The sequence below is a fragment of the Cotesia typhae genome, unplaced genomic scaffold (genome assembly GCF_013202065.1).
Source record: "Cotesia typhae breed Kobodo isofemale line unplaced genomic scaffold, CoteBio_Ctyphae contig_59, whole genome shotgun sequence".
NCBI lineage: Eukaryota > Metazoa > Arthropoda > Insecta > Hymenoptera > Braconidae > Cotesia > Cotesia typhae.
In genome coordinates this window covers 1,384,707-1,672,052 of record NW_027423761.1, presented here as the reverse complement: position 1 = coordinate 1,672,052, position 287,346 = coordinate 1,384,707, and the positions used below count along the sequence as shown (strand labels likewise).

At 28.2% G+C, this 287,346-nt stretch overlaps 16 protein-coding genes and 1 long non-coding RNA gene across 35 annotated transcripts; 8 read left to right on the top strand and 9 right to left on the bottom strand.

Annotated features, from left to right (window-relative positions):
• Nucleotides 1–26,994: 26,994 nt before the first annotated feature.
• Nucleotides 26,995–49,699, top strand: LOC141532173 (uncharacterized). Its single transcript, XM_074250396.1, has 3 exons — nucleotides 26,995–27,435; nucleotides 45,460–46,146; nucleotides 47,092–49,699. Exons 1-3 carry the CDS (start codon nucleotides 27,063–27,065, stop codon nucleotides 48,507–48,509), a joined length of 2,478 nt encoding a protein of 825 aa, XP_074106497.1. The 5' UTR covers nucleotides 26,995–27,062; the 3' UTR covers nucleotides 48,510–49,699.
• Nucleotides 49,700–58,993: 9,294 nt separating this feature from the next.
• Nucleotides 58,994–66,876, bottom strand: LOC141532272 (xaa-Pro aminopeptidase ApepP). Of its 3 annotated transcripts, XM_074250547.1 has the most exons (8): nucleotides 66,808–66,863; nucleotides 66,573–66,684; nucleotides 63,618–64,767; nucleotides 62,148–62,474; nucleotides 61,940–62,070; nucleotides 61,100–61,275; nucleotides 60,961–61,021; nucleotides 58,994–60,644 (listed from the first exon to the last, which is right to left on the bottom strand). In XM_074250547.1, the coding sequence occupies exons 3-8, from the start codon at nucleotides 64,757–64,759 to the stop codon at nucleotides 60,541–60,543; spliced, it is 1,941 nt and encodes a 646-aa protein (XP_074106648.1). In that variant the 5' UTR covers nucleotides 64,760–64,767; nucleotides 66,573–66,684; nucleotides 66,808–66,863; the 3' UTR covers nucleotides 58,994–60,540. The 3 variants fall into 3 exon arrangements, with proteins under 3 accessions (XP_074106648.1, XP_074106650.1, XP_074106649.1); XM_074250549.1 differs by having other exon boundaries at nucleotides 58,995–60,311; nucleotides 66,573–66,876; XM_074250548.1 differs by lacking the exon at nucleotides 58,994–60,644 and having other exon boundaries at nucleotides 60,771–61,021; nucleotides 66,573–66,876.
• Nucleotides 66,877–68,083: 1,207 nt separating this feature from the next.
• On the bottom strand, nucleotides 68,084–76,373 carry LOC141532262 (SCY1-like protein 2). Its single transcript, XM_074250523.1, has 4 exons — nucleotides 75,452–76,373; nucleotides 72,029–73,055; nucleotides 69,796–70,168; nucleotides 68,084–68,783 (listed from the first exon to the last, which is right to left on the bottom strand). Exons 1-4 carry the CDS (start codon nucleotides 76,112–76,114, stop codon nucleotides 68,255–68,257), a joined length of 2,592 nt encoding a protein of 863 aa, XP_074106624.1. The 5' UTR covers nucleotides 76,115–76,373; the 3' UTR covers nucleotides 68,084–68,254.
• A 453-nt stretch (nucleotides 76,374–76,826) lies between these two features.
• Nucleotides 76,827–77,778, bottom strand: LOC141532395 (uncharacterized). Its single transcript, XM_074250724.1, has 4 exons — nucleotides 77,653–77,778; nucleotides 77,314–77,444; nucleotides 77,075–77,236; nucleotides 76,827–76,995 (listed from the first exon to the last, which is right to left on the bottom strand). Exons 1-4 carry the CDS (start codon nucleotides 77,776–77,778, stop codon nucleotides 76,827–76,829), a joined length of 588 nt encoding a protein of 195 aa, XP_074106825.1.
• A 2,726-nt stretch (nucleotides 77,779–80,504) lies between these two features.
• Nucleotides 80,505–82,038, bottom strand: LOC141532236 (teratocyte protein CftICK-IV). Its single transcript, XM_074250480.1, has 3 exons — nucleotides 81,895–82,038; nucleotides 80,999–81,121; nucleotides 80,505–80,746 (listed from the first exon to the last, which is right to left on the bottom strand). The coding sequence occupies exons 2-3, from the start codon at nucleotides 81,110–81,112 to the stop codon at nucleotides 80,612–80,614; spliced, it is 249 nt and encodes an 82-aa protein (XP_074106581.1). The 5' UTR covers nucleotides 81,113–81,121; nucleotides 81,895–82,038; the 3' UTR covers nucleotides 80,505–80,611.
• A 1,025-nt stretch (nucleotides 82,039–83,063) lies between these two features.
• Svr (Carboxypeptidase D svr) lies at nucleotides 83,064–95,699 on the bottom strand. The gene is made up of 11 exons (XM_074250467.1): nucleotides 95,035–95,699; nucleotides 94,057–94,280; nucleotides 93,805–93,960; nucleotides 93,538–93,713; nucleotides 93,328–93,475; nucleotides 91,959–92,053; nucleotides 90,287–90,792; nucleotides 88,540–89,010; nucleotides 85,658–88,076; nucleotides 84,681–84,854; nucleotides 83,064–83,552 (listed from the first exon to the last, which is right to left on the bottom strand). The coding sequence occupies exons 1-11, from the start codon at nucleotides 95,488–95,490 to the stop codon at nucleotides 83,404–83,406; spliced, it is 4,974 nt and encodes a 1,657-aa protein (XP_074106568.1). The 5' UTR covers nucleotides 95,491–95,699; the 3' UTR covers nucleotides 83,064–83,403.
• Nucleotides 95,700–97,357: 1,658 nt separating this feature from the next.
• Nucleotides 97,358–101,746, top strand: LOC141532176 (solute carrier family 25 protein Shawn). Of its 3 annotated transcripts, none has more exons than XM_074250398.1 (7): nucleotides 97,358–97,575; nucleotides 97,696–97,918; nucleotides 99,671–99,834; nucleotides 99,912–100,209; nucleotides 100,294–100,490; nucleotides 100,557–100,638; nucleotides 101,408–101,746. In XM_074250398.1, exons 2-7 carry the CDS (start codon nucleotides 97,801–97,803, stop codon nucleotides 101,635–101,637), a joined length of 1,089 nt encoding a protein of 362 aa, XP_074106499.1. In that variant the 5' UTR covers nucleotides 97,358–97,575; nucleotides 97,696–97,800; the 3' UTR covers nucleotides 101,638–101,746. The 3 variants fall into 3 exon arrangements, with proteins under 3 accessions (XP_074106499.1, XP_074106501.1, XP_074106500.1); XM_074250400.1 differs by having other exon boundaries at nucleotides 97,680–97,918; XM_074250399.1 differs by lacking the exon at nucleotides 97,358–97,575 and having other exon boundaries at nucleotides 97,615–97,918.
• Nucleotides 101,747–102,133: 387 nt separating this feature from the next.
• On the top strand, nucleotides 102,134–103,871 carry Ada3 (transcriptional adaptor 3). The gene has a single exon (XM_074250530.1). It carries the CDS (start codon nucleotides 102,409–102,411, stop codon nucleotides 103,801–103,803), a length of 1,395 nt encoding a protein of 464 aa, XP_074106631.1. The 5' UTR covers nucleotides 102,134–102,408; the 3' UTR covers nucleotides 103,804–103,871.
• A 1,039-nt stretch (nucleotides 103,872–104,910) lies between these two features.
• Nucleotides 104,911–109,063, bottom strand: Atpsync (ATP synthase, subunit C). Of its 3 annotated transcripts, none has more exons than XM_074250544.1 (5): nucleotides 109,007–109,063; nucleotides 108,411–108,502; nucleotides 108,193–108,294; nucleotides 107,903–108,008; nucleotides 104,911–105,807 (listed from the first exon to the last, which is right to left on the bottom strand). In XM_074250544.1, exons 2-5 carry the CDS (start codon nucleotides 108,453–108,455, stop codon nucleotides 105,644–105,646), a joined length of 417 nt encoding a protein of 138 aa, XP_074106645.1. In that variant the 5' UTR covers nucleotides 108,456–108,502; nucleotides 109,007–109,063; the 3' UTR covers nucleotides 104,911–105,643. The 3 variants fall into 3 exon arrangements, with proteins under 3 accessions (XP_074106645.1, XP_074106644.1, XP_074106646.1); XM_074250543.1 differs by having other exon boundaries at nucleotides 108,981–109,046; XM_074250545.1 differs by lacking the exon at nucleotides 109,007–109,063 and adding an exon at nucleotides 108,616–108,767.
• Nucleotides 109,064–109,218: 155 nt separating this feature from the next.
• Nucleotides 109,219–120,122, top strand: LOC141532267 (juxtaposed with another zinc finger protein 1-like). Of its 2 annotated transcripts, none has more exons than XM_074250535.1 (5): nucleotides 109,219–109,565; nucleotides 110,746–110,913; nucleotides 112,163–112,274; nucleotides 112,353–112,496; nucleotides 112,638–120,122. In XM_074250535.1, exons 1-5 carry the CDS (start codon nucleotides 109,466–109,468, stop codon nucleotides 113,101–113,103), a joined length of 990 nt encoding a protein of 329 aa, XP_074106636.1. In that variant the 5' UTR covers nucleotides 109,219–109,465; the 3' UTR covers nucleotides 113,104–120,122. The 2 variants fall into 2 exon arrangements, with proteins under 2 accessions (XP_074106636.1, XP_074106635.1); XM_074250534.1 differs by having other exon boundaries at nucleotides 112,608–120,122.
• Drn (zinc finger AN1-type doctor no) lies at nucleotides 116,158–130,118 on the bottom strand. Of its 3 annotated transcripts, XM_074250541.1 has the most exons (5): nucleotides 129,980–130,118; nucleotides 129,541–129,866; nucleotides 121,801–122,273; nucleotides 121,313–121,481; nucleotides 116,158–120,608 (listed from the first exon to the last, which is right to left on the bottom strand). In XM_074250541.1, exons 3-5 carry the CDS (start codon nucleotides 122,083–122,085, stop codon nucleotides 120,460–120,462), a joined length of 603 nt encoding a protein of 200 aa, XP_074106642.1. In that variant the 5' UTR covers nucleotides 122,086–122,273; nucleotides 129,541–129,866; nucleotides 129,980–130,118; the 3' UTR covers nucleotides 116,158–120,459. The 3 variants fall into 3 exon arrangements, with proteins under 3 accessions (XP_074106642.1, XP_074106640.1, XP_074106643.1); XM_074250539.1 differs by having other exon boundaries at nucleotides 129,541–130,111; XM_074250542.1 differs by lacking the exons at nucleotides 129,541–129,866; nucleotides 129,980–130,118 and adding an exon at nucleotides 123,097–123,768.
• A 1,268-nt stretch (nucleotides 130,119–131,386) lies between these two features.
• Yl-1 (Vacuolar protein sorting-associated protein YL-1) lies at nucleotides 131,387–135,418 on the top strand. Of its 2 annotated transcripts, none has more exons than XM_074250533.1 (7): nucleotides 131,387–131,661; nucleotides 131,803–131,990; nucleotides 132,433–132,653; nucleotides 133,249–133,431; nucleotides 133,514–133,736; nucleotides 133,815–134,015; nucleotides 135,129–135,418. In XM_074250533.1, the coding sequence occupies exons 2-7, from the start codon at nucleotides 131,857–131,859 to the stop codon at nucleotides 135,358–135,360; spliced, it is 1,194 nt and encodes a 397-aa protein (XP_074106634.1). In that variant the 5' UTR covers nucleotides 131,387–131,661; nucleotides 131,803–131,856; the 3' UTR covers nucleotides 135,361–135,418. The 2 variants fall into 2 exon arrangements, with proteins under 2 accessions (XP_074106634.1, XP_074106633.1); XM_074250532.1 differs by having other exon boundaries at nucleotides 131,387–131,724.
• A 401-nt stretch (nucleotides 135,419–135,819) lies between these two features.
• Rab11 (RAS oncogene family member Rab11) lies at nucleotides 135,820–142,790 on the bottom strand. 3 transcript variants are annotated; one of them, XM_074250538.1, is made up of 6 exons: nucleotides 142,682–142,790; nucleotides 142,481–142,557; nucleotides 142,260–142,347; nucleotides 140,659–140,854; nucleotides 138,861–139,292; nucleotides 135,820–138,710 (listed from the first exon to the last, which is right to left on the bottom strand). In XM_074250538.1, the coding sequence occupies exons 3-5, from the start codon at nucleotides 142,297–142,299 to the stop codon at nucleotides 138,881–138,883; spliced, it is 648 nt and encodes a 215-aa protein (XP_074106639.1). In that variant the 5' UTR covers nucleotides 142,300–142,347; nucleotides 142,481–142,557; nucleotides 142,682–142,790; the 3' UTR covers nucleotides 135,820–138,710; nucleotides 138,861–138,880. The 3 variants fall into 3 exon arrangements, with proteins under 3 accessions (XP_074106639.1, XP_074106638.1, XP_074106637.1); XM_074250537.1 differs by having other exon boundaries at nucleotides 135,820–138,653; nucleotides 142,260–142,557; XM_074250536.1 differs by having other exon boundaries at nucleotides 142,260–142,557; nucleotides 142,682–142,789.
• Nucleotides 142,791–144,098: 1,308 nt separating this feature from the next.
• Nucleotides 144,099–145,520, top strand: LOC141532394 (uncharacterized). Its single transcript, XM_074250723.1, has one exon. The coding sequence runs from the start codon at nucleotides 144,099–144,101 to the stop codon at nucleotides 145,518–145,520; it is 1,422 nt and encodes a 473-aa protein (XP_074106824.1).
• Nucleotides 145,521–147,780: 2,260 nt separating this feature from the next.
• Nucleotides 147,781–155,358, top strand: LOC141532235 (post-GPI attachment to proteins factor 2-like). Its single transcript, XM_074250479.1, has 5 exons — nucleotides 147,781–148,304; nucleotides 149,008–149,324; nucleotides 149,421–149,688; nucleotides 150,781–150,978; nucleotides 152,429–155,358. Exons 2-5 carry the CDS (start codon nucleotides 149,142–149,144, stop codon nucleotides 152,560–152,562), a joined length of 783 nt encoding a protein of 260 aa, XP_074106580.1. The 5' UTR covers nucleotides 147,781–148,304; nucleotides 149,008–149,141; the 3' UTR covers nucleotides 152,563–155,358.
• Nucleotides 155,359–166,718: 11,360 nt separating this feature from the next.
• Nucleotides 166,719–169,338, bottom strand: LOC141532271 (uncharacterized). The gene is made up of 3 exons (XR_012480065.1): nucleotides 169,148–169,338; nucleotides 168,865–168,958; nucleotides 166,719–166,874 (listed from the first exon to the last, which is right to left on the bottom strand). It is a non-coding gene; the product is annotated as an uncharacterized LOC141532271 (long non-coding RNA).
• Nucleotides 169,339–169,549: 211 nt separating this feature from the next.
• Scalloped (TEA domain transcription factor 1 homolog scalloped) lies at nucleotides 169,550–281,101 on the top strand. Of its 7 annotated transcripts, none has more exons than XM_074250781.1 (10): nucleotides 169,598–169,684; nucleotides 169,760–169,882; nucleotides 217,557–217,637; nucleotides 249,415–249,539; nucleotides 251,148–251,286; nucleotides 266,114–266,244; nucleotides 272,756–272,971; nucleotides 274,178–274,407; nucleotides 274,804–275,038; nucleotides 276,358–281,101. In XM_074250781.1, exons 3-10 carry the CDS (start codon nucleotides 217,601–217,603, stop codon nucleotides 276,469–276,471), a joined length of 1,227 nt encoding a protein of 408 aa, XP_074106882.1. In that variant the 5' UTR covers nucleotides 169,598–169,684; nucleotides 169,760–169,882; nucleotides 217,557–217,600; the 3' UTR covers nucleotides 276,472–281,101. The 7 variants fall into 7 exon arrangements, with proteins under 7 accessions (XP_074106883.1, XP_074106882.1, XP_074106881.1 ...); XM_074250780.1 differs by lacking the exons at nucleotides 169,598–169,684; nucleotides 169,760–169,882 and adding exons at nucleotides 169,964–171,219; nucleotides 171,408–171,570; XM_074250782.1 differs by lacking the exon at nucleotides 169,760–169,882 and having other exon boundaries at nucleotides 169,550–169,684.
• Nucleotides 281,102–287,346: the final 6,245 nt, after the last annotated feature.

Sequence of the window (287,346 nt, the reverse complement as noted above, 5' to 3'; positions counted from 1 at the left end):
AAGTTCATTTAAGTTAATTTTTTCAACTCGGGAAGTTAACAATAAAAACACGCCCAAAATCTTTCAATTTTTATATTTTTTTATGCATCTTATAAAGAAAAAATTAATTGCGCTCCAAATTGTTAAAAAATTCAATTTATACACAGAAGATAAGATAAAAAAAGTTGTCTGAAAAAAAACCTTACGGCTTACTTACGGAGTAAAAAAAAAAAAGTGTAGCAATATTGAAAAAAATACAGGTCTATAAATTTTGCATTGAAAACTAGTTTTTCACAGATTAACATGCCGAGAATGATATCATTCTAATAATCCAAGCCAATTCAGGAAACATTAAAAAAAAATCTCATTAATCACGATAAAAAGAAAATTTACATTACAGAAAAAAGTATCATTTTTCACAATAACGATTTGTTTATCTCGGTGAGTTAAAAATGAAAAAATATCTTATTTCCAGCATCTTTCTCCTGCGCACGTTCCCTGTCTACTCGTGAATGGGCATGGCAAGGACCAACAGTGGGTATGAATGAAATAATAAATATAATTGACAGTAGGGCAGCGTGGGTTGCGACAAGCAAGCAACCAGCAGCAGTAACCACATGGATTAAGTAGAGGACGGGGTAAGACGAAAACGGCGCACGCCATGTACGATCGAGGTCATCACCTTTCTATAACTAAAAGCCTGCTTTCGCCCTTTTTAACTTTTTTTTATTTTTATAATTTTTTATGTATTTTTCGTATTTGATTTCTATCTTAATCAACTTTTATTAAAACATAAATGATAAAATATTTTAAAAAATAAAAAAATTAATTTTTAATGTAAATTGTCTATCGAAATCGATTAATTAAATTCAAGTTGTGGTTGTTATGATAATTTATAAAAATTTTCCTATTTCACCGTTGTTTTTATAATAACATTAAAAGATTAACAGCGTAGGTGTGGACTCAAAACAGTGGGTGGAATATTCTCACCATCGAAGAGAAGCAAGAGAGAGTAGAGATCGTTTATACTTTTACTCTTTTCATTTCTTCCTTTCTCTCTTTTTATCTCTTTCGCTAGGACCCAGAGGTCATCGTACCCCCATTCTGAAGCATCTAACTTCTTCTTATGGACATGACATTTCTCGGCAACCATTTTTCGTAATGTTTGTGTACGATGACCCTCAATTTTCAGACTTCTTCTCGGTGCAGATCAAAGTACAGTCTGCAGTGATATTAGATAACTTTTTTTAGATCTAAGTTATAATCATATAAAACTCAAAGAGACCAGAGACGTGTGGATGATGGAATCGAGAATACTAATACTTATACATCCCACCACCATCCTATCACGGTTATTTTCTTACCCGTTCTCTCGCTGTCCTTCTCCAGACTAGAGCTTCCAAAGACGGTTAGGGAGGTACGATTTCCGGTCGCCCACACGGCAACCTAGTCACCGTCCGGTTCAGAGAGTTGTGAAAATCTACAATTCAAACATCAAGTGGTTACCTGGTGCAATATACCCAAGAGATAGTTACGAGATTCTATGGGATGCTAACACACACACATAATCATTATTATTCTCAATGACACCTGGAGAAATCTATGATCTAACAACTAATATCATGATGACCATCATTTTAGTCCAATATAACAATCTAGATCTTTGTTTTCCAATGAGAGGAGAAAAAATGGACACCCTGGTGAAAATTTTTCGGACTTTTCTCTAAAAAAAACTCTAAAAAATACTTATTCTGAGTTCTAAAGAGTTTTTCAGAGAAAAGCCTGAAAAACTGCCTTAATTTCTAAGTATAAATTTTAAATTCAAATTCAAACCCAAGTTTGAAATTTATTATTCAAAATACAAATTCTTGTTCATTTCTATTCATGTCATTCCTGCTAATTTGATATTAGTGATTTCATTGGTCAAACTTTTGAACTCCATACTCTGTTTGATTAGCTATAAATATTATCTTGTTAATCTATCTATGTAGATCAGTTTATAGTCTTACATGTACTTTTTCAAATTGTCATTTTGTACCATTTGCCATTCGACTATTGCCTTGGGATTTAAACCAAATAAATAAATAAATAAATAAAAAGTCCGAAAAATTCGCACCAGGGTTCCACCAGGGCATTGTTCTGACACCAAATTAATTTGTTGGAAATTTTCAAAAATTGTATTTCCTAGTTAAAGAAATTCAAATTTTTCTCACATTGACTTTTGTGGTGAAAAAAATTTTTCTAAATTTTCGAAAAAACAACTTCAGATGAAAATTTGCAAATTGTTTATCTAAAATTGTTTTTCCTAAATCTAGAAAACTTTTTTCAACAAGAAAGTAACTAGATGGAAGTTATGATTTCTCTAGCTGAGAAAAAAAAATTGTTGAAAATGATTAACATATTAATTCTTCTTTACAATAATGCGAATTTTTAACTTCCCGCTAAAAAAATTTAAAATTTTCATAAATTGGAAAGTTATTGTTTTTACTCCGTTTTCCAAAAATCGAGTTTTCATCAGATCTTGATGTTTTGAGGTCCTAGGAAGCTTCCTTGACTATTACCGCGATGGTGTCTGTATGTCTATATTAGGGTGTGCCAAAATTCAATTTTCGTAAAGAACCTTTTAAAATTGGAATTTTGAGTTCCGCTTTTAGCAGGAGCTGTGTTTAGGCATTTCCCAAGATATTTTTGGGTGAGACGATTTATTTGATTTTCATAGAATTTTTAACAAGAGATTTAGTTGAGCACTCCTGGTCAAAAATTGAAATTTCAGCGGAAATAACCAAACAAAACTCCTGTTAAAAAATTCTATGAAAATCAAATGTATCGTCTCACCCCAAAATATCTTAGTAACACAGCTCCTGCTAAAAGCGGAACTCAAAATTCTAATTTTAAAAGGTTCTCCATGAAAATTGAATTTTGGAACACCCTAGTATGTACGTATGTATGTATGTAAGCCTCTCATAACTTTTGAACGGCTTGGCCGATTTGATCGCGGTTGGTGTCATTTGAAAGGGCTTGACTAAACTTAGATTTGAATACAATTTGGACCAATTCCGGCAGGTAGATTTTGAGGAATCTTAAAAAAACTACGAAAAAAAATTTTTTCAAATCAAGTTTTTTTTTGTATAACTTTCAAACGGCTCGATCGATCAATTCCAAAAACTAATCAGCTCTTAACATCGAAAAACCACGTCGATCGCCACCAAGCCGGTCAAAATCGGTTGATTCGTTCGTGAGTTATCGTTGACGAAAGAAATCGAATAAAAGCGTTTTTTTCGAATTACACCGAAATTTCCGGTCTTATGTATTAGTGTTTAAAAATGTATCATAAAATTTAAAAAACTGCGTCGAATGCCGCCAACTGCGTGAAAATCGGTTCATTCATTCAAAAGTTATTGCGGTTTGAAAATTCAAAAAATAGTGTTTTATTAAACTTCTATCAGACTTTTGAGCTCGGAGAGCTCATAACTACATCAAAATTATATTTTTGAGCTCTTTGAGTTCAAAAACTTAATAAGTGCAATTTTGAGCGCTTAATTACAAAAGTAGCGAGAAGTTGCAGGGATTTTTTTTTTTTAGAAAATTTATTTTAAAAAATCAGCGTAATCAAAAAGAGTCAATATAGAGTGAAATATTCCATACATATATTGTCAATTGAATGGAAATATCAAATTAATCTATATATATACTTTACAACAAGATTACCTTCTGTATAATATATTATGATGAAATGAATACTATCGATATTATAGGCACTTAAAAGAGACACTTTCTTCTCCATCATCGTATCTTTGTAGATATTCAAATTAACTTTTAATTTTCATGTTCAAAAAGAGTTTGTGTATCTATGGCATTTAAATATGTGATTTAAAATAATTATGTGTTCTCCTTTTATATGATAAATGATAATAAGAGATTAAACAAATATTGACACCTTAATTCTGAAATATTGTAAACAAGGTTTTAAAAGTCTTACATTGACTTAAAGGTTAGCTTCCAACAAGATTATCTCTTTTATATAGACATTTTCTTAAGTTAATAATCTTTTTTTAATTCAAATAAACTTTTCTTCAGTTAATACCTTCATTTGATTAGAAAATATCTATTATTAAGTTAAAAGGTTTTAAAAATCAATAACATAAGATTTCTCGATTTAAAAAAAGTCGGTGATTTAAAAAATTCATAAATTTTGACTTGAGTCAAATCAAACTAAGAATAAATATGAGATAAACTCCTTAGAAAAGTAAAGAAAATAAATTTTTATTTTAAAACTTAACACCTTAAATTTAAATCTCTGGTAAATAGACAATTCAACGATCATGTGAATAAACTTATTTCCAGGCTTCAAAAGGTTCAAAAAAAGTTTGGAAAATCCAAAAGTGCACGCCTCATGATCTCATTTCTCACACAAAAATAAATTAAGATAAAATGTTAAAAGCAAAATAATAAAAAACAGTTTAATTATATTTTTAGATCTAAACTTGAAATTTAATTAAAGTATTCTTTTGCCTTTCACAAATTCCAAATTTCATCGAATTAGCATATACCTTTTATCCATGTAATTATTCCAGCTAATATTCATTGTAACTTTAAATGTGCAATCATTATAATGTTTGCGTGGCTTTTTTCCAAAAATGAATAATAATTGACACGAAGAAAAAAATTTGAAATGAGAATTTGGAGTCTATAGGAGCTATAGTTTGGAAATTAAAAATTTTTAATGTTAACACCCACCTTCGCAAACCCATGTGAGATGAGCTATCGTAAAATTTGCCCATAAACTTTTTCTACATCTCTTACAGAAGATTCCTACCAAATTTGGAGTCGATAAGAGCAATAGTTTAAAAACGGGAATTTTTCATTATTAACACCCCCGCAATCCTCTTTGGGGTAGAATATTGTAAAATTCGTTCATAAATTATTTTTTCATCACTTACAGAAAATTCCTACAAAATTTGGAGTCTGTAGGAGTTATAGCTTGAAAATTAAAAATTTTGATTGTTAATACCCAGCCCCACAACCCTCTGTAAGGTGAGATATCGTAAAATTCGTTTATAAATTATTTCTACATCTCTTACAGAAGATTCCTATCAAATTTAGAGTCGATAGGAGCAATAGTTTAAAAACGGGAATTTTTCATTGTTAACGCCCCCGCAACCCCCCTTGTGAGTGGAATTTTGTAAAATCCGTTCTTAGCTGACCTCTACTTGGCGAAAGGAATATTCCTGCCAAATTTCAAGTCTCTAGGTCTTATAGTTCCAGAGATATCGTGATGAGTGACTATATCTATAGAAAGTCTCCTATATAAATATATAGATATAAAAAAAATAATTTTATATTTCTTTTTTTGTTATCCAAGGGTGTTTTTGTCGATCTAGATAAATTGTATCTGAAAATCTATTATAGTTTCTGTCTAAATAAATCACGAATATTGACTTTTTTTCGAGCGCCAGAACCAGAATGACCCCTTAAACAAAAAAAAAAATTTATTTTAGTATTTAAAGAATTTTAAAGTTTTAAAACAAAGATCGATGAGCAAAATAAACTCTTTAATCTTATAGGGAAATTCTGATTGTTGATAATCCTGTAATGCATCTTCATTGTCACTCCTCTTTTCTTCTAAGGGCATTCAGATGTAGGAGGGATAGTTTCCGGTCGCCCACGTTTCTTCTCCGCGACCACTGTATCTACTTTGTTTTTGCAACACTGAGGGACGTGTCGTGTAAAAGTTCTTTCAACTTCCATCAACAACTTTAAATTTACCCTCTCCAGCCCTAATGATTCTACTATTTTATTTTTAACAATCATTACATAAATGAATAGTCATAAAATTGCAAAAAATTTTTTGAGTAAACAATTAAGCTTCAACTCTGCTACACCAAAAAAAATATAATTTGCATCCTTCAGAAATATTCATTATATTATAATACTTTTGTTTATCTTCACACTCAAGAAATATTTTTTTTTAGAGACCTTCGGAGTCTTTCAATATACTTGAATTGACCTCCCTGCGAGTCAAGGACATTTTTAAGGCCCATACCAACTATAAACACACAATGAAATATTATACAAATCTCAAGTGAGCAACGTTAAGAGATAAAATACTGGGATAGACATCAGTTTAATATTATAAAAATACCTGCTGTGTACCTATCAACCAATCGTTACTGTTTTTGATAGATTCAAGGATTTTGTGCTATTTTTTTTTTATTTTTAGATCGTCTAAAGAGAGACAACAATCCTCCACATTTGAAAATTTTTCTTTTTAAAAAAATGAGCAATGTTGTAATAAAAAAATTAATTTTTTAAAATCTTTAAACAATTTTTTTTCTTAGCTGAAGAAATAAAAATTTTTCTCACAGTAATTTTTTTTTTTTTTTAATTTTAGACGAAAATTCGCAAATTGTCTGTCTAAAATTATTTTTTTCCAAATCCAAAAAATTATTTTTATTTTTTAATACTACAGGGATTATAAGAAAAATTTTTATTTCTTCAGATAAGAAATAAAAATGATCTAAAAATTAATTTTTTATGACAACAATGCCCATTTTTTAAAAATAAATTTTTCTTCTCAATTTTGATTAAAAAAATTTTTCTTACTTTCTTCTTGATCAAACATCAAATCTCCCCACGAAAATTTACTTTAATAAATCTGTATACTGAAGGAAAAAATTTATTTTGACAAAAATAAGAAATCAATTTATTGAAAATTTTAAACAATTTTTATTTCAAAAAAAAGTTATCTAGATTTGTAAATAAACAATTTTGAATGAAAATTCGCAAGATTTTCATTAAAAATTTATTTTTTCCAAATCCAAAAAAAATTTTTTTTTAATACCAGTTATTATAAGAAAAATTTTTATTTCTCCAGTTAAGAAATAAAATTTTTTTAAATAATCTAAAAATTAATTTTTTATGATAACAATGCCCATTTTTTTCAAATAAATTTTTTCTCTCAGTTTTGATCAAAATTCGCGAATAAAAAAAAAATTTTAATTTTTCTTACTTTCTTCTTAATCAAACATCAAATCTCCTCACGAAAATTTACTTTAATAAATCTTTACACTGAAGGAAAAAATTTATTTTGAAAAAAATAAGAAATTAATTTGTTGAAAATTTTAAACAATTTAAAAAAAAAAGTTATCTAAATTTATAAAGTAATAATTTTGAATGAAAATTCGCAAGATTTAAATTGAAAATTTATTTTTTCTAAATCAAAAAAATTTTTTTTTCAACAAGAAATTTACTGTAAGAAAAAATTTTATTTCTTCTAATAAAAAATAAAAACAAATTAATTTTTTTAAAAATAAATCTTCAATCTAAAATGGAGTAATTGAAAGATCTATTGAAAAATTATCAAAAAAACTGAAGAATATCCAAAAATAATAAAAGATGAAGAAGATATAAATAAACAAAGACTTATCTCCCACGCCGTAAAGTCGTTATTATATCCCATAGCGTATTTTGCCCATGGGAAAACTGGACAGGACTCTTGCGCCAGGGCCTCAAGGTAAGTTCCCGTACCCACACGTCTCTTGAAGCACATACACACTTACAAAGGACACACTCAAGCGTCGATTTGAGATATCGCGGGGAGCGTTAACCTCAAGTCTTGTTCTCTGGTGGTACGCGTGTGCGTGTCGTCTCAGTCTCGGTCTTAGTCTCAGCTCATGTGCATATATATGTGTAAAACATTAACCAGGTCGTTGAGAGAGAAAGAGGGTGTGCGTATATATGCACTCCAGCGAGACCCGATAGATGCTTGAGGAACAGGGTGCGGTCCAACCTACCTTGGTTCTTACAGAGCTCATGAGCTAACCTACCCATAATACTGTCGCGGTGGGTATATACGTCCTGCCACTGCCTGATCCTAAACCATATTTGCATCCACGATCCAGGACACGTAAATACCCTCGGACTAGTCCGTTCAAGCTAACCAACTGTCCCGCCTTAGCTTGCCTCACATTTTGCTCATCTTTCTTTTTTCATCCTTTTTTCACCTTTTTTTTTGTGCTTGTGCTGTTCTTTTCTTTATACGTCGCTTCATTTTGCTACCTGTGGTATTGCACAAATAAGAAAGAACTCACACTGATCAGTAATGTTACTTTTTATTGCACGACTCGTGATGCGAAGCATCAGAGAGTGCTTTACGATCGAAAATTTTTTTATTATTATTCCCTTGTTGCTTCACGGAATCAAGATATCCCGTGTAAAAAAAAATTGTCCCAAAAATCTCTCAAGCTTGGGACATCCAAACGTGACACAATTTGGGGCAATTTTGATTGAGATATCTCAAATCTTAGAAATAATCAGAAATTTTAAAATAGTGCATTTAAGTAATTTGTCGTCAATTTTACGGATATTTTTAAAAATTTTCGGAATACTTCAATTTTATGACAATTTTACTACAATTTTAAACGTTTATTAAATGATTTTGGAACAATTTTAGGACATTTTTGGGACATTTTCGGAACAATTTTGGGACATTTTAAAAATATTCTCAGAACATTTCAAAAAATTTTCATTCATTAATGTTACGATAAATTCATGACCGTGCAATAATAAATTGTCTCTCTTTAAATCATTTTAAAAACGTTAAAAATTGTTCTGGAAATATTTTTAAAATGTCCCAAAATTGTTCCGAACATGTCCTAAATTTGTTCCAAAAAAGTCCCAAAAATGTCCTAAAATTGTCCCAAAATTGTACTTAAACTGTCCCAAAAATGGTCAATAAATGTTTTATCTATCAATTTCTAGACAAATCTACAGCTGTGCAAAAATAAATTATTTTTTCTTAAATCATTTAATTTACATATTAAATTAACAAGTTTTTGATAATACTTATTTATTTTTCATGGACCATTTAAAAAAAAAAAATTGTCACAAGAATTTAAGAATTTTCAAAGTTTTATATATTTTTTGATGGTCAATTTTTTAAGAAATTTTTTGGAGGAGTTTTAAATAATTTATTGGACCTATAAATTTGCTCCGCCACATTTTTCATTAAATTATTCGGATTTGATCCTGTCATTGCACTAATTATTTTCAACTTTATTTAAAAACTACCCAAACTATTAATACCTCTATTGGAAAGAACAAAAAATTAATAAGCCAAAGATTTTTTTAATCATAATCCATAACTCTCGACAGTCGCATATAAATTACAGGTTGCTATTAAATAATTACATTAATTTTGGAGGTGATAAAATGTGTCAAAAAACAAGACTGCGCGCAGATTCTGAGACTTGAACAAGGCATTTACCCCTCACAGCAATCCCGTTTGGCTCTCCCAGCGCACCGGTTTAGCTATTTTAGCCAACTACTGTATTCCTGCCAGAACGATCTAATAGATGGCTCTAGTAACTCTCTAACAGTTGGTTGAGTAGGGATAGCTACTATAGCATTACAATATTGCTCTGAGAGCGATATTTTTTTTTTTTCCGTGTAATTAGATCAGGAATTGCTGAATGTTCCACGATTGCTGAGATTTTGACGAAAATTTCTTTCCGTGAAAGAATAATTCTTGAGCAAAATGATGTTCTTGGTTCAAGATTTTTTTTCTTGAATCATTAACTTTTTTATGTGTACTACTCTTATAGCATAATCATTAATTTTTCTTCTTGTGCACATGCGCTTATGACGATACGATTTCGCGTAGACGCGTGGGCGAATAAATCTCTTATGGCTATTGATTAGCACAGACGTAACTTGCGTCCTGGTATCTCTTGCAAACCAGATATAAAGATTGAACAGAATGTATAACAAAATTCAAAAATCTTTAGTTACAACGTCGAGACAGGACGCCGATTCGATCTGGAATATTTATTATTTGTTAAAATAAAAACAAAAGTTATATGCGTATACCCAAACGTCGAACGAGATAAGATTGAACCTTCGCGAAAGTTGTGAACATGTTACGATCATGGTTTATTCTGGTAGCGAGTAACTTATTGCTCACGTAATACTACTTTTTTTTCTTATTGTGCTACTCTACACTGAGAAATCTTTTATAAAAAATAAAAATCTACTGATTGAAAGAAAGTTTTGAAAAATATTCGAAGATGTTTTTTCAAAAATTTTTAAAATGACAAATTTATCTTCAGTGAAACATTTTAAGGTAGTAAGTACCCTCGCCAGAGTCGTTTTTTTACGATTTTTAAAAAATTTTGCCAGATTAATCTTCATATAATTCTGCATCGATTGGCGCAATTTGAAAATTTTTGATCATCTAGTTTCACAGATATTTAATTTCAAAGTTTGAGTTTTGAACGTTCTTATACATTACGGTATACGGGATATCCAAAAGTTTACCTACAAACATTTTTATATCTCAGAAACTTTTCTTAGGATCTTTTTAAAAAACTAGAGTAACGTTAACTAACAACTAAATAATTTTTTAAAAATAATTTCATTGATAATTACCACACAGTTTCACAGATATTTATTAATAAGTAATGAAAAATTTACCAGACTTTAGCCGAGGAAGGGATACGTTAATAAAGCTATGGCAACAACGCAAGTTTTGTGAGCCGCGAAAAAAAAGTATAAGACGCGCATGCGCTGAAAAATTTGAAAAGTTTAATGTACATCAAGTGTAATATTATAGTTATTAATTTTATTTATTTAAAAAAAAAAATAACAATGATTATTTTATGGAAATAAGTATTTTTCTATATTTATTAAAAATTCAAAAAAGTTAACAATTTTAATATAATAATAATATATATTAATCTTTGATAAGTTATAAAAATAATAGTCAGATGAAATAATAAAAAATAGTAAAATTTAAAATCAGTTAATACATCAACACAAAAAATTTAATTACTGATTGTTCTGAAAAAACAAAACAATACTGTCAATTATTTTTTTCAGACAAAAATTTTTCAGACATTGTAATTATATTTCCGAATAAATGTATGTAAATAAATAAATAAACGCATGTATCAAAACAGAGGTTAGTCTACAGCTTGTCCAAAAAACTACAATGTAACCACTATAAAATATCTTAACGCTCATCAAACGATCAGTTTCTCGTTCGTGATTGGCTAAAATAAGCACATAAACTGCAAAAAGTTTTAGGCTTGTCAATGATGACTCTTAAGATACTTCTTAAAGCAAGAGAATTAATTTGTTGGAATAATTGAAATTTCTTGTGTCAAAAAAAATTTTTTTTTTCGCTCAAGAAAATAATTAGGAAGAAAAATATTTTCTTGGCTCAAGTGAACCTTTTTTTCTGTGTATAACTATATTTACATGTACAAAGCAAAATAAATGTTTATCGCGAAAATCGAATCTAATTTTAACTACTTCGAAAACTTGCAATAAATTAACTACTGCTAAAAAGTATATAAAACATCAAAAAGACACAAATTAACATCAAGACCTTTTGAATTATTCTAAATTTAATTAAAAAAAACTCATTTTACAATATTAATACTCGGAAAAAAAAATTTTTTCTCGTTCTCTTAATCATATAGAAGAAAACAGAGCGTTGAAGATATATTGTATAAAAGTTAGTGTTCTGAATTAATGTACGATGTACGATGACGTATTACCATAGTTAGAACGAGTGAACGGGCACCAAAGGCCTCGCCCCAGTCGTAAACGACCAACGATTAGGATTACACGGTTAATCCTCCAGATTCTCTACGCTGTTTGCCGAATACGGTAGTACTCTAAAACTTTAATATATTCGACGAAAAAGACTACAGATTATATGAGAGGTAAAGAGGGAACTTGTTTGATACGGTGATTATCTATATATATATATATATATATATATATATATATATATATATATATATATATATATATATAAATATCTATAGAGTCAGTCTCGAATCTAGTCACACTGATTCTTCTCCCTCTCTATCTTGGGTAATGATCATAATAATGATGATGATGATGATGATGATGATGATCGGCCGACGGAAGTCCAAATAAGGGTAACTGACTAGTGAGACTGTGGAGTTTCACATGCTATTGGTGCCACTTTTGATTATTCATATTATGTATATGTTATATGTGTTTGTAAGTGTATAAAATAACACTTGGATTGATAAGAAACCAATATGGGAGGAGCTATGATTAAAAATGTATCATTAATTTATCTGTAATAATAATTTTGATTGGCGGATATGATGCGAACTGGGGTCTCCTGTGAATTTACAATATACAACGTCAACCACTTGATCTCTGGCACTCTAGCGTCTGTCTTAAATTACTTGATTTGATTTTAGACATCTTAAAGGCACAGATCCACTGGAACGTGTGGGATAGCGTCTTGTCGCGTGCCTAACTCTCGGTTACCACCTTCGAGATTTTCAGTGGTTCTCATTTTATAATTGTATTTTACTTTGGTACTGAAAACAATTCAGTTTTAATCAATATGCAGGATAAAGAATAATTTGTTGGAGAAAAAAATTTTTTAGCTTTTTTATTAGATTTTTCTTGGTTCAAGGCAATGAGATAATTTATATACTATTAAATAGATAATTTAAGTGAAAATTGATTGTGCGATCTTTTAAAATTTTTATAAAATTCAAAATAGGCTAAACAATTTTTTTATATCAAGCAAAGTGATGTGCAAAACTTAAAAACGGGATAACTTAAAAAAATAAAAAAACTAATCAATATAGTCACTTTTTATTTCCTATAATGTTATCTTTCCTAAAATCATTAAAACATCGTTTGAAATTGTCTTAAAATGTTTCAAAATTGTCCTAAAAATGTTACAAAACTGTTCTAAAAGTTTCCAAAAGTGTCCCAAAAATGTTCAATCCATTAATTCTGGGACAAATCTCCAGATGTTCAAAAATAAATTGTTTTTCTTAAAATCATTTAAAAAATGTTCAAAATTTTCTAAAAATGTTCTAAATTTGTCCTAAAATGTTACAAAATTGTTCTAAAATTATCCAAAATTTTTCCTCAAATTAGTGATGGAAAAATGTTCACACATAGGATTTTAAGGACAAAGTTTTAACTTAATTGTTTAAAATAAAACACGTTGATTCTAAAATTATCTTAGAATTATTCCGAGAATCTTTAAAAAAATACTTAAAATTCAAAAACAAGTTACTCAAATTTCCTACTTAAAAATTTTCGATTCTCTTGAATTGCGTCACGTTTGGATGTCCACACTTGGGACATTTTTGAAACAATTTTTTCTTACACGGGGAATGACTGTATTTTCTTCAAGCCAAGAAAGACTATTCTATTTATTCTATCTATTCTACAAGAAAGAAAAATTATATTTTCTTCGAAAAAAACCTTTTTTTTTAAATCATGTCATCTTCTTAAATAATTAAAAAATTTTTCGATACAAAAAATAAAATAATTCAAGTAAATTTGCTATTGAATAAAATATAAAAAATTTGTAAGCCTATCAAAACTTTTTTTGCATTCAAAAATTGAATATAAAATTTTGAAGAATCCTTTGAATAATAAAAAAATTTTTTTGAATTAAAGAAATTTTGCTTAAGTCAAAATAGCCCATTTTTATGTTCGTAAATGATAATCTAAATGTCGTTTAAAAATAATTAATAAAAAAGTAAATTTGGTCTTCTATATATCCAAAAATCGATCAATTTTTTTTCTACGCGCATGCGCATTATTAAAAAGAAAATACCGCGAATTATTTTGAATTTAAATTACGAGAATTACCGAAAATAAAAAAATTTTTTTTTAATTTAAATTTCCAATTGAATATATTTTATATTAGAAATTAAAAAAGGGCATTATGAATCCTGTTCTTTTAAATTTTTTCTATAAAAATTACAATAATCCACGTCTTAGATTGCCCGTCCAACATCTATTGAAAAGGACAGATATCCCTTGAGGGATATAAAACAGTGATAATAAGTGAGCTCAGCTAACAAATTTCCAATGCTTTTCGATATCAAGTATCTCAAATGATCGCCTCAAGCCTGCTACTCAATGTCGTCGTCGTTGTAGACATTTTGTAATTTTAATAAATAACGCCATCATGGTCGCATTATAAGTAAACTGGATCTTAGATGTCCTGGATCCAGCAATATCACAGTAAAATTCATTTCGCTGTAGTTCAGTACCATACACCATGCGCAATGATGCGATGCTTGAGATTAGAAACAGGAGTGTCGAACGGTAGCTGCCGGCGAGTGGTTGCGGGTGTGTAAGAGCCGCGATGCCTCCATGTTATGTCGACGTGTTGAGATTTCGAAATAGCTTGGTTAGGTCGCGTATTTGCTCTTGTCTCTTGAATGGACTTTTGATGCCTGTCATTGTAACCCCCTATCTCTTCATCTGATTTGAATCTGTAACGCTTTAACTAAATACTTACGTCCGCTTTGGAGGGCCTCGAATGCTTAGCCATTAATTTAAAAAAAAAATCCTAAAGTGCACACCTCATAACGCTCGTTTATTTTTTAAGAAAAATATTAATTGTATAATTGATTTTTAAAAGAAAAAAAAATTATTAAGCAATTTTTTACAGAGTATTTTCGAATTTTTTTAATTATAAGCACTCATTTTTCTTATCATAACATAAAAGCCCCCGTTATTGACACTATAAGAGTAATCATGAATACTCAAATTTTTTTATCATGCTTCAAATCAATATTGTCAAAATTTTTTATTTAGGACACCTTAATCATAGTTTTTACTTATATAATTTAATTAATCAAATTTAATAATTATTATATCAACTTAAAATCAATAAGTCGAATGTATGTATTATTGACAGCGCAAAAAAATTAAAAAAGCCCATTATTGACATACCATTGACCTTACTATGGACAGGTCTTTTATTGCAGTTAAATTTATATTAACAATAATCATTTTTACTAACTAATGAAAAACTATTAATAATTTTTATTATTTTAAAATTCGTTTAAGACCTAGCTTTTCTAAATTTTTTACCAGGTTTTTTTTTAGCAATTTTTTCTAATCGCAAATACTTTGATTCTTATAAAATCAAATGACAGTTGGTAAACATTAATACGTTGATATGTATGTTGAGGGGGTTAAGTTACCTCTTAGTTGACATAAGTTAATTTTTGTGTCCCCATCATTAACATTCGCTATTTTAAAATTAATTTTAACTCGATAAAGTATAGATAAATGATTATATAGTTATTTAGATAATAAACAATCTAAAGTAATTTTAATCGATGCAATTACATAAAAAAAAAACATTGAGAAATCTGGATTTGAAAATAAGGTCTTTATTAACGATATTGTTGAGAAATTACAAATGTATAAACAGTTTTGTCCCACACGGAAAGAACATGATGACACTGGATATCATCCCAGATTACATTGAGTGAAAATTTTTTTCAGATAGTAGCTAGTATAATCCAGATTATAATGAGTATAATCTAGATTATAATGAGTATAATCCAGATTACAATGAGTATAATCCAGATATCACCCAGTATAATCTGGATTATACTAGCTACTATCTGAAAATTTTTTTCACCACGGATAACACTGATTATAATCTGGGATCATATCCAGTGTCATCTTGTTCTTTTCATGTACTTGAAAAATTGAAATTTTGTTGCGGTAAATATTTTATGATTTGGAATTAAATTTTACTATTTTTTAATTTAAAAAATATCTAAAACTGTCATTAAAACAATAAATTTAAATAAGGTGTCAATAATAAGTGCTTTTACCTTACATACAAAATCAGCGTACAGACATCCGGTATTGCTTGTACAAAATTGCTTGACCTTGTCGTGTTGGGATTAAAGCACTATATTAACCGCTTCGCATTATGAGGCGTGCAAAAACAAAAAATTGGAAAATCAAAAAAAAATTTTTTTCTTCCAATAAAAAATTCTCTATTCGTTTTGTAAGTCATACCAAACATTATTATATAAATTGAGGATTTAATTGATCTATTCTGCAGAGTGTAATGAAAGAGTAAAATAAAGCAAGATAAGATGAAGTTTGTAGATCTTTTATTTAGCTTATTCCCGCGTCCGCGTCCGACGTTGCCGCTCTGGTACGACGAGTCCAAGACCCAAACCCAGGTGTCTTCCGCAGTAAGAGTGGACTGTAACTCGTTCTCCACCCACTGAGAGAGCGGGGAACAACGGTCCTAGAACCTGTTCCCAACCGTTTGAGAGTCTCTGCGCCTTACTCTCATCTCCACCGTCGCGTCTCAGTCCTTCTTCTCTTTTACATCTCTGAAATTCTCTCTTACACGCCTCTATATGGCTGGCCCCACATACTTGGAACACGTAATATTGAACAAGCAAAAGATATAAGACTAAAAAAATATAATATGTCGAGAATTATTCGTTCGTAACCAAGAGTTAAGTACCTGAAGAAAAAAAATTTAAGACCAAATCATATATTCGGTGATCGGATACTTAATCAATTCAATCGATAGAAAATATTTTGTTTAGAGAATTTTTTTTTTTTTTTTTTTTTTTTTTTAAATGACTCAATTTATGGATAGAATGATTGAATACTTGATATATATCATAAGAAAAATTTGTCCAATTAACGAATTTGAAAAATTATAATTGTGATCACGATCATAATAACTGTTTCTACTTCATGAATAATATTCAACGTTAATTAAACTAAGTAAAATCATTATATTAAATGATGTGTGTATCTATTAAAATCTTTTAAGGAATTATCAATGATTTATACTTCAATGTAATCATTTATATCAAAAATTAAACCGAAGAAATTTTAATTTATGGTCAAGCTGCCAATTATATATACAAGATCTATTAAAATTAATTGTTGTTGTAATTTTAATTTAAAGATAATTAAAAGAAGTATGAACAGAAATTTTGAAATTTTTTATTTTATCAAATTGACTTTAAAAATTTATTTAAATTAAAAAATATTAAACTGAGGTAATTTTTAAATTTTGTGATTTTAAATCGAGAAGAAAATTAATTAAATTAAATAAGGAAAAATTGATTGGTTATGAATATTTAAAAAGTTTAATAATAAATCAATCTTTATTTATGATATGGTCGGAAAATTTGATGTCCTAACATGCCCGTATATGGCTTATGGTCATATATTCTCAAATAGAATTTTCAACCTAAGGTAGTCGTGCGAATCTCCGACGGACCGCGCATGATCTCTGTATCGTCTTCTTACAAGAAAAAAGCTTGAGGTGTTAATTTTCTAAAATAAAAAACATTTTTTTACTTTTTTTTCTAGAATTTAGCGCGCAAAGTTAATTGACGGACACGTTAAAAAAAAATGCAAAATTTTTTAATTATCAAAAAAAAATTTTTTATTTTTTACAAAGAAAGAAAATTTTCTTGCCTCAAGAAAATTTTCAGGTGCCTGAAGAAAGACCGAAGTTGTGTTAGCTGAAGTAAAAATTTTTCTTGAAAATCTATTCTTGGTGGAAGTAATTTATTCTTAATTCAAATTATCGTAAATACTTGATACAATAAATTTTTATGTTTGATCAAGATTTTTAGATACTTTAAGGAAGCAGCGCCACCTACTTCTGCTGAGAAAAAAATTTTCTCACCTTGAGAAAATTTTTCTCTTGAATATTTGATGCCCATTTTATATTATTTTAGCGCGCAATTATATTGAATGAAAAAAAAAAGGATTCAATATTATTTAATCTTCCAATTTGACATGTTACTCAATAAAAATATTAATGAAAATTTACTATCAAGATATTTAATTTTTTGGAGCAAGAGAGAAATTTTCTCAAGGCAAGAAAATTTACTTCTATCAAGAACTAAATTTTTTGGCGCAAGAGGCTGAATTTTTTCAAAACAAGAAACTTTTCTTGACTTAAATAAATTTTCTTGGATCAAGATACGTATTTATTAAAGGAAGAAAATTAATTTTGTTGGAATAAGTGAAATTTCTTGTCAAAAAAAAATTTTTTTTTCGCTCAAGAAAATAATTATTTTCTTGGCTCAAGTGAAACTTTTTTTCTGTGTATCAGAAATTTTTTTCACGGGAATTTTTGAATCTCATCTCATTTTCTTTAGTATAATATTTAGCGCAATTTCAATCTAAATTTTTCATGCATTATCTCGCTAAGCTTCGTGATAATGCTGTCTGATATTAAATAAATTTTAATATTCATTATCATCTTCATCAGATAAATTTTGAGTTGAAAATTTTGAGCTTAAAATTAAAAAGATAAAGTTGATATAATTCCTGCCATTCAAATTTTGAGATCGATCATCTAAATAGATCGTACAACTTTTCAAGTCAGATATGGACTATGGTACAATTTCAGAGACCACATAATATTATTTTGTATACTTCATCCGTAATAACAGATTATATCTCGTTTTGTTTAGATTGATATGTTGTATCTAAACGTCGGCTCAGATCTAGGACTTATCGATTGATCTGTCTTTTTGTGAAGACTTTAAATAACGAAAGATGAAAACTTTTAAATTAATATCGACTGTGCCTTGACAGTTTTCAGGGCATCTTAAAAATACTGGAAAAGTGAACATAAATACGTTTAATTGAACGTTCTAAAAAATATTAAATAGTACGAGGTTTAAAAGTTTTCGAAAAAAATTTTTTTTTGTTAGTACTCAATAAACGAAACAAATTACTTTTTGCTTGATAATAGTTAACAAAAAACAGGAAGAACTATTTAAGGGGTAATTTTAATTCTGGAGCTTAAAAATAAGCTAATTTTGATGATTTTTTTACACAGAAACTATTATCCTCTAAATTAAAATAGATGAAATTCTTGAAGATTGATTATTGATTAAAATTTAGGCGCGCGCGTAGCGCGCTATTCAAATTTCTAGTAGATATTAAAATAAAATTGATGTAGCTCAACAAATACACTCTTGAATAACACTAAAATTATCTAAATTTATTTTTTCTTAATTTTTTTCTTATAAATAAACAACAGGTGAAAGGAGCTCCTCCAAAAGTTGATATGGTCCTGACGTATATGATAATTTGATAACGGCTCATCTATAACACCAAAAACAAAATTAGTTACCTTCGAAATATTAGTATAGTTATTGCACCAGCTATGGACCAAAAAGAAATAGTAAAAATCAAAATTTTGTTTTGTTTAGAGCTGATGGAATAACTACTAATATGTAGAGTATGTAATTTAAATTTTCAAATGAAGAAAATATTAAAAAAAAATCCAGTAATAAATTTAAAACTATTTGGAACTAATTTTGTTCAAAAAATTATCTTGTAAAGTAAAAAGTTTCTCGAATATTTATCAAACAATTTTGAAGATTGTGAGATTTCATTTATCAATGTCCAAATTTTAAGTGACTGCTTAGGAACGACAGTTTCAAAGTTAATCAGAATTTTGAAATCGGATGAAAGTTTAATTTAATAAAACAATATTTAGAAACTAATTTGTGACATATTTACTGACAACCTTCCCAAATACATTACACGAAAGACTGATCAATATCATGATTGTTGGATCTACATCATGTTTATACTATGATACAGAGAATAATTCTAAAATGGCTGCAACAGTAAAACTGTTGCATCAAATGAACTCTAAAGGGAGTAATATTGAGGATATTACCGCTTCTAAGGAGTGAAAATTGAAGCTTAATAAAAAAGCTTTACGATGCAATTTACCGAATTTCAATATCTTGTCTAGTTCAGTAGTTATACCATGTAGAAGTGGTAAAAACATTAATTTTTACGATTTTACAAATTTCAAAATTTTAAACAAATCAAAATTTTAATTTTTACTATTTTTTTTTGGACTAAGAACTGTAAAAAAGTCTCATTCAAAGGATTTTCCAAAAAACGTTACTACGCTTACATAGATTGATATTCAAAATTGATAGATAAAGTTTTTTGGACCATATCATTTTTTTTCTTAATTTGAATGAATGTTTAATAGAGTGATTTTATTGTAATAAATGATTCATCTCACTTCTACACATTGACAAAAGTATAACAGAAATTTGAAGTGTGTGAAACAGAAGAAAATTCTGTAGTGACAGCGTACTCCTCACGCTGGAAGCTATGATGCGTGTAATTAAATGAAATAACTTGAGTTCGGTAGTTTGAAATAAGTTGTTTATTCAAATACCGCTACTTGTTTGTTGTCTGCAGTGGTGTTCCACTTTTAGTATGTACATATATGTAGATTTAGTCTTGTCAACAAAATTCTTGAAACATAAAAAGAAGGATGATTAGGTGATTGTTATCCAAATAAATTCATTAGAATGCCATGAGACCCATAACTATCAGTTAATTTGATGATCTTAATCAGTAGTTATCGATGAACATGATTTAGGGTATTTATTTTTTTGAGAATGGTTTTGATCAAGGTCTCAATGAATTAATTGATTTTTAACCGGATTTATTTCAACACTAATAAATATAATTAAAGTTTCAAACAATGTTGACCACTACGAAAAATTGTTTTCTATTGTTTCAAGACCAAAATCAGAATTTTTTGTCACAATCATTTAACTGGTTTTGATCGCATCAAGGTCAAAAACAGACCAAAACGTTCCATAATTTTTAGCCGGTTTTTGATCGCCTGTAGATCAAAAACAGACCTTTTACGAATTCGATAATAATAATAATAATAATAATAATAATGAAAATAATCATAACAATAGTAATATATTTATTTATTTATTTATTATCGTTTTATTCGTGTCCTCGAAGATCCTCTACAGGGCACGGCTTTTCATTCTCTGAAACTTAAATAGTGACTATTCACTATTTCGTTGTACAATGTATACCAAACGGTATACTTCGCACTACCAAATAGTGAATACCGCTCATTAAATGATGCATGAAATTACAAAGTTTAATATTAATCTTGTCATCTTGTCAACATTTTAATCTTGTCGATGTATTCACATTGTCTTTAATATCGATGATTAGAAAACTATAGATTTAGATCCAATGTAACGATGAGAACTATTTTACGTATGTTAATACAAATTTATTAGTTATCACTGCAACTAATATTCGCAGATACAAAACTTTTATAGCCCATGAAATGTTAAGCTATGACAAATAAGTATGACAGATGTAAGATTATGATCAACGATCAGTTCATAAAACAAGAGAGCGCATCAATATATTATAAATTAATTTATTTTTTCAAATAAATGCGACTTTTAATCATTTTTAATAAGATACTTAAGACTCAACAAAATTATAAGTCGCCATCTTAGTTGACTTTCGGCCTTTGAACATTTAGAATTAAAATTGTAGATCACAAACAGTATAAGATTTGATATTGAATTTGAAAACAATACATAAAGTCCAAGTACAAATTAACTAGACTAAAAACCGATCAAACTTTTTAGTTTCATTGGATTAGAAGCAGCATAAAATATTTATAGCTGCTCAATTATTTTACTAAAAGGTTGTTTAGATTTAAAACAGATAAAAAATAATTTGAATAGTAGATCAAATACAGATGAAAATGTTTTTAAAAGTTCAAATACAGATCAATAAGTTCAAATTCAGATCATTTTGCTCAAAATCAGTTTAAATTTTTCGACCCGGAATACAATATTTATTTAACTTAATCGTTCTTTGTTCTGATAGTCAATTATGCTCATAAAATTCATTTTTCAGATATTTTTACAAAAAATCCATCCCTATCTCGTTTATGATTTTAAAATGATCAACAATTCCGCCACCCACACGCGAAAAAGCCTAATCACCGGAGGAAGATTTCATCAAAAAGATATCAGTGAGATTCACAATCTTCTATCATTCATACAAGAGTGCATTAACACCTGATTTAGCATATGCCCAATATCAATGTATGCGAGTAACAAACTGTAGTGAATAAAATACAAGTATGAATACACATAATCACTATACCATCTCCTCCTCTTTTACCTTTCATTCAACTTCTATGGTTGTATCGACGACAGTAATGCATGTCAGCCCACGTAACGTTGAAAATGATCATTTGTCTTCCACGAGTAAAGAGTACCAGAATACTTATAAGACATACAGCAAACGACCAACAGTTTCTTTTCAAAATTATTGCTCTATGTATACATCATACATTTGAATAAAAGAGAAGAGAGCAACAATGAAAAATGAAAAAAAAAAAAAAAAAAATGTGTATGTACGAATAGTCGTGAGCTTAAAGAACGAATATCATAATCTATTCCAAATTCTTTGGACATGGAACTCTCCATACACTTTACTTTCAAGTTATATATATATTCTTTGGTCACTCATATTCAGGCTTCTCGAGGTTTCTTCGAGGTCAAGACTAATTATCAGTAACCCCCTTCATGCCAGCTCGTAAAGGGCCCTCACTAGCTTCTGACAACCCTGAGTATCCGTTCTTCGAGAGACATAATTCGAAATTGCCGCAGTTCAAAGAGCACAGTCCGACTACTTGAGCGAGTTGACTCTGTCGGTTGTTGGGGTCACGTGCCATGACTTCTTGCTGTTTCCCTCGTGGACTCTTGGTCACTTTCGTCTTCTCTTAATGCTGTCTTGCTTGTTGTACTCTTAAACTTGATATGTATGTACATATATTTCAAGTACACCGGACATCTTCGGTTTGTCTCATACTCAGAGCTACGAATGTATCGGCGGACATGACCGAATGGTCAAGAATTTGCAAGGCTTCTGAAGAACTAGAGAGGTGATCTCATCGGATGTAATTCTGATTTGCTCAATTCGTTCCAACTTATTCAGCATGACAGTAAGAGTCGACAAGTTAGTGTTGGTGAATAAGAGGCTGAAAAAAGATAAAAAGAGTATATATAGTGACAACACACTCTTGCAATGGAAAGAAACATATGATTAGTATCGTCTTTTGCCTCATTATTCCATTATAATGGCATGTGGCGTGTGCCGTACATGTTCCCCTTCCTCTTCTTCTCGGCCCCGCAACTCATTGCCTTGATCATCATACCATTTTTCCCCTCTTCCTTATTTTGTTTCAGTCATCACTGTTAACGTTTCTTTCAATATCTCTGTTCTTCTATGAGATCTCTCTGTTTTGTCTTGTACTGTGAAAACTTTGACCGAAATTGTTTTATTTAAAGTTAGATTCCTTCAGTATTAAATATCAAGACCACATATGTTCCCTGGTCGAAAAATTTAAACTGATTTTGAGCAAAATGATCTGCATTTGAACTTATAGATTTGTATTTGAATTTTTAAAAACACTTTCATCTGTATTTGATCTACTATTCAAATTATTTTTTATCTGTTTTAAGTCTAAACAACCTTTTAGTAAAATAATTGAGCAGCTATAAATATTTTATGCTGTTTCTAATCCAATGCGACTAAAAAGTTTGATCGGTTTTTAGTCTAGTTAATTTGGACTTGGACTTTATGTATTGTTTTCAAATTCAATATCAAATCTTATACTGTTTTTGATCTACAATTTTAATTCTAAATGTTCAAAGGCCGAAAGTCAACTAAGATGGCGACTTATAATTTTTTTGAGTCTTAAGTATCTTATTAAAAATGATTAAAAGTCGCATTTATTTGAAAAAATAAATTAATTTATAATATATTGATGCGCTCTCTTGTTTTATGAACTGATCGTTGATCATAATCTTACATCTGTCATACTTATTTGTCATAGCTTAACATTTCATGGGCTATAAAAGTTTTGTATCTGCGAATATTAGTTGCAGTGATAACTAATAAATTTGTATTAACATACGTAAAATAGTTCTCATCGTTACATTGGATCTAAATCTATAGTTTTCTAATCATCGATATTAAAGACAATGTCAATACATCGACAAGATGACAAGATTAATATTAAACTTTGTAATTTCACGCATCATTTAATGAGTGGTATTCACTATTTGGTAGTGCGAAGTATACCGTTTGGTATACATTGTACAACGAAATAGTGAATAGTCACTATTTAAGTTTCAGAGAATGAAAAGCCGTGCCCTGTAGAGGATCTTCGAGGACACGAATAAAACGATAATAAATAAATAAATAAATATATTACTATTGTTATGATTATTTTCATTATTATTATTATTATTATTATTATTATTATTATTATTATTATTATTATTATCGAATTCGTAAAAGGTCTGTTTTTGATCTACAGGCGATCAAAAACCGGCTAAAAATTATGGAACGTTTTGGTCTGTTTTTGACCTTGATGCGATCAAAACCAGCTCAATGATTGTGACAAAAAAAAATTCTGATTTTGGTCTTGAAACAATAGGAAACAATTTTAATGTAACATTAAAAATTGTCTTAAATTGGTCTGAATTTGGAATAGTACGGGCTTAAACAGATTAAATTCTTATATAAAATAGATACACATAATAAAATTAAATTGAATGCAAAACATTAAAAATTTTCATTTATCATAAAACAGATTAAATTTTTTGACCCGGGATATATCGTATAGAATATGGTTTTCGGTAGTCAGTGTGAATAACCTGTTCAAACTATGAAACGAGAGAACAAATATCCGAACAATGTCTCACTACAAAAATATCTGTCAAATAGACGAGAGGCTACTCATCTTATATATATTTATATAATATATATAAGCAGCATGTCAAATTTAAAGGCTTTTAAGAGGTGAACGATTTGGTAGGAAGCAGTCTTCACATCTAAGCTACCGGAATGATCATTTGTCATGAGCCCTGAGACATATTGAATACAACTAGTGCTATTGATATTGATATATGTAGCTCGTAATTAGTGACGATTAAAAACCACCATTATCACCATCTAAAATAACCATAAAGGTTAATGTAATACAGGTAGATCCCATCAGATTATCACTTGTCTTTACGATCCTGAAGACATTAGGATTGCAATGTGTTAAGACAGTATTTATAGAATAAATTTGTCATTAAGAAGTGATAAAGATTATAAAACATAATGATATTCTTGAGTTGAATAATTTCCATAAAAGAATATCCTCTATAATCTATTCTGGTTTTCTAGCGGACAAGAAGCACTAGTCAGAACAAGTGAACGTTTCGAACCCGTGGGCTGTTAGACGCGACGACTATGACAGAGACTAAAAAATAAAAGACAGTGGTTCCGGTCCAGTGGTGCCTGGGGCAGCGCGCGAGCTGTTCATAATCTCAATGTCCCTTTCTTGGCCATTACAGTATTAATGTAACGCTGCTAAAAAAGTATCGTTGGTTGCTCTGACTGGAAAGGTAAGATATGAAGGGACGAAGAGGAGAAGGTGGTTTTAGCCCACGTAGGATAGTCCAGATATGGCGTGTGCCGCCACCACCGGTCCCCCTTTCAGTCAATTGCCCCTACTATCTCTCTTTTCTGTTCCCCCCGCTGTACCCCTAAGCTCCAGGTTGTTTCTCTCTTTCTCTGTGGTACCAATAGTCATTTTTTCCCCTTTTTTGATTTTTTATTTTCTTTCAGCTGACAGCAGATCGACCTCGTATCTTTATTCGGTCATGCAAAGACTATTACGGACCTTCTGCGAGGCACACGACAGGGTGTTAAGAAAAAGAATATATCCCCTCTACCTGAGGATCTGTTCTGATGCGTAGTTTACGCCCTTTTTAACTGCTTACATCATCAAAAGAAAACAGTGATTTTATTTTAAATAATTATCTGTAATATGACGAATGAAAAATGGAAATTCTGCTTATAAAATTATCGAAATGACTGAACGATTTGTTATTGATGATATTGATGGATGCAACAAGTCACCCTATCGTCTAAAGGATACTCTGTGATGATAATCGAAAATTTCGAGTGCGTTATTGTATTTAAACCATGAAACTAGTGATAGAATTGGAATGGACATTTATAGGGTACTGTTAAAGATAAACAAAGTAAAAAGAGAAGGAATAAAACCGACACAATTTGGCGTGGGCGCACCCCCACGCGAATGACGTCATTTAGTAAACGTTGGCAGGAGTTACCGACGCATATTTTATTAGTATGAGTAGAGTATGTGAAGAGAAGAAAAGAGAAGAGAAGAGGAGAAATCTAAATACATGTGTATGTGAAATGGAAGAGTACATAGCGGGGGAATGAAGCTCTGATGGTGATGTAAAGGTATAGTAGGAGGGTTGACTGGAGTAGTAGGGTGTCAGAGTAACGAGGGACGTGGTGCAGTAAGAGGGTAACTAAGAATGAATGGATATTGTAGGCTGTAGAGACAACTGAGTAGTAGTGGAAGTAGAGGAGGGATGAAAGAGGTGGCGCGATCAAATCATTCCTCACGAGGGAAGGATGTGAAGATGTGAGAGATAAAGGAGTGGTATAGTAGTGAAAAACAAGAGACCTCACTCACTCTTTACTCTGACAAGGACTTTTGAAGAAAGAAAAGAGAAAGGACCGGCGAGGATAGAAGAGTAAAATGCCTAAACAACCAAAGTATTGGGGGGTAAGATCCAGGATGATGTAAACGAACACACGTGACGCTAGCCAATGGTCTGATGTTGCTACTGCCGTTCAGGTCTCTTTCTCTCTCCTTCTCTTGTCCTCATCATCGTCATCTTCTCGTTTACTCAGAATGTTACTAACCACTTGGTGTGCAACTCTTTATTAGTCTAGCGCGGACTATCGCGAACCCTTGCTTAGCTGCATCCAACTCCTCAATATCCGCTGATGTGCATAAGTTTAGTTTATTGGAGAAAATTGTTCCAAAGATCGGGAGTTTTCATTTTAAGGATTATTGTGCTCAAGTGAATTCGGGTTTGTTTTTAAATAAATCGAGAGAAGCAACAGATTTATTACTAGAATCATATCGCACTACAACATCCGGATGACGATAGTTTTACTGATATCTCCTGTCGTTCAGTGAACGTCCTGTTGAAAACGAAAAAAAATAAATTTATAAATTATTTATAGAAATAGTGTAAGTGGAGTCGCAATGCTGATGTGATCGACCACGTGAAAATAAGGCTATTGTAGTTGATAGATAGTATAAGTGATAATATTTAAGATACATTAACGAGTGTTTGTTGACATGTGTCAGTTTTTCCAAACGCCGCTTTTGAATGATATATTCTTCGACGCTGACATTTATCGACGACGTCAACAGTATCTTTATCAAGACAATTTAATCTTTAAAAGGTGCGAAAAATTATTCTGGTCACTTGAAACTGCTGTTGAGTTAGTGACACACTGGTCGACAACAAGCACAAGTGTAATTTGAAAAAATGGTGGCGCTCGTCGCGATGCGACGCGAACATACAACAGGACGTAGCAGTAATTACGAACCCGCTAATCCACTTGCAGGTTTTGATCATCTCCAACCAAATCCATTTGGTCATCCAGTTATCAATGAATCTAGAATACGTGACGTTCAAAATCCGGAAGATGGGGAGTTACAAGAGTTTGTGGATATTGCTCAAGTCCAACAATTACTGCAGCAGCAGACCCAGCATCAACAGCAGCATCATCACCATCAACAACCACCTACAACCTCGTGTCTCTGGGGAGCGGTTTATCCGCCACCTCCACCCACCATCAGCTATCCTCATCATCACCATCACCATCATCATCACCATCCCTCGGAATCTCATCAGTCAGGTAAATATTATGCTAGCATAACATGTAATATTGATTGTAGTCTTGAAACACGTCTGCTTGGATATGCTTTCTGAAATAACTTCATTATTCGAAATTCCTATCAATAACAGATTGTTTTACATTTTGCTTGATATGATAACTAAATGTGTTACAAAACTACATTCAAGATATTCTATTGCTTGTCTCTCATCTCGAATGACTTACAATGTTTGATTCTAATTGAATGCAAGCCATGACTGTTATGAAATTAACTCTCTTATTTGTCTTCTATTCATGAATGATATTTATAATTGTTAGATATTTTACGAACGCGCAAAAAAACCGATTTTTTTTTTCTTCCATAAAAATATGTTAAATTCTAAATTATATTTTTAAATCAAAATGATTCTTAGAAAGTAAAAAAAATTAATATTTCTTACCACTTTCATCATTGTAATTAATAATTTCTAAAAATACAGAATCAAAATTAGAGCATGTAATCTTGCTTGTCGAAATACCTGTTAATAATCCTACAGATAACTTTATCGAAGATTTTCATCACTACCTATGAGAACGAGAAAGAAATAGTGCTACTAAAAATCTGACATTTTTAGGGTGTGTCTGTATACGCATACATTATAAATGTATCTCCAGTTATTTTTTAAATATTTTTTTTCATCTCGACCGTCGGATTGTGAAGATAAGTTTATCGGATAACTGAAATTTTTTTCTTATCTTCATTACTCTTGAAACTCAGTTTATTCATTAACGGACAAGTTTTAGGGAAATTTTGACAATAAGCTGCCTGAATTTTGCCAGAAAAATTTTGACTGGATTTTTTGAGATGGTAGAAAATATGCTAAAATATTTTTATCGTCTTTTCTTTTTACACTAATTTTACATGAAGGAACTAAGACAGTTTGCAAAGATGAAAAATGTCTTCAAAATTCATTTAAAAAAATACTTTTCGCTTTCAGAAATTATGAATTCCGTGAAAGTCACTATTTTTTTTAAACCAAGAAAAAACTTCCTTAAAAATATTATTTTTAACTAGAGAAATTTTTTTATTTATTAAATCGTGGAATCATCTTAAATAAATTCAAAATTTTTCAATGTAAAATGTAATAAAATTTAAAATAAAAAAAAAAATAATTTTTTAAACCAGCAAAAATTTTTTTGGTGCAAATAATGTTGAATTCACTTGATCACTTAAGAAAACTCTATTTTTTATGACGAAAAAAATTTATAAGCTAAAATTTTTCTATTTATCCACAAATTTAAGAAATTATTTTGTTTATCTCAAGAAATACTTAAGGCTTCTTTGAGCCGTTTTTTTTTTTTTTTAAATTATTTAAAGTCGCATAAACTACTAAGGTCATGAGCGACTACGGTAGGGGGTAAACTTTTGATGTTGGAACTCGTTTTATTTTTTTTTTGAGCTGAGCAGAATAATACTCTTAAATATTGAAAATATTCATTGATGTACGCCGGACTCGAACCCGGTTCAATGCTTTGGTAAGCAAGGGCCGGATCCTATAGGCTACTGATATAGACAATAATAAATTGTATTTTCATATTGCTTTATAAATCATATTAATAAAAAAATTCTTGGCTCAAAAATTTTTTTTCTTGATCTAAGAAAATAATTTTCTTAAAAATAGTTTTGTTGACGAAAGATTTTTTAAGCAATCCACTCTTATAATTTAGATAAAAAATATGAAAATATATCATGTAAGCAAGCTATTCGTAACGTGATTGGTCAAATATATCATAAGCATGAAAATATATGCAAACCCTAAACTCAGGCGCGCGCTTGCGCGCGCAAATTTGAATTTTAATAGAATTTATTTTTAAAACTAGCGACCCGGTCCGCTTCGCTGAGCCTCAGTCAAAATAACTAAAGTTTTTGTTATAATTTTTTATTTTATTATAATGATCAATTAATTTTTAAGTTCGAACAATAAGTTTAATATAATAATAGTTAATCTAGAGCAATAACTAAAATTAATAAAATCATAAGTAATAAAATTTGCATTATTCATCGTCAAATAAAAAATTCCTACCAAATTTGAGAGCTTTGAGGGAGGATTTTTTAAAAATTTTTTTACATACAAACCTTCTCCTAAAAATTCTGAAAACAACAAAAAAAATTTAGCTCAATCGGTCCAGCCATTCTCAAGTGATGCGTGGACATACATGCGGCATTTTATTTTTATTTATATAGATAGATAGATTCAAATGAGCATCATAAGACCTGGATTTTTGGATTTTCCAAACTTTTTCTGGTTACCATAAAACATATCGGTACTTATCAGAGTACAAAATAATAAATAGATGTCTGGGAAGATATTCCATAAAGAAGAAATCATGAGATAATCATGAGACAGTTGTGGATAAAGGAGAACGTGTGTATAGTTAACCGAAAAGAGAAACGATAAAGGGTACCAGAAAAAGAGATTGAGAGAAGAAAGATATTTGTGCCAGCAGCCACTCGTCGATCCACATACCAGTATTATCAGTATACTCTCGGCAACTCGCTCGAATATTCTTTCTCACATTACATATAAATCGTCGATGATTCATCGACTTTACTGGCTGTAAGATTTAAAGTCTTAGTCCTTTTATTTTTGAGTCTCTTTCCATTTGCTGGATCCTGCGATCGCCATGAGGCCAAAAAGAGCTACAATAATTACTCGTAAAAGATGGCATGACAATCTCTCTTATGGTGCATGAAGCAGCTCGGACAAAATAAAACTAAGAAAAAATACACGACTTGGAGGAATCATAATAAGAAGACGCGAATGTAATCGGACCTCTCGCCAGGGGGGAGCAGCATGTCGGATCGCGAGCTGCGAACAGACGAGCAAATTAAGTTGGCCTGTCGGAGTCTCTAATTCTACTCTTCTTCTATGTGCCTTAAAAGAAAAAACGAGAATTTAATAGAATAAAAGCTCTTTTGACTGGCCTGAATTGTCTAGATTAGTATCACTAGATATCTTTAAGCAAAATCCAGTCCACCTAATGGTATGCTCTCAGTCACATTCTCAAGAATTCAAAAATTATTTTAGTATAGTCTCTTTTTGCTGCGTTTTGTTACTTCACTGAAAATAATTAATTTAAGCCAGAAGAGATATTTATAGAAAAAAAAAAGATTGAAACAATTATCAAATATTATGAAATTAAGAGGTCATTCTGGTTCCGACAATTGAAAAAAGCCAAAATTCATGATTTTTCTACATTATAATTAAAAATTTATTCAGCTGAACAAAAATACTTTTCAATCCACTTTTATAATTTAGATGAAAAATATGAAAATATATCATGTGAGCAAACTATTCGTAATGTGATTGGTCAAATATATCAAAGCATAAAAATATATGCAAATCCTAAATTCATGCGCGCACTTGCGCGCGCAAATTCAAATTCAAATTTTTTTTAAAAGAGCTATACCGATTAATTTCAAAATTTAATGAGCGCCAATTCTCAATAAATCTTTCCAACCCCCACGTTGCGCGTCTTAATCGATCAATTGGTTCCAAATTTATCAATTAACAAAATTTTTTCTACACACATCCGAATGTCTAGCTAAAATCAATCAGAATACCTTCTTAAGATCTCAAGCTGTGATAAGACAATAATTTCTCAAAATCGAAAAAAAATCAAAATTTTCTACTTTTGAACATTACTTATTTCCATGTTGAAAAATAATTTTTACATTTCAATTAATCATTTGTCAGTTTATACAGACGGACGTAACATACTAATAATAAATTTATCAAATTGATTTCCTAAGAATATTCACTTTGAAATCAATGAATGAAATTATATTATTATCGTTCGAGGAGAAGTTCACTCTACAATCAAGAATAGTTATTCTGGTAAAGAATATAAGCTTGGATATAATTCATTGTCATTTGAACAAATATAACTAGCAACGCAATAATCGTTACCTCAAACGTCACTACCGTCGACGTAAATGAGACTGAATAAGGGTATTGCTTTTGTGTGCATTACATATCGTGAATATATAGATTGTGAGTGTTTACGTCGCCCCTTTCTATAGACTAATATCGCGTACTACCTGGGGTAGACCGGAAGTTTTCTTGAATGTCGACAAACGTAGATTACGTCGGTTAACCTTATAAAAATAGACTCATTGACGCTATATAGTACTGTAATATCGGAAATATCCGGAGGAGCTTATAGAAAAATTATGCTGCTAAATTAGCGTAAAAGAATGTACACAGACGGTGAAAAGTAAATATCTGACATAGTATAATTCAATCAACACCTAAATAGATTAAAGTTCACGTTCTAAATGTTCGAGTAATTTTTTTTTAAATTCAATCTTTACACTGAGAGAAAAAAATTATTTTTAAGAAAATGAGCAATTTTTTAATACACGGAAAAAAGTAAACTGTAATATTCACTCGGATTCTGGTTAGTTTTTATAGTTTCAAACAGTAAAGCGGACATCGGGGTGCCAAAAATGTAAATATTACAGAACTTAATGTAGAAAGTATAAAAGCCACAATTTATAATTTAATATCCAAAATAAGAAATTAGTAGTTGTCACTATAGTAAATAACGACTCTTTTATCTTTAAAAATTACAGTTTCAAACAGTAAAAATTGCCATTTCAATATATAGTCTATATTATGAAGAGAAGGAGAACTCAGATGAAAGAGAAGGGGGTCTTACTCTGGGAGAATTTAATATTTCAAACAGTAAAAATTATACTTTTAAAATATACATTTTACCAGTCTAAGCAAGTCAATAATTACAGTTTGATTTTTAGCGTTGCGTTTAAAATTTACCATTTTACTTTGTAAATATTGACGTTGCTTGTATTAGAAATTTACTAACTTTATTCTATACTTTTTACATATCATCACATCATTTTTTAGGTACGAAATGATAAATATTAAAATCTGAATTGTTAATTATTATACTTAAACATTTTAGACATTTACATGGCGAATATTACTGTTTGAAATAGTATTTTCTTCCATGTAAAGAGTAAATTGTAAATATTACAATTTTACAATGTGAATAGTAAAATCATGATTTTACTGTTTGAAGTGGTAATTTTTAGCAGTTGATCATTACTTATTATAAATCGACTGTTATTTATTACAGTTTACTTTTTTCCGTGTAAGAATATAATTTGTTGAAAATTTTATTTCTTAGCTGCAGAAATAAAAAGTGGCAGAAAGTAACTTTCTTCAAAAAAACAATTTTGGATATAAGTTCGTAAATTGTCGGTTAAGATTTTTTTTTTTTTTTTTTTTTAAAATTGTAAAGACTTGTAAAAAATTTTTTTAGATAATTATTTCCACTAGGAATAGCAAACGACACATTGTTTCTTTTTATTTGAATATCATGCACACGATTGATTAAAAAAAAATTTCTATAAGCTGATCTTCTGCAAAACAAGTTCGGAAGCACGCAAAATGCACAATTCATAATGCTTAATGAATGAAATTCTTAATTAAAAAAATATTATATTGATAATTCATAGATTAAAAAGGAAAAGAAGCTTATATTATAATCCGGATACGCGTAGAGAAAACATTAATCATGTATTTCACGCTTATTGAAAGAAAATACCTGTTTATAGTGCATCATACATTTTTTTCTCTAATTATTGTGTTTCCAACCTACGAACATTTTTCTGCTGATTGACGGAAAAATTTTTTAGCTTATTTTAATGATTTTTTCATTTCTGTTGCATTAAATGAAATTGTGACGATTAAAAAATTAAACTTTTCTTCGGAAATGTTTTAATCATTCAAATGTTTGGAGTAACTATCAAACGAAAATGTTTAGATCTAATGAAAGCAAACAATTCAAATCCACTTAACTATTTTGATACAAATGACCTAAATTGATAGTGATCTGCTAACATATCAAAGAAGCACACTTCTTTTGATAGTCACTTTATTTTTTATAAAGAAAAAGTTGATTGTGAATTTAATAGGTTTGAAATTGATATAGTAGATGACATCACAGTCTAACATTGTACACACACGATGAAAAAAACATAGGGATGTTTCCTATCTTTCAAATGTTAATATGGGAATTTTTTCTTTATTAACATGATAGAAATATCCATGTGACATAAGAAAAATTCATTTATCACTAAAATTTATGTAACTTAATTTAATAATTACAAAATTACATAACAATTCTCTCATTCGAGCAATTTCAGATCATTTAAAAGTAAAACAGTGATATACAGTCGGTTTGTGATAAAAAAATTCGAGGAAATTTTTTTCAAATTTTGCTTTACATTTCGAAAAAATGAAAAATCCACCATATTATGGACGGTGTGGCTTAAATTGCCATAACTTTTTCAAAAATTGACTTATCGGGACGTTTTTTTTTTCAAAATTTTTTTTATTAAATTTTCTTTTTGGGAAAAAAATAGAAAAAAATTATCCGAACCTATCTTCATCGTTATTTTTTAGATTTTCCGAAAAAACTCCGAATTTCTCGATGATAAACATTTTTAATTTCTTTTTTCTTTCTTTCATATGAAACTTTGGCATTTTCTACAAATATCCTAAAAATTTCAGAATGGTGTTTATTCGATTTCTATTTTTTTTTTCAATTGAAAAAAAAATTTTTTTTCATGTCATAAATGAATTTTTCTTATGTCACATGGATATTTCTATCATGTTAATAAAGAAAAAATTCCCATGTTACCATTGGAAAAATTACTATGTTAACATTGGAAAAATTCCTATGTCAATATAGAAAAAATTCCTATGTCAACATAGGAATTTTTTCTATGCAAAAATAGGAAAAATCCCTATGTTTTTTTCGCCGTACACAGAAAAAAAAATTGACTTGAATCAAGTAAATAATTTTGAAGAATTTTATCTTCTTGATTTGAGTAAAAAAATTCTTAAACTAAGAAATTTTTCTTGGTTTAAGTAAATTTTACTTAATTCAAAAATTTTTTGTCTTGATTCAAGAAAATGAAACTCTTCAAAATTATTTTCTTCGTTCAAGAATTTTTCTCTTGATTCAAGTTAATTTTTTTTTCAGTGTAGAAAAAGTTTGAAGATGAATATACCGATGATCTAGATCTGATGCAGTTAAGAGATTAATTAGAAATCTTTTTTCCTCAATAAACATGTACTAATATTCTTAACGCTCTTTTTATACATATCGACGGTCACATTCTAAGATGACGTGTTCTACATTTAGAAAACTTTTTAACATACGATTCGATGGATTTTAATATTTATTGAAAAATAATTATGAAGCACTTTAATATGAGCCAGATATTATTGTTTCATACACTGTTAAAAAAAAAAGACGACAAATTAATTTGTTTAAAATTTTGAACAATTTTATTTCTTAGTTAAAGAAATTAAAATTTTTCTCAGCAATATTTTTGTGGAAAAAAATTTTTATTGATTTTGAATAAAAAAAATTCAAAAGTTGTCTATTCAAAATTTTTTTTCTTAATCAAAAAAATTTATTTTCAATAAAAAAGTTACTGTGAAAAAAAATGTTATTTCTTAAACTAAGAAATAAAATTTTTTTTAATTTAAAAAAAAATTAAATTCTCTTTTTTTTAAAAAGAATTTTTTTCTTTCAGTGTACAAAAAAAAGATTACATCTTATAACATAAATATTCGTATATTAGGTCATAATTGAACATATATTAAGATTAAGAAACAGGGATATTAAAGAGGCGATATGCTTAATGATCGAGCGGAGGTAAATTACAGGTATGGAGAAAGGTTTTTCTCTCTCGTTGTAGACGGGTAATTCTAGTAGCAACGTGAGTTCATCAATACATGTATAATTCTCTGAACAAAAATTTTTATTTTTTCAAGTGAGTAACTAAGTATTCCAAGAAAAATTACTTCAATCACTTTAATTGTGATAAATCAAGTAATAATAAAAATGTTGATTTATTATCTAGAATTTCTGAAATTTATTGTATAAAATATTTAAGTGAAAATAAAATATATTCATCAAAATTATAAGATTCTACCATTTTTCTTCTTGCTCCGATTTTTAAAAAATATCAGCGGAAATAAATTTTCTTAAGAATAAAATTTCAGGAAAAGATCTTACTTCTTTTTGAAAACTGAAAATTTTCTCGTACCAAAAAAAATGCATTACACAGAAAGAACAAAATGATACTGAATATCATCCCAGATTATACTCAGTGATATCTGTAGTGAAAAAAATTTTCAGATAGTAGCTAATATTGTCCAGATTATACTGGGTGATATCTGGATTATACCCATTGTAATCTGGATTATACCCATTATAATCTGGATTATCCTCATTATAATCTGGATTATACTCATTATAATCTGGATTATACTCATTATAATCTGGGTTATACTCATTATAATTTGGATTATACTTATTATAATCTGGATTATACTGGGTGATATCTGGATTATACTCATTATAATCTGGATTATACTCATTATAATCTGGATTATACTAGCTACTATCTAAAAAAAATAATCCATAATTTTTACGCAAGACAATTCTTTTTGTCCGTAGATATATACTTTTTTATAAATTGTTGAACTTTAATCCGTTATTTATAAATAATTAGACGGTCATAAATTTGTTTTTATTTTTTTTTAAACTCACAACAAATACATTAAAGGAATGTCAGTTTTTTGAAAGTTTCTTACAGTTAGTTTTTTTTTATAACTAAGAAACTTATACAGAATTGCAGAAAGCATATGCAGTCAATGTTAAATATCTAATTTTTAATTGAATTCATCTCGGATTACAATGATCAATCGACTTCAAGTTTTTAGGGTAATAGTTTAATCGTGTTCTTAAATTTATTAAATTTTTCAGCGAAAATTTAAAATAAAAAATTGTTGCACCCTTGAATAAATAATAAACCTTAATACGAATACTTATAACTCAAAGTAAAGCTTATAAATTTCTAGATATAGATTAATTTTAACGTTTGAAAAAAGCAATGGTAGTATTGAAAATACGATAAAGCAAAGAGGTAACTTGGCGATCGATTAACGAGCATGCTGGGACGATAAAGGATAGTTTCAGGTCTTGAAGTAAACACCTTGGGTGCGTAAATCATCATCGCGACTTAAAAAGTAGGTAGCGCTCACATCAGATATAGTACTTGAGCTTGTATATGTATTAGTCGTATTACTTTCATACATTGAATATACGTCAACTCCGTACGATTATACAGATATTTTTTTTAGTTGAATGATCGTCTCACGAAGCAAAGAGATCGATCGTTGTCTGTGCCCGCGTGTCCAACCAGTGCAAACCTTAACGATCTCCAGGAAAATCGATGTGACAGCGAAGCAATTCAAGATGAGAGATCCAGCTGGTGAAGACCGGATCGGTTGATGAGAGAGAAAGAACCAGATAAAAAGAAAAGTATATTAAAGCCTCCCGGCTTGAGACTGCCTGCCTACCTTCTTTATAAGAATTACACATCCGTTAGTTTCAAATACTCTGTGGGAGGACTTTAACTCTATATACTATGCTTGTTCCTTCTTTATTTATAACATCAGTCGATCGTTGTCAATGAATTTACAACCTATATCACTGCAATCATGATAATAATAGAAACTCAATCCATCAATAATAAAAAAAAAATTTTTTTTTTACTTTATTAATTAATCTACTTTCGCAAACAACAAATTAGAATAAAATAATCTGAAAAATTTACAGAGTATATAGACTGTAAAATTTATTAAAGTATAATGTTATCATTGCAGAGTAACTTTTTGAATTAAAATCAAGTTTAATTTTTAGAGATAAATGTAAATATTGATCCGTTAATTGTAAATTTAAAATTTTTATCATGTGTCAATAAATAATTTTTTTTTTGTACTGAGGGAAAAAAATTTTCAGATAGTAGCTAGTATAATCCAGATTACAATGAGTATAATCTAGATTATAATGAATATAATCAAGATTATAATAAGTATAATCAAGATTATAATGAATATAATCTAGATTATAATGAGTATAATCTAGATTATAATGAGTATAATCTAGATTATAATGAGTATAATCAAGATTATAATCCGTATAATCAAGATTACAATGAGTATAGACTAGATTACAGTGAGTATAATATAGACTATAATAAGTATAATCTAGATTATAATGAGTATAATCTAGATTACAATGAGTATAATCCAGATATCACCCAGTATAATCTGGATTATACTAGCTACTATCTGAAAATTTTTTTCACCGCAGATATCACTGAGTATAATCTGAAATGATATCCAGTGTCATCTTGTTCTTTCCGTATACATTATACAAAATTAGAAAAATTAAAATTGGAAAAAAATTTCCGTCATATTTACAGAAAAAAATCTATTATAAGTACAGACTTAATATATTAAATTTACAGATTTAAAATCACAAAACTCAACAGGTAAAAATTAAATATTGAGTTCGGTAAATTTTACTTTTTATAAATTTTTCTGTAAATTTTATAGAGTAGTTTTGGTAAATATTTATAATCGGGGCAACCATTTTATCTTTCATTTTTAAATTTATCAATTTTTTAGAAAATTTTGATATTCAATTTTTTTCTAAAATTGTTCGTTTTTTATGTATTTAAAAAAAGAATATTTCAAAACATCAAAAAACGATAAAATAGAAATTTTGTCCAAAAACATGAGAGCAAAAATTTTTTCCAACTTCTGAAGGCAAAAAAGAATTTATAAAGTCTTAAAAACTTTAAGTTTAAAATTGCATTCATATTTTATGGAGAAATAGTTTTTTATTAAGAACCTGAAATGTAGAAACTTTTATTTCAAATGCGTAGAAGACTAAAACTAAAATATTTAGACGCGTTAATCTCTTTTTATAAAAATAAATTCTTCAACAGATAAAGTGATATGAAAGTCGCTGCTTCATCTGAAATTTAATGCAGAAGGTATTATATCTACATATCAATAGAGATGAGCGACAGTTACTCTCTTGTTGCTATTGAAAAGCTCGTTGCGAGCGCAAGCTTCCAAACGACCGAGGTCGGTCAAGTAAATTGCACTTTATCGTCTTTCCATTTTACCTTGCAAATCTCTAAGTGAACAATACTGATCTCTACACCGTTATAATATAATTGTACTGAAAATAGCTCCAAGCTGGTAATTTAGCTCACTTTTTTAAGTCAATCCGCTGAGTTTCTTGACATGTTCCGATGGTTGAAGTTAAAAAATTTATTTACTTTTGATAATTCTAAATTATTCTGACATATTACAAATTCTTCTGGACTAATTATAGTTATAATAGTACTTGTAATACGTGTTTGAAAAAACTGCTATTATCAGGTTAGTATCAAAAACAGTTAAGATTTTATTCTGCGGTTATTCACATTAAAAATTGTGGATTGCATGTACACAAGGTTCACAAAAAAATACATGTTCTTTACTATATTACTATATTGTAACTTAAAAAAAAAGCTAAGAATTTTTTGATGTTCCTGCTTACTTGACAACATTAAAAGCAAACTATTTTGAAATTAAATAAATTTTGAGCAACTTTTTTGAGGTATGAAAATAAAGTTTTAGAATGGTCAGAATTTTAGTAATTTTCAACGCAGACAATAATAGAGTAATTGTATACAAGAAATAGAATTGAAAACATAAAATTCAATTTTTGATGATTTTTTCAAATGTTACTTTTGAAAATTTTTGTATGGAGCTAATTTGAGGAAAAAGTTTTTAAATGATAATGAACTAAGATATTCTATCGAAGATTTGAAAAAAAAAATAGGAAAGCTCTTCGAGCTCAAAAATACAATTTTGATGTAGTTTTGAGCTCTCCGAGCTCAAAAGTCGGATAGAAGTTTAATAAAACACTATTTTTTGAATTTTCAAACCGCAATAACTTTTGAATGAACCGATTTTCACGCGGTTTCATCAATTTAAATACAAATTGATAAGACCGGAAGTTTCGGTGTAATTCGAAAAAAACGCTTTTATTCGATTTCTTTCGTCAACGATAACTCACGAACGAATCAACCGATTTTGACCGGCTTGATGGCGATCGACGTGGTTTTTCGATGTTAAGAGCTGATTAGTTTTTGGAATTGATCGATCGAGCCGTTTAAAAGTTATTCAAAAAAAACTTGATTTGAAAAAATTTTTTTTCGTAGTTTTTTTAAGATTCCTCAAAATTTACCGGTCGGAATCGGTCCAAATTGTATTAAAAATCTAAGTTTGGTCAAGCCCTTTCAAATGACACCAATCGCGATCAAATCGGCCAAGCCGTTCAAAAGTTATGAGAGGTTTACATACTGATGAAAACTCGATTTTCGAAAAACGGGGTAAAAACAATAACAAAAAACAATTTTTGAAAATTTTCAATTTTCTTAGCGGGAAGTTTATTAGATATTTAAGATTAATTGCATACGCTCGCTGCAGTTCTTTACCAGTTTGTTAGTTATAAAAAAAAAAATTAACAGTTAGAAACTTTAAAAAAACTGACATTCTTTTAATGTATTTGTTGTGAGTTTAAAAAAAATTTTTTTTGACCGTCTATTTATTTATATATAATAGATTAAATTTCAACAATTTATATAAAAGTATGTATCTACAGAAACGGACAAAAACATTTGTACGAGTTGCGTCTCCACGGGTACAGTCGTGCGTAAAAATTATGGATTACTTAGCTACAAGCTCATATACTTTTGCGGCGCGTATAATCTCTAATTTTCTGACAATGTTGTACCAAAAGTACTTTAATTATCAATTATTTCGTATTCTATAACCATTTATTGATAAAAAAGATAATTTTCAAAGGTAATCTTCAAGGATGTATTATAAAACTGATATTTTCTGGCATGAAATACCTAAGGCTACGTAAAACCGGTAGTTGAAAAGTTAGTGCGTTAAAATTTTTTACCTGTAATTCTCTCGTTTATTTAATAACATAACTCCGGTGAATTTCATTATACGCTTACGTTTGTATAATGACAAAAACACATGTGATATAAAGAGAAAAAGATTGAAAGAATATATTGTTTACAAGTTTAACGCAGGAGAAGAGGTGAAAAAACGGGTGCTGATCGTCGCATTCTCGCACGTGTACATACTTTTCTCTTTTGCCTCGGGTGGTCGCGTGCCGTCAAGGATTCGCGATCGATAGCACAAGACAAAAAGCAAAGTTGACGTTCAAGTGAGGCCGACAAAGAGAGAAAAAGTTGTGGGAATAGAAAGATAAAGAAGGAACAAAGATGTAATAAATAAAACGAAATATTCGTCTTTTATACATCATTACCGTGGTTGTGGTCGTAGATTATGTGTCTACGTTGGAAATACGTCGATGTCACGTCTCAAGGGATAACGATCGGTAGCATGAGGCGTATAAAAAGTTCGAACTCGATCGCCAGAATGAACGATTCATGTCAGTGAGCGTTCAATTGACTGATGGCTCCTCTTTTGTACCTACAAGTCGTGTGTCTTCATCCGTAAAACATCTCATGAAAATCTACACAATAATTCCAGTAAACAACTTTATTTATATTTTATCACTCAATTTATTCATACTTCAGCGCATAACTTAACATAATACATAATTAGAATCTTTATTATTACACTAAAAAAAATAATTTATTTTGGAAAAAATTGTGACAAGAAATTAATTTGTTGAAAGATTTTAATTTAGAAAATTTTATTTTTTACCTGACGAAATTTAAATTTTTCCACTCAATAAATGACTCAGAAAAAATATGCAATTTTTACAGACAGATTTCTTTTGTAAATTTCACAGCAAATATTTTGTAAAATTTCCAAATAATTTGTGTTAAAATCTACAAGAATATTATGTTATAACTTTTTAAATACAAAGTAAGCTCAATTATAAAAAAAAACGTGTAAATAATGATCCAAGCGACAAAGATAGTCGCACTGGTCTGACTCGGGCGATCACCTAAGCAAAGTAGCATTTACTGTGGTTAGTACTTGGATGGGTGACCTAGTGTATGCGCTAGAAAAGAGGACTAACGTTTTGGTGATCGATAAAGAAGAGTTTCTAATCGATTATTGTGAGCTTATATATAAGCTACTAGCTGTTACCTGCCCGCTTCGCTGGGCATTTTATAGAATTGTATTTTTAGTTCTAAACTTGAAATATAATTAGAGTATTGTTTTGACTTTCACAAATTCCAAATTTCATCGAATTAGCATATACCTTTTATCCATGTAATTATTCTAGCTAATATTCATTGTAACTTTCAATGTGCAATCATTATAATGTTTGCGTGGCTTTTTTTCAAAAATGAATAATAATTGGCACGAAGAAAAAAATTTGAAATGAGAATTTGGAGTCTATAGGAGCTATAGCTTGGAAATTAAAAATTTTTAATGCTAACACCCATCTTCGCAAACCCCTGTGAGATAAGCTATCGTAAAATTTGCCCATAGACTTTTTCTACATCTCTTACAGAAGATTCCTACCAAATTTGGAGTCGATAGGAGCTATAGTTTAAAAACGGGAATTTTTCATTATTAACGCCCCCGCAATCCTCTTTGGGGTAGAATATCGTAAAATTCGTTCATAAATTATTTTTTCATCACTTACAGAAAATTCCTACAAAATTTGGAGTCTGTAGGAGTTATAGCTTGAAAATTAAAAATTTTGATTGTTAAACCCACCCCCGCAACCCTCTGTGAGGTGAGATATCGTAAAATTCGTTTATAAATTATTTCTACATCTCTTACAGAAGATTCCTACCAAATTTAGAGTCGATAGGAGCTATAGTTTAAAAACGGGAATTTTTCATTGTTAACGCCCCCGCAACCCCCCTTGTGGACGGAATTTTGTAAAATCCGTTCTTAGCTGACCTCTACTCGGCGAAAAGAATATTCCTGCCAAATTTCAAGTCTCTAGGTCTTATAGTTCCAGAGATATCGTGATGAGTGTCTATATCTATAGAAAGTCTCCTATATATAGATAGATCTGTTACGACTGTACTGCCATGGATTTTCTCTGTGATTTTTCTATGCAACATTCCTAAAAACCTAGAAAGAGGGAGATATGGGAAAAAAAATTTTAGATGAAAATTCCCAAGCTCTTGATCTAAAATTCTTTTTTGCATGCCTCATAGCGCGAAGAGCGTGAGGTAGATTTACTCCTACCTCGTCAAGGTCAAGGAATTTTGTGATCTTTTTTTAAACTGCGCGCGCATGTGATTAGAGAAATGGGCGCCAATAATTTAAAAAAAAATAGAAAATACTCAATAAGAAAGTAATTAATTATTTTTTTTTTTCCTTTCAACATCAATTACACAATTTATTTTTTGCTTGAAAAATAAATCAGTGTAATAAGGCGTGCACTTTTGGATTTTCCAAAATTATAAAACTGCTTTTTCAACAAAAAAGTTAATGTGAGAAAAATTTTGATTTTTTTTAACCAAAAAATTAAATTGTTAAAAATTTTAAACAAATTAATTTCTTGCCACAATGCCGATTTTTTTCTCTCAGTTTATGATTACAACACAATTTAAAATTTATGTAAATTAAAAAAAAATACAGCAAATAAATTTCAACGAAAAACAAATGTCAAACGAACATTTCGATGATTCAGCATCGGCTATATGAGTACTACCATCAAATCGTTTTGGTATTTGAGGATATTTGGCTCAGGTGGTTGCGTGGTGGCTCAAAATAGTTTGGTTCGCCCGCGCAAACCCGAGTCGAGTAAGTCCACGAATAGTGCGCGCCCACTGTTGCCTCGACGCTTCGGATAATTTTAGAATTTTGTTTTGCCACCACCGTAAGTTGTAAGCGAGAAAGCTAAACTGTTACGAGGTATAAAATGTTGCTTTTAATACAACTAAAAAGATATACGAAGTTTATTCTTATCATATCAAATGTAAGGGGCTTAGATACAAAAAAAAAAAAAAAAATTATATACATAATATCTAATTTCTGCTTTATTAATTTTCCGTTTCGCTTATTACGTTTTTGAACTCGAAGAGCTCAAAAATATAATTTTGATGTAGTTTTGAACTCTCCGAGCTCAAAAGTCTGATAGAAGTTTAATAAAACACTATTTTTTGAATTTTCAAACCGCAATAACTTTTGAATGAACCGATTTTCACGCAGTTGGCGGCATTCGACGCAGCTTTTCAAATTTACAAACATCCATATACACCCACCATCTTAAAAATCGTCAAAGAAGCTTCCTAGGACCTTAAAACGTCGAGATCTGATAAAAATTCAATTTTTGAAAAACGCGGGAAAACCAACAACTTCCTAATTTTCAAAAATTTTCAATTTTCTTAGCGGGAAGTTAAAAATTTTTAATATCGCAGGCACAGGCGCTTTTAGTCGGACAAATATATAGATATACAGTTTATTTGATTAATTTCAATTAAATGACACTGAATTACATAGCCATTGGTGAAAGGGGACCTTTAATTCCTTCAGAGAATTGAAAAAAACAAAATTTTCATTCATTTAATCGATTTTTTCGCAAGTTACACTGTTAACGGGTTTCATACTTGACGAAAGGGAAAATTTTTAAACTGTGTTGGTATTTCTTTCCGTTTTCGTCGCACTAAATAAATTTTTGAAAAGTATAGAACTAATCTCCATTAAATTATGTTAACTATTAATAGTATGCTAGGGTATAATAATAAAAATAGTTGCCGAAATGAGGATTTCGATCGTAAAGCTCTCTTTCATGCTTCGCATCATGAATAGTGCATTATCTTGAAAAAAAAAAAAAAAAAAAAAAAAAAAAATACAGTGTGAATTATTAGACTCGTTGATTTATCAATGCTGTAAAACATTTAAATACTTAAACTACACATGGTCTTTACCCATGACTTCCGTGTCAGCGCACGAGACACACTCAAGTTCTCAGTTGGTGTGGGAGATTGGGCGCACGCCACAGTTTACGTCACAGATTGCAACGTCACTGGAGAACTCTGCGGGTTAAGAGAGGTAATTGTGCCGGGTAAACTAAGCAGCTGAGCAGAGGGAGAACCACTGGAAGAGTGGTGGTAAGAGCGACGGTCTAGTGGCGGTGATAGAGGAGAAAAAAGAAGTAAGTGGGGAAAGCGCTTAAGGGGTAACACACGCGCGCGTACACTGTCAGGAAAGCGAAGAGCGGGGATTGGCTGTCGGTCGGCCGCCGCTTCCAAATATGGGACAGTCTCCGCGGTCCATTCATAAAACTACGGGGCGCGCCGCGACTCGGCTCAGTTGGTGCGCGACCCCCACGCATCACGCGTCCTTTACATCCCTCTACTGTTAGTACAGGAGAGACAGCGAAATATAAGCACGACGCGGGTCACCAGCCAGTCTTACGGGAAAGGAAGAAAACCCACGCACCCTTGCCTTTTTTTTATCATTTATTCTTATTCACTTCGGCTGCAACAGTGTGTGTGTGCGTGTGTGCTCGATTTTGTTATTGTTGATCCGCAAGCTTCAATTCTGAGGAGGCGTACGCACTTAAGTGAAAGAAAATAATACTTAAATACATACATCTACTTTTGTATCCCGACATATGAGTGAAAACAGTGTTAAAGTTTTCTCTTCTCTCTCTCACTCATTGCTACGTTAGAGTGAGGAGAGGAGAGGGGGAGAAGGAGGAAAACTAAACTCGGAGTTTCAATTCACTAGGAGAATAATATTTTTACTATTTTGAGTCTGACTAATCTAATAATATTTAGTGTCATCGAATTGCCTTCGATAAATTAATATTTTTTAAGTTTCCCTGGTGATTAAGTGCTACCAAAAGGTGCAGAAGTGTAGATTATCATTTTTGTTTGAAACACTTCTACTTAACTTTATTTATCAACTCAAAAGTGGAGCTTTTAAGTTATACTACTGTTGAGTGTGTCTTGTGCAACTATTTTGAAAGAAACCTGAGTTTGAATGATAAAAATAAAAGCGATAATTAAGTAAAGTGTGAGAGACTGAGAAAGAGAAAGAGAGAGAGAGAGACAAGATTAATAAAAAAAAAAAAAAACTAACGTTTTATGTAAATTAGTTTGAATAATAATTGTAAAAATAATAGCGTTAAACGATACACCCATAGGCGAGGAGACGCAGTGTGGACCAGAGGAAGCTATCCCAGCGTCTACCACAATAGTTAACCCAATCCAACTCCAGAGGATGACAATGGACGGAATTGAGGTGGTTGGCACGCAGCATCACGCTGCAGCCAGTCCATTCCTTCTTTCGTCACCTCCACCGGGACACCATCATCACCATGTCCATCACACCCACGCTTCATACAATATTCAAGCTGTTCAATTAAGTTTTGACACCTGTCTGGCATACAATACTGCAACTTCAACTTCAGGGATCCACATAGGTCGTGGAACGTCATCGCCGATTGCCGCGACCTCCATCAACAGTGGCAAAGCAGTGTCACTTCTCACACTCTCCAGCTGTCCTCCATTACATTCTGCCAGTTCGGACTCTTCGGATGCCCATCACCGGCATCGGCATCATCACCACCACAATCATCATCACAATGATACCCACCAGCATCATTCCATCTCTGACAATCCCATCTCACCGAGTGATTCTGGGAAAAAACAAATCCAACATCAAAGGAACGGTGACGACGATGATGTGTGCATCGGAAACTGCCAAGATGACATCCATGATACCACAGAAAAAGATAAACCTGGTGATTTAAACACTCCTGTGACTACCAGCAGTGATTTGCCTTCTTTTTTTGGACCCTCTGCGCTCGTAGAACCACCGCCAATATCAGGTACAGCATCCACGTTACCCACGTGATAAAAGACTATATTTTATTATCGATCCTATTTGACTTTGAACCCCAAAGCACCGGAGAAATTGTTCAAAGGCAAAGTCAAGGGCATCAGAGCCACGCGACGTCCGTGACGTAGAACGGTCACCCGCAAAAACGACCAATATCGAAGCTCAACCAGCGACCGTGGATCAATACTTAACGACCCCAACATTCAGGCAGACTCTTCTCCTCACCACCCTCAACTCCTTCTCGGCTTTAATATTATATTCTCTTCTCTGCATTCAATCTCGTATCCCTCCGGTAACTGTTTTTCCCGAATGCTTCCCCTCTTCACTGAGTTCATTCATAGTTCCATACGACCCCGATACCACAATACTGTTTTCATTCTCCGCTTGTGCTATCAACCTTCCTTCCTACCCTCTGTCTGGCTTTCATCCCTCTCAGATATTATTATTAGATTCACCCACAGCTGACTTTACTCCTTTCTCCGGTAACTTATAAACAATATTATTTTTTTAATTCACATCAATGGTAGATTAGGGTTAGATGCTGCTCTAGGGTCAACCCGACTCTTAAAATTTTATTTGAAAAAAAAAAATAAAATAAAATAAAAGTTAAAACATCTGTTTCAGTGTCACTATCTAGTCCAACTTGATCTATAATAATTTTAAACGTATCTACTGAAAATACAGGATACAGACAAATGAGTTGTAGATAATAGAGCGTTAGCCATATAAGATAAAATTGATATCGTATCATTCGCTTCTTCCTTTACTACACAATGGCGTATGTGTGTTAAACAATGCATTGCCCGGGAGTCAGCGTCCCCAGCAAAATCGACCAGCATATAGCTGAATGAGTCTGCGCGAGACACTATTAATTAACAAATAAACTCATTTGATTCATTGTATAATATTAACCCTCTATTTCTTCAAATTGCAGGTAGCCTAGCAGGTGATGATCTTTCCCTCGAAGCAGCAACCGTAGAAGATGATGAAACGGTGGTTTCTACGGGAAGAGATCACCAGCAACATCATCACCACCACCATCAAGATAACACGGATTCCACTGGCGGATCACATCCAGCGTCTAGTCCCCAGCGTCATCATCAATCCCAGGAGGATATTGAGCGCTGTAATATCCTTCAAGGAGGTGTCATTCTCTACTCAGCTCCACACTCGACGACATCTGTTTCTTCTACGCCTGTCACTAGTGTCAACATTTGTAATGTACCCACGCTCACTTATCGCGGTATCTTTACAACTACCTGCACTCAATCGACTACTCTCAATACTCTTCAAACACCTCAACAACAACAACAACAACAACAACAACAACAACAACAACAACAACAACAACAACAACAACAACAACAACAGCAGCAACAGCAACAGCAGCAACAACAGCAACAACAACAACAACAACAACAACAACAACAACAACAACAACAACAACAACAACAACAACAGCAGCAACAACAACAACAACAACAAACATCTCAAGAAATATGGAATTCAATTCCATCACCTTCTCTTACCTTAACCAGTCAACCATTTCTCCATCCGTCACTTCACTCAGCCCCCTACGGTGGAGAAACTGTAGAACTTCTTCAAGTTGATTCAAAGCCCCCAACTCATTCTGGATATCACGATTCACCATCTTCGACATCGACAACTTGGCTCACTAGTCACGAGGACAGCTATGATCCAGGACTACTGTCTCATCACCAGCCTCAGCCACATCATCACCACCACCATCATCACCAAGAGACTACGCTCAAACAAGAACCAGTTGGTAACTCTGGATACAATCCAGCGGTGCAGCAACATCAACAGTCTCAACCTCAACAACAGCTATCGACATCAGGATCCGGGGCTGTTCAACTTGCTGAGTACAATCCTAGCACATCGAAAGGCCATGAAATTCTGTCCCAAGTCTATCAACAGAGTTCTCTTCCTCTGAGGCTAGTACCAGTCAAACCGAGAAAGTATCCCAACAGACCTAGCAAAACTCCAGTCCATGAAAGGCCTTACGCTTGCCCAGTCGACGGATGTGATCGACGATTCTCACGTAGCGATGAACTTACAAGACATATACGTATTCATACGGGTCAGAAGCCATTCCAGTGTCGCATATGCATGCGCTCTTTTTCACGGAGCGATCACCTAACTACCCATGTTAGAACTCACACTGGTGAAAAGCCGTTCTGCTGTGATCAATGTGGAAGAAAGTTTGCCAGAAGTGACGAGAAAAAAAGACACGCCAAGGTTCATTTGAAGCAGAGGCTCAAACGTGAGGCAAGTCATATTAACTCTAGAAATCATTCTCAAGCTCACGTATCTTCTCCTTGCAATCAATAAATTAATATTATTTTTTAAAAATAATATTGATTAGATTATGTTTCTTCCGAGAGATTTCAATATCGTGTTTTAAGAGATTTTAAACAATTATTGAATATTATAAACTAATGTGTAATTGTTCGTTATTATTAAATTTTAAAAACTAATATATTGAGAAATTTTCAAGATAATTAGTAATTTTATGAGAAAATGTTATAGTATTAATTTATTTGATCTCTGTTGACACTTGAATATCCTCTCACGGATACCTGAGTCTTTCAATTGTGCGGTCGTATAATCGTTAATCGTTACCTTAGTTTTAATCGACTAAGTTTTAGATTTTTTATTACTCAAGCCATAGTTTAAAATGTTAATCTATATTAACTAATTTTATCATACATTATACAGAATTGTATTTATAAGAAATATTTAACAGTTAAATAAAATTCTTTTTTTTTTTTTTTTTTTTTTTTTAAACAAATTAATTACAAACGTAACAATTTTTTTATAAAATTAAACAAACAAGTTGTTATCTGATTTAAAATCATCACTTGTTAAAACTAAGGTACCGCTACTTATATTTATTTTATTTTCATTCTAAATTTTATTTTTCAATATATATTTGTTAAATTTTCCCCCGTGATCCGGACACGCTAAACGCCGATTTTCAAAAAATTTGAGTTTTTTTAAAACTCAATGGACAATCTTTAAAAAAATTTTTTTTTTATTTCTTCCCGTATAAATAAGAAGAAAAAAATTAGAGAATCCATTGAAAAAAGTGTAATTACATTATTAATGGTTATTTATGGTTAAAACATAAAGTAATATTGTAAATATGTATATATATGCCGTATTATATGTATACATATAAATTTAACTGAATGCAGGTACAGAAAAAATGCCGATATATATTATATATAGAAAAAGAGAGAGAGTGAATAATAAATGGGTAATTTAATTGTTTTAAATGTCTATTTACTCCAAAAAAATTGTTATGAAATAATAAATTTTTTTCGTCTAAACTACTATGAAATATGAAATATCCATCCATATGTGTATACATATGATTAAAAACGAGTAATTAATTTTATGTATATGATGCTATATTTATTAACAAAAAGCGTGTATATTTTCTTTAAAAAGTTATGGGTATTTTACACCCATTGCACGCACATATTTTTAAATACTCGTTGTATTGCTGAATAGGCAGGCGTACATATTTTAAATTATATATATATATATATATATATATATATATATATATATATATATATATATATATATATATATATATATGTATATATGTTGTTGATATAGAATTAGTATTTTTATTAAAAAAATTTCTCTACGTCGAAGAATATGTAATTTAAAATTAACAAAAAAAATATATATTTCGAATTTGTTTACTATCTATAGGTGCAATTTACACGAAGAAACTAAAACAGAAATAGTTTAAGTATCTAAGTCATTTATGTAGTGAAAATTAGTGAATATTAAACACGGAAAAAAAAATATCGCTCTCAGAGCAATATTGTAATGCTATAGTAGCTATCCCCACTCAACCAACTGTTAGAGAGTTACTAGAGCCATCTATTAGATCGTTCTGGCAGGAATACAGTAGTTGGCTAAAATAGCTACGCCGGTGCGTTGGGAGAGCCAAACGGGATTGCTGTGAGGGGTAAATGCCTCGTTCAAGTCTCAGATTCTGCGCGCAATCTTGTTTTTTGACACATTTTATCACCTCCAAAATTAATGTAATTATTTACTAGCAACCTGTAATTCATATGCGACTGTCGAGAGTTATGGATTATGATTAAAAAAAACTTTGGCTTATTAATTTTTTGTTCTTTCCAATAGAGATATTAATAGTTTGGGTAGTTTTTAAATAAAGTTGAAAATAATTAGTGCAATGACAGGATCAAATCCGAATAATTTAATGAAAAATGTGCTGGAGCAAATTTATAGATCCAACAAATTATTTAAAACGTCTCCAAAAAATTTTTTAAAAAATTGACCATCAAGAAATATATAAAATTTTGAAAATTCTTAAATTCTTGTGACAATTTTTTTTTAAATGCTCCATGAAAAATAAATAAGTATTATCAAAAACTTGTTAATTTAATATGTAATCTATTTTATAATTTTTAATTACTTATTCTTTTTTATTTATCCGTATAATTTTTCAATAATAATAAAATTATTAAAAGATTGAATCGATAGAATAATAAAATTTTTTGTTATTAAATATAAAATATAAAATATTTAAATCGTTTTGTCTGGTAAAAGGGCTCTGTAAGAAAAATGTTGGTTAGCGATTGTAGCCAACCAACAGATCACTCCAGTAACCCTACAGTAGTGCTCTTGTAGGAATACACATTGCTACAGTAAGAATCTACGAGTAGGTATCTAATAGATGGCTTCAGTAACAATATTTTTTTTTCCGTGAAGAGTTATATCAAAAAAATAATCCCGTGCAATCAAATGATATTTAATGTTAACTTGACAAAGTATGAGTAACAATTACTGATTTAATTTCTTCGTGTATGAGGAAAGAAATAAAACTGCAGAAGATTTAAATGTATATGCTAATTAAATTGTTCGATATTTACCATGTATTGTTCTTTATTGCTTTAATATTGTCTTTCTATCTTTTATCTCACTTTCACCGATACCAGAGATTACTTTTTTACAAAATGGTTGCTTATAAGTAATTTATAAAAAAATTTTTAAAAAGTTATATGTAGTGTCATTGTATACACGTGACTTTTTTTCAAGTGCTACGCACATTAAATTCGAACTTGCTTATTATTGTTTAAAACGTTTCTTGTTCAACGCAAAATCTGAACATTGCATTACGACAATTATTAACAAAAAAAAAAAAAAAATACACGTTAACATTGATTCACATAAAAATTGTTTTACTTTACCTACCTATAAACCTTTCCATATTATTACCAATAATTAGCACATTTAAGTTAAATGTTATAATAAAATTATTTATAAGGTAAGTGCAAATCAAATTTTTTACATATGATTTTTTTAATCACAAAATTATCGAAAAATAATTAAATACTACACAGAAAAAAAGAAAATTTCTTGAACCAAAAAAATTATAAGGAAGACTGAAGCTATTTTGGAGCAAGAAGAAATTTTCTTGGCTTAAAAAAATTTAACTTCGTTTAAAAAATTTTAACTTCATTCAAGAAATTTTCAGTCTTCCTTAAGATTTTCTTAATTTGAGAAAATTTACGCTTGACGCAAGACTTTTATTCTTTCTTTGTATATTTTATTTTAGAAAAATATTTATAGAATGTAGAAAATTTTTTTGTAAGTTTAAAGTTCTAATGTTAAGATATTTTAAAGACGAACGTATGAAAAAAATTAATAAGGACCGGAAAATAAAGAAATTTAGGGATCAGGTTTTGTTTATCCTATTAAAAGGACATTGAAGATTAATATCCTAAACTTTTATTAAGAAATATCAAATCGTTACTTTGAAAACAGATCATCCGAAAAAAAAAATTAGGAAAACAGTTGACCCTGAAGGCCATCCCTGCAACTTCTCGCTATTTTCGTAATTAAGCGCTCAAAATTGTGCTTATTACGTTTTTGAGCTCTTCGAGCTCAAAAATATAATTTTGATATAGTTTTGAGCTCTCCGAGCTCAAAAGTATGATAGAAGTTTAATAAAACACTATTTTTTGAATTTTTAAACCGCAATAACTTTTGAATGAATGAACCGATTTTCACGCGGTTGGCGGCACTCGACGCAGTTTTTCAAATTCTATGATACAATTTTAAACACAAATTGATAAGACCGGAAGTTTCGGTGTAATTCGAAAAAAACTCTTTTATTCGATTTCTTTCGGCCTAAATCGGCCAAGCCGTTCAAAAGTTATGAGAGGTTTATATGCATACATACATACAGACATACAAACACCATCGCGGGAATTATCAGGGAAGCTTCCTAGGACCTCAAAACGTAAAGATATGATGAAAACTCGATTTTCGGAAAACTGGGTGAAAACAATAACTTCCCAATTTTTTTTAATTTTCAATTTTCTTAACGGGAAGTTAAAAATATTGTAAAAAGTACTCATGTGACATTCTTGTGACATTCTTAGAACTGAATATAATTTAGATCGCTTTTTTGTAATTATTCAAATATTTTAAAATTTCCCGCTTTTTTTTAATTTTCAAATATTTTAAAATTTCCCGCTTTTTTTTTAATTTTCAAATATTTTAAAATTTCCCGCTTTTTCTAAAACATGGTAATATTTTAAAATTATAACATTTGAATATTTTAAAATTTCCCAAGCACGCGCCTGAGTTTAGGATTTGCATATATTTTCATGGTTATGATATATTTGATCAATCACGTTACGAATAGTTTGTTTACATGATATATTTTCATATTTTCTATCTAAATTATAAGAGTGGATTTTTGTGACAATTCATTTATTTGTTATTTTATTTTAATTTTTTTATTTATTGATTGTTAATACGCTTAAATCCTGAATTGTCTTTAAAGTGGTCCTAAAATTGTTATAAAAGTATCATGAAATTGTTATGAAAGTGTCCGAAAAATGTAACAAAAGTACTTTTTACAAAATTTTTTTCTTTGAGTAACGGCGGCAATATTTTTTCCAAAATCTAAATTTGATTTCGGTTTGGTGTCATAAATTTGTCATTAAAATGTTTTAAATTGTCACGTTTAGGATCCTAGGCTTATCACTTTTTAAGAACAATTTTTTTTTTTACACGGGTATAATTAATATAAATGTGATTTATATTAATTATACTATAAAGGGGAAGTTGCTATAAAGAGAAACTGACTAAAGAAAAAATTTTTTTAATCGGATTATATTTGTTTTAGTTATTAATATGACCAGTTTGAAAAACGTTACTCTAAAATCATGTATTTTATGAAATATTTATACTTAAATCAAACTATAGAGTCCTCTGGGCCACATGAGGGTTGTTCCTTTTTATCTCCAATGGTGTCCATGCCAGTTTTATCATTTTTATTGACTGTTTCAATTCGTTTTTTAGCGAACTCAACATTTTTATCGGAGCGCTGAGTGAAAATGATCGGTTTACCTGCTCTCACTAAATTGACTATAACTCCAAAAATTCACAAAATTTTGATCTAAAATTTTATATACATATTTTTGAATGTATAAATTTTAAATTAAAACAAAAAAAAATTTTTTTTGATTTATCGCAATAATTATTTAAATATTTTCTTACATAAAATTTAACTTAGAGTAAAATACAATAAATCATATTTCATATTAAAAATTATTATTAGCATTTAACATACTACTAATTTTCAATGTATAAATAATATGTTACCTGAAGATTCATATCATCATTAAAGAGCGTAATTTAATTTTAAAAAACTTCTTGCTTTCCCAATAATTTCTCACTTGAATTATGACATTATACTAAAATTTTATTACAGTCTCAGGGTCTCATTAGTGATAAAAGAATGATTGTTGTTTACGCAGTCTGGTCATAAATCTCAAAAACTATTGTTAAATTAATTGAAAAACTTTTAAAATCTTTGACGAAAAATGAAATAAAAATTGATTGGATTTTACCTGAAGGACTGTTGTCACATTAAAATGCATCGGTATCCAAAAAGGAATCGAGAAGTAATGCCAGAGTATAGTAGAGTAGTCAAGTCGTTGTAACCAGCGTCTTTTCTGAGTATTTATTTTTTATTATTTTTATTTTCATCCGTGTACAAAACTCGTTTGTGAACCGAAGAAAGTGCGTCAAGCCAGAGCACTCAAATATGAATATATTTATATGTTCATAATATAAAAGTATTTATGTATAGATATATATAAATACATACGGGACTACAGATACCTGAGAATAATGAATTATCCTTCGTACATTGTATTAAAAATAATAATTAAATTACAGAATATCTGCAATTAATAATAAATCAATAAATATTAAGGAGTTTCGGGGATGGTAATTTTTATATCAAAGCATCGATGAAATTAAAAAATTTATTTATTGTTAACGTATTTGAATGTATCGTCATATACAGTGGTATACTTATGAGAGATACAGTACTCGATGTAGGCAGGAGTGAGGCTGTGAGAACATGTCTATAAATAGGCTCAGGACCGAGATGATACCTCCTCTACACCTCTTGCCTTGCACCGTCTTCCTCTTACCGACAGTGGATGTCTATCTCTCACACACAACACACAATATGTCTCCCACCACCCACCACCCACCACCATCGTGTCGCTTACTTTCCCCTCTTTTAGTCGTTGCTCTCAACTCTCCCTCCATTTATTGACTTCTCACTCCTACCAAGTGATCTCGCTCAACGGTCGCCACCCACGGTCATCAACATATACTCTAATATTCTTTTCTCTCCTTATTATATTATTTCTTCACCTTTACATCCATAATTATTCTTCCCATCAAAACTTTGAAAAAATTCAATAAAAAAGTTTTTAAATTTAAATATAAATTTTTCCCGCAAAAAAAATTTTAAAATTTTTCCCGCCAAAATAATTTTTTAATTTTTCCCGCCAAAAGAAGAAATAAAAAAATCCCTAAAATTGTTAGAATTTATTGATTTATAAATAAATTGAAGATATGTGCAATAAAAGCCAGACTTAAAAAAAAAAAAAAAAAAAAAAAAAAAAATTACAAGAAGAAAAAAAATAGCGATTGGCGAATCTCTTTAATATAAGGTGATTGTAGACACCTTTATCCGGTTATCAAAGCCTGAACACGGAGGTATCAATTTTTTTTATTTCTTCTTGTCACATCGATCTTATTTACTACTATACCAAAGAGTAGTTCGTGGTGAAGCTCGGACTGTAGCTTATAACCAAGGAAACGAGTCAGCCAGTCATCCAACCAAGAGACTGCCACACCCCGATACGATTAAACCTGTTGCTGCTTCACTCATGGCAAAACATATGTGTATATGTATAATCTTCAGCGATGTTTCATGCATAGAGAAGAAATAATAGCAGTACCAGTTACAGAACCACATCAACCCCTTGGCTATTCTTTCCACCCACAATCCACTATTGCGGTCACCTTTGACATATCTTCAATTCTACATACATATACAATTAACCATGCATTATTTTTACCTATTAGCTATTACCTATTGCCGTGGATACCAACCGATCGATTACTCCAACACTCCTTGTATTCATCTCTTCTGCTTCATCATTTCCGGATTGTTTCCGATCATCTAATATCATCTTTTAATACGAACGATAATAAGTTTAATTTAATAAATATTATCTGTCATCTTAATTTGAATATTTTTTTAGGCACAAGAAAGAGAAAGTCTATCCACCCACATTCCACAACCCAAACCGTTAATCTATATTATTAAGATAATAAGAAAAATTTTGTCTCCAGGATAATCTTGACTTGAATTTGTGCCTTTTCAAAATTTTGTATCATTCTCATCAATAGTTAATTTATTATGATAAGTATTTAAGCTGCATTCGAAATTGCCTTATATCTTGTAAATTATTGACATTTTTAAAGATATAAGCTCATCTTGACATTACACTCATCGAGACCTTTCATTTGAATACCCACATCAATTTTTCATATATTTTATATATTTATATATATTATATATATGTATATATCAAAAATGTATCAAAAATGCAAGTAGGTACTCAAATGAAAGCTCTTGATGAGTGTAACATCGGGATGAGCTTGTATCTTTAAAAATGTCAATGATAAAGAAATTAAATTACTATTTTGTCAACTAATGATATTTTTAAAGAGATAAGCTCATCTTGACATTACACTCATCGAGACCTTTCATTTGAGTACCCACATCAATTTTTCATATATTTTATATATTTATATATATTATATATATGTATATATGAAAAATATATCAAAAATGCAAGTAGGTACTCAAATGAAAGCTCTTGATGAGTGTAACATCGGGATGAGCTTATATCTTGATAACTGTTAATAGTTAAGAAAGTACAGTACACTTTAACAAAAGTCATTATATAATTAAGCAAAATTTTATTTATTATAGTTTGCAATCCTCAGCAGTCACATATTATTTATAAATGTACCTTTAATGACGTAACAATCTTAGTACAGAAAAAAATATATTTAATATGAATTATCAAAAGGTCATCGACAATAAAAAGCTTTTAACGATACTAAAGTAACCAAACTGATAAAATATGTAGACTTGCGGTTCGGAAACAAATATCAGGCTGAAACTTCTTAACTAAGGGTTGAAATTAATCTGCGCGCATGATCCCCGATGTGTTGGATGGTGCTTAAGGGGTTAGGGGAAATCGGGAACGCAAAGGGATTGAGTTCATTGAGAAACGACACGTGTGTGACACAAGACCCTCGGGTGGGGGGTACCAAGCGAGGAACTCCTGACTGAGTTGCCCCTAGCGACTGTTGCGTCATTGCAGCCGCGCGTGACGTCACGTCGTTAGTGCCCTTGACCGTCAACTCCAAACGCCCGCTACCCTGTCAGCAAGTTGTAGTTTGTACGCCAGTAGCCACCCCAAACCCTCGGATCGCTCTCCGCAGCTACCAATCTCTTTTATTTATTCGTTATCATCAAACACGTCATACACCTGACGTATTGCTGGTAATTGTTCTATTACTTGTACTCTTATAGATAAGTCGTAAGATGGACGGCGGAGTTGTTAAGATGGTCCACCTTTACACACATGGAATGTGAGTGTTATCCATACATGTTTGTAAATTAAAATAAAATTAATTAGAAAAAAAAACATTAATTAAATAAAAAAAAAATTTTAACAAGAAATTAATTTTTAAAAAAATTACTTTGATAAAAAAAATTAATTTTAACAAGAAATTAATTACAAAAAAAATTAATTTAACAAAAAAATTTTTTAAACAAAATTAAATTTATTTTAAGCCGTAAGATGGACGGTGGAGTTTTTAAGAAGGTCCACCTTTTCACACATAAAATGTGAGTGTTATCCATACATGTTTTTAAATTAAAGTAAAATTAATAAAAAAAAAAAAAAAAAAAGATTAATTTTAACAAGAAATTAATCTTTAAAAAAATTAATTTAATAAAAAAAATTACTTTAACAAAAAAATTTCTTAAACAAAATTAATTTTTTTTTTGTCATTTAAAAATTTTTTTTTTAGATTTTTAATTTTTTAATTATAATATTTTATTGTATTAAAACAGTATATAGTTTACATTTAATGAAGATAATGAATAAAAACAGTACATTTAATGAAGATAAATGTTTTATTTTCAACCGAATTTATTCGACCGAAGGTTGAATTTTTTCGAAATTACCTGTCTTGTACCGTCATATATGTGTAAATATATTTAAGTACAATTTCTTCATTCATTCAAGCACCTTCATTCATAAACTGGCCAGTTAAGAATTGTACAGATTACAAGTGGGAGAATTATTGCCCACGCTTTTTACTTAATAAATATATAGCTTACCACCAAGTAAGAGTCTACTCTCTATATACTAGCGCTCTTTTACGTTTCGCTGCATTACACATACATACACGTTCGATAGACTCATATATGCTAATAAAATGAATAGTAACGAGATTTTGATAGATAGTTTTTTTAAAAAATCTTTTATTTCTTCGGATAATTTTTATCTTGTATTGAACGCTTTTTTGTGAAGAAACAACTTTGTAATCATGCTCAATTATATGAGCTTTCACTTTTGCATCAAAAGCAAATCTCACTTTACTAATTCATTCATATCACTTTCTGGACCATTCGCTTCATTCATAAAACACTAGTGCAATAGTGCTTTTGCGCATGCGTTTCAATTCAATATCAATCAATCGATATTTTGATATATAGAAATTTTATGTTGGATCTGTTAAGGTAGTACCCTCGCCAGAGTCGTTTTTTTAGGATTTTTAAAAAATTTTGCCAGATTAATCTTCATATAATTCTGCATCGATTGGCGCCAATTTCAAAATTTTTGACCATCTAGTTTCAGAGACATTTAATTTCAAAGTTTGAGTTTTGAACGCTCTTATACATTACGGTATACGGGATATCCAAAAGTTTACCTACAAACATTTTTATATCTCAGAAACTTTTCTTAGGATCTTTTTAAAAAACTAGAGTAACGTTAACTAACAACTAAACAATTTTTTAAAAATAATTTCATTGATAATTACCACACAGTTTCACAGATATTTATTAATAAGTAATGAAAAATTTACCAGACTTTAGCCGAGGAAGGAATACGTTAATAAAGCTATGGCAACAACGCAAGTATTGTGAGCGCGAAAAAAGTATGAGACGCGCATGCGCTGAAAAATTTGAAAAGTTTAATGTATGTCAGGTGTAATATTATAGTTATTAATTTTATTTATTTAAAAAAAAAAATAACAATGATTATTTTATGAAAATAAGTATTTTTCTATATTTTTTAAAAATTCAAAAAAGTTAACAATTTTATTATAATAATATATATTAATTTTTGATAAGTTATAAAAATAATAGTCAGATGAAATAATAAAAAATAGTAAAATTTAAAATCAGTTAATACATCAACACAAAAAATTTAATTACCGATTTTTCTGAAAAAACAAAACAATACTGTCGATTATTCCGAATTATTTTCTTGAGCAAAAAAAAAAATTTTTTTTTTGACACAAGAAATTTTACTTATTCCAACAAAATTAATTCCCTTGCTTTAAGAAATACTTATCTTGATTCAAGAAAATTTATTTAAGCCAAAAAAATCTTGTTGTTTTGAAAAAATTCAGCCTCTTGCTCCAAAAAATTTTATTCTTGATAGATGTAAATTTTCTTGCCTTGAGAAAATTCCTCTCTTGCTCCAAAAAATTAAATATCACATTACGAAAATCATGAGGGCGTATCTCAAAATTTACGCCCTTATGGCATTGCAGAACCAAAAGGGCGTATAAAAAAATTTTTTTTCGCTCCAATCGATGTAAAAATAGTAAAAACATGAAAATCTATAAATATGTTGCTTGTACATAACCAATTAATTAATTAAAACTCTCGAGTATGTCTGTAACATTATCAATGACAAATGTTGCTTTAAATTTTTCTCATAATATTATAATTAACAAAACATAATTTTTTACTGTTTTAAAATGAAAATTAAAAAAAAATTTATTTGCTAATTTTATTTTAGTTTAAAGAACAAGATGACACTGGATATCATCCCAGATTACACTGAGAGAAAAATTTTTTCAAATAATAGCTAGTACAATCCAGATTATAATGAGTATAATCCTGATTATAATGAGTATAATCCTGATTATAATGAGTATAATCCAGATTACAATGAGTATAATCCAGATATCACCCAGTATAATCTAGATTATACTAGCTACTATCTGAAAATTTTTTTCATCACAGATATCACTGAGTATAATCCGGGATGATATCCAGTGTCATCTTGTTTTTTCCGTGCACCCGGATTAATTTCAGAAATTTTAACTCTATCAAACTTAAGAGCTGTAGACGAAAACTATTAAAAAAATATAATTTTAAATAATTTGAAAAAGTGGCGATTCAACACTTAAAATAAAACATTTCGAACTTTTCTAAACTAATCAATGGGTTTAAAAAAGAAGTGAATTAACGAATATTATTAGTGAATGTATACTAGATTTATATACTATCAAAATTGGTAGCTTCGTAGGCGTTATCCTGATGCCAAGGAACATGATATATGTCCATATGCACAATATATCGATGACTTAATTCTTAAATTTCGTAACCCACAAGGTCATTTGATATTCTTACTGCTACTGGATTATTCATTCACTTTATGCCTAATTTTAAAACATAAAAAATTATACAGTAATTGAGTATCAGAGATATCATTTCGAGTTTCAAAAAAAAAAATTTCTAAATCTAGATAAATTTTTTCTCAATAAAAAATAACTTTGAAAATCAGCCAAAAGTTTCGAATTTTTTTTAGATTTTAAAAATTTTTTAAATTTCAAAATTTCAAATAACTTTTCTAATTTTTTTTTTTTTTTTTAATTTTGTGACCATTTTCTACAATATCGATTTTATTAGGTCCAGAATCCCGTCTTGTATATTCAAGTTTGCTTGATAAAATTTAGATAAATACTTTTTGCCGTCAGAAGAAGCCATGGAACCTATTACAAAGAAATTACATTTAATTATCTCTAATTCTCGATACTCTTTTAGTTAGTATTTTTATTATCGCTTACAAATGATTAATATTTAAACTGTAATTTAAATTTGATTTTTAAGAACGTAAATAATTGAGTAATAAATTTCGTGTGTATAAAAAGCTATGAATTATAAAAAAAACGAATTTAACGAAAAAGTACAATTATATCTTCTTAAATTGTTTTAAACAAACAAATAATTGATATTCTAAATATTACTATCTAGATATCGGTTGTGTTTCTTTTTCAAGCCACTGACGTGCTTGAATGTCATCTTCACCTTGAAGGAGAGGTCGAAGTATTTCTAAACATTTGGCATGATAAGAATTTAAATATTCAATCTGCAATATAAAGATGTCAAAATTATTTTTTATACTTATTAATTAAAATAAAAAATGAAATTAAAAATAATATTTTACCTCTTGATCGGTAAGTAAGTCAACATCAAGAAGAGAAGTTTGGATTGGAACATATGTTACTGTTTCAAAAGTTAAGAAATCTAAATTTCTATGATTGTAAGGTGTTTTGGCTTTTATGACAAACTGAACATTTTCAAGGCGTATTCCGAAACTTCCGTCTTCATAAAATCCAGGTTCTGCAAATAAATATTCAGTAATATGCATTATATTAAAGGGGAGCACCACTGTGACGATAAAAAAAAAAGAGGTAATTTCAGTATAATCTAGATTATAATGAGTATAATCCCGATTATAATGATTATAATCCAGATATCACCCAATATAATCTGGATTATACCAGCTACTATCTGAAAATTTTTTTTCACCACAGATATCACTGAGAATAATCTGGAATGATATCCAGTGTCGTTTTAGTCTTTCAGTGTACGGCTAAAAAATTTTTTTTAAAAAGAGGCCCAAAATAAAATAATTGAAAAATTTTTTTTAATTTTCAAAATCATAGATTGAATTAAAAAAATCAAAATTAGGCAATCAACAGCTTAAATTGAAAGCAATTATATGAACTTAAAGATAAATATAATTAATTTTATCTATTTTTGATTTCCGGAAAATTATTTTTATGGAATTAAGTTCAAAATTTATTGAAATGAAAAAAAAAAAATTTTCATACACCCACAACTCGTAAACTAACTAGCCAACTTTGTTCATCTTCGAACTTGATCTTGTCATTGATTCTTAAAATGTGTCTACAAAATTTTATAAGAATCGGTTGAGAAATGTGGACGTAATAACCGGCTACAATAGCTAGATTTTTTGTAAATTAAAAAAAAAAAAATTCACCATTAGATAAAAATATTCCTGGCTGTAATCCTGGATCATCTGGATAAGGACGCCAAGAAATTGCAGTAGGACCTTCATGAACGTTGAGATAAGCTCCTACGCCATGACCACTGCCATGCAAGTAGTGAAGCCTGAAAAATATATATTACTTTTTAATTAATAATTAATGCACATTTTATTAATTAAAAATAGTGCAGTGAATATTTACCCAACGTCCCACAGACTTTTACGCGCTAAAATATCTAAATAGTTTCCCTTAATCATCATAGGAAATACTGCCGTAGCGATAGCCGTCTGTCCTTTGAATACTCGAGTGAACGCTTCTCGTTGAAAGCTTGTTGGTGTTCCAAAATGAAAAGTTCTTGTAACATCAGTAGTACCGTCATAATACTGTGCGCCTGAATCACAGAGGTATATTTCTTGATCCGTAATAGGTATGTCTGTTTTTTCTGATGGCAAATAATGAATAACAGCACCGTGAGCACCAACTGATGAAATTGTTGGAAAACTTAAACCAACAAAATTTTTCTGCTCTCTAAAAAAATAAAAATTATCATTATATGTAACATAAAATTTAAAAAAACAATAGATTATATTCATTTTAAAGCCTCATGGCTAGATGGCAATTTTCAAGTACAAAAAAATAAGAAAAAATTTCAGAGTACAATTATTTAACATATTCAAATTGTAATGGAGTAAGATATACTACAATAGACAAAATAGTAAATTTACAATATAAATGAGATGATAATAGAGATAAACAATTATAGTATCTTAAAAAATAATTAATTAAAACTAATATTGTCACAATTACTCAGAGAAAAAATATTGTAAAAAGTACTTTTATGAATTTTAGTACACTTTTATGACGACTTTAAGATACTTTTATGACAATTTTAGGACACTGTTATTACAATTATAGGACAATTTTATAACAATTTTAGGACAATTTTTAAATTGTCATAAAAATGTCCTAAAACTATCCTAAATTTGTCTTAAAAGTGCCCTAAAATGGTCCTAAAAGTATCCTAAAATTGTCATAAAATTGTCCTAAAATTATCATAAGTGTCCAAAAATTGTCATAATATTATTATTATATTTTACAATGACAATTTTAGGACACTATTATGAATTTTAGGACACTTTTATGATAATTTTAAGACAATTTTAAGACAATTTTATGACAATTTTAGGATATTTTTATAACAATTTAAAAATACTTTTATGACACTTATGACAATTTTGGGATACTTTTCGGACACTTTGATGACAATTGTCATAAGTGTCATAAAATTGTCATAAAAGTGTCCTAAAATTGTCATAATATTATTCTTATATTTTACATAAAAGTATCCTAAAATTGTCATAAAAGTACTTTTTACAATATTTTTTCTCTGAGTAATTGCGGCAATATTTTTCTAAAATCGAAATTTCATTTTGATTTGGTGTCATAAATTTCTCCTAACTAAAAATGTCCTAAATTGTGTCACGTTTAGGATCTTAAGCTTATGACTTGTTTAGGACAATTTTTTTTTACACGGGTTTTTAAAGTTAAATTTTATATTTCAGAGCAAAATTGAAAGTTTTTTTATACGCCCTTTTGGCATTTGAACCGCGATATAAATACGCTGAAAACATTTTCCTGATTAATTATTTTGAGTAAAAAATTAAAACTTACCGCCGAATCTGCTCTAATTTATCAGCACCAGTTATTTCAGTGATCGGAGGATCACATTTGCTTTTGACTTTATCTTCAAGCCAAGCAAAATATTTAACAAGAGCAGCTGAATCTCTAACATGAGCTTGCTTCATATTCTCAATCTCAACTTGATTTTTAACAACTTGCATCAATCTCACGGGAGTAACAGCAACGTGCCTCTGAACCTCCCCACATTCAGTGTGTAAAGCATAATTGACATTGCTATTAATCCAAATCCTTTCATTTTCAGCCCCATTGCCGGTAATAAATAAATTACTCAGCGCAAGTTGTTTCAAAAACGACCTGGCATCTTCATAAGGATGGTAAATAGCTTCCACACCTTCCTCATTTAATTGTTTCGCAGCTTCCGGGATAAGTCTTGATTTGTTAACAAAAATATGTATATCAGTCAGTGTAATAAAAACATAAGCGAAGAAAACTGGATTGTAAGGTATGTCAGAGCCACGCAAGTTCAACAAATAAGCGACTTCGTCTAATGTAGTAATTACAAGAACACTAGCACGATTTTTCTTCATGGCCTCTCGACACTGGGCTATTTTTTCTCCAGCCGTTTTTCCTGTGAAAGTTATCAATTGTGGGACAATTGGATTAGAAATTACTGGAGGCTGTTCGTCTCCCCAAAGCTTATCAATCAAATTCTCTTCAAGCGGAAGTAGATGGTGCCCAGCAGCACTCAAAGAATTGTACAGTGGTATCCAAACAGCATAGCTCATCAGATTTGGATCAGCACCAACTGTTGAGTTAGGCGGAAGAGTTGAGATTAACCATTCGTCTTGCGTCGGTGTGCCAATTGTTCCTTCTTTCATCAATGTCCAAGCATCAGGTGGGTCAAATTCTGCTTGGGCCTGGGCGTAGTATCGCCCGTCTGTCCACAACATTGCTTCTTTTTCTGTTATTATTGCTGTTCCCAACGATCCTTGGAACCCAGAAATAAATTGACGCCGCTTGTCATGGTCAGTTATATATTCTGAAAGGTGAGCGTCTTCTGAGCCAACTATTACCGCCTGGATTCCTTTCTTTGCTGCTCCTTCCAATTCCACTGCTGCCATTAGCTCACGCAGCCTCGCTAATTTCATAGCTCCGGTTCTTGCCATATTCATCCTTGCACCTTTAAATTTTTTATTTATTATTAATTATTTGTTACAAATATTATGTTAAAATTTGAGTAAATTTTTAATTTTTTTTATTTTTTTTTTTTTTGTAATTTTTTATTTTTCTTGTAAAATAAATTAGATATTAAAAATTATTTTTTTTTTAATTGTACTTACAATTTTTCCGAGTTATAAAAATTAAATTTTTTTAATTATACTGAAATTAAAATAATAAAGTTAGCCGATATTTTTAATTAATTTGATTTAATTTAATTTAATTAATTAAATTAAAACTAATAAATATTTATTTTTAATTGCACGTACAATTTTTCAAATAAAATGTTTTTAATTTTTTTGTAATAATTTTTTCACTAAAAAAAAATTCTAAAAATTTTTAAATCTCGGCTAACTTTATTGTCATGAAATTAAGAAACATCTAATAATTTTTAAAAATTTTTTTACCAATAAATTATATAAAAATTTGTAAAAAAATTTCATATTTAAGATTCTAAAAAATTCTAAGTATAATTTTTTTTAAATAATTTTCTAGATCTAGTTTATTATTTTTAAAAAAATTAAAAAATTGATGAAAATCAATGTAGCACATATTTAATAATTTAAAAAATTTTATAACAAATAAATAATGGCAAAAAAAAATAAGAAAAAAAATTGACATCTAGAAATTAAAAAAAATAAAAAATTCAAATTTTTAAAACTAATTTTTTTGGAACAAATCTTTTTGTTTAATAAAATTAAAAAATTGTCAAGTGACAGTTAACTTTAATATCATAAAAATTGTTAAGTGTCTACTAATTTCAATGTCATATTTTTTAAATAACTTTTTTTTTGCTATAATTTATTTGTTAAAAATTTTTTGAATTGTTTCAAAAAATAATTTTCACTTTTGATAAAAATTAAGTTTGTTTAAAAAATTTTAGATTTTTTTTTTTTTTTTTTTTTGAAACAATTATTACAAAAAAAAATTTCTTTTGTGAAAAATTTGAAAAACTAAAAGTACAATTTAAAAAAAATTTTGTTTAATTCTAATTTAATAATTTAAAAAAATTAAAAACTTCTGCTAATTTTAGTATTATCCATCAAAATTAAGTTAGCCGACATTTAAAAATTTTTATAATTTTTTTTTTTTTGAAAAAAATTATTAAAAAAAAATTAATTGAAAAAATTTCACATGTAGAAAATTTTAAAATTTTCTACATGCAATTTTTTAAAAATGTTTTTTTATTATAATAGAATAAATAAAAAAAAAAAAATTAAAAACATCTAAAACTTTTTAGGTTTTTTTTTGTTGAAAAAATTATTACAAAAAAATAAAAAAAAAATTGCACGTGTAAAAAACTTCAAAAACTGCAAGTGCAATTTTTTAAAAATATTTTTTTGTTTTAATTTAATTATTAAAAAAAAATCAAAAAATTTTAAATGTCGGCTAACTTTAGTATTATTATTATTCATTTAAAATTTTTTTTTTTGTAATTCTACGTGTAAAATTTTTTAAATTTAAATTTAACTAAATAAATATTTAACATTTTTAATCAATTGTTATAAAAATCTAAAAAATTTTTAAATACCTGCTCCATTCATCACACAGAAAAAAAAATTAACTTGAATCAAATAAATAATTTAAAAAAATTTCATTTTTATTATTTGAGTAGAAAATTTCCTAAACTAAGAAATGTTTTTTAGTTCAAACAAATTGTACTAGATTCAATTTTTTTTTCTGTGCAGTATCAGATTACAAATTTATGTTAAATGCCTAAAAAATAAAAAAAAATGATAAATAAAAGATGTATTAATTTAATCTTACCTCTTCACTTGCAAAAATATTAATGATTGTTATCACTATTTACTTAAAATATTTTATCAAAAAGATAAATTTTTAATAAAAGCTGTCCAAAGTTCTTGAAAATAAATTCAGCCTGAAATTTATATTTGTTTCTTAAAATAGAATTATTAATTGTATTTTGAAAAAAAAAAATTGATCACATAAGGCTTATGTGTGAGTAATAATCCCAAATTGACGTGATTTTTTTAATACTAACATCACTTTAATTATTTTTGCATCTGTCAGTGTCAAGCACTCTAAATATAAATGTTACTCGAGGAAAACATCTGATGCGATTACTCGACATTATTGTCATGCAGTGTTGTCATCACGTGACTTGCAATGAAAGTTCTTGGATTTTCTCGGTCGATAACTGTCGATGACTTATCTGTTCAGTTAAAATAAGCGAAATTAAAAAAAAATTTTTTTTTTTAATTTTTTAATTTAATTTTTTAAAAATATAAAATTGAGATGAAATGTATGTGGCATCAATTTATTCGTGATGTGATTGGTCGAATAAATAATAAGCATAAAAAAAATATATGCGAACTCTATATTCAGGCGCGCGTTTGCGCGCGCAAATTCAAATTCTAGTTTTTTAAATTTGACCTAAAAAAATATTTTTAAAAATTGGCGCGCTTTTTTTTTTTCAATTTTCTACCAGTAGAATTTCATTTTTTTATAAATTTTTCAATTATAATTTGTCAATAATATTTTTATAATAAATAAATTATAGAAAAAAAAATAGCAAAAAAATTTGACATGTAAAAATTTTTAAAAATTATAAATGCGAATTTTTTAAAATATATATTTTATATAATACAGAAGTTAAAAGACATCTGTCAATTTTTTAATTTTTGTAACAATTAAATTATTATAAAAAAAAATTTACGGCAAGGTAAAAAAAATATTTTTAAAAAATGGCGCGCTTTTTTTTCAATTTTTTACAAGTAAAATTTTGTTTTTTTAAATAAATTTTTATAATAAATAAATTATAGTAAAAAAAATTTGCAAAAAAAATTTGACATGTAAAAATTTTAATAAATTATCAGTGCGAATTTTTTAAAATATATTTTTTATATGATACAGAAGTTAAAAGACATTTGTCATTTTTTTAATTTTTGTAACAACTAAATTATTATAAAAAAAAATTTACAATTAGAAATTAAAAAAAGTTATAAGTGCAAATTCTTTTTGAATATTTTTTATAATCGATTTTTAATTAGTGTTGATTTTTTTTTAATTAAAATAAAATTGCAAGTGTCAATAACTGAGTCTTTACCTAAATTTTTTTCATAATAATTGTTGTAAGAATGTAAAAAAATTTTTATTTTTCTGCCGACTTCAATTTCACCTGTTTGTCATCAATGAAGAAATCAAACTTCTGCAATTTACCGTCCTAGACTTCATCGCTAGCTATTATATCCTTTCTCGTGATTATACATCTTAATTTACAACACATTTCACTAACTCCTTCCAAATGAGAAAAAAAATAATTATTTTCCTCTTTATTATATATATACAAATTCTACAACGGTGATACATTCATTAACAATGTAATACCGCAAAAAATGATAAACATTAATTACGTTAATGATTCGATGATAGTTATAAATATTAAAAATATATATTACAAACAATAAATACAAAAAATTCACAAAATTTTATTCACTGAGAAAATCAATAATATCCTGGGTAGTCAAATTAACAGGTTTTTTTTGTTGCACATTATTAAATGTCTCTGAAGTCATTGGCATCATCATAGAATTCATTGAACCTATTCCACTAGAATCAGAATTATTTTTACTTATCTGCGGCTTAGAATTATTCCAATTAGAAATTTGATTAACAGGCATTGTAGATTGTGTGCTCCAATTAATTGAACTATTCACTCCGTTTAAATTCCAATTCATTGGTGTATTTGAAGGTTTTGAAGACAATGACATAGGCATTGATGAAGTTGTATTTTTCCACTGGTTTTGATTAACATTAGTATCCCAAGACGGTGATGTAAAGTTAGTATAATTAGGTTGGGCAGGTTTGCTTGCTGACAGATTCAATTGACTGAGATTGTTCTCTAGAAGCGTGCTGGTTAAATCTTTAGGTTCTATTTTTTTGGGTTGCGTTGGCGGTTGCGGAGTCAGTGGGCTTTGTATTTGCAATCGATGATTTGCTTCTTGTTGCTGTGCGAATCTAAAATTATAATTAATTAGTAAATTCATGAAAGAAACTATTCAGTAAAATTTATTTAAAATTTACAGAACTCAATACATAGTTTTTACGTAGTGAATTCTGTAATTATAAATCTGTAAATTTAATATGTTGAGTCTCTAATTATGTAGAAATTTTTCTACATAGTGTAGTAGTGACAGAATTTTTTCTTCAATTATCACTGAAAATTTATCGTAATAAATTAAAAAGTGCTATTCAAATCAGCATCATTGCTAATTTGTAACATTTTTTTGAATTTTTAAAAGAATTTTAATTTTTCTGATTTTTTGCAGTGTATTTCTAGATAAATTAATTTTTCATAAGGTAAAGCACACGGAAAGAACAAGATAACACTGGGTATATCATCCCAGATTATACTCAGTGATATCTGTGGTAAAAAAAAATTTCAGATAGCAGTTAAAAAAATCCAGATTATACTGAGTGATATCTAGATTATACTCATTATAATCCAGATTATACTGCGTGATATCTGGATTATACTCATTATAATCTAGATTATATTAGCTAATATCTAGATTTTTTTTCACTCAATATAATAACGCAGAATTCTGTTTTTTTTTTTTTTAAGTCCAAAAAATTTTTAGTTTGAAGAAATTTTTTTTTTTTATTCCTGCACGTTTCATGTAAAAATACGTCGATTTCCAAAAAAAAAAAATTTTTTTCGAAAATTAACGTATTTTTGTATGAAACATGTAGAAAAGCAAAAAAACAAATTTTTCTTTCCAAACTAAAAATTTTTTGGACTTAAAAAAAAAAAACAGAATTTTTATTATACGCCCTTATGGCATCTATAACGCGATATACAATTTTTAACATAATCTTATCTGTAATAATTACAAATTTTTTCTAAAAATTTTGCAGAACATACACTCCGGAAATTTTGCAGATTATTTTCTGAAAATTTTATTGCCATTTTTTTCCGTGTTGAATTTAAATATTTTTATTTATAAAAATAGAAATAAAACCATAGTACCTGTGTTTTTCTTCTAACGTGAATCCTTTGCTTTCTTTTAAAGGAGTTGTTGCAGGTAACTGCGGAGATATTATTTTATTTGACGGGAAAACATCATTTAATACATCGACAGTCGATGGATTTGTCGTTTGTTTCAGGGCTTCATCAAGTTGTTGTGCTTCACGGCGAACTCCATCTAATTGTCGCAATGCTTCACGGTGCTCTGTTGTTACACGATTCACCATGTCGTTTATTAAAGAAGCCAGTATTTCAAATTGTGACGGACTCAAACTTTGCTCTATGAAGAGTGGTAATAAATATGGTAGTACTTTTGTAGCTAGGATTTCTTTATTAATTCCCAATTTGCTGTGAGTTAAAACCAATTTATATATCCCTGAAAAAATAATAAATAAAATTAAATTCAAGTCAGATTTTTATTACAAACATTTATGGATTGTGGATAAGAAAACTTTGACTTAATGACTTTTTTTATATTTATATTTACACTATGCAGAGTTTGGAAAATTTTAAAAGTAATAGTGATATCACAGGATCAATTAAAAATAATTTAATGGACAAATGTGACGGAAAAAATTCATAAAAATTCAATCTCAAAAAATTTTCATATATGAACGAAATACTTTTACTTTTACATGCAATTAAGACATTCATCAAACGAAAATTTTGATAAGTATATTAAAAATTATATTTTGTTATTAAAATAAACCAATAGAAAAATTTTTTTGAATAAATTGTCATATCGTGAAATTCGAGTCTATTTATAACTATTTAGAAAATTCATAATAAAAAATTAATTATAGCTGAAAAGCCCATTTTATCATTGTCTTTTATATTCATCTAAAGAACAGAAATTAGTTACAAATTATTGCAAAAGTTCTGTCATGAAAGTTATAAAATCTATAAAAAAATAAATTCTAAATTTTAATAAATATTTAATAATGTCATTTATTTTTAAAGTTTTATTTGGCCTGGAAAATTGCAGAAGGTAGAAGTATGTTCGAATATCACTAAAATTTTCTTGTGCCATCATTTAGTTAATAGTTCAACGAATATTTTTATAAAAAAATTTTTTCTACAACACCGAGAAGTTAGTTAAATTACCATTTGTTTATTATGAAACTAATTAATTATAAACAATTTTTTTTTTTTTTTACGTAAATTATTTTTGTTCTATTCATCTGCTATTTCTTAGCATACAAACTGAGTTTTATTAAAATCCAGCAATTACTCACTGATATATTTTAATTTAAAAAAAAAGTACTCGAAATTTTTACTCGATGATAAATTTTTGAAAAATTGAAATTTTCAAAAATCATTTTAGGGTATTACTTTCAACCTGTAAAGCTACCAAAATATGCTCATAGATATATAAAAATCGAATATTCGATTTTTAGTGGCCCGCTTAAGGGGTTATATCCACTTATAAGTTCGAAAAAATGTGTTTTTTTGTTAATTTTTTCTGGAGAGGCTTCTTATTGAATATATACATAAAATATATGAACATTTAGCGAATTTAACGTATTCTAAGAATTCATATTTTATTAATAAAAATATTGGGTTCCGTCGTTCCTGTAGAAGATCTCCTGAAGAAGTCCTCCACAAAAAGGTGTCTGGCGGTGAGGAAGATATCTCTGATCCAAATTATTTGAAATAAAAAAAAAACCAAAAGGATTACTTTTAGGATAGATAAATACAGGTAATGATCGAAGAAATAGTCAAAATTTTGATTTTAGACAAAATGGCGGCTTCCCAACAAAAAAAATCTTTTTTTGCACGAAAATTTACACTTTAAAGTGACTTAAAAAATCGAAATTTTTATCAGAAACTTTATTCCTTCGATCATTACCTGACAAAAGTATCTAAGAAAATCCTGTGAAAATTTAAAGTCAATCGGTCAAGCCGTTTCGGAGAAATATTCCTCACCGACTTTGAAAACATCGTTTCGAGAAAAACGCATTTAAAGTTTTGGCTATTATTTAAAGTTACGGTTCCGCCTATTTTCAAACGCTCGGAGACGTCTTTACAAATACGCTCATTACTCCGAAGCTATTTACCGGATTACTTTGAAATTTACAGACAATATTCTTCTCGAATATATATACATTCAAAATATGCAAAAAAAAAATTTTCAATTTATTCAAAATTACAAGTGGATACAACCCCTTAAGAAATTCTGACTCACAAATACGCCGAAGCCAAAATTTTTCTTATTCTCTTATAATTATATTCATACCTATTATTGCCATCAGTATAGCAGGCTCGCCAGAATGAGGTATTTCTTGAAGAAATGGTAGAATTTGATCAAGCACAATCCATCGATCCAAGTGCTCTAACATTTTTGCTAAACATAACAAGCAATTAACTCGTAAACTTAGACTCGTACTACGACCAGTTCCTTTTACACAGATTTTTTTAATCCTTGGAAGGATAACATTTTTCATAGTAGGACCATCAATCAACATAGCTATCGACGGTAGCGCAGCGAGACAAAGTTCTTGAAGTTGTTCCATAGGCGAATCTAATGCACGAGTGAGCATCGGCACGATATCGGATTTTATAACATTTGCTGAGCAAAGTTTTAGAAGAATGTCAATCCGTTGAATAATAACGAGACTTATCTGCGGTGGATCTTCCATCGCTAGAACAGGTTTTATATTCGGAAGAATATACTCCGTAAATTCATCGACAGTACATTCTTCCAAGACTTGTAAAATACTTGGTAGTACAAAAGGAATCATCGGAGCGTTTACAAATTCTTTGTACAGACACGGGAGAACTCTGTGTAAAACAACTCTATGCGGCATTTGTTTCATCACTTGTGGAAGTCCTTTGTAAAATTGAGATTTCTGAAGATTATCCCATTGAAATAATTTTTCGAGATAATTCAAAGTTTTTACTCCGATGTCGTTGAAGTATTCTATTTTAATAAATTGGTGAGCGTCAGGTCGAAGCTCTGGATTACTACTCAACATTAATTTTACAGTGCCTCGGAGATTTTCTGGAATTAAATTAAGCTTCGAAGCTGCTACTGATATTTTATAATCAGCGAAAAATCTTCGACACTTTGATGCGTCTCCGTGACACTCATTGAATGGACGATTTCCAGGTGAGTACAGGGTATAAATAAGCAGTCCCAGTGCAAATATATCACTCGGAGGGCTGCAACTTCCTGCAATAATACATTCTGGCGCTTGATAGTCCAAGTGAGCTTGACCTATTGGTGATACGCTGGGATCATATTCGACGTAAGACCAAGAAGGCTGGAAAATAAAATTATTAAATTAGATTTTTATGAAAAAAAAAATTTTTTTTCTGATTATCAATTGATGTCAATTAAAGTAATGCTTTAATTGCTGCAATTAAATTTTATTAATTAAAATACTGAAATTAACAAACATTTGATAAGTCTTAGGATTTTTTTTTAACAAGCAAATTATAACAGAAAAAAGCCATTAATGGTAAATTTTTATTCTAGATAATTCAATAAATTTTATTGAAAAGAAAGACTAATAGTATGAAATTTTTTAAATTTTAAATTGATGACGTTTTTCAACTAACTAAATAATTCAGCTCATTTTTACACTTGACTGCAATAATCACCTGGATTAACTTTAAAATTAAATATGTTTTTGGAAAAAATACATAGTCAGATGTCTGTTAATTTCAGTATTTTTTTAATAAACTATTCTAAAAGATCAAGGTCGTAATACAAAAAAAATTATTTAAAAAAACTGATAATTTGGCAATTTTTTAGATTTTTGTAACTAAATTATCATAAAAAAATTTTAATGAAATAATTCTTCATCTAGAATTTAAAAAACAATTGTAAGTGCAAATTTTTTACGAAAATTTGGTCGATAAAATTTTTAATAATTTTGAGAATTTTTTTAACAAATACATTATGGCAAAAAAAAATAAGAAAAAACGGTGGCGTGTAGAAATAAAAAAAAAATGTGAGGAAGTGAATTAATTTACACCAATACTTATGTTGAATAATCTAAATGAATCTTTATTTGTCTTCTAAATAATAAATAATTAATAATATGTTATTAATAATATTATAATAATATAACGTAGACCATAAAGAAAAATAATTAATATAAAGAGGCACGTGGTAGCACGTAATACAACCAAGTGTACAATACATAAAAAAATATAAAGAATGTAGGGGAGAGGAGTCGTATGCGCCGTCAAGCGGCGCGTAGATCGCCACCAACTCACTAGCGATAATAATAATAGTATAGATATATAATAATAATAAGCTTAAGCGGACTTGGGTAAATCTTGACTTCTTAACAAAAAATAAAAAAATACAATTTTTTGAGAAATAACTTTTCGGAACAAATTTGTTTGTCAAATAAAATTAAAAAATGGTCAAGAGACTACTAAATTTTGTCATATTTTTTTTAGTATTTTATCATGATAGTGAAACCAGTTAACAGTTTTTCAAAATTTTAAGTGTCTTAATTATGATAAAAAAAATATGTTTTTTCAAAAACATCGATTTTCAAATCGATCAAATTATAATCAAAAAAAAAAAATATCAAAAAAATTCCACATGTAGAAATTTGAAAAAAAATTATGTGGGAATTTTTTAAAATATTTTTTTCTGTAATAATAACTCATAAAAATTCTAAAAATTTTTCAGACGTCTGCTAATTTGAGTATCATTTTTTTTTTTTTTTTTTTTTTTTTCAATTTCTTCAAACAGAATTTCTTCACTTAATTTTTTTTCATGATAATTTAATTGTTATTAGAATATAAAAAATTGTCTGTTAATTTCAGTGTCATCCGTTTTGTTCTACTTAAAAAAATGAAATATTTTTGCAGTAAATAGTTTGTACTTTGGAATAAAATTTTATCATTTTTTAATTTTAAAAATATGTGAAATTGTCATGAAATATTAAGAATTGTAATTATTAACAGATTTTAATTATGAAACAATAAAATTAAATAGGGTGTCAATAATAGGAACTTTTACCCTATCTGCTAAGTTAATTTCAATTTAAAAAATGTAAGACTAAAGTTAGCCGACATCTAAAAATTTTTAGAATTTTTTTTTATTGAAAAAATTTCAATTAAACATTTAAAAACAATTGTCACGTGTAAAAAACTTCAAAAACTGCAAGTGCAATTTTTTAAAAATATCTTTTTTTTTTTTAATTTAATTATTAAAACAAAATCAAAAAATTTAGAACGTCGGTTAACCTTAACGACATGAAAAATAATACATGAAAATGAAAATAGCCGACATTTCAAAATTTTTAGAAATTTTTTATTGAAAAAATTTCAATTAAATTAAAAAAAAAAAATGTCGTGTAAAAAACTTCAAAAACTGCAAGTGCAATTTTTTATGAGTGTGAATTTAGCAGACATCTGATAATTTTTTTAAAATTTATAAACAATTTATTTGTTACAGAAGAAATAGTATAAAAAAATGCATATGGAAATTTTCACAAGTTTTTTCTATGCAATTTTTTAGATTTCTTTTACAACCATTGAGTAAAAAATTAATCAAAAAATTCTTAAAATTTAGCTGTCTGCTGAATTCACCCTCATAATTTTTTAAAAATATTTTTTTGTTTTAATTTAATTATTAAAAAAAAAAAATCAAAAAATTTTTAGACGTCTGCTAACTTCAGTGTGATAAAAATACCTCTTTATCATTAGGGTTTTGATTTAAAGCACAAAAATCAAAACCAAATATTTTCCAAGCGCCATTTTTGTTGATAACAATTGACTCTGGACACAAATTTCTGTGTAAAAGTTTGACATCAGTGTGAAGAAATGTGAATCCTTCTCCAAGTTGAAGTAATCCATACTTTATTTCAACGTCCAGTAGTTTATAATCCTTCAAGTCTTTAGGAACTGGTTGAGAAACATTTTCAATATTACCTAAAACATTTGCCAAGCTAGCAAACACCGGTTCAGTCGCAAAAGCAAGACTGTCTCGAGATTCTTCAAGAGGATGCTGAACAGTGAGAATTTGTGGATGTCTTAGCTTAGTCAGCTGAGTAACTCCTCGTTTTAACGCCTCTAAAATAGTTTCACGCTCCAGTTTGCTTGACCATCTGTCTAGTAGCCTTTTTTCGAAAACAAATACTGCCGCTGGTTGTTTGGTACTTTTTTTATACCCACTGTAAACTTTCCACAGCAAACCAGGACCAGCGCTGGCGATGTGAGCTGTTACTTCGAATTCTCGTGTCACTGGATTGCCAGGTAATACATTTGACAGCTGAGAAAGTCCGTAAGCTGTGCTGTTCACTGTGTTACTTATTGTATTACTCACCGTGTTTCGCAATTTATTTAAAACCTCCATTTTTAAATAAAAAAATTAACTCCTTTTTTTATATAGCTCAATAAATTTTAAGTTTTGGAGTTAATATTATTTTAACGTCACTCAGAGAATTTTTGAAACATTGATGGTTTGTTTATAACAATTGGCACATGGAGAAACTATTAATTTTCAACTAAATAAATATTCACTGTCAATAACAGATTAAAATATAACAACAATAGTACTAGTTTTAATACAGATATTTTGTGACGACAGAGCCTTGAATGGCCATAATATGACATCGACATCAGGTTGTCTACGTTGAAACAAAAAATAAAAGGAGAGAGATGAGGTGCGGTCTCTCTATAGTCTCTCTGTCAAGTTGTTTTCAATCTTACTAACTGTCGGTTAAAAAGATTTCATCGTTGAGTATTTTAAAAATCAGCCTTTCAGATTTCCCGCCATAATTTGAATTTAAATTTAAATTTCTATTTTAAATAAAAATCAGCCTATCAGATTTCCCGCCATAATTTGAATTTAAATTTAAATTTTTATTTTGAAATTATAATTTTTTTTTCTTCAATGAAAATTAAAATGAAAGTATCTAAAGAAACGGTGTCTCAATATATTATACACTACATAGAAATAATATTTTATAAAAAAAAAAATATATAGATATTTGGGATATTTTTATTAAAATCTTTGTCGTGTTACATGTTTTTTTTTTTTTTTTTTTTTTTTTTTTCATATAAAATTAAAAGTTGAGTGACTCAACTGAAACTTCATATGTGCCACAATTATCGTGATTAACTGTTGCCAAAGGTATGGAGGCAAGACCATATTTTTCAATTGCTTCATCTAGCTTGTTTCTGTACATTGAGCAAAGTTCAGGAGTTCTTGCAAAATATGAAATCCACCCATCTCTAAAAAAATTAAATTTATTTATAAAAACCGCAGCTCTCGGAAATTTTAAATTTTATTGATCTTTTAGATTGAACTTACTCTATGTTATCTTTGCATCCTAAAGTAATTAGGTAGTCACTATTGGATTCCAGTGCGGTGAAAGTTATTTGTGGCAAAGTGCTGTACAACGGATCATACACTACTTTAATCTTCGGTCCCTCTATTGTCGCGTTAGCACTCAACAATTCGCTACGACCAATTCTGAATATCCAAAAAGACAAATTAATATAATCATTTAAAAATAAAACATTTTCATAATTTGCAAAATATATAATTACGTGTTTGAAGCTGAAAAGAAAGTTGAATCCAGTGTGTTGGAACTACGGGGTGCCAAATTTAGTCTAATGCACCGTTTTAATTCAGGAGGTTTGTTGGGACTGTCTACACATCCGAAATAATTTCCAGCAATCTGAAATAATTTTATTTTTTTTTAATAGAGATCAATACTTAATATTTTTTTTTGTCTTATTAAATTCTACAACACACAGAAAAAAAAGATTCACTTGAATCAAGAAAATATTTTTCTTCTTAATTATTTTCTTGAGCGAAAAAAAATTTTTTTTCAAACAGGATAAAGCTTCGCGTTATGAGGCGTGCAAAAAAAATAATAGGCTTACCGTATAGGCATTCACAGTCGCATTCTCCAATTGAATGCTGGAACATGAACGATTTTCTATTGGCCCGGGTCTTATTTCACCGAAAACGGCAGCCAAGACGAAGAAAATAATTATGAAATTCTTCATTTTTGATGATTATTGGTAAGAAGTATAATCTTTAAAACTGTGCTACGGCTTTAAAATCCGTCGTTTATATACGAAATTTCTCTAGGCGCGGAAGAGGAGTTGAGAATTCGTCAAAGTTGAGAATTTGTCAAAAAGAAACATGTGATATTAGTTTCGATGAATTACGAGAAGAATATAACAATTAAAATTAAATATCTTGTTTTTTTTTTTTTTTTTTTTTTTTTTTTTTTTTATTTTAAGAACATGGAACAAAATCACGTGATATTTATTCCACTTTTTCTTCTCTATTTTACATATTTCAAATATTAATCCATCTGATTTAAATTTATTTAAATTAAGAATAATTTCTTTGCTGAAGAAATTTTTGCTTGATTTAAATAGATAAAAATAATTCCATTAATCAAAAAATCTATGTAAATAAAAATAAAATGCTGCATGTATGTCCACGCATCACTTGAGAACGGCTGGACCGATTGAGCTAAATTTTTTTTGTTGTTTTTAGAATTTTTAGGAGTAGGTTTATATGTAAAAAAATTTTTAAAAAATCCTCCCTCAAAGGGGATTGCGGGGGCGTTAACAATGAATAATTCCCGTTTGTAAACTATAGCTCCTGTAGCTCCCAAATTTGGTAGAAATCTTCCGTAAGAGATATATAAATAATCTATGAACGAATTTTACGATAGCTCGCTCCACAGGGGCGTTGCGGGGGTGGATATTAACAATGAAAATTTTTAATTTTCAAATTGTAGATCCTACAGACGGCAAATTTAGGTGGAGTCTTCTATAAGTGATGCGGAAATGATCTAAGAGCGGATTTTACAACAATCCACCCCCAATAAGGATTGCGGGGGTGGGTGTTAGAATATTAAATTTCCATTTACACATTATTATTGTATTGAACTTATTGTTCGAACTTAAAAATTAATTGATCGTTATAATAAAATAAAAAATTATTACAAAAACTTTAGTCATTTTGACTGAGGCTTAGCGAAGCGGACCGGGTCGCTAATAATTAATAAAAAATAATTTTAACGTTAATTTCGATAATTGACGTAAAAAAATAAAGTAATTAATGTCTTAAAGTAATTAATTTCGTAACATTTTATTTTTTACTTTGTTGTTAAATTTTAAAATAATTGTTTTTCTGTTCTTTTTTTTATGACTTTGCAAGGTAAAATGATGTCATTTTTATGTTCAAAAATAAATTATGATGATCAAAAATGTAACTACAGTTTTTATTTTATAATTTTTACCTACAATATAAAAAAAAAAGCAAAAATAAAAATAATTAAAATTATTTAATTACTTTTTTTATTTTTTATTTTTCAGTTTATAATTCCTTAGCCGAGAAAAAATGATCAGACCTGATCAGACATGGTCAAGTTGGAAAGCCCATTATTACTTTTAATTAATCATTTTGCTCTATTTTATGGATATAGTACTTGATAGAGTCATACAACACATAAATTATGTTTTTGAGCTCTTCGAGCTCAAAAACGTCATAAAAGTACAATTTTAAGCGCTTAGATATGGAATTAGCGGAAAGTTGCAGAGATGGCCTTTAGGGTCAACCGTTTTCCAGATTTTTAGACAACGTATGTATGATTATCAACTTGTAACTAGCTGATATAACGAAACACGTAAGGGTGTTTTATTTTCATCATAAATAATTACTGTACGCGGGAAATTAAAAATAAATTAACAAATATTTTATCTATGTAGGGGAGGATGGGGCAAGACGGCCCACCTAAGCCAGTTTGTATTTTTTGTGTCTTTCTACTATCAAGTGGATTTACTCTCGTCCGACTTTGACTCAATTCACCGGAATTTTTCGAAAGTTCAAAAAAAAAAATTTTTTGGGGGCAAGATGGTCCACCTCCAAAATATGATGAGAAAATATTAGAAAAATAAATTCTTGGTCAATTTTTTAGGTGGGCCTTCTTGCCCCAGGTGGACCGTCTTGCCCCACCTTCCCCTATATATAGGTAACTTCCTATAGATATAGTTACTCATCACGATATCTCTGGAACTATAAGATCTAGAGACTTGAAATTTGGCAGGAATATTCCTTTCGCCGAGTAGAGGTCAGCTAAGAACGGATTTTACAAAATTCCACCCACAAGGGGGATTGCGGGGGCGTTAACAATGAAAAATTTCCGTTTTTAAACTATAGCTCCTATCGACTCCAAATTTGGTAGGAATCTTCTGTAAGAGATGTAGAAATAATCTATAAACGAATTTTACGATATCTCACCTCACAGAGGGTTGCGGGGCTGGGTATTAACAATCAAAATTTTTAATTTTCAAGCTATAGCTCCTACAGACTCCAAATTCTTATTTCAAATTTTTTTCTTCGTATCAATTATTATTAATTTTTGAAAAAAAGCCACGCAAACATTATAATGATTGCACATTGAAAGTTACAATGAATATAAGCTAGAATAATTATATGGATAAAAAGTATATGCTAACTCGATGAAATTTGGAATTTGTGAAAGTCAAAAAAATTCTCTAATTAAATTTATAGTTTAGATCTAAAAATACAATTCTATAAAATGCCCAGCAAAGCGGGCGGGTAACAGCTAGTTTTATATAAAACATGAGTGCTTAAAGCATGCACATTTAGATTTAAAAAATTTTTTTTTCTTGATAATTTTCTTGGTTAATTTCGATTCTTTTCGTAACAGGTATTTTAAAAGCTACGTATTTTAAATAATTAGAAGAAATTTTCAAAAGAATTTTTTATTATTATTTGAAATAATTTTTTTTATTTCTTTACAACCGTAGTGTGTTTAAACAACAATGTTTCTTTTAATATCAAGATCAAATACTTTTAAACATTTTTCTTTTGTAATTGGCTGCATGGAACAGGATTTATTGGGTAACATCCATTCTTTTGAACAACTTGCCAAGTGGCAGTTTGTGGGTGACATTGATATCCATCACAACAGTCTGCATTCGTTGAGCACTATGAGAAAATAAGTAATTACAATTACTAATGACTTAACAATAAATTATTGTATCTATTTTACAGAAATTTAATGTTGTCTTTATTTATAAAATTAAAAAAAAATTATATCTGAGTTTATTCAATAAAAAATAATAATTATCATGATTTTATGTGAACAATCGATTTGTGAAAATAATTTTAAAACTACGAGGAATTTTTTTATAACTATGTTTGATGAAATTGATTAATAATTGCAATATTAACACTTACTCGACCTTGAATTTTGCTACATCCTTTTTTGTAGCATGCATAGTCATAAACCGCTGGTGTAATCGTTACGATCAGGCATGTTAGAATGATGAACGTCAACAATATTTTAGCCATATTTCTTGACTGAAATTTAATTTAAAAATCGTGAACCACATGAGAACATTGCTGCAATTTTTTTCACATAAAATATTGAATAATTTACAATAATTAAATTAAATAAAATTGATTTTAATGATAATTTTGATCAATAAATTATACGATACAAATACGTCAAAATAAAAAATTTTTTTTTATTAATTTTAGAAAAAAAATCATTGATTGAGATGCAAAAAAAAATTTTCTGTTAATAATTTAAAAAAAAAAAAAAATTCTAAAATTTTTTAGGCCGACTTAACTTAATTTTTATCAAAAGTGAAAAATTATTTTTTTAAGCAATTCAAAAAATTTTTAATAAATAAATTAAATTAAAATAAAAAAAATTTGTTTTGGTAACCGACGTATTTTTAAATGAAATGTGTAGAAATGCAAAAAAACATTTTCTTCAAACTAAAAATTTTTTTGAACTTAGAAAAAATAATAGAATTTTAATATGCCATAAGGGCGTATAAAGAAAATTTTTTTTTTGGTAATTAACGAATTTTTGGATGAAAAACAAATGTAAAAAAAACAAAAAAGAAATTTTTTCTTCAAACTAAAAATTTTTTGGACTTAGAAAAAAAAAAGAGAATTTTTATTATACGCTCTTGTGGTTCCTGGGTGCCATTACAAATTACAAATTAATTATTCGCTTACAAACATTTTGTGTAAAATTTACTTATTGTGTAAAAAAGTTTTAATTATCTTCAATATTGTTTTAACTGTTTACTTTTTATAAATTGAATAAAAATTTACATTACCTTGAATTAACTTTCGAGTTTGTAAGCTTGGAGATGTTTCTTCGACTCTGGTTGAAGAATAGTGTGCGTTCAGAGAGAAAAATCTTGGATTTATAAGGAAGAAGGTGCGTCATTATGACGTATTGCTTTATATAGATGGGTATATACATAAAAATGTTGTTTACGTCAATGTTCCGACTTCTAACTTTAGTCTTAAAGTTTAAGGGGGAGAAATACGTGTAGAAGGACGTTTCAATGCTGATTTTCATTAATTTTTTTAAGAAATAAAAAATTTATCCACTCTTATAATTATCATGAAATTATAATGTTTGAAGAAAAATGGGAACTTTTTAAATATTCAAATGTTATAATTTTAAAATATTACAATGTTTTAAAAAAAGCGGGAAATTTTAAAATATTTAAATATTTAAAAAAAACGGGAAATTTTAAAATATTTGAATATTTAAAAAAAAGCGGGAAATTTTTAAATATTTGAATGTTATCTATCATTGTGATTTTTTTTCATTACTTAATTTTTACGTAATTTATTTTTGATTGATTTATTTTCTATTTGTTTATATTAAACTTTGTAAACGAGGCTATTATTTTAGCATAACTCGTCTTGTGAATCTATTATTTAACATTTGGTATCAAAATTACAATTTTTTTTTTTGTATGCGCCCTTTTACCAACCATATTCTTATGGGCATCACAGGCTGTAGACACTTTAATTAATTCATAGTAAATTATCTTTGCCTCAGATCGAAAAATCGTAGACAATTTTTCGATTCAGAATTTTTTTTTTCTAACTCTGTAAAATTGTCCGCGATTTACAGGACACCCGGTATAGCACAGTATAAATAAATCCAATTATATTTATCAATAATACATTAAATATAAAAAGATATCTTAAAAAATAACAATATCAAACATGATTTTTTTTAAATACAAAAACAATTTTTATTTTTCATCGATATTTCAATTTTTTTTTTTTTTTTGATAATTTTTTTCAATAAAAATTAATTACACATTTTGACTGATATATTACACTATTTATTGTAAAAATAAATATAATTATTGTACTTTTTTACTGTATAATTTAATAATTATTTACCAAAGTATAATTACGTATAAAAATCTTTAAAAAATGTATTTAAAGTACATAAATAAGTACATTATATCTATATGATCATTACTGTAATTAATTTTAATAAAGTTAACATGATTTAATAATCAACAGTATATAAAAAATCTATCTAAAATTGAGAAAATATTTACATATTTTAATCTACTTAAAATATTTAATTTATCACGTTTCATGAAAGCAATATATTTTATAAATGAATAAATATCACTGTAACAAGATTGATTCAGTACAATTACTGGGAAAATATTATAAATAAATTTGTTAAAAAATTATTTCTTACGTATAGTAAAAAGTTTATAAATATTATTTAAAATATAAAACCGATATAGTTGATAGTGATTGAAAGACGGATAAAGATTGGAAGAATTTTGTTAGAATAAATATTAATGTCGAGGCATAATAGGTTCTCTATCTTCCCAATCACCTTCAGGCTTTATAAATTCTAAATCGCTACCTTCGTCTGAATCTGAATCTAACTCATTTTCATCATCGTAGTAAGGCCTATTTAATATTTTTTGTTGCTGCACTTCATCTGAAACAATAAAATAATTTTTAAATAAGAAAATTATAGTTGATCATACTCGATAAAAAAAATTTAATTTTTTCAGTATTAATTCAACTTTTAATTTTTAAATGTAAATTAATTGTTTTAAAAATATTTATATCAAATTATAATTATTGATATTAGTAATTTTAATAATTAATATTAATTACATATAAATAAATCAATAATAACTATAAACGATAAATTGATGAAATAATAAAACAATTAATAATAATTATTAATATTATCAATTATCAAATTATTATATCAATTTTTAATTATCAATGTATTAGTAACATTAAAGTATTTTTTCTTTGTTAAAATAATATTTAAAATATAAATATTAAATTTTATATTTAAAATATAAAAAATAAATATTTAAAATTTTCCAATTTTCAAATAAAAAACAATGATCATTCAGTGATAATAATGCAATTCAATTACAAAAGTATACAATTTTTGATTAATGTTTATTTATGACGTTATCATGTAAAACTATCGTCCGTAAACCGACTTTACAGGTAACCAATTTTTTTTTTAAATAAAATTTAGTATCATTGGAAAGATCTTGATCTCAAGTTTGTGGGAAATTAGTTCTAAATAGATTCTAATTTCGCGATAAATGTAATTTGTTTATTTATTTTTTTTTTTTTTTCTATACATGCACAGAAAAAAAAATTCATTTGAATCAAGAGAAAAATTCTTAAACCAAGAAAATAATTTTGAAGAGTTTCATTGTCTTGGATCAAGACGAAAAATTCTTTAATCAAGTAAAATTTATTTAAACTAATAAAAATTTCTTAGTTTAAGAATTTTTTTCTATTCAAACCAACAAGATGAAATTCTTCAAAATTATTTAGTTGATTCAAGTATATTTTTTTTTTTAACAAATAATTTTTTTTGCCCTTCGGGCAAAAAGTGGCAACTTTAGGCCTGGAGGGCAAAAAAAAATAGTATTCAGTCCTAGGATGGGAAAGTGAGAAATGTGATTTGAGACATTTCTTACTTTCCCTTCCTTATTATTGCGGAAAATAAGATTATCAGGCGTGCACTTTGGATTTTCTACTTTATTTAAAATTACTTTCTAATAAATAAATAAATAATAAAAATAATTACCTTTAGACCTATTGAATAACTCAACTTCTTTTTCATCATCATCAAAAAAGCTCGTGCCATCTCTAAGTAAACTAAATGCATAAGCACGTCGATCATTTTTTTGAGTTTCTTTAACTGATTGACAGTACATATAACAAGTGATTGTAATTATCAGTAATCCAATACAAATGACAGCTAAAAGAAAAAAAAAAAAAAAACATAAGTTTCATTTTAACAAAGTGCATGCTGGTAAGTTAGTTGCCAAATAATAGTTTAAAATTAAAAAAACAAGCTATTATAAATAAACCAAATTAAAAAGTAGAAAATAAATAATAGTTTAAAAACACTAAAAAACACGCTTTTTATAGAAAACCGAACTAAAAAAATAGAAAATAAGTTTTAATAAATTTAAATTAAGAATAGTGTTAAAAATTTCAATAAATGTAATTAATAATAGTGTAAATAAAAAAAAAATGTATTTTATTTTAAAAAAAGCGTGGGGTGCTTTTTAAGATATTCTAAAAATGATAATCAATCTACTTCTATTATTTTTTCTTCAAAATTTGAACTCTTGAAACTAGATATAGATATATTTCTTTCAAGAATTTTTGTCTCTTGGTTCAAGATAGGCGATAACATTGATTCGGTTGACACAACCGACTTGTGTTAAGAATGGCTTTTTTTTGAGTCATTAATTTACTTATTTCCAAGAAATAATTTTTTTTCGGTATAACAATTAAAGACTATTTAATTTTTGAAATATACTTTGAATTATTTTAAATTTTTTAAACGATAATGTTATTTTGGTTGAAAAACTAAATGTATCGATTGAAGATAATATAGCTCTTAAGCCAAGAAAATCTAAATCAAGAGAAGAAATTCTTAAAGCAAAATAATCATTTGTCTTCCAAAATAAATTCTTAGATCAAGAAAATATCTCTTGAGTCAACATAAATTTTCTATCAGTGTAAATAAATCTACCTGATAATCATACTTACTCGAAATAGTGATAAAAACAATCCTCGGTAATCCTAAAACTTGATTATTGTTCGCCAACTTGAACATAAGCCGTGTAAATTTATTCAATTCGGGTGTAGAAATGACTTTAGTATCCGAAATAAACCCCGATGCTTGAACAGTAATATTATGACTCCCCGCTGGCAATAGCACCCACCAAGCTCCGGTTTTCCCAGAGAGAACTTTATGAGCAGAGTAATCATAAGTGATAACAGCGTTCTCAATAGGTTCTCCAGTCTCGGACACAACGAACCCAGTGAGTCCTTTCTCAACAGCGCGAATAATTCCCACTAGACTGTTCTTATGATCGACCCAGGTGTTAGTCGAGTGGTCGTTATTGCAGCAAGTGACATAAACATCCAGCATCAGCGTGCTGGTTTTCAAATAAACATAGTCCATCAACAAATCCGGGCGCCCACCAGCCAAAGCAGTGGCGCCATGCGCGACGCCTTTAGTTTCTGTTTGAATCTCATCGTTGCACTTTTGATCCAGCAACGACAGAGCAGGCAGGTGTTGAATGTACGAATTAGCGAGGTACAAAAACGTTTCTTCATCATTCGTCTTGTAATTTCCTTCTGCCCCGTACTTGCTGCCGAAGGGAATCTCTACGTGCAGTGACCCGGCGTTCAAATTAACCGCAACGACAGCGTCTACTTTTTTGAACCAGTCTGCAATCATTTGCGCATCGGGTCCAAGCTTTCCCTCGGTTGGAAATTTTATCCTAGATGACTTCGTTGAACACGTGACATTGCTTTGATTGTCTGGGTACAAATCCGGAACAATGTAAATCGTAAAACGCTTTAATATCTCAGAAATCGTCTCGCGTTTTTGATAATTCGACAATAAATAAGTCGCGAAATTTGTCAAAATTTCTGGAGTCACCGGAGCGCCGTTCCCAACACCAGCTGAGAAAATAATCCTCGGCTTTCCGGTCAGCTTAGTCGTAGCATCTTGGATCCCAATCTCCAGTCCCATGATCGTAGTTCCTCTGACAGTGTTTCCAACAACATGCAGCCGAGTGACGTTGTAAAATCTTCCGTTCAGGTCATCCAGGATCCAATTAACAGACTTACCAGTTTTATTAACATCAACAGCTTCTACTTCTCCAGCAGTAGACTTTACATCTAATTGCACTTTTACATCCGCTATTTCGTGATCCTTAACTTCGACATTAACCACTTTGCTTTCATAATTTGCGCAAGTTACTGTCAGTGAATAAGAATTCGGCAGCAATGTTTTGATAAAGTACGCCATATTTTTAGTCACGCCGTAAACTTCATTGCCAATTACAATTTTAGCTTCCCGAAGCGGATTAGAATTTACATCAGTTACTTCAACTCTGACACCAGTCGTCAAATCAAAAAGCAACTCTTTAATTGGCAGTAAATTATCGCGCCAAATTCCGGGAAGTTTTTCAGCCGCTGGATACTTGCAGCAGGATAATGACAGAGAAATTACAGGGATGTTAAATTGTTTTTGTATAAAATCACCGACGGCATTTGAGTCAATTCTATCAACGTCACATTTATCTTTGTGAATTGCACTCTCGTATTTACCAGCCAAGCGTTTGTAGACATTTAAATCTTCAGTGTAACTAATTCCGAATTCTCCGCCGAAAATATTGACAATAACATCGTAATTTTCATTCTTCAGCATTCTTTTCAATGCGCTTGTTACTAAATCGTTGTTATTATTCTCCAGTAATTTCTGACCAACTTCATCGTTGACTATCGGATTGCAGCTGTCCTGGACTCTCTCAAATCCAGGATCCACAGCGGGAATTACATGAATTACAGCGTTGTCAAGAAGCTTTAGAATCGGAGGATCTCCAATGACTGCTCCGCTAATCAAATGGTGAGCTAGACGACGGTAAATTTCACGACCCACCGGCTGGGATGCAAACAACCCTCCGACTAACGCTATGTGGATTTTGTTCTCTTCAGGTCCGCCTAGATTGCGTGAAATTTTCAGAGAATGTATCGCCATACTGTCGAGCGAATCGCCAGCCTTGAATTCAGCAAAGCTTGGGTGTTTATTTTCAAACTCACTTAATACTTCATTTAGTTTAGAATTGTTTAAGTAAACAGGCTGTAAGTTAACGAGCTGACGGAAATCGTACGCCGAAGACCAGTGGTCGTTGTCATCCCGCATGAGAGTAAAGTCTACGACGACTTCTTGCTGGCGGGATTTACGGTTTGATGGGACCTTTACTACCAAGGTCGAGGATTCGTAGCCTGGGGCACTTGCGGTCACTGTATATGTTCCTGGGACTAATAATCTCCAGTAGTCTCCGTCTTTTGCTGTGTAAATGTCGTGTTTTATTCCTTCGACAGATATTTTGGCATGAGCAATCGGATTACCGATTGAAGAACGGACAAATCCGTGAATACCTTTGCGAGCCTAAAATGAAAATAAATAAATTATTATTATTATTATTGATGAAATTAAAACGTTCATTTAGAAATTCCGTGTCAAAACTACACGAAAAAAACAAGATGACACTGGATATCATCCCAGATTATACTCAGAGATATCTGTGGTGAAAAAAAAATTTCAGATAGTAGGTAGTATAATCCGAATTATACTGGGTGATATCTGGATTATACTCATTATAATCTGGATTATACTCATTATAATTTGGATTATACTAGCTACTCTCTGGAAATTTTTTTTGACTTAATATAATCTGAGATGATATTCAGTGCCATCTTGTTCAAAGGAGGCAAAATTAATGACGTACTCCCTTCTAGCTTTAAGGAATCAATGTTTGATTTTTAAGCGTCAAATATGTCTACCAGTAGATTGACGATAAAAAAAAATTATGCGTCCTTTTACTTTTTATCACGCTTGTTAATATACATACCATTTCAACAAAAGCTAGAAGAGGTTCTCGGTTTTCCAGCCAGAATTTTGGCAGATCTTCTTCAACAGGAAACTTTGTACAGCCAACTTCAAGCGTAATTTCAAAAGCATTGCTATGCAGGTAATTATAATCTTGCATTCCACCGGTCACCGAATACCAAGCAGCTCCATTGGTGATTCCATCAGGAAATCGTTCATCAAGCACAGTGGACATCCATTTCCTACCCGGCGGAGGAGGACACGGCTGTCCAAGATGCATCCGCGGATGTGCGTTCGAATAAGCTAGAGCCAACGCTTTGAATACTGCATCGTCGGGGCTTAAGTTAGCTTCTCGTGAGTTTTGATTTGGTCCGTCATCCCAAGGGTAATTGGCAACAAGTGCGCCACCGTGAATGTTTGCGGATAGAACAAATGGAAGACTCGTTATCCAATCCATCACAGCTTTAGTTTCTGGCTCGGGGGTTCTATTTAACTACAAAATAAAAATAGAGGGTAGTTTAATTAAATAAAAATTAAATAAAAAACAAGGTAAAGTACCCAGTACTTGAACACTTAAAAAAATGGGACAAGTACTTGAACAGACTTTTCGAATTGTTGTAATACAAAATCCGTATATTTACGCGCATGTTATAATTATTCAATGATACAGTAAAAAAAGATCCTAAAAAAGGAGAAAATTTCAGTAAAATAATTTTCTAATAACATTACCCGGATATTTCTATTTTTCATAACTTTGAAAAATTATAATAAACAAATGAAAAAACTTTTATAAACTTTTACTACGCAGTCTTGTTCATCTATATATATATATATATATATATATATATATATATATATATATATATATATATATATATATATATATATATATATATATATAGAAAACTTTCTATTGATATAGTATCTCATCACGATATCTCTGGAACTATGAGATCTAGAGACTTGAAATTTGGCAGGAATATTCCTTTCGCCGAGTAGAGGTCAGTTAAAAACGGATTTTACAAAATTCCACCCACAAGGGGGGTTGCGGGGGCGTTAACAATGAAAAATTCCCGTTTTTAAACTATTGCTCCTATCGACTCCAAATTTGGTAGGAATCTTCTGTAAGAGATGTAGAAAAAGTCTATGGGCAAATTTTACGATAGCTCATCTCACAGGGGTTTGCGAAGGTGGGTGTTAACATTAAAAATTTTTAATTTCCAAGCTATAGCTCCTACAGACTCCAAATTCTTATTTCAAATTTTTTTCTTCGTGTCAATTATTATTAATTTTTGAAAAAAAGCCACACAAACATTATAATGATTGCACATTGAAAGTTACAATGAATATTAGCTGAAATATTTACATGGATAAAAGGTATATGCTAATTCGATGAAATTTGGAATTTGTGAAAGTTAAAACAATACTCTAATTAAATTTAAAGTTTAGATCTAAAAATGCAATTCTATAAAATGCCCAGCGAAGCTGGTGGGTAACAGCTAGTTATTTATATAACAAGAGCTCCCAAAAGAAAAAAAAAATTACAGACACATTTTTTTAAACTTTGTCAAAATATAAATATTTAATTATCTGCATTATTTTGCACTTCAATCAATTTAAAATTGTTTATAATTTGATAAAAAGCACTAATTTAAACTAATAATTTCATCTCTGTAATTAAAAGTAGGGTCAAATGCATTTTACTTTGAAACTTGTTCAACTACTGAGTACTTTACCTCATTGAATTTTAATTAAATAAATATAAATACCTCATCAGTTACATATTGGTCAGGAAAATTTCTATTTAAATCAACTTTATGGGCATTTGCTCTTCCAACAATCCCATCAACATCTCCAACCTTCGAGACAGCGTATCCGTCGGGGTTCATACTCGGCATAATATGTAATCTGGTTGTATCAAGAATTCTGGTGACTCTTTCATCACTGCCGTAGTTTTCGCAAAGATACTCGAGCAATAATAACAAAATTTCTCGACCAACAACTTCATTTCCGTGCATGTTTGCAATGTACTTAACTTCTGGCTTATTGGAGTCGTGTTTTCCCGGATTTTTCGTTATCTCCATCACATACAGCTCCCGTCTTTGGACAGATTTGCCAATACTGTAAAGACGAACTAATTTTGGATACGAACCATTTAATTCCTTCAGAAAATATTCCATTGATGTATAATTATGATGGACGAATGGGACTGGATGATAAAAACCGTACGTATCTCGAGGACGCACAATTTCTTCGACTTTTTCCGACGCTTGAGCTAAGGATAAATAAAATAAAAATAAAAATAAAAAAATCATAAAATAATAATTGATAACGGATAAAAAAATAACAAAACAAGGCATGGAGAAAATTGAAATTAAAATAAATAATAAATAATAAATAATAATCATTTACAGGAATTGAGGATAGGCCAAGTGATTTAATTCTGAAATGAATAAAATCATTTACCAATAAGAGCAAATAAAATATTTTATTATTTTTTTTTTTTTTTTTTTTTTTTTTTTTTGTTCGTTTACTTGACACCGATTATTTATACATCATCATACACTACACATTTCATTTATATTATAAGAGACATGAAAAACATGTATGATAAGTTGTAACATTTAACATTTAATTTTTTTTTTTTTTTTTTTTTTTATACAATTTCTCAATTGCTGATTTTTATTTATAATCATTTTTATATTGCGCTGCAATTGATAAACTTTGTAATTTAAAAATAATTATGAATTTCACTGTGGTTACATAAATTTATCATTTATTAACAATATTATTAGCAGTTGTTGAAACTTAATTATTAATAAATAAAAAAAAAAAAAAAAAAAAAAAAATAGTTAAAAGAAAAATTTTAAATAAAATAAAAAAAAAAATTTTTTTTAAATCTTTTTAAAATCATAATACTTTTTTAAAATCAGATTTTTACCGTCAGGAAGATATGTAGATTTATTTTTTTTTTCAATTAAACTAATTTTGATATTATCTGGAAAATTTATGAGTGCAAAATAAATTATAATTAAAAAATAAAAATTCCGCAATCCAATTAAGCTTCTGTATACTAGGGGATTTTCTCCATACCTTGTTTAGATCATTAATATTTTAATTGAATAAGTTGCTGGAGTATAAGTCTTTAAAATTTGTTCGATTTTAAATAAAGCAAGTAAATTGAAAACTAATTCTTAATAAATAACGCTCGAATGATTTCCATATTCATCACTAGTATTTGAGAGCTGTAAAAAATAAAAATAAAATCATAAAAATAAAAGTAATTAAATAAAAATAAAATTGCCAGTTAGAAATAACTAAAAAGAATTAGTGAGAGTTAGTAATCGTATTCCTGATAATTCATGTAGCCATTGATTATTCTTTCGATTGGTGAAAATTCTCGCGCAATAGGGAACACTTGAGGGTAATCCATATTTTTACCTTGTTCATCAGGAGTCGCTGGATTTAATGTAAAGTTCACAATTTTCGGTTCGTTTTTTTCTACTGTTACATGGACTGGCTCACTAGGTGTAAATCTAAATTAAAAATTTTTATGTAATTAATTAATTAAATAATAAATTATTATACAGAAGATTTATTTTGCAATAATATTTTTTTAAGCTTAGCTTTGAGAGCTTTTAAAATTTTTTAAGTTTGTTTAGAATTTTTATTTAAAAAACAAAAAATTATCTTATTTATTGCTATTTTTTATCAATAAAAAAAATTTTATTAAATGCGATATAAAATTTAAAATTGAAAAAATAAATTTAATAATTAGTAATTTTATTAAAATTTAATCATAAAAACTAACTTTAAAAATTTTTAATTAATGTAATAATAAAAAAAATTGAATAATTTTATTAAATTAATTTAATTAAGGTAAAAGCACCTATCATTGACAGGGCCCACATTTTTGACACACTATTTAATTAAATTATTTCATTAATTTAATCTTTTGATAATTACAATTTTTGATATTAAATATTTTAAAAATTAAAAAATAGTAAAATTTAATTTCAAGGAATAAATTATTTATGGCAAAAAAAATTTCAATTTTTCCAGTAGGCCAAAACTGCTAATTGTAATTTCTAAACAATATCATTACACAGAAGAAAAAATTCACGAACCAAGAAAATATTTTTCTTCCGAATTATTTTTTTAAGCGAAAAAAAAATTTTTTTTGACAAGAAATTTTACTTGTGCCAACAAAATTAATTTTTTTACTTTAAGAAATACGTTTTTATGTAATTGCATTGCTTAAAATTATTTTGGATTATTTATAGTCTAAATAACTATATAATTATTTATTTATACTTTATCGAGTTAAAATTTTAGATTTTATAAGAATCGACGTATTTGAGACTAGAAAAAATTACTAAAAAAAAATCTAGTAAAAAATCCAGAAAAGCCAGGTCTTAAACGAATTTAAAATAATAAAAATTATTAATAGTTTTGCATTAGTTAGTAAAAAAAAATTATTGTTAATATAAATTCAACTGTAATAAAAGACCTGTCAATAATAGGGTCAATGGTATGTCAATAATCGGCTCTTTGAATTTTTTGCGCTGTCAATAATACATCCGACTTGTTGGTTTTAAGTTGATATAATAATTATTAAATTTGATAAGTAAAAACTATGATTAAGGTGTCCTATAAAAAAAAAAGTTGACAACATTGATTTGAAACATGATAAAAAAATTTAAGTACTTTTACCTTAATGCTGTTTAAAAAAAAATTTTTTTTCAAATGTAAATTCATCGAAAAAAAATATTAAATTGCAAAATGTAATTTAATAATCTATCCAACTTACCCCCAAGCACTAGCATAAACTTGGTAATCACCTGGGAGTAATAATCTCCAATATTCACCACGGTTCGTAGTGGTAATATTATGACTATTGCCTATAACATGGATTCGTGCATTTTCAATCGGGTAGCCATTCGGATCAAGTACTAGACCTAAATAAAAAATGAATAAATTAGATAAAATAAAATTAAAATAAATAAAATTGATAATTTACCTTTAATTCCAATATGAGCTTGTTCCAAATATTTAATAAGTGATTCTTTGTTCAAATGCCAGTGCTCGGGCATCGAGGAAGCTGGTGGAAATTTACAGCAGCTTAATTCGAATGTTATCTCAAATGCATTTGATCGAGCGTAATTAAAATCTTGCATGCCACCGACAACTTCATACCTATTAAAAAAAAAAAATAATAATTTATTTAACTGGTTTTAAATTAAAAGCAATAAAATAATTTTTAATCAATTTCAGATGGCATTGTTACCATTTAGCTCCATTGGTTACTCCTCCAGGAAAGTACTCAGGTAAACAAGCGTTACCGTTATGCATTATGGGATGATTATCAGCATAGATGTGCGCTAAATACTTGAAAAGATTGTCATCCGGTGACTTACTTTCAATGCAACATGACCGAGATGTGCTGGAAGTATATTTAAATAAGTTATTATGACATCATCTAGCAGATTGATGTCAGAATTTATTTCAAGGCTTAATTTCAAGGTGAAAAAATTATTACCCTGAGTCGTAGGGGTAGCTAGCTACTACAGCACCTCCGTGGAAATTACCAGACAAAACAAAAGGCTGATTAGCAATCCACATCATCATTGCAACGGTTTCACTTTGTCTGTGAACAGCAAAATCTGGAATACGCTCAAATTGATCTGGAAAGTCACGGTTCAAATCGATATGCTTTGCATTTTCACGTCCTGTGTAATCGTTCAATGAATCACAAAGCCCCTCCTGTTGGAAAAAATGATATTGATTATTACAAGTTTTTATAATCTATATTACTAAAAGAATAAAAAAAAATTTTTGTCTGGCGTATTTTTACATAAAATAATTAAATTTTTACAAATCAAAATTATAATTAATTTTTTAATCATAATCGATAAAAGTTTTAATATTTTTAGGAATAAATTACATCTCTTTCAAAATGACTAATTTCGCCACTGCTACTTTTGAACACTCTTTTATTGTATGGCAAAAATTACTGAGTGATATTATTAATTACTATTCTCTTGAGAGTTTCAAAAATAAAGCGTGCAAATTTTTTCTCAATCTTGAAGTATCAAACAGTTTGTAAATCTATTAAATATTTCCAGTTTTTGAAATTAGTAGACATCTAACAATTTTTTAAATTTTTATAACAAATCAATTATTATAAAAAAAAATATTTTTAAAAATTCACTTGTAATTTTTAAAAATAAATTTCTCCATGTGGAATTTTTTTCTAAATATTTTATTTAGTCGTTTAATAGCCGACTTTTCTAATTTTTTGATTTCTTTTGAATAATTAAATAAGAACAAAAAATTATTTATAAAAAATTGCATTTGTAGTTTTTTAAAATTTCTAAATATCAATTTTTTTTTTATAAATTTTTTTTGCCATAATTTATTTGTTAGAAAAATTCTTAAAATTCTCAACTACCTGCTAAGTTAATTTTCATTAATATTATACCAAAGAATGAAAATAAAATATTTTTAAAAATCATACCTTAGACTTTTCAAAACCATCTGGATTGAGAGATGGCATGAGGAAAATGTCAGTATTGTTTACTAATTTTCTGATCCTTTCATCAACATAATAATTAGCCAGAAGATACTGGGCCAAGTAAACCATGAGCTGTCGGCCCACAGATTCATCACCATGCATGTTGGCAACATATTTAACCATAGGTTCTCCAATAGCACGTTGCTTGACATTTTCTGAAATCTCTAGAACCAACAAATCCCGACCCTCGGTTGATTTACCAATAGAATGTACCTTTGCTAAATTAGGATACTGTTCCTCCAGTTTGTTGAACAACTCCTTTATCTCTTCATAATGATGGTAGTGAGGTTTTATAAAATCCTCGACTGGGTTTTTTATTGAAGTTCCTGATTCTATGACGAACCCGTGGACAACTGTCACCAAGACGATTGACGTCAAAAAAATATTGCACGATAACATTTTATTTTATATGAGCTGGCACGTCCCGAGATACTGATGTCAGGCCGAGTTTAGTGTCAACTAATAAACACACGAAAATCGATTTAATCAAACATCACTTTAATTTAGTTATGGATTTTTATAGTCGCTGGTAGTATTATTAAAGAGTGTGCAGACACAATGGACGTGAATGAACGTCAACGTCGGCCAGTTTACAGTTTGCACACACACTGGTGTGCCACATGTGTATGTGTGTATACGTGTATGACTACCAAAGATGGCTATGACGTACGGAGTGTACATTAATGACGATCCGCTATTTTGAAAACATAAATTGAGCGGGAAAATTTTGAAAATTAATTTAGCAGATATTTTGTCATTTTTTTAATTTTTTTAATAAATTATCAAAAAAAGTAAGTAAAAAAATTGACAAGTAGAAATTTTAACAAATTAAAATATTAAAGTTAGTTGTCACTTGACAAATTTTTAATTTTAACAATTAAATTCTAATTCTAAAAAAATTATTTTTAAAAAATTGCATTTTTAATTTTTTTAAATTTCTATAAGTCAATTTTTTTTGCCTTGATTTATTTGTTAAAAAAAGTTCAAAAAATTATTAAATACCTGCTAAATTAATTTTCAAAAAATTAAAAATGCAATTTTCTAAAAATAATTTTTTAGAACAAATTATGACATTAAGTAAGCTGTCACTTTAAAATTTTTGAATTTTATTTGACAAAAAAATTTGTTCCAATAAATTACTTTTAAAAAATTGAATTTTCAATTTTTTTAATTTCTATATCAATTTTTTTTGCCATAAATTAATTTTCATGAATAAATTTATAAGAATTAATTTTGAAAATATTTAATAATTTTGTAACAAATAAATTATGGGAAAAAAAAATTAGAAAAAAAAATTAAAGTTTATAATTACCAGTATACATTTTTTTTCGCCGATTATTATTTGCTGATGAGTTTTAACCACATCAAAGGGTATTGATAAAAATGCAGCAATCTGTAAAATATAAAATTATTTAAATTTTCTCCTTAGTTATATAAAATTTTAGGTAAATCTTATACTTACTGAACCAGCAAGTGCACCAGACATAAAATTAAAAGTAAATTTATGTTGTTAAGGAAGAAGAAGTTTCTTAATGTAAACATTAACTGATAATTGATAATTTTAAGAATTTTTGTAAAAAATAAATTATGGCAAAAAAAAATTTATAAAAAAATTGACATTTATAAATTTTAAAAAACTACAAATGCAATTTTTTAAAAATAATTTTTTGGGGCAAATTTTTTAATTTTATTTAGCAAAAAAATTAGTTCCAAAAAACTATTTTAAAAAAATTGCATTTTTTATTTTTTTAAATTTCTACATGTCAATTTTTTTTTCTTATTTTTTTTTTTTGCCATAATTTATTTGTCAACAAAAATTCTAAAAATGATTAAATATCTGTCAAATTAATTTTCATTTAATTAAAGGAGTGTTCTGGAGGGCATTAAAGTTAGCTGTCACTGTTATAATTTTTTTATTTTTTTTTTAACAAATAAATTTGCTCCGAAAAATTATTGTCATAAAATTACTGGAGTGCAAACGACAAACACCGTGTATTTTAGCAAGCCGAATTAGAAAAACTGATTGCGAAAAAAAAAATTTCATGCCGGCAGGTGTCTCTTATGTGAAAAATAAGCGCGGGTAAAATTTGAAAAATTTGAAACATCCTCAAGAAAGTGCTGCCGTCTATCAATAAAATTCTACATTAAACATCCAAATAGAACACTTCGCTACAGCAAAATTTTTTGTAGACATTCCATCTGAGATAAAATTTAAATATCTATTTATAAAGTATCAACTAAAAAAAACTTCAGTATTTTTTTAAAAAAAATTAAACCAACAATTTATTGATTTATTATCTTCTTGTAATTCACAAGAAAATTATTCAATCAACACGGAATTTCTAATAAATTTACAGATAGATTGTAGATAAATATCACATGCAGACATTTAGATGATAAAATCATCTGTTCTCACCATTATCTTCAAGCATATTGGTCACATTGCATGAAATTCCGCCATCGTTGTTATTTTTTTATTTTTTGGTATGTATAAAACATTTTTATCATTTTCCAACATTATTTTTTGTGTAATTAAAATCATAAACAGTTATGATAACAATACTAAAGTGTTTGACAATAATTAATAGTATTTTATTTCTCAAGTTGTGACATTGATTCTTCAAGCCGGTGAAATAATAAAAATATTGGATTGATCCATCGTTAAACAGTTTATAATTTTTATGTCATATTGAAAAATAAATTGTTAAAATGGGTTTGTCAGAAGAAACTACAGCTACAATTGATTTTGATGATCCTAAGTATCGCATCAAACCGTACCAGCAAATGATTGCATCATGTACTGGTGCACTTGTGACTTCAGTTTTTGGTAATTATTTTATATACTTTGTTACAAAAATTTAATATTAATTAGATGAAAGTGAATTCAATTGACAGCTAATTTTTGAGAATTTTTAGATTAATTTTAACTTAATGGTTGTAAAAAAAATCTAAAAAATTGCATAGAAAAAACTTGTGAAAATTTCTATACGCATTTTTTTATACTATTTCTTTTGTAACAAATAAATAGTTTATAAATTATTAAAAAATTATCAGATGTCTGCTAAATTCACACTCATATTAATTAGAATAGAATATAATTTTATTTGTATTAACATATTTAGTGTTTTACAAAATTGTTACCATTTTACATTTATAATAATCTTTTTTTAACATTTTTCTTTGGTACACTCTTACTTTCTTATAAGCACACACCACTCTCTATAATACACTTTATTTTATTGCGTTCTCTTAATTTAATTTAATATGAAAATTAATGACATTAAAGTTAGCTGTCACCTAATTAATTTTCAATTTTATTTAACAAATAAATTTACTCCAAAAAATTATTTTAAAAAAAATTGCATTTGTAGTTTTTTAAAATTTCTAAATGTCAATTTTTTTTATAAAATTTTTTTTTTGCCATTATTTATTTTTTACAAAAATTCTTAAAATTATCAAGTATCTGCTAAGTTAATTTTCAATTAAATTTAATTTAGCAGATATTTAATAATTTTTTACAAATTAATTATGGCAAAAAAAAATTTTTTTAAAATTGACATCAGGTGATAGCTAACTTTAATGTCATTAATTTTCATATTAAATTAAATTAAGAGGATGCAATAAATTATAACAAATTATTTTTAAAAAATTGCATTTATTGTTTTTTAAAATTTCTATGTCAATTTTTTTTGCCATAATTAATTTGTAAAAAATTCTAAAAATTATTAAATATCTGCTAAATTAAATTTTATTAAAGATTAACAGCTGATAGTTGATAATTTTAAGAATTTTTGTAACAAATAAATTATAGCAAAAAAAATTGACATTTAGAAATTTTAAAAAACTACAAATGCAATTTTTTAAAAATAATTCTTTGGAGCAAATTTATTTATTAAAAAAAATTAAAAAATTTTCAAGCTAACTTTAATGTCATAAAAAAAAAATGAGTAACAAAATTGACAAGTAGAAATTTTAATAAATTAAAAATGCAATTTTTTTTAAATAATTTTTCGGAACAAAATATGACATTAAAGTTAACTGTCATTTTATAATTTTTTAATTTTATTTATGAAAATTAATTTAGCAGATATTTAATAATTTTTTTAATAAATGAATTACTGCATTAAAAAAATGAAAAAAAAGAAAAAGACATTTAGAAATTTTAATAAATTAAAAATGTAATTTTTTAAAAATAATTTTTCGGAACAAATTTTTTTGTTAAATAAAATTAAAAAATGGTCAAGTGACAGCTAAGTTAAATATAATTTTTATTTAACAAAAAAATTTGTTCCAATAAATTATTTTTAAAAAATTGAATTTTTAATTTTTTTTAATTTCTACATGTCAATTTATTTTTGCCATAATTTATTTGTTATAAAATTCTTAAAATCATTAAATATATTCTAAATTAATTTTCATGAACAAATTTATAAGAATTAATTTAGCATATATTTAATAATTTTAAAAAACTACAAATGGAATTTTTTAAAAATAATTTTTTGGAGCAAATTTATTTGTTAAAAAAAATTAAAAAAATTGTCAAGCCATAAGAATTTAATATTAACTAATTAAATTATAGTGACACCTTTGGACGTGGTTAAAACTCGACTACAAGCTCAACAAAAAGCAATGTTATCAAATAAATGTTTCGTATATTGTAATGGATTAATGGACCACCTTTGCCCGTGTAATGGAAAACTACCGACTTGGATGAGAGAAAATGGAAAATTTACTGGAACAGTTGTAAGTTGATTATTAAATTTTTTAATTAAATAAAATCCATTGAATTAGTTTTAATTTTTTGTTTTTTTAATTGATAGGACGCACTTGTAAAAATATCTAAAAGAGAAGGATTTTTTTCACTATGGAGCGGTCTCAGTCCCACCCTAATTCTCGCTGTACCTGCTACTGTTGTGTATTTTGTATCTTATGAACAACTACGATTGAATCTCAAGGATTACTATAACAGAAACTCTAACAGACAACGTATACATCAAACACAACCGTTTTGGATTCCGATTGTCGCGGGAGCTACCGCGCGAATATGGGCTGCTACATTGGTCAGCCCTTTAGAGCTTATAAGAACTAAAATGCAGTCCCAAAAATTGAGTTACAGAGGTATTTTCTTTAATTTTAGATTTTTAATTTTATTTTATTCTCTAAATTATATATAAGTTTAATTACTTGAATAAATGTCAACAGAAATTGGCGAAGGATTAAAAACAGTTGTAAAATACGGTGGAATATCAGGATTATGGATGGGTTTGAGCTCAACTTTATTCCGGGATGTGCCATTTAGTGCTATTTACTGGTGTGGCTATGAAGCTATTAAGAAACTTCTTCCTCCTGCACAACATACATTTACTTTTAATTTTATGTCTGGTGCACTTGCTGGTTCAGTAAGTATAAGATTTACCTAAAATTTTATATAACTAAGAAAATTTAAATAATTTTATATTTTACAGATTGCTGCATTTTTAACAATACCCTTTGACGTAGTTAAAACGCATCAGCAAATAGAAATGGGCGAAAAAAGAATTTATACTGGTAATTATAAACTTTAATTTAAATTAATTCATTTTTTATATTGATATTTTTTATCATAAATGCGCCGTAAAAACAGGTAGACTCAAAAAAAAAAATGTCATTTATAATTTTTCAGAACTTCTAAAGATAAAATTTTTAAATCAAAATTACCTTAGCAAATATAGTTGATAATTTTTGTAACAAATAAATTATGGCAAAAAAAAATTTATAAAAAATGGACATTTAAAAATTTTTAAAAATTACAAATACATATTATTTTCATTATCATCCATAATTCTTAATTATAATATGTATATCAGGAATGTGGACTAGATAGGATCATAATAAAAAATTACATTATTATTTCTGCTTATCTAGTTCACATTCCTGATATACATATTATAATTACAAATACAATTTTTTAAAAATAATTTTTTTATCAAAGAGATTTAAAAAATTAAAAAATATTAATTTTTGACTTAGTTATGGCCCAAAATGAGTTGACCCGACTTGTAAATAATTACCAAAATTTTTTTTGATTTTAGAAAAAATAATTTTGGATGAAAATTCACAAATTGTTAATCTAAAATTTTTTTTTTTCCAAATTAAATAAAAATTTTTCCAACAAAAAAATTAGAGTAACAAAAATTCCTATTTCCTTAGCTAAATAAAATTGTTTAAAATTTTAGCAAATGGATTTTTTGTCACAAATTTTTTCCAAAAAATCTTTTTCTTTCAGTAAAAAATAAATATATATATATATATATATATTTTTTTTTTTTTTTTTCAGAAAAACCTGGAAAAAACAATAGCAGTAGTTTTACAAATATTGTAAAAAGAATTTACCAGCAAAATGGAATTCAAGGCCTTTTTACCGGACTAACTCCTAGAATAATAAAAGTAGCACCAGCTTGTGCCATTATGATTGCAAGCTTCGAACACGGAAAACGTTTCTTTTTGCAATATAATCGTGCTTTAGCTTATCAACAAGAACATCATCACCCACAAAAACATCGTTGAAGTAATTTTTATCGACCCTAAATAATTATTTAAATATGTAGAGTATACTTGGTGTTTATAATTTGTGTATAAAAATAATATAATAAATATTTCTTACTCTATTGGTAAATTTTTAGTTTAATTTCAAATTTTCCCATGATATTAAAGCTAGCTGTCACTTTACAATTTTTTAATTTTTTTAATAAAAAAATTTGTAAAAAATTAAACTTGCATTTTTAATTTTTAAAAATTTCTATATGTCAATTTTTTTTCTAATTTTTTTTCCTATAATTTATTTAATTAATTTAGAATTAGAATTTAATTGTTAAAATTAAAAATTTGCCAAGTGAAAACTAACTTTAATATTTTAATTTATTAAAATTTATAGTTGTCAATTTTTTTATTTATTTTTTTTTTTTTTGATAATTAATTAAAAAAATTTTAAAAATGACAAAATATCTGCAAAATTAATTTTCAAAATTTTCCCGCTTAATTTATGTTTTCAAAATGGCGGATCGTCATTAAAAGTATCTAGCAGATTTCTTGTTGTTGTCCTTAAAAAGTTGTTTTACAGTTAATAAATAAATTTAAAAATCCAAAATTCTTAAAAAATAGTTTAAATAATAAAATGACAATTAAAATAAGTGATATATTTTTTATTTTTTAAAAAGAGTTTATTAAAAAATCATGACACATAAATTCTAACCTAAAATAAAGTGATACATCTGTTTAGCAAATAATGTTAAAAAATTAGGACAAAATAAATGAATTAAAAAATCTGTATTTTTTTAGATGGTAAATTTGAATTTAATCATGTCTGGAAAAGGTAAATTAAATTTAAAAAAGACACCTGTCAAGGTTCGTGACAACAAATCGCAAGCACCAGTGCAAGCAGCAGAAACAAGTTCTGACGGGATTGAAATGTCATTTGCGCTGTCTGTAATAAAAGTCTCGGAGAATAGTAAATTATTACCTCGTTACACAAGTATTCTCCAGCGTACAAATGAAGACAGCGTTGGAATGGAGGATTTGGATACCCTCCAGCTAGAATTGGAGACTCTGTTGTCGTCAGTGGTGGTGAGGAGCCGCTTGTTGCAAGAAGAAATAACGTGCTTGACGTCCGCGGAAGAAAGACGGGACAAACGGTCCAAGAGCGGGAAAGGTTTGTCTTTTGAAAAAAAATTACGCGATGAAAAATCCCGAATTAAGGACATGTACTTCAAAGGTCAGTCGCCGTTGTCAACAAAATTGCTGAAAGCTAAGACACTGGCAGCAGGTAACTCAGCTAATCAAATTGTACCTAATCCGCATGAAATAGTCAGAGTTGAAGGATCTAAAACAGACGTTCCAAAATTATTGCTCCCTAAAAATGACACGACCAATAAATTTTGGGCGTCTGTTGATTCCTACTGCGCAGACATAATGCCAGACGACATAAAGCTCCTGGAAGAACTGATTGCGACCCACTCAGATCTTGGTGAGTTTAAAAAAATTCCCCCTCTAGGAAGACACTACAGCTACACCTGGGCGCACAATGACCTGCTGCAAGAAGAAGAAACGAGCAATGTAAATCGTGACAAGAAAAAAAACCGCTCGGATGTGTCTGCGTTAATGTCGAAGGTTGACAAAAAAGCGACTAGCATTGCTGGTCCTCTAACCCAACGACTAGTGTCAGCCTTGATGGAAGAAAATGTTTATACTCCCAACAGCGACAGCAAATTATTTAGAGACGGCGATCCTCCGGTGCTGCGAGATCTCACTATTCAAAATTCAATGAACCTGGAGATGCGCATGCACAAAGAACTCGTGGAGCAAGGGATCCTCGAACCGGATTCGCACAGGAAGAATAATGAAGATGATGAAATACTCGCTGAGATAAAACGCTGTCAGCAGGATCTTTTGACCTTATCTAGTCACAATGTTGTTCAGTTGAAACGACTGTTGAGTCTTGCTCAAGAAGAGAGTAAACGGCAAGCGCTTAAACGGAAAATCAGTGCTATTGATAGTGAAGTTGTTGAGTATTATAATAAATTAATTGTATCCAAGCAGCGTAAAGTTCCTTTGACTAAAAAAGAACAGGAAAAAGCTTGGGCTAGTCTTAGGGAACGCGAAGGATTGCTTCAGCAACTTAATGTTTTACCCTCCAATAATATCGGAGAAACTGTAACTAGTAATGTTGTAACGTAATTTATTTTGTTTTATTTTATTTGTATAATTGTAAGATTAATTGAATAAAATCATGATTGTAATTGTAATATATTTTTTTTTTAGGTTTTTTCCCACAATTAAAAAAATTTTTCAACAAGAAAGTTACACGAAAAGAACAAGATGACACTGGATATCATCCCAGATTATACTCAGTGATATCTGTAGTAAAAAAAAAAAAAAAAATTTCAAATCGTAGCTAGTACAATCCAGATTAAAATTAGTATAATCTAAATTATAATGAGTACAATCTAGATTATAATGAGTATAATCTAGATTATACTGAGTATAATTTAAATTATAATGAGATAGTAGCTAGTATAATCCAGATTACAATTAATATAATCTAAATTATAATATAATACAATCTAGATTATAATAAGTATAATCCAGATTATAATGAGTATAATCCAGATTATAATGAGTATAATCCAGATTATAATGAGTATAATCCAGATTACAATGAGTATAATCTAGATTATAATGAGTATAATCTAAATTATAATGATTATAATCTAAATTACAATGAGTATAATCCAAATATCACGCAGTATAATCTGGATTTTTCTAGTTATTATCTGAAATTTTTTTTCACCACAGATATTATTACTGAGTATAATCTGGGATAATATCCCGTGTCATCTTGTTCTTTTCGTGTACTGTGAGAAAAATTTTTATTTCTTTAGCTAAAAAAACAAAATTATTTAAAATTTCGATAAAAATTTTTTTTTTAGAAAAATTCAAAAATTTATTTAAAAAAAAAAAAAATTAAAATTATTTTGGAATTGAAAAGCAATAAATGTTTTAAGAAGCTTTATTTATTATTTTAAACCGATTTTATTAAATGACTATACTTGAGACAAAATTTTTGTTATTTTTTTAATAATATAGATAATTGGTCAACATTTAAAACTTTGTAAAATAATTTCAACTCAATAAAAATTCCAGAAATGTTGCAAAATTTTTTTTTTTTATAACTTTGAATAAATATTATAAACAAATACATTTTTTTGAGTAAAAAAAAAAAAAAAATAAATGGAGAGAACAGGTAAGGAGTAATTTAAAAAATGATTAATAACAATAAAGTAATTAATATTTTTCGTACGACTGGATGTTTATTTCGATATTACTGTACATATTCCTCGAAGAGTTACCGCAAAAACGTGCGTACGCGACGGTTTAACAATGATGAATCGTTTCAAAATTAACAAATTAATTTAACTTAATTTTCCAATTGATTAATAGTAATTAACAATAAAACCGTACAGCGCAAAAAAAAAATTGCATTTAAATAATATAATTATGTTTGATATTATTGAGCGCGTACGTGCTTTGCATTGTGAACTATATGCAAAATTATGTAAGACTTATCTTGAAAATTTCTTAATTTTTTTAATAAACCTTCTAAACGTTTAATAATTATTGTTAAATATTATTACACTGCAATTGAATTACTTTATAACAATATGAGTTATGCTACATGAATTGGTAGGCCATGAAATAATTACGAGCCACTGGATGGAATTAGACGGCTCTTACTGATTTAATTTTTTTGTAAAAATGTTGTAAAATTAATCAGCAGCCCCGTTTTTATTTATCAAATTTTTTATTTTTATTTCAATAATTAATTATTAATATTAATAAATCATTTGTTGAACCGTCGCGCTCCAACCAGTACTACCAAGAGTCATCGGCTTTAATAATTTCATGGACCCCCTTGGAACCATAGACAGCCGTCGTCGAACTATTGTTTCAAGCCAGATGACGGTGTCTTGGCAGTGACGCACTAAAACTATCGGTAATTCATATGGAGGATAACGGCTTAGAAGGCGAACAAGAGCAAGAAAGCCATCATAAGACAGAAGAGACCCATAGCCTCGGACAAGGCGAAACCCAAGATGGCATATGAGAACAGTTGCTGTTTAAGAGATGGATTTCTGGCGTAACCGATGATCAATGAGCCGAATACTGATCCGATTCCAGCACCTAAAAAAAAATTTATATAATTAGTATAATTATTTTTAATAATTTCATTTATTTAATGAAGGATTATTTTACTCATTTAGGAAGGATTAATTAAAATGCAAAAAGTAAAAGGAAAGCAATCATCAAACAAAAAAGACCCATTGCTTCGGATAAAGCAAATCCAAGGATTGCATAGGAAAATACTTGTTGTTTAAGGGTAGGATTTCGTGAATAGCCAATTATCAAGGATCCAAATACTAGCCCAATGCCAATGCCTGCAATAGAAGTGGAAGATAACGTGATATGAGCGGTAATTGGAAAAAATTTTTAAGTCATGAAAATAATTCAAGTATAAATAAAAAAAATTAATTACTAATAATTAAGGTAAAAGTTCCTATTATTGATACCCTATTTAATTTTATTATTTCATTATTAAAATTTGATAATAATCAGAATTTTTGATTTTTAAAAATTAAAAAATAGTAAAATTTAATATCATCCCAGATTATACTCAGTGATATCAGTGGTGAAAAAAAATTTTCAGATAGGAGATAGTATAATCCAGATTAAATTGGGTAATATCTGGATTATACTCATTATAATCTAGATTATACTCGTTATAATCTAGATTATAATAATTATAATCTGGATTATGCTCATTATAATCTAGATTATACTCATTGTAATCTGGATTATACTAACTACTATCTGAAAATTTTTTTTCACTCAGTATAATCTGAGATGATATATCCAGTGTCATCTTGTTCTTTTGGTGTATGAGATTGTTAATAACATTGTAATAATTAAATATTTTTGAATAAAAATTTAGAGTAATAATCTTCAATGTACCCTTAATGAAATAAAAAATTCAATCCCTAAATTCCTTTATTTTCCCTGTCAAAAAAATTCTCGAAAATCACCTCTTTTTTTCGATCTTCACAGTGGTGTGTTCCCCCTAAAAGCATAATCTAATATTTTATATTTAACATTGATGGCGCAAGGACTTCCTTAATGAATCTCTAATTTTTATTTTACAATAACTTTGATGACATAATATCTATTTTCTAAAATTTAAAAATTTTTTTAGGTAAAGTAAAAAAACCCAGTTATTGACACTGGCCTAATTATTTGACACTTGCAATTTTATTCTAATTAAAAAAATTAAATGTTCTTAAAAAAAACCAATTTTCTTAAAATTTATAATTAAAAAATTATATTTATTAATTTATTAGTTGATTTTTTTTTTTTTTTAAATAAAATTACAAGTGTCAATAACTAGGGTCTTTCACCTTAATTTTATTGACATCACACCTATAATTTTCCTGAAAAACAAGCCCCCCAGAATGATTGCTCTATTTTTTGTTACAAAAAAAAATATTATTATAATTTTTATTTCATAATAATTTTAATGAATTTTCATAACTTAAAAATTTTTTCCGGGATTTATAGGAGCCGAGGTAATTATTTACAAATGGGGTCAAATATTTTGATTTTGAACGAAATTTTTTTTTTGAAAATTTTAAATTTTTTTTTTTTTTTTTGAAAAATAAATAAAAAAAATGAACTATTTAACAAAAAAAAATTAATTATCACAATGTTATAAAATTTTCAAGAAAATTTCTAAATTTTTTAGAAAATTGTGATATTTAATTTTTTTTTTTTTTTTTCAATTATTCATTTTTTTATGTACTTTTCAAAAAAATTTATAAATTTTTTAGAAAATTGTGATTTTCAATTTTTTTTTTTAATTATTCATAATTTTATGTATTTAAAATATATATATATATATATATATATATATATATATATATATATATATATATATATATATATATATATATATAAAAATCAAATAGAAATTTTATCCAAAATTAAGAGCTGAAATTTTTTAACTTTTAAAGGCAAAAAAGCAATTTTTTATCATAAATTATTAAAAAAATAAAAAAAAAAGTTAGTTTTTCACCTAGATATGCCCAAAAAAAATAGAATGGACCACTAGTAAATAATTACCAGAGCCGAAATAAAATGTGTATATTATGTAATTGTTGCATAATAGAAAAAATATATTGACAAATTAATTGTGATTTTAATTTTTAAATTAAATTAAATTATTTACCAGATCCAGCGACTCCAACAGTGGCAGCGCCAGCGCCAATGAATTTGGCAGCTGAATCGATGTCACGGCTTACCGCGGAGGTCTGGAAGCTACGGATGACTGGGCTCTGAAATAAAAATTAATAAAATAAGCAATAATGACAATAAATAAATATAAAAGTAGTGTTAAAAAAAAAAAGTTTAATTTTAAATTTGATGAAATGAAAAACTAAAAAATCAATAACATAACCAAAGTGCGTAAGGTTATATAACTTCTTATTATGCAATTGTTAAATTTACAAAGCGACTCACTAAGCAGGCTGGAGTTTGGCTTTGACTTTCTGCGAAAGATTGACTTTGGCTGATTACTCCACTGGTGAGAGGACGTACGTAGTTTTTGCTGCTGGCAACTAACTGTAAAAATAAAATTGAATAATTAAATTAATTTTTTCGATTTTCTTGAGAGTTATGTAACCAAGACAATGTGGAGGTTACTTTAGACAGAATTTTAATTTTTATAGAGTACTTACAGCCGATCTGGCAACTGGGGCAATGAATCGGGTGCAGGCAAACATTTTGACGTTGTTTATATTTTAGTTGGATGTCTTGTTGACTGAAATGCCTGAAATTAAAAAAAAAAAAATTTTTTATTGAGAAAAAAAATGCCCGGCTATCAATGGGAAGAGCAGCCACGGTGTAATTTTAATCTTTGGAGGACTGAATTTTAAAACTTACAAAGATTTTACGAACTTTATCGATTACGTAACAGAATTAAAAAAATTTCGGGAAAATTAAAGTTTTGGCGGTGGAATTTAAAAAATTTGAAGGATTAATTAATGAAATTTATAAATTTTATGTTAGAAATAAAATTAATTAATACGTAAGTAAAACATGCGAGTTGTCGGCACACTATAAAATGGCCGATTTCCGTTTAGATCTATTCTGTAAATCTACACTCAAATAATTAACTCAGTAACATAAACTCCCACAAAACACGTACGGATAAATAATAATAAATAATTGCAATAAATCCACTGACATTAATTTATTAATAATACCATCGTTAAATAATTTTTTTAAACCTGATTTTTATTACTCACTTGCGAGTCGACAGGCGCTGACTTACCAAAGAGCAGTGTCGAGGAACAGGAAAGGTAACCCGGCTTTTGGAATGTTGAACTGGTGAAGAGACGGCGCACGAATGGAGTTTACTGCCGCCTATCAAGAGCCCACTACCCAACGGAATATCACGATTTCCGTCTTGTCGCTGCTTCACCACTTACCACACCCTGGGTCATTTTATCGACCAACCGAACTTGTACGAGCTTAACCGAAGATTCCACAAGTTCTCACGAATACCGTCGATTGTTTTTCACAGTCAACTTCAAGTCAAATCACGTTCTAATTTTTTATCGTACATTTTAAATATTTTTAAGTGAATTTTTAAATTATTCTCAGTTAATTTATTGTTTTTTATTTATTTATTTATTACTAGTGTATTTTTAAGGTTATTGTGATTTGTGGTGAAAATTAAGATCATGTGCGGAGTGTCAACTTGACTGTTCACCTTCAATTCATCATTGCTATGGCAGTATTTATGTTGAACGTTTGTAAATTTAATGCTTGCGGTTTAACATTTAAAAGTTTAGGACATCTTATTCAACATATCGAAGAAACACATATCGGTAATTTCTTTTATTTATTTATTTATTTATTTATTTATTATTAGCTGTCATTTTTATTTGTTTATTTTTATAGCAATTACATTTTTATTTTGAGGTTATCTGGGCACTGAAGTATTTTTTAGTTGATAATTAATTAATTATTATATATTATTTGTGACAATCAAGTTAGCCGAAAATTTTGATTTTTTGATTAATTTTTTTAATTTAAACTAAAAAAAATTTTTTTTTTAATTGCACTTACAGTTTATCAAATTTTTTACAAGTGAATTTTTTTTTTAATTTTTTTATCATGAATTTGAATTTAGTAGATAATAATAAAGTTAGCCGACGTTTTTAATTTTATAAAATTAAAATTAGCTGTCACTTTTTTAATTTTATTTAACAAAAAAAATTGTTTTTAAAAAATTGGATTTTTTATTTTCTTAAATTTCTAGATATCAATTTTTTTTTTTATATATATTTTTTATAAAATTTAAAAAATTATCAAACATGTGCTACATTAATTTTTTGATTTTTTTTAATGACATTATTTAAAATTAGCAATCACTAGATTATTTTTTAATTTTTTTTTTAACAAATAAATTTGATATAAATTTTTTTTTCTTATTTATTTTTGCCATAATTTATTTTTTATAAAATTTTTAAAATTATCAAATATCTGCTAAAAATTAATTTTAATTTTTTTTTTAATCATTAAATTAGAACAAAAAATTGCATTTTTAATTTTTAAAATTTTCTACATGTGAAATTTTTTCTTTTATTTTTTTTTAAATAATTTTTCAATACAAAAAAAATTTTAAAAATTTTTAGATGTCGGCTAACTTAATTTTCATTATTATTTATGAAAATAAAATTAGCCAATGTTAAAAAATTTTTTATTTTTTTCCTACAATTAAATTACAAATAAAAAAATTGCATGGATAATTTTAAAAATTTTCTAAATGTGAATTTTTTTGCAACAATTTTTTCAATAATATAAATTATAAAAATGTTTAAATGTCGGCTAATTTTATTTTTATAAATTATTTAATAAAACTGAAATTTGCTAAAATTTGAAATTTTATAAAAATAAGTTTTTTTTTTTTATAATTTATTCTATTTATTTATTATTTTTTTTTTTTTTTTACATGAACAAATTTTTATTAATTTCAATTTAATAATCATCTTTTATAATTGACAGACTATGATCCACTGGTCGTTGAACAATTTGAACAACAGCAACCACAATGTATACCCTTGAGTTATGCTCTACGTTTCCTCACGGATTCAACCAGAGAAAAAGAAAAAACATTGACACGCACCAAATCAACAATTGTAGCAACAAAGTGTAAAAATGCCACGCCAACAAGTAATTTGTTTATTTAATTGTTCAATTAATAACGACGCTGAATTCAGCAGACATTTAACAATTTTTTAGATTTTTATAACAATTAAATGATAGAAAAAAAAAATATAGCGAAAAAATTCCACATGGAGAATATTTGAAAAATTATAAGTGAATTTTTTAAAATATTTTTTTTATAATAATTAATTTGAATACGAAAGTCAAGTTTAAATTTGAGCTCAATTAGTTCATAAGTTATAGCATTTTATAGTTGTGAAAATGATAAAAATTCAAACTTTTACTTATTATTTCTTACATTTATCGGATAATAAATAAAGATAGTCGACCTTTTTAATTTTTTGATTTTTTTAAATTTAATTTCATATTTTTTAATTTTTTTTACTAAATAAATTTGTTTCAAAAAATTTAATTTTTAATTTTTACATGTCAATTTTTTAAATAAAATTTTTTTGCCATAATTTATTTGTTATAAAAATTTTTTAAATTATCAAATATCTGCTAAATTAATTTTCATTTTTTTTTAATAATTAAATTAAAACAAAAAAATATTTTTAAATAATTGCATGCGTAATTTTAAAAATTTTTCTTTTACTTTTTTTTAAATAATTTTTTAATAAAAAAAAAAAAATTCTAAAAATTTTTTCACTTAATTTTCAATAATACTAAAGTTAGCCAAAATTTTTAATTTTTGGATTTTTTTTTTAATAATTAAATTAGAACAAAAAAATATTTTTAAAAAATTGCATATGTAATTTTTAAAATTTTCTACATATGAAATTTTTAAAAATTTTTTAAAATTTTTAGATATCGGCTAATTTAATTTTCAATAATACTAAAATTAGCCGACATTTTTAATTTTCTAATTTTTTTTTTAATAATTAAATTAGAACAAAAAAATATTTTTAAAAAATTGCATGTGTCATTTTTAAAATTTTCTACACGTGAAATTTTTTAAAAATTTCTTTAAAAATAATTTTTTAATAAAAAAAAAAATTCTAAAAATTTTTTATAAAATTTTACATAACTTTTGATTAAAAAAATTAATAAAAATTTCTAAAAAATTAATAAAAAATAAAAATTACTAATACAATTTAAGATATATTCAAATTTTTTTTTTTATTAATCCATAATAAGAAAAACTTATTAAATTTTAATTTTTAGATTAGAAATTTTTTCTGAAAATGAATTTTAATTTTTTTTTTTTTAACTTACAAACTGAATTATCAAAAGCTAATTAAAATATATAATTTAGGAAGCGAAGCAGAGGAAGGAGAAGACTTGACAAGTGACCAGGAGGACAGCAATGACTCGTGGGAAACATCCGAAGAATTGTCATCGGACTACATTCTACGCTATGGGAGCAGGTACTGGGGTGCATAGCGGAGCGCTTACTTAAGAAGAAAGAATCAACTGCCACTCGATTATACGCTTCTTATTCCCAGGGTTGTCGGTCAAGCAATAATCAATCAGAACAATAATAACACGGATAAGCCATTCCTCTGTCCAGTACCTGGATGTAAAAAGCGTTATAAAAATGTCAATGGGATCAAGTATCACTCTAAAAACGGTCATAGAGACAACGGCAAGTACGTTCATTTAATTCTTATTTTCCACCGCCAGATTCTGGAATTTTTTTTTTCTACAATTTTATTTTACTCTAATTTTTTTTTTTTTTTTTTTTTCTCTCTATAAATTAGACGTAAAGAACTATACGATAACTATTTTAGGGTTCGTAAAGCGTTCAAGTGCTCATGTGGTAAGAGTTACAAAACAACGTACGGCCTAAAAAATCATGCTGCAATACAGCACACTTGCAGTGCTTCAGGATTACAAATAAAATTAACAAATAAATCATTAATTAAGACTGGAAATGAATTTGATAATTTAACTGGTAATTCTTCTGGAGATACTAAAATTTCTTTAAAGGTATCCTCGTTGTCTTCTTCTTCTACTTCTTCTTCTAAGACTAAAGTTTCAGCAATTGAAGATCATGGTTACATTAAATCTGAATTTATTGAATGTGACGATGATTTGGGAATTCTTACACCAGCTTCTACGCCCCCGCTGTCAGTGCAAGGCGCTATTAAAAGTGAACAGCAACAATTTATTGTTAATGGACGTAATTTGCACAAGTACTTTGCTAGTACACCCAAAGGTAATACACAACGTCGTCAAATTAAAAATGAGTACTAATTAACTCATTTCTTCAATAAGTTGTACGCTTTTAAAGCACGCGTTTGTCTTTTTAAAAAATTTTACCAGACGGATTCCTTGAAAAAGAAAAAAAAATATACACAATTAGTAAATATTGTACATTTGAGCAATTACATTATTAGTGTGTCTTAAGTCTTTCTGGGATAACTAGCAACGAATGCCATGTGAAAAAAAAAAAAAAATAAAAAATAGTTGATTCAAATCTTCCGCGCTTTTTTATCATTAAAATTAAAGTGCATTTTTTTTCCTTGGCTTTTAAATTTCGTTAGCGTTATCGTTACTCATTAATACTCATATTGTGATGGAATTATAAATTACATATGCCTGATAATTAATTGAAATATCATTGGATAATTTATATCGAGTTTAAATGATGTTTGTTATTACATTCATAGTGCTATTTTAAAAATACTATATAAATTGGCTCCTGTAGCAAAATATTAAAATAAACAACTGTTTAACATTTTTCCTTTTTTTATTACCGATGATTATTTAAAGTAAAAGCTCCTATTATTCACGCTATAAGACTGATTGTAAATATTTGAATTTTTTTATCGTGTTTCAAATCAATATTGTCAACTTTTTTTTTTTATAGGATATTAATCTTGATAAAAAAATTTTTTACTTCAACTAGACTAAAAATTTTTATTATATTTAAATCTGTAAGGAAAGTGATTGAAAATTTTTTTTGTATGCGCCCTTTTGGCGCTAAAACCAAAAAATTAAAAATTTTTTTTTTAATCATAATTATTTGTCTTAAAAAAAAAAAGTTATCACGGGTAAAATTAATTACTCTTCTACTCATTTAAAAAATAATAAATGTATATTGCTTGTAAATCTAAACTTTGAAAAAATATTTTAATCTGATATGATTTTGTAATTTGTACAAGTAAAAATAGTTCATTACACTTTATCAGTGGAGATATGATTAGTGGGTCAATAGAAATGAAAATTTTGTAATTGAGTCAATAGATTTTTTTTCAAATAGAAAATTACTTTTTTTTTTTTTTTGTTTAATTTAAATTTAAATTAAAAAAAAAAACTAATATTTTATTTGAAGAAAAATGAGTTGAAAATTCATTATTTTTACCGGGGTTGTAATTTTTTTTTTTAAGGCTAATAATTAATTATAATTAAAAAAAAAAAAAAGATCTGCTCTTCTGGCTCTAAAATTTTTTTGTCTTAGAGCCAAAAGGCCTATTCAAATTTTTTTTTTTTTTTTTTCATTTTTCATTTTTTTTACGGATCTAAACGGCTGCTCAATATTAAAACATGACATCAAAATTAGCAGGCACTTGATAATTTTTGAATTTCATTCAACAAATAAATCTTTTCTGAAAAACTATTTTTAAAAAATTGCATTTATAAATTTTTTAAAATTTTTACGTCAATTTTTTTTTCTCATTTATTTTTGCCATAATTTATTTGTTAAAAAATTTAAAAAATTACTAAGTAGCTGCTAAATTAATTCTCATTTTTAAAACACAGCAACTGAAAAATTTTTATACCAGATTTTTTTTAGTATTGCTGCATTTTTTATAACTTTTAGACCTTAATTTCAAGTATTTTTCCTTAAAAATATTTATATTCAAGTGTTTTCTATTCAGAAATCAAAATTTTTATCAATTTGGCGCGCAAACTTTTTTTTAATAAGAAAAATTTTTAAAAATCTTAAAATTGTCAGTTACTGTGTTTTGAATTTGAGCAACCGTGATTGTTATAAATATTTTTAGGTTGATTGGCAAAAAAAAAATTTCTTTTATCCACCCTTTTAGCTCTGCCAAGCACCACTGTGACGATAGAAAAAAAGAGGTGATTTTCGGGAATTTTTTCGACAGGGAAAATAAAGAAATTTGGAGATCGGATTTTTTTTATTTTATTAAGGGTATATTAAAGATTATTGCCCTAAATTTTTATTAAAAAATATTTAATTATTACAAAGTTATTAACAATCTCGTAGAGCACTAGAAAAAATTACGCCCTCCATGGTGATCCGTTTTTGATCCGATCATGGAGGGGGAAATTTTTTTAGTGCTCTACACGGAAAGAACAGGATGACACTGGATATCATCCCAGATTATACTCAGTGATATCCGTTATGAAAAAAAATTTTAGATAGTAGGTAGTATAATTCAGATTATACTGGGTGATATCTAGATTATACTCATTGTAATCTGGATTATGGTCATTATAATCTGGATTATACTGATTATAATCTGAATTATACTGATTATAATCTGTATTATGTTGATCAGTATAATCTAGATTATACTGATTATAATCTTTATTATGCTGATTATAATCTAGATTATACTGGGTGATATCTGGATTATATTAATTGTAATCTGGATTATACTAGCTACTATCTGAAATTTTTTTCACTCAGTATAATTTGGGATGATATCCAGTGTCATCTTGTTCTTTCCGTGTAGTAGATTGTTAATAAATTTGTAATAATTAAATATTTTTTAATAAAAATTTAGGGTAATAATCTTTAATGTACCCTTAATAAAATAAAAAAAAATCCGATCCCAAAATTCTTTTATTTTCCCTGTCAAAACAATTCCCAAAAATCACCTCTTTTTTTCTATCGTCAGTGGTGTTTCCCCTTAACTGTTTAAAAATTACAAACGTGTAAGCAGTTTTGTCCTAATTAAAAAAAATATGATTTTTTCGCGGTAAATTTTTTATACTTTGAAATTAAATTTTACTATTTTTTAATTTTAAAAATTTGTTTATACTTTGAAATTAAATTTTACTATTTTTAAATTTTAAAAATCAAAAATTTTAATGAAACAATAAATTTAAATAGGGTGTTAATTATAGGAGCTTTTACTTTAATTATTTGTAATTAATTACAAATGGATTATTAATTTTTTTTTTTTTAATACTCTATAATTTTTTATTTTTAAATATAAATATTTTTAAGAAAAATTTAAGGAAAAAAGGAGTAACGTGCGGAAAATATATAAAAAAATTTGTTTAATTTTTTTTAACCACACGAATGCTGGAGCATGTTTAAAAATACTATAATTATTATTTAATATAAACGTTGTTTATTTTTTTAAATCGCTTAAATGTATTAATATAATTAAGTATTAATTACAAGCATCGTTACGTCCTTGTGATCAGCCAAATATAAACGCTGGCAGTACTTATTTTTTTTTTCCATATGCTTTTTTAACAAGTAACTTAATCATTTTTTTTTTTTTTTTCTTACCTACTATGCATACATTTTCTTAAACTACTTTTTTATTTTTATTTCTTCTCGTTAATTATTTATTAATATAATCTCTCCCTCTAAATTTTATTAATGTATGCTATTAATTTATATAATTTTATTAAACAAGGCTTTTATCGATATTGTGATGTTAGAAAAATATGCTATGCCTAAAATAAGATGAAGATCTGATAAATTGATGTGCGTTACTCTCTTTTACACGTTTTTATATTATATAATAATTTAATAATTTAATAATTATTTGTTACTGTGTCTAAAGCATTTTACGCGCGAATTATTTATTTGAAATAGCGACCGTAATTTATTGCAATTTATTATATTGTCTATACAATCATAATATAAGGCCTGGACTTATTTGATTTTTTTCTAATTTTTTTAAAAAGCGTGCGAAAATTAAAAAAAAAAAAAAAAATTTTAACTAATTTTTAAGTGGTAAGTATTTTACTCTATTCACATTTTTATATTTAATAATAATTTTAAATTAAATTAAAAAAAAAAGTTTTTTTCCGTAGAGCGAAGAGACGCAACACTACTTAAGGATTTAAAATTATTGATTACAGGAAGACATGAACACCACCTTTTTTAAAAATCGCTAAAAAATAATCCTGATTTTAAAAATAAAATGTTAAAAATTTTTAATGGAATTAAAAATAAAAAAAAGCACTTATATTTAAATTTGTAAATTCAAATAATTATTATTTATATAATAATTCAAATAAATTGTAATAAAATAGTTATCCAATTTTGAATGAAATGGTAATCACAAATTATTTGATTACAATTTTTTTGTCAGTTAAATATGTGAACAAAACTTCTCACCATTAATAATTAAAATAATAATAATAAAGAACAATAATAGTAATGTAAGCAACAGAAATATTAAAAGCAACGACTTGACTTAGCTAGGGGCATAAGTACACGGAGAGGACAAAATTACACTGTATATTCTTCTATATTATACTCTGTTTAATCTGTGGTAAAAAAAAATTTTAGATAACGTCAAATTTTATCCAGATTATACTAAATTATTTTTGGATTATACTCAGTGTAATCTCCGATTTTACTAAGTAACTTTTCTGGTTACACCGCGTAAGATTACACTGGATATAATCCGAGAAAATATCCCATATAATTTGAATTATACTCAGTAGAATTTTAGATTATATGATTTTTTTTTTTTAATTTTCATATTCAATTTTTTTTTAATTGATCATTTTTTTTTTTAAATATTTCAATAAAATCAAATAGAAATTTCGTTCAAGAAAATAAAAATTAAAATAGTGACCCCTCTTGAAAATATTTACGAAAAATTTTTCAACTCTAAATTGTCGGAAAAATTGGGTTTAAATAATCTAAACATTTTCTATCCATGCATTGCATTGCATTTTTAAGAAATACATAAAAAAAAATTGAACAATTTACAAAAAAATTAATTATCACAATTTTAACTAATTTTCAAAACAATTTATAAATTAAAAAAGAAAAAAGTTGAATACAATTTTTACAATTTTTACACAATTTTTATTAAAAATTCACAATATCACTAAAAAAAATTTCAGATAGTAGCTATTGTAATCCAGATTACAATGAGTATAATCTGGATTATACTGAGTTTAATCCAGATTATAATGAATATAATCCTGATTACAATAAGTATAATCCAGATTACAATGAGTATAATCCAGGCTATACTCATTATAATACAGATTATGATGACTATAATCCAGATTATAATGAATATAATCCAGATATCACCCAGTATAATCTGGATTATACTAGCTACTATCTGAAAATTTTTTTCACCACAGATATCACTGAGTATAATCTGAAATTATATCCAGTATCTTGTTCTTTCCGTGTGGGGTCAACATTTTAATTTTTATTTTTTTGAACGAAATTTCTATTTGATTTTATCAATATATTTAAAAAAAAAAAAAAAAAAAAAAAGATTACCACAATTTTCACAAATTAAAAAAATTTTCAAAAATATTTATAAATTAAAAAAAACAAAGTTGAATATCACAATTTTTGAAAAAATGATACAATCTAAAATTCTACTGAGTATAATTCAAATTATACGGGATATATTTTAGGATTATATCCAGTGTAATCTTACGCGGTATAAACAGAAAAATTACTTGATATAATCGAAGATTACACTGAGTATAATACAAAAATAATTTAGTATAATCTGGATTATATTTGATATTATCTAAAATTTTTTTTCATCACAGATTACATTGAGTATAATACAGGAGAATATGCAGTGTAATTTTGTTCTCTCCATGTACCCCGTCCACGATCTTAATCCATAGTAGCTCCAGTTGGTTTTTACGTACTGTAATAATTGATAAAAAAAAAAAAAAACCAACTTGTATAAAATTAGTAAGTTTAAAAAATTCTCTCAATTTATTATTATAGATTTTTTTTTTTTACGATTACAATAATTATGTTCATCAATATGATGAAATAAAACTGCTTTAACTACTCATTACTTTAATTTCTTCTTATATTCTCAGCATGATTTTTTTATAGTAAGCTCAACAAAAAAATTAAATTTTTTTTTAAATTAATTAATTAATTAATAATTTAAGGATTAGGATTTAACATTGATCGTGGGCGGAACACACGAATTTAAACTAGAAAAAATTAAAACTTTTCGTCGTTTTTTAAGTATACTTAAAAAAAAAACAACATCAAAAGCCAAGGAAGAAAAAATCAAAAAGTATTGAATAATATTAATAATAATAATAGTTAATAATATTTAATAATAATTAACACTCTAACAATAGTGTAAACGAAAATCCTTGATTAAAATGATTTATTGCAGTTTAAAGCAATGACAATACGCCGAACGTATTGCATTTGGCAAGCCAAGGGTTTTGTTTTTTTTTTTTTTTTATTTTCAGATTACTTTTTAATCTTTTATAATTTATTTATTTAATTAATTAAATTAATTAACTTTTAAATCTTTAATTATTCAATTACAAAAAAAAACTCCGTATTTAATTCGCATAAATAAGCATTCGCAACGTAATTTCAAACAGTGTTTTTTTTTAAATTTTTTTGTTTAATGAGTAATAATGCTCGATATATTCTTCGTAAGATTGGACATAAACACACAGTTACTACTTATACTTCATTGCATTATTTATGAATTAATCGGCTAATATACTTAATCGTTATTAGACTACCAATTAATCTATAATTGTGATCACCCATCAACGTCAGTCATTGCCTAAACAACACTCCCTTTTGCTAAATATATAGAAACAATAATAATAATAATAATAATAATAATAATTGATACAAGAAAAAACATTTTTTTTCGAGCTTAATAATTCGGCTTTTTTCGACTGGATCCAATCGACTGCCTTCAACAAGATTAATTTCTGACTGACTGACTGCACCAGGAATTTAGTCTACTTAAATATAATTGGTATTAAATTTATCTATTTTTAATTAATTTTGCATTAAGTAAATTAATAATTATTATATATATAATAATAAACCATAATAATAATAATAATAATAATAATAATAATAATAATAATAATAATAATAATAATATAGATAAAATAGTATTAAACTGGCAGCAACTAACCAGATGTTATTTCGCATTTAAAAACTCACTAGATGACAATCCGACATGGCACTAACACTCATATTTTAATTTACCCATTCTTACAATCATACATACATATAGATTTTTTTTTTTTTTTTATTAATAATAACTTTGTCTACCCTCATCCAAAATTCACAGAATGTTCATTTATTAATTAAATTAATTATTATTATTATTATATTATTAATTTTTAATAATTATAACCATTGTTGTTTGAAATGACATTCTTACAAACAACCACACGTGTTCATTTAATTCATACATTTATCAATGTATTTTTATTAATTTTTAGGTTATTAACCATACCCCCATTCCTCAATGTGCAATCAGCTGCCAGATAATTCATCTCGTTATTTTCTCATGCTTAATTTTTTTTTTTATTTTTTTTATTTTTTATTTAATTATTATAATATTTTGTTTTGTTTATATAGTTATAACCATTTTCCCAACGACTACACACTAAAATAGTTCAAATTTTTTGCACTTTTTCACCAACAACTACCGGGTTGTTACGCCGAATTTCTTGGGCGCCCATTTCTCTATAATCGAACTTGCAATCGTGTTTGTCACTGTATCGATGCACAGAGCAAAAGAGTCCACCACAACGGCATTCGAATCCTTTAAATAAATTTAAAATAATTAATTATTAAATAACAATAATAATAAACTAGCAAACTTGTCAACTATAAATAAATAAAATTTTTGTTTTTTAAATAATTAATTTTGTTAAATTGCATTGTACTTTCTTAATAATTGACATTTTTTTTAAAATATAAGCTCATCCCGACATTACACTCATCAAGAGCTTTCATTTGAGTACCCACATGCATTTTTCATATATTTTTCTTATATACATATATATATAAATATATAAATATATGAAAAATTGATGTGGGTACTCAAATGAGAGGTCTCGATAAGTGTAATGTCGGGATGAGCTTATATCTTTAAAAATGTCAATAATTGACAAGATACAAGGTAATTTTTTAATTATTGATATTTTTAAAAATATAAGCTCATCCTGATGTTACACTCATCAAGAGCTTTTATTTGAGTACCCACATGCATTTTTGATATATTTTTCATATATAGATATATATAAATATATAAAATATATATATAATATACATAAATATATAAAAAATTGATGTGGATACTCAAATGAAAGGTCTCAATGGGTGTAACATCAGGATGAGCTTATATCTTTAAAAATGTCAATATTTCTCGAGATAAAAGCCCATTTCTTAATTATATATCGCAAGATAAGTATTTGAGCTGCATTCGAAAATGTTCTATCATAATAAATTGACTATGTAACTCACCAGTTAAACCAACTTTTTTACGGCATACAACACAACGATTTTTCTTCTTTTTGAATTCTTTGTCAGTCTCTTTTCCATCAAAGCCATCATCCGTATCACCACTGCTGACGGAACCTTCAGCCGCTCCACTACTCACTCCACCTTCAGCTTCTTGTTCGTCCCTATTTACCTGTTAATTATTTTTAAAAAAATTAATAAACAATCTTACATTCAACGTGTCAATATTTTTAACCTTTTTTTTTAAAAAAAAATTTTTTTAACTGCATAAGTAAAATAAATAAAAATAAAATAAAATTTACTGGTTTTGCATCAGATGAACTATGACCAGAGACCATAATATACAACTGGAATTTAAATCTTACGATCAAAAATAATTTGCGAAATCATGACAAATGATAATCATTTAATTTAATTTATACTACTTGTGCGTTTTCTTTTTTTTTTTTTTATATGTTTACATAACAGCAATTTAAATAAAATAAAATTACCTCTTTTGAACTTGATAAATCTGTCGTAGATTGTGGAATTGTGGGAATGGTAGGCTGGGCGGTGGTACCCGCAGAAGCAGGACTGCTGAAACTACTTTGGAGCGTTCCAGCATTGCTAGACACTGGTTGCGAGGCTGAAACAGTTGCCGAAGATACCGGGGGTTGTTGTTTCTTCTTGAGGTTCTCTTTGAAGCACAGAGAGCAAAGGCCATCAGTGGCTGGCGAGCCGTAGAATCCACAGCCGCTGCGACACAACGCTTGCATCGGGTTTGACTCACGCTCCATTTTGTTAGTTATTTTTTTTTTTTTTTTTTTCTACGATTAAGTTATTTATTAAAATTCAGATAGTAAAAGTCTCTTTTATTTATCTCGGTGATTTTCTATTTCTTAAAATAAATAAAAACACAGTAAACCTCGATACTGTTTGAATCGCCTGTCAGACTACCCACAATTGGTAGTCACTTGACGTTCACCTGAAATTTAAAAATACAAATAATTATTATTAAATTTTAGACTTATCAACAGTTTACTTTGTTTCCATCACAGTTTATATTTTTATCAGTAACTCATGTAGCTGTAAATATCCCAAATGCAGTCTCGACTCGGCCAAAAGTCATAACACATGACAGATAAAATTCAACAATATTTAAGTTTAAAAATAAATTAATTTTTTTAGAGAAGATAAAAACAATGAGATTATTAATAATGAAGTTAGCGGTCAGCTGTCAATTTAAAAAATTTTTTTAACAAATTAATTACAATAAAAAAATGCTTCTAAAAATTTTCACTTGTAATTTTTATTAATTTTCACATGTGAAACTTTCATGACATTAAATTTAGCTGTCAATTCACAATTGTTTTAATTTTTTTTAACAAATAAATTATATAAAAAAAATGGACTTGCAGAAATTTTAACAAATTAAAAATGCAATTTTTAAAAAATACTTTTTTTGTTAAAGAAAATTAAAAAATTATCAAGTGACAGCTACCTTAAATGTCATGAAACTTTTCAATAAATTTTTTATAAATAATTTAATTGCTATAAAATTCCAAAAAAATTTTTAACATCTGTCAATTTTTTTTTTTTTCCAACTCCCACTTTTCTCGCTCTGTCCTTACCAACGGGGCTTGGCAGCTTATTTACATAATTTTAAGTTAATTCACCCCGCGTAACACAATGCCCATGACAATAGGGTTGGCTAAAAAGTATAACAACAATATTCCTATAAAAATCCAAATCCACATAAAAATAAATAGCCGTATATTTATTAAAGAGAGAAGAAAGATATCACTCACTTTGGAGTACGCAATATAGTGTTGCAACTGATGCACAACATGGAGTAAGAGTGCTTTCAAGTGAGCTCCATGTCCCATGTCTCTGTATTACGGAAGAATATACACGCACACGATAGTCGACGATAAACCCCGTTTGTCCAATCTTCTAGTCTCATAAAATAAATAAATTAATAAAATAATCTGTCTCACTCTTTCTCTTTTTTTTTCTTTTTTTGTTAAACTCTTTCTTAGATTTTTTGTCTTCCTCTTGTATCTCAGAATATCTATCTGTTACTTTCTTGTTTTATTTTATTATCTATTTAATGTCTCACTCTTACCAACGCTGTGCGTGTAAAGTCTTTCTTCATTACTCCCGGCTGTCTCACTCGCACCCAGTGATTGTGTTGGTATAAATGTACGACAGGAGGATTTCCCCGTGGCGTATCTTTATGTCCCAACACACAACTCGCTGGTTCACTTCACATCTCTCCATTAAATTTAATTTAGCGATCATCAGTCCGAACTTACTTGCGCACTTTTGTTTCCTTCAATTCAAAATAATAAATAAATAATAATAAAATAATAATTACGACGACGATCACGTATAGCTCCCCGTCGTCGTCGTGTCCGAGTACACACAGAGAGGAGGCGTTCGATATTTGTTGAATTCCGTACAGCTAGCAAGGACGGAGGAAGAACAACAACGACGGCGACGACGATGGCGCCTGAAAGTTTTCATGACGGCGCTCCTTACACACTCGCCACTGCTCTCTGTGTCACACACCACTGGGCGAGTGCACAACCGACTTTAAGACTCATTTGTATTTAACTAACTAATACCACACACACACACACACACACATACACGCTTTTATCTTTTTCTGTTTTCATTTCTTCTTCTGACAGATCATTTACCTTTGTTTGGATTTCTTCTGTTTTTATTTTTTTTAAATTACTTTGTTTTTCGAGCTTCAAAATATTTTATTAAATACACTTTCCGGAATTTAGACTGAAGATGGCGCTAGTGCGGATTTAAAAATACGCCGCGCATGCGCAGTCAGTATTGTGCGCTGTCACATGGCCTCCAGAGTCATTATTATTTTTCAGGGCTTCATATCTTTTTTAATGTTGTAAATTAAGACTAAATTTGTTTTGTAAGTTTTTTTTTTTTTATGTTTCTATATCTAGTTATTTTTTATGTGTGAACTTAGCATGACAGATATTAAAAATTTTTTTGGAATTTTATAGCAATTAAATTATTAAAAAAAAATTAATTAAAAAGTTTCATGACATTAAAGTTAGCTGTCACTTGATAATTTTTTAATTTTCTTTAACAAAAAAAGTATTTTTTTTAAATCGCATTTTGAATTTGTTAAAATTTCTGCAAGTCCATTTTTTTGATAATTTTTTTTTGCTATAATTTATTTTTTAAAAAAAATTAAAACAATTGTGAATTGACAGCTAAATTTAATGTCATGAAAGTTTCACATGTGAAAATTAATAAAAATTACAAGTGAAAATTTTTAGAAGCATTTTTTTATTGTAATTAATTTGTTAAAAAATTTTTAAAATTGACAGCTGACCGCTAACTTCAGTATTATTACATCTATTTGTATTTTCTGTCATAAACTTTATCAATCTCAACTTTATTAATTGAATTAGCAATAAAAAAATTGCACGTAAAGTTTTTCAAATTTTTTATATGTGGAATTTTTTCTTTTAATTTTTTTGTTATATTTTTATTGATAAAAAAAATTCTAAAAAAGTTTAGATGTCGGCTAACTTAATTTTCACAATTTCTTTTCTTTTTTTTGCAAATTTGAAAAAAATTAGTGCAAATTAAAAAAAAATATTTTTTTTTTATAATTTATTTTTTAAAAGAATTAAAAAAATTTTTAGATGTCTGCTGAACTGTCATAAATTTTTTAACTAAAAAAAAAAAAAAAAAGTATGTAAATTATGTTAGCCGACATCTAAAAATTTTTAGAATTTTTTTTATTGAAAAAATCATGACAAAAAAATAAAAAAAAATTCAATTGTAAAAAACTTGAAAAACAATGCATGAATTTTTTTTCAAATATTGTTTAATTCTAATTTAATAATTAAAAGGAAAATAAAAAATTAAAAACGTCGGTTAACTTTAGTAATATTAATGAAATTAATGCTTAAAAATTTTAAGAAATTTTTTAATTAATAAATCAAAGTAAGAAAAATTTAATTAAAAAATTCCATCTTTAGAAGCTCTAAAAAATTATAGGTGAAACTTTTTAAACCTAGTTTATTATTAAAAAAAAATAAAAAAATTGTAAAGTGTCTACTAATTTCAATGATTTAAAAAAAATTTACATTTTTAAAGTACAAATATTTTTTTTACATAGAATTCAACAAAACTTTTAGACAATTTTTTCTGACAAATTTTTTTTTAAAATTAAAAGCTTTAAAATGTATTTTTATCAATTTCAATGATTTAAATTTTAAATGCGCCAAGTGAAATAATTTAAAAAGAAATATTTTATATTTTAATTAAAATATTTTGGACTCAATTAAAGTATTTTTTAATTTTAGAAAAAAATTAATTTTAATTACTCCGAAAAAAAAGGAAAAAAAAATATTTGAATTTCCTCGAGTTTATAACAATCTTGACCTGTCATTAAAGTTTATTCATCCATCATCTGGACGGGTGAATACAACACGAGAACAATGACCTCAATTAAATCGAGTATAGAACAATTGCCATTACTTTTAAGAACTAATATGGATAAATATATCAATGCGTAATTTATTTGCTGTATTTATAAGAAACAAAAAATTTCTTTGTCTTGATACGCACTAGATTGAAAATATAAAAGTTCTTTTAGTAAAAAAGCGGAAACACCAGAGCAGAAACTTGGTAGTGGTACCAAGGATTTAGCGTTGGTATTAAATTTAATAAAGCTTGAGCTTAACACGTGTACATTTGGTAATGTGTTTCTTGATCTGAGAGCTGACTCTCTCAACGCATTTGTTGTGTCCAAGCTTCAAAGCTCATAGCTTTTAAATTATTGTCTTACAGGTAGAGTAGGTAAGCCGGGTGTTGATCAACGCATTCAAGATTGGGTCACTAAATAGAGATTGAGAAAACAGTGACTTAGTTATTAGTGTTATATTTGTATCGTGCGTTTAAAGCGAACCGATGAAACAAAGGTTGTGCGAAGGACGATGAGATAGGCTCTATTCGCTTTACTTGTCACCGTATAATAATATGTGTTGCTTGTATGAAGGACGTATAATATATAACTTTGTCCGAATAATAACCTGAGAACATCAAGGACACATTATTAAATATTTATCTTTTCAATCATATTTTTCTAATTATAATAAATTTAAATACACTGGCTTTTAAACTCACTTTTAGTGTTATGTCTGCTTATTCAAAACATTTTATCGCTACATTTTGTTTTTGATAAATGCTTTTTTATCTTCTTAAAACATTTATTGCTTCTTAACTCCAAAATAATTTTTTATTTTTTAATTATTTTTAATTTAAAAAAAAATTGTTGAATTATCATAAAAAAATTTGTTTGATTGTTTAAAAATAAATTTTTATAAAAAAATAAATTTTAGAATTTTCATAAAAAAAAATTTGTTTGATTGTTTAAAAAATACATTTTTATAAAAAAATAAATTGTTGAATTTTTATAAAAAAAAGTTTTTTCTTAATTATTTAAAAACAAAAATTTTTGAATTTCGATAAAAAAAATTTTTTTTAATTATTTAAAAAAAAAAATTTTAATCAAAATTTTAAATAAAAAAAAAAATTAATTAAAATTTTCTTTTAAAAATTTATATAAATGGAAAAAATACTTTATAATTGAAAATTATTAAAAAAAATTAATTTTTGAATTTATATAAAAAAAAAATTAATTAATTTTTTTTTTTATTTATATAAATAGAAAAAATACTTTATAATTAAAAATTATTCTAAAAAATAAATATTTGAATTTAAAAAAAAAAAAATTTTTTTAATTATTTAAAAAAATAAATTTTTTTTAAAAAAAAATTAATCAAAATTTTAAATTAAAAAAAAAAAAAATTTAATTTTCTTTTAAAAATTAATGTAAATAGAAAAAATACTTTTTTTATCAATAACTTTAATTCGAAACAAAAACAAAAATGACTCAAAGAATATTTAAACAAAAATTAACACGTACGCAAATTGTATCAAAGACAATTTATCAAAATAATTTTTCTCCGAGTATTTTATTAAAAATTACACTAAAAATAATATAATAAATCAAGCATATTATCGTTATCGTTCTATTTTTTTTTAATTAATAAAATAAATATCATTTGTATCAATGTCACGTTCTTCGTTAATGTTACTTTACATTTTTATTTTTAAATTTATAATTTCGTTACCATTCAATTAAAGTAATAAATAAGCAACAGTGAGCTTTGTTAAAGTTTACTGAGTTTACAATTAATCGTTTCCCAAAACTACATTGAGTCATTATTCTGTACAATGACACATTCATGCTCAAATCCCCAGTTTGTAAATTTCTTTGTACTGGTGGATTTTAATAATTATCATGCGGTCAATAAACCGATTGAAAGTGAGCAATGGTATTATAAAATTTTCAAAAGTACTGGCTCAAACAAAGAATAGTTAAAAGTGCATTGAGAAAAAAAAAAAAAAAAAAAAAAAAAAAAAAAAATAAGCATTGTTATAAGAAATAAATTTATTTAAAATTTTCAAAAATTTTATTTTTTACACGGAAAGAACAAGATAATACTGGATATCATCCCAGATTATACTAAGTGAAATAAAATGTCTGATAGTAGCTAGTATAATTCAGATTATTCTGAGTATAATCCAATATTATACTGAGTATAATCCAAGATTATACTGAGTATAATCCAAGATTATACTAGCCACTATCTAAAAAAAAAAATTCACCACGGATATCACTGAGTATAATCTGGGATGATATCCAGTGTCATCTTGTTTTTTCTGTGTAGCTAAAGAAATAAAAAATTTTCTCACAGTAAAAAAAAAGAAAAAAAAAAAATTTCCAATACGAAAGTTGCTGTGAGGAAAATTTTTATTTCTTCAACTAAGAAATAAAATGATTAAAAATTTAAAAGTAATTTCTAGTTACAACATTGCTGATTTATTTCAAAATAAATTTTAATTCGCAACATATTTTTGAAATCCCTATTTAATGGACTAACAAAATAATTTCTTACGCAAGTCATGTCAGTAAAACTCATCTGTTAATTAGTTAGCCTTGAATAGGTTGATGATTAAAGTTACGATATGAATTCACTGGTATTAATGGTGTAAAAGTTGTATCTAGTTTATGTAAGTGAAAAAAATAATAACAAGTAAATAAATAAATATATAAAAAACAAGTGGAAGGTGGAAACGTGCGATGGTAGGGAGGAAAGGGAAAGAGAATCAGGCGAATGGGAACCCACGCGCAAGTAAAAGTGTGACGAAAGTAAAATATAAGTTTCCAATGTAATGATGCTTTGATTAGCTGATGATAATTAAATATTAAATAGTAATTGAAGTAGTTTGGAGTTAAAAAAATTAAATAGTCATCTACAAAGTCTAGAAAGGTGATTCACCAATAAGAGCACAAGCTACATAGCTCGGTTTATAAATTCTGTTTAATATTTAGTAGCTGTAGTTGCTAGCTAAGTATTATTAGTGTTTGTGCGTTTTAGTACACAATTACAAGAGTGTGTAATTGTGTGGTGCACAAAAAGAAGGGATAAGGGTGAGAAGTCCAAAGCTAAGCAAGAAAACTAGGAGGGGAATAACAGCGAAGAAACGTGTAGGGGTGTCAGTACACAATATCAAACACACACAGTGCTTATTGTGTGTGTTATATTAATATGTAACACACAAAGAATAAATACATGTGTGTATATGATATGTATTCTCTGGATCGGCGCTGGCGTCGTTGATCGACAAACCAAGACGACGATGACGATTATAACTGTACGATAAATACTACAACGACGACGTACCCGTTGAGCAGTTGAAGAAGATAATGATGAAATTAAAAATGTTATTGAGTGAGAATAAATTTATAAAATAAATTACAGGGTCAACACCACTGTCTATTCACTCACACTCTCACACCAGAGATTAACTTCCAATTGCGTAGTTTCTTTGTGAAAAATAAAATATATTTAGTGTAAGATGTACGAGCTTTGTGATTGGATCACACCCACGGCAATGGATCATGATTACGCACATACTATGACGAGTGTGTAAGAGAACAATAAATGCAATCGACGTTATTTTTTTTCTTTCAGTTTCACCTGGGGATTTAAAATTTTAAATCAATCGATACGTCATTAATAAATTTATTATGCTAAGTGACATTACCTTTGCTTGTTATTATATGAGTACTGATAAAAATAGTGATTGTAGATGGTCAAAGTAAAGCTTATTAATTTTATTGCGACACTTACCGAAGGCTACTGTGGTGTAGCAGGGCGCAATATGTCAGCTGACTAGACGTGTGGCTGATTGTAATCCTGCGACAGAATCCCACATAATTTACAGCAACAAATTAGCTCTTTCTTGGGTTTTCTTTTATTATTTATAATTATTTCAGCTTATGGAATTTTATATTTAGTCAGTTTTCTCGTTTCTCCGATTTCAATACCGTGACGATGCGTGTGCTAAGCGTTTTACACTGATTTCACAGCCACTTTTTTTTATTCTTCTTTCCTTTTTTTTATTACAGCTATACCCATTCGCCTTTTACTACTTCGTATGTCGAACGTTTTGATAACTAAATAAAATAATCACTGACGCATTTATTATTTTAAAATCCAAATCATAATAATAATAATAATAATAATAATAATAATAATAATAATAATAATAATAATAAAAAATAAAAACCAGGGAACTTAGAATGTGCAGAAACGTTCACACCCAACTCTCCCGTTACGAAATGAAACTCTACCAAATCAACGAACAGAGAGACCAATACTGCTGCTAATGATTGTAACTGGTAAAGCTTTTTGCTCTCTGTTGCTTTCCTACTCACCACCCCACTCCCAACGACGACTGCTTGGTACTTGCTGATGTTAAATAAAGTCCACACTACTCTCGCACAGTATGTACACGCAGTGGGTACGCGGATCCGCGAAATAACCCGAGTCTAGTCATCAAACCCGATCACACCCGACGCGAATAAAACATCAACGAGGGTTTACTACCTCCTGGTGATAGCTCCTCTTGCTCCGACCAACCACAAGCTTGTTCACCAGCATACTGAAGTTAGTTGACAACTGGCAATTTTTTTTTCTGCAATAAAAAATTTATTTTAGAAATTTTCACTGATTTTTTTTTTTTATTTTTCACTTAGGAAAATTATTTTAGTAATGTTACAGATCATAAAAAAATTTTGTCAGTTATTACTTCCATGGCTGACCATGGAATGAATAAACTTCAGATGGAAATGGTTGTCTGGTTGTGTATGAACTGAAGTCAGCTGACTACTGTCAATTTTTATGAAAATTAACGGAGCATATATTTAATAGTTTTAAAAATTTTATAACAAATTAATTATAATAAAAAAATGCTTCTAAAAATTTTCACTTGTCATTTTTATTAATTTTCACATGTGAAACTTTTGTGACATTAAATTTAGCTGTCAATTCACAATTGTTTTAATTTTTTTAACAAATAAATTATAGCAAAAAAAAATTATTAAAAAAATGGACTTGTAGAAATTTTAATAAATTAAAAATGCAATTTTTTAAAAATAATTTTTTAGAACAAATTTTTTTGTTAAAGAAAATTAAAAAATTATCAAGTGACAGCTAATTTTAATGTCATGAAACTTTTTAATAATTTAATTGCTATAAAATTCCAAAAAAATTTTTAACATCTGTCAACTTCAGTGTTATTGAGATTAATAAAGTTTATGACTGAAAATACAAATAGATGTAATAATACTGAAGTTAGCGGTCAGCTGTCAATTTTGAAAATTTTTTTAACAAATTAATTACAATAAAAAAATACTTCTAAAAATTTTCACTTGTAATTTTTATTAATTTTCACATGTGAAACTTTCATGACATTAAATTTAGCTGTTAATTCACAATTGTTTTAATTTTTTTTAACAAATAAATTATAGCAAAAAAAAATTATTAAAAAAATGGACTTGTAGAAATTTTAACAAATAAAATTTGTTTAGTTTTGTACGAACTGAAGTCAGCTGACAGCTGTTAAATTTTTTAACCAATAAAAAAATTACTTTTAAAAAATTTCCACTAATAACTTTTTTTAATTTTCACATTTTACATTTTTCAATTACATTTTTTTTTTATAATAATTTTATTGCGATATTTACAAAAAAATTTCTAACCTGTCAGTTTTGTATCTCTATTTTCATTGGACAGTTTCCGTTTAGCCAATCAAATTCTTCCACTGTTATTGCAGAGTCATCTTGTGAATTTTTTTGTAAATTTTGATTTATAATTATTATTATTGTTTTTATATTTACTGATAAAGCTAGACAAGCACATATATGTTTAATAATAACAATTTTTTATTGTTATTTTTGTCAATGCTTTGTGAGTGATGAATTTTTTGTTTTAAAATTTTTAATAAAACTAACAAGTGACTTAATTTAAAAAGTAAATTAAAACAAAAGAAATTCTTGAATTTTACTAGTGCACAAAGATAACCTTAATTTATATTTTGTATTTTGACAGTGAGAAAAATATTTTATTTTATTTAATTGTTGAATAAATATATAAATAAAAACAATGGCATCGTCAAGAGAAAGACGTGCCAATGCTGGCAATAAAATGGCAAAATTATTAAATGAAGAGGAAGAAGATGATTTTTATAAAACAACTTACGGTGGATTTGAAGAAGTCGAGCAGGATAATGATTATATGTAAATATTTATATTATTTATTTTTAGAATTTATTTATTAATTATTTTTTATGATCAAGAAGTTAGCGGTCAGTTGTCAATTTAAAAAATTTTTTAACAAATTAATTCCAATAAAAAAAATGTTTCTAAAAATTTTCACTTGTAATTTTTATTAATTTTCACATGTGAAACTTTCATGACATTAAATTTAGCTGTCAATTCACAATTGTTTTAATTTTTTTTAACAAATAAATTATCGCAAAAAAAAATTATTTAAAAAATGGACTTGTAGAAGTTTTAACAAATTAAAAATGCAATTTTTTTGTTAAAGAAAATTAAAAAATTATCACGTGACAGCTAACTTTAATGTCATGAAACTTTTTAATAATTTAATTGCTATAAAATTCCAAAAAAATTTTTAACATCTGTCAACTTCAATGTTACAATTATTTTTTATCCTCAGGGAAGAAGATGAGGGTGAAGATGAAGTTGATTCAGATTTTAGTATTGATGAAAATGACGAGCCGGTATCTGATGCTGAGCAAGAAGGACCTAAAAAAAAACGTAGACTTGTAACAAAGGCTTACAAAGAACCGAAGCCGGTGACTACGCAGCCAAAAGCTGTTACCAAAGAAAAAAAACCACGAATTATTAAACGTAGAAAATTTTCTAATGACAGTACAGGTATATTTTTCTTTTTTCTTATTAAAAAAAAGTTTGCGCGCTAAATTGATAAAAAATTTAATTTATGAATAGAAAATACTTGAATATACATATTTTTAGGAAAAAATACTTGAAATTAAGGTCTAAAAGTTATAAGAAATGCAATAATGCTGAAGTTAGCCGTAAGCTGTCAATTTTAAAAAATTTCATAACAAATCAATTACAATAAAAAAAAAAAAAAATTATAAAAATTTTCACTTGTAATTTTTATTAATTTTCACATGTGGATTTTTTTGATTAAATTTTTTTTATAGTAATTGCATTTTTCGAAATTAAAAAATAATAAAATTTAATTTTATAATACTAACGTTAGCCGACGTTTTTAATTTTTGAATTTTTTTCCAATAATTAAATTAAAACAAAAAAAAACATTTTTTAAAAATTGCACTTACAGTTTTTCAAGTTTTTTACAAATGAAATTTTTATTTCATTTATTTGTAATAATTTTTTTAATAAAAAAAAATTCTAAAAATTTTTAAATATCGGATAACTTAATTTTCATTTTAATTAAGTTTTTTATTTTATATATAGCTGATGATTTATGATGATATTTTAGGAAGAAAATCTATAAGAAGATCAACAGCTGCCAAGTCTGCTGCAACACAAAAGAGACTCAAGGAAAGAAATGAAGATCAGAGACGAAAAGTTAAAAAAGTAAGGCATGATGTTTGGAAACCTACGCAAGAAGAATTGTTGGAAGAAGCTATGGAGACTGAAGAAATAAATCTTAAATCATTAGGTACTTATTTGCCTCCTTTGTATTTAAATTTACATTTTAATTTATAACCACTTGATTTTTTTTTTTTTTTATATATATATAGAAAAGTATCAAAAACTTGAAAGTGAGAAAAAAAATACGAGAACTGTAAGAAAAACTCAGTTACAACCTATGATACGGTATCAGTCATTATCGATGCCAATAATGGTCTTATCAGACTCATGTGATAAAGAAAGTGAAAAAATAAATATCGATGGGGATGATGAAGTAAAACCAGCTGATGATTTTAATACAAACACAGTGTTAGATACACTTGTATCAATTCCGTACGTTTTATAAATTGTTAAATTGTTATTTTACTGTTAATTGTTATTAATACATTTATTTTTTATCTCTTTGAGTAGAGAAACTACAAATGACAAAGGAGAAAATGATACTAAATCGCAATCTGATGAAAAAAAATCTAGTAATAAAGAAATTTCTCAAAGTAAAGGTTACTATGAAAGAACGTTCATTACTTTTGAATCAGAAAGACAATTTCTTAAAGCATTCAGAAAAACTCCTGCACCTAGACGAACTTTAAGATCACTTTGTGCCATCACGAGGTATTTTTTATTTACCTTTCTACACGAAAAAAACAAGATTACACTGGGTAACATTCCAGATTATACTCAGTGACATCTGTAGTGAAAATAAATTTCAGATAGTAGCTAGTATAATCTAGATTATACTGCGTAATATCTGGATTATACTGAATGATATCTAGATTATACTGAGTAATATCTGGATTATACAGAGTGATATCTGGATTATATTGAGTGATATCTAGATTATACTGAGTAATATCTGGATTATACTAAGTAATATCTGGATTATACTAAGTAATATCTGGATTATATTGAGTGATATCTGGATTATACTGAGTAATATCTGTATTGTACTGAGTGATATCTGGATTATACTCAGTAGAATCTTGGATTATACCCAGTAATATCTGCGCCATTTTTTTTTTTTTTTATTTTCAAGCTTCTATCTAAAATTTCTTTTTACTACAGATATCACTGAGTATAATCTGGAATGTTATCCAGTGTAATCTTATTCTTTTTGTGTATATTTAAGTTCTTCAATAATTAATTTTATTTGAAAAAAATGAGCATTGTTGTGAGAAGAAATTAATTTGTTAAAAATTTTTAAGTTTTGTTTTTTTAGTTGAAGAAATAAACATTTTTTCTCACAGTAATTTTTTTGTAAAAAAAAATTACTTGATTTGAAAAAAAATAATTTTAGATGGACAAATTTTCATCCAAAAATTTTTTAACAAAAAAACTACAATAATAATAATTTTTATTTCTTCAGTTAAAAAATTAAAATTTCAATTTTTTCAATGAAATTTTAATGTAATCTGGAAAAATTAAAAAAAAAAAAAAAAAAAAATTAACAATGTAATAAAAAATTAATTCATTGAAAATTATATTTTTTGACACAAGAAATAAAAATTTTTCTCTCCGTAACTTTCAAGTTAAAAAAAAATTTTTGAATTTTCATTAAAAATTTTTTTTCAACCAAAAAGTTATAAGAAAAATTTTTATTTCTTCAGCCGAGAATTAAAATTGTTAAAAAATTTTTAATAAATAAATTTTTTATTAAATTGCAAATTTTTTTAAACTGTAATGCATTTTTTTTTTTTTTTTTTTTTTTTTTTTTCATTATTATTCAAGACTTCCAGCAAAATATCGTGATCCAGTAACAAATTTACCATATCGTAATGTCCAAACATTTCGCCTCCTCCGGGAAGCTTACTATCAACAATTGGAAACAAAAGTAGACACAAGTGACACTAGCAATAATGCTGATTTAATAAGATGGCTAGTATGGAGACAAAAAAATCAGCATGCTGTCCAAAAAAGCACTGTACGTCTTGAGTCAGCGTCAATTTATTCGACACCGTAGCGCGAAACGTCAGACATAGCTTTGTTTAATTATGAAAATAAAATCAATGTCAATCCAACGTCATGCTACTTATTATTACTTACTAAATAAGTAATTAATTATCGACAACATTGAAAATAAAATCAATTTTTTTTACTGAAGGTCAATAAAAAAAATTTTTAAATATTTTTGTGTAGTATAATTTTTTTATCGCTTTTTAGTCGCTTATTACTGTAAAAAAAAAAAAATTAATTTTAAAAAAATTTGAAAATTATTATTTTAACTTTAACTGTCTTACTTTTGATAATTAAAATGAAAATTTATTTTTCCTTAATTTACTTTCACATGTTTAGAGGATTAAAATAAAAAAAAAAAGGATAAATTTTTTTCTTAGCTCGTAAGCTGTATTGTACCTTTTCCAACTATTGAAATAATAACATTGATTAAAAATATGGTTAGAGAATTATACATAATGTGGTGTTTTTTTTTTTTTTTTTTCTTTAATATTACGCTTTTGTATTTACCCTAAAGCATTCATAAAAATTACTAGATTTTTTTTTTAATCTCGCGGAGTGATCAAAAGCATAGACATTTAAATTTACAACTTACTGTTCATTAAATGTGATTTTATTTACTACGAAATTATTAACTTTATCAATTACGATGTATCAAATAAATTTCTAGACACCGTTGAGATGATTGTAATTATAAATATGCAATGAAAACAATTAATATATAAGATAATCAAAATAATATCATCTTCATTGCTTAACGAACATTAAAGTTAATTAATATTAATATTATTATTGTTATTATTATTATTATTATTATTATTATTATCATTAATATTATTACAATTTTTTTTCCATTCTCAAGTTTTCGCACAGCTTAAAAAAAAAAGCCTCTTAAAATTAAAAAAAAAAAAATAATAAAATAAAATATAAAAGCCACAGGTAGCATGGTGTCTAAATTTTTGTTGTAACTACATAAGAACGCGACGGACAGTGAGCAATACGATCCAATTTTTTTCTTACGCAGTAAAAATTTTGACGCAATGACTCAAAATTTTTTGCTGATATTTTAGATTTTAAAAATTTTACACTAATTTCTGATTGATTTGATTTTAGAACATTAAGATTTTTTTTTTCATCATTGAACGGATTTCTTAGACATTCTAAGGGCCCGCATTGACATACGAGTACTTACACATATTTTCATGATAAATATATTTATAATTATTATTAAAAATTCGTTAATATAAGTCGCGTCACACTATGCGTAGAGAATAATAACTGTATAATGTATTACAAAGAAGCGGTAATACAACGTTTAATTATTATTATTATAACATATATTTTTTTTTTATGTATGTATTATGTGGTCTGTGTTCAGTATTCATAATAATGTTGTATGGTGTGTATTACGTGTCTTCTATGTATGTGAGTCTGTATATTATGAATAGAGCCAAGATTTTTGCCTAAATTTTTAAATTTTTGATCTCACGGCGAAAATGATTGGTCGTAAAAAAATTTTTTTCAACAAAAATTCAATAGTTAATTTTTTACAAAAAATGTCTCATGATTTTTTTATACGACAAATATTTTTACTTCAATTTAAAAAGATTCAAATTTTTTATTTTAAAAATCTTAATTTTGAAATTTCGGCTTTTTTATTGGTCTTAAGAAAAAATAAGATATTTTTTTATAAAATTAAATTTGAAAATTTTTTTATACGACCAATATTTTCGCTTTAATATCAAAAATTTAATATTTTTATTTTGAAATTAAGGCAAAAATCCTGAGCACAATTATGAATATATATTTATATTTATACATATGATTGAAGTGAGTAGTTAATTGATAGTTTAAAAAATCACATCATCATATTCAATCGTGGTCATTAATTTTAATATTACTGAAAAATAGTCGTTTGTAAACTCGAACGTTTATAAACTATAAACTAAAAAAATTAGTTAATAATGTAATTTGTAAAATTAATTGAAAATAAAAAATTATATTAATTAAATTCAGCTATCCAATTTTAAAATACAGTAACTGCAAAATTTTTGTACCTGATTTTTTTAGAACTTTATTTAAAGTATTTTTTTCTTAAAAATATTTGTATTCATGAAACTGAAGTTAGCAAAAGTCTAAAAATTTTTGATTTTTTTTTTTTTCAATTAAATTACAACTAAAAAAATACTTATAAAAAATTGCAGTTAAATTTTTTCAATTTTTTTTTTTTAAATTTTTAACTGAAATTTTTTCAAAAAAAAAAAAATTCTAAAAATTTTGAAATGTCAGCTAACTTCATTTTCATTTATACTCAAGTATTTTCTATTCACAAATAAAATTTTCTATCAAACTTTTTTTAAATAAAAAAAATTTTTTTAAATCTCAAAATTGTTACTGTGTTTTGAAATTAAGCAGCCGAATTAGCAAAATGTAAATTTCACTCAATATAAATTTAGATATTTATAAAATAGCAGAAAAAAAATTTTGGCCAATTTTTACTGCAGAAATTTATAAAATTGTAAAATTTTCAAAAAAACTAAATTTATGAAAATTCTTTTGGATGCCTTAAATCGTTTTTTGATCCGTAAGTCCGTTCAAAAATTACGAGAGATTTAAAAACGGCTAATTTTAGAATTAAAAAAATTTACAATTAAATTTTATAAATTTCTGCAGTAAGAAATTGGCTGAATTTAAATAGCCACAATTTTTTCGCTATTTTAAAAATGACTGAATTTAATATTTTAATTTAAATTTTAAATTAAAATTTAATAATTTATATTTGATAAAATTTCCAATTTACTAATTTAATTAATATAATTTTTTATACGCGACTAATTTTACAAATAAAATTATCAACAAATTTTCAAAATTTAAAGTAAATAAATTTTCTAATTTACAAACTGCTATTTTTCAGTAATATTAAAATTAATAACTTAAATTAATGACCACGATTGTATATGTATATAGATATAAATATAAATATTTATAATTATATATTTATAGACTGTTAATGGATGTTGAAAAAAAAATTTCAGGAGAGAGCTGAGGAGATGGTTTAACAAAACAAATTTGTAGGCTGTACGAGCATGACAATTGAATAAAATTGTAAAACAGCTCGAAAGTGCGCCCACGATCACAATAAAGATGTTATAATAAAAATATCAGTGTCCTGAAGGTTAATTGTTTGTAGCATCCCCCGAAGTATATTTAGTTTTAACTGAGGCTACGGAGATCCTCGTTACTTAGCATACGAGAGTACAGGCCCGCACACATAGTCTTAGTTCTCGTTCTGTTACACACCTGTAATATTTATCACCAGCTACCACTTTTATTTTTCCTCCTTTAGTATTACTGATTCTATAAATTAAGATATATATATATATATATATATATATATATATATATATATATATATATATATATATATATATATTTACTATTAATATTTAATTATTTTATTAATGCTTTATAATAATATTAATAATGATCAATATAAATATAAATTACGTGGAATACAGTGCGGCGAGTCACTGGCAGCATTGTTTACGCATTCCATCCGAACTCATTGTCGGTTTAACGTCAATCTGTTCAACATTTTGTGCTCTAATGGTATCACCTTCAGGCGGATCTCTTATTTGTTTCTGCGAGACAATTCTGTATATCTCAGTCAAAATATTTTGGAAGGCCGTTTCAACGTTGGTAGAATCCAGGGCTGACGTTTCAATAAATGAAAGACCATTTCTCTCAGCAAATGCTTTCGCTTCGTCAGTTGGCACTGCACGAAGATGCCTTAAATCAGATTTGTTGCCCACAAGCATTATTACAATATTTTGATCCGCGTGATCTCGGAGTTCTCGTAACCATCTCTCCACATTTTCATATGTTAAATGTTTCGCTATGTCATACACCAATAATGCGCCGACAGCTCCACGATAATACCTGTAATAATCAATATACATATTTATTTTTATTTTTTTTAATTTTAATTATTTTTAATTTTATATCAATAAAAAAAAAATTTTTTTTTATCATTTTCACAAAAAATTTTTTTGAATTGAAAAATTAATTCTTAAAAATTTTTTTGAATTGAAAAATTAACTCTTAAAAATGTTTTTTTTTTAATCATACAATTTTTTATGAATTTTTAGAAAAAAAATGTCATTGTATAAAAAAAAAATTAAAGCAATTGATAATTTTAATTCTTCATAAAAGACGTCAGATAATTTTACTGATTTTTATTAAAAATTAATTATAAAACAAATTCTTAAAAAATTTGCAATTTTTTTTTTTTTATTTCTAGATTTAGAATTTTTTAATTACAATTTGTTCATAATAATTTAATTGTTATAAAAATCCAAAAAATTTAACAGATTTATTTTAGTGTCAGTACCATTTCTTCAACTAGTTTTTTTTTTTTTTTTTTTTTTTTTTTTTTTTTTTTTTTCTAATATCTAGGTATTATAATTATTCATAATTGTGGCTAGAATTTTGTTTTAATTTAAAAATAACCAAATTTTTAAAAATTTTTAAATCAAGGCGAAAATATTGGTCGCATAAAAAATTTTTATAAATAAAAATTGTTCGAAATTTAATTGAAAAAAAAAAAAAAGTCTTATAATTTTCTCGTAGAACCAATAAGAAAGCCGTAATTTTTAAATTAAGATTTTTATATTTAACAATAATTTTTCTAATTTATCATGAGTCTTCATTTTGTAATTACGATAAAAATATTAGTCGTGTAAAAAAATCAAAAGAGATTTTGGTAAATATTTACAAGTGAGGTCAAAAATTGTAATTTCAATTTTTTTGACGAAATTCCTATTTGATTTTCTATATGTATTTTTTTATTTATAAAAAAATTATCACAATTTTGACAAATTTTTTAAATAAAAATTAAAAAAAAAATTTTTTTAATTTTTTAAAAATTGTGATGTATAACTTTTTTTTTAAATTGTTTGTTTATTCATGTACTTTTCAAAAAAAAAAAAAATAGATTAAATAGAAATTTTATTCAATAACATGAGTAAATATTTTTTCCAACTTTTGAAGGCAAAAAAGCTATAGAAATCTTTCTTATTTTTTTCTTCTACAATATTTTTTATCGTAAGTGCGCCGTAAAAACAAGCAGAATAAAAAAAAACTTTTAAATGTCAATTTTTCACTTAGTTATGGCCCAAAATAAGGTGGACCCCACTTGTAAATAATTACCGAGGTTTATTTTTATAAAATTAAATTTTCTAAAACTTTTTTTATCGGACCAATATTTTCTCTGTAATTCCAAAACAAAGATTACAATAAAACTTACGCAGAGGTTATAGCTCGATAACGCTCTTGTCCAGCAGTATCCCAAATTTGGGCCTTAATAGTTTTTCCGTCGACTTGTATACTACGAGTAGCAAATTCAACTCCAATTGTCGACTTCGACTCCAAGTTAAATTCATTTCGGGTGAATCTTGACAATAGATTACTCTTTCCTACTCCAGAATCTCCAATAAGAACGACTGTAAAAAAAAATAAAAAAATAGTGATAAATTTTATATTTAAAAATTAATATTGAATAAATGTTAATTAAGATATCTAATGTGTGTTTTAAAAAAAAAAAAAAAAAAAAAAAAACCACGTTAGTCATATGTAAATCGAGTGGTATCTTCCTACGTATTTTACCAATCAATTTTAACTACATTTAAAAAGTTTTAACTTTTATTTTATTTAAATACGTTATCTCAATATTTGTCTTGACCGAATAATTCAATCGTATTGAATTTACGACACGGACAATACTTTATCAATTTTCATTTTTTTAAATTACCGAGGTGAGACAAAAATATTTCAAGGTAATTAAGGTAATTAATAAACTCTCGTTACACTTAAGTATATAAATTTTAGATAATAATGCCCAGTCTCAAAAAAAATAAAAAAAGTAGATTAATATTTGATCGTAATTGTTAATATTGAGTTGGCTGAACGATGATATCATTGCTTTGGATAGCGTAGACTCATGATATTTAGAACATTGCACAATGTTTTAATGTAACAAAGTCTTAACATTTAATATTATTATTAAATAATACTGAAGTTAGCAGTCAGCTGTCAAATTTAAAAATTTTTTTAACAAATCAATTACAATAAAAAAATGCTTCTAAAAATTTTCACTTGTAATTTTTATTAATTTTCACATGTGAAACTTTCATGACATTAAATTTAGCTGTCAATTCACAATTGTTTTAATTTTTTTTAACAAATAAATTATAGAAAAAAAAATTATTAAAAAAATGGACTTGTAGAAATTTTAACAAATTAAAAATGCAATTTTTTAGAACAAATTTTTTTGTTAAAGAAAATTAAAAAATTATCAAGTGACAGCTAACTTTAATGTCATGAAACTTTTTAATAAATTTTTTTTAAATAATTTAATTGCTATAAAATTCCAAAAAAATTTTTAATATCTGTCAACTTCAGTGTTATTATTAATTATTAACTAAATATACAAAAATGAACTAATGTCAATTTTTGTAGTTAATTTTAATAAGCTAGAATAACAATCACAATAAAATCGTGATTTGATATACTTATAAGTAATGAACAACAAAATAATACAGTACAAGCAATTAAATACAACGGATGAGTCGGTGAGTATAGAGTATATGTCCATGTCCGTTAACTCACGACACTCATGCTAACTCGTAGCCAACGTCAGTTTTCATGACGTGCGTCTTCACTCTTCAATGTCAATGATTCCAATTTTTATTTATTTTTAAAAAATTAAAAAAAATAATTGTTATAAAAAAAATATTTGCTAAGCAAATTAACTGACAGGATTTTTAGAACTTTCATTGTTCAAGTCTACGATTAAAAAAATAATTTTTAAGAATAATAATAATAATAAAAATAATTTTTTCAGAATACCTTTAAATAAATAATCGTACTCGTCATCTCTAGTGCCCATCTCGTTGTGTCAGCAACAAACTTTAGATGATGAAACGAATATATGGCGCTATAAATCGACGTCTAATTGATTATAGATATCACTTAAAATGTATATATTTATATTCAATGGAAAATCTATGATGATTCTTCTTATATAGTATATGTATGTTTCTAATAAACTTGAGCACTAGTTCCTGTACCTTCTTTCTTTTACTCCTCCTCTGTCTTGTCAACTTTTCTTGTCTACTCGAGTTTCTCTCGCTCTGGCCCCTGCTCTCTAACAATTATTAATTAACAATTATTAATTATTATTATGATTAATAAAGGTAATAAAAATATTTTTTTTATTTTTATATCTTTAGTTTATTGTTATAAACAATTAAATAATATTTAAAACTCACGGTCACGAGATGATAGTACAACAAATTTATTTTTCTTTCTTTCAACTTAACAGTACAATATGGCCTCTTTTCTACGCCCCTCCAAATTTAGAGCTTCGCGCATGCGAATTGTTATTTATATTTACGCCTGCGCACAGTTAAGTTTTTTTATATCTTTTTTTTGTCACATTTGCATTACCGACTGAAATTTTTAAACAACTATTGGTAAAATAAAAACCTTATTTTATCAACAATGGGAATTCAAAATGCGCGCATGCGCGTGCGCTTTAATTTTGAACCAATAAGGATGGAGAATTCAAATTTACGCGCGCAATCGGTTATAACTTTTTTGATTGAAAAAAAATTATTTTTGTTAATTTAAACCTTTCGGAAAATCACTGCATAGTAATTTTTAATTACAGAAGTGAATAATTATATCTTTTTTGTTAATTTAATATAAATAATTTTTAAATAATTTTTTTTACGTTTAGAAGTTAGATAACCCTTTTTAGAATCAAAAATTATTTTAGCCGTCAGCTCTCAATTAGAAAAATTTTTTTAACAAATCAATTACATTACAAAAAAAAGCTTCTAAAAATTTTCACTTGTAATTTTTATTAATTTTAACACGTGGAATTTTTTAATTAAATTTTTTTATAATAATTGCATTGTTATAAAATTTTAAAGCAATTTTGTCTGCCAACTTCAGTGTCATCAAAAATTTAATAAAAATCACTAAAATTTATGTTTTAAAAAAAAATACTAAAGTTAGTCGACGTTCTCAATTTTTTGATTTTTTTTATTTATTAAATTATAACAAAAAAATATTTTTAAAAAATTGCATGTGTAATTTTTAAAATTTTCTACATGTGAAATTTTTTCTTTAAATTTAAAAAAAAAAATAATTTTTCAATAAAATAAATTAAAAAAATTTTTAAAAGTCGGCTAATTTAATTTTCATGTTTTAAGTACGCAATTTTTTTTTTTTTTTTTATAATTTAGATGAAAAATATGAAAATATATCATGTAAGCAAACTATTCGTAAAGTGATTGGTCAAATATATCAAAGCTTAAAAATATATGCAAATCCTAAATTGATGCGCGCGCAATAAATGCTTGCGCGCGCAATAAATGCTTGCGCGCGCAAATTTGAATTTTAGTTGGTACCAAGAAACTGTGCGTGTATTACTGCGGACGTAAACACAGCTATAACCTCTAAATAAGCGCGTGAATTAAGTAGTATCAAAGTGAAAAATAAATGACAATTATAAAAAAAAATGTAACTAAAAAATTCCACAAGTGAAAATTTTTAAAAGTATTTTTTTATTGTAATTGATTTATTAAAATTTTTAAAATTAACAGCTGACGGCTAACTTCAGGATTACAAAACAAAACTATGAATAAAGTAAATAAAAAATCAAAAGTTAATAAACAAAAAATGAAGAAGCCGACAGTAATTAAAAGAACTCGATGTAATTATGATAAAGCTGTAGTAAAATTAGCAGTTGAAGAAGTTCTTAATGGAAAGACAACAGCAGAAGTTTCCAGGAAGTATAATATTCCAGAGTCGACTATTAGAGCAAAAAAACAATGCAAATACAACGATAAGCCACCAGGACCATCAACAGTTTTGAGTAACAAAGAAGAAAATGATTTAGTAGAGTGGATTTGTTTTTGTTGCAGGCAAGGGTTCCCGGTGACTAAGCAGAAATTGTTGGAGAGTGTTAAACTGTTTTGTGATTATGATGACCGCAAAACTCCTTTTGTGGATAATAAACCTGGTCGCTCTTGGTACGAAGCTTTTATAAAACGTCATCCTGAAGTATCTGAAAAAGTTTCTGAAACTTTGTCTGTAACCCGAGCGAAAGTCACTGAAGCAGGGATACGTGGGTGGTTTCAAGGAATTAGAGATCACTTGCTTAAAATTTCAACAGAAGATCTTTTAAATATTAACCCTTCCAGGATTTTTAACGCAGTTGAAATTAGTGTCTCCATGAATCCTAAATTGTCGTCTGTTTCAGCTCCAAGAGGAACTAACAACAGTATTTTTAGGACAAATGAAAAAGAAAATGTCGCTGTTTTTGTCACTGCTAATGCAGCAGGTAATTTAGCACCAACTTTGCTTCTTTTTGCAGGGAGAAGCGTGCCTAAAGACGTTGTAAAAGGCGCACCTGCAAATTTTAGGTTAAGTAATTCAGAGACTGGTTGGATGACGGCTAAAAATTTCTACGAGTACGTAGCAAATGTTTTCTTCCCGTGGATTGTTCAAAGTAATGTCAAGATTCCAATTATATTGTACATTGACGGACATACTTCGCATTTAACTTTACCTTTGAGTCAATTTTGTAGTGAAAATAAAATTATTCTCATTGCTTTGCCTTTTAACGCTACTCACATTTTACAGCCGTTGAATTTAGCGCTTTCTCCAAAATTTAACGCAGCTTATCAAAAAGCTTTTCAAACTTTGTGTGGAAATTCTGGGAAAATCAGCCTGAAGAAAAATCAAGTGGCTCTGGTGCTTCAAAAAACATTCGAGAGTTTAAATTTAAAAAAAATATTGCAAGAAGGGTTTAAAACATGCGGATTACATCCTTTGAACGCTGACGCAATTAATTACAGTAAAGTTTTTAAAAAGCTCGGAATTTCTTGGCATGAAATAGAAAGCTGTTCAACGTCTGAAGGTACAATCCCTGAAATATTTACTGCAACTGAATCTTTGCGAGTTCTAGAGAGTTTAATTGACCAAGACATACTAAGATCATTCAGAGAAAATGGTAGCTCCAATTGGACAGGAAGAAAAGAAGATGAAAGTTTATTTAAAATTTGGTTCAAGTTGAGAAAATCAACTGATCATTTTTAAATTTATTATTTTGCCTGAGGGTTAATGCAATAATTAGACCGCTCAAAAATAACTAGAATTCAATTAGAGTATTTGGCTCTAAAATTTATACAAATGGAGAAGCTCAAAAAAGTTTTAGTTTAAGAGAATCAAATCAAAATGTAAATACTTCTGTAATATTCTTTTATACTTATTTTTATGAAATTTTATGTAAATTGATTAATAGTCCAATATGTGGACCCCATTGCAATTAATGTATATGGAAAACAATTAAATGAAAATATAAAAAAAAAAAATTTTTTTTTTAATTTTTTATGACTATTTTAATATAAGCTAATAGCGACAGAGCCCGGGAACATTCATCGAATTGAATTCAATAAGATAAATTGTTAAACAATTCAACATCGCTTAAAAAAAAAATTCTAAAATATCACAAGTTTAAATTTATTCGTTCCAAACATAAAGCCGAGTTTTAATATAACATTTATCTTTATCATAAAAAACCTTCATGTTGTGGGGTTAGTTGTGTACTCTATGTCACAGCACTAACCTCTAGTATAAAGTAAATAAAAATAAAACAATAAAAGTTTTTAAATCTTATCACGTGTGTATTGACATTATTTTTTTCCTTTTTTTTCAGATGTTATTTTGCTGTCATTAATGAGCTATTAATGATTGGATTGAGTGACATTAAAGTTAGCAGTCGCTTTACAATTTTTTAATTTTATTTAACAAAAAAATTATTTTTAAAAAATCGTATTTTTTGTTTTTTCAAATTTCTACATGGCAGTTTTTAAAAAATTTTTTTTGCTATAATTTATTTGTTAATAAAATTATTAAACTTTTTATACTCTATTTATATACATGATATTTAAGTTGGCTGTCACTTGATAATTTTTTTTAATAAACAAATTTGTTCTAAAAAATTATTAAAAAAAATTTTTTTTTAATTTCTGCCTGTCAATTAAAAAAAAAAATTTTTTTTTATCAATTTATTTATTAGAAAAATTCTTAAAATGATCAAATATCTACAAAATTCATTTTCATTAAATTTAGGTGTTACTTCAAAATTTTTTAATTTTTTTTTAACAAACAAAATTTCTCCAAAAAATTATTTTTAAAAAATTGCATTTACTTTTTAAAAAAAATTATTAAATTCATCAAATGTCTGCTAAATTAATTTTAATTAAATATTTTTAAAATTGTGACATTTAATTCACGATAAAAATTGTTACACAAGAAGTTTTTAAAATTGTTATCATTATAATTTAGATATTACAAAACTTGTACTCAACAATTAAATTTATCTAAATTTTTATCTCAGGAATTTAATTTCTTAATATTTAACAACAAATTCAAGATAAGTTATGACATTGAACTTGACAAACATTAGAAATTTTTAGCAATTAAATTATTAAAAAAAAAAATAAAAAATTACACGTGAAAATTAAAAAAAAAATTTTAGAAAATTTTTAATATTGTAATTGATTAACAATGAACAAATTAATTATGGCAAAAAAAAATTGACGTGTAGAAATTTTAGTAAATTAAAAATGCAATTTTTTTAAAATAAACTTTTGGTGAAATGGTGTTTGTTAAAGAAAATTAAAAAATTTTTAAGTGACAACTAAATTTAATAAAAATGAATTTTGTAGATATTTGATCATTTTAAGAATTTTTCTAATAAATAAATTGACAAAAAAAATTTTTTTAAATTGACAGAGAAATTAAAAAAAAAAAAATTTTTTTTTAATAATTTTTTAGACAAATTTGTTATTTTAAAAAATATGAAAATTAAATTAGTCGACATTTAAAAATTTTTAAGATTTTTTTTTCATTAAAAAAATGATTAAAAAATTATAATTTGTAAAAAAATTTTAAAACTGTCTAGTTAAGTGCAATTTAAAAAAAAAATTATTTTGTTCTAATTTAATTATTAAAAAAGAAATTAAAAAAAAAATTTTTTTCAATAATTTTTTGGACAAATTTGTTATTTTAAAAAATATGAAAATTAAGTTAGTCGACATTTAAAAATTTTTAAGATTTTTTTTTTCATTAAAAAAATGATTAAAAAAAATTAAAAAAAAAATTATAATTTGTAAAAAAATTTAAAAACTGTCTAATTAAGTGCAATTAAAAAAAAATTTTTTTTTGTTCTAATTTAATTATTAAAAAAAGAAAAAAATTAAAAACGTCGGCTAACTTTAGTGTTATAAAAAAAATAAAAAAATGATAAATGTCGACTAACTTAAGTGTTAAAAAAAAAAATAAAAAAATTTTCAAGTGACAGCTAAATTCAATATCATACTTTAATGTCATAAATATTTTTTATAAAATAAAAAATTATGAAACTTTGATCTAATTTAACTTGATAATTTTAAAGATATAAATGCATTAATTTTCTGTTGTAGTTTGTGTGCGCTTTGGCTGTATGCAACTTGTGTAGTAACAGTATGCGCGGAAGCGAGATCAACACGAAATAGCCGACGCCGCGCCGATCATGAAAGTCAGATGGGGACTGCCGAGTTGGTATGTTTCAATCCTGGTGTCTCAGAAAATCGATTACATATTTTGCTCATTTATTTAAAAATTTTTCATTGTTTTTTCTTAAATTCAGTGTTGTCCATTAACTATCTATTTTTATCCAGTCAATAATAACAACAAAGATAGTTAATTGTAATTATTTTAATTGTTATGAGTAAATTGGCATTATTTTTATCTCAACTATTTGTGATTTTTGTTTGGTCCTTATCATCTTTGTAGTGCAGTGGAGATGAGTGTATTAAATATTTAATAATTATAAAGGTCAATCAATATTTTTTTAATTCAATATTGTCTTTGCTTACGTGTTTAGTTTTTTTTTTTTTTTTTTTTTTTTTTAAAATCCAATTTTTATTTTTATTTTATTTTTTATCAAGATTTCTTCATATTATTTTTGTTTTCTATTTTTAGAGTAGACATAAAATATAGTTAGCCGTCATCTAAAAATTTTTATAATTTTTTTTATTAAAAAAATTATTACAAAAAAATTTTTTTAAAAATTTGCGCGTGCAAAAAAATTCAAAAATTGCAAGTGCAATTAAAAAAAAAAATTTTTTTGTTTTTAATTTAATTTTTAAAAAATTTAGAACGTCGGTTAAATTTAATGAAATAGATAGAAAAAAAAAATAATCAATTCTAAAAATAATTTGGCTATAAAAAAAATTTTTTTTTTTTTTAAACGTAAAAAATTTTTAATTATTTTTTTTTACACTTGTAAAAAATTTTTACAAAAAAATAAAAAAAAAAATTTGCCCGCGTAAAAAAATTTAAAAATTGCAAGTACAATTTTAAAAAAATTTTTTTGTTTTAATTTAATTTTAAAAAAATTTAGAACATCGGCTAAATTTAATAAAATAGATAGAAAAAAAAAATAATCAATTCTAAAAATAATTTGGCTATAAAAAAAAATTGTTTTTTTTTTTTACACCTTTAAAAAATTTTTAATTATTATTTTTTATTTTTACAGATCCAAACTGAAGGATGAAAAAATGAAATTTTTAAAAATGATTTTTTTTCCTTGATAAAAAATCAAGAAAACTATAAACGTGAAAAAAAATAAATATGTGTGTTTAATAATAACTATAAAGATCCGAAAAATCGATGGATAAAAAAACGATGGAGATTAACAATGTGGGAAATAATAACAAGAGTTTAATTCACTTGGCAATATCATTTAGAAAGTTGTGCATTGCTACAGCATGCTTACCATTGGTTACACTATTGATTTGTTTTGTTACTGCTTATATATTTCAACAAGATGATATTCACGAGACACATTGTCGGGTGAGTAATAAAAGTTATTAAAAATATTGAAAAATCATGTAAAACAACAACAACAGTATCTTATTAACGGTTAATTGGTATTTGCGTGATTAACAGGTGTACAATGTTCTACCGTCAATATCAGCAATAACTGGTGTATCACCACAAAGATATTTATGGCGTGTAACAATAGCTTTGCACATTGGACCACGGCTGGTGATAGCAACTGTCTACCATTCGTATTACCGCAAGATTTTAACAGACCTTGAAGATTTGCCAAAAAAATTAATCGGATGCAGACTATTAAATCTCTGCTTTTGGTTGAACATCATTGAAATAGCTGCATTGTGCGGCGTAACATATATATCTAATCGAGAAAATTACTGTAAGTAAAAGCTACGGTAATCACAAACGATTATCTCGGGTTTAACAATGAGACCTTGTCAGATGATTAGAGTTTATAAATGTGATAACTGGATCGTCATTGATGTTTTTATACTAAATCTAACTATAGATACTATTGTTATTTTAAATAATTGATCCGTTTATTCATTTTTGTCTCTTTCTCTTTTGGTTAATTGTTTTATGAAAATTAAATTAGCTGAAATATTCAAATTTCTATAATTTTTTTTTATTTAAAAAATTGAAATTACTAAATTTAACTGTCAATTCACAATTGTTTTAATTTTTATTAACAAATAAATTATAGCAAAAAAAAAAATTATTAAGAAAATGAACTTGTAGAAATTTTAACAAATTAAAAATGCAATTTTTTAAAAATAATTTTTTAGAACAAATTTTTTTGTTAAAGAAAATTAAAAAATTGTCAAGTGACAGCTAACTTTAATGTCATAAGATTAGAATAAAAAATTTAATATGCAGAAAATTTGAAAAATTATAATTGCAATTTTTTTTATTGAAAAATTTGAAATTACATAAAATTTAGCTGTCACTTCAAAATTGTTTTAATTTTTTTCTAACAAACAAATTATAGCAAAAAGAAATTAATAAAAAAATGGACTTGTAGAAATTTTAATAAATTAAAAATGCAATTTTTTTAAAATAATTTTTTTGTTAAAGAAAATTAAAAAATTATCAAGTGACAGCTAACTTTAATGTCATAAAATTGAAAAAAAAATTTAATACGCAGAAAATTTGAAAAATTATACTCGCAATTTTTTTTAAAAATTTTTTTTACTTGTAATTTAATTGATAAAAAAAATCAAAAATTTTTAAACGTCGGCTAATTTTTGTATCATAATTGTTTTAATTTTTTTTTGTCAGTAAATTATCCAAAAATAAACATTTCAGCAAACATCTGATAATTTTTTTTTTTTTATTTTTATTACAAATTACAAATTATGTATAAAAAAAAATTGCATTTGTAATTTTTTTAAATTTCTACACTTTGAAATGATTATTTTTTGTTTATTATTATAAAATAAATAATCTATATAATCTAATGAATTTTTTTCAGATGCTCATGAAAAAATCTTTATAATGTTCATGGTTAGTTCACTGACGTACATGTTGGCAGCAGTCAAACTGGGTCGTTTATTAACGCCTAACGCACAAAGTCTTCATTATAAACAAATGTTATTTACAACCAGTATTGTCAGTACAATTGGCCTTATAATATTTTTTTTGAAACACCGTTTACTATGCCATGATTTAGGTAATTATTTTTTTATCTAAAATTATATAAGGTAAAGTACCCAGTAGTTGAACAGGTATTGAAGTAAAATATATTTGACCCTACTTTTTTGATCTGTAAAGATTACGGTGTGTTAAACTATAATTTATTTCAAGTAAATTTTTTTTTCTGTGTAGAAATTTTAAAATTGTAAAAAATGAGACAAATCTACCAGTGCAAAATTCACTGAAATCTGTGAATAGGAACTTTTGTTATTACCAAAAAATGTTTTGTAAGAATATTTTTCATAAGAGATTAATTTAATTTACATGATCAAAAAATTCAATCTTTTCTGGATCAATTGGTCACATCCAGTGTAAAAAAAAAAATTGTCCTAAAAGAGTCATAAGCTTAGGATCCTAAACGTGACACGATTTAGGACATTTTTATGAGAAATTTATGACATCAAACCGAAATGAAATTTCGGTTCTAGAAAAATATTGTCGCAATTACTCAGAGTAAAAAATTTAGTAAAAAGTACTTTTATGACAATTTTAGGATACTCTTATGTAAAATATAAGAATAATATTATGACAATTTTATGAATTTTAATACACTTTTATGACGACTTTAGGATACTTTTATGACAATTTTAGGACACTATTATGAATTTTAGGAAAGTTTTATGATAATTTTAGGACAATTTTATGACTACTTTAGGATACTTTTATGAAAATTTAAAATTATCAAAAAAGTATTCTAAAATTATCATAAAAGTATCCTAAAGTAGTCATAAAATTGTCCTAAAATTGTTATATGTCATAAAATTGTCATTAAAATGTTCTAAAATTGTCATAGAAGTATCCTAAAATTGTTGTGTGTCATAAAATTGTCTGAAAAATGTCCTAAAATTTTCATAAAAATATTTTAAAATTGTCATAAAAGTGTCCTAAAAGTATCCTAAAATTTTATGACACTTATGAAAATTTTAGGACAATTTTAAAATATTTTTATGAAAATTTTAGGAAAATTATTAAGACAATTTTGTGACACGTGACAATTTTAGAAAACTTCTATGACAATTTTAGGACATTTTAATGACTACTTTAGGATACTTTTATGATAATTTTAGAATACTTTTTTGACAATTTAAAAATTTTCATAAAAGTATTTTAAAATTGTCCTAAAAGTATCCTAAAATTGCAATAAGTGTCATAAAATTGTCCTAAAATTATCATAAAAGTTTCCTAAAATTGTCATAAAAGTACTTTTTACTATATTTTTTGTACTCTGAGTAATTGCGACAATATTTTTCTAAACTCAAAATTTCATTTCGGTTTTGTGTCATAAATTGTGTCACGTTTAGGATCCTAAGCTTATGACTCTTTCAGGACAATTTTCTTTACACGGGACAATATTACCAAAAATGTTAACAAATAATCACAAAAAAAAAAAAAAAAAAATTATTAATAATAATATTTTTTTTCCACAGCATTTAGTTGGTTTTCACTGTGTGAATACATCATTGCATCAGCGAATATGGGTTTCCATGTGACTGTAATAATGGATTTTCCAAAAGAACAATTAATAGTAGGATATGGATTACCCGCGACTAAGGTTGATTAATGATTGTAATCAACGGATAAACAATTCTCATTATATTTTAAATTTACTTTATTAATTTCATCTTGAAGTGCCTGATGCCTTAATGTTCGTTACTAGATATGCTACCGTTTATAAAAAACTTATTTGCCAATCTCGTATCTGAATGCTTCCAAAGTAAGCAAAAATAAAAATAAAAACAATAATAAATTAATAATAAAATAAAATAAAATAAAATGGCACTGGGCACTGATCTGATGATGTTGAACGTGATAAGGCCTTTTCTTGTTATACCTCTGAATAGAGATTTATAATGATAATCATGGGGTAAGATTAATAATGATGTCTAAGTAAGTTATAAATTGAATTTAAAACGTGATGAACAATCTTGATATTCATAATTAGATAATTACTAATTAAAATGAATGCCGTGCATTATTACAAATAAATAATTTTTTTTTTTTTTTTTTTTTTTATAAGTTCATAAATAAATAACTTATGCTAATTAGCTAATTTAAAGTGCGCGGAAACTACGAGTGCAATAAGACATCTAGTCGTTTTACTCATGCAGTCTAGTCGGCATAAGAAAAATTTAATTAACGAGATAACAAATATATCCTTAGGATAAAATAATAATAATAATAATAAATATAAATGCATTTAAAAATTTATTATTATTAATAGTTGCATGTAAAAAAATAATACGTATATAGACTTGGATTTTTTTTACGTAAGAGATTAAAATAAAATTACTAATAAGTAATTAATTACTTTGTCGTTTTTTAAATACTCAAAGATCAATGTTTAATTTGTTAGAATTTGTATAAATACAACATTTGATCTAGTAAAATGTAATTAAAATGCACGTTGACTGTAAAACTTACTTCTTATGTACATATAATGTAAAAAGGTAAAAGGACGCGAAAAAAAATTTTTTTAAATCGTTAAGGAGGTTTTTTCGATAAAAATTTTTTTCAAAGTTTTCTGGCGGGAAAAAAAAATTTGGATGAAAATTTGTTAATTTATCTAAAATTTTTTTTTTTTTCAAATTAATTTTTGAATTTAACTATTTTTTTTAATTTTCAAAATTTTAACTATTGATTTTTTAATTTTAGGAATTTTGATGGGTTTTATAATTTAATTTATCGAATATTGACTACTACAGTTGTGACTCAACTGGAGCGATAGGACCTCCTTAAAAACACGGATCTGTTAAATAAATTCAGACATCTCAAAGCTAAAAAGGCGTACTTCATGCGCCCTTTTAACTTTTAGAAAATTAGTGCTTGAAAAAAGGGCGCATAAAAATAGTTAAGTGTTAATTCAATATTTTGAAAAATAGTTTTACAAGACAAGTTAGATTCTTTTAGCTTTAAGTCGTAACATTTTCAAATTTCAAATTCCAAAAGGCATAAAATTAAAGCCGTACGTCCTTTTAGCTTCGAGGTATCAATGTTAGATTTTTATGCGTCGAAAATGTCTAACAGCTGATTGACGATAAAAAAAAAATTGTGCGCCCTTTTGCTTTTTGGCACGTGAAATATTTAAATATATAAGTTTCCGCTTTTTGTTTAATTAATTAAATTATTTGTATGAATTTATTTTATAATTGTATTTTTTTCATTATATTTATTACTATTAGAAAATCGAAAGCGCTTTGCGCGCTTTTGTCAAAATGTTTAATATTGAGAATTTAATTAATCAATATTTTTACATAATTTACTCATAAATATTTAACCGTTGCCATGGTAGTTGTTTCCATAGTAACCGTTGCTATGGTAACCGTTGCCACAGTAATCTTTGTCATAGTAACAGTTGCTATGGTAACCGTTACGATGGTAACCGTTGCCATAGTAACCGTTAATATGGTAACCGTTGCCATAGTAACCGTTAATATGGTTACCGTTTTCATAGTAACTGTTGCTATGGTAACCGTTGCTATAGTATAACCGTTGCCACGGTAATCTTTGTCATAGTAACAGTTGCTATAGTAACCGTTACTATGGTCACCGTTGCTATGGTTACCGTTGCCACGGTAACCGTTTCCATCGTAACGGTTTTCATAGTAACAGTTGATATGGTAACAGTTGACATGGTAAACGTTTTCATAGTAACAGTTGCTATAGTAACCGTTACTATGGTAACCGTGGCCATAGTAACCGTTGCCATGGTAACCGTTTCCATAGTAACAGTTGCTATGGTAAACGTTTTCATAGTAACTGTTGCTATAGTAACCGTTGCCACGATAACCGTTTTCATAGTAACAATTTATATGGTAAATATTTCTATAGTAACCGTTGCTATGGTAACCGTTCCCAAATTGGTCACCATAGCAACGAAAAGCGACAACAATGAAAACGTCACATCAACTCTTCAATAAAGAATGGTAATATTTTGTTATCTGATAAAAGTACACAGTACTAACATTGATTAAAAATAATGTCATCCATCTCTCAATTTTATTAATTGAACACTATAAAAATAATTTTAATTTCATGTAAAAATTTTCTATGAACTGATATTAATGTTTTAAATTTATTTAAAAATTTTTGTTCATTTATTTACAATTGTTATAAATTTTTAGAATTATTTTGTAAAATAATTTAACGTAGTTATATTAAATATCTATTGTAATTAAAGTGTAATTTGGCGTGATATAAAGTAGTATTTAATCATGTGATTGAAAAGGGTAAAGTGATAATAAGAAATTAATTAAGTTATATATAAAAGGATTTATAAAAAAAAAAAAAAAAGTAAAAAAATTGAAGATTTAATATGAAAAAAAAAAAAAAAAAAAAAAAAAAAAAAAAAAACTTAAAATACATATCTGTCGAAAAAGACAAATGTAATATGTTAAATCGTCGAAAAAATTTTTACTCGTGTGTCATGATTTAACTTAATAAAATTTTATTACTTGCTAATTTTAAACATTTGAAAATGTGTGTACCAATTTTTTAAATACAAGACAAAAAAAAATAAAATCGCCATTATTTTAATATTAATGCAATTTTATTTAGTTTTATGAATTTTTTGTATTTAAATAGTTTATTGTTAATTTATTGGATCCGATTTATGGTGCTTGGAAAAGACTTTGGTCAATATTCAAAAAATAATCTGTGTGAATATTTGAATTATTAAATCCAAAAGGATGATACTTAATGTGTGAAAATTTAACAGAAAAAAAAAAGTAATTTATTAAAAATAATTTTTATAGAAAAACGTTAAATTTATATATAATTGTTACTGATAATGATTATCAGTAATTTTAATCTTATGGATATAAATTAATTTTGGAGTATTATTAATATTATTGAACCACGTAATAACTTCACGGCCAAATTAATGCACCCAGTAAACTTTTAAAGACTTATTCAACTAAAAACTGTCTTTAGTGTAAAATAAAAAGTACTCAGCATAGGATGTTTGAAAAAAATAATTGTACAATGGTATCGTCATGAAATAAAAGTATAAATGAAAAGGTTTAAGAGATTTTTCTTGTAAAACTTGTTAATTTATCGGAGAGTAAATTGTTAATTGAAAATCAAATGGAATAATTGATCAAAAGCCTGTATTTAGATGTAATCTTTTTTTTTTAATTGAGGTCGCTTCAATAATTTAGTCATAAACGACTGATATATATAATATTACACACTTTTGATTTTTTTAAAAGGCTATTCTAGTCTAGAAGCATGAATTTCAGTTATTATTGCATTTTTTTTTAAAAGAAATTTATTTCCTCAGTGTATATTTTAATTTTTGTAAAAATTATAATAACTACAACAAATTCATAAAATTCTTCATGAATTAATTATCAAAACAAAATTTTTACATTACATAAAGGGGTATTCTAGTCTAGAAGCATGAATTTCAGGCCATTTTTTTGAAGTGCCGTAAAAAAAAGGCAATTAATATTTTTACCATTCATTTTTTTATCCTCTAAATTAAAATACATGAAAGTCTTGAAGTTCGTCAAAGGTCGAAACTCGCAAAAAACGGGCCACGATTCATTATTGGTTAAAATTTAGGCGCGCGCGTAGCGCGCTATTCAAATTTCTAGTGTTACTAGAAATTTGAATAGTGCGCTGCGCGCGCGCCTTAGTTTTAACCAATAAGGAATCAAAATTGCGTTTATTACATTTTTGAGCTCTCCGAGCTCAAAAGTCGAATAGAAGTTTAATAAAACACTATATTAAATGAATTAATTTAAACTTGTAAAATTTTATAATTTTTTTTTTAAGCCATATTAAATTGTTTAACAATTTATAACTTTTTTAATTCAATTCGAGGATTTAGTTTTTATTTTTCAGTATTTTTTTAGAAGTATTAAAAAAAAAATTAAAAATCCAACAATGGTGGCAGTTGATATATATCACATGAAAATTATTATGAGTTATCCGTGTAAAAAAAAAATGACATTAAAGTTAGCTGTCACTTGACAATTTTTTAATTTTTTTTAACACATAAATTTGCTCCAAAAAATTATTTTTAAAAAATTGCATTTGTAGTTTTTTCAAATTTCTAAATGTCAATTTTTTTTATAAATTTTTTTTTGCCATAATTTATTTGTTACAAAAATTCTTAAAATTATCAACTATCTGCTAAGTTAATTTTCATTTTAAAAAATCAGGAAAACGGTTGACCCTGAAGGCCATCCCTGCAACTTCCCGCTCAAAATTGCGCTTATTATGTTTTTGAGCTCTTCGAGCTCAAAAATATAATTTTGATGTAGTTTTGAGCTCTCCGAGCTCAAAAGTCTGATACAAGTTTAATAAAACACTATTTTTTGAATTTTCAAACCGCAATAACTTTTAAATGAATGAACCGATTTTCACGCGGTTGGCGGCATTCGACGCAGTTTTTCAAATTCTATGATACATTTTTAAACACAAATTGATAAGACCGGAAGTTTCGGTGTAATTCGAAAAAAACGCTTTTATTCGATTTCTTTCGTCAACGATAACTCACGAACGAATCAACCGATTTTGACCGGCTTGGTGGCGATCGACGTGGTTTTTCGATGTTAAGAGCTGATTAGTTTTTGGAATTGATCGATCGAGCCGTTTAAAAGTTATTAAAAAAAAACTTGATCTGAAAAAATTTTTTTTCGTAGTTTTTTTAAAATTCCTCAATATCTACCGGTCGAAATCGGTCCAAATTGTATTGAAAATCTAAGTTTGGTCAAGCCCTTTCAAATGACACCAATCGAGATCAAATCGGCCGAGCTGTTCAAAAGTTATGAGAGGTTTACATACTGATGAAAACTCGAATTTTGGAAAACGCGGTAAAAACAATAACTTCCTAATTTTTGAAAATTTTCAATTTTTTTGGCGGGAAGTTAATATTGTGAAAAAAAAATAAAGATTTCAATAGCTTTTTGGTCTTCAAAAATTGGAAAAAATTTTGGCTCTCATGTTTTTGGATAAAATTTCTATTTTATCTTTTTTTGATGTTTCTGTTATATATTTTTTTAAAAAATTCATAAAAAAAACGAACATTTTTTTTTAATTTTTAAAGTTTTTTAAAATTATGATAATCAACTTTTTTTTTCTTTTAAATTGTTCATTTTTTTTTATTTATTTTTCAAAAAAAAAATATATCAATAAAGTCAATTAGAAATTTCGTTCAAAAAAATGAAAATTTTTAAATATTTAACGAATTTTTTTTCCTTCAGCTAAGAAATAAAATTGTTGAAAATTCCTAACTAATTAATTTCTATTCATAAAAATGTTAATTTTTTTCAAAAAAAATTTTTTCTCCAATTGCAAAAATTCTAAACAGTTGCATCTAAACATTGAGAAAAACAAATGAATTTTGAAAACATTAGTCAATTTGTAAAAAAAAAATTGTTTTATTGAAAATTTTAAACAACTTTACTTTTTAGTTGAATAAATAAAAATTTTTTCAAAGTTTTCTAGATTTAGGAAAAAAAAAACTTTTAACAAAAATTTGCAAGTTTTTTTTAAAAGAAAGTAACTGAAAAAATTTTTTTTTCTTGAGCTAAAAAATAAAAAAAAAATTTTTAATAAAACAATTACATATTAAAAAATATTTTTTTTGTTAGTGCAGTTGAAAAAAGGAAAAAAAAACTGTAAATATAAATAAAAATGTTAATAATTCATATTTTTGTTGGCAATTATTGAAGAAAAAGGTATTTGAAGGATTCAAAAGTTTCTCCAACTACATTATCATGTCATCCTGATAGCAATATCTAAATAATAATATCTTCCATAGAGTTTCGGAGATTCCGTTCGATAAGAAGAATTCGTTGGGAATGTGTCCCGTACAATCCTGACGGTATATTCGCAGGTGAAATCCTCCCACAATTCCGCCCAGCTTCCTGGCGTGTGCGAATTCACCCCTTTTGCACAACCCTCATCCTCCTGATCCGTAATTCGTCGTAGTTCTCGTCTCGTTCATCGTTCGTCGCTTATAGGTACATGAGGAATTTTCGAATGCGCCATCCGCGAGGCGACGACGCGATATTTTAATACTTGGCACGCAAGGTAAATCTCCGCCTTGAACGACGCACGGAATTTTCTCCTACCACCCTTATTTCAGCCATTCTTTTCCACCCTCTTGTCGTTTTATACTCAAACTCCATCGTAAAACTTTTATTTATGTCCTTTTACTTTTATCCGTGTTTTCAATTCTTCAAATTATTCATCATTTATCACAGTGTACTTATTTTATTAATTAAATCAAAATTGTTCACAAATAGACCCAGAAATCTACGAAATTCAATCCTTTGACCGCATTTCCGTCAATCTTTACCGGACACCGAACGATGCAATAATCAAATGCACCGGAGTCACCGCACTGAACCGTCCCATTGTTGAGGCATCACTAAGTTATACACAGCAATATTACTCATGTGGTTCATATGTGAAGCCGGACAATGAACATGCCATGCCTCGTCGTACTTTATTAATTTGCTATATTGCTTTTCTTTTCTTTTTTTTTTTGTTATTCTGGATTATTTACTTTTTTATAACTTTTATCAATATTCAAGCTTGAATTAAAGGTAACTTTTGAAATATCCTAAAAAAAAGCTATCAATATTGTTACTACACGGAAAAAAGTAAACTGTAATAAGTAACAGTCGATTTATAATAAGTAATGATCAACTGCTAAAAATTACCACTTCAAACAGTAAAATCATGATTTTACTATTCACATTGTAAAATTGTAATATTTACAATTTACTCTTTACATGGAAGAAAATACTATTTCAAACAGTAATATTCGCCATGTAAATGTCTAAAATGTTTAAGTATAATAATTAACAATTCAGACTTTAATATTTATCATTTCGTACCTAAAAAATGATGTTATGATATGTAAAAAGTATAGAATAAAGTTAGTAAATTTCTAATACAAGCAACGTCAATATTTACAAAGTAAAATGGTAAATTTTAAACGCAACGCTAAAAATCAAACTGTAATTATTGACTTGCTTAGACTGGTAAAATGTATATTTTAAAAGTATAATTTTTACTGTTTGAAATATTAAATTCTCCCAGAGTGAGACCCCCTTCTCTTTCATCTGAGTTCTCCTTCTCTTCATAATATGGACTATATATTGAAATGGCAATTTTTACTGTTTGAAACTTTAATTTTTAAAGATAAAAGAGTCGTTATTTACTATAGTGACAACTACTAATTACTTATTTTGGATATTAAATTATAAATTGTAGCTTTTATACTTTCTACATTAAGTTCTGTAATATTTATATTTTTGGCACCCCGATGTCCGCTTTACTGTTTGAAACTATAAAAACTAACCGGAATCCGAGTAAATATTACAGTTTACTTAGAGTTAACAATCACAATACTTGCACAAAATCTAACATTGTAAACAAAATATAAGGGTGAATTGAGCAGACTGCTTATTTAAAAAAATTTTTAAATTAATTTTAACTCAAAATGGTAATTTTTAGCAGTTGATCATTACTATATTACAAATCAACTATTATTTACGACAGTTTACTTTTTTCCATGTAGAGCCGTAAGATATTAGATTTAATTTTTTCAAGTTACAGCAAATCAAGTATTCGAAATCATTAATTTACCTTTAATATATACCATGGCATAAACGGTCGATTTCTTTCCATTATCGTTAAATTCGAAATAAACAATCGATGGTGTTGGAGGGTAGGTTGCAAATGGATTTAACGTGAAACTAATCGTCGTATCTTGATAACTACACAGATAATAAACGGCCAATAGATTCCGCTTCCACATGAGTTGCAATACTTCTCCAGCACTCAAACAAGATGATTTTCTTTCAACGATCAAAAATGGAGACTTGATGCTCCATGCAGTCGATATCCGAAAATGATTAATAGCTGCGTTCAAGTAACCAATAGACTCAAATGAGAGTACGTATGTTGGATAAGCTGAATTAAAGCCTGTAGCCTGTTTCTGGAATTTGTGGTCAATCACAACCCACGAATTACCACCTGGATCCCAATCTTTGCTTAGTAGATCCGCAGAGATAACAACTGGATTCGAATTACTCTTAAAACACATTTCAGCCAACTCTTTCTAAAGTTGAAAACAAATTCGTTAATCACTGTTGATTATTGAAAGTATTGAAAAACTTACCGCGTCGCGATAAAGGTGCGAAGTAATTCCGGTCTGTTTTATAATTTTTAAATCATTACACGAAACATTACAGATAAACAAGAGACAACAATACAAAGTAGCTCTCATCACCCACATAACAAAACTATTTAAACTTAGATGACTGGTTAGTACACAGAATTTTGCAGTGCGTCGAAGATTGAAGCACGTCTTCCTGCTCAGGAATAACAAATGTAACTGGGTTAGCCACGTCCTAGGCAACGACGTTTTGTCGTCTTAACAAACTGGATCGTAAAAGTGAATTTTTAATGCAAACCAAATACAGGTAAAATTTAAACATCTAACTTGAAGCCTGCAAGCTTTTTATTGCTTGCTAGCCACAGGCAATGAACAACGTTGCAGGTAACTATCGACTGATGTACTCAGTGTATTCGGAAAGCTATGATTATTATTATTTTGACCTAGAAGACAATTTTCGCATCGATATAAGGACAGGTGTGATGCACTTTATGTCAAAATAAAGGAATATTACAAAGATATCGTTCTACCACATTCAATCACATTAAAAATCTTCGAGTTCAAAAGTTTGATGGCAATAAAACTCTTTGGAACGCCGCTTATTTTGATCGAATCGGCGATCGTCATCGGTTCAGTCAGAATCGGTTGATTCGTTCGTGAGAACCAAGATACGACTGTGTATTTGAATGTCTACATATACATTTTATAATAGTATTTTTTTTCTTCACGTTAGAATTATGGCGCCATCAAACCATAGCAGAGTTTTCTGTTTTTATCAATTTTTACACGCTTTTTAATAGCTTCATTTGTATGTTTGTATGTTTGTATGCTTGTAACTGACTTCTTTGGGCGCGATTTTGACGCATTTTAAACGGCCAGATTTCGTTCAAACTTTGTAAATTTATCGAGGACCGATGACAATACACTAATTTGATAAAATTATTCCATTTTTCAATTTGCAAAATAAGATTTTTGTTAATTTACATAATTTTAATCTATAGTCGATAAGGCAGAAATTTTATTTTTCCAACCATTATCTTTAGACGATTTATCTAATATTAACAAAGTGCATGCTGGTGAGTTAGTTGCTAAATAATAGTTTAAAATTAAAAAAACAAGCTATTATAAATAAACCAAACTAAAAAGTAGAAAATAAATAATAGTTTAAAAAAACTAAAAAACACGCTTTTTATAGAAAGCTGAACTAAAAAAATAGAAAATAAGTTTTAATAAATTTAAATTAAGAATAGTGTTAAAAATTTCAATAAATGTAATTAATAATAGTGTAAATAAAAAAAAAAAATGTATTTTATTTTAAAAAAAGCGTGGTGTGCTTTTTAAGATATTCTAAAAATGATAATCACTCTACTCATATCTGTCGATAGAATATTTATATCTATTGACCCATGCACCCCACGCTTTTTTTAAAATAAAATACATTTTTTTTTTTATTTACACTATTATTAATTACATTTATTGAAATTTTTAACACTATTCTTAATTTAAATTTATTAAAACTTATTTTCTATTTTTTTAGTTCGGTTTTCTATAAAAAGCGTGTTTTTTAGTATTTTCAAACTATTGCTTATTTTTATGTGAAAAATGTGATTATGAGGCGTGCACTCAAAAGTTTGGATTTTCCAAACTTTTTTGTAAATCTCGGCAGTCTTATAATGGTTAGTTATTCATTATTACCTTCATTGCCATCAATCTCATGTGAGATAGTACTATTTAGTCAAACATTAAACTGATAAAGGATATCAGACACAAAGTTGGAAAAGCAATAACCAATGGGATTATTGAGAGCGGGATTCCAGAAACTACTCGTAATATTCACGATTCAATAGTAAACTCACCGAACTCAGTGCTTCATCAGCCCAATTAAAACTGAATTAAGTATATTATACATACTTTCGAGTCCATTCTACGAAAATAATTCCAATTGTTCATCATTCAGCTAACTTATTTCATTTCGTTAACAAATTAACATATTTATGACAATAAATTTCTTCGTATTGTTTTCAAAAGTGAAAATCTTGAAAGCAAAATAACTTTTGCAATTGTTTAGCGGCGTAATTGATTAATAGTAACAAAGTTTTTCGTAAATTTCTTCGTAGATGGATAAATGTTGGTCGTGCATAGTCAGGTGAGGGAATATGAGCGTGGCGAGGTCGGTCGAGGTTTATCGCGACTCTGCTAAATTTCTTGCTAGAGTCAGGAGTCAGAGAGTCAGGTGGTATGGCTCAAGCTCGAGTAGTTTAAGTAGAGACGGTAAATACGGTTTGCTTGATCATATTCATATTCGTGTCGATGAACTTGCTCGTGTACCCTCTTTCTCGCTTAGCTTGAGGCTCGAGGCTTCTTGATATATAAACCTACACTGTTACATGTATCTCATTGTATACGCTATGAGAAAACTCTATTGAATGCAAAGCGCGACATTGCATAATGGGAAATGGCAACAGAAAATATAGTGGCTTATTCACGGATTTCAATGTAAATAACTAACGGCTAATGTTGTTATTGCTGTTCCAGCTCCAGTACATACTCTATCCGGAGAAAGTATATGAAAATTATTTAAAGAACTAATTCAATCTTGTTATTTATTGACTTTTGTATTTATCTCTCCAGACAGATTTACATGACAGGGACATTATTTTACACCTTTTTTTATTCCATTCATTCATGAAAGCTCCGGATCCATTAGTTTGCTGGTTTGCAGCAATATTTTCAGACTTATTGTAAAAATGTTTTTCTATCTATTGAATTCACTTTTTATTTAATAAAAATTCTAAGTTGATACGAATTTTATTCAAGTTTATTTGGACATTTATAAGTATAATTGCGCAATAATAAACAATGAATAATAATCAGCCATCTACATTGAGAGAAGAAATTTATTTTGAAAAAAATGAGCATAAACTGATCGATATTTGAAGCTTTTACTCTAAACAACTTGCGAAATTTCATCCAAAATTGCTTTTTTATAAATCTAGAAAACTTTTTAACTTCCCGCTAAAAAATTGAAAATTTTCAAAAATTGGGAAGTTATTGTTTTTACCGCGTTTTCCAAAATTCGAGTTTTCATCAGTATGTAAACCTCTCATAACGTTTGAACGGCTTGGCCGATTTAATCGCGGTTGGTGTCATTTGAAAGGGCTTGACCAAATTTAGATTTTGAGTACAATTTTGACCGATTCCGAGCGGTAGATTTTGAGGAATTTTAAAAAAACTACGAAAAAAAATTTTTTCAAATCAAGTTTTTTTTTAATAACTTTTAAACGGCTCGATCGATAAATTCCAAAAACTAATCAGCTCTTAATATCAAAAAACCACGTCGATCGCCACCAAGCTGGTTAAAATCGGTTGATTCGTTCGTGAGTTATCGTTGACGAAAGAAATCGAATAAAAGCGTTTTTTTCGAATTACACCGAAACTTCCAGTCTTATCAATTTGTGTTTAAAAATGTATCGTAGAATTTGAACAACTGCGCCGAATGCCGCCAACCGCGTGAAAATCGATTTATTCATTCAAAAGTTATTGCGGTTTGAAAATTCAAAAAATAGTGTTTTATTAAACTTCTATCAGACTTTTGAGCTCGAAGAACTCAAAACTACATCAAAATTATATTTTTGAGCTCGAAGAGCTCAAAAACGTATTAAGCGCAATTTTGAGCGCTTCACAAAATGAGTGGAAAGTTGCAGGGATGGCCTTTAGGGTCAACCGTCATCCTAATTTATATAATTTATATCCTTTTTATATTTATATAATTGTTTTTTTTTTATGATCGTTAATTAAATAAAATGATTAGAAAAAATTGATACTAAATCTGAAACCTATATTACCAGCTTTGGAAACAGAAGATTTTCTTTAAAAAAAAAAAAAAAAAAAACATTTTGTAAAAACAAATAAAGTATTTAATGATAAATTTTCAAATTTTAATTATTACGATTATATTAATATCTGCCTAGAGTAATTAAATTATCCACAATTAATATCTCTTTGCAGAATTTGAAATAGCTTTTACAATCTTGCTACTTTTAGAAGCAGTATTTTAATGATTTTAATAAGGTTTAAGCTTAAAAATTTCAAGCAGCAATAGAATAAAATATAAAAAGTTTTACAATGACATATAGCATGTAAACAGCTAGAGATAACTGTTAAATATCACTGATGCGTGTACGTGAAATTGCAATTAAACTAACGATTTAATTTTGCCGAAGGGTCGTGTACATAACATGCATATACAAGGGTTGCTTGTTCATTCTCTGTTTAAATAGATAGAAATAAAAGGAAGGTCTAGTCCCTCTACGGGGCTGTAGTTGGTACTTTAATTAAGTAATACCATGCTAGGTAATCAGGACCACCATTCTCGGACCTCAATTTGTCGGCGAATTGGGTAAATAATATAGCTTTGACGTCTTCTTACATTTACACCAAAAAATTTTATCAATTGAATAATTACATTTTAATAGTAATTTTAATTTATATCGTTATTAAATTATTAAATTATTTTTTTACCGCATTGCATTTGAAAACTTACACGGAAAAAAGTAAACTGTAATATTCACTCGGATTCCGGTTAGTTTTTATAGTTTCAAACAGTAAAGCGGACATCGGGGTGCCAAAAATATAAATATTACAGAACTTAATGTAGAAAGTATAAAAGCTACAATTTATAATTTAATATCCAAAATAAGTAATTAGTAGTTGTCACTATAGTAAATAACGACTCTTTTATCTTTAAAAATTAAAGTTTCAAACAGTAAAAATTGCCATTTCAATATATAGTCCATATTATGAAGCGAAGGAGAACTCAGATGAAAGAGAAGGGGGTCTCACTCTGGGAGAATTTAATATTTCAAACAGTAAAAATTATACTTTTAAAATATACATTTTACCAGTCTAAGCAAGTCAATAATTACAGTTTGATTTTTAGCGTTGCGTTTAAAATTTACCATTTTACTTTGTAAATATTGACGTTGCTTGTATTAGAAATTTACTAACTTTATTCTATACTTTTTACATATCATAACATCATTTTTTAGGTACGAAATGATAAATATTAAAGTCTGAATTGTTAATTATTATACTTAAACATTTTAGACATTTACATGGCGAATATTACTGTTTGAAATAGTATTTTCTTCCATGTAAAGAGTAAATTGTAAATATTACAATTTTACAATGTGAATAGTAAAATCATGATTTTACTGTTTGAAGTGGTAATTTTTAGCAGTTGATCATTACTTATTATAAATCGACTGTTATTTATTACAGTTTACTTTTTTTCGTGTAAGACAAAGTCAACGTGAGAATACATACTAAGCAATTGTATATTCTAGTAATAAACATAATCCGTCACGCAAGCAAGGTAAATGAATTTTGTTATTGTTAAAAAAATTTTTTTCAGGTGGATTGTTGGATCAAGACATGTTTTTCCCTATGAATGGAAATTTAACATAGCATTTTAACTATTTAAAAGGACAAGTGAAATTTTATGAAGGCCAGTTTCCTTTTTTTCTTTGTAATTTTAAAGGAAGACTAAAATACATAGTACAGGGAAGAATCGTGTTCTGGACAGAATAAAGATAACCGCTTCTCCAGTAGGTCAGTTATTCTTGTGCCTGTACTGTGTTAGCTGATCCTTCCTAACATCCTAGATCCGTTAAGCACACTTAAACTTACTCTTTCATCTTTTAACTTTCTTTGTGATAACTATCTTTTCCATTGCACTGAAAATTGCGGAAAGTGGGGATTTATTCGTTCGAAGATAACGGTATTGACTTTTTAAAAGATCATAAAATTTTGAAGCCATATATAACAAATTAAAAAAAAAAAAAAAAAAAATTTATTTGAATCAAGAAATTTTTTTAGAAAGACAAAAATTTTAATTTAATCTTTTTATGTTTTTTCTAGAGCTAAGAATATTTTAACGATAATAAACAAAAATTTTTTTCGAAATTAACTAAAAAATTTTAGAATTTTTCGGACCAAGAAATTTTATTTATTTATTTGCTCCAAAAAATTAAATATCTTGATAGAAGTAAATTTTTATTGACTAAAATGACAAATTGGAAGATCAAATAATATTGAATCATTTTTTTTCATTCAATATCTATAATTGCACGCTAAAATAATATAAAATGGGTATCAAATATTCAAGAGAAAAATTTTCTCAAATGAAAATTTTTTTATTAGCTGAAATAGGTCGCGTTGTTTCCTTAAAGTATTCAAAAATCTTGATCAAATATAAAAATTTATTGTATCAAGTATTTAGGATAATTTGAATTAAAAAAAAATTACTTCTACTAAGAATAGAATTTCAAAAAAAATTTTAATTCGGTCTTTCTTCAGACACCGAAAATTTTCTTGAACCAAGAAATTTTTCTTTGTTAAAATGGATTTTTTTTTTTTTATAAATTGTTAGAATATCAACTCAAAAATATACCTGTTAATTTTCAAAACAAAATTGTCATTATTTATATATTAAAAACTCATTTAAGTGCTTCGCCTTAACTCGAAGCTGAAGCATGTGTCAAAACTTTAAGCGCGTTTTTTTCGAAACGACTGTTTTGAAATTTGCGGGCCGAATAACTCAAAAAGTTTTTAACCGATTCCAATGAAATTTTTTACACGTCTACTTTACAGTAATAGCTGCTAGTTAAGCCTCGAACATTCCAAAAAAATTTTCAAAAATTAATCTTTTTTGCTAAAAAACGATCTAAAAAATCGAACTTTTTTTTTGAGGTGTACCAATTTACGATTTTTTAACTTTTTTGATTTTTTTATCGGTTTAACTAGAAGATATATGTTTTATGAACACGTACAAACTAATTTTTTTAACTTCCAATCACCGTTCGAGAAGTGATGTTTTTTTCCGAGGGTCTCGGCAGATTCATTTTTACGGCAGCCATTTTGAAAAAAAAAAAAAAAAAATTCTGTACTTCAATATATAATATATAAAAATACTAAAATTAGCCGTCAGCTGTTAATTTTAAAAATTTTTTAAACAAATCAATTACAATAAAAAAATGCATTTAAAAATTTTCACTTGTAATTTTAATTAAATTTCGCATGTGAAACTTTTAAATTAAATTTTTTTTTATAATAATTTAATTGCTATAAAATTCTAAAATAATTTTTAATATCTGTCAACTTCAGTGTCATAATAAATAATGAAAATGAAATTAGCCGACATTTCAAAATTTAAAAAATTTTTTTATTGAAAAAATTTCAATTAAATAATTAAAAAAAAATTTCACCTGTAAAAAACTTGAAAAACTATATAAGTGTAATTTTTTATAAATATTTTTTTAGTTGTAATTTAATTAATAAAAAATTTTCTGACGCCTGCTAACTTCAGTGTCATAATAAATAATAACACTGAAGTTGACAGACATTAAAAATTTTTTTATAATTTTATAACAGTTAAATTATTATTAAAAAAATTAATTAAAAAGTTCCACGTGTGAAAATTAATAAAAATTACACGTGAAAATTTATAGAAGTTTTTTTTTATTGTAATTGATTTGTTAAAAAAATTTTTTAAATTGACAGCTGACCGCTAACTTCAGTATCATAATAAATAACCCTAAAAAATTTGAAAAAGATTAATTCATTCTTTCCGAGTTAAAAAAATCCTCAGAAAATGGTAAAAATTAAGGCGTTTACATGTATCGCCCCCCTTAAACTAAAAATTATAATTTTTCATGAATCGTCTACCTGCTGCTTAATTACCATTTTGACTAGCAATGTCTAATTAATAATTGTCGAATATTTTGGTGAGAATTACAGGAACATTTTCTAAATCCTGGCGCTGAAAAATAAAAAAATCAAAAATTAGTTTTTTATTATCAAAATTCTTAGAAAAACTATTTACTAGGGGATAAAAAATAAAAACTGTTGTCCGTTATTTGGAACTACCTACCTGAAAATAAACATAATATAATAAACCCGAGTAATAAATATTAATAAATGTATAAATAAAAAAAAAAAAAAAAAGAACCTGAATGAAAATGAAAATCGACAAGTGCTTGATCGAAACAAAACGATGAAAGCCACTGGCTGTTTTACTTGTTGGTAAGAGTACAGACAACAAAACCCGTGTTATAGGTATACGTATAGAATATAGAGTATTATAAAGTTTGTGTACTGAGTCAAGAGTATAGAGTTGCGAGTTGCCCGTAACAGTCAGCCGGTTTCTCATATGTGCATGCTGCGACTGACCGTTTATTAAACCTTTTAAGTGGGGGATAACCATCACGTGGTACAGATTTTAACTCTAGTAGGAGGTATCGGGGTAACGGAGAGTTTTTATCGGCCGGTTACGCTAAACTTCGGCCGGTCTCGGATTCTGGTTTCTCCCGCGGCCGCTCGGTGTCAGCGTGTGCGCAAACCGGGTGCGCACCAGCCCTGTGCGTTGTCTAGATTCTTTGTGCCATTCCTGGCATACCAAAAACAGAGTAACTCCTCATATTTACGGACCGAATACTGTCTGAATTTTGTTAAAACCGGCCTGCTTATCACGTCATCTCGTCTTGTGGTAAGTACTAAACACTCACGCGAGTTATTATTTTCACATATTTACATTTATTGTTTATTACTTTTTACTTTATAGATAAATAATAATACTAATAATAATAATAATAATAATAATAATAACAAAATTATTGTGTATGTGAACGTTGTACCGTGGCAGCAAATAGAAGCACAGTAACGCGATCGCCGATTTTTATTCCTGGTATTTATTTTTATTTTATTATATATTAATTATTATTATTTTTTATTATTTCACATTTTACTTCCTGTTTTAATATATAGGCAATGATTCACCGAATTAATTAAAAAAAAAAATAATAATTATTTTTTTTTTAAGTGAAGTTTTTTTAAAAAATAAAAAATCAAGGTGAGCGAATAAAATAATTTTTTTTAGATAATTAAATAAAAATTGTTGGTTGTTTGGTGATCCGTGTTACTCGTGAACGTGTGGGTTGGTCTGCGCGAATAAAGCGAGTAAATCCAGCTAAACGGTAATCCAAGTGAGTACCCGTACCCGGCTCTTAGATGTAACTCAGCTCTGTTGATTAACCGTCGCGCTGCCGTTTTTGTTGTTGCGATTATACTGTGTGATAAATTATTTTCTCAGTGTCTCAGTGTTTTTATAAATTTTAATTTAAAAAATTAAAATTTACAAATGTCATTTAAATTAAATTTTTTTTTTTGTAAATATTGTCAGGTACGACTGATCCACAGTGCGACACTCATCTCGACTCGCGGTTTTCTTCCTCGCGTCCGTTACTTGGATAATATATGGTGAATTATTGATCCGGTGGCGTGGTGGAAAACGGCGGCTAAGAGCAAGCGAGACAAACACTCGGCGGATAGAAGAGAGAGCAGAGTAGAGGGAGTTGTTCCAAGCCCACACATAACGTGGGCAGTTGTGCGAGAGGGAGTGAGCGGGTTAGCGCGCGCTCGCGGTCAACAGGGAAAGGGTATAAGCACATAACACTCAACACACGAGTACGAGTAACACGGCATGGTATACCCGGCTATATCGTTCTTATTCTGCTTGAGAGGGAGATAAAGAAAGGAAGGCGAATTTTAGAGGGAAAGAGAGAGTCTTTACTGTCAGTAAACAACATCGCCATAGTGTCCTATCGCAAGCCTTGTTTTTTTAAGTGTCCGACGGATAATTATAAGACGGTGTTTATTAACACTTTTTTTTTTTCTATATATATATTCAGTTTTTTTTTTTTTTTTTTAAATCTTAATCAAAAAGTTTTTTTTTTGTTTTTAAATCAAGTGCAAATTTTATTCATGTGCTAAAATCGAACGTGACTAAATTTATTTTTGTGAGTGAATTTATTTTGATATGTTTAATTTTTTAATTATTCGTTTTACTTCATAAAATAATTATTATATTTAATTAATGCGGAAAACTGTTGAATTTATAGAAATAATTAAGTGAAATTAACTTGGATCCGGTCGAGATTTTTCAGTGATTTTTTTCAAGTGTCAGAGTGAGGTGTTTTTTATTCAGCGATTAATTATTATTAATTAATAATTAATAACACTGAAGTTGTAGAAATTAAAATTATAATTTAAAAAATTAAAAATTAAAAAAATTATAGAAATTAAATTATTAAAAAAAGTTTCACATGTGAAAATTAAAAAAAATTACAAGTGAAAATTTTTATTGTAATTAATTCTTAAAAAAACTTCAGTATTATTTATTATTAATACTATTGAATTATAAAATAAAATAGTGTGATTAACTGACTAATATCTTCGCGCGCTCAAAAGCAGCTGGGACGCGCGCGTTTTTCGCCGCTCCCCAACGAACTTTTTAACCGTGGCCTCCTATCGCGTCACGCGCAGGAAAGCCCGAATTCTCCGCGACTTGGATGGATACTGTGCATTATTTTTGGAGTGAGTTTAATTTACCTTTTTTTTATTTTTCACCCGCAAAACGATTTTAATTTTTTATCGCTGAGTTTTTAATACTCTATTATTTTTGACACTGACGCGTGGCTGTATTTCGCGTGAGATCAAACACATTTCGTAATCTCGACGATGACAACATCAGCTGTGGCTATTGTTTCACCAAAGAATACATTTAATTTTCTAAACAGAATAAATATAGTTTAGCGTTTAGTTGTTTTGTATAAACAACTTGTTTTCAAGTACAAATGAGGCTTTAAATTATAAAATATACGTTCGTTTTATTTGCATATATTTTAAATTTACTTTTACTGCAGGTGATTATACGCTATTGTGTTTTCATGTCCGAATAAAATATGAGTGAGTTACTTTTACATAAAAGTTTAGATTTTCTCAGGAAAATAATACATTGACTTTTATTTTTTTATTTTACAGTAAATTTAATTAAATAGTTCATCTGTTAAATTTTTTATTTATTTATTTGTTAATTACATTAAAAGGAAGAAATTAAAAAAAAAAAAAAAAATTGGTGTTATTGTGGCAAAAAAATTAAATTAAAGTTAACTGTCACTTGACAATTTTTTAATTTTTTTTAACAAATAAATTTGCTAATAAAAATTATTTTAAAAAAATTGCATTTGTAGTTTTTTAAAATGTTTAAATATCAATTTTTATGCCATAATTTATTTGTTACAAAAATTCTTAAAATAATCAACTGTCTGCTAAGTTAATTTCCATGGCAAAAAATGAAAATTAATTTAGCAGATATTTGATAATTTTTTTTAACAAATAAATTATGGCAAAAAAAGTAAAAAAAAAAAATTGTAGAAATTTTAAAAAATAAAAAATGCAATTTTTTAAAAATAATTTTTTGGAAAAAAAATTTTAAAATGGTTAAGTGACTTTTTACTTAAATATTTTAAGCAAAAAATTGATTTGTTGAAAAATTTTATTTCTTAGTTGAATTAAAAAATTTTATCACATTTTTGTGTAATTTTTTTTTTTGAAGAAAAGTTTTCTAGATTTAAAAAAAAATCTTTTGATGAAAATTCGCAACTTGCTAATCTAAAATTATTTTATGCCAAAAAAAGATTTTTAACGAGAAAGTTACTGTGAAAAAAATATTTATTTCTTCAGCTAAGAAATAAAATTGTATATAATTTTCAACAAATTTATTTCGCATTGCCGATTTTTTTAAATGAATTTTTTCCGTGTAAAATATTATTAATAATCAAATTAAAATTAAAGAAAAAGATTGTGAAGTAAAAGTAAATTTAAATCAGAATTAAAATTATAATTATTTCAACATTTAAAAAATTAAGATACTAAAGAAAAATTGGAGTGATAAAAATTTTAAGGCGGCTCATTTGTTATTTGTTAAAAAAATATAAAAAACCAATTTTAAGTAGGTTTAATTGTTCAAATTAAATTTTACAATTTCTTAATCGGATAAATTTGAAATATATCAATTTTTAATTTTGCATCGGACATTAAATTTGATTTTTGATCGCTTGACAGTTTATTTAGAAAGCAAATTATCGTTTTATCAAAAGTCAGTGAATTAATTTCGCAAGTCATTGATCGCAAATGTAAAACGTGTTATATTTTTTGTTTTATGTAACTTAATAATGAGGATTTAATTTATTTAAAGCAATTAGTGAAATAAAAAGTGCACTAACATTCAACGATTTCAATAGACTTAACTGAAATGAAAAATAATTTTTTATAATGAATTTGGATGGAACATAAAAATAGTTTGTACACGCAAATGTAATTTTAAGGACGTTCATGCGCTATGCGAGAGTTTAATGAATTCGAACTTTTTATAAAATTTATTGGGGTCTTGAGAAAAATTTTAAAGAATATCAATAATCTTAGATTGATTTATAATTTTTTTTTTTACCTGAAAATCTATTTAAAAAAATCAATAAATATAAATGAGTCATTGATTGGGCGTTCATCTTTATCCACTTTTATAATGTAGATTCAAAATATGAAAATATATCATGTAAGCAAACTATTCGTAACGTGATTGGTCAAATATATATAAAAATATATGCAAGCTCTAAATTCATGCGCGCGCAAATTTGAATTCTAGTTTGTTAAATTCGACAAATCTGTCATTTCTCACCAAGTAATCATCTTTAATCAGGTGCTTGTTTTCAATACGGTCAAAAATGAACCAAAATAATTTTAATCATACCAAGTAAAATAATAAATAATTAATTCAAACATTCGTCAACACTATCTTTTTGATGCATTTATAAAAACTGCATGAATCAGATAATTTTTTCAAAAATGATCTATTAAGATATCTTCTTTGATAATATAAATATTTTAATTTTAAATTTAAAAACCCTGATCTGCAATAAGATTGTATGTTAAAAATCTAGTTTTCAATCGTTAATAACTTTTTGAAATAATCGATAACCAATTTTCAATTTTCGAGGGACGATCACTGTATATTTAAACTTATCAAAACTAAAAAAATTTTGTGTTGAATATTTTACACTTTCATATGTAAATCAAACATTTATTGTGTTAAATTAACACAAAAAAGTGTTAAAAGTTTTTTGACGCATTGATAAAAAATTTTTTACTGTGTTAGAAAAAAAAAAAAGATAAATATTATATTTTTAAATTAATAAAAATTTTCAATTTTTGAGAAAAGATTATTTATTAATTAAACTTATCAAAACTACATGTAAAACAAAAATTCTTAACGGGAGTGTAAATTTTCTGAGCCAAGAAAATTTCTTCTGGCTCCAAAATAATTTTGATTTTTCTTAAAATTTTCTTGGTGGAAGAAATTTGTTTTTTATGTGTAATTTATAAATTTATATCTACTATTGAGTGAACGTTTTTAAACAAAAAACCGCTTTTAGTGCAGTATGAATAGAATTAATCACTAAGGATAAAAAAAATATATTGGACAATTTCTCGTCTGCGTTATCTTGACAATTGATCAATGAATATAATTTCGCATGGACTGGCATGCATAGGGAACATAAATTTCGATCGGCCGGGCGTTATCGTTGGTTCTGGCTGTAACAATTGACGTATTATACACTTTATACACCCAGATAAAATAGAATCTCAAATAAAACGTGTTTACTTTTCATCTTACTCCTATATTCACAAAGTATTAAACTCTCATTTTATTATATTCTATTTGCAATATGTCCACGACACGAGCGACAGATAAATAACTGCAAATGATCTGTAGGCTAGCATTAAATCTCTGACAACTGTCTCTTGCACTTACGGATTTATTATTTTGAATGACTAATTCTCACTATCTGATCAGATGTTCTCAACAAAATTTCAGCTTGATGTTTTCTATAAAAATTCAATTATTTTTTTTAGTGTTTGTTATCTTATCAGAAACCTATTAACTTAATTAGTCTTTAGAAAAACGATTACCTATAATTGCAATCATTAAAAAAAAATCAACTTTCGTGTACATGTGCTTATCAAGAAAGTTAATATTTTTTTTTAATAGTAATTTAAAAACAATTTTTACAAAGTAAATTTTTCATTCGATTTTTTAAATTTAAATGCCTAGTATTTTTTATTGAATGTGTACTGATGACACCCCGGAATCATATCTCACTCGTTCTGACAGTTCTCAAGAGTCATTAAGCCGCCTTTAACGATATAAATAGAGTCAGGTTGAATAAGATATAAGACGAAGAAAAAACAGCAGTACACCAAAAGAGATGCCACTAATTCATTCTTTTTCTTTTTTTCTTGTTTGATCTCTCCTTTGCAATTCTCTACACCACTTAGGACTCATAAGTTTTCCTGCTTTCTCTTTTACTTATAATTCGTTTCGTAGTTTCCTATTTGCCGTAGACGGTGCCAAAAACGCTGGCTTAAATAAACTCTGTTGGACTTACTCGCTTATTTATATTTTTCTTTTTTCTTTTCTACATTCTTCTTTTGTCATACATGAAATTTTAATTAATACTTTAGAACTGTAAATTTTTCAAACAGTTTAAAAAAATCGCTTACTGCTTAGAAAGAATATAATAATTTTACAAAGGTTATAAATTTATTTTTAGACATTTTTAAATTGATAAAAAAAAATTACTTGATTCAAGTAAAGAAATCTTAATCAAAAAATTTCATGTTTTAAAATTTGATAGTCTAAAAAATTTTTTTTTCTTTAATTACACGGAAAGAACAAGACAACACAGTATATCATCCCAGATTATACTCAGTGATATCTGTGGTAAAAAAAAAATTTACAGATAGTAGCTATTATAATCCAGATAATACTGGGTGATATCTGGATTATACTCATTGTAATGTGGATTATACTCCATATAATCTGGATTATACTCATTATAATCTAGATTATACTAGCTACAATCTGGATTATACTCATTGTAATCTGGATTATACTAGCTACTATCAATAGCGCTTTTTTTTTTTTTTTTTATAATTTAGATAATCTTGAAATGAAAGATATTCTTACTAAAAGTTTAATTAAATTTCAGCCTTTGAATAATAAATTTAAAAAAAAAAAAGTAAAATTTGCATAATTTTTAAAACCAAAATTTTGTTTGAAAAATAAACATTGCCGTTTAAATATTTATCGGTATTTTTGCACAAAAAAAAATGTAAATCTAAAAACAAAACACCACATCTTTGATTAAATATATTTTAAGTCAAAATGCTCATTTTTACTTCACAATATTTAAACGTTTATTTCCTTCTGTCTACAGTGTTAATAATATTTACATAGTTATTTAAACAAAAATAGTAAATATTTTATTTAATTTAATATCCATAAAATTTATGCGTAATCATGAGCTATCAAAAAATTTATCGTGCAGTTTATTTGCAACCCTCTTTGTATCAATTCAATAAAAGGGAGAATGCATTTATATACATATGAGACAGGAGCCGGCAGTAAGTTGAGTGGGGTCTGGGGTGCTAGAGAAACTAAAGCGAAAAAAAGAGGTCTAACCACCTGGCTATCGAGAACCCTCTTTATATTTCTCTGGAGTTGTGTTAGTGAACACACACACAGTGTTGTGTGTTAGATCTATTTGTAAATACGCGTGTGTTACACGGTTCGCTTCTTCTGTAAAACTAAAACATAAACGCTGACGCAACTTTTATCTCTCTCGTGTCCACTGACATAATATCAACATAGCTATCTCATGTCTATATAAATTATCAAGGCAATTTTACCCTGCCAAATCAATGTCAAAGGGCGTATCTTATAGATACTTGAATAATATTATTTTTTATTTTACTTAAAATTTATTTTCATCCCTCGTATATTTTTATACTTTGTAATAAAACACTTTATAATATCATTCTATTCCCCTTATTTTTAATAAAAAAGTCAAATTTTTTTTTTCAAACAGTCGACCGATTGTTATTGAAGTTATAGTGTAAATATTATAGAGTGAATTATTATTATCATTATCATTATTGTTACAGATGACAAATTTTACACTTTAAATTATATTTTATGAAGCATTTGTTTTTATTTGTTGAGAGTAAAGATCATTTTTGAAAAATTATGGGACAATACCGAACGAGGAATCGAACCTGGTTTTTTTGACTCTACACAGATAAAAAAATTAGGAAAACAGTTGACCCTGAAGGCCATCCCTGCAACTTCCCGCTACTTTCGTAATTAAGCGCTCAAAATTGCGCTTATTACGTTTTTGAGCTCAAAGAGCTCAAAAATATAATTTTGATGTAGTTTTGAGTTCTTCGAGCTCAAAAGTCTGATAGAAGTTTAATAAAACACTATTTTTTGAATTTTCAAACCGCAATAACTTTTGAATGAATGAACCGATTTTCACGCGGTTGGCGGCATTCGACGCAATTTTTTCAAATTCTACTATACATTTTTAAACACAAATTGATAAGACCGGAAGTTTCGGTGTAATTCGAAAAAAAACGCTTTTATTCGATTTCTTTCCTCAACGATAACTCACGAACGAATCAACCGATTTTGACCGGCTTGGTGGCGATCGACGTGGTTTTTTGATGTTAAGAGCTGATTAGTTTTTGGAATTGATCGATCGAGCCGTTTAAAATTTATTAAAAAAAAACTTGATTTGAAAAAATTTTTTTTCGTAGTTTTTTTAAGATTCCTCAAAATCTACCGGTCGGAATCGGTCCAAATTGTATTTAAAATCTAAGTTTGATCAAGCCCTTTCAAATGACACCAACCGCGATCAAATCGACCAAGCCGTTCAAAAGTTATGAGAGGTTTACATATATACAAATTATTTTTTTTCCAAGCTAAGAAATAAAATTATTCAAAATTTTCAAAAAATTAATTTTTCATCACAAGATTGCTTATTTTTTTTTTCTCTCAGTGTACATTAACACGATTCACGACACATATTTATATTTTAGCAAAGTTCAAATTTCAATTCATTTAAAGGGTTACGAAAGTTTGCTCATTCAGACCGAAATAAATTTTAATATGTAATCGCCTTATCTGTTAATTCAATTCAATCAATTAAAGTTATCAATTTTTCAAATAAAAAACTTTATTTGACAAAAAATCAAGTTTAATTTTGACTATATTAAATTTTTTCCATAAAATTATATTTTCAAACAATGTTACTTTATTACATTAAAAATAAAGTAAAAAGACAAATTAAAATTCGCTTCAATAAAAAAATAACTAAGCAATATCAGCTTATGTAAAAATTTAATATCTATACAACTAAAAAATTAAAAAAAATATTTGAATCTTTTATCAAAGTATTTTCCGCTTTACTCTTATCTTATGTCTTTGCGTATTTTCTATTTTTTCCATGGTTTGCATAGCATGCTTTGCCGACGTGCCGACCCTTTTTTTTCGAAAACATAGGACATAAGGAGACTTACCGTGGATGGACGACTTTAGATGGTATAACTTAGATACCAAAGAAAAGTAATGTACTTTACCTATGTATCTTTGATTTTTTTGTACTTCGTTCTCGGATGGGGTTTGACATTGTGAAGTATGCTTGCTACTACCTTAAAAATGATCTTTGAATATTTATTTGATTGTTTTAAAAATGATTATTGCTAAATTGCCTTGGTCAGATTTCCTGAGTACATATGTTTGAATACTATTAAAAACTATTTGTCAACTAATTGCGCAAGTTTAAGTTCTTGAAATTACTAGCATATAGCCAGGAGGGTGATGAGAGGAGAATAAGATAGACATGCTCGTCAACTGGCCTTCAATCCGGCCACTTTGACTGTTAATATTATTAGAAGAGTTTGTTTGGATTTAATTATGAAGGTCTTTAACCGTCATTCGTAATCTTGTAACCATTGGCCGAATTTAAACTGATCTATTGTTAAACACTAATTTTTTTTTCCATCGAAAACTATATTTATTAATTTGGGTATTAATAAATTTTAAGTCAAGTGTAGAACGCTGGTTTATATCCATGTATACTAAGTTTCCTAATATAATCATGGTAGTCGTGGAACGGGTTTTACAGTTACGAGGTGGTGTTACGAGCTAAGATCCAGCAGCTCAATGCTATTTCTTATGGCATAGTAACATCTTATAGTGTGTATATGTATCTTCAAGCTGTATCTTTTAACATCAAAAGCTTTACAACAGACAACATCGTCTTTATATTCTATAAGAATTGGATACTAGTAATAGTAAGTGTTACGTCCAACTACTGTACTCTATATTTAATACTATTGCATTACACGGTGTTTGTTAAGTATTAAACACTGGTTGGTGTCGTGTAAATGGAAATTACATTCTGCCAATTCACTAACATTAAAGTCATTTTATGTTTACGACAAAACTATTTCTTAAATCAATTATACTTCCTTGTACACGGAAAGAACAAGATTACACTGAGAAACATTTCATATTATACTCAGTGACATCTGTAGTGAAAAAAAAAATTTCAGATAGTAGCTAGTATAATCCAAGATTATACTAAATATAATCCAAGATTATACTGAATATAATCCAAGATTATACTGAGTATAATCCAAGATTATAAAAGATACAATCTCATATAGTATCCAGTATAATCAGAGTCCGGTATAATCTGAGATTTTACTGGGAGGAATGGAAGATTACAATGAGTATAATCCAGATATCACTCAGTATAATCTAGATTATACTAGCTACTAAATTATTTTTTTGTAGGACATTTATTGAAGATCAGATAAATTTACGTATGATTTTTTAATCTGATTTGAAATCAAAATTTCCAAGCAAGTTTCTTTCTAGGCTCAAAATAAAAAGCGGCTTTCTAAAAATTTCAATTTTTTTTATAGCAAAAATATTAAACTCTTTATTTTTAAACGTCAAAATATTAAAGAGCAAAAACCAAACCACTTGACAAAATTTTTTATTTAAATTCAATCATATTAATGTCTATCAAATTATATCGTATCCGATAAAATCAAGTATCAAATGACTCTTATCAATTCCCTGAATAATTATAACTTATAAATTTATATTTAGCATTTAAAACGATTGTCGATAAAATAAAAAAAAAAAAAAAAAGTCTATTTGACTTTCTTACGATCATTTAACATATCTAATTTACATACACAAATCACGTAAAAATTTTTTCGCTCATACAGTAGATGACCTCTCATGCATAAAACCGCAGCTTTATCCCTTTTGACTAAAACTTTCTAAGTGACTACATAATCATTAACATGACTTTACCATAATTTAATCAAAGTAGTAGTTAAATTTTTTAAATCTTACTAAAAACGTCAATTATATCATGATAAATCACAAAGATAAATAAAATAAGTTTATGCAATTACTAATTATGTACATATGCGTGTGTTTACTTAAAAGAAAGAGAAAACCAGAAAGAAAAAAATTGACAGGAAAAAAAAAGTATAAGAGTAGATCTGTAGGATTAGCATTTGCGATAAAATAACGTTGATTATTTTCATCAAGTGTTATTGCTCTAGTAGACTAGATTAGATTAACGAAGTAGTAATTATCGTCTGCCTCACGTCTCTATCAACAGTGGCTCGCGTCCTCTTTGGTTTGCTTCACTAACTCAATACAACGATTTGTTTCATTCCCCTCTACTCAGTGAGTACAACAGCTAACCCCTATGTTCTTGTTCTATTCACTTAAAACTCACTCGGATGTATTGTCCATCCGCCCATCTATCCATCTATCCATCTATCCATCTATCTATCCATCCATCCGTCCATCTATCTATATATCGTTCTCTCATGCCTTTGCCGTCCCATTCTCGGCGTTCACGTTCGCTCTTTCTATTCGCTCGCATCACACACATGATGAATTTAAATGTATGTGTATCGGCAACTCCGCTGTATCTGCGGTTTGTCAGTACAGTGCCGTATAGTTGCTATTTCCGCGCCATTGCCACTCATCTTCTCATTCATGCTTACACGTGTGCTCTATTCTATTCGCATTTACCTTCCAATGAGTCATCGTCCTTCACCAAATGTCTGTATTTTAATTCACCTCACATATATGTATTCTTCACTATACTCAAACAAAAAAATATGTGGATAATTTTTTTTTTTTTTTTTTTATTTTGATTCAATTGAGAAAATATCTTGAATCAAAAAAGTCATTTTTGTATTTAAACATGCAGAAAAATTCTTGAACTAATAAATTTTTGATGACACTGGATATCATCCCAGATTATACTGAGTAAAAAAAATTTTCAGATAGTAACTAGTATAATCTAGATTACAATGAGTATGATCCAGATAGTAGCTAGTATAATTCAGATAGTATCTTGTATAATCTATATTATAATGAGTATAATTCAGATCGTAGCTAGTATAATCCAGATTATAATTAATATAATCCAGATTACAACGAGTATAATCCAAATAGTAGCTAGTACAATCCAGATTACAATGAGTATAATCCAGATAGTAGCTAGTATAATCCAGATTATACTGCGTGATATCTGGATTATACTCAGTGTAATCTGGGATGATATCCTGTGTCATCTTGTTATTTCCTTGATGGATCATTTTATTAAAAATTTTTGGAAATTGTAGAATTTTTTGATATTCACTTTTTGTCTTTAAAGTTCATGAAAAATAAAAAAAATTGAAATTTTTCACCTTGAATAATTTTTGTAAAAATCGGAAAAAAAATTCTTTTTTTTTATTTTCACATGTAAAATGAAAGAAACATTTTGAAATTTCTAAATTTATTTAGAGAAATTTTATTAAAATTTTTTGGTATTTAATTTTTCTAAAAATAAAAAATAAAATTTTTTTTTTTTAATTATTTTCCAGTTCTTTTTCTTCTTTTTAAGAATTTTTTTTTGTTTGATTCAACATAAAGAAATGAAAAAAAAAAAAAAAAAAAAAAAATTTTCTCGGTCAAAGATTATTTCTCTTGAATGAAGTTAATTTTTTTGTCAATGTTAGCTCTTGACTGAATAATTTAACAAAAAACTATTTTTATCTGGATGATTGAATATTACAAGAATATTTTCTTATTACAATGAAAAGATAAGAGGAAGTAAAATTGGTTCGAATGAATTTAATCCGCTTGGTGAATTAGTTCTTGAGTTGATTCGCCTGACGGCTAATCCCGTCCCTGTGCTGGTTGGCTCGTTTTTCATCAGGACGAGTTGAGTCAAGCAGCTACTATACTCTGGCAGTCTCCTCTCCTCGACGAGCTAAATCTACAGACTCTGAGTTGAGAGTATAAGAGATCAGAGTAAAGAATATACATAGTAGTGCATAAGACAGCTAAGACTGAGAAAAAGACCCTGTAGCTTCACTTGTATATTGAGTTTGGTTAGAGGGCCGTCTAAGTATACCCGTGTTATTTCTGGCGGGAGCTGACGTACCGTTTCTTTCCCTCTGCTCTTCATCATCATCATCTTTCTCCTGTTATTTTTTTCGTTCCTTAAATTTCATTTTTAAAACTTATAATAGATTTTTTATCTATTAAATTTTCCTTTCCTTGAAGTGGAATTTATTTTTGTTAATATTAATCTATTTTTTATCGTTCGGTTACTTTACAATTGTGTTGACTCACGTTGATTCGGTCTCTGGTCTATTCTCTTGCTCTCACACTCTGACTTAACTTGTAAGCTCGTTTGCCAAGGACAAACACAAGTGACTGAACAGTAGTTTTTTTTTTTTTTTTTTTTTTTTATTTAAAAACTTTTAGTCATTAAAATAGAAACGATTCACCTGTTACTCAATTCTCTGTAAATCGTTAAATTCTATTTCGAAAAAAATTATTTATTTTCCATTTTATCATTACTAAATCATGTCTACTTGATGGTTTTATCTTTGACAAACTAATAATTACTATTTAAATATGTAATCGATGTAACAAGTATTAAGTATCATTGGATTTTAATTATACTTATTATTTGAGTGATAATTAATAATGCTAATTATATCTTAGTTTTAATTTTTATACTTGATTTAAATTAATTTAGAGATTGAGGAAAATTTTGTGATCAGTATATATATTTTATACAATTTATTTTTTTAGAAAAATTTGGGTAATTTAAAAAAAAAAAAAAAAAAAAACAATATTACAGGGAAAAAACAAGATGACACCGGATATCATCCCAGATTATACTCAGTGATATCTGTGGTGAAAAAAAATTTTTGATAGTAGCTAAAAAAAATCCATATTATACTACGTGATATCTGGATTATACTCATTGTAATCCAGATTATACTGCGTGATATCTGGATTATACTTATTATAATTTGAATTATACTGAGTATAATCTGGATTATACTCAATATAATCTGGATTATACTCAATATAATCTGGATTATACTCACTATAATCTGGATTATGCTCAATATAATATGGATTATATTAGTTACTATCTGAAATTTTTTGTCACTCAGTATAATCTAGGATGATATCCATTGTAATCTTACCGTGTAGATAATCAATTTGCGAATTTTAATCTTAAATTTTTTTTTCCCAAATTTAGAAAGCTTTTTTAAAAAAATTATTGTCAGAAAAAATTTTATTTCTTCATTTAATAAATGTCAATTTTCAACGAATGAATTTTTTATTGGAACAATACTTATTTTTTTAAAAATACATTTTTTTTTCTCAGTGTCACCGTTATTTACCTTATCGTACTATTGTGCGAAATATTCGCACAGGTCGACTAATAATAATAACTGGACTGATAAATAATATTGAAAATGACATCTCAGTATTAATTTTTCTATAATAAATAAAAGTGAGATGAAGTAAATTACGACATCGGCATTTATACTGGTGTATTCATAAAATTACTATGTACTTGGAAAAAAATTAAAAGCAAATTGAGGAAACATAATAAAGAGCGCGTAATACCCGTATAAAAACGTATGTATAGTAATAATATAAATAATAAAAAGAGGTGAGTGGATAGGAGCGGAGATGTATAAACTTAAGTGAGGAGTGTAGAATAACTGAAAGCATCAGTACACCAGCGATGACGGGGATGGTAGTGGGAGAAAGCCTGCTCTCGAGTTATGAATAATTCATCGTGAAGAACCGAGTTGTGTAGAGTAGTCAGTGGGTCCGCGTCTCTACCACGCCTCGCGTGATCCACAAGTTCGACAGTCCATTTTACATGTGTGAGCGAATGTGCTATTACGTTCACACACAAATGTATGTCTACTTACGTACGCATTTATTCATGTTACTTGGTACTTGCTCCTATGCTCTCCCTGTCTCTCTTTACTTCTTTGTTATTCTTTTGGCTTACAAACATACACACTATTTTAGATATGTTCTGTGTGCACGTGCATCCTTACTGTACAGGGATAAGCATCACCACATCTTCAGTTTAGTCTTTTCTTCCCTTTCATTGCCCTCGTGACCTCATCAAACACTTTTCACAATATTTTTTGTTTATTTATTTTTTTTTCTTTTTGTTGTACCTACTCAATACTCAGAGTCATGTGTATTCAGGTTTATGAACTCATTTGTCCCATATTTACTTTTATTTGCATTTTTTTTATTTACTAAACGACGGTCAAGTTTATTGGTGTAAATATAGTAAACAAAATACACCTGACGCTTTATTTACTAGCGAAAAAAAAATTTGATAAATTGTTAAGGTAAAGTAATCAGTAGTTGAACAGGTTTTAAAATAAAACATATTTGTCCCTACTATTAATATTTAAAAATGTCCCAATATAAAATAGAGATGGATATATGAGGCATCAACTTATTCGTAATGTGATTGGTTGAATATATCATAAGTATGAAAATATATGCAAACTCTATATTCAGGCGCGCGCAAATTCAAATTCTAGTAACTAGAAATTTGAATTGCGCGCCTAAATTTTAACCAATAATGAATCGTGGCCCGTTTTTTGCGAGTTTCGACCTTTGACTAACTTCAAGATTTTCATGTATTTTATTTTAGAGGATTATTAGTTCAAATTAGTGATTTTCATGAAAATACAATTTTGAATTTTTCAAATTTTGCTTTACATTTCGAAAAAATTAAAAATCCAGCAGATTATGGAAGGTGTGGCTTAAATTGCTATAACTTTTTCAAAAATTGACTTATCGGGACGTTTTTTTCTTCAAAATTTTTTTTGTTAAATGTTCTTTTTAGGAAAAAATAAAAAAAAAATTATTCGAACCTATTTTTATCGTTATTTTTTAGATTTTCTAAAAAAACTCCGAATTTCTCAATGATAAACATTTTTAATTTCTTTTTTCCTTCTTTCATATGAAACTTTGACATTTTCTACAAATATCCTGAAAATTTAAAGTATTGGATACTTTACCTTAATTAAAGTGATATAAGCGTTTAAAATAGATCATTTTTTGAAAGCATTCGATAATAGTCTAACATTAAGTAATAACTTGGAATTTATCGATAATTATTTATATGATATAATTATATTATGATTATAATATAAGGTCAGTATAGACATGAGGACGTTGTGCTGTCGCACTTGTCGTACTCTTTGTGGATGCATGATGCATTCGAACGGTAGGTGCGGTAGCAGACGCCTCAACCGGACAGTTCGTTCACCTCTATTCATATATATATAATCGTCGAGTTGAGTTTAATGTTGAGCTCGACTAACGTCACGGCACATCTATTCCGGCATAATGCATAAATTCACCGTCAAATAAGAATAAGATTCAAGTTAAAAGCTCAGGTCAATTTTTAGTTCAATGCTCGAAATTTAATTGGTTACATTGCGAGAACAAATCCATTTTCAATAAGATAAGCAATGTTTAAATGAGAAATTAATTTTATTTCTTAGCTAAAGAAATCAAAATTTTTCTCACACTGAAAAAGAAATTAATTTAAGTTGAGAAAATTTCCGTCTGAAATTGTATTTTTCCAAATCTAGTGAAAAAATAGTAAAAATTTTTTTTTAGATAGTAGCTAGTATAATCTAGATTACAATTAGTATAATCAAGATTATAATGAGTATAATCTAGATTATAATGAGTATAATCTAGATTATAATGAATATAATCTAGATTATAATGAGTATAATCCAGATATTACGCAGTATAATCCAGATATTTCTCAGTATAATCTGGAATTTTTTTAGCTACTATCTGAAATTTTTTTTCGCCACAGATATCACTGAGTATAATCTGGGATGATATCCGGTGTCATCTTGTTCTTTCCGTGTACTATGAGAAAAAATTTTTTTTCTTCAGTTAATAAGAAGTAAAGTTGTTAAAAATTTTTAACATTAATTTCTTATTACAAAATTGCTTGTTTTTTTTTCAAAAAAATTTTTTTTCTCATTGTAAAAATTTTTCACTGGTATTTTTGAAAAATATTATTAATTACAAGATTAATTAATATCAAGGCGGAAAATTCTTAAATTAAATAAAATTTACTTAAACCGAGAAACATTTTTTAGTTTAAGAAGTTTTTTACTCAAATCAAGAAGATAAAATTCTTCAAAATTATTTACTTGATTCAAATAAATTTTTTTCTGTGCAGTATCGATTTAGATTCTCTAGGATCGCTTTTAATCAGAAAATTTGTATAAATTTCCTAATAAGATCGCTTTTAATCCGAAAATTTCTCCTGTTGAAATTTCTCATCACAAATTTCAGCATGAAAAACTTACGAAGAAATTTCAGCGTGAAAAATCACTGATGAAAAAGTTTTCCGTGAGAAATTATTGCATAAGAATAAAAAGACTTTTCTTAAATCTAGAAAAATTAAATCATTTAATTTAAAGTTAACTGCTGAATTAAAAATAAAAAAATTCTCCAAAATAATTTTCTTGCATTCAAATTCTTTTTTTTGAATCAAGTTATTGTTTTGCTGAAGCATGGTTACTTGGGTAATAGAGTTCCATCATAAAATCATAACTATTTTGTGTGAGTTGTGAATATTTGCAATATTGGCAATATGGGAATATTTTCTAACTCTGATTTAATCTCTTTTAGTTGATATTCTGTTTTTATATGTCTCTAATATTGACCATTTGATCCGACTGCTGTTGAAACAGTTGTATTGGAGTACATCCGGTTACGTCCGATGAAATATTGTCTTTTGTCTGTGATATTAAATATATCATGTGCATTGATAGAATATATACAGATTTGTATGTGTTAGACGACACATCGATCGTAAAATCGTTTATAAATACCATTCTGAATACGTCAGCTATCATTTCAATGCGTACATTTTATTCTACATATATTCGATTTAATGAAAAATGTTTTTATATTTCTCTAAAAGTTTATTGAAATACAAAACCGTTTTTTCGCGTTATACATATCATGTGTTGCGTCAATTGCGTGGGTTGTTAAATTGAAAATTGGAAAAATTGTTGAATAAAAATATGATACTAACTATTTAAATTAAATTTTTAACTTCCCGCTAGGAAAATTAAAAATTTTCAAAAATTGGGAAGTTATTATTTTTCCCGCGTTTTCCAAAATTCGAGTTTTCATCAGTATGTAAACCTCTCATAATTTTTGAACGGCTTGGCCGATTTGATCGCGGTTGGTGTCATTTGAAAGGGCTTAACCAAACTTAGATTTTCAATACAATTTGGACCGATTCCGACCGGTAGATTTTGTGGAATCTTAAAAAAACTACGAAAAAAAATGTTTTCAAATCAATTTTTTTTTGAATAACTTTTAAACGGCTCGATCGATCAATTCCAAAAACTAATTAGCTCTTAAAATCGAAAAACCACGTCGATCGCTACCAAGCCGGTCAAAATCAGTTGATTCGTTCGTGAGTTATCGTTGACGAAAGAAATCGAATAAAAGCGTTTTTTTTTAAATACACCGAAACTTCCGGTCTTATCAATTTGTGTTTAAAAATGTATCGTAGAATTTGAAAAACTGCGTCGAATGCCGCCAACTGCGTGAAACTCGGTTCATTCATTCAAAAGTTATTTCAGTTTGAAAATTCCAAAAATAGTGTTTTGTTAAATTTCTATCAGACTTTTGAGCTCGGAGAGTTCAAAACTACATCAAAATTATATTTTTGAGCTCTTTGAGTTCAAAAACGTAATAAGCGCAATTTTGAGCGCTTAATTACGAAAGTAGCGGGAACTTGCAGAGATGGCCTTCAGGGTCAACCGTTTTCTTAATTTTTTTCAATTAAATTTTTTATTTTAAGACAAGTAAAGAACTTCAGTATGCATATTGTTGTTATTATTATCGAGTAAATAAATATAAAAGAAGTAAAGGAGAAATGAAAAATAAAATAAGAAAGACAAGTGTGTGGTAAATACAAGGGCATAGAAGGACTGAAGGAGGTTAAGATATGGAGAATGGGGAAGGTGGATGAGAAGTTAAAGATGAAGTAGAAGAAGAATAAGAATAAGGATATAAGGAGAAAAGATAGAAAGAAGTACCTTCCGTGGGGCAATGTGCCATTCCAGGCATTTGATTTCGTATTTTTCTTTGTGTATCGCAAATAGTTGGAATTGTTTTGCAAGCTGGGCATTGATATATCGTACCGCGGGTCCTTTGAACTGGCTCCGAATTATCGTTTGCCCAAGCACATGGAACCCTTTGTACCGGTCAATTTACCGAGAACTCTAGATTCCCACCCCCACTACTCCAACTCTTTTATTTTATTTTTTAAACTCTCTTTTTAGTCTTTATACTTTTTTTTTTTTTTTAGTTTTTTAAATCAACTTTAGTCTCTTTATTTTCTCTTGAGCAGGATTTTGTCTGCAAAGTACAAGACTTTTCTATAGTTTCTGGACAAAGATCTTAGTCGACTAAAAAAAAGGGTATAATCACCATTTGAAACTTTTTTTTCCGCTTTATTGAGTAAAATCTCAATAAAATTAACGAATTCATTCATTTAATTACGGTCGTTTTATAAAAGCCGGTAATTAGCATGTGAAATGTAAATACTATTATGAATTTAAATTGATATCCATCAATATTACGCATTTGGATTTAATTAGTTCATTTTAATTGTTATTTTGATAATAGCTTCGATTCAATTATAATTTTGCTGTATTATTTTATCTCATCGTAAGGCTGCCCAAAGGTGAACAGCCAACATATCTGGAGTGTTGTCTTGTCTGTAATTTGCAAACGATTTCACGATAAAACAGATCGACTCTGTCCGATAATTTTCGGTATAAATTCTGAATTTGATTTTATAACTCACTAGCAAAAAAAAAAAATGCAAATAAAGTCACTTGCTAACGAAGATTTAACTTCAATTATTTAATTACCGATGTAATACATCAACAATTGAGTTTGAAATGTAATCTCCAGTATAATTAAATGAATTAACATAATTTAGTTTTTGTTGATACATATTTGAAAATAATTTTCCACGCGGGTTTATTTTCTTGGAAGTAATGAAAATAACGGAAACTCGGGCGGTGGAAGTCTCGGTGAGTCTTGTGAGCTAAATTACGATCGGTCAAGCAAACTGAACACGCGAGATCGTTTATCAACTGCGTGTTGGACTTGACTCTACTCGTGACGTCGGGAGAAGCTTCGCAGGTACATTTCCATGAAATCCCGGCTGTAAATCGGCTGATTCATGTGAAATGCATTAGGATAGTGTTGAAATATAAATATATTACTCAAGAAAGTTTAATCTACTTCGTGATAATGAAATACTTTCGTGTATTATTAGCCAATATCTTTATTAATATAATAAACAACTAAAAGTTGTATTTATATTCTCCGTATAATTAAAGCAGAATCGAATTTATTACGCGAATTAAATAATAAGCTATAAAAAAATATTACGTATTACTTTTAAGTGTGGCGACACTTTTAATATCGTTCAAGTTATTTTAGCAGTTTTTTTTTTTTTTTTTTCATAATACCGAAAGTATAATTGCATAATACAGAAAATATAATGCTTTAATACCCAAAATTTTCTTTTACTATTTTTATTGTTATACTCTTTTTAGTTAATTTGGTTAGTTATTGTGTTGAGATAATTTAATCCATATCAATTCTGTATTCTCATTGTTTTTGAAAATTTGTGAAAATTTTGATAATCAATTTTTTTTTAATTTTGCATTTTTTATAATCTGGATTATACTAGCTACTATCTGGATTATACTTATTATAATCTGGATTATACTCATTATAATCTGGATTATACTCCATATAATCTGAATTATACTCATTATAATCTGGATTATACTAGATACTATCTGGATTATACTAGCTAATATCTGGATTATACTCATTATAATATGGATTATACTCGTTGTAATCTGGATTATACTAGCTGCTATTTAAAAAATTTATTCACATTTATCCCTCTAACGGAGCCTGTTCATTATCGGCCTATGACAGCTGCTTTATACATTTTTTTTTTTCACATTTTTTATCTCACCATTATTTCATAAATAAATAAATGAGCATTATGAGTTATGCACTTTTGGATCTCCCAAACTTTTTTTCACAGCGCATGTGCGTTATGATGCCAGTTGACGCTCAGTTTACTTGGTAAGAGAAATACCGTGAATTATTTAAAATGAAAAATGACGACAAATTTCTTTTTTTTTTTTTCTAATTTTCTGTAGAAATCAGTAATAGAATGTCTATATTTTTTTTAACTGAATGACAATGATGAATCCTGCAATTTAGGATCTCCCAAAGTTTGTTTTTAATTTCTTACAAAACAGTAGTAAGATCGACATATATTTATAGAAGATAGGGTTCAACATACAGTATGTCCTTCGTTTTGTTCTTTCCGCAGTTTACGTATGTATACTCAGACCCGTTATTCAACTCCGGTTTTATGCCAATGCGTGGTTAGAAAAAGTGTTGCAGCTTGTCGGTGAGACAAGTAAATCCTGCTGCGACACAAATTTATTCACGATTATGTAGTAATACCACCAGCGGGTCGTTTGATTTTTTTCCGTACTTTTGCATGTTTGTTAATTTAATCATTTATTGTTGATTTTGTCTTTATAAAAAATTTATTATTTAAATAAATAAATTTTTTCGGGCAAATTGATTTTGTTTTCAGTCTACTTTAAAAGTAAATGTACGTCAGATCGATTCGAGCGTGTCCGTTTTAATTATTAATTTTATTATGAATAAACTTTACTTAGCCTTTCACTAAGAATAATAATTAAGTTGTCATGTTTTGTAATAGATTAACTTCGTGTAATATCTTCTTTTCGTATAATTAATTTTTTTTTCTTCAGTAATTAATTTTATAACATATTGACATATTTGTGATTTCTTTAAAGCGAAACTAAAAATTTCCATTTAAAATAGAGTTTTAGTTGTAAGATTTTTACTTGCAAACAGTAAAAAATTCTAAAATTTCAAGATTTATCAGTGAACGTTATTTTAAAACCGTATAAGAAAATAAAACTAGGAAAACGGTTGACCCTGAAGGCCATCCATGTAACCTCCCGCTACTTTCGTAATTAAACGCTCAAAATTGCGCTTATTACGTTTTTGAACTCAAAGAGCTCAAAAATATAATTTTGATGTAGTTTTGAGCTTTCCGAGCTCAAAAGTCTGATAGAAGTTTAATAAAACATTATTTTTTGAATTTTAAAACCGCAATAACTTTTGAATGAATGAACCGATTATTTTCACGCAGTTGGCGGCATTCGACGCAGTTTTTCAAATTCTATGATACATTTTTAAACACAAATTGATAAGACCGGAAGTTTCGGTGTAATTCGAAAAAAACGCTTTTATTCGATTTCTTTCGTCAACGATAACTCACGAACGAATCAACCGATTTTGACCGGCTTGGTGGCGATCGACGTGGTTTTCCGATGTTAAGAGCTGATTAGTTTTTAGAATTGATCGATCGAGCCGTTTGAAAGTTATTCAAAAAAAACTTGATTTGAAAAAATTTTTTTTCGTAGTTTTTTTAAGATTTTTCAAAATCTACCGGTCGGAATCGGTCCAAATTGTATTCAAAATCTAAGTTTGGTCAAGCCCTTTCAAATGACACCAATCGCGATCAAATCGGCCAAGCCGTTCAAAAGTTATGAGAGGTTTACATACTACTGAAAACTCGAATTTTGGAAAACGCGGTAAAAAGAATAACTTCCCGATTTTTGAAAAATTTCAATTTTCTTAGCGGCAAGTTGAAAATCTTTCCTAAAGTCAATTAGCAATGCCAATACACAATTCCCTTGAGCCTTTTAAAAAATTCAATTTTTTTCTACTTGAAGATAATTCCTTGAGCAACAGACTCGACAATCTTTTTTTGACAATGGTTCTTCAGTGAAGCTGTTGAGTATTCTTCCCTATTTGTTCTCCATTAAAATTGATCACTAATTCTGTAAATGAAAAGTAAAGATTGAACTTGGACTTTAATTGCGTGATAAAAATTGCAATGACTCTTCTTGATTCACAGCTCTCGTAAAACAAAATAAATGTATTATTTAAATTATCATCATCGTACTCATACTCTATCACTTAGATTTGTGTAAATACATACGTGTACATAATTATAATATTGTTTTGCATAATAATAACAGATACAATGCATATGAGAAAGCATTGTCACTTGTACGTGCTGACAATACTCGTTGGCATGTCTTATAGATAGTAGAGTAGTACTTGGTACTTGGGATTGTTCAAGGATGGCTTTAGAGCGATTTCAGGTTGCTCATTTGCTTAGTCAACGAGTAGACTCGGATAACATGCTGATAATGAAACATTCGATTGTAATAACGTCGCCTTTAATATATACTTATATTGCTAGTTGTATTGTTTTATTTAGTTTCAAAGTCGCCTTTTATTTGCATCCGTGCTTTATTTTGTTTATACGATATTTATACACGTTCCGAGAAAAAAAAATTAGTGTTTATTAATATTTTTTAAATCTTTTTTTGATATGTACATTGATAGAAGGATTTAGTTCTATTTAATATGATTTAGTAATAGTTACTAAATCATTTATTTCCACCAAATCAATATTTAGTAGTATTTAACAAATTATTTATTCCTACTCAATAAATCGTTTTTTGGTATTGAAGAAATTAATTTTTCAACTAATTTTACCGTATAACCTACACGGAAAAAAAAAATATCGCTCTCAGAGCAATATTGTAATGCTATAGTAGCTATCCCCACTCAACCAACTGTTAGAGAGTTACTAGAGCCATCTAGTAGATCGCTCTGGCAGGAATACAGTAGTTGGCTAAAATAGCTAAACCGGTGCGCTGGGAGAGCCATACGGGATTGCTGTCAGGGGTAAATGCCTCGTTCAAGTCTCAAATTCTGCGCGTAGTCTTGTTTGTTGACACATTTTATCACCTCCAAAATTAATATAATTATTTACTACTCTAGCAACCTGTAATTCATATGCGACTGTCGAGAGTTATGGATTATGATTAAAAAAAACTTTGGCTTATTAATTTTTTGTTCTTTCCAATAGAGATATTAATAGTTTGGGTAGTTTTTAAATAAAGTTGAAAATAATTAGTGCAATGACAGGATCAAATCCGAATAATTTAATGAAAAATGTGGTGGAGCAAATTTATAGATCCAACAAATTATTTAAAACTCCTCCAAAAAATTTCTTAAAAAATTGACCATCAAAAAATATATAAAACTTTGAAAATTCTTAAATTCTTGTGACAATTTTTTTTTTTAAATGGTCCATGAAAAATAAATAAGTATTATCAAAAACTTGTTAATTTAATATGTAATCTATTTTATAATTTTTAATTACTTATTCGTTTTTATTTATCCGTATAATTTTTCAATAATAATTAACAAAAGATTAAATTGATAGAATAATGAAATTTTTTGTTATTAAATATAAAATATTAAATATTTAAATCGTTTTGTCTGGTAAGAGGGCGCTGTAAGAAAAACGTTGGTTAGTGATTCTAGCCAACTAATAGATCGCTCCAGTAGCCCTAGCGTAGTGTGCTCTTGTAGGAATACACATTGCTACAGTAAGAATCTACGAGTAGGTATCTAATAGATGGCTTCAGTAACAATATTTTTTTTTTTTCCGTGTAACTTTTTGACTCAAAATAAATTAACATAATTCAAACAAATAATTTTACGTAAAAATGTAAGGTATACTTATTAAAAAAAATTACGAGCTCTAAAATGAATTTTTTTTATTAAAATTAAATAACTTGATTTACTTTTGATACAATTTTAATAAAAAATCTTATCATGATTGATTAGATTATTAGTCATCTATAATCATGTCTTCATATTTAATCAGTTTAAGAAAAAAAATTAATTTTTTATAAATTTCAATCCTCATAAAATGAAAAAACTTTTAAATATAAATTATATTTTTATTACTTTAAAAGATATAACGATAATAAATTACGTGTTAAACTAATTAGAAATAATTAGTTTACCGTGTATTTTTATCAGTACAATTTACTAATAATCAAGTAGATATTATCCATTGTCATATCATATAAGAAGTTTATTTCTACAATAATTGCGATCAAATTGTTTATTTAATCAAACAGATATAAATATATAAGAGTGATAAGAATATAAAAGTGACTAAATAAAAAAGAAATTAAAAAGCATCTAGAGAAGACAGTATTTAATAGTTGTTTTTTGAGGCTCTATCTTTAGACGCGACATGTCATGGCGCTTTTCCCTTCTCACCCTTTAAACCCCTTGAACTACTGTTCAACACAGTTCTTTTAGAGTCGCCATACAAACTGAGTTATTTCACGGTTAAAATAGTCGAGTGTTATATCTCTGTTCTCTTTCTTTCGTAGCCAAAGGCATCATTCCATGCACTTGTTTTTGTCGAAAAAGTACTGACAAAAAAAAGTATTTTCCGCGGTAAAATTAAAATAAAACAATGCAAGACTAGACACATTGCAATACTCTTTTACTTTTTATTGTACTTTACACTCAGCTAGACGTTTTATTACAGTAAAACTAACGACTTTCAGCTGATTGGTAATTTAAAAATTGAACAAGTCTTCACGTGTCCTTAATAGAAGTATTACCTTTCCATTTTACAACTATATAAATATTATATATGTATATATTTTTATTCTCTCTTGCATTTGGTGTTTTGCAATCAACTGACGTATAAATTACGTATATTATTGTCAATGATCTATTTGACTTAACTGTTGCATCAGTATTTTTTTTTTTTTAAGTTTACTTTACAATCATTTTCTTTAATTTTATTATTAATAACATTTCACACATAGATGCCTAAATAATATTCCAGGTTAATGAAAAAAAAGTTACAAACCATTATAAGATAGTTGATAATTTAAAAATTTAAAAATTTTTTCAAGACCTCAATTAGTTCCATAAAAAGTTTTGGTATACATTTGACTCGAGCGTAGCGGATGAACGTCCTTAAGATGGTATTGCTTATTTAGGTGCCACGACTAAATAACCGCGGACAAAATAACCGAATGACATTATAACCATGGAACAAAATAACCAAATAATAAAATAACTGAACTATAAAAAAAAGGGCACATCTAAAATAACAAGCTTCGTTTAAGGTTTCATGCGTCTTGATCCCCGGACAAAAAATTCTCAAAGTAAATATTTCCAGACAAAATATCCCTGAAATAAATATCCCCAGACAAAATATCTTAAATAATTAAATTATGCAATGAAACATTTCGAAATAATAATTAACAACGAATTACGGTTCCATGATAATTGATCCCTGGACAAAAAAATATCCCCGACAATTGATATCAAACAGACAGAATTTGTTAATAAAACCATATTGTAATCGCATTGTGCCCTTTTAGCATGGTTTTTGTGTGTGTTTATTCGACATTAGACCAACACAAACGCGTATAATCGTGTTGCGCTCTTTTATTATGATTTTTGTATGTATTTATTCGATATTATTAATCTTAAAAAGATTAATGTTTATATATTTAAATATTCTATCGTAGTGATATTAAGCCTCAGGGATATTTGTTTTTGGGATATTTTGTCGGAGGATCAAAACGCCTGATACCTATTTTGGTCCGCGGTTATTTTGTTTAAGATTTTTTTGTTATAGTGCCGCAGATTTATATTACTGTCTATAATGCTTTCGATCGATACAATCAAATTCATCATCCAGAAACACCTCTCAATCCGTGACTATCCACTTTTATAATTTAGATGAAAAATATAAAAAATATATCATGTAAGCAAACTATTCGTAACGTGATTGGTCAAATATATCAAAGCATAAAAATATATGCAAACCCTAAATTCATGCGCGCGCAAATTTGAATTCTAGTAAAATTTAAACGATACTATGATAAGAGTAGATGATTTCAAGAAAAAGCCATATTGAATAGAAATTTTGACTCACTTTTATTGAAAAATTAAGTGAAAAACTTGAATTATTTTCTCTTTATAAATATAAAACAATTAATAATATTTACTCTTAGAACTAGTTAATAACTACCGTTTTTCCCTAGTTGAATAATAATTCGCAAATTAAAATACATATCTCAAAACATACGATAAGACTGTTCACAAAGTAATGTATCACTAAATAAAGGTTAAACATTATTTGTATTCATCCAAGTAGTTGTGTACTTATGCCATTCAAATAAAGTTTTGTATGCCTCTTTAATATTTTTAAACATTACGTATTCCTCCAATGTAGATAAATTTTAATAGCCAAGTATAGCGTACACGTGTATTGGAAATTTTTGCTCATCAGATTATAAGAACTGAAATGATATTTTATATCTATAACAATTTATATAATAAAATATATTTAAATATTTAAATAATTATTTTATAAATTTCATGAATGAATTTATAAAGTGGTAAATTTGGCAACCATTTTCTCTTCCTGTTGGGTTTTAATCAACTCGATTTTATGAATCGCTTCTATTAAGCTTGGCTAACGTACTAATTTAATTATCTCGTATTTTCTATCGTAAATCCATTGCCAAATAACTAACGAATTTCATTTAAGTAAAGAAAAAATAAAAATAATTTTGTTAAATTTAACATATTCTGTTTCTTTTCATTTGAATTGTTTAAATATTTAAATAATATATTTAGTCAGTTTACTGTGAAATGTTTACTCAGTAAGTGTGATTCTAAAAATATATTAAAGACAAATAAGTCGAGTTATTACGTTAGAAGAAAGATAATCACTATGATTCATATATAATAAGTTTAGTTTGTTAATTCTACCGAGACTTATAGTTAAATAGAAAGGATTATAGAACGTTATAATATACCTATATGTATAGATAAAGATATACATATATAAAAGTAAAGTAGTAGAGTGAATATGATGGTAAATGTTTGGATAACTGTACAAGTCACCCACGCGCGAGATTGCCCACGCGCATTCAAATCATACATGGAATTGCAAGTACCCAAACGTAATTTGCGATAATCACGTTCCAACCAATCCGTGTTTTGTCTATAAATGCTATACGATGCATAAATGTATCCATACAATATATCCGGTGTAGCCAATTACTATAGTCATGACGTCACTCGAGATCATTGCGCGATTTTATTGTGGATTTACAAAAGAGCATTAATTATTATCTATATACATATAAATAATTAATTGCCTGCTTATTATTATTATTATTATTATTATTTTTTTTTTTTTTGTTATAACTCGGCTAAAAAAATCTTTCAAATAAAAATTTTTTAATATGCTTCAGTACACTGAAAAAAAAAATTAACTTGAATCAAGACGAAAAATTCTTGAATTAAGTAAAATTTACTTAAACCAACAAAAATTTCTTAGTTTAAGAATTTTTCTACTCAAATAAAATTCGTTCACAATACATGCGCAGTACCTTTCTTTTCTGGGTGGAAAATGGCGCGAAAAATTTAAAAGTATTTATATTTTATTTTAATCAATTTCATTATAAAAAACTAGAAATTTGAATAGCGCGCGCTTAAATTTTAACCAATTATAAATCGTGGCCCGTTTTTTGCGAGTTTCGACCTTTGACTAACTTCAAGATTATCATCATGTATTTTAAATTAGAGGATAAGATTATGAGACGTGCACTTTTGAATTTTTCAAACTTTCTATAAATACTTTGAAAATTTATCATCATAAATTAAATTTACTTGAAAAATTTCTAATAACAAGACTGATAATAATGATTATTCCTATTATTAAAATTATTTTTTATTTGATTGTTTCAGGTAAGTTCCAATGCTGTCCTGACTTCTAATTGATCATTCATCTAAATTTTTAAGAAGCTTTACTTCCATGCTATGCATTCCATGATAATTACACCAGGTTAGATATACACATGAAAGTAATTAGTGATCACTCTCTTTACTTTACATGGCCGCGTTTGCTATGTCTACTAGTCACTGTGCCGGTTAGTTGTCGGACTATTTTCTTCGATCAATCGGACAAAAAAGTTGAAATAATAATAATTAAACATAATACAGCTTACTACGTATGAGTTGAATTAATCCGGGGTATTTATACCGTGTCTTGTCGATTTTACTTGCATCCATTTAACACATACCTGCATAACAATTATATTAAAGGAATATATCCTTGATTATTATGAGTTTTGTTTCATTTGCAGAGAATGAGTTCACAAACAATTTATTGCAATTATCATAAATATAATTATCCTTGTTATATCAGCGCGACTATCGAGGTTCAGAAACATTAGCCATTGCTTCCGCTTTCAGACAAGATAAACCAGTAAACTCCAGTTGATATATTTCAATGCATTAAATTACTTACAAATATGTTTATGATACAAACGCAAAAATCGTCGGGAATTTTTTTTTTTCTTTCTAAATCGTTTATTATACTCGGCAACTAGACAACTATATATTTAATTTGTATAATGAAGGATCTCTTGTTCTATAGCTTGTTGAATCGAGTTAAGTAGCCGATTGGTACATTCGATCACGTCATCTCTTGATGCTTACACATCCCACTGTCCTAGACCTGTCTCAATATCATAACTTCAAGTTCAATTGAATCAGAAATAAAATAACGAGAGAAAAATGTGAATAAGTTTTTCAGAGTCTTTTTTTAAACATATATTTTAAGATAATTTTAATATGTCTAAAAACTATTAAAAAATAAACTTTTATCTTTACTTTTGGCTACACGGAAAGAACAAGATTACACTGGATAACATTCCAGATTGTACTCTTGAGTGACATCTGTAGTGAAAATAAATTTCAGATAGTGGCTAGTATAATTCAGATTATACTGAGTGATATCTTGATTATACTCATTATAATCTGGATTATACTGGGTGATATCTAGATTATAATAATTATCATCTGGATTTTACTGGGTGATATCTGGATTATACTCAGTATAATCTTGGATTATACCCAGTGATATCTCCGCAATGTTTTTTTTCTAGCGCCTGCGCACTTAGCATTATCATATACGTATGAACAGATTCGATCTTGTTGTCAAATAATTGTCTATAATTGATAAATTGTAAACAGCACTTCAGGCACAAGTGCTAGAAAGAAAATAGCTTAGATATCACTGGGTATAATCCAAGATATCACTGGGTATAATCCAAGATTCTACTGAGTATAATCTGAAATTTTATCCCGTATAATCTTGTTTTTTCCGTGTAGTTAGTCACGGACTGAGGTAGAAAATTAGTTAAAATTGTGTCACGTTTTGATGTAGTAAGTCTCGAAAATTTTATTTCAATACGGGTAAACAATTTAAAATTAATAATTGTACTGATTAATATGAATTTTTTGTATTATAAAATTCATAACTGAACTTACTTTATTCTCGAATCAACTAAAAAAACTCAGCTCCAGATTTCTAGATAGTTACAGTTGGAGCGTACATTTAATTATACTAATTGAAATTTGACATTGATCAAAAAATATTATCTCATATTTTGATTTATTATAAAAAATCAACTTTTTTTTTTTCTTTTGACTACGGGTGTTAATAATTTGATCCCCTTTTTCCGTGCACCCTACTTGATTAGACCCTCGTTTCTATTTATTCAAAGATCTGAAATCAAATCCCAGGTACGTACTTTGTAAAACCAAATCCTCAGCAAACTATACTCTTCCTTTCCTGTAGTATAAATTTTTAATGGTTGTCGATTCTCTTCGGTTCCTCTTGTATTGCCTAACGCCTTAACCACTTGACTACCACTGTAATAAATCTTACTAAGAAGTTTTTCAGGTAGATTTTACCGTAAGATACACTAAATATTTTTTTATAGTTCCATTTAATTTCTATTAGAAGGAAAAAAATTCAATAGAAATTTTTTTTTAACTTTTTTATAACGCGTAATTTTTTAAGGAAATAGACAAAAAAAGTAGTGCATCAGATTTTTAAACGGGAAGTCCTGAGTGTAAGTCTCTCTTCAGGTAAATTTTTTTATTTGTTCGAACAAAATTTATGAATTTATTATTTTTTTGGAAACGATTTTACTAATTTCTTGAGAGCCTTCAGAAAAATGACCTGACTCATACGTAATTGATGGTCTTAGTTCGGTTATGGTGATAGTAGCTGTGGGTTGTACAAGTAATATAATATAACCAGGAGTAGTTTGGTCTCCAGGAAAAACCACGTATATTGTATACAGTTGTCCCAAGAATAGTTGGTTGTTTTATTTCTTAAACCTCAGAAGAGTAGGAAGCGCCACTTTGGCTGACCACAAAAGTATTGCGCTATAAAATAAAAAACATCATAGAGAGTACTTTTGTTTCTTTTTTCTCTGTTTCTATAGCATGCTTCTTCAATATTTTCAACTTCTCGATCTAAAAATTATAAATTTTAAAAGTTATTGATTTTGGTTCAATTTTCAAAAGTTGAGTTTTCATAAAATTTCGTTTAAGTTCTTGGGAACCATTCTGTCTCTTTATAACTAAATTCCAGTCGTGTCTGTCAGTGTAAAAAAATTTTTCATCCGATATCTCAAAAATATATATCAACTGATTCGAAATCTTAAGCGTGGCGCTTAAAAAAGTCTGTTGAGGCTGACATTTGATTATTAAATCTTAAAATCAATCGAGAGCAGAATTTAGACACTGTTCAAAGCATAAACAATTTAAAGAAGATGTTTTGATAGTTAATTAAAAGAGTACCTTAAAAAAGCTGTAAAAAAAGACGGTGCTCAAAATTTGGCGCCCAAAAGTTGAACGTTCTCAAAAATTACAAGTAAAACTGTAATTTTTCCATTTTTTTTTAATGAAGCGCTACATTACGTTAAATAATGTAATTTTTTTCTAGGAAGTTAATAATCCATTCTTATAATTTAGATGAAAAATATGAAAATATATCATGTAAGCAAACTATTCGTAACATGATTGGTCAAGTATATCATAAGCATGAAAATATATGCACTCTATAGTCAAGGTGCGCGCTTGCGCGCGCAAATTTCAATTGTAGTTGTTTTCTTATTAAGAATTTAGAAATACTACATTGATAGAAAATTTATGTTGACTCAAGAGATATTTTCTTGATCCAAGAATTTATTTTGGAAGACAAATGATTATTTTACTTTAAGAATTTCTTGTCTTGATTTAGATTTTCTTGGCTTAAGAGCTATATTATCTTCAATCGATACATTTAGTTTTTCAACCAAAATAACATTATCGTTTAAAAAACTTAAAATAATTCAAAGTATATTTCAAAAATTAAATAGTCTTTAATTGTTTTACCGAAAAAAAATTATTTCTTGGAAATAAGTAAATTAATGACTCAAAAAAAAAGCCATTCTTAACACAAGTTGGTAACATCTTGAATCAATGATATCGCCTATCTTGTACCAAGAGACAAAAATTTTTGAAAGAAATGTATCTATAACTAGTTTCAAGAGTTCAAATTTTGAAGAAAAAATAATAGTTTAAAAAAACTAAAAAACACGCTTTTTATAGAAAATTAAACTAAAAAAATAGAAAATAAGTTTTAATAAATTTAAATTAAAAATTTCAATTAATGTAATCAATAATGGTGTAAATAAAAAAAAATGTATTTTATTTTAAAAAAAGCGTGGGGTGCATGGGTCAATAGATATAAATATTCTATCGACAGATATAATTTGATTGATTATCATTTTTAGAATATCTTAAAAAGCACCCCACGCTTTTTTTAAAAATAAAATACATTTTTTTTTATTTACACTATTATTAATTACATTTATTGAAATTTTTAACACTATTCTTAATTTAAATTTATTAAAACTTATTTTCTATCTTTTTAGTTCGGTTTTCTATAAAAAGCGTGTTTTTTAGTGTTTTTAAACTATTATTTATTTTCTACTTTTTAGTTTGGTTTATTTATAATAGCTTGTTTTTTTAATTTTAAACTATTATTTGGCAACTAACTTACCAGCATGCACTTTGTTAATATTAGATAAATCGTCTAAAGATAATGGCTGGAAATTTTAAATTCTGCCTTATCGACTATAGATAAAAATTATATAAATTAACAAAAATCTTATTATGCAAATTGAAAAATGGAATAATTTTATCAAATTAGTGTATTGTCATCGGTCCTCGATAAATCTACAAATTTTGAACGAAATCCGGCCGTTTATAGTGCGTCAAAATCGCGCCCAAAGAAGTCGGTTACAAACATACAAACATACAAGTGAAGCTAATAAAAAGTGTGTAAAAAAGTTTCTTGAATCAAGATTGTTATTCTATTGGCGCAGAAATGTAAATAGCGCGCTACGCGCGCTATTTAAATTTTTACCACAACGGTATCATTCAGAGACATTATATCCTTGAAGCACGTGACAATAATTATTAATTGAAGATGTAGATCTTGCAACCTAAAATAATGACAAAATTTTTTTGAAGCCTTAAAACCGGTTTATTATTTTGGATCAAGATTTCTTCTGAGTCCAGATAGTTTTCCGATTAGTGTAAGAATAAAATAATAGCCAATTGTTTAATATACTTTAATGACATTCTATTGTTTTTAATAAATTCAAAGGGAATGTAGTTAAAGTATAATATAATAATAAAATCCGTAAGATAAGATTTACATGGGATGGGATTAAATTGATGATTACATCACAAGCAAGCTAACAAGTTGACTAAAGACAAGCCACATCGACCTTTCTCAGTCTTAATCAAATGTCACTGTCTAAATGATTTATAATTTTCTTCTATTTAACATCTTATAGATCTAACTTTATCTCTCCCAAGATGTACATCTTGACTTTTCAACTTGTTTTACTCACCATTGCCAGCCTCTGACACAGGTTAGATTTTTTAAAAATTAAATTGACAAGAGCTGAGGGGTAAACTAAATAAAATACAATAAGCTACTAATCCTGGCGATTGCTTGAAACATTGTTTCTTTGTTCTACGAGTGTGAGAAACCACGATGTCATTTTCTTCTCCCTTTATTACCTTTCTGTCGGTAGCATCCCTGGAATTTTTCTCCAACAGAGATACTTTTTTTCGTTCACTAACTGACGAAAAGAGCAACCAGCAACCTGGCCCTTTGCTTAACTCATTCCCAGCCGTTTAATTATCTCATTGCAAGATTGACTAAGATTTGTGCTTTGAAAACACTTTTACAATCTAAAACAATCAATTTTTATACATTTAACAGAACAATTACATTAATTATTATGCAGTTTTAATTTTTTTTCACTGTCCTTGATTATTGTGCCGGATCTGGAGTAAATATATTCTGCAAAATTGTAGACTTTGCGTATTTAAAGTAAAGCGTGTCTTGAGCAGTGCGTGAAACAATGCGACACAAATGGATGGCGCCATACCGACGCGACCGTTCTCTAGTTCTTTCTTTCCCTTTCACTCACCACTTCTTACTTCCCTTTCGTTCATTTTATCACACCAACACCATGTTCTATCCCTTCATCTAATCTGTATTTTATAAATAAAATTATCCAAGGAGAGCTGTTTTTAGTTCAATACAAGAAAATCATGTGCATTTTATACGGAAAAAAATGAATAAAATTTACAAAAAAAAAAAAAAAAAAAAAAAAAAAAATTGGTAATTTTTACAAATAACATTTTATAAAAACTAGAAATTTTTTTTTTTAAATTTACAAATAAATTCTGTAAAATCTACAATATTATTTTTAATTTCTCGCTAAGAAAATTGAAAATTTTCAAAAATTGGGAAGTTATTGTTTTCCAAAAATTGAGTTTTTATCAGAAACTCTTATAACCTATCAACGGCTTGGCCGATTTGATCGCGGTTGGTGTCATTTGAAAGGGCTTGACCAAACTTAGATTTTGAATACAATTTGGACCGATTCCGTCCGGTAGATTTTGAAGAATCTTAAAAAAACTACGAAAAAAAATTTTTTCAAATGAAATTTTTTTTGAATAACTTTTAAACGGCTTGATCGATCAATTCAAAAAACTAATCAGCTCTTAACATCGAAAAACCACGTCGATCGCCACAAAGCCGGTCAAAATCGGTTGATTCGTTCGTGAGTTATCGTTGACGAAAGAAATCGAATAAAAGCATTTTTTTTCAAATTACACCGAAACTTCCGGTCTTATCAATTTGTAGTTAAAAATGTATCGTAGAATTTGAAAAAATTGCGTCGAATACCGCCAACCGCATGGAAATCGGTTCATTCATTCAAAAGTTATTGCGGTTTGAAAATTCAAAAAATAGTGTTTTATTAAACTTCTATCAGACTTTTGAGCTCGGAGAGCTCAAAACTACATCAAAATTATATTTATTGAGCTCGAAGAGCTCAAAAACATAACAAGCGCAATTTTATGCGCTTAATTACGAAAGTAACGGGAAGTTGCAGGGATTACCTTCAGTGTCAACCGTTTTCTTAATTTTTTTTACATGCATCTTAGTAATACTAACTCGAGTAGCGCTTTTCAATTTATTACGATAAGTTTTTCAGTAATAATTACAGAAAAATATATGTTATAACAAAAGACTCAATATGTTAAATTTTGACATTTAGAATCACAGAACTTAAATCACATAAAAGTAAAATTTTGAGTACGAAAAATTTTAAAAGCCTATCTGTAAATTTACAAAGTAGTTTTTTCCATCGATATGGTTCGTCGATAATTTTTATTAGTAATTTAATTCGTCGAATCTTTGAGTATCAAAGTTCTTCAGTAAGCAAAATAACGCGAAAAGTAAAGTTAAACACCCGGTATAAAAGCGGTAGGAATCGGATCTACAACAAAGTGACAATCTTGCGGTGCCGCCTTTAAAGTCTCATCTGTGATTCGATGCTCGTGATGACGAGGGTCTTGGTATCGAGGGAATGGAACGGATAGGAACAAGACAAGGTACCAAAGATGTTGTATAAAAAGATAGAGACAGAACGGTCTTTCGTGTTACGACAAACCGGTTTTCCGTATCTCGGAAGATGACTCATCCTCGCGACGTAGCGTATTGTGAGCGTCAAGTGCATTTCCTGGCATCCTCTCTACTTTTATGTGCTGTCTTTTTTGTGGATCTTTGTACTATTGCTTCGTTATTACAATGTTGATCATTTATATTTCAAGTTAAAAATTAATGATATTAATCGTATGTATACGAAAAGAAATTCGTATCTCTAAAGAATTCGTAGAATTCAAGATTCTACACAGTGACCCCATACGTAGTATATATTATAGTAAGGTTGAAGATGTTCAGTGTAGGTTTAATGATACACACACTCAACAAATGTATATTAGAATCTTACTTCAACTCTTGTATTGCCGTTATTTCCATTATCCTAGATAGAAGGTTAAAATTTGATCTTACATGATCTTTTTCAACCTCGGATAACTCAGAAAGCGTGTTTAGTCGAATGAAAATTATTATTTTCATTAAAAACAGGTTCAAATTCATCAAACAATGATGCCAAATCATAATTTTTTGGATAATTCTTGAGAAATCTAAATCCTAAAAATCCAGATTCGAAGATTCTGAAAACGCTTTTAAAGTGTCGTAAAAACATGTAGGACAGATGAATATTTAAATTTTGAAAAAGATACTAGGACGCTTTTAGGCCAAGTATTTATTGAATAAAGTTATGAAACTTGGCAGAAGTACGTAAATAATAGTCTTTCGTAAATAGATTCTTTTATTTTTAAATTTAATCATTGAAAAAAAATAACAGAATGGTAAAAAATAGGTAATTTTCTTATAAATAGTAAAACTGCCTTGTCTCAAGACCCATCACATATTCAAGTAAATAAACTTTACAATAAAGAAATTACGAATAATCGTACAACCAATATAATAATCTTTGAGATTGATTCAATTTTTTGGTTATTCTTTATTTTAGTTTAGATTACTTATAAGACAGAATTGTTAAAATGCAGCTAGGTTAGAGAAGAAAACTAATTATCAACAAAAAAATTTCATTATACACTATGCACTTTCATGTAGGCCGAAAGAGAGTGCCAAAAGTAAATTATCTAGTTTAATTTTTTTCAGCAGTGTTTAGAGTATTTACAGTCAGTTTGATAACCTCCTTCAGTGCATTTTACACATATTTCAAATAAACAAACCGATATATTAAATTGGCATTTATTTTCACTGGTCCAAACTGAATTACCGACATCAGACTGAACTACATGTCCTTAAGTTCAAAATTTATTTGAGAAACAAAATCAGTTTAATATCTTTCAAAAAATGTCAACTACGAATTATCCGTCAGCATCATCAGTGACATATAATTGCAGCCTTTTCTCACATGCATATATATCTTGAAGCTATCATTTTCTTCCCGATTCTCTAGTCCACGTTTGAATCTATCCATTACGTGCAACAATCCTAATTTGTCATCAAAACGCAGCATTGATATTTTTGAAAGATTTCAGACAAATTCGACTGTTTCTCAAACAAATTTTGAACCTTAGATACTTAAAAAGTGTCTATGTATTAGAAAGTGAATCCTCAAGTTTTAGTTTACGTAAGAACGATCTAGGTTTGATTTTCCATCACTTTTTTGACGGATTAGGATACTCTCATTAGAATTTCCTCATATTTCAATTTTTTCTCGCTTAGTTAATCCGATTATTACTTTATAGCACAGAATTACAACAACAGAACTATGCATTATGTATCAGTGTAGTCTAGATTTTATATCGACTGATGCCATATATTGAGCTCAGTGGTATAGAAAAAGCCTTATGTTACAGAACACGTATCAAATATAGAAGATACATTTTTTTTTAGTCCATCAATTTATATAAACTATAACAAAGCTCTTCACGATATTCGAATGAATTCATTCAGATTTTACTATAATTTATAAAACTCGTAAAATATAGTTATAGTTAAAAGCGGTTGATTACAATAAACATGCAGAAAAAAAAATTAACTTGAATTAAGATAATAATTTTGAACAAGTTCATCGTTTTGATTTTAGTAGAAAAATTCTTAAACTGAGAAATTTTACCTGATTCAATAATTTTTTATCTCTATTTGATTAATGATTTAAATTATGATTGTGTGTATGTATGTGAGTTTTTTAAGAAAATTGAAAATATTATGACAATTGAGATCAATAAAAATAGAGCCAATTTCCATTTTAGAGCTTATGATAAACAATAGATTTGCTATTGGTTGATTAAAGAGGGAATTGAAGGATCGTGATCAGAACACTCGCTTTATGGATTGTGTTACACTTACTCGTGTAGTTGTTGGTTACTTGCCTATCATTCGTTCTGACATATACCAAACTGGTGCTTTAGTGTATGCGACATGAACCTTAAGCTCTTGTTGCGACAACACGATCGTTCAATTATTTACCTCTGAGCCCACGTGTCGCATCACGACTATTAACCATTTACACTGAGAGAAAATTGTTTTTTCCCAAATTAAATGTATGTATTTTTGAAAAATGCGATGCAATGAATGGATATAAAATATTTAAGGATAATTAAAGGTCAATTTTTCCGATAATTTGGGGTTGAAAAATTTTTGGTAAATATTTCAAAGTGCACGGAAAAATCAAGATGACACTGGATATAATCCAGATTATAATGAGTATGATTCAGATTATAATGAATATAATTCAGATTACAATGAGTATAATCTAAATTACAATGAGTATAATCTAGATTATAATGAGTATAATCCAGTTATCACCCAGTATAATCTGGATTATACTAGCTACTATCTGAAATTTTTTTCACTACAGATATCACTGAGTATAATCTGGGATGATATCCAGTGTCATCTTGTTCTTTCTGTGTAACATCGATCAAAATTAAAATAAATTTCTCTTTTGCAAATAAAATTTAAGGAAGTTGATCTAATGAATAGACTTTATAAATCTAGTAGACCAAAATTTATTTATTAAATTGCAAGATTCTCAACTGAAGTATATTTCCCTTGACTATTAAATCAGACTAATGTGCAAACATATAAACATTTGAGGATAAAAATAAATAAATAAATGAGTGAAAACGTGGAAGGATGAACGAGACGAAATAAATACATGTCCACATCACACACATACACACAAATTTATTTATTTATTTAGTAGTAAAAGAAGTAGAGGAAATTTAAAAAAAAGAGCAAAAAGAGCGGAGTAGTATCGAGGGTCTCGGGTGAGTGTAAAATGGTGAGTGTAGGTGAGGCAGAGAGAGAAGAGTACTCCTGGCAGTTTGATTTATGGTAGACGTACCGAGTTATCGTTTCGCCAATAGTGTAAGTCAAATAGAAGAGTGGATAGTATAGGAAAAGAAGTTCAGGCAGAAGGTAAAAGGTAGATGGTAGATGGTAGATGGAAGTAGAGGTAAAAGGCAAGCGGAAGACGTGGGCAGAAAAAGGAAAGACAAGTCTTTCGAGGCGTCAGTTGCGAATCGATAAATGGAATCGCTTCGTACTTCCGGCTGCACACCTATCGCTACTCTTTTATCTTCTTCGTCTTTCTTTGTGATTGAGTGTTACTTTCTTTACCTTTTTTAACCATTATTATTATTTTCTTTTCATTTATTTCCCAATTCCTGATATTGTGTCTGACTACCAGCATTTGATTTACTCTAATGGAATTACCATTAATTCAAGCACATTTTTTATTCCAGTTTTGTTACTTAAATGTCGCTATATAATTATTTTATTTATGTTATTTAGAAACGTGTGTCGATATGATATGACGTGCAAAATAACTCTGCAATGTCAATATATCAAAAGACTTACAGAAACATTTTAATCATTTTTTATTTTTTAGTATTCATAAAAATGTTTATTGTAAGCGACAATGACGCACATTCAATTTATAAACTCGTACATTTATCTGAATATGAACTTTGTGTAGTAGCTGTTACAGTAGGAGATAATTTATGGTAAATAAAAAAAAGTTATGAGCTGATAAGTGATTAATTTTTTTTATTCCATAATTTTCAATGATTTTTTTTACTTAGCGCAAATCTTTTTTTTACTGACGAGGGCGCTTTTGCACGATCGGGACTCGAGATTGCTTCGTAAATTCTTTTAATACCCACTCGGCCTGTTAAAGTGCTGCTCCAATGAGGCGACTTCCTAGTAGTGTAGGAAGGATCGAGGGTGCTGCAGCAACAAGTGTGATTTTCAAGAGCTTGTTCTTAATACTTTTTCGCTCACTTTCTTTCACAATAATATTTGTGCATTACGATTTTCTTTTTTTAAACAATGATTAATTGATACTTGAGTATTTTTGCAGACATTTTTTGATATTTTTTGAAGCATCTCCTGAAAACTTGTGAATTATTTATAAAAATCTTTTCCGAGCTTTTAAATGCTCGATAAATACTCAAGTATTTCCAATAGCCTTGACGTTAGCACCTGCTAGTATTCGTGGGTCATAAAATATAATAAAATCTTAAAATTAAACGTTAAAAATATACTAGCATAGATAAAACTTTCTTTATGTGAGTAAAGAAATAAAAAATTTCATTGTTTACCAAAGTTTTGTGGTTGTATAGAGTTCGAGGTTAGTTTTTATGCTGAATTGATTTGATAATCTGAAAAAACAATAATACGGAAATGAGTGGAAAGTAAATAAAATCATAAATGGAAAATATCGAGTTGATTTGGTGAAAATTTTTTTATACCAAGCTGTTTCAAAGATTATTTTTTGTTTTTCGTGGAAAAGTATTTAAATTTCCAAAAAAAGGGTTCAAATTTGTTACTCGGGTAAAAGTTTCGATTAAATTGACGATCAAGTATGTTCTAATGAAACAATGCAACAAAATGTCATTAAGCTATGGAAAAATGAAATTATATACTCTGAAGAGAAGTTTGTTTTAAAAAAAAATCTTATTTAATAAATGGGAAGTTATGAAGTCTATTATGAAAAGAGTAGTTTGCAAAAAACAAAAAATTTTGAAGAAAAAGGTCAAATCTTCAGTAGATATGCGGAAAACAGAAAATTACGTTAGAAATAGTAAAGTGTCGCTTCAAATTCAAAACTGAAAATACATATTCAACACTGAATATTATCCCAGATTATACTCAGTGATATATCTATAGTGAAAAAAATTTCAGATAGTAGTTAGTATAATCCAGATTATACTGGATGATATCTGGATTATACTCATTATAATTTAGATTATACTCATTGTAATTTAGATTATACTCATTATAATCTGGATTATACTGCATGATATCTGAAATTATACTCATTATAAGCTGGATTATACTCATTGTAATCTGGATTATACTAGCTACTATCTAAAACTTTTTTTCATTCAGCATAATCTGGGATAATATCCAGTGTTATCTTGTTTTATAAACAGCCAGATCGTTTTCAAAAGTAATTCTTTGAATTAAATTTTTTAATTTTGAGATTAATCACAATCCACGGCTGTCATCAATAAATTAATAACAGCTAGAATCATAATTTTTAAAACATGAAAAATTTAGTCAAAATTAACTTAGATGATACCGAATATACGGACGAAAGAATGTATTTTCATAGTATTGCTTCTAAATTGAATGTTATCGGTTATCAAAATAATATTTACTTCCTTTCGTGAAAAATTTGTAAAACTAATAAATGTAAAAATTTTTGGCACAGATTTTGTTGAGTTGTGTGTCTATTGGCAATGTTGGCTAGTATCCAAACACCTTAAGAGAAGAGTAAAGAAGCTAAGAAGCCAAGTTAAGAACTCGCTCTTGAATTTAACGTATTCTTGTGTATATTCATCTCTACTGATCTTTTTAACCGCCTTAATTATTCATTTCCCGTCTGTACATATTTTTTAACACTTTTGAACTAATGGAAGTCATATTTTAAAAAATATGTATTTATAATTCACAAAAATTTATCTTTGATACATCTCGACCTATAATTAAAAAAAAAAAAAAAAAAAATGAGAAATATTCATCGTAAATTTTTTATATATCTTTTGTTCAATGATATGACATCCCACGTGGTTAACCACTGGCAGACAAGTAGACGCGTGAGTAGGGGAGATTGAAAAGTAATCGCTTGAATATTTTCTTGTCCAATTTTCTAAATAACTTCGTCTAGTATTGAAAATAATAAAAGAGCGTAAAGGATTGCTTTGGATCACAAAAATTTTACTGGTGTAGATGGAAAATAGCTTTTGATTATGATTTCGTTTCAATCAATCTAAACTTTTGAAATCAAATAATTTCATCCAGAGAATCAAAATCCAAACGGCGATGGTCCAATTTGGGTGCAAGTTCTCTGATATTCATAAATTTTGGGAATAATATGAATCTTGATCGATTAATTGTCAATTGGCCACACCCAGGAGCTAACAGTGAGATCAAGTGAATAGCCAAATGAAGAGAGATGGGATCGCGAAAGAGAGAAAGACAATTACATATCATTATTCCACGTGGCTGGTCAAACCACAACCCTCGTATTACTCTGACTATATTATAGTTTTCTCAACAAGCTTGCTGCGCACTTCTCTTTGTCTACATGCCAGTATCACGATCTCACTCTCTCGATTTGCTACTGCAATGTCGACCTTTGTTCCAATTTATCGCCACTCATCCATACCATACCTATAATATATATATGCATTATGTATAGTTCTGATGAGGGAGTAGGAAAGAGAGAGTATTCATTGCCCACGTTATTCGTTGGTACACCGAATTCACTAATGAAATTACTCCCCAATACGTCTCTCCTCTGTAAACTGTCTTCTGTCTCGCTCATTCATATATTTTGTATTATATATACTTCGCGCAAGCTTTGTTTATACGGGTTCATTTGTGAAACCAATGAATTCTGATGCTGATTGTTCTGTAGAATATTTCTGATTTTTTATTGCTATTTTTGTGTACCCATCTACAGTTTATGTGTTTTGATTTTAGGTTAAATAAAAAAGTTTGGTAAATACAAATATCCATGCCCTGAGCAACCATGTTATCGATAGATTGTTCGAATTAAAAGTTCCGACCTACATTCACATTTTATTAAAAACCTTGATGTTATTTTCAATTCGCTAATAATTTTTTTTTTTTTGAAAATTCATGAATACAAATCGTTTAATGTGTACTATCTACAAATTGATTCAATTTTTAATTTCTTTTAAATTCTCTCTCGTATCGCCTCTTGATAGATGAATTAAAAAAAAAATTAGAAAAACGGTAGGAAGACTCTGAAAGCCATCCCTGCAACTTCCCGCTACTTTCGTAATTAAGCGCTCAAAATTGCGCTTATTACGTTTTTGAGCTCAAAGAGCTCAAAAATATAATTTTGATGTAGTTTAATAAAACACTATTTTTTGAATTTTCAAACCGCAATAACTTTTGAATGAATGAACCGATTTCCATGCGGTTGGCGGCATTCGACGCAGTTTTTTAAATTCTATGATACATTTTTAACTACAAATTGATAAGACCGGAAGTTTCGGTGTAATTTGAAAAAAAATGCTTTTATTCGATTTCTTTCGTCAACGATAACTCACGAACGAATCAACCGATTTTGACCGGCTTTGTGGCGATCGACGTGGTTTTTCGATGTTAAGAGCTGATTAGTTTTTGGAATTGATCGATCAAGCCATTTAAAAGTTATTAAAAAAAAATTTGATTTGAAAAAATTTTTTTTCGTAGTTTTTTTAAGATTTTTCAAAATCTACCGGTCGGAATCGGTCCAAATTGTATTCAAAATCTAAGTTTGGTCAAGCCCTTTCAAATGACACGAACCGCGATCAAATCGGCCAAGCCGTTCAAAAGTTCTTCTAGTGAAAGTGTTACTGTTGAATTTTTCTTATTAATCAAAGAAAAGTTCAGTTGTAAAATATAATATTTTTTACACGCCTCATAACGCGAAGCTGTTGAGTTAGTACTTCACTCTCAACTCGTCAAGGTCAAATAATTTTGTAATCTACAAAATGCCTCTATTGTTTAATTCTTATGTCATACAGGATGTATTTTTCTTTTCAACAATGCGTAATTTTAATTTATACGTATGTCAAGAATTCAAAACACAATTCAATGTGACGAAATCATCAACATGATTTTTAGGCAATAACAAAATATGCATTTGCACTTGAAGACGTGCAAGATTCAAAGTTTGCTCTGTATGCATTTCAATTGTATTGATTGCTTAACAATGATAATAACAATAGTAATTGACAACGATTGTATTTGAACAATTAGAGAAAAGTTTTTGCCGGCTCAGATAAGGATAGCAGAATACAGCAGTAGTATCACATTCGGCAAGCAACAATGTAGTATCCTGCATACCGTTGGGCAGAAGCTAGAGTCGCCACTATTAGATTGAGGTTCGGCGGTCGGCACCCGCCGTCGCATCGGTTTACAATATCGTAAATCGCTCGCTAACCAGTTGGCCCGCGGTATGCTCGGAATTCGACTGGCTCCACTCTCTTCCTCCTCCTGTCCACCTACCCACCCACCTTTGCTAGCACCACCGGTAAATCCCACCCCCTCAGGACATTTTCCTATAGAAGCAAGAGAATCTATGGTACCATTGCGAATGAGGAGTATTAGGAACGACCGGCGGAAGAGCAAGAGGTAGAGAACGAGGCAGAGGACTTGAACATCGTTCGCGGGCCTTGCGTTTCCGTACTTGTGGCTAAAGGGGTGCATACATCCCAAATACACCCTCGAGTTTCTCAATCCACCCTCACTAGTACAACTCTACGAGGTATACTTACTCTACACTCTATTCTACTCTCTACTATCATCTGCGGTGCTTTCCAGTCAACTGTGGCCTTGTGATCGTTACCGATATCCTCTTAACAAACGCCATCATCAAACAACTCTACTAACTCTACAAAGCTATTTTTCTAAATTTCATCACTCAAAGCTTCAGCTTAACATTTTTCCACTCAATTATCTTGATTCTAATCAATTATTTACTACAGTCAGAACATACGAGCTGGTTACTTAAATTAACGGCAACTTTGTTTAGAGCAGTGGGACGAAAGTTGCCACTTTCCGACTGGAAGGCAAAATAATGAAAACGGAAAAAAAAAAAAAAAAAAAAAAAACAGTTAAAAAATCAATACAAAAACATTAAGAAAAAAATTTATGAATTCCTCCTATTTGATTCGCCCAGCGAACCAAGCGGGAGACGGCTAGTACATATGTAAACTTTTAAGCCAATGCCATTTTTCGACATTACTCGATCAAATAAAACATATTACGACAAAATTTTCATCAAATGAGCTAATTTTAAATCAAAACTTAGTATTAGTAATACTTTTTACCTATAGATGTCCGATCTATTGTTTTTTGGTAGATTTTACAAAAATCCTACTATTACATTCATATTCATAGTGAAATTTTCAAATTATTCCGCCATTTTCTGACTTAGCTCAACAAACTGAGTTAGAAAATATCGTATGTTTACAAGTTTATGCATAATATCCATAATATTACGTTTAGCGTTTACAATTTCCAACCGATTCTTCTCAAACTCAACATGCTTTATCTATCGACAAAGACTAAGGTTAATTTCGAAGATGAGCTTAATTAGTTAACTTAGTAGTTTGGAAATGACAGAATTTTGAACTTTTGAAAATCACAAAAATTGATGTTTTTACCATTTCAAGTTGGTGTAATTACTGAACTAAACAAAATAATGAAATTCGGTAAATTGCATCGTAAAGCTCTTTCATTAAGCTTTAATTTCATTTCTTAGATGTGGTAGCCTCAATATTACTCATTTGAGAGTTTATTTTGCTGATACAGCCGTTTTAGAATTTTTGGTTGTATTATAGTATAAAAATGATATAAGTCGTCGTTTTCATGGCGCTTTTAATATTCTAAATATAGGGAACATAAAGAGAAAAAATACTGAGGATTCATTACCATTAAAAAATATTATTTATAACTACTGTAATTAAGCTTTGAAAAATATTGTTATTGTACAGCTAATAATGAAAACTATCGAGTACAATTGTGTATAATTAAAAATGATGGATTTACACATTTCAAAATCCATTTTCTGAAAAGTGCGAACAGGTTACCTCAAACAAGTATTTATGTACTACTTAGTACATGCAGAAAGATATACAGTATGTAATATATTGTATAGTTTGATGAGTGATGGTGTAAAACAGGACTTTTTATTAAGTACATGGATACGTGAAGCGGCAGCGAACCGTTTCAAAAGTGGCAACAATTCGTATAGCGTAATCCAACAACCAGCCGTAATCGGGCAAGCGAAAGAGTCTCCACCGCATTCTTTTGTAATTTCGTACAATACAATTTTTAGTACATAGATAAAGAATAATAAAAACACTGAAGAGTAGTAGTTAAAGACCGAGGAACGCAGAGTTGAGGTATTGGGAGCAAAAAATATTTTGCATTACCGCCTAGATAACAATTCATGTTTAATAACAACAATAAGAACAGAAATGGAAGGGATGCAATTCTTGATGTATACATAGCATTAATGCGCGTCTTCACGCTTTCCGAAGATTCTCGCAAGCGTGACGTTTGAGTTGCAACTTGAAACGAACGAAAATCATGGTAACGAGAGTAAACTACCATGCAATGGATTTTTTTTTATCATCTTAGACGATTTCACTTACGAGTTTGCTCATCGTATTACGTGAAAGCATAGGAAGTTGATCAATAATCTTAATATCTTAACATTTCATTCTTCATATTCATTGCTTGTTTTTGTTTTGTATTTATTTACACGATTTTATAATCATTTATTACATCAAGTAGAAACTGTTTACTTTAATAAGGCACCGGCGGGTAATAATGCCTAGCTAAGGAAGATTTTGAAAAAAATTGTAAATATTGCATTTAATAATTGCAATGTATCATTAATTTTTAAATTAATACATTAGCCATAAAATATAATGGAGTAATGGTAATTTTCACCATAAACAAATACAAAATTACATTTTTTGAAAAACCTTGCGAGTAGGCCTTATTTTACTACGGTAGGGTAATAAGGCCTGCGGGTCATACATAATGGAAATAGTTATACTATACTTGATAAAATTGGTATTAGAGATCAATCATCACTTAAATTGAGCAACAATACTTCTAAAGATATTGATAAAAATTAGAACAGTGATTTTAAATTATTAAATATAAAATTATAAAAAATGTTTACCATTTACTCAAATTGTTTTTTAGGAATTCTTCTGCGCTACTTTAGCACATGACGGATGATGAAATATAGAAGACAAGGAATGTTGTATCGGGACTTTACAAACTTGTAGCGACATTTCTATGCTAGACGCTTCTACTAGAGAAGTCTTTAGTGGAAGCGGTTATTTTAAATAGCATTTCTATCACTTAGCCCTTATTACTCGCGGGTACCTTACACACTGATAGAAAAACAATCTTGATTCAAGAAACTTTTTTTCTTCAAAATTTGAACTCTTGAAACTAGATATTGATATATTTCTTTCAAGAATTTTTGTCTCTTGGTTCAAGATAGGCGATAACATTGATTCGGTTGACACAACCGACTTGTGTTAAGAATGCCTTTTTTTTGAGTCATTAATTTACTTATTATAAGGTAAAACAATTAAAGACTATTTAGTTTTTGAAATATACTTTGATGAATTATTTTAAGTTTTTTAAACGATAATGTTATTTTGGTTGAAAAACTAAATGTATCGATTGAAGATAATATAGCTCTTAAGCCAAGAAAATCTAAATCAAGACAAGAAATTCTTAAAGCAAAATAATCATTTGTCTTCCAAAATAAATTCTTAGATCAAGAAAATATCTCTTGAGTCAACATAAATTTTCTATCAGTGCACCTTTATTTTGATTTTGATACGTAATCTGTAAATATATGGCAATTTAATAAAAATAATTTTCAGAGTATCAATTAATTGAATAAAGCAAAAATAAAGCAAACATTGTAATGTTCAGTCGAATTAAAGTCCAATTTAAGCCCACGATAAATTTTTTTCAATGAAACTTTTTGTGTAATCATCTTTAGTGAAAGACTTTAAGTGCTATAAGGTTTATAAATTGAAATGTCCTCTCACCAGCAGTATGTTTTACAGCCCATTAGAGCATTATAATAGCAATAAAACGATTAAAGATAACCGTGTCCCGTCATAATTTATTGTTTTGCAAATGTAAAGCACAGTCTCTTTGAGGCGTGTAATTATCTTGGATATTATAATTTAGTAACTTATAAAATAGGGGCCACCGTAGGGTGGGTTAATGTTGACAATAGAAAAATAAGAGATAATAAATAAAAATCTACGAAACAATCTGTATGTATTATAGGTACAACCACGTCGCCATCATCCTGACCTGCCCGAGAAATCCTCATGAAAGACTGGGAACTCAGTACTCAAAATAGCATCGGTATTGTAGACATTTATTTTGTTTTCTTTTTTCTTCCTAAAAATATCTTTTATTTACTGTTATGTTGTTATTATTATTATTATTGTTTATGTTTAATTTTTATGAAATAATTATCTGGTGGTGGATTAAAATTAAAAGCTTAAAGGGAAGAGCATGCGTTGAAAAAAATTCAATTTCAATTGGTAGATTATTAATTTTGTTATATTTTATTTTATAAAATTTTTTAGTGGTTACTGATTTATTTTTTATTCACGTGCAATCCCTGAAATCCCTCTCGACCAAAACCGTGGGCTCGTACAACCGTGAATCAACAGTTTCGCAATTTTCCTAAATTGCGTAACGCGCGTTTAATGGTCGGGCTGTGTGCATTTCGTGTCGACGAGGGATCGAGCGCTCGAGGAAACCATTAATTAAGCAAAATCATAAACCGCTCGTCGGTGTACTGTGAATAAGTGGAGAAAGAGAGAGAGAGAGAGAGAGAGAGTTGTGTATAATGATAACGAGCGGGTGGAAGACGAGATAGGATATTATTCGTTGTTATGTTGGTGATGTTATTGTTGTAATTAATATTAAATTCGCGATACATATAATTTTTAGAACAATTATTGCAGGATAGTCAAATTTCGCTACATCACAAATGATTTTACAAAATTGCAATAAAAAATTCTAAAGTTTGCGTTTGATTGAAATCCAAGAGAGAAATCGCCAATGAAATCTAAACAATTTTTAAAACTTACAGTTGTATAGACATAAACTCTCAACCTCAACTCGTCAATCGTCCAGTTCTGAAGCATTAGCACTGACGACGATAATAATTCCAGTCGCGAACATTTTCTTTCTCCGAAAGCCGGCTGTGCACATGCGACTAATAATAATTTATTTGCAATTCCTGGAGTCCTCAATGCACCGCGGGACATATAACCAGCCTAACCGATGGCTCTTTAGCTGGTTACTGTGCAGGCTGTCGCAATGTCCCTTTAACGGCGGCCGGGAACCGGTCGACCTCGATATCCCAACCAACTTTACACTATTATTCCTTTACTACGATCTTCTGTACAACTTCTATCTCAACACATACCACTTAATTCTTAAATGTACTTTTTTATTGCCAATATACTTTTCATTAATTACTTCAATGATCATCTTACAACGATTTACTAATCAAACGATTTTACTGTTGGAAATTTTAATGTCCTACTAAGTATGAAATTAGAGAGCTTCAATAATTGAATGCTTTTGAAAATCTTTGAATGCTTTTGAGAATATCCAAATCTGTCAAAAAAGTGACGGAAAAATCTAACCTAGATCATTCTTACGTAAACTAAAACTTGAGGATTCACTTTCAAACACATAGACACTTTTTAAGTATCTAAGGTTCAAAATTTGTTTGAGAAACAGTCGAATTTGTCTGAAATCTTTCAAAAATATCAATGCTGCGTTTTGATGACAAATTAGGATTGTTGCACGTAATGGATAGATTCAAACGTGGACTAGAGAATCGGGAAGAAAATGATAGCTTCAAGATATATGCTTGTGAGAAAAGGCTGCAATTGTATGTCACTGATGATGCTGACGGATAATTCGTAGTTGACATTTTTTGAAAGATATTAAACTGATTTTGTTTCTCAAATAAATTTTGAACTTAAGGACATGTAGTTCAGTCTGATGTCGGTAATTCAGTTTGGACCAGTGAAAATAAATGCCAATTTAATATATCGGTTTGTTTATTTGAAACATGTGTAAAATGCACTGAAGGAGGTTATCAAACTGACTGTAAATACTCTAAACACTGCTCAAAAAAATTAAATTAGATAATTTACTTTTGGCACTCTCTTTCGGCCTACATGAAAGTGCATAGTGTATAATGAAATTTTTTTGTTGATAATTAGTTTTCTTCTCTAACCTCGCTGCATTTTAACAATTCTGTCCTATAAGTAATCTAACCTAAAATAAAGAATAATCGAAAAATTGAATCAGTCTCAAAGATTATATTGGTTGTACGTTTATTCGTAATTTCTTTATTGTAAAGTTTATTTACTTGAATATGTGATGGGTCTTGAGACAAGGCAGTTTTACTATTTATAAGAAAATTATATTGTCCTACATGTTTTTACGACACTTTAAAAGCGTTTTCAGAATCTTCGAATCTGGATTTTTAGGATTTAGATTTCTCAAGAATGATCTAAAAAATTGTGATTTCGCATAATTTTTCGATGAATTTGAACCTTTCCAAGAGCATTTTAGGATTTTACCCAATGAAATTTCATGTCTGTCGAAAATAATGTGAAAACAATGTATTGTTTTCCAGTTGTCAGCTATGAATTATCCGTCCAGCATCATCATTAATATATAACTGTAGTCTTCTCTCACAAACATATATCCTTGAGCTATCATTTGCTTCCCCTTTCTCTAGTCCACGCTTGAATCTATCCGTTCTGTACAACAGTATACATCAGTTCTATATGTATAACATTAAAACTGAGAGTTCTATGGAGTACAGAGCCATTGTACATAACAGCGATGATCGTGTGTACGAACATTGTGGGTGCTGGGAATGAAATTGGGAGAGAATAGGTGGAATCAAGCGACTGTAGGGAGTCACAGAGCACTGTTAAGGGGTTGGAAATAGAGTATCATACGGTGGTTGGTTTCGCCTCTGCAAGAGAATCCGACTACAAACAATTTTCAACGTTTCTCCATATATATTACCTTAAACATATACTGGCCTATCGGGGCAAGCGAAATAACTTTTCTATAAAAAAAGTTTAATTTATTTCAACTAAACCGACTTTTTTTTATTAAATTATTCTAAACTAATGAAGAGATAATTGACATTTGTTACTTGTGAAACCCGAGCTTAAATGTGGGTTAGTAGGTCGAGTGAGAATCTGATAAATAAGATGATCTTAATGAAATCTTTAGACAGAGCCACGGAAAAGTCTTATATTGCTTAGACTTGACTGATTGCAGATCGTCTAAAAAACTGGATACATTAACGACGTTAATCATTGTCCTGATGACGATGATAATCATGATGTTAAGTTTCTATTACTAACTTTCACTGTTAAAGCTGCTGTTTATTTAGTAAAATATTAGACGTAGAACTTTTTAACGTTAATAACATATATTAAACGTTATAAATGAAAAACAAAGGTACAGAGACCGACAATAAGAAAATTTTTACCCCCTGTGACCTTCAGTGCTTCCTAGAAATACATTTGTGACATTTTGGATCGTACAATGTCACATTGAAAGATATAGTATGGAACTGTCTAGTCGCATCTTTATGAAATTGACCCAAGACCTGATACCAGTCAACGAAGTTTCGGTTTTCCACTTAGAGATCGCGTCGCTCTCTATACTAGCTGAAAAAAGACCATTTGACAGCCGAAATGGAAGTAGATTTCTCAATAAAAAAAAAAAAAAAAATAAAAATAAAGCCCCAGCAAATTTCATAATTGGTAAAAAAGAATAGGACTCAATTTCAAGACTACATACTTAATTTGGTGCTCAAATCAAAGCTTATTTAAAGAGATTTTAGTTACAAATTACAGAGGTTCAATACTCTATCCCATTGAAAAGTTATTCGAATTAGAAAGTGGAAAAATGTGAATTTTTGAAATCCTGGCATTTCAAAATTACTTGACTATTTAAGCTCATCTTCGAACTTGACTTCGGTATGTATCTGTAGAATAAGTATGTTGAGTTGGACGGAGATCCGTTGCTAATTGTAGACACTATCGTCCTGACAAGTCTTTAACTTTTGAACCATATGTATTTTCCTGAATCAGTTTGATGAACTGAGTTGAAATATATCAAAATTTTTCCAAAGTTTCGTCATGAGGACCAATGCAATAGTTAGATTTCTATGAAATCTTCTGAAAACATATGATTAACGTCCAATATTTCGACCAGAGTAAACTTTTGCTTTTTTCTTATCAAGAATTGATGCACCTGATAGAAACATTTATCCGTCTAACGAAAATATCGTACAATCGTTTCACATTTTGTAAAATATAGAAGAAAGAATTGCTATTGATTGCTTACAACTGATTGCAATGATCACGATCTCTAATGCCATTATGTTAATGGACATTACAGTTTACTAATTACCATAACTTGGAATTGTTTAGTATATTTGCAGAATATGTCTTCCTGAGTTTGAGTTCTTGGTTCATTAGCACAAATTGATTAATAATCAATTAATTAGTAGTTATTATAAATATATAATGAGTATGGTTAAACGTGCTATCACATTTGTAATGAATTAGTTATATACGTATTTGATCATCTCAGTTGGTACATAATATACACGCGGAGCTTAATAGACCGCCACCACGTGATCAGTACTTGTTATGTAATCACTTGTATATTACCATAATGGTCCTCGACGGGTTAGCTTAGTTGCTTGTCTGGCTTAACGGTTCAACAACTTATAGGTAGTTGAAAAATTTTTAATTACTCATGAATCATAACATATCTCACTATTTATTTCAATCAATAAACTCTATGCTTATTTCATGTAAATTTCACAGATTATTTGCCAATCAAATTTTGTCTCCAGATTGATTATACGATTTTATGAATGTTTCTTTCAGAAGGAATATTTTTATTGAATTTTTCACCCAAAACAAGCTTTTAGATATGCAAATAGGCTTTTTAGATTAGCCACATTCTTAGATTGTATCTAAATAGTCTTCTTTTTATTATAAGTCAACCCGGTGCAAAATTGTCCCTTGCGATGAACCCACAGAAGACGCTTTAAGTGGTGATATATTGACCAGTTCTTTACTGGTTATAAGATTGTGGTATTAATTGTAAATATAGATATTTAAATGAAGGTGATGGTAGAGTAACTTGATATGTCCTAGATCGCAAATATTTTTCTCCGACTAGATTGACCAAATGGTGATTGAATATTCTAATAATGTTAATTGACAACAATAATAATTTTTTTGGCAATTTTTGGGGTTTTTTTTTTTTTTTCAATTTACTTTAATTTTAGAAGCTTAAGCAGTTGGAAAATCTTCAGATTCGGATTCAGTATATCAAAATATACTGAATTCAGATTAAAAAATTAGGATAACGGTTGACTCTAAAGGCCATCCCTGCAACTTCTCGCTGCTTTCGTAATTAAGCGCTCAAAATTGCGCTTATTACGTTTTTGAACTCGAAGAGCTCAAAAATATAATTTTGATGTAGCTTTGAGCTCTCCGAGCTCAAAAATCTGATACAAGTTTAATAAAACACTATTTTTTGAATTTTCAAACCGCAATAACTTTTGAATGAATGAACCGATTTCCACGCGGTTGGCGGCATTCGATGCAGTTTTTTAAATTCTATGATACATTTTTAACTACAAATTGATAAGACCGGAAGTTTCGGTGTAATTAGAAAAAAAACGCTTTTATTCGATTTCTTTCGTCAACGATAACTCACGAAGGAATCAACCGATTTTGACCGGCTTGGTGGCGATCGACGTGGTTTTTCGATGTTAAGAGCTGATTAGTTTTTGGAATTGATCGATCCAGCCGTTTAAAAGTTATTCAAAAAAATTTTGATTTGAAAAAATTTTTTTTCGTAGTTTTTTTAAGATTCCTCAAAATCTACCGGTCAAAATCGGTCCAAATTGTATTCAAAATCTAAGTTTGGTCAAGCCCTTTCAAATGACACCAACCGCGATTAAATCAGCCAAGCCGTTCAAAAGATATGAGACAAAGCAGAAAAGCTTTTGAACCTATGACTGAAAATTTATCAAAGAAAAATTGATGCAAACAAAAGAATAAAATCATATTTCATGTTTTGAGTTGATGATCAATAAAATAATTTTTCTACAAAATTTCATACTAAAATTGAGCATGAATAAAAATTCTAAAATTACCATATCAATAAAAAATGATAGAAGAATAATTGTCTGAAAAATGGATAAAGAATAAATCAACATTAAATTAACAGATTTGATATTTATCTTTTGATAAAACAAATCCACCCACAGTTGAGTGTACTTGAGCAGAAGAGTGTATACAAGAATCGCGAATAATGGTCGTTGGTTCGGGTAATTGTAGACATTATTCGAGTAGAGCACACACCCGCAAGCATCAAGACAGACAGACATTGAAATGAAGGAAAGAAAAAAAATGTCTGTATGTGTGCGAGTGTTGAAGAAAGACGTGACTCTTTTAAACAACACACTACCCACTTTATTGAAGTAACTTATAGTGTATAGCCAATCCAAGTGAATAAGACAACAAGATAACTCGGTACATTATGTCAATCGAGCTGCAGTGAATTCATCTCTCGCAAAATCGCACATGTAGCCATGGATGTAACGTATATACAGTAATGTATAATGTAATATACATCAACCAGGCAGACGTTACACCCGACGAAATGTGGATATGGGAGTGGATAAGCCGTGCGACTACTCATACAACACATTTGTACGTACACGGACAGCACACGTAGGTTGTAGGCGAGTCAGAGTCTGGTGGCATCTGCATAATCGTACGTAAATTGCACGAGACATCGTGGAGTAATATATATTGTAAGGGGGTGATGAGAACGACGACGAGACGTAGCCAAATGACGTAGACCGGTTAATTCAGGCAACGGATGTTGATGTGAATGTGGATGATGCTGCTGGTATAAATGTGTGGATCTGATTATAATGCTCTGATAGCTAAACATCTATCCAATCATCAGTAGTTTTCTGCTCGAATTTTTTTGCCATTATACGTTTGTGTTGATATTAACAGTCATTTCATAACTTGATTACCAGTTTTTAATTTCATCTTTTAGAACTGAATTCAGAAGTAAAAAAATCAAGACAAATTATTCTGTATAATTTTTTCAAGTCGCTAATTTTTCGGGATATTAATTTTGAATATGAAAAATGATAAGCTTTTGAGATGAAGACAAAGAAAAGTTACTTGGAAAAAAAAAATATTCAGCGGCAATTAATATTCTTGACTCGAGAAATTATATTGGGGAAAGTAAACATTTTTAGGACTACAAGTAACAATTTTTAACTAAAAAAAAAGTTGTTGGGTAAATTTTTTGAATTTGATCGCTTTCATTGATGCTCATTGCTTCGTTATTGCGTGACAAATATAAAAATATTTAGCACAAAAACTAATTGACAAAATGAATTTCTCGTTCCCTAGCACGAGGTAAGAAAATTGAAGGAATTTTTACGATTTTACTATCGTAATTTTTATTTCATAAAATAGTAACGGTGGACCATACTTGTTATTTAGTAATTTTTACGACCTACTATTGTAAATTTTATCCAACAAACAAGACCAGCGAGAGACTCAAAAACTCCAATACTATAGAGCAAATTATATAATATGTGTTTGTGAACTTTACAATTCAACTATTGTAAAAATTGATAGTCGGTTTTTTTAAAAGAAGTTTTAGGGAGAGAGAGAGAGAGAGATAGCAGGTTGGACTAATTGCTACTTTTACAGTAACCGAAAAAAGAAATCGAAATTTTTCATCCTATCCGGGAATCGAACCCAGAACTCTTTGGTTGGCAGCCAAAGGACTCTCCCTCTACGCTATCCGAAGTAAACTACTACCAAAGTCCTTCAACATTTAGATAAACTCGGAGTCTACCGCTGTGCACGGCCATCACTCACACTAATTGAAAAACATTCCAATGCGACTATTGTAAAATTTGTTATACTTCTATTGGGAAGATACAGATGCAGCACTGGACAATTTTAATCTCTCACTTTTTACAATAGTAATATCTTACTTTTTCTAATCGTAAGTTGGAAAATTTCATGAATAAATAGTAAATTTTCTTCTAAAATATTTGACAATTAATACTAATGAAAGTATAGTCCAGCTTTACAATAGTTGTATCGTAAATTTTCCTAGAAATTTTTTTCTGTATTCGATAAAGTTAAAGTTAAAAAAAGTATAAAATTTTTATTTTCTGGTCGGCATTGCCATCAATAAATATTGTGAAATGTTTTCAAATAGATATTTAAATTGAATTTTGATTTTTCATGTAAAACAAAATGTTATAATAACCGACGAATAAATAAAAAAAATTCAATTTGAATGATAGATTCAATAGTTTTGATATGATCACCGTTTCACAGCGTACACCCAACATGAATAGCGTTTAAAGTGTGCAATTGTAGAAAAGTATAAAGTAATTTATATAAATTAAAATTTTTTTAACCAAAAGTGTTATCATTTGATTTGGTTTGGCTTTTTCTTATAAATTTATCACCATTATTAAGACATTTTTCAAAAGGTGTTACAATATCATCTAAAAAGTCGAATCCGTGCTCCAGTATTAAATCAAACGGTGGTATGTGATATTGTCAGGAAACGCAGTTTGTTCAAAATTACGAGCGAGATAAACTAGAGATTGTTATTTGTGACATATGTATAAATGTCAGGTAGAGTACACAGTGTAACGCACCCAAAAGAGTATAGAGTAGAACAGAGAATGAATAAGAGTGAAAAGGAAACAAGGGTGGAGCTATTAATCTGGGCGTGTCGCATTGATCTATCATTGTTTGTGGTCCCGCGGGTGATATACGCATCGGTTGATACATAATAGAGATTGCAAATCTCTCCTATACATTGTACATATCCGCAAATATAGTGGTTATACACTCTCAACACAGCCTCAGACCTCTTTGTGTAAATATTACAGCTCTGATCAAAATTTTAATTCTTTTTTAAATACAACTCAATTCATTTTATTCATTTGTTACAACTGCGATTTATAGTTTATAATTAGTGTCGTAAATTGTATCGTGATGGATAAATGAAATAATGTAAACGTTCTTTTTTTTTTTTTTTTTTTTTTTTTTTTCTCATTTCCCGCTACATGCAACTAAACCGCGAAACCACTATCTTCTTGGTTATTATGCCGTTGTAAATGCAACCACTGTAACGAAACGTGTCTTGCAAGTTGGAACTAGATCCCTGCAAATAGGGTATATTTATTTTTATTTTATTTTAAATGAAATAAAGAGGTAATGCGAATGTCTTGGGTAACAAAATAATTAATGAAAATATACCAGGGTGCCGTAAAAGATTTACTTCTTTTTATTTTGAATCGTTTTAAAAATTCAGTAAGATAATCATCTCAAATTATGAACAATTGAAGCTTCTATTTGTTCCAAAAATTGCTGAGGCTTTAACAAAATACATCGATAGAATACATACCTTGATTTAAAAAAAGTTACCATGGATTAGAAAACTGATTTAGTATGTTTGACATAATTTTATTGTTTCGCATAATTTAAAAATAACTTCTGGAAGCAACTCAAAAGTTACTCTACCGTATTAATAATAAATATATCATTTTACAAAATAGATTCTCTCCTATGTTGCATAGACATATGCTCGATACGAGTCAAGTACAGGTTTATTAAGTAAGTGGATGTTAATTTTCACTGTAAAAGAAAAATAAATGACAATCTATTTCAAGAACTCTTAAAATTATAAAATAGAATAAAAAGTTTGGGAAATACAAAAGTGCACGCCTCACAAGCTTATTCTACTACGAAATAAAAACGAGAGAAGCCGCAGAAAGAAAATGTATTTGCCAACGATAATATCGACAACTGACATGAAATTTTATTCATGACGTAGTTTAGATGTTTGTCGTAGTTAGAGAATTTGATGACTTAGTATCAATGTTGATGATAAAATTTTGGAATAGAAAAGAACAAACAAAAAATTCAATTTAATTTATATCTTTTAAACGTTTATGAGTCTGATAGTGATCAGCAATAGGGTACCTCCTGACGGCAAACGAAAACTTATTCAAAAAGATTTGTTCCATTTCATTGCGTATATTTTTATGAAGCGTCAGGACAAACAGTTGCACAGATTAACTGACACTCGTACTAATAATGTTTTAACTACATTTTTTGTACATATACTAAATAAATGGATGAAAAAAATACACTGACTTTATAGTGTAGTGAATCTAGTTTTCGAATCATCCCTTTTTTATTGATTTAGTGTCTTAATTGGGAGATACTAACAACTTCATATTGCAAAATCGTCACATAACGGCACGTCGAGAGTAAAGCGCTCCCTCAAGTGCTCGCGCGTTGTGAGGTGTGCAATTGCCTGCTTCTAAAATTCTTTATCTTGGATCTCATCATTTTGGTTAAGCAACCAATTTTTTCGATAAATAAGTGTTATCACATGTTGTTAGAGCATTATATCCGACCAATGCAATCAAATTCTTCAAGTTCAAAAGTACTAAAAATCAAAAACAAAATAAATTTTTGCTTGACACATTTAGAAAGAAATTCGAGCTTATTATTGCTTGTATAGAAAGTAGCGGAAATCTGACGATTTTTTGTTCTCAGAGCATTGTTTAAACGTCGGTAATATCTTAATACAACGTTACCGTCTATCTAATCTAGAAGAATGAAATTCTTAGACATAGTATCTGCGTATCTCATTTTTGAAGTTCAAGCAAATTTTCTCTGGAGAATTCTCCGAATATTCTCGAGTTTCAATTGATTAATTTCTTGAATTAAGAGAACTGAATCAATACTTTGAAAAAGCCTTCAAATTCAAAAGAAATATTTTTGATTCATCAAGCTATTTTTTTCAGTTCAAAAAACTAATATGTTCGGTTCAAAAAAATAATTCAGTTTTTTGTGCCACCATTATATACAAAAAATAATAAACACATACTATCTTATCAAATATCATTTGATATACTGTATATACAAAGTGCCTGACATTTGGAATTGTAAATACACTTTCTCCGAACAATGATAAATAATTCTGTATAAACACACATTTATTTTATATTATTCTTATTTACTCATAAACTTTAGATCAGAGTTACACTGTTTGCATTTCAATATTTATTATTAAACGATTTCGTCGGTTGTAAGACGACACTTCCTTGTCATAATTAATTTTTTTTTTACGTTAAAAAATGAAGTCATTAAATTTATTCATTCAAAAAGCATTTGGTAAATTAGTGTTGCAGTTAATATATGTAATACTGGCCGGATGTCGTGCATTAAGATGAATTAGCGGTGCATCTATTTAGAGACAAAACCTCAGGATAATTTGCTAAACTGTCGGTATAAACTAAGTACTTATTTAACAATTATTCTGAAAGTGAGATTGCAGGGTGATAATTTAGAAATAATATTTTTGCGTAAATTTATATGAATTTCAATTTTAAGTAAACTGTTAGCAGAATGCAGATTTCGGGTAAAAATATAAAATTGCGTTGATCATTACACGTTTAACCGGTAGTAAACTTTCTCTGCTTAGTGTACACGGTTTGATACCTCCTGGTGTTGTGCTAGTCCAAGGCGACGATGGATAACGGAATGTTCGTGTCGTGCCCACGTGTAATTTTCATTTATCTAGCACATACCATTGTTTTCTCTTTCTAATATTGCATCAAACGTTATTTGTATCAAAAATAAATAAATTAAGTAATAAACAGTAAAGCGAAGCAGGATCTTAATATTGACATAGAAAATTTACTGATTTAGTTTACTTGATGTTTATGTTTCATTTGAGTGATTATTACTCTATCTATTATTATTTTTTAAAAATTACAGCTACTATAAGTATACTGCTCGTGTGGAGATAAGAATTATTTATTACCTTGCAGATAAATATTTATTTAAATTATTATTTTTAATGGTAAAATGTAAAACATGTCTTACGTCTAATGACTGATGTGTAATCAAGTAGAAAATGTAAGGGTAGAGGGAAAAACGAGTCTTGCAAATATCCACGGTACTTATATCAACTGCATGCTTTGAATGCAGGATTGAATAGATTTCAACATAAAAAAATGCACGGAAAGAAAAAGATGACACTGGATATCATCTCAGATTATACTCAGTGATATTTGTGGTGAAAAAAAATTTCAGATAGTCGTTAGTATCATCCAGATTATACTGGGTGATATCTGGATTATACTGGGTGATATCTGGATTATACTGGGTGATATCCAGATTATACTGGGTGATATCTGGATTATACTCGTTGTAATTTGGATTATACTAGCTACTATCTGAAATTTTTTTTTAATCAGCATAATCTGGGAAAACGTACTGAGATCTTTTTTTTTTTTAAGATATTTTTTTTTTCGTCTTAGGAAGACGACGTTAATGTCTTCTATTAACGTTGTCACGTGTCTTAATCTACGAGAAAGAAACTTCTAGACGAAGTTTATGTGTATCTTGTTTGAATACAGTAAAGTACTTGATTATTGATTCGCAATTAATTCCTCGAATTTATAAAATAATACTTTGAAATTAAAGTGGCGATTTGAAAAAAATTTTTATTTTGATTATTAATTTCTACATAATCAAATCTCGAAGCTATAATCGGCACTTTTTGTAAGCTTTAAAAAAACAGCTCTTATAAGTGGTTTCATTATGGACAATTTTAATTACTTCCGTTTACTGTGGAGTATTTGTCCGATATGTGTCAGCCTATTGGAGAGCTGATTCCGATCGATTAACACAGTATACAGCAACATAAAAAGCTGATTTATTTTCTTCTTTTCATAAAAAAATTTTCTACAAAAAAAAAAATAAAATGTGCAAGAAAGGAAATGAAGTGAAATATAAACACGAAGGAACTTCATTGACTAGCGTAGCTTAGAATAACAAAACAACGGTGTATATATTCACAAATCGTGTGTATAAATCTTCACAAGTATCACCTTCTAGTTTAATCAAAGATGAATAAGCTCATGCTCTCATTACTAGAGTGTAGGGTTCTTTCAATTGTATTTATCACAACATAAATGTAATTTGGCTATATCCTATCCACTTATTCGTGTGTTCCTGGCTGCTGAGATGTATTCAGTGATTTCTTAATGAATAGCAGAATATATTTCCGTCCTCGTTTTCTGCGAATAAAACTGTAGTCTCTTAAGCTTCGGGATAAGATCGATGGCTTCCTCGAAAGACTGTTTCTACTTGAAGATTAATTTTTCAATTTATTTTTTATTCATGTCAAGATATTTTTTTTATATAATTTGCTAGAAAGTAAATTAATAAAATTAAAAGATAAAGTCATTTATTTATTAAATATAATTTTTATTAATTTATTAATTGATAAAATCTCTTCCGTTTATATAGTCTAAAAATAGATCAAGTATCTACTTTTACAGTGTGCCGTAAAGTCATGGTAATTTACCAAGTCAATAGTGAATATACAGTAGTGTATATCCATCCAGTGATGTTTTATTCACAGCTACTATTTAAATAAATAGTACATCTGTGTAACAAGTCGACCGATAAATTGTCATATCGCTGTAATGTATCGAGAACAAAGTGGTGAACGATGATAATTGCGCCAAGGTTTTGTTATCAGTGTAATTCCATTCTCTTAACCTACTTACTTTTTTATTTATTCTTAACGCACGCATTAAACTTGATCATTAATTCATCGATAACAAGTTTATTGAACTCAACAATTTAATTTATACTGATGGATTATATATACCCATATATCCATTTATTTTAAATGCAACTTTAATATCAACCTTAATATGCTTTATATACGTTTGCTATTCAAAATTTTTCAGTACCCTTAAAATTTTAAATTTCAAAATAAAGCCCTTAACTGAAATATTTATCTATTGAGTATTGAAAGGGAGAAGGAAGAAGCACTTCTTCTATATTACAATGAACTCATAAAAAATCTTGGATTATACTCATTATAATCTTGGATTATACTCATTATAATCTTGGATTATACTCATTATAATCTTTGATTAGACTCAGTGATATCTTTGAGCCAAGATAACGAAATTCAAGACAAGAAATTATTCAAATCAAGAAAACCTATTGTCAAAAAAAAAAATAAGTTTTTATTTTTAATAAGATTCCATTTCAATGATAGCGTAAATTTAAAAATTTTTATCCGTATTCCTAACAAGGAAATTATTTTAATTTATTTATCGCATCATTTGAAAACCTAAAAAGGAAAAAACAATATCAAAAGCCCTATAATTAATTTTTTTTAGTCAAAAGGGTCAGAAGTACTACGATATATCCAAGTTGTGTTCTATTCATTGCAAATTCAATGAATCGCAAGAATCACCGTCGAATCGTTAAATGGCTATTGAAGGAGGCGTCAGCTTGAAGCAACGCTGGCCTCAACTCGTTTGGAGTAACAAAAAAGAATTGACTGAAATTAGAAAAAGAAACCGGTACCCTCGTAATGATTGAAATAAGAAGAACAAGCTCAACAAAAACAAAGTACACGTACTGAGTTACTGGTAGCCAGACAAAGAGCGTCGGTGGTAGTTTGTGAACATCCGTATATCCGTCAGTACAAAAGACGTTAACCCACACCAGTGCAGTATCTTGGTGTATAGCAGCATCACAAGTCAGGTCAGTGGTGCTTCACTTTGTTCCTACACGTGTTGGTGGTTACATTCGTTCTCTTTACGCCCACTTCATGGCTGCGATTCTCCGGCAAAAGAAACCGGCAACAGCGTCACGTTTATGAGGTAAGGGAAGACCCTTTACCTGGAACCACCTTTTATTCGGTCTCAATGCAACACTAAACTTTATCGCTAAATATTTTATTCAATTTATTCATTATGTAATTGAAACAGGTGGTGGACTCTTACACGCAATTAAACAGTAATTTTAGGGAAGAAAAATGTTTGAAACAAAAAAAAAAAACTTTTAACTTCCCGTTAAGAAAATTGAAAATTTTCAAAAATCGGAAGTTATTGTTTTTACCCCGTTTTCCGAAAATCGAGTTTTCATCAGTATGTTAACCTCTCATAACTTTTGAACGGCTAAGCCGATTTGATCGCGGTTGGTGTCATTTGAAAGAGCTTGACCAAACTTAGATTTTGAATACAATTTGGACCGATTCCGACCGGTAGATTTTGAAGAATCTTAAAAAAACTACGCAAAAAAATTTTTTCAAATCAAGTTTTTTTTTAATAACTTTTAAACGGCTCAATCGATCAATTCCAAAAACTAATCAGCTCTTAACATCAAAAAACCACGTCGATCGCCACCAAGCCGGTCAAAATCGGTTAATTCGTTCGTGAGTTATCGTTGACGAAAGAAATCGAATAAAAGCGTTTTTGTCGAATTACACCGAAACTTCCGGTCTTATCAATTTGTGTTTAAAAATGTATCATAGAATTTGAAAAACTGCGTAGAATGCCGCCAACCGCGTGATAATCGGTTCATTCATTCAAAAGTTATTGCGGTTTGAAAATTCAAAAAATAGTGTTTTATCAAACTTCTATCAGACTTTTGAGCTCGGAGAGCTCAAAACTACATTAAAATTATATTTTTGAGCTTTTCGAGTTCAAAAACGTAATAAGCGCAATTTTGAGCGGGAAGTTGCAGGGATGGCCTTCCGGATCAACTGTTTTCTAAATTTTTTTTCTTGCACTTTTTAAATTTAAATATAACGAAAAGTTAGAAAAAAATAGTTTTTTACTTTCTTAAAAATTCTTAAAAACTCTCAGCAGACAAATAGAAAATAATGACCATAGTTTACAAAAGGAATAGAGAGGTGTTTGATTTTTCACAGTGGATTAATCGTGGTGAGTCATTCAGTGACATTTGAACCCCACCAGAAGTGCATCGCGCCTCTTGGTGGTGCTCAGTGGCTTTCAACTAGCTTCTTTATTGCATAAACTCTATTTATTTGAGTACTCGACAATTGAATGTATAAATTCTTTTACAAAATAATTCATTTAAATTTTCGAAATTTCCGAAAAGTAGGTTTATATTTTAATGAATATTGTTTTGAGATTAATGTTTCTCAAGCCTCTGAATAAATAAACCCATAAACTTAGAGTGTCGAAAATGTTGACGCGGTGTGGTGTCTTGAGGATCTTTCGAGAGAATCGACGCAAGTGGTATCCAGAAATAAATTTGCAGAGTAAGACTAGTCGCGGCGATGAGAGTACAGTCACAATGTCGGTTAATGTTGGATTGTATTGCGTCTAAGTCATGTTCCTTCTTTCTTCTCAACTCTGTTCAGTCCTGTTCAGTTCCATTCGTTCTCTACAACCTATAACCCCTTTTATTCTTGACTAAAGGAAAACATAAGCGGCTGAACGACGTTAGAATTGGCTGTTGGCCAAAAACTTGCCCACTTTGTATTACCAATTATGTTATCCTTATTTTTATGTGCCACCATTAAATCTAGCTGTTATTTTCCACATAATTTTTTATTGCTTTCTTCTCTCTTTATGTCTCAATTAATGTTTGAATAAGTTGATCGCTTTTTTATAAGCAGCTCATAAAATAATTTGTTTATTGGGAAATTTAATAGCCTCTTGAATGTAGGTCTTACATTTTCATATCTTCTCTATTGATTTTTGTGTCTTCATATTATAATAATAATCTTTTCCGCTCTCTTGACTTCAACAACGTATTTTTAAATTGCCTCTCGACAGCCTTTAAAATCAATTTTTATAAAAAAAATAACGACATTTAGTTACATCGTTATCAGACAAAATATCCAGTTGACAAGTATACAGTGTAAGTGATATGAAGGACACACGTGTCAAATGAGTTTGAATTTAAAAAAAGTGTGACTAATATCTTTCAAATAAAAACCGATAATCATATTTCTTAACGTTCTTCGAGGTGACACTTCCGTATTTAAAAATGTCAGACGATGAGATATTTTTTAACCCTGGCGATGGAAGCGGTGGATTCATATAATTTAAAAATAACTTCTGGAAGCAACTCAAAAGTTACTCTACCGTATTAATAATAAATATATCATTTTACAAAATAGATTCTCTCCTATGTTGCATAGACATATGCTCGATACGAGTCAAGTACAGGTTTATTAAGTAAGTGGATGTTAATTTTCACTGTAAAAGAAAAATAAATGACAATCTATTTCAAGAACTCTTAAAATTATAAAATAGAATAAAAAGTTTGGGAAATACAAAAGTGCACGCCTCACAAGCTTATTCTACTACGAAATAAAAACGAGAGAAGCCGCAGAAAGAAAATGTATTTGCCAACGATAATATCGACAACTGACATGAAATTTTATTCATGACGTAGTTTAGATGTTTGTCGTAGTTAGAGAATTTGATGACTTAGTATCAATGTTGATGATAAAATTTTGGAATAGAAAAGAACAAACAAAAAATTCAATTTAATTTATATCTTTTAAACGTTTATGAGTCTGATAGTGATCAGCAATAGGGTACCTCCTGACGGCAAACGAAAACTTATTCAAAAAGATTTGTTCCATTTCATTGCGTATATTTTTATGAAGCGTCAGGACAAACAGTTGCACAGATTAACTGACACTCGTACTAATAATGTTTTAACTACATTTTTGTACATATACTAAATAAATGGATGAAAAAAACACACTGACTTTATAGTGTAGTGAATCTAGTTTTCGAATCATCCCTTTTTTATTGATTTAGTGTCTTAATTGGGAGATACTAACAACTTCATATTGCAAAATCGTCACATAACGGCACGTCGAGAGTAAAGCGCTCCCTCAAGTGCTCGCGCGTTGTGAGGTGTGCAATTGCCTGCTTCTAAAATTCTTTATCTTGGATCTCATCATTTTGGTTAAGCAACCAATTTTTTCGATAAATAAGTGTTATCACATGTTGTTAGAGTATTATATCCGACCAATGCAATCAAATTCTTCAAGTTCAAAAGTACTAAAAATCAAAAACAAAATAAATTTTTGCTTGACACATTTAGAAAGAAATTCGAGCTTATTATTGCTTGTATAGAAAGTAGCGGAAATCTGACGATTTTTTGTTCTCAGAGTATTGTTTAAACGTCGGTAATATCTTAATCCAACGTTACCGTCTATCTAATCCAAAAGAATGAAATTCTTGGACATAGTATCTGCGTATCTTATTTTTGAAGTTCAAGCAAATTTTTTCTGGAGAATTCACTGCTTATTCTCGAGTTTCAATTGATTAATTTCTTGAATTAAGAGAACTGAATCAGTACTTTGAAAAAGCCTGAAAACTCAAAGTAAATATTTTTGATTCATCAAGTAATTTTTATTAGTTAGATTCAAAAATGAAAAATCAAAAGAAAAATAAATAAAATGATGCAGTCTAAAGGCTATCACTGTGACTTGTGCTTATTTGAAATTAGTAGAGCACTTCCACAATCTCACGCGTTGTGAGGCTTGCAATTAGTGGTTTCTGAGCTTTTAGAACTCTTCTCAACTAACACGGACTTGGCGCGAGCTCCCACCGTTTTTCTGGATATAAATAAATTTCCGAATACATATATACATATGTCTACTTGTCTAATTTTCAACCTGAAGGGAAAGAGCACTTCGTACCACACGATATGTTCATAAGATCCACGGATACCGGATGTGCAGGGGGTGGAAGAGCAGAGAGAGTAAAACAGTTAGGAAGTTTATAAGTTGGCCCGTGAGCAACCGAGTCAGCGAATTATCGCCGAGAAAGCAGAAGCACCGTGTTTGGTATGCCAAAATCGATAACGCACCTTGCCTTATATATATTATATATTCCTTCTTATCTTTTCTCTCTCTTATTTCCGAGAGCGGCTTCGTCTTTCAGTTGATCGATTTTATTTATTTTTAACTCTCTTTACATTATTAATTAGTTAATTAATAAATCACAGGGCACTCACATAATTAATTTTATATCCTCAATTTCAATCAACTCAGAATCTGATTGCATAAAAGATATGAGTTTTTTAAATCTCTATCTTCATCACTGGAACATCTCTGGAGACTGGGATAAGTCACATTGATGCCCTTTAAAATAAATTGAATTAAATGCTAATAATTAATCTCAATTAAAAAATTAGGAAAACGGTTGATCCTGAAAGCCATCCCTGCAACTTCCCGCTACTTTCGTAATTAAGAACTCAAAATTGCGCTTGTTACGTTTTTGAGCTCGAAGAGCTCAAAAATATAATTTTGATGTAGTTTTGAGCTCTCCGAGCTCAAAAGTCTGATAGAAGTTTAATAAAACACTATTTTTTGAATTTTCAAACCGCAATAACTTTTGAATGAATGAACCGATTTTCACGCGGTTGGCGGCATTCGACGCAGTTTTTCAAATTCCATAATACATTTTTAAACACAAATTGATAAGACCAGAAGTTTCGGTGTAATTCGAAAAAAAACGATTTTATTCGATTTCTTTCGTCAACGATAACTCACGAACGAATCAACGGATTTTGACCAGCTTGATGGCGATCGACGTGGTTTTTCGATGTTAAGAGCTGATTAGTTTTTGGAATTGATCGATCGAGACGTTTAAAAGTTATTCAAGAAAAACTTGATTTGAAAAAATTTTTTTTCGTAGTTTTTTTAAGATTCCTCAAAATCTACCGGTCGGAATCGGTTCAAATTGTATTCAAAATCTAAGTTTGATCAAGCTCTTTCAAATGACATCAACCGCGATCAAATCGGCCAAGTCGTTCAAAAGTTATGAGAGGTTAACATAATGATGAAAACTCGATTTTCGGAAAACGGGGTAAAAACAATAACTTCCCGATTTTTGAAAATTTTCAATTTTCTCAGCGGGAAGTTAAAAAGTAATTCTAACACTAAAGTCGTTTATTCAAAACGTATTACAGTATACTGGCTTTAAAAATAAATTCACGACTCCAAGACACGACAAGTTGCGTGATAAAATAGAAACGAAAAAGGGAGCGTATTTGTAACTGAAAAGTATTAAATAGTCTAAAGAAAAAGAGAAGAAAAGTGGGTTGTCACGCTCAGGATCCTTCTAATTGTTCTACCAATTCCAAGAGTTCATTTCAATTGGGTTTTTCACTTAATCATTACCTATATTAAATAATTAGGACTATTAATAAAATTTATCAAAGTGTAATAAAGTAAAAATGAATAAACAGTAGTAATGAATATTGAAGCGTTCATTAGCTGTATAAATAATAAAATCTTTCAATTAAAGTCAACTTAAATTTATCTCGATCGGTGAAAAGAGAAGCGGCAACAGAGCCAGTACCAGCACCAGCACCTTGACCCCTAGTTCTCTCGTCTTTCATTTTCTACCGCTTCAATCTACTCTTTTACTCTCAACATCTACAGAGTCTACTCTGTTAGTATGTCTAGTGTAGTAAAACTCTCTGTCGTTCTTATTTCGTTATTTTAGTCTCTTACTCTCAAATACACGCACACACAGTCATCTCTTTACTTTTGCAGCTTAAACGAGTGAAGCAAAGATGTTCAATGCAATATATAAACGAGAAAGGCGAAAGAGAAAGAAAGATAATGTACTTTTTTTATTTATCTTCTTCTTTTTATTCTTCTCGCTTGTCTGGCTCCGCCTCGATTATAGCAACCGCGAGTCAGTGGTTCTCAATACTTGGCCATAATTTTATTTAAAGTTATAATAAAAGTAGACTCTTTAAGAACCCAAAAATTTATAAATCTACGCTTTAAGTGCTGACGCTTTTTGCTTCAATACAAACATTAAGTATGAATTTACTAGAGACTCAGTTATCTTTAACGAGTTAAGGAAATCAAAATCATTTCGAGACGTTTGAAGTGATTTAATGAAATTTATATCTCAATCGAATAATCGTCTGGAGTGTTAGGTAGCTAAACTAAAATAGTACTCCGCGTGGTATCGAACACATCCGGGTTTGGTTGAATTCCTCATCCAAGCTATTTCAACTATTTTTCGGTTTACTGCAAATCTATTTTCTTTTTTTTTTCACTCTTTTTACTTTGCCGTTAAAGAGTACGATATTATAATTAACAAATTTTCCCAACTTCAGTTCAAATGAGCACTTACTTTTTATAAAAGGCCCTGAGACGATAAGAATACCGAATCGGGCTCATAACTTTAGGAAATGTTCGTACCCATGAAATACTTCGATACAGCAAGTTTCAGATTTTTATCTACTACCACGTTTGAATAAATCAAAAAATACTGAAAATTAGTAAAAATTGTTATTCTATTAACCGGATATGTTTTGGGACAAGATGGTAGGGTTTTTGGAAAGAAAATAAGAGCCATATTTGTCCGTAAGAACCTAAAAAAAAAAAAAAAAAAACGAGGTTTTATTCTTAATTTTGATTTTTGAGCGTGTTGCGATAATCGTACAAATATGAGACTTTTTTTTTTTTTAATTTCCGACGAAATTATGAGCTTGAAAAATTTTTTTTAAGAATAACACCTATCGAAAAAAATGAAAATCGATTTTTTGCGCAAAACTCGATTTTTTTCATGATTAACTTCTAAAATGATAATATACAAAGCTTTTGTAAATAGTTTATACCTTGAAATTGAATTTTACTATTTTTTAATCTTAAATATGTGTAAAATTGTCATGAAATATCAATAATCCCGAATAACTCAGTATAATCCAGATATCACTCAGTATAATCCAGATTATAATGAGTCTAATCCAGATATCACTCAGTATAATCCAGATTACAATGAGTATAATTCGGATATCACCCAGTATAATTTGGATTATAATGTGTATAATCCAAATTCCAATGAGTGTAATCCAGATATCACCCAGTATAATCTGGATTATACTAGCTACTATCTGAAAATTTTTTTCACCACAGATATCACTGAGTTAAAGTTTAGGATTTGAGTTTTGAAGTCATACATAAAACGGTCAAAATAACTGTGTCAACAAACGAAATAATTGATTAAAAATGTGAACAATATAAGCAACAAAAGGATCTTTTTGCACGATAAATATTCTGAAAATAGAGCACAGCAAAGATTAATTTACCTCTGGTACTTCACAAACAATTGTAATTATTAAAATATGAAAATAAAAACAAAATTATTTAGTAATTAAGTATGATTAAGAGTCAAGAAAATTATGCAAAAACACATAAATAATATTGTTATTGAAGTGTGGGATAGTTTAACGGAAGCAAGGTAAAAATGAATGTAGGTAAAGTATGAGTTGAGTTGCATTAATTAAACTAGCTGAGGACAATGAGCCTATCTACCACTGACTTTAGCTACCTTGCCGTGTAATTTACGCCTTTCTTTCTAAAGCGACTACAGCAGTAGACTAGTAGTCTGCGAGAGTAAGAGAGAGAAATTTATCTCTTTTACGTTATTCTGCAGTTCGTACCTTAATTAGTCGGGGCTAAAGTGCTTTAAATTGGAATCTCGTCTCTCACTTTCAATTTTTCCTGTCCTTTGTACCAATTCTTTATCTCATCGCACCGATAGAGTTTATTTTATTTTATTTATTAGAGTCAGATATTAAATTTGTGAGTTAATAAGTATTAATTAATGTACGTTTTATAAATTTATTACTTTTTCTTTCAAATTAAATTGCCCGTTAGCATTCGAGTGTAAAATTAATTGGGTGTTAACGGTTAAACTCAGATAAATAAAGACTTTAAATACTTTAATTAAACACTCATCAATAAAGGTTTAATTATGTATTGTGATTTTGTATACAGATGTGGAAATAATAGAACAGCGTCGGCCATTAATGACTAATTTTTGTATTGGCTGTGACAATATCGTACTATGTAGAGCAGAAAACTTTTTAAATTCCCGCAATTCAATTAAGAAAATTGAAAATTTTCAAAAATCGGAAAGTTATTGTTTTTACCTCGTATGTAAACCTCTCATAACTTTTGAACGGCTTGGCCGATTTGATCGCGGTTGGTGTCATTTGAAAGGGCTTGACCAAACTTAGATTTTGAGTACAATTTTGACCGATTCCGACCGGTAGATTTTGAGGAATCTTAAAAAAACTACGAAAAAAAATTTTTTCAAATCAAGTTTTTTTTTTTTGAATAACTTTTAAACGGCTCGATCGATCAATTCCAAAAACTAATCAGCTCTTAACATCGAAAAACCACGTCGATCGCCACCAAGGTGGTCAAAATCGGTTGATTCGTTCGTGAGTTATCGTTGACGAAAGAAATCGAATAAAAGCGTTTTTTTCGAATTACACCGAAACTTCTGGTCTTATCAATTTGTGTTTAAAAATGTATCATAGAATTTGAAAAACTGCATCGAATGCCGCCAACTGTGTGAAAATCGGTTCATTCATTCAAAAGTTATTGCGGTTTGAAAATTCAAAAAATAGTGTTTTATTAAACTTTTATCAGACTTTTAAGCTCGGACAGCTCAAAACTACATCAAAATTATATTTTTGAGCTCGAAGAGTTCAAAAACGTCATAAACACAATTTTGAGTGCTTAATTACAAAAGTAGCGGGAAGTTGCAGGGATGGTCTTCAGAGTCAACCGTTTTCCTAATTTTTTTTCAGTGTGCGATAAAAAAATTGCCGATAGAATTTTTTATAAATAACAAAATACCTTTACGTCATTTATTTATCTAATTAAATAAAGTAAATAAATTCATTTAGAAAGTCAGATTCTTAATGATTATATGTACATACATTAATCGGTTAAAATAAAGTTATCCGAGTTGTGTTGTTGATTTTTCCGGTACTTGAGACTACTTTTAGTTATAACAGAAAACAAGAAATAAAATATTTAAAAAGGATGTATCGTTTTCTCCGAGCTCTAACATTCTCTGCATATATGTGGATTCTTTTCACTTAAAAGTATTTCATGATAGAGAATGCATGAGGAATTTATTGCCAAGGTATAACACAGCCCTATCCTCGAATCCATAACCAACGAATGTGTGCATTTATCTCCAAGTTTAAATCTTCAAGACATTTTCTTGCTTCGAGTTATTTATTATTATTAATCATTCTAATTATGTTTTACGTCCTTTGTCGACTCGAGTAATGCTTAATATCTGATCATGATGAATACACAGAAAAACGAAAAGTTGAAAAATTACAGTATAAAATGTAAATTCGGTTCTGTCGTAATCAAAGTTAGAAAAATTACAGTTTGAAATAACATTTTTTTAAATTCAATCTTTTTTTTACTTGACGGGCAGAAAGCACCAACTTTCGGCCCACTGTAAATGAAGTTGCCACTTTCTGCCTTCGTCGAGTCAAAAAATAGTATATTACCCACCGAGGGCAGTAATTGCCGAAACAACGGCAACTTTGCGTCCTAGGGCGGAAAAAACGTCTTTGCGCACGCTACTGCAATTTGTCTAATTTAGAATAGAAAAATCTTCCAAATTAATTTCCTTAGTTCAAAATATTTTCTCTAAAATCAAATTAATTTATGTATCAATGTATCAGCTTACAAATTTTACTTAAATTAACTTCTCTAGCCCAAGTCTAAAATTTTGATAGTGTACATATATATTTGTCTGGATACTAAAATTCGGCTGTTGAATCATTAGATAATTATTTAACCGAGATAATTACTGAACATTGTTTGGCTTGTTAGTCTGAAGCTGACTAGTAAACTTGGATGAGAGTTAATAAGTAGCCCTGAGTATATAGAGTCCCGAGTGCAAAGCCGTGTGTAAATTAGCGACTTCAATTTGTAAGCTCTCGCGTGACTGGTTACAGAATACGGTGTATACTCATACGAATAAACGAAGCTTCAATCTATAGATACACTGGAAAAGTAAACTGAGGGAAAACGCCGCCACCACTACTATACAACAACAGCATCGTATACTATAACACACTCCTAAATACCACTATAACTGCTGTAGAGACCGGGTTCATCGTAAATACAATAATACAAGCGTCAGTGAGCCATTGCGAAGGAATACGATCGATACAAAAATGGTTCATGCTTGTTCATTCATTCCAATCTCTCTGCTGTCCCCTGTCCTGCTCCTTCACCCCTTTCGATTTAACTAACCCTTATATACATTATTAGCTTTTTTGTTTATTCGATCCGCTCTTCAGTGACTTGTATACAAACAAATTACCCCACATTTGATCACAAACTCTAATCGATTCACATTTATAAATTATTGCTTTCAATTTATTCATTTTATCCCGTTATGTTGGCTTAGCGTTCACACCACTCAAATTTTACCCTCTTGGTTATTGTTCATGTTCGGTCAAATAATCGTAGTTTAACGTCCTACGAAAAATATATTAACATTATTTTTCCAGTCGTTAGGAGGGAAAATAATCCATTGAAATTGTACCAAAATAAGTGAGCTTTATGACTGCCTTTATTCTATTGAGCATAATAGTAATGATTAGTGAAAAAGTGAGGAATACTTAATCCGTTCCAAAGTCAAAATTCAAAAAAAATTAGGAAAACGGTTGACCCTGAAGGCCATCCCTGCAACTTCCTGCTACTTTCGTAATTAAGCGCTCAAAATTGCGTTTATTACGTTTTTGAACTCAAAGAGCTCAAAAATATAATTTTGATGTAGTTTTGAGCTCTTCTAGCTCAAAAGTCTGATAGAAGTTTAATAAAACACTATTTTTTGAATTTTCAAACCGCAATAACTTTTGAATGAATGAACCGATTTTCACGCGGTTGGCGGCATTCGACGCAGTTTTCCAAATTCTATGATATATTTTCAAACACAAATTGATAAGACCGGAAGTTTCGGTGTAATTCGACAAAAAAACGCTTTTATTCGATTTCTTTCGTCAACGATAACTCACGAACGAATCCACCGATTTTGACCGGCTTGGTGGCGATCGACGTAGTTTTTCGATGTTAAGAGCTGATTAGTTTTTGAAATTGTTCGATTGAGCCGTTTAAAAGTTATTCAAAAAAACTTGATTTGAAAAAATTTTTTTCGTAGTTTTTTTAAGATTCCTCAAAATCTACTGGTCGGAATTGGTCCAAATTGTATTCAAAATTTAAGTTTGGTCAAGCCCTTTCAAATGACACCAACCGCGATCAAATCGGCCAAGCCGTTCAAAAGTTATGAGAGGTTTACATACGAGGTAAAAACAATAACTTTCCGATTTTTGAAAATTTTTAATTTTCTTGGCGGGAAGTTCAAAATTTGTGTATGACATGAACCCTTAAGGCATACTCATTTGGATTTCCCAAATTTTTTTAAATTTCAAACTAAGAAATAAAATTGCTTAAAATTTTCTACAAATTAATTTCTTTTCACATAAAATACAGTTAATTTTTTACAAAATAAATCTTTTCTCTCAGTGCAATGAATAACGAAAGATAATTGATGTATATGTTGTCTTGCTTACATTATCTGATATACCTATTAGACATCCATAAAAATATATATAAACTCAAAGTATTAAATTATTGACTTCAATTCAACCGCGACGCATTAGCATTCATCTATGAATAATGCATGGGCACCAACGGTTAATCCGACGGTATGTAAATTAATCTCTCTAATTGCGAATGACAAAACTTGATAATGCTATAAGAGAATAAGATCGTCTCTCACCAATTCTATTATAACCCCCTTCTTTAGTATTTCCATCGTTTTCATTTAATTTTATTTTATTACTTATTTCTTCGTATTCATATTCTACGTATACACCTTTTATTCATTTATTAATAATATTCCATGTATAAATATTTATGTATAACTTTTTAAATAAAATTGTAAATGAGTTTATTTAAAAAATTATATTATATTTTTTATAATTAAAAGGTAAAAAAAAATAGAGTATTTAAAACTTTTTTTTTATTGCTTTTTCGGACAGAGAGACTATTCCTATTCACGGATATGTAAGTACCGTGAAAAGAGACAATCTTAAAAAAATAATAGATATTCATATTAACATACAGAGAGCTGAGCTTTAGCCATTTCTTACTTTTCTATTTAACTTAAGTCTTCTTTTGCTAAAAGACAAAATTCTTTTGTGAATCAAAAACGAGATCATTAGTATTGTACATTTATAATTATAATTTAATCCTTCACAAATTTATTCGAAAAATAAAAAGTGTTATAAGTGAATCAAAAAAAAAAAAAAAAAAAGTACAGCACATTCAACCCAGTTTATGAAATCCTTTATAATTTATTTCAAAAACTTAATTCATAAGCGTAAAATTTGAAAAGGTCTATTTGGTTTTAAATTTCTACAATTAGCTTCTTTTCAATGACGTATTCATAAATTGACAATGTTAGCACGATTCTTTTGGATTCCCTTTACTTACCTTTGACGTTTCGTGGACTTGTCACTATGGTAGGGTACACACAGAGTAGAAAAACAGAAAAAAAAAAAAAAAAAAAAAAAAAAGAGACAGCAGAGGAAAGATTGAGTTGTGTATAAACGAATAGCATTCGTGCGAAACTTTTCCAGAGAGCTTTCACTTCAACCGTGAAATTAATTACGTTGAGTTGTCGCGCTTCCGAGCTCATTTTCATTTTTTTATTTTTTTTCTCAAGCAATTTTTCTGCTTCTTCATACACTTTGGCTTTACAAATCTTTTCAGTATCTCATTAATTTTTTGACGCTTTATTCATCAGCTTCCACACAATTATAAATAGTTATTTATTTATTGTGTTCATTATTATTTATTTATATTATCATCAAGTGTTGTGAGGTTGTTATTGAACGTGGGAATATGGCAAGACTAAGGAGGGTTAGTAAGCGGTGCCAAAAGCATGAAAAAATGGATGATACGAAGAATATAGAGTATAGTATTGCGCGAGTATGAAGAGAATGTGTAACGCAGGGGCAAGATAGACGATATATAATGTTCCACGATATTAAACGGGACACATTCCACCAAAGCCACCCTCTGGCCTTTACTATTAATGCTTTTGCGTTATATTCTACCCTTGTCCCTATATCTGTGTCCTCAAAAAATAATCATCGATCTTTATCAGTCGTCATAATTTATTTTAGAAAATCCCGGGATTAATATCGAGACAAGCGAATAAAAACTTGAAAGGATACTCAATTTATTTGGATTATTAATTTTACTCACCGAAAAAATTACTTGATTCAAAAGATATGTTTTATTCTAAATTGAAATCTTCTTTCAAGATATTTTGTTTTCTTCATTATAGAAATTAATTTATGATTTGATAACTTGAAACAGTGAGATCAAATGCTGAAAGTTCTTTATTTGAAAATTGTATTCTATGAAACACTTTGCTGTTTTTCTCGTTGATAAAGATACGCGGTAATATTTTGAGATATAAACCTCATAAGCGAAACGGATGGAGTAATGTAAACCTCTCATAACTTCTAAACGGCTTAGCCGATTTGATCGCGGTTGATGTCATTTGAAAGGGCTTGACCAAACTTAGATTTTGAATACAATTTGGACCGATTCTGACCGGTAGATTTTGAGAAATCTTAAAAAAACTACGAAAAAAAATCTTTTCAAATCAAGTTTTTTTTGAATAACTTTTAAACGGCTCGATTGATCAATTCCAAAAACTAATCAGCTCTTAACATCAAAAAACCACGTCGATCGCCACCAAGCCGGTCAAAATCGGTTGATTCGTTCATGAGTTATCGTTGACGGAAGAAATCGAATAAAAGCGTTTTTTTTTTTAATTACACCAAAACTTCCGGTCTTATTAATTTGTGTTTAAAAATTTATCATAGAATTTGAAAAACTGCGTCGAAAGCCGCCAACCGCGTGAAAAACGGTTCATTTATTCAAAAGTTATTGCGGTTTGAAAATTCAAAAAATAATGTTTTATTAAACTTGTATCAGACGTTTGAGTTCGGAGACTTTTGAGCTCAAAACTACATCAAAATTATATTTTTGAGCTCGAAGAGCTCAAAAACGTAATAATCGCAATTTTGAGCGCTTAATTACGAAAGTAGCGGGAAGTTGCAGGAATGGCCTTCAAGGTCTTCAGTTTTTGAATCAAAAATGTTATTAAAAAGACAAAAAATAAATTCTTATATATCGAGAATTTTTTTTTTTTAGAGCCTGATTCATTAAGTAAATTTCGAGAAAGATTATTAGCGATTTTGGGGATATCCTCAATTCATGATTTGGAAAATTTGAAGATGTCGATTTTGCTTTTAACCAGCAATTTTTTTTCCTTTCTTCTAAAATATGTTCTCTTTTAATAGTTTTATCAGAACACCTACGAAACCGTAACTTATATGCTATTATAAGTTACATTTAGCACACGGAAAATATTTAAGTATAAATCTGAGAATTTAATTGTCAGAGCAATGACTTTTACTAAAATATAAACGTCAACTGACAAATTAATCTGTTGAATAAATTAAATTCCGCTTAGCGTCAAATTAAATCAAGCGTTTAATTCATCAGAATAATAGCATTTATGAATATTTTATTGAGTAAAATAAGACAAATATATTCAATCGTACCTGATAAATCACTCAATTATTGTCTTGGTTCGAGTCAATTTTTTTCATTGTCTGCTACTGCTTACTTGGTTGCGGCTTGTGGTGACATATGCCATAAATTCTATTTCCATTGCAGTAAATGTGATAAATCCTCTCCTTAAGTTGCAACATCACGATTGTCTAATTATTTTGACGCATGACTTGTTCTAAATAATTTTCTCACGTGAAAACTCTTCTATTAATTTTTAAATAAAATCTAAATTAAAACTTCAACTTGAACTCAGTATTCTGCAGTACATTGATTTATTATTATTGTAGGAGAAATATATATTGTATTCAATTAAGTATTGTCACACATGTCAATAACAGAGAGATAGCTCGAGAATTGTCAATGGAAGGCCAGGCCAATGAGAAAGAGATGAATGTTATTATATATTTCTCGTAGCGTGTGACATATGTCAACAGCATTCATTTCATTTAGTTTATTTTAGTTTAAATTTTATCAATACGTCGACAATCGTTGGATGATACTTTTTGCAAACAATCAAATGTTCAAGTGCACACAGAGATAGTAAAAAACGCTTGCTGGAAACAAAATTTCAATTTATTTTATTTACTCTATTTTATCAAAGTTATCCTTTATCAATGGCATGTCTATATCCGCATTTATGTTCTGTGATGCTGTTTGTCAAATGTCCTTTGCATTCTTCTGTAATGAAGGATCTTGAATAAATCATCACACAGAAAAAAAAGTTCGAATTTATCGTATGTTCTGATGACAATTATCACAGAATATTAATAAGCCGATGCATCAACAATTGTAAAATAAATCACTTATTATGACTACAGCTTCCGTCTATCGTTAATGTGACGTATAATGTTGATATTCTTGATCACTTTTTTCTTTTTTGGTATGGACGGCGATCGATCCGTGATTTAGACGTAGAGTGTAACGGCGATAAAGCTCCAACTGCTTTTTCAACTGGGTTGATTTTGTTCAGTATGATCAGGTTTATTACAAATTAGTAATTTGTACTTTGTCGTCAAAATATGAAGGTAGTTGTAATGTAACATACTGAAAAAAAGCAATATTTTTAGCACAAGTCGTAGGGTCACTTGCACGGGCCACATGATGACTATATAAGCATTCTACTATGAACTATGCAACAACTTATTCAACTACTGCCTGTTTTGTGCGATTTATGATACAAAGCAAAGTCTTAAGGCTGTTTATTGCCACAGTGTAAGCGCACAAAGTTCTAAAAACTGTAGATGAACTGAACTAAAGTAACCATAACAAACCTACCAGCCGTTCAGCAAGCATTGTGCTTGCAATTTTCATTAGAACTCGCGAATTTCGTCTATTATGTTATGCCGGTAAAAAACGATGGGATCTACTTTGATTTTCATGACCTTCTAAGCGCTGATTGATGAATTTAGGGTTTGCAACGCTACACGGAAAAAACAAGATTTAACTGGTTTCTATGGCGGATGGAACCTAGTTCCATCTATAGTGAAAAAATGTACAGATAATAACTACTCTTATGTAGATTGTAGTGGGAACAATCTTCGTTGAACTCAGTTCAATCCGAGATGGGACTCAGTTCAACGAAGATTGTCCCCATTATAATCTACATAAAAGTAGCTACCATCTGTACATTTTTTCACTATAGATGGAACTAGTTTCCATCCGACATGGAAACCAGTTGGTTTTTTCCGTGTAGTTAGGAGAGTAAAAAAATGATTTTTATTTTAGAACTTGATAAAGTTAACTTTTTTTGTTGACTAAAATTTCTACCGTCTTGTCAAGTAAAAAAAATCTTGAATAAAGAAATAGTTGATCAATTTAAAAAAAGAAAATCTAATCTACCCAAAGTAAGATTTGAATTCCGTTCTTTCTAACTTCGAGTCGAGTTTTGTATCTACAAAAAATCGAACGTACGGAAACTTCTAAGTAGGTGAAAAGTTTATTTTTCCGTATTAGAGAACGGAGACCTGGATCCTGAGTCGATGTTTTTAGAAATGTGGGCACAGAGACGCGGCAAGTAGATCCATCTAGAAATCATTGCATAGCCAGAATAAAAAATTCGAATAATTTCTTTTCCAAAATAAAATCGAATCAATTACCTGATCGATGTCTGTGATAATGGTGCGTAAACTTGAAGGGCTTGTACCGTAACAGAATATCAGTGGAGGGTGCATACAGTTTGGATGACATACACCGTATGTTTACGAGGATGTCGTAGGGCAAAGGTGGGTCAAGGAAAGGCACTAGATCTAGCGGATGGTGTTAATTCATCGAGATGCATCTCGAGGGGTTGCAGTGTCGAGCACCGTCAGTGGTGGCTGTCGATGGTGGGAAGATTCTTCGGATGGAGGCTCGACGTTCACTCCACCCTAAGGCGGGGCAACAGCAAACAGTCAGCCCCCACCTCGTGTTACTCTACTGATACGTAATATCAGCAACCACTTGTTGAGCTTAAAACACTATTCTCTCGGTCTAACTCATTTCATTTATTTCATTTCACATCATCACTTTTTTTTTTCTCTCTATCAATCCTTTTATTGTGTACTCTAACCACGGTTAGCTTTAATATTTTATTAAATGTCTCTTTGTAATTTATTCATTATAATTAAATTCTATTTAATTAAATTTGTTTGTTCATTTTTGTTAATTACAGGCAGTGCGGTGGCTGCAGCCGACACCATTTCTTCGCCGTGGACACCTGCGAGTTCCGGGCCGCCGCCCGATGCCAACGGCTCCGGCTCGGATACAAAGAACCTCGATGTTGGCGACATCAGCGATGTAAGTGGTCATTTTTATTTTTATTCATTTAATGCAATGCCGTGATTAACAACCGACTGATAGGCCACTGGATGATATGAAGAAATAGAGCAGATCCAAACGAAAGGAAGAGCAAAAAGAAATGAGTTGATGGGGTGAAAAAGGATCTTGAATTGTAGATCTGAGAGATTGGCATATGGTGGATAAAAACTCGCTCTTCAGTCTCTTTTCTATTGGTGTGCTTTTAAACTATAGCTTGTTCTGTTAGACCTCCTCAGCATCGTAGCGGGTGGCGTGCCAAGAATGTTCCTTTGTTCATCTCAGAAGCACCACCAGCAGCTTTAGCTGTAGCAGAAGCACCACCCGACTCTCTTGGGTACGGTGGTGCTTCTGCTCCTGATACTATTTTCATCGAACACACCTTTAGCGTACCAGTGTTTTTAAATTCAAGACAAAAGGATACCTTCTTCACCTTGTTCGTCTACTCTTTAAGAGTTACGTTAAATCCTCATGGTATTTTATAAAGGACCCGAGAGATACTCATACTACTTTGAGACTCTTTAACTTACCAATGAATAAGATCTTGAGTTTCACTAAATATTTTACAAAATTCTTAATATCACTTTATTAAAAAATTTTAATATTTTGTCTCATATCAAAATATGTTAATTTGCCATGCTTTACAAACCATCTCTGGAAATTCTTCTGATAAATCTTTTAAGGTCACACAAAATTCATTCAAATTTTTATATTTAATTATAAGCATTTTTTTTTAACTCTTTTAATTTAGCTACACAGAAAAAAAAAATTAACTTGATTCAAGAGAAAAATTCTTGAATCAAGAATATAATTTTTAATTTTGAAGAGAATAATTGTCTTGAATCAAAACGAAAAATTCTTGAATTAAGTAAAATTTCCTCAAATCAAGAAAAATATTCTTAAATCAAGAATTTTTCTACACAGAAAGAAAGAAAGTCTTGAGTCAAGCGTAAATTTTCTTAAATCAAGAAAATCTTAAGGAAAATTGAAAATTTCTTGAACAAAGTTAAATTTTTTTAATCCAAGAAAATTTCTTCTTGCTCAAAAATAACTTCAGTTTTCCTTACAATTTTCTTGGTTCAAGAAATTTTTTTTTTCTGTGTACTTAAATCAAGAATATTGAGCTCTTCAAAAATATATACTTGATTCAAGAACATTTTTTTTTTGTGTATTAAGTGCTATCGGTTTTAAATCTACAATTTGATTTTTACGTAGAAATCTTTATAATTTTCAAAGTAATTAATATTTAAAAGTTCAAAAAACTGCTCTTTTAAAATATGAAAAGATACATTTTTTAAAATCAGCTCCTCAATTGTTATATTCTTAATTATTTACGAAATCAACTAAAAATTAATTACGAATGTATGTAAATATATTTTCTTCGTCTTGTATTTTTGCCATTCGGCTTTGGCCTTGACATATAAATAAATAAATAAATAGATTTTCCGTGTGGAAGGTAAATAGATCGATAATAGTTCAATTCAAGATATCTGATATTTTTAACAGGATTCTTAAAAAAATTCAGCAATATCTTGTATTGATTTTTCCGATAATAATCCCAATAATCAATACATTTAAAACAATTTTCAGGACGAAAAGGATTTATCGGCGGCAGATGCAGAAGGCGTATGGTCGCCGGATATCGAACAGAGCTTCCAGGAAGCTCTTACAATATATCCGCCTTGCGGTCGACGTAAAATTATCCTCTCCGATGAAGGAAAGATGTATGGTAAGTAAATAATAATAAATAGATTTTCTCGAATAATATTTATTGACACAAAAAAAATAAAATGTATGATGGACATTTTATTGATGTACCTTTGAAATGAAATTGAAATAGAAGTATAGATATTGACGCTAAATGTACAATGGATTTCCTTCTGAATCGTACTTGGACGTTAGAAATGTAAAGGCGTCAGCAACTGAGGGGGGTTAGATGGTTTGAGAACGAGCGTCGTTATTGCTCAGTGCTGAGGTCAGTCTACGTGACCGCCTCGATATTACTTCCTACGCTTCCTACTATACACCAGCACATCGTTCCACTATCACCACCTTGTAACTACGTCTACTCTCCACCTAAGCTATAACTTTACGGTATTGCGCGACGCTCTCAATCTTTTATTCGTTTATTAAATTTATTCTATATTAAAAATTTTATTTATTTTTTTTTTTTTTTCTACTTAGTCTTATATTTTTATCATTAATTTAATTGTAAATTATATCCTCGATACGACGGCTCTGTAGATAAAATTCTCGTGTGTATTTTTAATTCATCCAATTACATTATATAATATTTGTTATTATTATCGTTATTATATCTATTATACGTGAATGACGTAAATACTAATTATACATAATCTCTGCGTTATTAGAGAATTTCTCTCTATTAAAGTATTTGTTAATATTCACGTGTTTGGCTTAGAGAAAAAGTTGCGTTGCTTCAAATCTAATACATTTGCTTTTACGTTCGAAAGTTATTTTATCACAATTTTATAATTCGAATTTTGTTAGGGTAAATGTTAGGGTAAATGCACTATTAAATAAACGGTTATAACATATTTTTAGTAGATTTCTTAGAAATCTAACTATCTTAGGGTAGAAGTACTGTTTTTCGTCAGTTGACATTTGAATTAATTTAAAAAAAATTATAATATTATAATCATATTTTTGTTGAGTTTTAAAAAATCTAAAGCAAAAACTTTTTTAAGACAAAAGAAAAAATTCTCGAACTAAGAAATTTTTTGTCAAGCCAAGAATTTTTTCTTTTGTCTCAAGAAATTTATTATTCGTTAAATTTTTTGTTCTTGAATCAAGCTAATTTTTTTATCAGTGTAGAAAAAAAAATTTCGTTTAAAAAAAATGAGCAATTTTGTAGTAAGAAATTGATTTGTTAAAAATTTTAAACAATATTATTCTTATCTGAAAAAATTAAAATTTTTTTTACGGCAACTTTTTTTTTTTTGAAAAAAAGTTTTCTACACGGAAAAAACAAGATGACACTGGATATAATCCCAAATTATACTCAGTGATATCTGTGGTGAAAAAGTTTTTCAGATAGTAGCCAGTATAATCCTGATTGCAATGAGTATAATCTAGATTATAATGAGTATAATCCAGATTATAATGTGTATAAACCAGATTATAATGTGTATTATAATCCTGATTACAATTATTATAATCTAGATTATAATGAGTATAATCCAGATTATAATGAGTATAATCCAGATTACAATGAGTATAATCCAGATTACAATGTGTATAATCTAGATTATAATGAGTATAATCAAAATATCACCCAGTATAATCTGGATTATATCCACTGGATTATATCCAGTGTCATCTTGTTCTTTCCGTGTAGATGTGGGAAAAAAAATTTTATAGGAAAATTCACATTTTGTCTGTCTAAAACTTTTTTTTTTTCAAATCTAGAAAACTTTTTTTCAACAAAAAAGCTAAGAAGTAAAACTGATTAAAAATTTTAATAATTTAATTTCTTATCAGAGCATTGCTTATTTTTTCAAAAGAAATTTTTTTTTCTCAGTGTATCAAAAAAATATTCGTATAAAAAAAACTAAATAACAAGATGAAAAAAATTTGTGAGAGGATGTTTAGAGACAGTGAATTCTAGAATATGACTTTTAAGGGGTGGAAAGAAATTCAATATTTGCATGTCCGGCGGGATGGCCTGGCTAGCAAAGGAAGATAGCAGTATATGTAAAGTAGTGGAGGTGACATACTACACGCGGTTTGTGAGTCGGTGCGGCAATCTTCCTGGCAATGGTACGGGGTTAAGTTGTATTCTACGGGCTCGCTCGTTGGCCAGCACAGCCCAGGACTAGAAGCCAGGATGAATACGAGGACAAGATCAGAGGGAAAGTGGAGAAGGACGCGAGTGTCCAGTTATTGACCGTCTGACTTGAATGCTCTATCTCAACAGCCAAACCTTTATGAGGAGACTTTATATCATCACATCATTCTTCACTGCCATTGTTTTTTTTTTTTTTTTTAATTTCTTTTTTCTAAATTTTAATATCCGTCATCTTAAATCTTGGTTCGTAAATTGGATCGAAAAGTTGATAATTAAATGCGAGGATTTGATGGAAGATTTACGCAACTGCTGTTATTGCACTGCTGTATTCTGTTAGACGTTATATCAGGAAAAGGGACCCTCTGGACTAGAATCTGAGATTAATACACATGCGCATAAGTTGGATCTCAAGTTGTAAGTTTGGTAAAAGACCAGAAGCAACCAGAGAATGACAAGGATATAAGCATCATGAGGTCGAGCTGGTTGCTCCCGTATAAAGCCAAGAGACGGCTATGTAATAATCTGCGGCTGCATTGTTCGTTCTGTCAGTTTACTATATAGCCACTGGGTACTTTGACATGTCATGAAATTTAATTAAATTCAATTATACACTGAAAAAAAAGTAGTATGTTCATTTTATATTAACAAAAGGCTCACAAAGCAACGTGCTAAAAGTTAATTTAGTTATTACAGAAGTATACTTTCGATAAAAATTATGCAATGGAAAATTTAACAGTTTCTCAACTTTTTTATTATCTTCTATTATATACATGACGTGAGATAAAAAAAAATACAACCAGAGTACGTTAAATCGAGTTTAGGACACTATACACTCTGTGTACATAGTAGAATGATCGTTCGGCTTTTTATAGCTCCCATACTCTCGTTTATCGTTCTCGTAAATTTACGTGTACAGAGTGTCGATTTAATCTCCTTTCATTTTACGATGGGTTTTACGATGGAATCCGTGATTCACTTGCATTTAACTCTGGAAAAAATACCTGGAGCCAATAAAAAAATAGAATTTCATCGATACGGAAAATTTTAAAGTACAGATAATTTATGCAGTGTTGACTGTTACATTCAAGTTTAAAATCTTTATGATGTAAATTCTAACGATGTAGTCCAGATGTTTTTTAATTTTAATATAGTAGATCATTCATTGAATTTATTGAATAAAGTTTTACAGTAAAAATAAAATTTTAATCAAGAAAAAAATCTTGAACCAAAAAAAATGAGTTTAAAAAGTTTCGTCGTCTTGAATCAAGACGAAAAATTCTTGAGTCGAGTAAAATTTACTTGAACCAAGAAAAAATATTTAGATTAAGAATTTTTCTTCTCAAATCGAGAAAATAAAGTTCTTCAAAATTATTTACTTGGTTCAAGTATTTTTCTCTCGATTCAAGTTAATGTTTAACTTCCCGCTAAGAAAATTGAAAATTTTCAAAAATCGGGGAGTTATTGTTTTTACCCCGTTTTTCGAAAATCAAGTATTCATCAGATCTTGACGTTTTGAGGTTCTAGGAAGCTTTCCTGACTATTCCCGCGATTTTGTCTGTATTTCTGTTTGTATGTATGTATGTATGTATGTAAACCTCTCATAACTTTTGAACGGCTTGGCCGATTTGATCGCGGTTGGTGTCATTTGAAAGGGCTTGACCAAACTTAGATTTTGAATACAATTTTGACCGATTCCGACCGGTAGATTTTAAGGAATCTTAAAAAAACTACGAAAAAAAATTTTTTCAAATCAAGTTTTTTTTTTTTAATAACTTTTAAACGGCTCGATCGATCAATTCCAAAAACTAATCAGCTCTTAACATCGAAAAACCACGTCGATCGCCACCAAGTCGGTCAAAATCGGTTGATTCGTTCGTGAGTTATCGTTGACGAAAGAAATCGAATTACACCGAAACTTCCGGTCTTATCAATTTGTGTTTAAAAATATACCATAGAATTCGAAAAACTGCGTCGAATGCCGCCAACCGCGTGAAAATCGGTTCATTCATTCAAAAGTTATTGCGGTTTGAAAATTAAAAAAATAGTGTTTTATTAAACTTGTATCAGACTTTTGAGCTCGGAGAGCTCAAAACTACATCAAAATTATATTTTTGAGCTCTTCGAGTTCAAAAACGTAATAAGCGCAATTTTGAGCCCTTAATTACGAAAGTAGCAGAATGTTGCAGAGATGGCCTTGAGGATCAATCGTTTTTCTAATGTTATTAATTTGAGTTAATGAACGTAATTATTGCAGTTTATTAATAATTAAAATTAAAAATTTCATCTTGTATTTGTAAAGGCACGTAATACTTGTTTGTTGTTTACAAAGTGGAGAGGTTCTGCTAATAACGTACAAAACTACTTGACGTATAAGTTCGACTCAACAGACTTTCGACGATAAAATAATTCCCAGAGATTCTGAACGGGTATCACAAAAGGTACCTACTCAATGACAATCTAATGCTCATGTTCGGTGCTCTAAGTGAAGCTAAATTTATTCAATCGTGATGTATGTGGCGAGTTGACAGTTTAAAGTTGTCTTGAAAGGAAGTAAAGGAAGGAAAAAGGATGTGATAGGAAGAAGTAAAATAGAAAGGAAAAAGCTGACTAAAACGTCTGTAGAAGACTACGACTACCGCTTTAACATTTTACTACCACTACTACGAACTACGACTAGCAGTAGTTCGTATTTGTAGGGTGATACTAAACGAGTGAGGAAAGCAAAGTCGGGTTGGGTGCATCCTCGATACGACGAAGACCGTCGTATCCCCCTTGACGTCTCTTCTCGCCCTTGAACGTTAGAGGATGGCGAAACTATGCGAAGAATGTGCAATTAGTGAGCAGAGCGGTGGAGTGAATATAGAAGAGGGGAACAGAGAGGAAGAAGGGTGACTCTGCTGAAGCCGGACGAGCATGTTGGAGTCATCGGAGGGTTCAGAAAGCACAAGAGGGTGTAGGTGCGGTGTAGGTGATGTAGGAGTTTTAGTGTGGATGGGTGTGGGACATAGCTAACAACTGATGCAGACATAGAGCCAGACTACGCTGAAAGAAAGAAAGATTTTGGAAAGGATGAAACAGAGGATGGATAAAGTAATGGCGCTACATGGATGGTACTCAGGGTTAAATAGAGGGTAGTTTTGCTGTAGCACTGACTATTCGATAACCGAGAAAGAGTGTCACGTATCTTGCAGAAGTCACCGTATCAAATTCACTTTCATTTTTCCTCCCCATTTCCAGCTAAAGAAGGGAAATTTGCTTTTTCTTTCTGTTAATCACACTGAAAAAAAATTTGGAAAACGGTTGACCCTAAAGGCCATCCCTGCAACTTGCCGCTACTTTCGTAAATAAGCGCTCAAAATTGCGCTTATTACGTTTTTGAACTCGAAGAGCTCAAAAGTATAATTTTTATATAGTTTTGAGCTCTCCGAGCTCAAAAGTCTTGATAGAAGTTTACTAAAACACTATTTTTTGAATTTTCAAACCGCAATAACTTTTGAATGAATGAACCGATTTTCACGCGGTTGGCGACATTCGACGCAGTTTTTCAAATTCTATGATACATTTTTAAACAAAAATTGATAAGACCGGAAGTTTCGGTGTAATTCGAAAAAAACGCTTTTATTCGATTTCTTTCGTCAACGATAACTCACGAACGAATCAACCGATTTTGACCGGCTTGGTGGCGATCGACGTGGTTTTTCGATGTTAAAAGCTGATTAATTTTTGAAATTGATCGATCAAGCCGTTTAAAAGTTATTCAAGAAAAACTTGATTTGAAAAAATTTTTTTTCGTAGTTTTTTTAAGATTCCTCAAAATCTACCGGTCGGAATCGGTCAAAATTGTATTCAAAATCTAAGTTTGGTCAAGCCCTTTCAAATGACATCAACCGCGATCAAATCGGCTAAGCCGTTTAGAAGTTATGAGAGGTTTACATACATACACACATACAGACACCATCGCGGGAATAGTCAGGGAAGCTTCCTAGGACCTCAAAACGTCAAGATCTGATAAAACTCGATTTTCGGAAAACGGTGTAAAAACAATAACTTCCCAATTTTTGAAAATTTTCAATTTTCTTAGCGGGAAGTTAAAAATTCCCGAAAATCACCTCTTTTCTTCGATCGTCACAGTGATGTTCCTCTTTAACAATGATAACCCTTTGTCAGATCTATTCCAAAAATTTAATTCAGACGTACGAGATAGCAATTCATAACATATCAAAAAACTAGCTTTTGATCTTGAAAAGTGCACTTATCTCTGAGCAACCTTTAACAAAAGAAAAACAATTCTTAGTTCGAGAATTTTTTTTCTGTGCACTTGCAGATCTCTGAGATAGATTTAAATATTGAAATGGGTTATGCACTATCTTAAGGGCTATAAATTGTAACATTAATCAAAGTTCAAACTCAACCTAGCTCTATATCATCAGTATTAGCTCTTGAGTCTGACTAATCAGATAAACAAGCTTGAAACACACTCGGAACTCAGGTAGGACTTGCTCAACTGCTTGACTTGCTTTCTGTTTGTCTATCAGCATCATCATCAATTATCATCAATATACTTGGCCCCGTCAAGTTCAATTCCCGCAGATTGGACCTTCCTCTCAAGGGGATTAAGATCATTTATGCCTTCTCTATCCGCCAGATTATTTAATTTTTTTCTTTTTGAATTATTCTTAAAAAACAGAAACCCATGACGAATTTTAAATGTGTGTTAGTGTGATACATAAAGTTGAGTTGAATAAAGAAAAGTACTGCGGTTTACGGATTGCAAAACCGTTACTTTGTTGGTGATAAAGATCTGCTGTTATAATACTCAAGTTATTGCTTCCTCTTATGTATTCGTGTTTCTGTTGATGCTCCTCTTTTTCATTTATTTATTTTATTTTCTCTTTTACATCACATTTTATTTCGTTTAACTCGCGTGCATTTTCTCGTTTGGATATAAATAAATATATGATGCATCCTCTAATATACTACTCGAAAGACAAGAAAATATACATCACGTTTCATACGTTGATCTACACTTAAATTTTCAGAAAAAGTTTCCCATTAAGCCATTCTATATTCAACTCATACATCAGTTTTTAATGCATGCTAAATATTTTGAATAGTATCCTGATTTTGGCTACTGAAAAAGCAAAACTATTTTCCAGATTACCAATCCTTCAATTTCGATCATAAAAGTCACTTTTAAAGAACTTCTTGACTTGATTCAAGAAAAATATGTACTTAAAAATTTTGCTGTTATATCAAGATTTTCAGTTTTCTTCATCCAAGAAATTAGCTCGCAAGTCAACAAATTAAAACTCTATAATCAAAATCAGAGAGTTCTTCACTTGAGAATTTCACTCTGAAATAAAGCGCTGTAGTGTTTTTAAATAAAATACACATTAACTTTTTATATAAAAAAGTAATCTTACATACGTTGAAGAATATGTTAAACACGGAGAAAAAAAATTCTTTTGAAGAAATTTTGCAATGAGAAATTAAATTTTTAATAATTTTTTTTTGTAGCTAAACACGGAAAAATGAAAAAAGCAAAATTACATTAGAAATAGCAATAAGTGTCGTTTCAAATTTACAAATAGAAAAATTACAGTTCAGAATAACATTTTTAAAGTTAAAATGTAAAATCGTCTAAAAATTGATTTTCATCCCAAATTCAAGTACCAAATTTCAAAAATCTGCTCTCAAAATTTTTTTAGCGTCTTAAAGTTTGTGTCACGTTTAAGATCTTAAACAAACGACAATTAAGGAGTTGAGTTTCAAAAGGGTATCTTTTGATTTTTGATTAATCGAGACAAAAAAGTGGTTATCTTCAATTGTAAATATTTTTATTGAACTTCTTTAATTTAGCTACAAAGTGCTATCGGTAATGAAGTTAAAATTCGATTTTCATTCTGAAATTTTATAATTCTTGAAGTAATTAATATTAAAAAGTTCAAAAAACTGCTGGTTTAAAATATGAAAAGATACCTTTTCAAAAATCGGCTCCTCAATTTTAAGACGATTTTTTTTTTACAGGGGTATGGAAGTTTATTTTCAAAGCTAAAAATATTGTAAAACACAACTTCGATCTTTCTTCCGTCACCCGAAAATTTTCTTGAGCCAAGAATTTCGTTCTCCAGTCAAGAAATTTTTCTTTCTGTGTAATTTTCAAAGTACATACTTGAACAAAAAATATTTGCAATATTTTCAAAAATAAATTGAATAACTATAAGTAACAAAGTTTCGTCGCAATATTGAGAAGCAGCATGAGGCATTTTCCGCGCTCGTTACTTGATTCCAAGATCATAATGACTCTTCTTGTTAAATTGAGCATCAACCAAGTGACTTACGTTGATTGCTTGTCGTGTCCCATTGCGCACAAGCTTGCTCCTACAGGTATATCTATACAGCAGCATTCTCCATCTAATATATCTATGGATAGTCTTTCCTTTCCTCTTGTGTATATTTATTCACCACACTGTACGCAACACCACCATTTAGGTCTATGCACACACGTGTATCTTCCATAACACAAATATAATAATAATAATAATAATAACAACACTGTCTTTATCTCTTGGCACGGCTTTTAACTCTATTCGTACTCCCACTCAATTTCATGCACTCAAGTGATTCATCATTTAAAATAATTATTTTTCTTTCATACTGAAGTACAGCGTGTGTTTTTTTCTGTTTTAACCGTACCCTCGCTTAAGTATTTAAAGTTCCGCGCGAAATGAAAAAACAGATTAATAAAATGAAGTGAAAGGGTGTAATCAACCCTCGAAGAATGCTCGGGCTTCAAAAACACTGAATAAGTCGTGGTGGTGAAGGGCTGATTCAGGAGATACGATGTAGTAAATGATAATGGGGAGAGAGTCGGCGTATAGAAGGAGTTTAAGTACAAGTTGATGCTGGAGCCATTTAACGGTCCTTGCGAAATTGAGTCATCACGCGGTTCTCCCGGAATCTCGGATATTTTCCTCCCGATGCTTCCACAATGTTCGTTCTAGTAACTATACCCCCATGAGCCTTTTGTCTCTCTTGCACAAGGATAACCTCTAATCGTAAAACTGTATCCCACTGTACCAGCACTTGAGCCAGCTTCTCTAGTTATAACTCTGTCGATCGAGAATCCGAGAACGTGGAATCCTCGTCTACGTGCCATTGTTAGAGCTGCAAAAATTCTTAAAATAACTAGTCATTTTTGTTTCCTTTATTTTACGTGTACCAGCTAGAGTGACCTACTAAATACATATAATCGTTAATTATGATTAATAGCGAGGATTGTTGTAATTATATTATAAACTAGTGACCCGGTCCGCTTCGCTGAGCCCCAGTCAAAATGACTAAAGTTTTTGTTATAATTTTTTATTTTATTATAATGATCAATTAATTTTTAAATTCGAACAATAAGTTCAATACAATAATAATTAATCTAGAGCAATAATTAAAATTAATAAAATCATAAGTAATAAATTTTGCATTATTCATCGTCAAATAAAAGATTCCTACCAAATTTCAAGTCTGTAGTAGAAGTTACAGTGTGTAAATGGAAATTTAATATTCTAACACCCACCCCCGCAATCCTTATTGGGGGTGGATTGTTGTAAAATTCGCTCTTAGATCATTTCCGCATCACATATAGAAGACTCCACCTAAATTTACCGTCTGTAGGATCTACAATTTGAAAGTTAAAAATTTTCATTGTTAATATCCACCCCCGCAACGCCCCTGTGGAGCGAGCTATCGTAAAATTCGTTCATAGATTATTTATATATCTCTTACGGAAGATTTCTACCAAATTTGAGAGCTATAGGAGCTATAGTTTACAAACGGGAATTATTCATTGTTAATGCCCCCGCAATCCCCTTTGAGGGAGGATTTTTTTTTAATTTTTTTTACATACAAACCTTCTCCTAAAAATTCTAAAAACAACAAAAAAAAATTTAGCTCAATCGGTCCGGCCGTTCTCAAGTGATGCGTGGACATACATGCGGCATTTTATTTTTATTTATATAGACTAGTTGTTATCTGCCCGCTTCGCTGGACATTTTATAAAATTGTATTTTTAGATCTAAACTTGAAATTTAATTAGAGTATTATTTTGACTTTCACAAATTCCAAATTACATCGAATTAGCATATACCTTTTATCCATGTAATTATTCCAGCTAATATTCATTGTAATTTATAATGTGCAATCATTATAATGTTTGCGTGGCTTTTTTTCAAAAATGAATGATAATTGACACTAAGAAAAAAATTTTAAATGAGAATTTGGTTTTTTTAGTTTCTTAATTATCTAAATTAATTTTTAACTTATAACTACGTTCATAATAATGTTTATTACGAAATTTGAATTTATTTTGAACTGATCATAATAAATTAATTATTGCTGAAAAGCATATAAAATTCTAAAAAGGCTCAAATTCAGGTCAAGACCTTTCAGTGATACTAAATTTAATTAAAAAAACTAATTTTATCTTATAAATTCGCCGGAGCCAAAATGTTTCTTATTCTCTCGATTACATAGATGACAATAACAGTAGTAATGATAATAATTGATCAAAGTTTGGAACCGTAAAAGGTTGAAGCAAGAGGTCAAGTACTTACTGCCCGAAACGCCTCAAGTATCTGCTAATTAACCTCAATAATACCCTTTTAATGTTGATCAACTGGCACACAATGACGTTTACAAGCCTCATAAATAATTTAAATAACTTGAACAGTTTTTCACTTGACAATATTATCATCAATATCTGTCTTCATTATTCTTTGCCCTTGCTTAAGTATTTTTTCCATCGAAAGATTCAGCTGTCGAGGATTTAATATCGTTGAAATATGAAAGACGGTGGACACCAGCGATTAAAATAAAATCCGAGTGTAATCAATATTGCAGAATGATCATGGAATGAAAGTAGTGAAAGAAAAAAAATAAGACGACGCAGAGAAACAGGTAGAGAATGAGGAGGGGGAGGAGGAGAAGCAAGAAAAGAAGTGGAGAGAAACGTGGTTGGAGGGTGGGTGCGATTAGACTTTAATGAATTTTCCGGGGTGCTCTCAAAATTCATTAAGGAGCTCTGACAAGAGAAAATGAGACTTATACTTGGTCCTCGTGCTCATCGTGCTCGCGGATGGCTGTGGGAATGAGGTTGAGACGAGAGGAGAAAAAAGTAGGGGAAGTAGAGCCAAGCAACTCGGGGTTGACGAGTGTCGGGGCAAAGTCTCTCGAGAGTCTTCAAAGGAAAAGTAGGCGGATGCTTTTCCCGGAAATATTAAATTTCACGAGGAAAACCTTTCATTTAATTGCAAAGACCCTTTAGTATACACTTTAACATTATTTTACATTTTTTTTTTTAATTTTTTAATTTTCATTTTTGTGTTTTACTCGGAATATCAATTATAACTAACGAATTTCATACTTCTGTATCATTGTTCAGTTGAAATAATTATCTATTCATGGTTCTTTGCTGTTAATTACGCAATCTAACATCAATTTACAATATCTATTTTGCAAAGCCAGTTCATTAAAGCTTTGCATGTTTCATTTTTACAGAAGACTTTGATTTTCTTGGATAATTAAGTCTCATTAAATCTGCTTGTAATGATTTAATTTTCGATGCACCGATGAAAAAAGTATCTTGATTCAAGAGAAATAATTACGATACAAAAATCTTATTTTAAAGACAGCTGAGCAGAGTCTTTATCTTTATTTGATGATTATAATCAAATTACGCTTTTTTTTATTGTCAATTGTTCCAACGTTTTCATTCGAATTACATACTCAATAAAAATTATAAGCATTTAAACAATGGAAACTATTTTCTATCTACTGCAAAACTTCGTTTATCATTCAATCCAGTTTGATTGGAAAAAAAATATTTTTTTCAATTTTCAGTTATTTTATGGGTTTAGTTTAATAAGTTTCAAGATAATATGCTCTTTTACAAAAAAAAAAAATATTGATAAATAAGGCAAAAGTTTATATTATTGATACTATAAGATTGATCATAAATAATTGAATTTTTTTATCGTGTTTCAAATCAATATTGTCAACTTTTTTTACACACTGATAGAAAAACAATCTTGATTCAAGAAATTTTTTTTCTTCAAAATTTGAACTCTTGAAACTAGATATAGATATATTTCTTTCGAGAATTTTTGTCTCTTGGTTCAAGATAGGCGATAACATTGATTCAAGATGTTACCGACTTGTGTTAAGAATGCCTTTTTTTTGAGTCATTAATTTACTTATTTCCAAGAAATAATTTTTTTTCGGTGTAACAATTAAAGACTATTTAGTTTTTTAAATATACTTTGATGAATTATTTTAAGTTTTTTAAACGATAATGTTATTTTGGTTGGAAAACTAAATGTATCGATTGAAGATAATATAGCTCTTAAGCCAAGAAAATCTAAATCAAGACAAGAAATTCTTAAAGCAAAATAATTATTTCTCTTCCAAAATAAATTCTTAGATCAAGAAAATATTTCTTGAGTCAACATTTGAGTTTTGATATTAAGACAGTGAATAAAAATAAATGATAACGATTAAATTCTAGACGTGCAAATTGATTTACTTGTAATGATCTAAATCTAATGAGACAGTTGTTTCGCCTCTTCGATTTCTATCCTTTCATTTCCGGATCGATAAATAATTACTTTGACCACTAAATTGCTTACTACATCAGACAGGAGAAAAGTCCATTGCTCTGAAAATAAAATAATTGATGTAGACAGGCATTAAGTATAAAGTTAAGTCATATTATAAATACACTATTTATTTTTATATTTTCATCCATGTTCATATTTAATATTATACTTCAGTTTATAAATTTAACTAATGGTATTTATTTTTAATTTGCGCTACTGTAAGATTTGAGGCGTTAAAATTATAATTTTATCATGCCTCAAACCGAGCGAATGACGCAAATAAACAGAGTTCCTGCTAAAGGTCTAACTCTGTAGCAATAGCGGTAGTGTATAAAAGCAAAACATCTCATAATATATACGAGTGCATAGATATCATATATCTTTTTCTACACTTTCTCATTTCACAACTTGTTTTAGATTTTTTTTTTTTTTTTTTTTTTTATTGCTGTGCGAATGAAATATCAACCTATACATTAATTAAACTCGTAAATATAAAGTTTTAATGACTGAAAAATCTAATTTTTTTAATTTTGGCGCGTATTTCAAAAAATACGCGCCAAAGTAAAAAAAAAAATAAAAAATTTTGAAAAGTTTAAACAATTAATTTTTAAGAAAAAATATATTCTATTGATAACTTTACAAGCAAAATGAAAAAAAAAAAAAAAAAAAAAAAAAAAAACTACGTTTTATCAATAAGAAATTAATTTGTTGAAATTTTTGAACAATTTTATTTCTTAGCTGAAGAAATATAGTATATTGTGTAACTAGGGATAAAAAAAAAAAAAAACGATTTCTTAATAAAATATTGTTCATTTTTTCAAAATAAATTGATATATTTTATTGCAAATAATCAAACCTGAGTATTTCGAAAACCTGATTTTGAGTTTTTTTTTCTACCTCATCTAATCGGTAGTTAATACCATAATTCGAGAAAGTTGTTAAGGTCTGACTTAAGACTCGGAAAAAATACTAACATTTTTAAAAATTTTTTTTTCAAAAATTTCCACGGTGAAGAATAAATTAAACTTCACTAGTAGATAAATAAGGAATTTGACTATTAGATAAAAATTAATTTTATGCACAATCTAATATTTTTTATTTAACATTGATGGCGAAAGGACCTCCTTAAATAAAGTCTAAAGTGAAATTAATTATTGTACTATTATTAATTAATTGTAACTTGTTTGTACGTTTTTTTGTTATTGTAAATTAGTTTTGACTATTAAAAAATAAAAAAGTGACATTTGGCAATCAAAATTTAGTGCAAATGTTGGAATTGACAATAATTAGAATGAAAAAAAAAAAAAAAAAAAGTAATTAAAATACCGCAAAGTATTTATGAGGAATATTTAATAGAATTATTAATTAATAAAATAATAAAAATTAGCACACGTGATCTTGGGTTGACTCCAGTACTATTTATAAATGATTAATACAGTTTAGTATTATACTTTAATCAGAGTTACTTCAACTATTTTGGACATACAATAATAATTATTACAATAATACATATACATTTATTAATAAAATGAAATATACATATATTTGCGGCTAAGAGTATATATGTTAATAAATATTAATATTAATGCAATGATTACAATTAACATTGTTATAAATGATCTATCTTGTATAAAGCTATCTAAGTGATTATAATTTTAAAAATTACATGAAAGTTGATAAGATATGAATGAAATCTAAAAAAAATTTTTTTAAGAACGTAAATTTTGTAATTTAAAATACTAATTCATTAAATTTTTCAGTACATTAATAATTATTTTTTCAATTATCAATTTTTTTATGTCAAACAGTTTAACTGTCATTTTGCAGCATAGATTTTTTATTCACTATTTTTTTTAGCTATAAAATATTAAAAATTAGTTTTAATTGTTTTTTAAAAAAACGTAAAATTTCATCATTTTTTAAAATACAGAAAAATTAATTAAATTTATTAAAAATTAAAATTTAATTTTTCTATTCAAATTTAAATAAATATTTTTTACGATTAAAATTTGTATTTTAATAAAAAAAAAATTATTTAATGTTTTGAAAAATTATATTATTCGATTTAATTATTTAATAATAGTTGTTTTTTTAATTTCCAGGTCGGAATGAACTGATTGCTCGATATATAAAGCTTAGGACCGGTAAAACGAGAACGCGAAAGCAGGTTTCCTCACACATTCAAGTACTAGCGAGGAGAAAGCTTCGTGAAATACAGGCTAAGCTTAAAGTGGTAAGTTTTAAAAGAAATAAAAATTTTAAAATTGAAATTACAGTGACTTGTGACTTGTAACTTGCTTAAAACACATTCCGTAGTTAGATAAGCAATAATAATCACGTTGGGTTAATAAATCAGTGATGTACTGTATGCTGTATGAAGGAGAGCAGAGAATGACCGCCGAGTGTATAGCTAAACGGTTGGGCGATTGTTTTGCCCGGGTAAAACGTTTTCCCCAACAGTATTATACAGATATATAGCGTGTCAAAAGTGCGGAGGGAGAATAGTACGCCACAGAAGGTATATACAGTGTCGAAGTCTAGAAACGTGTAGGGGTTACGTGAAATTCACATATAACAACGTCCGTCCTTTATATGTACATATGTACCTATATTTGTATATTCGTACAACTATACCTAATACCCTCCCAGTTGATATGCTGGATTAAAGCTTTTGTTGGTATCGTGTGCTTTTACCCGTTTGAGCGTCTCTGTTACCGCACTGGCGCATGTCATGAACGTTATTCACCTAAACTTCGTTTTACCTATCTATATTTTATTATTCTCTTGTTTCATATAATTCCATTAAATATTTCAAGTAAATATCATTTTATTTTTTCTTATTTTCATTCCCTCTGTAAATAAAATTTTAATTGCAATAGAGAATTCAAAGTTTTACGACCGGACAACAGTTTTAATTAATGCAATTTATTTAATTTTAATATTTAGTGGTACTAATGCCAAAAGGGCGCATCTTAATATCTGAGCTGAGCTAAAAGGGCGTATCATTTTTTTTTTTAATCACAATTAATTATTAGCTTTAAAAAAAAATTATAACATCGGTAAAAATAATGAATTTTTAACTTATTTTATTTAAAAAGAATATAGGTTTGAATTAAAAAAAATTACCTGCAACTTCCCGCTACTTTCGTAATTAAGCGCTCAAAATTGCGCTTATTACGTTTTTGAGCTCTTCGAGCTCAAAAATATAATTTTGATGTAGTTTTGAGCTCTCCGAGCTCAAAAGTCTGATACAAGTTTAACAAGACACTATTTTTTGAATTTTCAAACCGCAATAACTTTTGAATGAATGAACCGATTTTCACGCGGTTGGCGGCATTCGACGCAGTTTTTCAAATTCTATAATACATTATTAAACACAAATTGATAAGACCGGAAGTTTCGGTGTAATTCGAAAAAAACGCTTTTATTCGATTTCTTTCGTCAACGATAACTCACGAACGAATCAACCGATTTTGACCGACTTGGTGGCGATCGACGTGGTTTTTCGATGTTAAAAGCTGATTGATTTTTGGAATTGATCGATCGAGCCGTTTAAAAGTTATTCAAAAAAAATTTGATTTGAAAAAATTTTTTTTTCGTAGTTTTTTTAAGATTCCTCAAAATCTACCGGTCGGAATCGGTCCAAATTGTATTCAAAATCTAAGTTTGGTCAAGCCCTTTCAAATGACACCAACCGCGATCAAATCGGCCAAGCCGTTCAAAGGTTATGAGAGTTTCTGATGAAAACTCGATTTTTGGAAAACAATAACCCCGATTTTTGAAAATTTTCAATTTTCTTAGCGGGAAGTTTAAAATTTTTTCATACGTCCTTTTGGTTCTGAATATTTAATTGCATGACTAATGATGGGAAGCATCAGTGTCCTGCACTGATAGAAAATTTATGTTGACTCAAGAGATATTTTCTTGATCTAAGAATTTATTTTGGAAGACAAGTTATTATTTTGCTTTAAGAATTTCTTGTCTTGATTTAGATTTTCTTGGCTTAAGAGCTATATTATCTTCAATCGATACATTTAGTTTTTCAACCTAAATAACATTATCGTTTAAAAAACTTAAAATAATTCAAAGTATATTTCAAAAACTAAATAGTCTTTAATTGTTTTACCGAAAAAAAAATTATTTCTTGGAAATAAGTAAATTAATGACTCAAAAAAAAGGCATTCTTAACACAAGTCGGTAACATCTTGAATCAATGTTATCGCCTATCTTGAACCAAGAGACAAAAATTTTCGAAAGAAATATATCTATATCTAGTTTCAAGAGTTCAAATTTTGAAGAAAAAAAGTTTCTTGAATCAAGATTGTTTTTCTATCGGTGTGTAAAAAAAGTTGACAATATTGATTTGAAACACGATAAAAAAATTCAATTATTTATGATCACTCTTATAGTATCAATAATATAAACTTTTGCCTTATTTATCAATATTTTTTTTTTTTTTTTTGTAAAAGAGCATATTATCTTGAAACTTATTAAACTAAACCCATAAAATAACTGAAAATTGAAAAAAATATTTTTTTTCCAATCAAACTGGATTGAATGATAAACGAAGTTTTGCAGTAGATAGAAAATAGTTTCCATTGTTTGAATGCTTATAATTTTTATTGAGTATGTAATTCCAATGAAAACGTTGAAACAATTGAAAATAAAAAAAAGCGTAGTATATATAGCATAAGGGAGATAAAATTGACATTGCGGGCGATGCGATGAACAAAATGTTGGAGAATGTCGATAAACAGTGCATGGTCACTCTACTCGTTAAATTCGACATACCACTCGCGTACGGTTTTGGTTAAAAAGGGAGTAAAAAAATAAAATACACGAGCCTTTCTCAATTAAATGAATCGATTCGGTGGTAGTAGCGGCGGTAGTGGTGGATCAACACGCGTGCAATGTACGGTTTACTGTTCTCAACAATTCTTTTTTTATTCTATTTATTTACCTTTTTTTTTACATTTTATTTTCCCATTGGCTGAACAATGTATGCGTTCAATAAATATAGACTCCCTGCAGTCATAGTTATATATACTTTCGTTCGCATCCCAATCCAATTTTTTATTTTTGTTCCCCTTTCCGTTTTTATATTTTTTTTTTTTTTTTTAATTTTATTGAGCTTCAATGCTTGATACTGAAAAAATTGTTGGATTTGATTGGATTGCTTCTCTATGAAGATTGGAATTTACTGATGATGTTAATTCCAAAAAAATATCCAGCAATAAAATATAAAAAAGCTCCATCAATTATCTGGAGACATTTTTTTTTCCTACCTCACGCTAAAAAAATCGAAATTATTATTATATGAAGGGGTTAGACGTGGGAGGGTTGATTGAAGCGCGAGAGTAAAGTACTCGATTACTCACAGTGACGAATGATCGAGTCCCACGCGAGACAGCGAGACACACACTGCGATTAACACTCCAGGACTCCTATATTGGCTTGGTGAGGGTTGCGAGGTAACGCTAAAGTATGAGTTGAGTCAAATGGACGAGGATGATGTTAAAAATGATGATATGTATAAAAAGAAAGATGACAGCACACTATTACGGCGCATCGATGTACTGAGTTAAATGTTGCTTGAAAATGAAAAACGAAGACGATAAGCCAAGACATTATATTACCTCTCACTTTCAACCCACGTTTCACTTTTTTCTTACGTCCAAAATTTTTTTATTTAATAAACATATTTATGTTGCATTGTGACGGATGGAGGATAAATTGCACGCCTCATAGCGTACACTGAGAGAAAAATTTATTTAACAAATTAAAATAGTCATTTTTGGGAGAAGAAATCTGGGTAACAAAAATCGGTTTAAAATTGCCGGTTGTTTAAGATCTTAAACGCGACACGAACCAAGACTATTTTAAGACTTTTTTAAGACGCCAAAAAAAAAATTTTGAGAGCAGATTTTTGAAATTTGGTTCTTGAATTTGGGATGAAAATCGCTTTTTCAGACGATTTTACGACTTTCTAAGCGCTACATGTTTGAGTACGCTCTTTTTAAATTGAAATTGTTGAAAACTTATCGAATAATTTTAAGACTTTTTTAAGACGCTCCGTTTTAATGTTCCGGGGCTCTGTCGCTGTTAGCTCATCTTAAAATAGTCTCGAAAAAAATTTTTAAGACTATTTTGAGATTTTTTCCGAGACTATTTTAAGATTTTATAAAACTTTTTTAAAACGCCAAAAAAAAAATTCTGAGAGCAGATTTTTGAAATTTAGCTCTCGAATTTGTTATGAAAATTATTTTTCAGACGATTTTACGACTTTCTAACCGCTCCATTTTTGAGTACGCCTTTTTTAAATTAAATTTGAAATTATTCAAAATTTATTATCGGACAATTATAAGACGCTCCGTTTTAATGTTCCGGAGTTCTGTCGCTGTTAGCTCATCTTAAAATAGTCTCGAAAAAATTTTTTAAGACTATTTTAAGATTTTTTTAAGACGATTTTTAGATTTTTTTAAGACTATTTCAAGACTCTCTATAATATTTTTCCGGAGCTGTCGCTGTGATATCGTCTTATTTTCATAACAAATTCGAAAACGAAATTTCAAAAATCTGTTCTCGAAATTTTTTTTTTGACGTCTTAGATAAGTCTTAAAATAGTCTTAATTTGGGTCACGTTTAAGATCTTAAACAAACGATTTTTTTTAATACGAAAATTAGTTTGATGAAATTTTACAACAATCTTAATTCTTAGCTGAAGAAATTGAAATTTTTCTCTCAGTAATTTTCTTGTTGAAAAAAATTTTTCTAGGTTTAGGAAAAAATAATTTTAGATAGTCAACTCGTGAATCTTTATCCAAAATTTTTCTTTCCCAAGTCTAGAAAACTTTTTTTTCAAGAAAGAAAGTTACTGAGAAAATTTTTCATATCTTCAGCTAAGAAGTAAAATTATTCAAAAATTTTAACAAATTAATTTCTTATTCCAAGATTGCCAATTTTTTTTCAAAAAAATTTTTCTCTCCCAACTCTTTAAAAGTTTTACCAAGTAGAAGGGTTGTAATAAATTTGAATTTGTCAGGATCACATGACGAAGGAGAAGACTCTACAGACAATGTCGAGTATGTCAAGTGCACAGATTGTGTCAGCTGGGAGTGTAATACACAATAAGATGCCCTCTGCTCTCATCGGGACCCTTGCCCTTCACGCTTCCACCCCTTCCTATCCTCAACCGGTAAGTTCCAGATCCAGATAATCGTCGATCCCTAAATGACTAAACTATTTTATTGACATAAAAAGCTTTTCTACTTACATTCCTTTTTCTCAGTATCTTTCATTTTATCTGACGCTGCGTTACGCATATTGCTCATCAAGACACATTTGTCCTGTGTCTGATAAAATTATCTTTTTTTAACCATGACTTTGCTTAAATTTTTTATAATTTTTATAAAGAAAAAAAAGGATTTTTCCACTTACAATATTTTTTATGCTGAGAAAAAATTTGGTGTTGCTCTACTAACAATTTTTGGTATTTTTCTCAACGCTATACCTATACTGATTATTACAAAACTTTAATTTACAATTAAATAGTCATAATACCAAATGCAAATTGAAATGATTGAGGTAAAAGCCCCTTTTATTGACACTATAAGCGTGATTATGATCATTTGAATTTTTTTATCGTGTTTTAAATCAATATTGTCACTTTTATTTTATAAGACGCTTTAATCATTGTTTTTACTTATATTAGAATTCAAATTTGCGCGCGCAAGCATTTATTGCGCGCGCATCAATTTAGGATTACAATTCAAATTTGCGCGCGCATGAATTTAGGATTTGCATATATTTTTATGCATTGATATATTTGACCAATCACGTTACGAATAGTTTGCTTACATGATATATTTTCATATTTTTCATCTAAATTATAAAAGTGGATTTTTTAATAACTAAATTATGACAAAAAATATTTTTAAAAAATTAGATGTGTAGTTTTAAAAATTTTCTACATGTGAAATTTTTTCTTTTTTTTCTTTTTTTTTTTTTTAACTAAAATTCAAATTTGCTAAAAAAAGTTTAGCTCAATCGGTCCAGCCGTTCTCAAGTGATGCGTGGACATACATGCGGCATTTTATTTTTATTTATATAGATGTAAAATTGTCATGAAATATTAAAAATTCTGATTATTAACAGATTTTAATTTTAATAAAGAAATAATAAAATTTAAATAGGGTATTAATAGTGAAGACCCTGTCAATAATAGGGACTTTTACCTTTTTTATTTTCGATAAATCCATTTTTATAATTTAGATGATTTAAATATGAAAATATATCATGTAAGCAAACTATTCGTAACGTGATTGGTTGAATATATCATAAGCATGAAAATATATGCAAACTCTACAGTCGAAGCGCGCGCTTGCGCGTGTAAATTTGAATTCTAGTGTAAAAAAAAAAAAGTTAAAAACTCAAATGATCTCTTAAAACTAAATAATGCAAATAATTCTGTTGCTTAATATTTATTTATTTCTGACTTACACCAACTTGCAATAAAAATTCCTAAATTAAAATAATACCCCGTGCTGTTGCTGGCCTTTAGGGGGCACTTGTTGTGTATTGTTCCTTGTTTTAATTATCTTGTACCAAAATAAAAAATAAAAAATGCTATTTTTCTGTTTGTGATACTTTAAAAATTTTTTATACTTACTAGTACTAGTACATGTGTTTTAACTTACTAATAAGAAATGTACTTGACTCGTTGGATAATAAATTACTATTTTCAGAACTTCTGGCAGCCTGGATTGCAACCCGGAACATCGCAAGATGTCAAGCCATTTTCACAGCCAGCTTACACGGGAAAACCAGCGACTGCGGTGTCTAGCGGTGACATGGTACAGGCACAACCACCTCCACCCTGGGAAGGACGTTCCATTGCCACACATAAGCTGAGGCTTGTCGAGTTTTCAGCATATATGGATCAACATCGAGATCAAGACATTGTAAGTTCAAGCTGTTATTTTGCATAAAAATATTTAATAAATCCGTGTAAAAAAAAATTGTTTAAAAAATTTTTCAAACATGGACATCCAAACGTGATACTATGAGGGACATTTTTGAGATATCACATAAATAATTGGAAATTTTTAAATAGTGCATTTAAGAACTTTTTCGTGATTTAAGTATTTTTTAATTTTTTTTTTTTTTTTTTTTTTTTTTTAATAAATATTTTAGGAAAACTTGTAAGATTATTTTAAAATCAACGCGTTTTATTATAAACAATTTAGTTAAAATTTTGTCCTTAAAATCTTATGTAGAAAATTTTTTTAATAATCTTATAAAAATTTTTTGAACGATTTGAGAACAATTTGAGAATTTTGGACAAATTTAGAACATTTTTGGAATAATTTTTAAATTATTTCGGGGATTACATTTTTTTTTAATAGAAAAAATGAAATATTTTGTTCAAATTTTTTACTGTCTTAAAGATACACGTTTAATAAGAGATTACTAAAATTAAAAAAAAAAAATCCTAAAACCTCTATTAATGTGATTTCCGGCAGAACTCCAATCAGAATTATCAGAAATGAAAAAACAAAAAATATGTGCTTTCGTTAAGCCGTTGAACTAGGTCTTGAACGGAAGAAAAAAAAAATAAAAATTGGATTTTTGGCCAAGATTTTTACAAAAAAATTAAAAATTTGATTTAAATTTCGCGGCATTTTTTTTTCCTTGAATTGTTGTAATTAAAAAAAAAAAAAAGATCTTGTTAATTATAACTCGAAGAGCTGTTTAAAATTTCATCAAGATTGGTTGAGTAATTCTCGAGAAATCTTGAATACCATCTTTGAAAACACAGTTTTGAGAAAAACGCGTTTAAAGTTTTGAATGACAATACACAGCGCCTTGAGCGCGCAACTTTTTAAAACTGTATCTCCGAAACTATTATTCGGATCGATCTGAAACTTTAAGAAAATATTTTAGAGATGTTATAGAATTTAATGAGACAAAAAAAATTGATTTTTTTAAAACGGGAAACCCATGTAACCCCTTAAGAAGTAATTTATTTTTGCATTGCTGTAGATTTGTTCGAAAATTAATAGATAGAATATTTTTTGACATTTTTAAGACAATTTTAGAATTTTTTGAGAATAAATTTGGAACATTTTCAGTACAAACAATTAATTATTTAATATTTTTTTTTTCAGTACCATAAACATTTGTTCGTCCACATAGGAGGATCAGCGACTTATACGGATCCACTTCTAGAAGCCGTTGATGTCAGGCAAATTTATGACAAATTTCCAGAAAAGAAAGGAGGTTTAAAAGAGCTCTATGATAAGGGACCACAAGCAGCTTTCTTCCTTGTTAAATTTTGGGCCGATCTCAATACAAATATCCAAGACGAGGCTGGCGCTTTCTATGGTGTAACAAGCCAGTATGTTTTATTTAAAGTTGCCTTAATACACTAAAAAAAAAAAATTTTTTAAAAAAAAAAAAATAGAGATTGTAATGATGAAAAATTAATTTTTTAAAAATTTTAATTCTTATCTGAAGAAATAAAAATTTTTCTCACAGAAATTTTTGTAAAAAAAATTTTTTAGATTAAAATTTCCAAATTTTTTAGATAAAAATTTGCAAAATTTTTTTCAATAAAAAAGTTACTGTAAAAAAAATTTTTATTTCTTCAGCTAAGAAAATTTTCAACAAATTAATTTCTTATTATATTTTTTTTAAGATAAATTATTTTTTTTTTCCAGGAAAGCTTTAATTGTTTGTTGTATTTATTTATTACTGATGTAATTAATTTTGAAATTTACTTAATTAATTACAGATATGAAAGCACCGAGAACATGACGATAACATGTTCGACAAAAGTATGTTCGTTTGGAAAACAAGTGGTAGAGAAGGTGGAGACTGAATATGCAAGGTTTGAGAATGGAAGGTTTGTTTATCGTATCAGTCGTTCGCCTATGTGTGAATACATGATAAACTTTATTCACAAACTCAAGCATCTGCCAGAAAAATATATGATGAACAGTGTTCTTGAGAATTTCACAATTCTTCAGGTAATTTTTTTTTATTAAAATTTTTGATTGATTAAAAAAATTGAGCTATTTGGTTCAAAAGAATTTTCGATATTTTAAATTCTAGTTTAACACAATCCATTACAAATTGTTTTTAATGACAATAATTTTTTTATAGCTTAATACAAGCAAAGAAAACCTTAATTGGTCAATAATTGGTGCATTTACCCGAACAATTAATTATTGATTGAAAAATATTTTAATAAAAATTTTTTTCGTAATATATTCAAATTTAATAAAATCAATGATTATCAATGGTAAAAAAATTTTGTTTACCAACTAAAGAATAAAAAAAAAAAAAAAATTAAAAATCTGGTTAAAAAACATAAAAATAATTTTTTTTTTCAACATTCACCTCAAATTTTTTAAGCTAGACTAAAAACACTATCCTAATTTTAAAAAATTTTCAATTTTTCGTATTTTGTAAAAATTCATTGAAAAAAATAAAAATAAAATTTTTAATTTCTCGTTGAAAAAAAATAAAAAAATTGGGATTAATCTTTTCAATCTATCAAAAATCAATAATTTATTAAATATTAATCTTCTGAAGTCCTGAAACTATTTTTTCAAACTTTTTTGACTGTAAAAAAAATTTTTCTTTAAAGTTAAAAAGCGCACGTCGAAAAAAAAATTTTTTTGCCGGATTTTGACTAAAAATTTTTACTAAAATTTTTAATTTTTCGTTGAAAAAAAATAAAAAAATCGGGATTAGTGTTTTCAGTATCAAAAATCAACAATTAATTAAATATTAATCTTTTGAGGTCCTGAAACTATTTTTAAAAAGTTTTTTTTTAAAGTTAAAAAAGCGCGCGTCGAAAAAAATTTTTTTTTGCATTTTTTTAACCTGATTTTTATTTTTTACATTTCCAAATTGATTAAAAACTAAACTTTTTAATAAAAAATTAAAAATTAAAAATAGTTAAGAGAAAAAAAAATTAATTCAACTATTTTGATATTTAAAAATGCCACAGGTAAAAATTATCTAATAAATGATGAGTGTGAATTTGGCAGACATCTGATAATTTTTTAATAATTTATAGACAATTTATTTGTTACAGAAAAAATAGAATAAAAAAATGCATGTGGAAATTTTAACAAATTTTTTCTATGCAATTTTTTAGATTTTTTTCAGAACCATTAAATTAAAATTCTCAAAAATTAGCTGTCTGCTGAATTAACCTTCATAATAAATGATACAATATAATTTAATTCCTTGTTAAACCAAATAGCTTTACTTCACCTGATATATTATTCAATTAATGTTATAAAAAAATACTAATAAATTAAAAAATAAATTACAGATCGTTACAAATAGAGATACACAAGAAACGTTACTGTGTACAGCGTATGTCTTTGAAGTGTCGACGTCTGAACATGGTGCTCAGCATCACATATACAAACTGGTCAAAGATTAGTCTGATAAAATCTGCTCGCCATGCAGCCATCCACCCCCATCAGTGCCTACCACTACCACCACTACATTTAATCATTCATTTATATATACACACATTTACGCTTGTAAATGTTTATTAACTCGCATACATTTACGTGACATATATACATATATATCACTAAGGTATATATATTTATATATCTATCAGTAAAAAGTAAGAACAATAATATAAATATTATTCACTAATTATCTGCAGCTACAACAACTTTAGTAGTAACAACTGGTACCACTAAAATACACAGTACACACTGTTAGTACGTACTGTTTATTACGTACTGTACTGGTGTATTAAATGTATCATCAGGTATGGTGTACTTGGATCAAAACTTTTAACTTTTTTGTTTTATATTGTTACTTTATCGTGATAACGTAAATCAATACTTATGAATTCGTTTGTAAGCTGTGATCTCAAATGATTTACGTTACTCATTTATCCGCGAGGGTATATTTATAAATTAACTTCAAATATTTTTTTTTAATATTAAAAAAATATATATATAGAAATTTATATATTCAAAATTGAATGCACTGATTACTGGATCAACCCGGGTCTTTGTTTACCAGTGAGTATTTTTATTCAATTTTCACTTTTTTAAGGAAGTCCTTTCGCTCCAGTTGAGTCACACAATAACTGTAGTAGTCAATATTCGATAAATTAAAATAAAAAAACCTAAAAAAATTTTTTAAATTAAAAAATAAATAAATATGAGGCTTTAATCGTTGAAAAAAAAAATTAGTTCGATTAATCGATTAATGAAATCCTCAATTATTGAATAAAAAATCGGTAGTTTATACCATAATTCGAGAAAGTTTTTAAGGTCAGACTTAAGACTCGGAAAAAATACTAACATGTTTAAAAATTTTTTTTTCAAAAATTTCCACGGTGAAGAATAAATTAAACTTCACTAGTAGATAAATAAGGAATTTGACTATTAGATAAAAATTAATTTTATGTACAATCTAATATTTTTTATTTAACATTGATGGCGAAAGGACCTCCTTAAATAAAGTCTAAAGTGAAATTAATTATTGTACTATTATTAATTAATTGTAACTTGTTTGTACGTTTTTTTGTTATTGTAAATTAGTTTTGACTATTAAAAAATAAAAAAGTGACATTTGGCAATCAAAATTTAGTGCAAATGTTGGAATTGACAATAATTAGAATGAAAAAAAAAAAAAAAAAAAAAAAAAAAAAGTAATTAAAATACCGCAAAGTATTTATGAGGAATATTTAATAGAATTATTAATTAATAAAATAATAAAAATTAGCACACGTGATCTTGGGTTGACTCCAGTACTATTTATAAATGATTAATACAGTTTAGTATTATACTTTAATCAGAGTTACTTCAACTATTTTGGACATACAATAATAATTATTACAATAATACATATACATTTATTAATAAAATGAAATATACATATATTTGCGGCTAAGAGTATATATGTTAATAAATATTAATATTAATGCAATGATTACAATTAACATTGTTATAAATGATCTATCTTGTATAAAGCTATCTAAGTGATTATAATTTTAAAAATTACATGAAAGTTGATAAGATATGAATGAAATCTAAAAAAAATTTTTTTAAGAACGTAAATTTTGTAATTTAAAATACTAATTCATTAAATTTTTCAGTACATTAATAATTATTTTTTCAATTATCAATTTTTTTATGTCAAACAGTTTAACTGTCATTTTGCAGCATAGATTTTTTATTCACTATTTTTTTTAGCTATAAAATATTAAAAATTAGTTTTAATTGTTTTTTAAAAAAACGTAAAATTTCATCATTTTTTAAAATATAGAAAAATTAATTAAATTAAATAAAAAATTGAAATTTAATTTTTCTATTCAAATTTAAATAAATATTTTTTACGATTAAAAATTGTATTTTAATAAAAAAAAAAAAATTGTTTGATGTTTTGAAAAATTAAAAAAAAAGTTGTTCAGGTCACGGGAAGAACAAGATTACACTGGATAATGTTCCAAATTATACTCAATTGAATCTTAGATTGTACTTAGTAGAATATTGGATTATACTCAGTAGAATCTTAGATTATATTCAGCATAATCTTAGATTATACCCCGTGATGTCCAAATTCTAAAGGATACAATCTCAGATTATATTCATTGAAATCGTACGCGGTGCAATCTGAGATTTTACTGGAAAAAATGGGAGATTACAATTATTATAATCCAGATGTTATTCAGTATAATCTTGAATGTTATCCAGTGTAATCTGAGATTTTACTGGGAAAAATGGGAGATTACAATGATTACAATCCAGATGTTATTCAGTATAATCTGGAATGTTATCCAGTGTAATCTTATTTTTTCCGTGTACTTAAAAAAATAAATTTTGTAAAAATAAAAATGAATGGAACAATTAATTTTATTTTGTACTTTAAAAAAAGTGAAAAAAAAGTGTTGCTGTAAAATTGTGCAGTTCAATGATTTGTATTATTATATGTTGTTCGATTAATCTGGTGATTTTTTAAATATTAATTAAAATAATAATTTTTTGTGCGATCCCACCCAAACTTCAGGTAGCAAATAGGCTCTATGTGTTTGTAATTCTTATAATTACTTGTATTGTGTACTGTAAGGATTCATAAATATTTTTTTCTATAGTTTATTATTACGTGGCTGAATTTCTTACTTAGTGTAACTGTTTGTTTTTATCTTTTTATTATTTACAGTAATTACACACATTAAACAATTAAAATAGTTATTAAAGTTTATAACAATTGCTCTGGTTACTCATAGAATTAAAAAACATTCGATCAATTAATTTTTCAATTAAACATGTCTTACAACAGATTTTTACCAGCTGTAATGTAATTATTTAAGTTTGGTACTTAAAATACACAACTCAGTACTATTAAAAACAATCGATTCACAATTAAGCAATTGAATTTTTATTGAAATTATTTTTTCATGAATCTCTTGTGAAAAATATTGATTTATAATTAGCTTCAAAATTTTATTAAAATTTGATAAAAAGAATCGATTAATTGAAACATATTTTAAGTATATATTAAATTATAATTACCGTATTGTAACTAAGTTTTACGGACAAATAAGTGGCAATTTATTTTGATCTCTCTTTAGTCAGAAATATTTCCTGTTTTTATTTTTTTTTTTTTTTAATTAATTAATTACCTAAAATAGGAGTAAATTAAAAAATTATTTTACTAATTTTGTGTAATAAAAAAACGAGGATTAATTTGATTGATTAAAATTGCATGGTAAAAAAACAAATATTCATTGGCAGCTTTTGTACTTCTTAGTTTTATTTTTTTGATATTGCTGTTAATTTGTTAATTATTATCAGTTAAAAAAAATATTGATTAGGCGTCAATTATACTATTGAGAAAATGTTAGATAAATAGTGTAAAAAAATAAAAAAAAAAAAACAATTCTTAATAGTATTGTTGAAAAAATCGGTCCGATGTAAAATTTTTTTGTTGGAATAATTAATAATAACAGTTTTAATATAATAATAGTAATTATACGATTAAATAAAAAGAAGTACATAAATAAAAAAAAAAAAAAAAAAATGATGAGCACCGACAAGATTATTATTAACAGTAATTAATTAAGTAAATTACATAAGAAAAGATTATGAAAAAAAATAAATATATATTTATCTATGTCTTCTGCGAAGATAGCAAATAGTACTCTCTCATTCTATATTGATGATATCAAAATTTTAAATAAAATTATTAATTGATATCGGCAGATGTAGTTTAAGAAAAAAAATCAATAAATTTAATTTAAATAGCAGCTCGTAATTGTATTTCAAATACAGGCAATATATCGTTTACTCAATTTCGTTGGAAAAAAAAAAAATAAATAAATAAATAAATAAAGAAGAAATAATTAAACATTGTAAATAGTTTCAATTATCATCATTCTTATTAATCAAGTTCCAGAGGCCATTAAAAAAAAATAAAAATTTTTATTGTGATAAATTCAATTTGAGAGAGGTAAACACAGATAGACACACACATCTACATTTATCATTAAAATAATGAATGTTTTTTTTATTATTTGTTTATAAAATTAAGTTACTATTAAATTTGATTACTAATTTATAAAATATACAAATACTGGATTAAAAAAAAAAAAAAAAATTGTTATTTTGTAATCGTATTTTGTGAGAGTGCATTGATCGTATAATTTAAATTAATTTAAAGAAGAAAATATTGTTACGGTAATTTTTTTTTTTTTTTTGTCGAATAATTTAAAAAAATATTTGTTTTTTTCTATCCTGGAACTGCCATATCAAATAATTGAGCTTGTTCATAATATAAAAATAAATAATTGAAAAAAAAAAAAGCATTGTGTGAAGAAATACACTTGTATATTATTAATAATTATTAATAGAACGAAATGAGGATCAAAGTAGACGATTTTACGAGTAAATGAGAATAAAATAAAATAAAAGATATATCATTAAATTAGAGATTTAAAAGTATAATTAAATTCAGTATATGTACAGTATTTGAAAAAAAAAAAAAATAAATAAATAAAAAAAACATGTTTATAATTTGTATGAAAAATAAAGAATTGATATAAAATGGAATTTGTTAATTTATTATTTATTAATAGTGTAAAAATAATTTAGATATAAAAATTAGTCATGTCAGACCTGATTATACCTTGATCAGGCTTGATCAGGACTGATTTTATTTCAACTGGTCTGATATAATTTAAAATATACACTAGTCACAAAAATTAAGGGATATAAAAAAATTCGAAATTTTTTAGGTGATTTTCAACGAGCTGTAACTCCGAGAAAATGGTATTACAGCAAAAAAAAAAAAGCAAATTGTAGCTCCAAGTGTCTAGTTTTCAGATACGACCATGAAAATTTTTTATCATGTTCGGGTCTGGAGAAATCCTAAAAAAACTACAAAAAAAAATTTTCCAAATTTTTTCTCGTCTTAAAAAAGGTCTACGGGCTTCAAAAAATTTTTTTCCATTGTTTCGCTGAAAAGCTTTTTTAGAAAATTTAATGCCCTTCAATTTGACGTAATCAAAAAGCCTGTACGATGATTTGTCGCGGAGTTATCGTCAGTCAAAGCAAAAAAGTACTTTTTCACTTTGACAATCAATAACTCTGGAAATAATGATTGTATAGGAAATCGAAGGACGGTTTTGAAAACTACACAATATTCTCTATAAGATACCGTGAATAGCTTTTGTCAAATAAATTTTTTTTGAATTGAAAACTTTAACTGAAAAAACGACAAAAATTCGCATGATTAAGTATATTTGGATAACTTGGTATAACTTTGGATAAAATGGATGAACAAAGGATATCGTCGGTAATTTTTCAACCTCCAAATGTCCCTTAAAATCCCTGAAAAATTCAAAGCGCTGCGATTTTTTTTTCATAGTGCTCCGAAGCTTCAAATTCTTTGTTTTTGCAAAAATCACCATTATGAGCAATTTTTCGATTTTTATTCATTTCTTCAATGCTGAAAATGTTTTTTTTTTCTCAAAAATCATTATTTTTTCAATCAAAGAGATTAATTTTTCAAGAAATTTGAAAAAAAAAAAAATTTGAATTTTCCAAACTTTGATTCACTGTAATTGTTATTTAATAAATAATTAACTTCCAATGAATACAAAAATTGAACACAGTCTATAAGTATGAGCCCCAATGCGGCCCCTAAAGCCGAATATCAGAATTTGAAAAAAGAAAATTAGTCGATTCCAGAATGTGGTGATGATGACTAAACGGTTTTTGTAAGATGCCTATCAATTTCATGCCAAGGATGACTCATAGATCAATAGAAGGTAATTCAACTTCATTTTTTTTAGTAAACCCTATCTGACTTAGATGCTAATTCCGTTAATCTAAGAATTTCAGTGGTTTTGATTAAATTGCCAACAGACGGCAGAAATAGTCGGAAGCTGGATTAGTTGACCACAAGCTTAGCTACTTTTTGTAGAAAAGGTATTATTAATGAAAATTGAATGCTAAATTATGCGAATTATGTTGATGAGTACAAAAATTAATTTTCTTTTTTACTGACATGCTTCCATCAGTCGTAAAATTTTTGCTTGACTCCTAATACAATTTTCATAAAATTTTTAGATTAAAAAATTCTTATTACCATTAATAAACATTAATAAATAATACTTCAAAATTTTTACGGCGAAAAAAATTTTTTTTTTGCTGGCCCATCTTACCCCACAAATGAATTTCAGCACTTTTACCCCCTGATACTATCCAAATATCACTTTCAAACATTTTCCAAAAGTTTTTACATCAATTTTCTTCATAGTTTTCCCAAAAATTGGATCCGTACATCCGTACAAAGTTCTGTACGGATGACTAAAAAGTCTATAACTCCAAAATTTCTCAGCCGATTTCCAAAATTCTTTTTTTATTCTCTTTAGATAATTATCTTGAACGAGTTTAAAGATAAATAAAATCAAATAATTATTCTATAAATAGTAAATCACATCTAATAAACGGAAGAGTTAACACTGTTTGCTCATAATAATTCGTGGGTGGCTTTTAAACGCATTATTGGATGAAAAATCTTTTCAATTTAGAGTGGACGTTAAGTATCGGTTAATAATGAAAAATTAAATGGAACGGAAATTCTGAATTACGGATACGAAAAAAATTCAAATAATGAGGATTAAAAAAACGCAATAAGTGGATTTGTACCGACATAAATAGCGTTTATTAGTAATGAAGGAGATGTTTTCATTCTCTGAAACTTAAATAGTGACTATTCACTATTTCGTTGTACAATGTATACCAAACGGTATACTTCGCACTACCAAATAGTGAATACCGCTCATTAAATGATGCATGAAATTACAAAGTTTAATATTAATCTTGTCATCTTGTCGATGTATTGACATTGTCTTTAATATCGATGATTAGAAAACTATAGATTTAGATCGAATGAAACGATGAGAACTATTTTACGTATGTTAATACAAATTTATTAGTTATCACTGCAACTAATATTCGCAGATACAAAACTTTTATAGCCGATGAAATGTTAAGCTATGACAAATAAATATGACAGATGTAAGATTATGATCAACGATCAGTTCATAAAACAAGAGAGCGCATCAATATATTATAATTTAATTTATTTTTTCAAATAAATGCGACTTGTAATAATTTTTAATAAGATATTTAAGACTCAACAAAATTATAAGTCGCCATCTTAGTCGACTTTTGGCCTTTGAAAATTTAGAATTAAAATTGTAGATCAAAAACAGTATAAGATTTGATATTGAATTTGAAAACAATACATAAAGTCCAAGTACTAATTAACTAGACTAAAAACCGATCAAACTTTTTAGTCTCATTGGATTAGAAACAGCATAAAATATTTCTAGCTGCTCAATTATTTTACTTAAAGGTTGTTTAGACTTAAAACAGATAAATAATTTGAATAGTAGATCAAATACAGATGAAAATGTTTTTAAAAGTTCAAATACAGATCAGTAAGTTCAAATGCAGATCATTTTGCTCAAAATCAGTTTAAATTTTTCGACCCGGGAAGGGCCTAAAAAATCTGAATTATCAAACACTATTCATGTAAACAGTTAATGTTTGTATGAATCAATATTCTGAGAATGTGAAGGGTGACCGTAGAACATAAACATATAACTATATCATGTGGCGTATGGTAATGCATAAGTAATAAATACTCAAGAGATTAAACTCAATATTAAGGGAAAGGCTGGGAGTGCATTGCTGCGAGTAAGAAAGAGGAAGGATAGCTAAGCAAACGATAGCCAGGAGGCTTTTTACCAGCAGTTTGCCTTCAACGGTAGCGACCTCATTCGCCTGCTGCTGCTGCTGCATTCTTTTCGTCTTCTCTCCTTCATTTTACTCTCCTGGATCCAATACTTTACTTTACTTCTACTCTTACCTACGTTCTACCATATTTTTCAATTTTATTTATATTCCTTCCTATTCCGGTTTATTTTTATTTTTTTTTATTATCAACTAACAGTTAGAGTTACATTTCATATTTTTTAAAATTTCAAACACTCCATAAATTTTTTCTAGTTATTAATTTTAAAAGTGATTAATCTTTTTATTTACGAAAATAAATTCTAATTATCCAATTAGAAGTTGAGAAAAAAAAATATTTAACAAAAAGATTATTGAAAATAAATCTTGACCTGATTATGTAATTGTTGATTCGGTATGTAACGTAATTCACCACTTCACCGGCACGTATGTATAATTTTGTGTCCAAGGAGTACCGTTGATCCAACTGCATACTTGAGTGGATATCGGCTTAAGGTGTAGTGGATACCTGGATACCTGTTGATTTGTTTAAATACAGACTTCAATCAAGATAACGTTTCAAAATGCACAACCTTAATAAATTTATTGTTTTATCTAATTACTAACTACAAATTTCCAGTTACACTTCATCTATTTTTTTTGCGCTTATTATTTTTTATAAAATTAATAATTACAGTTATTATAAAAAATACTTTTCTTCTGTTTTAATTTTTCAGAAGTCGTTTTTAACGATAAAATACTGTTATAAGATCTAGTCTTCAGGTCGGATCATTTGAATATTTTGTAGCTGTATATTTGTATAGTTCTCAGATGTTAAACGAATTCTTATGTAAATATTCCTCATTCATATATTAATATATTTATCTTGTCTTCGAACTAGAATTTTTTTTTATATTAAGCTTGTGGCTTATGGTTCAAATTTAAGTTCAAATATTTTTTATTGGAGTCAAAAATTTTTTATTAAATTGTTCAAGCTTTTGGTTCTTTTTTAAATTTTTGATTTTTGTTTTGCCTTGAAAAATTAAAAGTACAGATTTATGAATTAAAGAGTAAAATTGAGATAAAATGTATGTGGCATCAATTTATTCGTGATGTGATTGGTCGAATATATCATAAGCATGAAAATATATGCAAACTCTATATTCAGGCGCGCGTTTGCGCGCGCAAATTCAAATTCCAGTCCTATATATAATGAAATTAAGATGAAAAATATGTGTTGCAAACTATTCGTAACGTGATTGGCCAAATATATCATAAGCATGAAAATATATGCAAATTCTATAGTCGAGACGCGCGCTTGCGCGCGCAAATTTGAATTCTAATAATTAATAAAAAGAAATTCAAAAACTATCTCGGCATGTTTTTCTTTAATCCGACTTTGCATAAAAAAATCAATTATCTGAATCAAGTTTGGCTTTGTATGGAACATTTTACTCTTGGGTAATCTGTAGTGCTACCATCAAAGGCACAACTAGCGTTAAAGCCTAAAAAAAGGCGATTTTTGGGAATTAAAATAAAAAAACTCCTGTATGAATTGTTTTAAAATTTTAAGGGAATATTAATACATATTTTTAGAATATAAAGTATTTTTTATTGTGTAACGTCGCTATCGATATTATAGAACAAATTTGTGAAAAAAAAAAAAAACTTAGTCTCCGACAATCATTTAAAAAAATATGAAATCATCAAAAGGTACGATTCAGGTCAAGGTCTTTAAGATGATTGTCGGCGACACTAAATTCAACTATAAAAACTCATTAAATCGCGTTGATTATGACAAAGAAAGAATTTTGTTCATTCTTTTAATATGTAGGTAACGTTTTTATAAAGATTTTAATAAAAAAAATTCTATAAAATACATAACATTATGTCAGTAGTATTTAAGCGCGTACATCATTTAAAATCACAGATGATTTAAAGAAGTATCACTAATATTATGATCATTATTGCTGTTACTCTCATTTAAATAATTCAACGATTGCATGCTCTTAGCAACATATTTAATAATAAAACTTGACGATGAAGGTGTAGATGCACATTCCGTTAGCAGTTATCGGGTCTGTTGCACTTCGAGGCGTTCAACTCAATGACTCGGTAGTTAAGTCAGTTCTCTCAACTTATTGTAACGTATAAAATAATATGTAATAGTTATCTATATAATTAAGAGAATGAAGAAGGTTATATGATAAAATAAATTTTGAATTATTAAAAAGGGTTTGATCCCAAATTCGTGGGATAAAAAAATTTTTTCCCCCCAACCTAAAAATGTTAATAACATTCAGATCAGTAAGAAAAGTAAAAATGAAAAAATTTTTTTTGTATACGCCTTTTTTGCTCTAAGACAAAAAAATTTTAAAGTCAAAAATGCGTATCATTTTTTTTAATCATTAATTATTAATTATTGGCTCTGCAGAGTCAAAAGGGTGTAGATGTTGAGATGCACCCTTTTGGCATTAGTAACGCGATATAATTCTCCCTGGTAGTCAATTTATTATGATAAATATTTAGGCTGCATTCAAAAATGCTCTATCTCTAGAAACATAATTAAAAAATGACCTTGTATCTTGTGAACTATTGACATTTTTAAAGATATAAGCTCACCCCGACATTGCACTCATCGAGACCTTTCATTTGAGTACCCACATCAATTTTTCATATATTTTATAAATATATATATATATATATATATATATATATATATATATATATATATATATATATGTGTATATGAAAAATATATAAAAAATGCATGTGGGTACTCAAATGAAAGCTCTTGATGAGTATAACATCGGGATGAGCTTATATTTTTAAAAACGTCTATATTTAAGAAAGTACAGTGAATAATTACATTTAATAATAACATAAAATAGTTACTAGTTAGTTAATTTAACAATTTAAGTTACTGACGGGTAAACTATGTATAATATTCGATAGCCAAGAATAAATTCCAAGTTAAGAAAATTAAAAGCTTGTTGAATTGGAAGACAATGACTCGTTGCATCCTCGTGAGCATTAAAAGTATA

Excerpts from the sequence above, each read along its gene's own strand:
- LOC141532173 (XM_074250396.1), top strand. The coding sequence starts at position 27,063 with ATGGTGGCGCTCGTCGCGATGCGACGCGAACATACAACAGGACGTAGC. Across the intron at positions 27,436-45,459 it reads CTCGGAATCTCATCAGTCAG|GCGAGGAGACGCAGTGTGGA; the intron begins GTAAATATTATG and ends ATACACCCATAG. Across the intron at positions 46,147-47,091 it reads AGAACCACCGCCAATATCAG|GTAGCCTAGCAGGTGATGAT; the intron begins GTACAGCATCCA and ends TTCAAATTGCAG.
- LOC141532272 (XM_074250547.1), bottom strand. The coding sequence starts at position 64,759 with ATGAATATGGCAAGAACCGGAGCTATGAAATTAGCGAGGCTGCGTGAG. Across the intron at positions 62,475-63,617 it reads AAATTAGAGCAGATTCGGCG|AGAGCAGAAAAATTTTGTTG; the intron begins GTAAGTTTTAAT and ends TTATTTTTTTAG. Across the intron at positions 61,276-61,939 it reads AGGAATATTTTTATCTAATG|AACCTGGATTTTATGAAGAC; the intron begins GTGAATTTTTTT and ends ATTTATTTGCAG.
- LOC141532262 (XM_074250523.1), bottom strand. The coding sequence starts at position 76,114 with ATGGAGGTTTTAAATAAATTGCGAAACACGGTGAGTAATACAATAAGT. Across the intron at positions 73,056-75,451 it reads AAAACCCTAATGATAAAGAG|CCTTCTTGGTCTTACGTCGA; the intron begins GTATTTTTATCA and ends TTTATTTTCCAG. Across the intron at positions 70,169-72,028 it reads TATACTGATGGCAATAATAG|GGATATATAAATTGGTTTTA; the intron begins GTATGAATATAA and ends TTATTTTTTCAG.
- LOC141532395 (XM_074250724.1), bottom strand. The coding sequence starts at position 77,778 with ATGAAGAATTTCATAATTATTTTCTTCGTCTTGGCTGCCGTTTTCGGT. Across the intron at positions 77,445-77,652 it reads CGACTGTGAATGCCTATACG|ATTGCTGGAAATTATTTCGG; the intron begins GTAAGCCTATTA and ends AAATTATTTCAG. Across the intron at positions 76,996-77,074 it reads GGATGCAAAGATAACATAGA|AGATGGGTGGATTTCATATT; the intron begins GTAAGTTCAATC and ends TAATTTTTTTAG.
- LOC141532236 (XM_074250480.1), bottom strand. The coding sequence starts at position 81,112 with ATGGCTAAAATATTGTTGACGTTCATCATTCTAACATGCCTGATCGTA. Across the intron at positions 80,747-80,998 it reads GTAGCAAAATTCAAGGTCGA|TGCTCAACGAATGCAGACTG; the intron begins GTAAGTGTTAAT and ends ATTTTCTCATAG.
- Svr (XM_074250467.1), bottom strand. The coding sequence starts at position 95,490 with ATGTTATCGTGCAATATTTTTTTGACGTCAATCGTCTTGGTGACAGTT. Across the intron at positions 94,281-95,034 it reads ATGGTTTTGAAAAGTCTAAG|GAGGGGCTTTGTGATTCATT; the intron begins GTATGATTTTTA and ends TTTTTCCAACAG. Across the intron at positions 93,476-93,537 it reads AGCTCATATTGGAATTAAAG|GTCTAGTACTTGATCCGAAT; the intron begins GTAAATTATCAA and ends TTTTTTATTTAG.
- LOC141532176 (XM_074250398.1), top strand. The coding sequence starts at position 97,801 with ATGGGTTTGTCAGAAGAAACTACAGCTACAATTGATTTTGATGATCCT. Across the intron at positions 99,835-99,911 it reads GAAAATTTACTGGAACAGTT|GACGCACTTGTAAAAATATC; the intron begins GTAAGTTGATTA and ends TTTAATTGATAG. Across the intron at positions 100,639-101,407 it reads CGAAAAAAGAATTTATACTG|AAAAACCTGGAAAAAACAAT; the intron begins GTAATTATAAAC and ends TTTTTTTTTCAG.
- Ada3 (XM_074250530.1), top strand. The coding sequence starts at position 102,409 with ATGGTAAATTTGAATTTAATCATGTCTGGAAAAGGTAAATTAAATTTA.
- Atpsync (XM_074250544.1), bottom strand. The coding sequence starts at position 108,455 with ATGTTTGCCTGCACCCGATTCATTGCCCCAGTTGCCAGATCGGCT. Across the intron at positions 108,295-108,410 it reads CCCCAGTTGCCAGATCGGCT|TTAGTTGCCAGCAGCAAAAA; the intron begins GTAAGTACTCTA and ends TTATTTTTACAG. Across the intron at positions 108,009-108,192 it reads GCCAAACTCCAGCCTGCTTA|AGCCCAGTCATCCGTAGCTT; the intron begins GTGAGTCGCTTT and ends TTTTTATTTCAG.
- LOC141532267 (XM_074250534.1), top strand. The coding sequence starts at position 109,466 with ATGGCAGTATTTATGTTGAACGTTTGTAAATTTAATGCTTGCGGTTTA. Across the intron at positions 109,566-110,745 it reads TATCGAAGAAACACATATCG|ACTATGATCCACTGGTCGTT; the intron begins GTAATTTCTTTT and ends TATAATTGACAG. Across the intron at positions 112,275-112,352 it reads ATTCTACGCTATGGGAGCAG|GGTTGTCGGTCAAGCAATAA; the intron begins GTACTGGGGTGC and ends TCTTATTCCCAG.
- Drn (XM_074250541.1), bottom strand. The coding sequence starts at position 122,085 with ATGGAGCGTGAGTCAAACCCGATGCAAGCGTTGTGTCGCAGCGGCTGT. Across the intron at positions 121,482-121,800 it reads ATTTATCAAGTTCAAAAGAG|GTAAATAGGGACGAACAAGA; the intron begins GTAATTTTATTT and ends AATAATTAACAG. Across the intron at positions 120,609-121,312 it reads TAAAAAAGTTGGTTTAACTG|GATTCGAATGCCGTTGTGGT; the intron begins GTGAGTTACATA and ends ATTTATTTAAAG.
- Yl-1 (XM_074250533.1), top strand. The coding sequence starts at position 131,857 with ATGGCATCGTCAAGAGAAAGACGTGCCAATGCTGGCAATAAAATGGCA. Across the intron at positions 131,991-132,432 it reads GAGCAGGATAATGATTATAT|GGAAGAAGATGAGGGTGAAG; the intron begins GTAAATATTTAT and ends TTTTATCCTCAG. Across the intron at positions 132,654-133,248 it reads ATTTTCTAATGACAGTACAG|GAAGAAAATCTATAAGAAGA; the intron begins GTATATTTTTCT and ends ATGATATTTTAG.
- Rab11 (XM_074250537.1), bottom strand. The coding sequence starts at position 142,299 with ATGGGCACTAGAGATGACGAGTACGATTATTTATTTAAAG. Across the intron at positions 140,855-142,259 it reads GTACGATTATTTATTTAAAG|TCGTTCTTATTGGAGATTCT; the intron begins GTATTCTGAAAA and ends TTTTTTTTACAG. Across the intron at positions 139,293-140,658 it reads TATCGAGCTATAACCTCTGC|GTATTATCGTGGAGCTGTCG; the intron begins GTAAGTTTTATT and ends TGATTATTACAG.
- LOC141532394 (XM_074250723.1), top strand. The coding sequence starts at position 144,099 with ATGAAGAAGCCGACAGTAATTAAAAGAACTCGATGTAATTATGATAAA.
- LOC141532235 (XM_074250479.1), top strand. The coding sequence starts at position 149,142 with ATGGATAAAAAAACGATGGAGATTAACAATGTGGGAAATAATAACAAG. Across the intron at positions 149,325-149,420 it reads TTCACGAGACACATTGTCGG|GTGTACAATGTTCTACCGTC; the intron begins GTGAGTAATAAA and ends CGTGATTAACAG. Across the intron at positions 150,979-152,428 it reads TTTACTATGCCATGATTTAG|CATTTAGTTGGTTTTCACTG; the intron begins GTAATTATTTTT and ends TTTTTTCCACAG.
- Scalloped (XM_074250782.1), top strand. The coding sequence starts at position 217,601 with ATGAAAGACTGGGAACTCAGTACTCAAAATAGCATCG. Across the intron at positions 217,638-249,414 it reads CAGTACTCAAAATAGCATCG|GCAGTGCGGTGGCTGCAGCC; the intron begins GTATTGTAGACA and ends TGTTAATTACAG. Across the intron at positions 249,540-251,147 it reads ATGTTGGCGACATCAGCGAT|GACGAAAAGGATTTATCGGC; the intron begins GTAAGTGGTCAT and ends AACAATTTTCAG.